The 285813-nt window shown below is 41.0% G+C and overlaps 4 protein-coding genes across 5 annotated transcripts; 1 reads left to right on the top strand and 3 right to left on the bottom strand.

Annotated features, from left to right (window-relative positions):
- Window positions 1–14041: 14041 nt before the first annotated feature.
- TULP4 (TUB like protein 4) lies at window positions 14042–151593 on the bottom strand. 2 transcript variants are annotated; one of them, XM_054162681.1, is made up of 15 exons: window positions 151547–151593; window positions 120358–122659; window positions 64550–64678; window positions 63425–63586; window positions 45120–45300; window positions 42611–42745; window positions 38461–38627; window positions 29324–29548; window positions 27156–27390; window positions 26533–26677; window positions 24981–25125; window positions 23582–23675; window positions 21895–22038; window positions 16378–18968; window positions 14042–14696 (listed from the first exon to the last, which is right to left on the bottom strand). In XM_054162681.1, exons 2-15 carry the CDS (start codon window positions 120607–120609, stop codon window positions 14580–14582), a joined length of 4722 nt encoding a protein of 1573 aa, XP_054018656.1. In that variant the 5' UTR covers window positions 120610–122659; window positions 151547–151593; the 3' UTR covers window positions 14042–14579. The 2 variants fall into 2 exon arrangements, with proteins under 2 accessions (XP_054018656.1, XP_054018655.1); XM_054162680.1 differs by lacking the exon at window positions 151547–151593 and adding an exon at window positions 151421–151510.
- Window positions 151594–164416: 12823 nt separating this feature from the next.
- GTF2H5 (general transcription factor IIH subunit 5) lies at window positions 164417–168807 on the bottom strand. The gene is made up of 3 exons (XM_054162682.1): window positions 168747–168807; window positions 168195–168305; window positions 164417–164918 (listed from the first exon to the last, which is right to left on the bottom strand). The coding sequence occupies exons 2-3, from the start codon at window positions 168227–168229 to the stop codon at window positions 164738–164740; spliced, it is 216 nt and encodes a 71-aa protein (XP_054018657.1). The 5' UTR covers window positions 168230–168305; window positions 168747–168807; the 3' UTR covers window positions 164417–164737.
- Window positions 168808–168927: 120 nt separating this feature from the next.
- SERAC1 (serine active site containing 1) lies at window positions 168928–194201 on the top strand. Its single transcript, XM_054162683.1, has 17 exons — window positions 168928–168945; window positions 172094–172191; window positions 174262–174298; window positions 174637–174773; window positions 175751–175840; window positions 176794–176925; window positions 178603–178724; window positions 180933–181061; window positions 182423–182536; window positions 184302–184464; window positions 187130–187280; window positions 188064–188205; window positions 188973–189073; window positions 189421–189518; window positions 190062–190244; window positions 191121–191264; window positions 194020–194201. Exons 2-17 carry the CDS (start codon window positions 172101–172103, stop codon window positions 194154–194156), a joined length of 1971 nt encoding a protein of 656 aa, XP_054018658.1. The 5' UTR covers window positions 168928–168945; window positions 172094–172100; the 3' UTR covers window positions 194157–194201.
- A 7144-nt stretch (window positions 194202–201345) lies between these two features.
- On the bottom strand, window positions 201346–270017 carry SYNJ2 (synaptojanin 2). The gene is made up of 27 exons (XM_009907186.2): window positions 269542–270017; window positions 262750–262836; window positions 251843–252113; window positions 247505–247730; window positions 236992–237075; window positions 235219–235280; window positions 232587–232683; window positions 229312–229484; window positions 228827–228908; window positions 227033–227182; window positions 226774–226939; window positions 224640–224831; window positions 223194–223278; window positions 222154–222294; window positions 219743–219935; window positions 218142–218300; window positions 217764–217920; window positions 215758–215875; window positions 213490–213708; window positions 212283–212361; window positions 210882–211050; window positions 210362–210514; window positions 207664–207798; window positions 206200–206312; window positions 205642–205750; window positions 204156–204358; window positions 201346–202491 (listed from the first exon to the last, which is right to left on the bottom strand). Exons 1-27 carry the CDS (start codon window positions 269660–269662, stop codon window positions 201703–201705), a joined length of 4533 nt encoding a protein of 1510 aa, XP_009905488.2. The 5' UTR covers window positions 269663–270017; the 3' UTR covers window positions 201346–201702.
- Between the last annotated feature and the right edge of the window lie 15796 nt (window positions 270018–285813).

Consider the following 285813-nt stretch of genomic DNA (forward strand, 5'->3'; position numbering starts at 1 on the left):
TTCTTAGAGTTAGTTCATGTACTTTTTATCTCATGTACTTTGGAGAGAGGTATTTTTCTTCAGAGCTAAATTTGCAGAACTGGCTCTGAAGCCTGGAATCTCTTGACACATTGCCTAATGCCTCCACATACCTTTTGCCTCCTTGTGTGAGAAAGGAATATTTTTAGAAGCATTTTGCTTAGGGGTTGTACAATAAGTTTCAAGCTACAGCAAGATCCCATCCAGCTACTATTGTCCACAATTGAGAGCTGAGAATTATGAAAGCTACAGCTCTTGGGAACAGTCACAGTTTAAAACAAGCCCACCTCCTGGGCACTGCTCATTGCATCTGTACCATGAGCAATTGGACACAACATAGGTTTGGTTTTGTTTTTTTTCCCCCACATTTCTGCATTGCTCTCACTACTCAAATTCTTAGATGATTTAAAGCTGTCTCTCCCAGCTGCCTGTGAGCGTACTGTCTGGTCCCTTGGATGAACATTACAATAAACATTCCTCTGGCTATTTTGCTCAAATCCACTGCTTTGCAATCCCAGGTGATTTCTGTTGTAGAAAGAATCTGTTTCACATTTACTTTGGTTTGGTGCACAGTCTGAAGTTCCCTGATCATCTCTAGCTTTCCAAAGATTTCACCTGGTCTCTACAGCATCAGTCTGTACGTTCGTTCATCACCCACTCTGTAGGAGAGTCTACCTCTCAGTGAATTCCTGCACGCATGATGAAATAGGGTGAGCTATTCTGCCTTCCTCTTCCTATAGCAGGTGCACCACAGGAATCAAGTGTTTGCTTTGTGGATGCTTTCTCTTCATTTTTGATACGCTGTTATGGAAAGCCCTGGATCCCTGATGCCTCTAGCCCCATTGCCATTACTGATACATTCAAGTTCCTTTTGAGGCTTCCTAGTACACTGTGTGTGTCATGCACTAGAAAGTCAGAGGGCTGTGTTGAAGTTGTTGGGGTTTTTTTGTTGTTTGGTTTTGTTTTCTTTTTAATTGGCTTGATGAATACATCAAGGGAAACAGAAATAAAAAGGAAGCTATTGGAATGCAACACTGAAGAACTGAGTGGCTTTTCAGTCACTGCAACAGGCAGAGATAACTGTTGTTACAGGGCTCCTCTGTGTCACTGCACTAGAAAAGCCATTGTCAAGAACCTGGGAGGAAAATCCAGTTAATTTGGTGAGCTTGCTGTGTATAAAGCTCCTGGGAGTAGCATTCAGCTCACAGAGTCAATGAACCAAGGTCACAAAATTCAGCTGCTGGTGTCATTTGAAGAAGCAAAGTTTAATAATGCTTTTTGAAGAAATCAGTGTTGCCAGACTTCGTTTGGATCCTACGGCCTTTGGTAGCTTCAAAGTAACGATTATTAAACTTTCAGAAGTGGTGCCCATCCTGCTGGTGACATATTTTTGCACTGTAACATTTATGCTTTGCATATTTAGCAGTCAAAATTTGATTATGACTACAGTAAGAATGATAGATGTTGTTTAAAAGGACCATAAACAGACAACATTTCCCTTAACACCGTATACTATAAAACACTTGTAAGATTCTATTTCCAACAAAATAACTCACCTCCATGTCTTACTAATCTTCAGTTAAATTATTTTTCTCATTATCTCTTTTTGTCTTTAATCTCCTGGTAGGCAGAAAGTTGCAGTTTGCCTCCCTTTGTTCAAGTAAAGTAGTTACTTATTTGACATGTGCATTGACCACGGAGGACAAACCTGATAATGAATGCGAGAGGCAGTTATAGTGGTGATGATCCAAACATCCATGCCCTGTCTAGATACTTCTGGGTGCCAGTTGTTTAGCTACACTTGCAGGACTGAGCAAAAGAGGTTTGCACTGCAGCAACTGCCTCCAAATTCCATCATGAATGTACATGGTGCAAATGGACGCAGTGGTGCCCAAAGACGCTGGGATCTACTTAATCAGTTTTGGAAGAAAGACTAAGAAACTTGACACCAAGTATTGCTCATCACAGGACTTCATGTCAGAGATGTTTCAAAGACATCTGATGAAATTGGCACCCTGCATGAGTTCTGACTCCCGACTTTCCCTCACCTGTCACTGTTAACATCCCAAACAAGATGCATAGGCTTGCTTCAGCTTCACAAACACCACCCACATAGAATCATAGAAATAACCAGGTTGGTAGAGACCTTCAAGATCATCCAGTCCAACCTATCACCCAGCCCTATCCAACCAACTAGACCATGGCACTAAGTGCCTCACCCAGTCTTTTCTTGAAGATCTCCAGGGACGGCGACTCCACCACCTCCCTGGGCAGCCCATTCCAATGGCAAATCACTCTCTCTGTGAAGAACTTCTTCCTAATATCCAGCCTGAAACTCCCCTGGCACAACTTGAGTCTGTGGCCTCTTGTTCTGTTGTTGGTTGCCTCGGAGAAGAGACTGACCCACACCTGGCTACATCTTCCCTTCAGGTAGCTGTAGACAGCAATGAGGTCTCCCCTGAGCCTCCTCTTCTCCAGGCTAAACAATCCCAGCTCCCTCAGCCTCTGCTCACAGGGCTTGAATTCTAGGCCCCTCACCAGTTTTGTCACCCTTCTCTGGACACGTTCCAGTACCTCAACATCTCTCTTGAATTGAGGGGCCCAGAACTGGACACAGGACTCAAGGTGTGGCCTAACCAGTGCTGAGTACAGGGAAAGAATAACCTCCATTGTCCTGCTGGCCACACTATTTCTGATGCAGGCCAGGATGCCATTTGCTCTCCTGGCCACCTGGGCACACTGCAGGCTCATGTTCAGTCTACTATCTACCATCACCCCCAGGTCCCCTCCTGCCTGGCTGCTCTCCAGCCACTCTGTCCCCAGCCTATAGCGCTATTTGGGGTTGTTGTGGCCAAAGTGTAGAACCCTGCACTTAGCCTTGTTAAATCTCATCCCATTGGCCTCTGCCTCAGGGGAGCATTTGACTTCATGGATATCTGTGAATCTTGTCCAGGCTTGTGTCCAAATCATCTGATATTCTGGCCAAGATACGAAATTTCTACATTCAACACTAAGCTCAAGAACAGTTATGTCTTCAGAGGTAACTGTGGCTGATTTGCACCCAGCACTTGAGCCATAGACTGCATGCAGAAATCCTCACTGGCTTTTCATAATTTTTGAAATCTGGTGTTTCTTGTTGGGTTTTGTTTGCTTGGTTTTTTTTGTTGTTTTTTTTTTTCATGTCACTAATAGTTCAGGAACTCATTTACAACACAGAGAATTTATCACATAAACTTACTCTCTTCTGCCACAAATTTGATGAGCCTGGGTTGCTGATGGGATTAAAAACCTTTCTCCACTGCTACACAGTTTTGCTCTTGAAATAAGTATGTGCTTTGCATCCTCTTTTGCATCTCTCTGTACCTTTTTTGCCATCTTTTGGAGATACACAAATTTTGCAGCTTCTTTATCATCTGGTTAGTGCCAGTGACCTGCTGACGTCAACCCTTAGCTGACACTGTTTATTCTTTGGATTAAATTCATTCTGTAGTAACAGAGATGATGATGATGATGATGATCTCATCAGGAGTCACACTCATACCCCATCCAACCTGGCCAGTGCCCAGGGCACACAGGAACTCCTTTGGCTTTCTGTGTTGCAGTGCAATTAGTATTTTTCCAAAGAAATTCCTCCCAAATCCTTTCCTAAGCACTTTCCAACTCCATTATTTCTGTTGGTACTTGAAAATATCTTGTATTTCTTCTTGCACATCTTGTCACAATGTTTCCATCTGTAACAATTCCTCCTGGTGTCATGTGCTTCTTCCCTAACTTTACATACTTTAATATGTTATCAACATCAGAGAGGAAACTGGACAAGCAGTTAATGGACTAACAGCATCTGCCTTATTAGCACTGTCCACATTTATCATGTGCCCTTGAACTTTCCAAACAAAGCTTCAACACCCACCTGATGTTTTAAAGTCATATGCTGTTACAATGAGTTATCTTCAAATTAATCAATCAAATCATGATTGTCAAGTTCTTTCTGTGTGATTATAAATTCCTTTATGTAATTACCACCTAACTGAACTATTATGAGAGCAAATTTTGTTGTACATCCTGGCTTTTGAATCTCTTCAGCTGATTACTTCTAAATTGCCTGCTACACTAACATTCTTCCAAAGAACTCAGGCATCCAACTTAAAGATACTTGACATCATCAGTTATCTGCAAAAAACTCTGCTCAAAACCATTTAAAACACCTGATCTTGTGATAAATTTATTTTCAACTTTGTCTCTTGCATTCAGTAATCCACACATAGTAGATTAATGTAATAACTACCACAAGCTCCAGGACAAAGATCTTGAGCTATGTGCACGGATCTGATGAAACCAAGGATGTTACCCTCATTGGAAAGCATCATATAATGAGACAGAGAAGTCACTTCAAAGTCAAATCAGTTATGTGACTTCTGAAGAGAATGTGTTTGGCTACCTCTGTGTGAGGCAATTAGAAGACACCATGAAGTTTAAATCATCTTTAGTATCCTTCCTTTGCTAGAAACACCTGCAGCTTAATTTCTAAAGGCATAGCCTAAAACTGCCACAAGATTCTTGCCTAAAATAAACATTTTTAGATTACCAAACAAGCATAAAGTTCCTAAATGGCTTTGAAAGGACAAAGAAGAAATTAATCTTTACCACAAGGGTGGTGGAACACCGGAACAGGTTTCCCGGGTAGGTGGTTGAGGCCCCATCCCTGGAAATATTCAAGGTGAGTCTCGACAGCACTCTGGGCAACCTGACCTAATTGAGGATGCCCTTACTTACTGCAGAGGGGGTTGGGCTAGAGGACCTTTAGAGGTCCCTTCCAAACCAACCCATTCTATGATTCTATGAATCTCACCAAACCTGTGCAACAAGGGCAACAAAGATTCTCTTGTTTCAAGAGAGGACTGTCAGCACAAGCTGCAATGAGAAAGGAGGAGAACAAAGAATTGCTACTCAATGCAGTTCACATATAACTTTCCCAACAAGAAATGGAATGTGCTACTGACCAGAGAAAAACAACAGTAGCCTGTCTTGGTGAAAAAGTTCATTATCTAGGCAGTAGTTATTAAATCATGTATACAAGCTTAATTATATATACAGCTGCTGTATTCCAGGGGTTTTTTTTGAGATGCTCCTGCTTAACTTTTGTTCTCTGAATGTCTGCACATGTCCTGGCCTTTAAGCCAGGCAGCATAAATAGAGGGCAGGGGCACAAACAGCCCTTGTGTTCATTTAAATCATAAAAGTAAGATAGCACTGTTATCAATGACAATCACAATCATACAGAAAAAATAAAAGTTAATGCCACTAATTCCTCTGCATAGCAAGAAAATTATCACAGCAATCTTTCTAGGGTATTTTCCTAAAGGCTCACATTTTTATTTACTGCAGGCCCTGTTAGTTGATAGATTTTGCATTTGTGTCACCTGCCATTCCCAGACAAGTGTGTTTCAGCAACCATCTCCCCCAGACAAGCCACTTTCCTAGATCTGTTTGCTTCCTTTCGTAAGTTCTCTCTCTCAAGAGCTAGCCGCATCTCCAGTGTTCTCATTTAGTTACATTTCTGGACCAACACCAACAGAAAGTGACGCAGCAAATGTGAAGTTTTTGTGTAAAATATAGTTGGTTATACCCAGCAGAGAGGGGACTTCCAAAAATGATCTTCCTGAACAAACCAAACTGCATTAATTCAGTTCCACAAGAAAAAGGGACACAGACTGTCAACCTGATTGGACTATTAGGACTGTAGCTGGCAGAACCCCTCATATTAACACTAAAAAATGCAGAGAAGGAGAAGATTACTGTATTTAAAATCAATATCCTATACAAAGAAGAAAAACCTAAAAACTACTGGAACCTCAATCTAAGGTAATTCACCTTAGTGAATTAGTTCATCTGGGCAGTTATTAGCTCAGGCAAACACTGAATCTAGCCAAAGCAAAAAAAGCACGAAGACCAAATTAGAGTGCCATGACCAGAAGCTGCATTGCTTGTTCCATTTCTCTGTCTGCAACTTAAAACCTAAACACCTCCAGTGATGGTAACTCCACTCCACTAAACCATGGGCTGGTGGGCAGCCCATTCCAATGGCAAATCTCTCTTTCTATGAAGAACTTCTTCCTAGCATCCAGCCTACACCTCCCCTGACAGGAGAGAGGAATCCCTCATGGTAATATTGAAGTTTCCAGTCTATCAATGACAAAATAAAAGAACCACAAATCCCAAAGATAATTTCCTTAAAAAGGAAAGCAAGCAGAGGAGAAATAACATATGCATCATATGATATCCAGGCAGATAGGAACATAATAACCATAAAGTCTTTGCCATCCATCCTCCCATATGAATGACACAAGGTACGGGTGGGCGAGAACGTGCTCCAGATTCAGTGGAACTTGTGGATACAGTTATTGAAAAGAGAAAGCACAACAGCATCTGGCTACTTATCATTTGGGTCATTCCAGTGCAGATTTATCATCTGCTTTAAAAACATTTAAGGTGCTTATCAAATGCAGAATGCAACAAAAACAAGTCAGGAATTTTCTAGTCTGCAAAATTTTATTAAGCAACAGCTGGACAACTCTTACAACTCCAAACCACCGAGGAAAAATAGGGCAATCAGTCCATCTCTCAATCATGTAGACAGTAAAGAATTTGGACAAACCACATTTTTATAGGGAAACCAACAATGCTTTCTAGGCACCTCCTGCAGAATCTATTACACAAGATACATAAAAGGAGAGGCAGAGAGGGTAGTTTTGAAGTACAGTGGAAATGAGGTATCCCATGGTATACTGGGGTGGGTGGGGCAGAAATACAAGAAAGAAAACTTGAGATTCAACCCAATATATTAAAAAAATATTATAGGTATGTAAAGGTACACAAATTGTGCACCAAACTTTCAAAAGCCTTAAGAAAAACATGCTGGGCTTGCTAGCTTAAGACTGCGTGCACCTGCATGATTGTATGCTCAGTAAATAAAAAGAGAAAAGAAAAAAAGATCTAAGATCATGTTCAAAGTTTTAGTACCAAAATAATGCATTTATGAACAAATGCAACTCCCCTTCTTTTTTCAGGAAACACTACAGTGCCTTTTCAATCAAATGCATCCCCATGCTATTCCACAACACCATATATTTTATCTACAATAAACAATGAGTTCTTGAACAGACAGACCCTCCCCCAAATGCACGACACGTAAAACCAGGCAACAAATGCAGAAAGAGTGAAACGAGAGGCAACCAAAGACAAAACATGTATCAAGCAAACAAAAGAAACCAATGGAAAAGTAGGAAAGTTCTTAGTGAATAGCTTGAAACAACATAGGTAGGAATTACAAGCTGAGCACTATTCCATTAAAATAGTTGGAACCCAGGTGTCTGCACACTGTTAAAAAATGTTCCTCTCTTATTTTAACCTTAATCCACATCTTAATCCATATGTCAAGCCATCTACTTAGCCAGTAAGATAAACATTCTACAAGTAGACATTTGCCAGGATTCAGAATTGCTGCATCAGGTCATATTGTATCATTTGTAATGAAGTGAGCTGGAGGGAGAGGATTCTGGAAGGCTTTAATCATACCCTCTATGTTTTTCATTGAGCATTCTGATGATGTAAGTATTCGGTGTTTTCATTTGTTTAACCTCAGGTCTCACAAAATCATGGTGTTTTGATCCTGCCAGCAGCTCTGGGTCAGAAACCCTGTGCATTTGCATAGTGTTCCACCACAATGAATTTGCCTTGAGGCGCAAATTTCTCATTATAGGTCCATTTGCAAAGCCAAAAGTTGAAGAGTCAAGCTTTTAATTTTCTTAGCAGGAATTGCTTCACTGAAACCTAGTCGATTCTTTTATTGGGCTAATTGCTTTTGGCGTAGAAATCTATTTTCTAGATGCAGCAACAATCAAACTGCCCAAAGAAAATTATCTTCTGCTACACCTTCTGAAATATCAGGCAACAAACAAAGTCTTTTAATCTGTAGGATTCCCTTTTTAGAAGGAAATTAAATAAACACAAAAATAATTCACATAGCCCGCTGCTCACAAGTAGTAATTAATCTTATTTCTTCAAGAGCGGTGTATGTAAATTCCAATCCTGCTAAGAGGACCTGTAATGCCTTCCTGCAGACTGCTCCTGAGGGTAGCAGGGCTCTGAATGTGTATTTGCTGATGGAGGATTGTGCTTGCCTTGAACGTGAATGGACTTGAAAAAATTCGTCTTCCCGAATTTTTCCATTCTTGTCAGCAGTATGACAACACTTGCTCTCTTATACTGGCTGTGATGGTTTAAGCCTTACCTGGGAGTTAAGAGCTCAGATGGGGGCAAGGCTGAGAATCTCTCCCCCACTCCCCCCTCCCAACAGAGAGGGGAAAAGGAAAGAGCAAATCCACCAAACAATAATTTGGAGTCAGCTTGGAAGTAGGGAGGTAAAGAGTTTTCTTTAAACAATATATATATATATAACAATAACAGGTAAGGTTCACAAGGGCAAGGAACAAGGATGGATGGGAGTGGGACAAAAAAAAAAAGAATAATACAAAACCAGTCTCTCTCAGAAAAGGCAAGGAGGCAGCAGGGAGAAGGATCAGGCCCGACCACGTGGCAGAGCAGGCAAGCAGCCGCAGTAGCTCTCATTCAGGGGAGGCAGGAGCCAAAAGGAGAGCTAATAGCTGCAATGCCCTGCTTTTTATACCCTAGCTGGGCAGGGAGGGGGGAGTGGAACAGACTCAGCTTCCCCAGGGGGAAAACGCCCTGCAGGGAGAGCAAAGTACCCACAAGCCCTCCACCCTGCTTTGTTTTTTGTTTTCTGAATGGGCGTTAACCCACCACACTGGGAAAATCATTATGCCAATCTTGAAGTAACAGAAACAGCTTGCTCCACTGTGTTGGGATCCTGGAAATGGGAATAAAAGGCAAAAATCTGAATGACTACTCTGTGGCCAGGATTCTATTTCCAGCACTTTTTCAAAAGGGTTATTAGGAATTAGTGACTTACATGACCCGTACAGCCACTCAAGCTGCAACACTCTACAATCTTCTTGAGTGGCTACTTGGGACATATAAGCCATTCTTTATAATCACAGTAATGGGAAAGCACATTATGGTAGGTTGGATTCTACTTTCTTATGTATCTTGGTGTAACCACAAACTGAGGCCGAAAGTTGGCCCTCTGTTAGCATGCCACACAAGTGACTCACCTGTTACTATTTGTCCAAGTCGGAGTTACCAGTCTGGAGAGATTTGGGTGCTGCAGAAATATGCAGTTTCCAAACTGTTGCTCTGGGAAACACATTCTTCAACTTCAGAGAAAACCTACTGTTTTCTCTCCCCATTGTCTCAACCAAATCACTTTTTGTGCATGCTGCTCTCTTCACACAAGGATTTAAACTGTTTCTGACAAGTAACAGGTCACCAAGATAACATAGGATCACACACATCAGGCTGCAAAAAGCAAATGCACAGAAATTGTCTGAGGCAACATCAAGCAAGCTCTGAAAGATGAAATTTCTGAGAGGGCACTAAAAAGACACATCATGGAACGCCTGGACCTACAGAAAGTCTAGGCTCAAGGCTTCGGCAAAGTCAGATAACTTTGTCTGACACCTGTAGACCTTCATGTATCTTACTAAAAAAAGGGAACAGAACTGCAGAGACAAATATGGAACTATTTTATTTGTGGTTCCATCACAGGAAGTGTCTCTGAGATGAACCTGTGTGCAGATTTACTAATATTCAGGCAGCCCATGGCACATGTCACTGTTACCTCTGGAACTGAGTGCAAAATGATCATGACAATCTTATTCCTCTTTTACCTCCCTCCTTCTCAGTTACTTAGGGTGTCACAGAAACATGATATTCTCATTGTTTCAAACTAAAATTTGCCACTACATGTATGGTGCACTTCATACCAGAGTTTAAGCATCATTTTTTAGCCTCTGTTAGGAGCTGTATTTCATGGATATTAGCTGTGGTTTTCCAATAGAATCAGGCTTCCTGTTGCATTCCTTTGCAACCCCAGCAGAGCAGATTCTGACTTCAAATGGCCACCATGGCCACTGGCTGGCACTGGGGATTTCTCTGCCCGAAGCTATTCGAGCCAACTCCACGGCAGCTTCACACTGCTCTTGGAGCAGACCCAGAAGGATGAGTGGAGTAAAGCCTGCTTCACCAGCTCTCTGATGGAGCATCCTGAAGAAGCAAAGCTGCTGCAGGCAGTGCCAGGGCTCAGATCCATCAGCTCTGTATGGTGCTAGCAAGGATATCCAAAGCGCTATGGCTGTGTTGGAATCAGATGAGCCCTGCTCATTGAAGTGTTATTAGTCTGAGAATAAAAAAAGCCAGCATTCATTGCTACACTTGTCATACCTCAGCTAGCTTAGTCCATGTTTGTATCTCTGCACAGCACTGAATGATGCCATTGCCAACCCCCAATAAACTATGCAATGAACTGCTTATAAACTGAGCCTCTATCATTATACCCTCTTTTAACATGTCACCTAATATTTCATACCTCAAGAAAAAGCACTGCACTAAGGAGGACAGCAAATCAGGCCTTTTATTTTCAAAACTACTCCCAAGTGAAATATACAGTTAGATAAAAAGGAGGACAACAGTGGAGAAAGACAGATTTCTGCAGGTCCCAATGAAGTCATCTATGCTCTTTGTAGTCTACAGAGTCCTCCATAGCAAACTCACTGCTCAGCTGCCAAAAAAGTATTTTTGCCTGCCTGCATTAAGAAATTTTGCACACTATCCAGCAAAACCAGGTCTTCCTAGATGCAATTTTACCTTACTGCAGCAAAACATACTGCTAGCAAACAATTAATTACAAAGATGCTCTTTAAATATAAATAAGAAAATGTGTATAACTCACTGATACATACTAACAGTCCCTAAATCACTTATTATACAACATAAATAATTTGTCTTTGGACAGTAACAGGAAATCTGCATTAAATTATCTTTAAAAAAACACTCAAAACTCCATTAAAAAAAAACCACAACAACACAAAAACCAACAAAGAAAACAACCCAAACCAAAACACAACCCCCCACAAACTCAACAGAAAAAAAACCCCAACCCAAAAACCCCCATAAAACCCCTAGACTGTCACAATTATTGCACAACTGAGAATAAAATAAAATGAAGCTTTGGAAGAAAGCATACCTTAAGTACTGGAAATTACTGTGTGTATAAAAAAGAACTAGCTATTTCTGAACACTTTGCTACATTCTTCCTAGAAGAACTTTGTTATCTACAGAAACCTGTTCAGTATTTACTAGAGATATGTAAAACGTAACAGCTCTCTTTTGGCTGATTGCAATAGCAAACTTCAGGATTTAAGTGGCTGTTTTGAGGGGGCTTTTCTTTTTTTCCTCTATATTGCATCTCAATAAAAAAACCAAAACAACTGGCACTTTCACTGTTATTTGTGTAGTTTAGGATCCAGTTGCACACTCAGCCATTTACAGCATTCCCATTCTTTTAACTGAAATTCTATGTATTTGAGAGAATTTTCTTTCACAAATGCTGGGTACTGTCTATGCCATTCAAATCCTCAGTTGAAGGGACTGTTGAATTATTTTTCAAAAGGACAGTATTTTACCATATCCTGTATCATTTCCTTACAAGTAAATAGCAAAGCTGTTGGAAATTGCATTTATTTTCCTCACTTTTGACAATTATCCTTGCCCTTTGCTGGGGCAGAAACCAGCTCTCTTTTTATGCCAAGGCTCTTTGTAAGTGCCATTGGAAGGGCACAATGAAACAAATTATTAACTCTGCTACTTGTTCTATCAGGTTTCATTTCCTAATTTTCCATTAACGTAAAACTGATAACTGCGGAAAACTGACAATGAACCAAATTAAGAGGAATAGTGTTCCCTGGAAAACTAAAGTAACTGCACACAGAAGTCTTTCCACTTAGATTAGAGTATTTTTAGAAAAAATATTGATGTTGTTTCCATGTACTAACAATTTTGGCTTAAAACTACAGGTGATGACTCTCCCAGTTACAGATTTCTAACATGTGACTGAGTGGCCCTTCTCTCAGCAACCAAGTGAGCCACGACATGCTGCTTCTCACGCAACGTTCAGTGTGTTCTTGTTATACTCTAATATGGGTATGACTGCTAAGCAGAGACCTTAGGGCAGGTGAGGACTCTAATCAGCCAATTTTCCTCCTTGTGTATTGGAATCAGTGGACTGAGAATTCAGCTTACTGTCTGTACAGTGTATAGCTAAAGACAGGCAAAGGAATTAATAGTGCTTCCTCCACAAAAATCCAAGGTAAACACTTCCATTGATTTTAAAATGACCAGAACCAAATCCACTTTGGTTCCTTAGTTCCACAAACATTACACATACAGGCACCCAAACTGCTGAATAAATCATACATGTGAGAAAGAACACAAATGGGCCCAGAGAACCAATGGAAACAACATTAATTAAAGCAAACAATTATCTGCTGGATAGCAAAGGGAATGTTGTCTGATCACTCCCACATGCAACCAAAGTTGCTGAGCTTTGGGATAATATAGGCATGGGTACCATCTACTTCTGTCTTCTTCTTTCCTACCTCTGCTTCTTCCCTCCAAGAAAACCACCTTGCAGATGGTATGTCCCGGACTTACCCTGTGGGACACTACTTGCGCATGACGCCTTGTCATCTCCCTTGACAACTCTCTGAAACACCCCTCTGACTGGCATCACTGGCATTGCTGTCCAGCTCTAGAACCACCTCCAGGGCAGAATTTATAAGCTCACTGCGTGTTGATTAACTTCTACTACACCAGGGTCTTATGTGATATAGTCCTCTAGAATGAATCAAATGCAACACACATCTGCCTTACCATTAGAATTTAAGAAAAGCAAGGGGAGAATATCACACCTACTCAAGTTATACTGAATTTTTCAAGTCAGAAGTTAGACTGTGGACGAAAGACAAAGACAAAGCAGCCATTGACACCTCAAACAACGTATCTTTCTCATTGTACCTTTCACTTCAGAAGTCTAACTCCTGAAGGAACTTTCCAGTTATGTTTTGCAATGCAATGCCAACTAATTACATGAATAGTTCTGGGGTTTGTATATTACTGAGGAAACTACTTCCACATCAAAACATACTCTGCATCAAAATGCAGGCAAGGACGAAAGAGGGAAAACAAATAAATATGTGCACAGCACACAGACTCTTCTGTGCAAACAACCCCAAAATACTCAACAGGTCTGCATGTCCACCAGAGACAACTGCAGGGAGCTATGCTACAGTTATTAAGCCTTCCACTCTAACACTCCATGTGTTGGGTTCCCTGCTCTTAGCTGAGCTACTCTCAAACCAGAGTCACAAAGACTACTCATGTGGCAAGGTGATAAAAGGGATGATTCTGTCCCATTTTTCCTTTCTCTTTCAACTCATTTGTTCTCCAGCCAGCCATGTTGTTGTTTCCCATAATGAAATTGCTTTGCTGATGAAATTGCATCTTACAATGACTTGCTACACTTCTATCTCCTTCCTAAGTCAAGAACTGATACACTGTTGTAGAATTTGATTCATACTGATTGCTAAGACTGAATACACTGGGCCCTCCCATTTGCTTGAAATACTTCATTTATAAAGTGTAAACACATTTAAAAGAGGAGCATGTACAGGCAACGGCCTCAGAGGTACATCTGGTCACACTGTACCTCTCCCAACTACAGGACAGGTCAGAGAACACTGCTGATCAGTATAAGCCAAGAAGCAATGCTCATTAGTATTTCTTTGCCTATTTTCTGTCACCTACTGAAAGATGTTTATCCCCAAACCTGGCACACAAACCGAGCAGACATAACTTCTTTGATACAGTGGCTTTTTCAACCACCTACTCGCAACAACTCTCTCTCTTCTGAACGGCACATCATTATTTATAAATTAAATGTTGACCTACATAAACCTTCTTGGAACTTGTGGTGCTCAGTTATTATCAGAGATCAGAGAAGAAACATGTGTCTTCAAGTATTATAGCTGCTTTTTTTGGTGGGTTTTTTTGCTGCTATCACTGATGTAGTAGTAGTAGAGGAGGAGGAAAGGAGTAGTCGTATTACAAACCGGACCAGAAAAAAGTGTATGTTCCCTGTTTTAAAAAGAACAGCATGATATAAGGCAGTCTATCAAAAAGAGCAGTCTTTTTTAATCCCCCAATGAGCTTACATCAGCTACTGTAGCAAACACGGCAGAACCACCACAACAAGCCAAAAGTCACACTTCTCCACGTAACACTGAATGGCTCTCAATCCTTTGCTCTTTCTGAGATCCAGCACAATGCTTAAAAACAAAAAAACCCAAACACCTGAAAACAAACAGATGAACAAACAAAAAAAAACAAAACAGAAACCAGCCCCCCACCCTCCACCCCATGACTGATTAGAGTTAATGCCCTTCTGTTGGGCACCAAGAGACTTTTCCAGTTTTACTGCCTTCTTTGCTCCCAGGCACCTCTGCAGACCTAAAGCAGGCTGCCTCGACATTTTCTGGTCTGGACTTTATGAGAAGGTTAAAATTTTCCACTCTCCAGTCTCTGCTTGTTCATTTGAGGCGCTGAGTCACATTAGCCAGAGCAACAGCAAAGGCTTGCACTGCAGAAAATGGATACTGAAAGTCCAAAATATAAGCATTGCCATCAATCCTTCCAAACTGCATCACCTGGGAAGCCGGAGAGGGAGAGAAGGGAAAAGAGAACAAGGTCAGAAAAGGGGAACCATAGAAAGGAAGCAGAGAAGAATAAAAGTGAAATGTTTTTTGCTCCTTGTACAAACACCTCACCTCCTGAGCTATCATGAATGGGGCTACTCACAGAAAGGGGTATGATACCAAAGACGACTAAGAGCACTGTATTTGTGGTCTGTAGAGAGCATTTGACTGCAGTATTTCATTCTGTAAGCAGAGCTTTAAAATATGCTAGACTATATGTAGCACTGGTGTAAGTGGACTGCAACCGATTATTTAGGCACATGTGGGTTACACCATGCTTCCGGCAGGTATTGAGATCCTATCCTCAGCTCATCAGGAAAATGGATTTTGTTTTCAAAGGAGCTTTCAGGGAAGAGGAATAATCAATATCCTGACTCCAGCACTTCATAGCTGGTAAGCTCTATGTTCTTAGTAATTCTGTTTTCCTTTGCATAAACTTTACCAGCACATAATTACACTGAGAACAAATTATCAAAGGGGCAGTGGGAGATGTCTGAAATGTAAAGCAAGGCTAGTCAGGGTGTTCATTGTTCTTCCACAAGGAATGTCTCAAGTTTGGCCTATTATTACTGCTTCTTCATTCTTTTCATCATAAGCCCAGGTTTGCTCTGCAGTGAAGATCCTCAAGCTAGAATGGAGGCTGTAGAAGTCGAGACAGGCTTTATTCTTCCACCAACAAAACCCGTAGCCAGATGACTTTGCACAGCTGCCACAGGCATGTATCTGCAGCCATTTCAGTGAAGAAGAAAGGGGTATAAATGGTTCTGATCACTGCCTTTTTAATAAGCTCTTGTTGAAAAAAAAACAAGGGATTACCACTGGTCATACATGTGGGATATTTAAGATGTCTGTCTCCCAGGTAAAGTCAGAAGGAGTTCAGAGCCTTGATGTCTTTAATAAATCAAAAGTGACTTACAGAGCTGGCACAGCTGGACAAGGAGATAAATGTGTGTCTCCTGAAACTCAGTCCAGTGCCCTGCTGAACAGTACAACCTTATAGCCTGGGTTTGGTGTCCCACTCGAGCCAAGGTGAGAGAACCTGAAGCTATATGTCTTGACTTTTTGAACTACTCACAGACCACTCTAGCCAGGGGCAGTTCAGAAGCAGCCCAGAAGCACTTTGTTCTGAGAAGAGTGAGTGTCTCCCTCCTTTAGCATTAAGAGCCAACTCCAGAGGCCTGGTAACCCACAAAGGGAAATCTTGCCACAAAGGGAACCTAACTGCCTGTCCGTCACCTCTGCCATAGCAATCTGCTGGCTGACTAACTTCTGTGAGCACTGCAAGTAGTCAGCTGCCATCCACAAACAGACAGCAAATGCAGCTACCACTGGGATGATCTGTTGTGTTCATCACCAAATGCACCTACCTTCAGCAGTAAGAGCCAGTGCGACTAAAGGAGGCCCTCATTCCCATCTCCAGCTGCAGTAAGACCAAATATGCTCTGTACATTTAATTCACAACTTTATGCACTTCACCTTCCATTCTGAATCAACCACATGGCAAAGGTTTTTTTCACAGAACAGCTAGGAGGGGTGGGAGGCCCTCGGCTGTATGAGAGGCAGAGCCTATTTCTACCACAACTTTCCCATGCCCTGGCTCCCACCCTGCCCTGCATGTGCCACCCTCTCCTACCTGTCGCCCTTCCAGCTCAATCTGGAAGTTTTTTGCTGATTCCTGGGTCACTCGCCCACCAAAGTCCAGCTGGTAGACTTGTGTAGCCTCGTTCCACAGTGGCTGCTTGTTGGCCATCACATACACAAAGCCCTGGCTCCCCAGCCTCCCATCCTCCTTCTCACTGGCCTTCCGGCACTTGAATTCATCCAGCTCACTGGCTGTCCTCAAACTCCTTTTGGTTTTCCAACCCTTTTTGCTGCCCTGGCTCTGGTTCATCAGTTCATCCCCACTGATAAAAAGCTCTGGCTCGCTCTCTGAACTGTCCTGAAACTCGTTGGTTTTGTTTAGCTTCTTGGACTTCAGCTGGTCTTTCTGGCTCTTGACCTTCTTCTTTTCTCTCCCCAGCCGAGGGCTGGATATCAGGGAATTGAAGTCAGTCAGCGTCCTTGCTTCCTTTTTGACCTTGCCCTCAGTGATAGCCTGCACGTTTCCTTCCTCGGCTCGACTGTCTAGGCGCTTCCGGCTCTTCTTGCCGAATTTGTCTGTCCTTTGGGGAACAGGGCTTTCTGTCAAGGACAGCACCTCCTGAAAGGTGTCTGCCGTCTCCACCATCACCTCTGAGCCCACGTGACCCTGCAGCTCTGCTGGAGGGGTAGACATCACTGGCTTCTCCACCACGAGGAGTGGCTTGGGGGGCAAGGTGCTCTGGGGGTTCTGTACGGGTGGGCAGGTGCTGTAGGAGCTCCATGGGTGCAAGGCGATCGGTGGCAGCTGTAAACTAGAGCAGGCGCTACTTCCTGGATACATGGGCGGCAAAGGGCAATAGGAGAGGTTGGATGGATAACCTGGCTGAAGCACGACTGTGGGCTCCTGCTGTGCAAACTGTGTCGGGGCCAGAGCTTCTTTGGGGGAGCAGGGGGGCTGCATTCCTGGAAGGGGAGGGGCACTGTAGTTTCCTGGGTAAGGTACTCCAACTCCGTAATTTGTCTGGAAAGTGGCAGTGGGACTGGTTGGAGATTTTGGAGACACAAATGGCACTCGAGACATATCCAGATGTTGCGCTTGACCAATGATGAGAGGAGTAGGTTTTAGAGGGTTTGGCACTGAGCTCTGAGATGTTCTTTCCTGAGGAACCCATATCTCTTCACTCACTGCAGGGTCCCACTGGTAAGGTGGCGGTCGTTTTACAGTGAGGGCAGCCTCTGTCAAGGACACAGGTACATGCCGTAGTGATTTCTCCACTGGGCAGTGCTGAGAAAGGGCCTCGTCCTCTGTGAAGGCAGAGTTGATATAATCTACTCGGTCACGGGAATTGTCGGGTGGGCTCAGCAAGCTGTAGGATGACTGGGAGGCCAGAGGTGAAGTACTGACAGAGTGAGCGATGACAGAGCTGTGCTGGGAGCCACTACCCGTGCTCAGATCAGGTCTCATGCCACCAATACTGGAACTGCTGCTACTAGCATTGGCACCAGTGATGCTGCCCACACCACCAGTGGTCACGTTGCTGCTGCTGCCACTACCACTACTGCTGCATTGGCTGCAGGTATACAGGGCAGTGGGTACTCTCTGCTGGTACTGTGCTGTCACTGTGCTGCTCTTGGGTTTTGGGGGAAGTTGCAAAGTGGCTCTCTGACCATCCACCAGCTGAGCCATCTTCAGGGCTGCCTCCCTGCTGTTCCTGCGCAGAGTTGCATGAATGATACTGCTGTCCAGCCTCTGCGTGATGTTTCTGCCCTGCGACAGCTGGCTGGCAATGTCTGGGTAGGGAGGCGGGTCCCCAGTTGGGATGGAATAACGGGGGACTGTGAGCCGGTTTAGGGTGGCACTGGCACAGGGCTGCTGCATCTTCTTCTCAGCAGCAGTGATGCGCAGGGTAGCGGAGCTACCAGGCCCCGGCAGGGTATAGGTGCTCTGGGCGCAGAGCATCCTGGTGCGAGGCCGGCACACCTCCTCTACATTCCCGCTGCTGTCGAACGTTGTTATCCGCTCATACCCCAGGGGTGTCTGGTAGTGACCTGCTGAGTAGAGGGAGAACTCTCCCTTTTTCAGGCAGAGGTCGAGGGGCGGCTGTGGGAGGCCGGGTGGGGGCTGTAGGGTGGTGGTTGGCGCGGCAGGGATGGTACCAGGGTAGGGTGGCGGGGGGTTCAACTTGTTGAGCGGCAGCTCCTGAGCGGCCCCAAAGACGACGGCGTCCCCTTCCACCAGCTGTGGCCCCGGCCGCGGGGCCTGGGCCTTGGCCTTGGGTGGGGGCTCGTGCTCACGGTCGCTGTGGTCCCGCAGGTCAGCCAGGGCGATGGCAGAGGGTGCAGGGGGCGGCGGGGCCAGGGGCGCTGGGGTGGGGCGGCCCAGCTCCCCGCCAACTAGCGCCCCTGCCCCGGGGCTGGGAAAGCGACCCGGCGCGCCCGGGAACGGCCCCGCGCCTTCACCGCCCACTTCCGCCGGCGGATTGGCCAGCACGTCCAGCTGCACGTTCTGATTGGCCAGCAGCGACTGCACCAGGCCGATGCTCTGCGTGGGCGACATGGCCTGGGCTGAGCTGTGGATGGGAGCGATAGGGATGTTGACGGTGCACGGCGGGCTGCTGGCGGGGGCACCGGGGGCGCCGGGCACTGCAATAAACAACACAGTGTGTCACCCACTGCCCCAGCCTCCTCAGCCCCAGGATCCCCTCACACCCCAAAGGGCTGCCAGCCTTTGCTAACATTAACAAGCAGTTGGGTAACAGGCACTAAAATAGGGAATGTTCCTGAAGCAATGTTTCACAGATTTTGGGGGTTTCTTCAGGACATGTGGAAGACATGTGGGTTGCTAAAAATGCTTAACAGGAAAATTTCTTTGCAGCATTGACAGAAGTTTCAGAAACTGGGGAAACTTTTAAAGACAGTTGAAAGAAAAAAACACTGCATGTCTTTTGCACTTTCTCATTCCACTTTACCTTTGATTTTTTTTAAACTAAAGCACCTGCTCTATTTCTGTTCTTGCTTAAGTGGTCTGCGGTGATTGGATGGACTGCTATGAGTCCCCAAAAGCTGTGGATCAAACCTTAGTTATAACAGGTAAGTCAGCCTGCCTCCACTGATTACTATTGTAGCAGCTGGTGATTAACTTCTCAGGAGTGATACTTACGAGATAAAGGATAGAGCTCACTTTCAGTCTACACTGTGATTGCCACAGACTTTCACAGAGCAAGGAATTTACCTGGTAGGTAAATTCACTACTGATATCCATGAAAGTTTTGCTAAATCAGGACTCACTAGTTTTCAGGGAAGTTTTTTGATAATAAATAAACAAGGAAAATCTACTCACAGACCTGTGGCTGCTGCCACATTTTCCTTGGCCTTAGTCCAAGGACCACTAACATAGAATCATAGAATCACAGAATGGTCTGGGCCTGAAGGGACCTCCAAAGGTCATCTAGTCTCACCTCCCTGCAGTCAGCAGGGACATCCTCATCTAGACCAGACCGCCCAGAGCCCTGTCAAGCCTCACCCTGAATATCTCTAGGGAAGACACCTCAACCACCTCCCTGGACAACCTGTTCCAGTGTTCCACCACCCTCACAGTAAAGAACTTGTTCCTGATATCCAACCTAAATCTGCCTTTCTCTAGATTGAAGTAATTGCCTCTTGTCCTATCATTGCAGGCCTTTGTAAACAGTCTCTCTCCATCCTTCTTGTAGGCCCCCTTCAGGTATTGGAAGGCCACTATTAGGTCTCCCTGAAGTCTCCTCCTTTCCAGGCTGAACAACCCCAGCTACCTCAGCCTGTCCTTGTAGCAGAGGTGCTCCAACCCCCTGATCGTTTTTGTGGCCCTCCTCTGGACCCTCTCCATCAGGACCATGTCCTTCCTATATTGAGGCCTCCAGACCTGTACACAGTACTCCAGGTGAGGTCTCACCAGAGTAATGTGGCAGAATCACCTCTCTGGATCTGCTGGCAACGCATCTTTTGATGCAGCCCAGGACGTGTTTGGCCTTCTGGGCTGCAAGCACACACTGCCTGCTCATGTCCAGCTTCTCATCCATTAGCATCCCCAAATCCTTTTCCACAGGGCTGCTTTCTAGCACTTCATCCCCCAGTCTGTATTGATAGCAAGGATTGTTCTGGCTTCTAGGCTTCCTCTAGGGCTGCTGCTCCCTGATGGTGAGGCATAAAAAAGCCCCTGCTGGCCCAGGATGACTCCCAGTAGAGCGGGTTAGGTATCACTGTGCTCTGATGAACATAGCTTCCAAAGATAATTGCTTCTCAAGCCTGCCCTGATCTGATAGCAGTTATAAGCTTTGATTTGGAAGGTTGTTGTCAAAAAGGGAAAAGGGAAAGGGAAAAAGAAAAAAAAGAGAGAAAAAAGAAATAAGGAAAAGGAAAAAAAAAAAAGAAAAAAGAGAAAAGAAAAATGAAAAGAAAAAAGAAAGCGAAACCAAACCAAACAGCCCCACAAAACACCAACCCCCCCCAATCCAAACCAAACCAAACCAACCAGAAACAAAGAAAAAAAAACCCAAGCAAACAAAAACCAGCCCCCTTCCCCCCTGAAACTCAACAACAAAACCCCACAAACCCAAACCACAAAAAACAAGGAAAACACCTCTACAAACGAAACCCCAAAAAACTCACTGAAGTACATCCTGAGCATAGTGGGTTACAAAGCAACCAGTAACTCAAAAAGAACCTTTGGTGCTTTCATTGGTCTGAAATAATGGGGAGTATTTCCATTCATGTCAACAGACTCTAGCACAACCCTTTAATTGCTTTGCAGTGCTCACACTCCTTCCTTAAATGGCATGATGGCCACTCCTGTAGTTCCAAACACCCAAACACCCATTGCAGCAGGAATCCTTCAATAATGTGAAAATTCTGAAAATGAATGAATTAATTGTATCAAGATTTTTTTTTTTTCCTTTTGATTGGGGGAATCCTGTGTAGAGCCCTTTTATCTAACACACTCACATCACCTGCTGGTTCCCTGCACTGCTTGAATCTTCTGCTACCTTACATCTCAGTGAAATGCAGAATTCTTCCTGATCCCCCTTGTTTTTAGACTACTTTACTATTTTAGCCTCTCTGTAGAACTTGGTATTGATAAAAATCCAAGTAGACATTTATCACTTCTCAAAGGGCAACTGAGTTTTACAGGAAGCTGCCCTTTAACCCAAGCTCCTGTCAGCAGGTTGTGCTTTGCTGCTGTCTGGTCACGAGAACGGCTCTTTTGGGTTGCCTACACATTACAATTCTGTCCTACAAAGATGCAGAATGCAAAGCTTTGGTCTGCAGAGAATTCTTAGCAAACTGAACAGAAGATGATTAATTTTCCAATGAAACTGAGTCTCAGCAGCTCTAGACAGATTATACTTTCCACATATTTTAGAAAGCAAAGTCTGTAATACATATGAGCCTTATTCTAATTCAGTTCTAAGAGACACCATCAGACTAAGGGAGTTTGATTTGTGTGTTTTTCAGATCAGACTAGTGGCACAGATGATCTGACCTCCATCTATCTTAACCCATAACCCATGGCAGACCTCCAGCTCCTCCTTACCTGGTAAATCATCTTCATCTTCACTGAAAACATTTGGATTAAAGACGGGTAGGTTAATGTAGTCCATTGAAATCTTCCGTACTTCTGGGAGATATATTGTCATCTGCCTGGGCTGCAGATGCAGTAAACTGGTTTTATATATTACTGGAGAAAGAGTGTAACAAGCAATAATTAAAAAATTGTTGCATAAAGAGCATCTCAAACTAAGAAAGAATCACTTCAAAGCAGATAGAAGGGCTATAACTATTCTTATTTCATGTATTGATGATCAAATGCATGCATGGGCCATTCTTAGACAAGTCTGTATAGGCAGAACAAAAGAAATTAGTACTTTCAGACATTTTTCTTCAAAGAGGAGCAGCATCTCTGTAGTTAAATAATCTGTAGAAACAACGAATTACTTCATCTTGTATTCACATCTGTTTTTATGGAAGGAAAAGTTTATTCTATTCTATTATTCTATACTCTTGGAACTCTTCACCACAAGATATTACCAACTTATATGAGTTTAGGGGAAAACTGGAAAGCTCTCAGTAAGGAAATCTGTTGAGGGTTACTATATACAATGAACCTCCTGCTGGCTCAGGAAGTCCCTGGGACCCAAACCATTGGAGACTGGGAGAACATCTGACGGAATTACCACTACGCACTTAGTCCACACTTAAATTCTTCCTTGCCTATCTGTCAAAGACAAAGAGAGAACTAGAATGGCTTCTGGCCTGACCCAGTAAAGATTCTTACGCGATCTTTGGACAGTAACTGCAAATGCAGATGTCAGAAAGTTGTAAATTACTTTTAAAAAAAGGTGGCTGAAATAAACCTAAAGGTTTCTGTAATAGTTCATTAAGTAGAAGGTGTCACTGCCCTTAGTAGCAGCATTGGTTGTCCCTGGGGTAACTGAGAGGACAACCTTTGCCTGGAGGCTGAGCCAGAGAAAGTCCTCTCACCAGTAGCTGGGCTGATATAGCTACAAAAAGTATCTATTTAACTAATTCTGCATCCAGGGCATCACTATGTAGTCCTGACCTAACTATACAATGCAACACAGGAAGATAAATGCTTCCAAAGTGCTCATAAAAATCCTGTATTGCATTAGTATTTCAATGCAGGACTCAGCTCTCCTAGGTGGTACCCTGCTCTTTACTTAACCACCTTCCTTTCAACAAGTAGAATTTGCCTACCTGGGAAAAGGTCAAGAGAACAGACAACTGCTATCAATTTACTGATGATCCAGCAAGCCAGCCATATAAGGCTATGCACTTACTTGAAGAGTCTTGAGCATGACGCTGTAAGAGCTTTTTTAACATTACTTTGGTCTAATAAATAGCTAAATGACTATAAAACTTGGACTTTTAAAAATATTTGTATTACAGTAACTTAAACCCCATGCATTTTATAGTCTTCTTGCAAAATTTTTTCTGTATTTTTTCCAAATAAACTGTAAAAATAAAGGTTTGAGCCTGACTGTTAATTAACCATTTTATTACAACTGAAACTTTCACTATTTTTTTGATCATCTTATTAATGCATTTTTAGCTTTGAATCTCTTTCAGTTACAGTGAACTTTGTAAAATATAATTCCTACTGCCTACAGAAAAGAAGTGCTTTGTTAATTAAGCCTTTTGCTCACTTAAAAAGAATCTTAGGAAGAGTTTGACACGCAAAAAAATCAATAGTTTACTTTTACCTGCACCAAGGTTAGTTGGTAGGAAAGCAGCCAAACCCACAATTTTAAATTTGGTTCCCCAGATATTAGATGTGACCTGAGCAAGGTAGTTGTGCTGCAAAGCAAAAACAAGATTATTTTCACCTAATAACACCCGTATCAAGCACTAATAATGAAAACAAACAAACTGCAATCAAGCTACTGCAAGTGATAACACAACTTCAGCTTCTCATTTTTATTTTATTAAAACAGCCTAATGTGCCTTTGTAGCAACTGTTACATTCAGTCCTTAAGAAGTTTCATTTTGACATGTGAACACCATCAGAAATGGTGTACACAACACTCAGATTGGCTGATTAAAGCTGATGAAGAACATGACAGCTGGTTAGTGAGAATAGGTCTGTTTTCAGATGCTTGCTTCTGCACAACCACTACATGGCTATTCTCTATTTCAGAAATGTAATACAGCCTGTCCTTTGGTTCTATGCTTATAAATCACTTTATAGAACAATAAATAAGACAGAAATTAATTTCTTGTAACAACAGACAGATTTTTCATGGAGCTTCCGAAGCACCTTCACAAATCACTGCTTCCTTGGTGGGCAAATTACGGGTCTGAAAGACCAAAAATGTTCCTCAAAGACCATCACTGTCAGTATCAGGAGCAGGATCTAACCTCTGATCTCCTGCCCTATTCAAAGGACTTTTGGTCCTGTCTACCACTTCTGTATAGCTGATCTACAATGTTTCAGGTTGGACTTGATATTCCTTGGGGTCTCTTCCAACCTTAGTTATACTGTGATACTGTGATAAAGGAAAAAGTGAATCAACAGAAGAGGGAAAAAAAATCAGCTGAAACAAATACAGAATAAAATTAAAAGAATGCAGGATGGTATTAATAAAATACATAACCCAAAGAGTTCTACAGCCTGCTACGTGCCAGTTACTCACAGGACATGAACACCATGATGAGCACAAAGTGTTAATTCCTTGCCTTCCTTCCAGTTAAGACAGTTAATTATGCAACAGAGCACATGTGACCCACTGAAGCAAGGATTTCCTTGTCTCTGTAATCTCTAGCAAAGCAGAGAACTATGGTGGTATTAAGACAGCTCTGAGAAACTGATGAAGCATCTTTACATACACTTCTAAACAGACAACAACATTGCCTAGAATAAAACCTCACAGATTCACACTGACAGAAGTTAGTGGTGCCAGGATTTATCAAACAGCATTTGATATTTCATTGACACTTGCAAGCACTAACACTCAACTGGTAGATGCAATTGTCTGGTTGTTCCATCTAGTCACTGCAATTAAATGAAAATTTTTTATTGGTGGTTATTGGATCTGTACCATAACTCGTTGCCACTGGAAGGAAATGCATTGGTCTCAGGTCTGGTAACAATGTTGACAATACCTGAGTAATATCTTCTAAAGGAAACTCCCTTCGGGTTAGGCTTGGCGAACCAATAGAAGGTTTCCTTATTGGTAATCTTGGCGATCTTGATATCTCCTGCGCAGCTCGTGACATCTTGGGAGACTTGCGAGCTTCGATATTGATTCTGCATAGAAGGATTCATTAGAAACTTCAACAGGCATACACAAATGCACAGAAATCACATCTTTGAATGTAAAGATGCAATGGAGACAACTAGTATGGTGCCCTCTAAGTGACTACTGAAGACTGCAGAATCTACAGGATGGAAAGTTGTAGGTAAAATTCAAAGATACGTAAGGCCTGACACACTTGGAGTAACTTTAACCAGGTGCTTTCTGATTCAGTTAACAAAGCTTACAACAGTTCTGCCAGATAAAATATATCCTCCACTAATCCAGGAAAAGGTGCAGGGCTCAGCTATCTGAGCTATGCAGGCTTTGAACAAAGCCTCAAGAAATGGAAACATGACACCTCAGCTGGCAGATCTCTCTCACTACAGCAAACTAAGGCTCCACAAGCTTTGTCAGTTATCTTACTCTAAGCCAAAAGTTATTCCCACCTCCCACTATACAAAAGAGGTCATATATAAGTGATGAAGCACCTGAAAAAGCTCACTGGTAGAAAAAAATAATGACCCAAAGTTTAATTTCAAAAGCATGGTCTTAGAAAACCAGTGATGCAGGATAGTTGATTTTCCTGCACCATTTCAGTTTTAGGCTCAAGAACTGTTGCGTCTTTTGTCAAGTACTACATAAATACCTGCTCACGTACAAAGGGATGTATCTGCTTTGCCTTATACTAGGACAAGCTCCTAATGCAAGGTCTCTGACAGAGAGTCAGCTGCAGCTTGGAGGCATCAACTCCATAATGTGAAGCTGGCAGAGAGACATCAGTGCCTATGAGAAGCACCACAGACATCAGGTGAAGCTCTGTGCAGGTGCAGGGTTCTGTCTATGCACATAATGAACGTAATGAAGAGCTGTCAGGAAAGCAGTCAGATGAATAATAAGCTTTTCAGCCCAATGTTTAGGAGGATCTGTTTGTGGGGCTTCCCTTGGAAGGCAACCACAGCAGCAGTGCCACCTATGCCAGGATCTATGCCACCTATGCACGAACTTATGAATTTGAAAATAGCCCTGAGGAAATAAAAGCTTTAACTAGACTAGGGACACTGATCATAGAGGAGGTAAAAACACAGATTATCTGAAAGACAAAGTATATCCTATGGCAGCAAAAGAGTACATGTGGCAGAGGCAGTGGTAGGAGAGTTTTCTTTGAGTTTGCTTGAGCAGAAGTAGTACCATATTGTTTCTCACTAACTTTTTCCTTAGAACCTTCCCCAAAGTTCACCTCAACACCAATCTTTGAGATTACCCCAGAACTACACACTGTGGAGCACTCCACTCCTCCAGAAGACTCCTGTCCACCCAAAGGAATTTGCTGTTAATTTTAAGACAGTGTTTAAAAAAAAAAGAGAGCGAGAGAAGAAAACCTGGGGGAAGAGAAGAAGAAATATCCAAGAAATGATTACCTGGGGAGTTTGGGTGATTTGCTAGCTCGACTGATTTTGGGAGATTTCTTTGCTGCCCAGTCATCACTCAGTTCTATGTCACTGGAGTCTGAGCAGTTGCAGCTGTCAATCACAGTGGAAATCAAGCTGTTTCCATAGATTTCATCTATCAAGACAGGCCCCAGAAAATGTAAATACTGCTTCAGAAAACTTATATCAATTACAACTATCAGTCATCAGAAACATAAATCCAGCCCCCAGGCAGCAGCCGAGATAAAACTGTGCAGAGAAAATTAATCATTCTTCATCCTGCCTCGTGTAAACTCCACATTTCCAATGGTTTGAACTCAAGTGAACACGATTCAGATGGGTGAATAGCATTCAATCAACTACAAAATTGAGACTGAATAGTATTTGCTGCTAATTATCAATCTATTCCCCTCTATTCAAAATACCAGAGGTTCCCTGGTGTAATGTCAGAGGCCTGAGCCCAGGCTGTGATAAAGATTTATTTTTTGCACCAGAAAAACTGTACAAGGTGCCACCTTTCATGGTGCATCTACAGATTTTCTTTAGCTCTTCAAGATCTAATATCTGAAGTATTTAAAAGTATTTTTTTATGCAGGGCAACAATTCAATTCTACCTGCTTTTCCATCTGTTTTAGGATCCATGATAACAAATTCCGGCCGCAGCTTGCTGATACGACGTCCCTTCAGGATAGGCACCAGTCCCCCAAGGTATTCAAGGTACAGTGTATAACATGGACCACCGACCTCTGGGTCATCCTCTGTCCGCTTCATCGTGCAGTGAAGCCGTTCATTACCAGCTGTTGGGTAGCTGACAAAATCTCTCATATTGTTTGGATCTGGGATAGGAGGCTTAATAAAATGAAGGAAAGAGAGAGAAAGTTTTCTATGTGTTATTGGTTTAGCTTTGTTGGGTTTTTTCCTGTTGTGACTTAATCCCAACACAACTAACTGAATTTAAACCCAGCTCTAAATTGGCCATGTCAAGATTAGTACAGGTTACTGCCTAAGTTATGCAGGACCCACATGCAAAACAGAATGCCTGTTATTATTTAGGTAAAAAGCAGCTCTACACAGAAAACTAGTTACATTAAAAAGGAAAACTTTGCCTGTAGTTAGACAATGAACCTGTTTTCAAGTCTCAGCTCTATCGCAAGCTTCTCTTTTAACTTTATGTGGTCAAGTCTAAGCCTTGTAGTATCTTGTCTCTTGTTGGCCATTCAAGTGAACTTGGAATACTCAGGTTCTCATTCCTGGTTAGTATTGGTACAGGCTGCCAACTCTGGAAGAAGCATGTACTTAGATCATTTCCACATACATGACCCATCTTTGCTGAGAGCTGAATACACAGCTCAGGGTGGGTTACTTTGCCCCACTTGCCAGCACACTGTATTAATCCATGAAAAGCTAGTCCTAAAGAAGTTGGACTGCTTTTGTCTAGGACAACATAGGCTACATGACACAAATACTACTAATGTGTATAAGTCAACACAGTTCCTTTCCAAATGAAATTGCAAGAAAAAAAATAAGTAGGGGGAAAAGGAGTCTCCTTGACTTGTCAGGATGGATGTGGGCTGAGGAGTAATCTATAATGTAGTCCTCAAGCTGGAGTGGGAAGAGGAATATATGCAGGGTATTGGAGGCAAGGCTGACAATGCAGGTGGGAGTATGTGGCTGCCACTGCCCTTCTGATCTTCATCATGGTTCCCAGCCTTGCTATACCAACTGTTGTTTTCATTCCAAGACATCCCATCCTGTACTGTCCTGTTCCTAACAGTCAAGAAAGTGTCACTGATGCCCTAGACAGCTGCAGGAAGAGCTAGGCATGCTGGAAACAACTGACAACCAATGATCTGTTACATGCTCTGCATCTTTGGAGACTGAGGAGTTAGGTTACAGCAAGGCATTTATTCTTCTCTGGCAAATGAAACGTTTCACAGTCACACAAATTGCCCTGATTAGCAGTACTCAAAGGGAAGTGTGTTGAATCGTTATTTTACAGGCATAGTTTGTTCTCATTTAAGATGGGCCAGCACTGCTGATTTCAAATTAGTTATTCCAGCTCTGCACTGTTTTAACATGGACCTGAAACTGACTCAAGAAAATGCTGTAATATACACAAAAAATACATAACACAATAATACATTTGTGTGTAAGGTATTTACCAGCTGTTGCACTGGTTTATAGGGTGAAATAAAGAGTTTGGAAATCCTGAGGTGTGGCTGAGGGCAAACACAAGAAACTAAGGGATTAAGCAGATAGCACAGGAAGAAGTGCAACATCTAGTTCACTTTTCCATAGCACTTGTTGGAACAGTAAGGTTCGAAGAACTTTCTGTCAGTAGAAATATTTGGGCAGCCACAGGTCTTAAGTAGAATTTTCTTGGCCATATAAGGACTGAAGTAACAAGTAGGAAGGCAGTAGTTTTATCACTGTAAATCTCTCCTACAAACGTGACACAGTACTATCACCAGCATAAGCTTCTTCAGAAGTCTTTGTGAGTCACCAGCATATTTCATCTTTGGGATATCCTTGGAAAGGCCATCCCCATGAAATAATGCAGATAAGCATGTGAGAGCATTCTTTTCAGATTTTAACAGGAACCAAATGGATCAGTGGGCTCTTAAAGAGGACAGGAACCATCCCTAAACAAGCTTTACAATTATCATTGTGTTAATTACAATATCTTGTAATTTATCCATTGTCACTTAGAAGCACCATGGGAAGAAGATCAAGCAACCCTTTCCTCTTCCTCACACACACACACACATTTCTTTCCTTTTACCTTGATTGTTGGTATAAAGGCAGTGGTGAGGTACGAGCAGAGCCGAGGGGGCAGGGTCAGTTTACTGATATCCTTGTCATCTCGCAGACAGCTAGCAATGGTCTGCTGGCACAGTAGCTGCAGACTGGAGACCCTGTGCTCAACTCTGACAACATATAATGCAGGTCCAGAAGCCATCAGCAGGCGTGAATCCCTGTGACCCCAACAGATGGAGATAATGGGGCGCTGCACAAAGAGGAATAGGACACTTTAAAAGATCCTGTACTTTTTTCCAAGGCAGTTGCACAGCAAAGGGTCACATAAATTCAGCATTGATCACATTACCCTAAGTCTTCCAGTAATTAACAGTGCACACCATTGCCCATAAAAAAGGGATAAGAATCTGAAATTGACTTTAAAGTGACTTTGAAGTGAAACAGTCTTAAAAAGCACAATCTTTTCTTGCTGCCTGGATGGAATTTTCAGTTATTCTCACCAACTGGAAACAGCTCATACTTTGCGACTGGAAAGTTGAATTGTATGCTGAGAAGTAAACTAGTGGACAAAACTCAGTCAGCTTTCTTGTCTTGCAATGTCTTCTGCTGCACAGTGTTTCTTTTGAACTATTTGCAGAGGAAGCGAACTGTGAAAGAGCACCAGGAACAAAACAGAGAATGCCCTTGTGTCTTCTGCTTGTCTGCACTCAGAAATGTCTCAGCTCATGACAACAAAACCAGAAAGAGACAGGGGTGGCTGGTACTAACTGTCGGAACATGAAGCAGGACAACAATAAACAATTCAAATGCAGCATGAACAATGTTCATGTGAGAATACTGAGTTGTGCTTGCCAGAAGCTCTCTACACTCTCCTCTAAACTTCAGTTTTTCATGTAAAGCACCAGTCTGTTGTGATGTCTTACAGTCTTTTCATTATTACTTTTAACCTTCATAAGTGTTAGCTGCATCTATCTGCTATCTCTTGCTTTCTGTTACAAAATATCTGTATCTGCATATACACAGATACCTCGTGGAATTTCAATAGGTTATCTGCTACCTCTATACAAATAAACAACACAGAGTAAAGAAACTCTCATTTCACAAAGAATATTATTCAGTGAACAACAAAAGGTTTACTCCTTCCTGTGAAGAGTTCTCTTCTTCTCACAATCTGTGACACTCAAAAATTTAAGCAAACAAGTACATGGCTTAGCACACAAATGTTTATTTATTGGATAGTGTTTAATGCCAGAAGTCTAATACCCTAGATACCATAATTCAATAGTACACACTGAGACAGCCCTACCATGAAGTCTCATATTGCAGCTATCACACCAGAATAGAATAAAACAGAACAGAACAGAATGGACTAGACTAGAATAAACCAGCTTGGAAAAGACCTTTGAGATCATCGAGTCCAACCTATCATCCAACACCATTTAATCAACTAAACCATAGCACCAAGTGCCCCATGCAGTCTTCTCCTAAACACCTCTAGTGATGGCAACTCCACCACCTCCCTGGGCAGCCCATTCCAATGGCAAATCACCCTTTCTATGAAGAACTTCTTCCTAACATCCAACCTAAACCTCCCCTGGTGCAGCTTGAGACTGTGTCCTCTTGTTCTGGTGCTAGCCACCTGGGAGAAAAGGCCTCTGTTATTCCAAACAGAGCAAGATGAACCCCCTTCTCTCCCCAGCTTATGACTGCACGTAGGGTATAGCAGGATGCAGATGGCAACAACACAAGAACCTATGAAATCTTAAACATATTCCCAAGGAAAAGGTGTTTTGGAAGCTTTCAAATGCTGGGAGGGACCTCCTGGCAACACAGAACTGTGGAGCTGGGATAGAGTAGAAAGTCAGAATTTAAAAGACATTGCCTCCCTGCATGATTTCAGCAGTTTCCCAACAGGCAACCATAGTTCAACCATCTTCTAAACTTCTGAATGTCTGATTCACTTATATTCCATTTATGTATTTTTATGTAAACAATATGTGAGTGGGTGCATGTTTAAATACATCCCCTACACACAATACCTACTAGTGTTGTACTGTTTGTAAATCATAACATTTCCACTCCTACACTTGTACATTTAGTCTCCCAACACACCTCATGTTTTAATCTTAATATTTTCAATCTTATCAAAGAGCTCTTATAGCATAATAGTTTTGTCTCTGCTTACTGATTCACCAGACACACCTTGGCTTCTTTTTCTATGGAATGGCCATTCCTCCTCAAGCTTAATATCCAGCAACACTTTATTTACAGTGAAGGGCTAAGATTTAAGATGAGGTTCAGGGAAAATTAGCCTGTCATTACAGACTGGGAGAAATAAACAGCACCCAAATGCCAGTTGTGACCTGACCTTCAAATGTACTGCTCCAATAATATCTTTCAATAACTACATGTCCCACTCCCACTCCTTCTCTTGAAGGACAAGGGGTATGAATCAATTACAGCAGCAAGTCAGTTATCAGCTGCCCATGGCTTTTCTTCCACACTACTGTAAGAAGAAACAATTGAACTCCTATGTCCAACACCAAAGTACTGCTCCTCGCAAAGCATCCACTTATTCATCCTGTTACAGCATAAAAAGGGAAGAAGTTGTTGATACTGATATTGCACCTGGTAGAAAAGGAACAAGCAGATTATAGCACAGAAGAATCTGCACTTGCACACTTGGCTTTTTTCTGTTAGGAACAAAGAAATGTAGCTACAAATATAACAGCTAACAATAATTTCTAATCTCACTTTGCAGATAAAAAAAGATCAGGTTTTGAAAAAAAAAAACTCAGTACAAACTATAAATACCTGAATGAATTCCAAGGTTTAAATACAAACGTGGGGACAAAAAAAATATCTGGAAAAACCTGTGAACTTCTACACACAGATAGGCTTCAGCTCTGTGACAATTTTATATTAGAAAGATTTGGCTAATGGACAAAGAAGAGATGTTTTACCATGAGAAATAGTGACTGAAAACATATCTTGAAAAGGTGGCAAACAAGGAGCTCTTTTGCCATTTTTTTTTTAGAGTGGCCTTGAATCTCAGCTACTTTTACTCAAATCTGTACCCCCAGAAGGGATATCAGCTCTTCTTAGGAAAGCACATGGGAATTGATATTCCTGCTCAACCTCTGTGGTTACTTCTTATCAGTTGCTCATCTGTCTGTCTTACAGGAGAGAACATAATTTATAAACCTTTCCTCACTTGTATGCAGTTCAGTCAGTAAAAACACTGTTCATCCTGATTCTTGCTGTCTGCTTTGAGCTCAGATATCTTGAGCCATGGGGCCTTGCCTGCTGCTTGCACTAATCCCTTGTCTGCTGGCACTGCACTGGAAGTCCCACTGGTAATGAAATAATGATGGTATTCCTGGGCAGACAGCCCAGCAACAAACAGGATTTTTCTCAGGAGAAAGAATCCAACTGCTAAATAGCTTCTTGCGAAAGGTATATGTAAGTAAAACTCTGACATACGTTGCTTGCTTGCTCTCACTGTAGACTGCTGATGTGGAGACACAGAGTTTTCCCTCTGCTTTTCTCAGAGAGAAGCTGAAAGATGCAGAGGCTGCAGAGTCCACTCAGCTCCTGCGAACTGTGTGCACACATCGCTACACTGCTGCATTATTCATGGATGGCTGCTGGATAGCAATGTAACTTCTTCATTTTTTTTGTTCCCCAAATTTACAGTGGGAGTAAGATTAACAAGTTGGGTTGGATTGGTTGATGGGTTGGACGCAATGATCTTGAAGGTCTCTTCCAACCTGGTTTATTCTATTCTAGTCTATTCTATGAACTGATGGTGACAAAAGCAAAAAAGATTGTAATTTGGTCACAAATTTCACTGCTGTGGTCTTATATGATGTGTTATGTAGCATATGCTTATTTGATTTGCAGATGTTTGTTATATTGTTTCTGTTTCTACAGGGTTTTGGCATTTTGGGTTTTTTTTAAAGATTTTAATACAATTATGAGGTTCCATTTTAACAGAGAAAGCTTTGCTTAGAAAAGTCTCCACTTTCCAGCCCTGATAACAATCAACTCCTGCAGCAGTCAGAGATTATCTTATGGCCTACATGGAAAATGCCAATATATCAAAATATTGGTATTTCAAAGAATGTTTCACCAGCTAGTCCTGACCTGCTGCTCACTTCTCTTTCTGAAAGAAGACAAACTCTTCTTGAAGCTCTTTTGTCATCCGACAAAAGCTAAACAGGATTAATTTCAGGTGATAACAATAAAAGGCAATGTTAATTCCACAGCAGCAAACCTGAACACTGTGAAATAAATGAAGACAAAGTAAGAAAGGTCAGCTGAGATGGGTAACATAAAAGGCAGCCTCTTCTCTCAAAGCCTTTTGATCTGCATTTAACCTAAAACTGCATTCTCCAACTCAGGCCTTAGTAAAATACCAGGTTTCTGCAGGACCACACCATCTTAAATCTGTCTGTTCAGATTCCAAGATATTTCTAGCAGAGAAGCAGTTCATGAAATGCTGTGAAAGCTGCTGCTAGCAGAAGCAGATTTAGAGCAAGTGAGTCGTCTCTCAAAGACTGCTGGAAACCTATCCCATAAAGATTTAGCCTTTGGTATACTACTTTGAACTGGGATTTACAAATATTACAGTGATAAAAATGTGGCTACAGATTTTCTGTATCTAATCTTGTTGTCCATACATCTGATTCTGGAACATATGGGGAACAATTTATTCTTATCCTTCATTGCACTTGATGTTTAATCTGTTCTTACACTGGCTACACAGTAGTATAAATCATAAAGTAATGTAAATTTACTGTAGAATTATAGGTGATAAAGAAGATCAGCATCAGGGTTTCAAAATCTATGTTCTTATTACCCTGGTTCTTTCTGAACATATTAAAAAAGATTACAAAAATCAAGGAAAGACACAAAATATAAGCCACACCTTTGAACCACTAGACAGAAAAAATTTAAAGGTTTCTTAAAGTCAGCAGTTAGATAGTTTTGAAGTGATCCTCTAAGAGACTCCTCTCTTTAAAGTTAAAATGGGAAAATACGAAGCAGCTTTATCTACTCAGAAGTGACAGCAGGTATAGCTAGATGATAAAGTCCTGCCTTCACTTGAGATAAGAAATTCTGATGTGACAGAACTAGGTTGCAGCACTTCTGGTAAAGAATTTTAGCACGACTGTAAATCGGTCTTGAATGAACACATTATTCTCATCCCTGGTTGATGCCTGGGAAAGGTTGTGAGTACTTAGCAAATAATGTTAAGAAATTAATATTCTTTCAATAAAAAATTTACAGCCAGTAGGGCAGCCTCCATTTTTAAATGCTGGAAAAGCAAGACCGTGAAAAAAAACACCTGCTCATTGAAAGTACCGGACATATTTTTGGTACATTAGGTTGGTGTTCATGTACACAACAGTGAGTGGAGTAAGAGCTAAGTTTTACAGAAATTGATAGTGTATTTTGGAATAGGTTTCAGCTGACCAGCATCCCAGAAGATATGTTCTCTATATAGACTAAATAACCAGTACTGACTCTTTGGAGTCACAGTATGGACCCAGTTTTCCCAGAATTGCTTCTAAGAAGACAGAAATCTGGTATGACTTTCTGAAGTCCCTTCTGAAACTTTTTAGTAATTCTCTCAAGGTTCAAAACGGTTTCATTCTACGTAGCAGAAGCCCAACTGATAATTTTTTCAGCTCTTTTCACCATATTCTGCAACTATATTCCTGCAGCATGGTCAGGACAGCAGGCTGCAGCCCCACAGCAGGGAACAAGAGAGACTGCTACACTATGCTGACTACCACTCTGTTTGTGTATGCTATTTTTCATGCAAAGCTACTGCATTCATTTAGATATGTCTAAACAAACCTGAATTCCTGATCTAGGATTTTATAGTCAGCAAACCAACTTCATGAAATATAAAATTCTACATTGAAGGTAAGAGCTTAAGAGAATTAATCAAATGAGAGAGAGAATGCCCAAACCATACCAAAGCTGGAGGTGACATATAAAACACTTTGAAGGGATTCATGACAACAGTCATCATCAAAATGTGGTACCCAAATCTATTCTGCCTTGGGGCAGTGACTTCATGTTAGGTAACAATCCAGGCAAGTTGAACATAAATTCTACATCATTTTAGACCAAACATGCTGTACAACCTCTTGTTTCTTGAATATGCTACCAAAGACAGGACAAACAGCAGAAACAATCCCAATGCAATATATTTTACTAATTATTTTTTTTATGTCTGCCTTATCAAAGAATTGGGACAGAAGGCCAGTTGGAAAGTTGCTCTCATCCTGGCTTCTCAAGGGAATGAGATTCCATAATTGTGATATCCCCTGTCCCCTCCCCCAACATCCTTTACTTCCAGTGTCGCTTACAGTTTATAAAGCTGTTGGCTTTTCATCCAAAAGTGAAAATGGGGGAAGAAAACTTCATGATACTAAAATGCAGCAGTGAAAACTAGCAGCTGGAAGGAACAGAGAGGCTCATATTAGTATCTTCATATGACAGAGCAGTTACCTGTTCTGTTCAGTGGCTCTATAAGTACTCGTATAATGGCAGAATAATTAGCCCTTGTGTTAGCCATTAAATGTGCTTTCTTCCAGCTGATTAAGTGGAGGAGAAAAGAGAAGAGCTGAAAATATGAAAAGTTGAAGCTATATAGGGAGGACTGAAGGAAATGAAAGTATTTAAACAAAGGAGAATTTGAAGGTACTGGGAACACAGTGATAAGAGCAACCTGACCTCATCAGTTCTGATGCTCAAACCACAAATTCACAGCTTGACACCCAAGTGTTACACTGGGTTTCACAGCTAAAGCAGACATACTGTATTGTGGTACTGAAGTGACAGAACAAAGCTTGTTTTTCACCTGGGCTGGGAACAAGCAACATTGATATAAACGTTCTCTCCAGAACTCATCCAGAGAGGAAAGAGCTGTGTTACTTTACTGAAAGAGCTATGTTTAAGATAATAAAGCTCTGTGTATGGATGAAGTCCTTTAGGACTGTGCTGAAGGAATTGGCAGGTGCGCTTGCCAAGCCACTTTCCATCATTTACCTGAAGTCCTGGCTAACTGGGGAGGTCCCAATGGACTGGAGGGTAGCAAATATAACACCTATCTACAAGGAAGGAAGAAAGGAGGATCTGGGAAAGAGTGGTGGTCAATGGAGTTAAATCCAGCTGGTGGCTGGTCACAAGTGGTGTTCCTCAGGGCTCAGTTTTGGGACCACTTCTGTTTAACATTGTTACTGATAACCTTGATGTCACCAGTAAGCTTGCAAGTCAGGTAGGAGTGATGATCTGCACTAGGGTAGGGAGGCTTTGCAGAGGGACTTGGATAGATTGGATCAATGAGCCAGCATTAATGGGATGAGCTTCAATAAGGCTAAATGCCAGGTCCTGCACTTGGATCTCAACAACCCCAAGCAACACTACAGGCTTGGAGAAGTGTGGCCAGAAAGCTCTCTGGCTGAAAGGGACCTGGGGGTTCTGATTGACAGGCAACTGAATATGAGCAAGCAATGTGCCCAGGTGGCCAAGAAAGCCAGTGGCATCCTGGCTTGTTTCAGAAATGCTGTGTCCAGCAGGAGTAGGGAAGTGATTGTCCCCTTGTACTCAGCTCTGGTGAGGCCACACCTTGAGTATTGTGTCCAGTTTTGGGCACCTCAATACAAGAGAGATGTGGAGGTAGTAGAGTGAGTGCAGAGGAGGGCAACGAAGCTGGGGAAGGGCCTGGAGAATAAATCTTATAAAGAGCAACTGAAGGAGCTGGGGCTGTTAAGTCTGAAAAAGAGGAAGCTGAGGGGAGACCTCATCACTCTCTACAACTACCTGAAAGGACATTGTTGAGAGGCTGGTAGTGGTCTCCTCTCACAGGTAATTAGTGATGGAACAGGAGGGAATGGCCTCAAGCTGTGGCTGGGTAGGTTTAGACTGGACATTAGGAAATATTTTTTCATGAAAAGAATGGTCAGGTATTGGAATGTGCTGCCCAGGGAGGTGGTTGAGTCACCAACCCTGGATGTGTTTAAGGGTCATTTGGATGTGGTGCTTGGAGATATGGTGAATCTTGTAGAGTAGGGTTATCAGTTGAACTTGGTGATCCTGAGGGTCTTTTCCAACCTGAATGTTTCTGTGATTCTGGATCTAAATCAGCATTAGACATCATTGCACAGATTTAAGTTGATTTTAGAGACCATCATTTTATACATTGCAACACTAAAGAAGTCTATCTAAATTAGAGTGCTAATGTTAATAAGCACAAGTTAATGCTAAATATATGCCAACACGAAAACTTAGCAGTTGGTTTACTCTCCTTTTGTATCCATCCTCAATCACAGTGCTGAAAAAAAAAAGGATAATAAATGGTATAATCATTAAACATAATTAATCAAATCTATCTATAGCATTTTCCTTCACTTTGAGATTTCAAAGAGATTACAGATTAATCTTCACTAGTAACAATCAGAAATCAGGACGGAGTCATTCTGGTCTGCAGAAAATGAAATAAAACGTAGAGAGGCATTCAGCTGGGTTTTGAAAGACCTATGAAGCATGTTATGCTCCTAAGCAGCACATACACCTTGTGTTAACATTCACTTGCCAAGTAACATGACCAGGGTTACAGTGGAAGTCTGTACTGGAGGTAGGAACAGAAACAAGGCTTTCTGATTCATCCTTCTCCGTCTGATGCCATAAAAAGTGAAACACTGTATTGGATCAACTGATTGGATATTAGAAAATTACAGCGATAGCAAAGAGAGACCAATCTTGTAGTTATGAGACTGGACATGGAATATTTTTGTCCAGCTCTTGGCTCTGCTTCAACACGAAGCAACTCAGCTAGCTTTATTTCTTCAGTCACTTATCTATAGAACATCAGAATTTCTTTTAATCTACATTGTCTGTTCATGGCCCAACAATTTTGGGAAACAGACTGCATCTCATTATGTGAGCCTCAGAACTAGATGGGCTCTTGGATGCCTACCTTAGTGCAAGCAACAACTCTTTATAGTGCATTTTTATCCATGTTGTACTTTAGAATGTGTTTAGGACTTTTTGCATCCCTTTTCATGTTGCAGTCTATATCAATGAGCTAATGTAACAAAAATGTCATCAAATCACTGAGAAGATGACTTAAAATATACATCTTACCTGCACAGGTGTCTCCAGAGTGTAGATATGTTCCCCACGCACATTGTAGAACTTGACAAGGGCGCTTTTTAACAGGGAACCATTGCTGAGGTCAACCAGCTGGTTTTGCTTCTCCATGCCTGCTACTGCAAGTAGGTCTCCTTGTGTACACCACTGTACCACTACATCTGAAATCACAAAGACAGTTTGCAATAACTACTGATAGAATTAGTAGGAACAGCATTTCCAGATGCAGCAAAGTCACCTCAACAGCTAAATCATGCTCTCAGAACTTAAGTACCTAGAAAGCTAAATCCATTAATTGAAATTGTAAGAAATACACTGTGTATGTACTTCTGAGAATGACTGGTTTTAATTTGTAAATTGCAGATGTGTAAAACCCATTCATTTCGCTCTGTGATGAGTCTCAAATGTAAGCAATGGTTGCTCCTAAGTAGCTAAGGCCAAGAATTTATGAGAGATGTTAAAACTGGTGTGGAAGATCCTATGCACAACTCTGGAGCAAATAGAATAGAATAGAATAGAATAAACCAGGTTGGAAGAGACCTTCGAGATCATCATGTCCAACCTATCATCCAACACCACCCAATCAACTAAACCATGCAACCAAGCATCCTGTCAAAATAATTGGAATCAAGTTAATATGCAGACAAATAATCTCACTAAGAGAGCAGCAAAGAGTATTTGTTTGGAAAAGCCTGTGGTGCAAAAAAGCAGTGCGTCTGGCAATGCCTCGTTTTGTCGCTGGCTGTGAACCTAACTTAGCATAATTCAAATGAGACTTGTAGTTTAATATAACCCCAAACCAGAAAGACTGTTGGGGTTGTATCCACAAATACAAATGGCCTCCATGTCATAGGTTTTCTTTTGACATCTAACTTGTGAAAATCTACTTGCATGTCTACAGGAGTTTGGCAGAAACATGCAGGGATTGCTTAGTCTCTCATGTACATATATATATGAATATACGTATCAGTTACTTCTCCTACAGGCACCTCATTATAACGCCCCCAGCTTAATTTGGGAATGCTAATTTCAAACTCCTAAATTCTCCAGCTCTTTGTAACACTTAAAGAAGAGCACTAATATAGTATTTTACATTTCTATTTATGTTTCAGAGTCAGATTTGGATGTGCAAGGAATACTGAGTTAGTCTTTGGACCTTTTAACTCTTAAACCAGAGGTGAAAGGCAGCTTTCTCCTGTTGAGACAAAGCGAAGGTAAAGACAAAACTTTTGTGCTTTGGAATGCTCAATCTGTCAAGAACCTTTTGAAGACATCTGTGGGCGAGAAACTGTCTTCAAATGAAGAAGCCGGAGAGAAATGAGAGTTGGCAGGAAGGATCTCAAAATTGTTTCAAGTTGTCAACTTGTCATTTTCAGGGACTTTTATGTGCAGTTTTAAATGGTTTTGTATTATTTCAACTTTCTGATATTTCTCAAGGGAATTACACTTCTGTACATATTGGAGGCAAAATGCACATTCCTGAGATAATTTTTCCACAGCTAGGCATTGTACGTCCCCTTTTTTCTGTTAGTCCTCAGCACCTGAAGTAATCTACAATGGGATTTTAATTCATCTTTCTCAGAGAGTATAATGATAGGCAGGTTAGAAATCAATGAGGCAAGCTAACCAACTCCAGTTTTGGTAACTGGATTAACTACAGAAGTACCAAAGCAAAAAGTCTCCTTTGGATACATGGCTTCAAGTAAAACTTTAGCCAATCCTCAAATGAACAGGAAGTGGAATGATTAGTGTGTCCAGTAGTTTTTCTCTCACAAACCTAGAGTAAGGTGGTTGCAAAGGCAGCAAAGGGGTGGACATGGGCTGCAGCATCTCCAGTATAGCTCTGCAGCCGACAGGGTCTTCAACAACTATTGAACCTTGATATGAAATAGCTCAGCTGATAACAAGGCTTCAGTGCAAGCACAGAAATTAAAAATCAGATAGCAGCTTTACCTGTGGTAACCATCTGCAGGTGGAATCACTAGATAAGAGTTATCCTTCAAAACTACTTGCCAGCCACTACAGGCATGTGTTATCAGCAAACCTTAAATAGAAAACACTCTAAATGTGCAGTAGCTCTGCAGGTTGTAGTTGTAACTAACTAGTACAATTAGTAGACGTAGTTCAGCAGTTCTGCAGGTAGCAGTGCACTGAGAATCATGAGTTAAAAAGTGTGGAAAATGAGAAAGGATCTCCACTAAAGCTGACAAAACTTCTAGGAGTGCTCAAGCTGGATCAGAACTTGTATCCGGCTAACCAAATTCTCAACGGCAAAAATTTTTCTGTATCAATTTACTATAAATATTGACAGTGAAATGACAACTGTACAAAGCCAGTAGAATGGCAGAAATATATTGTTATTGCTTGAAACAGTTTTACAGTTATCTGCTTGGAAAATACAGAGCAGTCTACAGCAGCTCATAAAGACATGGTGCAGAGACCACATCTGCTGCAGGGACCACAGAGCAGTACTTTGAGATTTCTAACAAAACCATATGAATTAAGACTTGCAGACAATACTGAAGACCATCCACGCCTGGCAAATACCAAGTGGCTGCAGAGGATGGAGACCCTGAGCTAGGCAGTTTTGCACGTTCTTGCATGTGACAAAACTCAGTAAAATTAGTCACTTGAATTAGAAAAAAGATAAGAGAATAAAGATAATGTGTACATATGTATAAAGCTATATGTAAAATACTGTCCACTGTACAGTACTTCAAAACAACAGTCATATCTCAATCACTTTTCTTTGTCTCTGTCTCACACACACTCCCAATCCAGCAAAATGTTGCACATTCTTTGTCTACTGTTGAAAACTGTGTAATCCAATTAACAATTCATAAAAGCATTTCTATTCTGGCTTGCACATTAATATTTTGCTAGAGGAGGCTGACATAATTAAGGGATCTTTTTTCTATCAGTGAAAGTCAATGGAGGAAGAAAACAGGACAAGACAGAGCCCTGCAACTCTTAACAGAGTAAGATGAGGTTTGTTTCTCCTACTGTTTCCAGTTGAAAGCTAGACTAGATGATAACTCAAGACTATTAACTACTCTAATTACTACAATACTGTAGAGATGGTGGTGGGCAGACCTATTGGTGGGTATCACAAGACCTTTCCTAAATTTGTTCCAGTTTTCCATATTTGTAGGCATCTTTTTGGCTGAAGTTTTCTGGATCACAGGGTTGCCTCACTATGCTACATTTTGCCAGCCACATATTTCTCTTGTTGGTACAGATGGAAGCAGGCATGGAAGAAAACCCTCTACAGTGATTTTTTTTTTTTCCTCTTAAGATTACCCTACATGACAGATCACCCCAAAACTACTGGGCTTATGCTAGACCAACTTTTCACTAAAAATCCCCCACTGCTACAGAACAGCTGAGTCTGCTCCAACACCTTTATTATTTTTTTTTTTCATCTAACATAAAACTAACTTACCTGGGAAGATGAGAAAGAATAAATGGAACCTATATTTAAGTATGTGTTTATGTGCTGTAGTGAATGAAAACATCTCTGCAGGCAAAGCACTGTAAATTGTGTGTGGCAAGTGAGGGGCTTCTCTGAGAGTAAGGGACTTCTTTTGATTTCAATGTGAATTTAAGATTTTTTATGGCATGCTGACTGTACAAACATTCATGCACATCACTTTGCAAGACATGCATTAATTCAGTGGAATTTTCCTTCCCTTGGACTTTCTTCTCAATAATTAGTAATTCTAGCAAGTTTTCAGTATTTGTGAGAATCAAAGCAGCACTGTGATTCATACCTGGTTACTAAAAGCATGGGAGAAGACCTTGTGAATTAAAGATGCAATGCAAGTGTTACATAGCAGAGGCAATCACACAAAGAAGCATAAACATATTAGCACATTCAGCTGAAAAACAGCAAACAGACCAACTGCTCTACAAAACTGCCATAAAAACACGATTTCAAACATGGAAACATTTTTTCCAAACACAAGAACCCTACCAGCCCAGCCCTGCTCTTCCACCAGCAGGTGTCACTGCTGGAAATGGCAGTAACGCGCCCAAGTGCTTCTCGGTTGGGCGAGACAACCACTAACACGTAGCCTATAGATATATCATTAAAAAGGCAAGAACAACAGAGCACAGAAAGAGGATGAAATAGCTTCTTTAGTACCTTTCAACCCTGAGCGGATGATCGTAGGAGACAAGTCGTCGTAATTGTTCATTAAACTGATGTCTCCTGACGTGAAGCTGACAGTAAGTAGTGGCTTGGTGTTCTGCACTGGGACTGGATATGCAGCTGGTCCATCTGCAAAAACAAGGTTCTGCAGTGAGCAAGAGGCAAACAACTATAAATAATTACACCCAGGTTGAAATACACTGTACTTCAGCCTACTGCCATCAGGTGTAATTTCAAGCCTCAAACTCTATCTGCTTATTTCTGTAACATCAACAGGTGAAAGAAAAGGAGGGTTAGCTTACTAGCTTGTCTACTTCTGTCAATATATTTACTCTGCAAATTTTTACTGCAGTATATCCAAAGTGGTTTATGCATATACTATTATGTTACACAGTGATGGCTTTCAGTCTTTCTCCACTGTCTACCCTGCCAAGCTGTCCACAAATTTAAAACACTCCTTTGGAAGGCCAAGTTGAAACTAGTGTAATAAACTGTGCAATCACATCAATAAGTGTTTGTTACATACACTTTCTGCATGTGCAAGCATGGCTCCTCCTGAACTCACACAGAAACACTGTAAGAACTTCTAAGAGAACATAGTGACCTTAAACATATTACTGTATTCTTAATGTTAAGAGCTAGACAGTAGCATGAAAAGTTACCTGCATAACAGGATCCAATGCACTCAAAGGCAGAGGTGAGCCCAAAGGGAACACTCGGCTTTAAAAAACATTTCTGCAAAGTCTCTGCTCTTCTGGCCCTGTTTTTCAACATTCACTGAAATTCCTTTGTTCAAACACTTCACAACCATTATCACCATCTGCAACATTTGCTATTGAACTCTTTTATTTACAGCTTCTGACAGGAGATGCTGCTGGGCCCTGATAAAGTGATTCTCAAGGCCCAAACAGCATCTTTTCAGTCAACAAAAATGGTAGAGCCTATCAAGAGTGGTATTGCTTTCTGAACTTGTAAGAAATCTGATTGGAAAGGATTTTGGAGAAAGATGTGCCTCTGTGTGTATATAATTTACTAAGAAAAACCTATCAAACTTCCAGTCCTTCCTACACAACTGTGAGTCAAAGACTTGTCACCTTTTGGGAGATTTACACTGCATCTGCTCTAAAGAAAACACATTATGTTTGGGTAATCATTAAAATAGGCTTGTAGGCTTGTAATGAGTCCACCCACTGCCTGCCTGACTCACAAAAAGCTAGCGTATGCAGATCATTTAGGTTCTCATCTGTGTAATCTGCAACTTCTTAGGGCAGATTGGCTGGAAAGTTGCCTGGTGGGAAAGGACCTGGGGTTGCTGGTTGATAGCCATCTGAACAAGAGCCAGCTCAGGTGGCCAAAGCCAACAGTATCCTGGCCTGGATCAGGAATAGTGTGGCCAGCAGAGGCAGGGAAGTGACCGTGCCCCTGTACGGGGCACTGGTGAAGCCACACCTCGAATATTGTGGCTCAGTTTTGGGCACTTCACTACAAGGACATTGAGGTACTGGAATGTGTCCAGAGAAGGGCAACAAAGGTGGTGAAGGGTCCAGAGAATACGTCTTAAAAGGAGCAGCTGACAGAACAGGGGTTGATTAGTCTTGAGAAGAGGAGGCTGAGGGGAGACCTCATTGCTCTTTACCTGAAAGGAGGCTGTAGTGAGGGAAGGGTTGGTCTCTTCTCACTAGTATCAGGTGATAGGATGAGAGGAAATGGCCTGAAATTCTGCCAGGGAAGGTTTAGATTGGCTATTAAAGCAAATTTCTTTATGGAAGGTATTGGAATAGGTTGTCCAGGGAGGTGATGGAGTCACTGCCCCTGGAGGCGTTCAAGAAGCATGTGGACACGGCACTCTGGGACATGGTTTAATGGCCATAGTGGTGTTAGGGCAATGGTTTGACTAAATGATCTTAGAGATCTTTTCCAACCAAAACAATTCCATGATTATACCAACCTCAGTGTTAAAGAAAAAAAAACCCTAACAAATAAACAACCAACCAAAGAAAAAAACAAAGAAAAAACAACCAAACAAAACCACCCAAACTAACCAAACAAAAAAAATCCCCACCAAACCAGAACAATTTAATGTTGTTCTCTGTCTTGCCTTAGAAATTTGCTTGGAAATTTGAAGTTTTTTCTTTTATTTTAAGGGAAGAAATCTCACCCACTACCAAAACTCATCTTTAAAAGATGCCAGCATTTTTCCAGATGATCACATTATTTTCTATCATGAGCTACATAGACAGATATACACACGATTCTAGAAAAGGTAGACCTTTGGACTGAACCCAAACTTGAGTTCAAACTGTCCTCTGTTTGGAGGTTCAGATTTGCCATGCAAATTCAGAATTCTTTCTAGCTACTAGAATTTACATTTTTCATTGTACCATCACTGTTACATTCATTATTAATTCAGTTCAGATTTCATACACCGGAACACAAAAGCAGCTTACCTGTTTTTATGAGCACTTAAAAAAACTGAAATAAAAGGATGTGCACACAACATTACCTTGTGGTGGGGAATAATCATCAGAGTCCGTGTCACTCTCGCTGCTGTCCTCCACCAGGAAGCTGGGGTAGTTCCAGGACATGCTGAGAATGCCATCTGACTCATGAAGGAGCACGTGGGCCAGCATTCGGCCATGGCAGTCCATGACAATAACTTGTCCATCAGCAGTGCCAAACAGTACCTGAAAATAACACAGCAGACCTCAGCCCCACCAAACAGCCACTGGATCTTTCTTCAAAAGCATCTTGTAATTAACTAGCTATGCCTGAAATAAACTGAAAGCAAAGCAATCAGAGATGTAAACAGGTGCCACAGTAGGACGCTGCAACCAAAGACGTATATAAAGAATGAAGTTAAAGCAGCAGGTTCTAGACGTAAGTGCTTAAAAATCTGTGAGCAAGTAATGTTTCATGGTGGGGTGCATTTTGCTCACTCTAATATGAGCCATTACACTTCATTTTAATTTGGCCACTACTACAACTAAAGCAAGCTGGCAGAAGGACTACCACAGATTCTGCAGTGTTCTTGGATTACACAGAAATGTCTAAAAATGGTGGCAGAAACCAAGGTATACATCAGTCATAACAATATCAAAAGGTGCAGCTGTCAAAGGAGAGGTCCTAGCAGAGACTGCAAACAGCTTGTGAGAAAGACAAAGCTGAATAGAGGAGGACAGGTTATTTGGTTCAAGAGCTGAGAGAAGGTGCAAGAATGTCTTCCACAAAGAGAGGTGAAAATCAATATGATCATTCAGCTGGAAGTAGATAATTATAGTCCAAGAGGAAGGCAACTTGGTACACATTTGGGAAGCGACGAAGAGCTTCCACCCACCATTTCAAATACAAAATAGATAATGCAAGTCTTTTTCTTGCCCTTACACTGCTCTGTAGTCATTGCACCATGACTGAAACTACAATTTCTTTTTATGAGCATTTTCTGTCTCGAGGCTTTAAGCAAGTTCCTATCCTGCATATTTGATGATTTTTAGAAAACCCTCAAGAGGGATTAATAAATCCATAAACCAATAAACCCATTAGCCAAGGCTGCTACTGCTATCACATAATTCCATTCAAGGCAAATATGTTTTAAACCAAGTTTAAAGGCTCTCAGCAACTTGAAAACTAGCCAGCATTAAAAATGAAGCTAAAAGGAAAGTCAAATCTTATGCTTGTCATTCAGCCTACTATTTGTAGTGCTGTTTTGGTGTAAATTTAAGATTCTAACAACTATATGTCCAGATCAAAAAATCATCTAGCCATGTATCTTACCTCTTACAGTAGTCAAATGTTTGGGGAAGAGTAAAAGAAAAGGATGCACTAAGCAGGCACCTCCTCTGCTTGCTCATACAGCTTCCAGCAAAAAAACCTCCATCTGCTTTATAACTGACAATTTCACTTGGTAACCTCTACCTCCTAAGGCTAAACAAAGAATAATTGTTCCCTAATTACATTCTCAGCATTGGTTACAATTTTATCAACCTCCATTAGCTAGCCTCTTTGTCATCTCTTTTCAAAGCTGAAGAATCATAGCCTACTTAGGATCTCCCTGTACAGTTGTTGTCAAGGGTCCTCCTTTCTATGTTCCTTCTCAGATGTCATGCCAGCCTTGTAGCATTCAAACTGTGTATTGTAGCAGACTTATACAATAATACTCACCAAGGAGGCAACCGTCATAGTTGCACTCTTGGAAGTTGCAGACTGGGAGAGTGGCTTCAACAGTAAGAAGTACTAACATTTTTTCTATGATCAAGGCGATGATGAAGAAACACAGAAGGTTGTAAAGCAAAATAGGAGCTTAACAGAGGAACTCCAGTGAAGTCATTACAATCTTAATACAATCAGTGGAGTTTCACATTATCAGAAGCAATTTTAAAGAATGTATCTGGCTTCCTTAACTGTAATCATTGCATGTTACAAACATTTTTGTGTGAAATTCTCCACAGGTTAAAACAGCACCTAAAGCTTGCAAAAAGCCTGTATTGGGTTTGGCTGAGCTGGAGTTAATTCTCCTCAAAGCACTAGTGCTGTGTTTTGCAGCACCATAGCTGGTTGTTGATCAGACAGCAGTGCTTTGGCTACTGCTGAACAAGCACCCAGGCTGTGCTTTTCCAACATTTCCCTGCCCCAAGAATATGCTGAGGGGTAAGCAAGATCTTGGGAAGGAACATAGCAGGGCCAGCTGACCCAAACTGGCCAAAGGGGTATTCCATGCCATATGATGTCAGCTCAGATACAAAAACTAAGCAAATAAAGGAAGTGAGGGATACTTGTTCATGGTGTCTGTCCTTCAGAGCAACTGTTAGCCTTAGAACCCTGCTTCCTGAGACTGACCACCAAGCAAAAAAAGGAAGTGAGGGATACTCGTTCATGGTGTCTGTCCTTCAGAGCAACTGTTAGCCTTAGAACCCTGCTTCCTGAGACTGACCACCGTCTGCCGATGGGAAGCCGTGCAAGGCCTTTGCTTGAGCTTATAACTATCATTATTAAATTGCTTCTATCACATTATCAGCTTTTGTTATATTTTCCCCTATCCATCTAAGAAGGGGAGTGATGGAGTGGCTTTGGTGGGCATTTGGCCCCCAGCCAGGGCCAAACCACTACAAAGCCTCAGATTACTATTCTTAGATATAAAACCACAAACCTCAGCCTTTGTTTATCTCACATTCCCTTCCCCTGTGGACCTTTATTCTACTCTTCTTCCACTTGTATCATCCTATCTTCTTCCATGCTGTTCACTACTTCAGCTGTTTTTACATGCATAATCAGTGTACAGCCATTTTCACTATCTACTTTCAGAAAATAGCCACTCTGTTTCAGATCTCTGCAAAACAATCTTCTACAAAGCCAAAACACTGGTTGTCATTGCTAGCTTGCACACCACTTTCACCCTACTCTATAGACTAGTTTTTTATCAGTCTCTGAGGAGTTTTACAGCTGCAAAACACCCAGAGAGAGGAGATGAAATCCTCTATTGCTTTTGAAACTAGCAGTATAAGAGTTTTGCCTCCTAAAATACTTTAGAAACACTTTACAGCTAGGCAGGACAAAATTTTGGGTCTCATCACCCGGAGTTCAGTCTCCTATCAATCTAAAGCAAATTCATTTACATAGAATACATAGAATACATGGAATAAACCAGGTTGGAAGAGACCTTCAAGATCACCGCGTCCAACCCATCAACCAATCCAACACCACCTAAACAACTAACCCACAGCACCAAGCACCCCATCAAGTCTCCTCCTGAACACCTCCAGTGATGGCGACTGTAATGGGTTGGGGCAGACCCCCTCCCCACCACAGGCAGAAATAACGACTCAGACAAACGGATTGCAAAAAGTGATGAAAGTTTAAATAGGAAAATAATAACAAACAACAATGAAAGTTTTACAGAGACCCACAAGCACCATGACAAAGAGAGAGATCCCAGAACATACCCAAGAACATCCCATCCCCACCTGGGGGTACACCCAAACCCCCCCCAGGGCTCTTTCTTCCCCCCCCCCACCCAGCCTTGGGCCTGAGCAGGCCCAAGGGAGGCGGCTCACGCCATGTTACCTAGGCAGCAGCAGGGGACGAAAGAGGAAGTGCAGACCCCGCATGGCCTTTTTATAGGGGAGCAGGGCATTATGGGAATGGAATACCTGGTCCCTGTGACCACCCCCTGGGCTGGGCCCACCCCTTGGGACCTCCCAGGTGTGGCCTGCGCAGTGGCATCTGGGCCAGCACCCAGACTAAACCACCACAGACCACCCCTTATTCCATACCATAATCCCTGCACCCAGAACATATCATCAAATTAGAACTCTTCTTGTGACATATCTAGCAACAGTCCATGTCTTCATCTGGGCGTCCTTCCACACAGTCTCTCATTCAGGCTCAAGCATCAGTCCATTCCAGTTGTTCTTCCTCATGTGATGGAACCTCCCAGCGACGCAGTCCTTCTCCTGCAGTGTGAATTCCTTGTGGACTCCTTGGGACATCCTGGTCACCTGGAAACACCTCACAACTTCTCAGCCAAGCCTTTATCTGCATTTACAGTTTCTCAGCGGCTTTTTCCACCCCTGGGGCAAGCCGGTCGGAGCAATCAGGCTCCACGACCGCTTTTTCCATCCCTCCAGGGAACCACAACCGACAGCTTCTGGCCAGTCCAAAGCTACACCAATGCACATCGCAGGCACATCGCCCCCCCACGGGGCGTTCACATACCGAGGCATCACCGCATCCGGTTCACAGCCCTCCCCCGGAGGGGGCGGCTGCAGCACAGCTCGCTGAGAAGAGAGGAGGCGGAGCCAGGTGCTCGGCACCGTTTTCAGAACATGCCCGAAAACACCAGGGAAAGATTTACAGCTGCCGCCGCCGCCTGAACGCAGCCCGGCTCGGGCGGTGCCGCCGCCGCCGCTTGAACGCGGCCCGGCCCGGCCCCCGCCGTCTCTGTCGCCGCGATGCAGAGTCCGAGTCACCTCCAGCAGTCGCTTGCCCGCTCGCCGTGGGTGTCCGCCCCCGCAGCGGCCGCGGGCCGACCAGGCTCTGCTTGCCGCTGCCCCTCCTCCGCTCCCCGCCGCTCCGCAGAGAACGAGGAGAAGGCAGGTCTCGCCTTCTTAGGCTACTCGAGCATTCTTAAGCTACCCTGGGCAGAAAGTCACAGAAAGAGCCACCCCTCGCTGTTCCCAAGCAACAGGAGGGAATTCCATGCCATCGACCACGCACCAGCTATCCTTCTGCAGTCCACAGGAGTTCACACAGTCGCCCCGGTAACACAAAACCTGAGCCCCAACTTCCCAAACCCAAACCGACGCCCAGAACTAAATTTAAACTCTCCATCTTTTGCAATCCGAGCTGCAGTTGGCCCCACGTTGGGCGCCAAAATGTAATGGGTTGGGGCAGACCCCCTCCCCACCACAGGCAGAAATAACGACTCAGACAAACGGATTGCAAAAAGTGATGAAAGTTTAAATAGGAAAATAATAACAAACAACAATGAAAGTTTTACAGAGACCCACAAGCACCATGACAAAGAGAGAGATCCCAGAACATACCCAAGAACATCCCATCCCCACCTGGGGGTACACCCAAACCCCCCCCAGGGCTCTTTCTTCCCCCCCCCCACCCAGCCTTGGGCCTGAGCAGGCCCAAGGGAGGCGGCTCACGCCATGTTACCTAGGCAGCAGCAGGGGACGAAAGAGGAAGTGCAGACCCCGCATGGCCTTTTTATAGGGGAGCAGGGCATTATGGGAATGGAATACCTGGTCCCTGTGACCACCCCCTGGGCTGGGCCCACCCCTTGGGACCTCCCAGGTGTGGCCTGCGCAGTGGCATCTGGGCCAGCACCCAGACTAAACCACCACAGCGACTCCACCACCTCCCCAGGCAGCCCATTCCAATGTGCAATCACTCTTTCTGCATAGAACTTTTTCCTAACATCTAGCCTGAACCTCTCCTGGCGCAGCCTGAGACTGTGTCCTCTTGTTCTGGTACTGGCTGCCTGGGAGAAGAGACCAACATCCGTCTGTCTACAACCTCCCTTCAGGTAGTTGTAGAGAGCAATAAGGTCACCCCTCAGTCTCCTCCTCTCCAGGCTAAGCAACCCCAGCTCCCTCAGCCTCTCCTCGTAGGGCTTGTGTTCCAAACCCCTCACCAACTTTGTTGCTCTGGACACGTTCCAGCAAGTCAACATCCTTCCTAAACTGAGGGGCCCAGAACTGGACACATTTGAGAGGCACTACCCCAAATGAATTTAGAATTCCTAAATCTTACAGCAGTTTCCACTTCAGATCAGAACAACTGCTTGTGAGCATCTTAATTCTTGCACTGGAACCCCAAAAAGCTCTTTAGTAACCTAGAAATGTCAGAGGGCACTTTCCACCCTCTTTAGCCAGGCTATAGGTTTCAAGGACCAGCTTTAAGTTTCAGGGTTATTGTAGCAATACAAGCTTTAAGATGAAAGCATTTATCAGACTGATAGTCCTGCTGGCTAAACTCCTGCTGAAGCTGTAAAAATATCTAATAGTGTTATAATCCATAACATTACTCAAGTTAAAAGTGCCACACTCAAACTACTTATGTCAGATGCATAAAATGCTCTTGACCTTCACATAAAAGGGTTGAGCCACTGAGTATGCCCAAAGGGTTCAACAGAGACATTAAAATGTTGCATTTTAGTTGTCTACATTAGTATTTTTCAGGTACTTGCAAATCCAGACGGTCTGAGGGAACATTAGGGAAAGGCAGTGAACAAATTATAGTGATTTGTTAACCCTTGACTACACAAGCTAAATGATAATAATAGTAATTAAAGCAAAAAACCCCAAGTACTTATTTTGAAGTGGTTCTTTGGCCCCTTGCTCTGTTCATCTTGTCTCATTTCCTCTCATTTCATGCTGTTTATTATTTCAACTGTTTTTACATACATTACCACCTGTAGAATTGCATTTGTAGAGTCATGCACACTCTGGTAATAAAATACCTAAAATCGCCACATACTTTTGAAGTGTGAGTCAGTTACACAATATAAAGAAGTAATTCTTTACAAAACATATCAAACACAACCAATCCTGCACTACTGCAAAGCTGTAGCTGATTAAAGGTCATAGAAGTGCACAGCAGTCTGCAATAGTGTCCTGATGCTGTATGTTTTCAAGGGAAAACTGGGATAAACAGCATGGGGAGAATTCACACACGGTTTTCCAAGTGTACCAAGAGCTGAAATTTGGTTTCAGTTCTGAAACAGAAGTGTCTGGGTTCTCTATGAAACATAAGCTTAGAGTGATTCCTCTTCATGGCCAGGCTGGATGTGGCTCTAGGCAACCTGATCTAATGGAAAGTGTCCCTGCCCATGGCAGGGGGGGTTGGAACTAGATGATCCTTGAGGTTCCTTCCAACTCTGAGAATTCCATGGTTCTATGATTCATTATAACAAACCTGAATAACTGAAAAACACCCTTCTCTGAAATCTGTTGACCAATTAGCCTTTGTGATAACCTGTGATGAGTTTCACAAGCCATTTCTGGCAGAGAAAAGTTTTTTCCTCTAACATTTTTTCAGATAAAGATAGTTGTAAGGCTATTATCTATGAAGCTATCAGTCAAGACTGCAATGTTTTTAAATTCACAAGATTTCAAAGACTCTTCAATTAGCAGCCTGAAATATACCAATCCCTAAAAGTCATATCCTCTAGCTGAGGATGCCCCTGCTTTCTGGTGAGGGGGTTCAACTAGATGACCTTCAGAGGTCCCTTCCAATCCAGACCATTCTATGATTCTATGATCTGGTAATCAAAAGATGGGGTGTATTCTGTACTGAAGAGTTCATCCTGTGAGGAGATGAATATTAGAACAGCCAAGAAGTGAAAAATTCAGTCCAAGAGGAACAACTTGCATCTGTTCAGTGACTTTGCTACATGTTGACCTGTTGTGCTGAACTTTCCGTATTCCTTTAAGATCTGTTGCGATGCTGTAATGTGTCTGGACCAGATAAAGCACTAGTAGGAAATGGTTTGATAGCTGCCAGCTCAATACAGCTACAGTGTAGCAACCAAAGACCTGGTACACTGAAGGTCCAGCTCAGGAAGTCCCCTACTGGGTAAATGAACTGGAGTTTACCAACAGTGATACTATTTTTGCACAAAAGACATTTTGTTGCTATTTAATTTGGTGTAAGGTAAGGAAATTGAACTCATCAACAGCAAGCATGCTCAAGCTTTATGTTAATTTGACTATATTAGCTCAGTAGGAAAGGGGGAGATCCTACCATCTCACCACATCTGATTACCTGCAGCGGCTGAGAAAATTAAATTGTTATGATGTCACAGAAGCTGGGCTGACTTACCTCCCCAGGGAACCTAGTCACTGTTTGTTCCTGCATCTTTGCCTGTCCTAACTGTCAGAGAAGCTTTCCAGAATTACAATCACATTGACTTTTATAATAACTGAGGATAACCCAATCACACCAAAAATGTATTTAGTGATTTAATGTATACACAAGGGGTAAAAGACAGAAATATTTCCCAGTCTGAGGTTCCGGTTGTACAAACTGAACAGCCAATGCTGCTACAGAAAGATATTGATAAAATGAGATAGCTTCCTCCATGACATTTACTACTAAAACTGAAGGTTTCTAATGTTGCTGGTTAAACAAAACTCCCAGGAAATCTGATCAATACATTTTCAGAACATGGGCCATCAATCTGTGACAGGGCAATCAATGACTGAGCCTTTGACCAAAACTCAGGATGAAATACTAGAAGCTGGACTTGCTACAGCTACAGGAAGAAATATAAAGCCATTGGAGGCTACTTTAAGACAGCAATCCTAAAGTGAGAGATTCCAGTATCACCATGCTAGATGGCTAGAAATGGAACATCTATCTGCTTTACTCCTCTTGGCCCAGTATTTTTAAAAGAACCTCTCTGACTTTTTACAGAGCCATTTGACAACTAAAGGATGCAGAACAACTCACAACAACAGAATGGAAAATTAATCTAGTAAGCACCATCAGTATAAATTTGATTATTTAATCCTCCAAATTGTCACAGAAAGGCAGAATTTGCCTCACAGGAGTACACAAAGTGCATTAATAGATGGCATTTGAATTTCTGGATACACTGAAATGTTCTGAAAATTTATGTCATCTGTCATGAAACCTCTAATCTTCCCTAAGATTTGGCTAAGCTTCCAGTAACTTCACTAAGCAATTTCTTGACTTACGTATCTGCCTTCTCCTATAGGATATGCAGGAGCTGTAAGGACAAAGCAACCACATGAAGTTTTTCCAGGAAGTGAATGATTGTATTAGAAGGGCAAAGGGTAGATATGACCTAGAAGATGCTTACGAGACTACTAATAACTCTATGTAATCTGTTAAGTGCTGCTATCTCACAACAGTAAATATTTTAAACACCGGTATTTTAAAAACATAGCCTTACATAAAGGTAAGCCCAGCATCCCCATTTTTATAATGCAAATGGACTACTTTGTCTTCCCCTTTGTGGAGTGATTTCTGGCCGGTTCTTCTCCTTGCACTGCTAACTCATCCAAACACAGTACGTAAAATACCTCTTGTGATCGTCTGGTGGGGTTTCTGCGCCTGCCAGATCATTCATGCAGAGAACACATCCCCACTATGCCAAAGCACACACGCAGGTCTTTCTGTCAGGAAATCGTAAGGGGAAGCCTATTTCCATTGGAACAGTTTGATTTTTTCAGAACTGAATAGACTGTTTTAGTTGGTTTGGGGTTTTGTTTGGTTGGTTTGTTTTCTGTTTGTTTGGGTTTGTTGCTTTGTGGTTTTTTGGGGTGTTTTTTTCCTAATCATCACTTTTAATGACACATGAAAAGACTTCCAAGACACTAGTGAGTCATGATTTCCTTCTGGAAGAAATGTCCCACCGAGGTATTTTGTTATTCCATTTTTCCTTTAATAAGTTGCAAGGTGCAAATATAAACCTTATTTACACATTTCTTGAATGTTCCTAACCCTTTTCCTAAATGTACTGCAGAGATGCGGTTATTTCTGCTAGCAGCTAAGTTAATTCATATTCAAGATCATTGGATGTAGCAGTTGGACAGAGGGACTTCCTGAATTTCAAAGTAACCTGTTCCAGGACACCTTTTTATTTTCTTCAGAGTCAACAAGGAGTCTGTCAACATTGAAACAATAGCCCAGAAGAGAAATCTCTCCAGCATCTTGTGACCAAGTAAAACATGAAATCTCACAAAAACTTATGGTTTTGGTTTTTAACATTCTTCAGGGCAGTGTTTCCAAAGTCTGGAATCTTCCTCTTCCACCCACCCACTTTGCAAACCTTGGGTTTCTGATATTTTGATTTACTCTTTTCCTTTCTGGTTCCTTTCCTGTTTGGCACACGTATCGTGCCATAGAAATGATGCCACTAACACTTCACACTGGGTACTCATCCGATGTTGTTTCCCTGATTTTCTCCTTTTCGAAGTTTCAGCCTGTCTTAACACCTTCTCCTTCAGTTTCCTCCCTCCCCTGTCTCCCCTCAAAGGAAAAAAAAAATCAGCACTGTACATCAGAAATTCTGCAAAAACTCTAATAAGGCCAACTGCATTTGCACTGTCAGAAGACGCTGAGCCATTCAAGGAAGCTGAATTGGTCTTGTTTGCCCTGATTTAGCTATCTGGACAAACATTAGTATTCTTGATAGAAACAGCCTTCACAGTCATCACCACAATGCCATCATACTAACAGAGATAAAATTATTCTGAAAATCCCAAATTAACTGAACTATAAACTGGTTAATACACAAAATGAAGGATCAACCTTCTATTCATCCAGGTAGACTTAGTAACATATGAAATACTTGAAAAAATATTGCCTTTCTCTCATTAGCCCAATAAAAAACTGCCAGTCTTGCAAAGGCTAAGTTACAACATGTTGCATGCTGTGGTATTAGCATTTTGCATTCCTTGTGCTCTTTGTATTTACTGTTTCTCCATCATGAAGCAGAGGAGAGTGAGGCATCACTCTTAGGATACATTAAAATGTGAAAGCTTGTTTTTTCTCAATGTGGCATTTCTGGCTTTCTTAACACAAGAGCAGAGAGAAAGAGAAAACCAGAGTGAGTGAGACAGCTGCTCTCCTGCTGAACACTTTTTATTTCCATTAAAAATTCAGCCACTGTACAACAATTTCTTTAACTGACACAAAACGAAACATCACCATAATACATACACAAGCTCAGAGGAAAGTACTAGGTTTTCTTTCACTGCCTTTTTGTCTTAAAAAAAACCTCCAAAGAGCAGTTTTTTTATTGTTGTCTTTTTTTTCCTTTGGATATGAGCAATTACCAGCCCTAGAAATGGATGATATACCACAAGATCATTCAGTTAACTGCATATATGCACAGCAGTGAAATTCTCATTCCAGACCATTAATGCTTTCAAAATCAGCACTGGTTTAGTTACCTACTTTCAGGCTTGTTCCTTCTCTCCTCACAAAGTCCATAGGGTCCACATAACTGTTAGAAAGCCCTCAAATGAGAAGACAAAGTAAATACACTGGAGATCTTTGGTGACAAATCCATTTAATACACACTAAAATCCTAGAACTTGGGATTTCAAACCACACTGGCTTTCTATCTTTCCACGACAGTATAACATAGCTCAAGGACTGTAAATGAGGTAGCAGCCTTGCATGCCTTTTCAGCAGTCAAATATGCAAGTAGTCTCAAAACCAGGATCTGAAGCTATGCAGTTACTCTGGACATGTGGGGATGAAATCAACTGGCCAGTCAAGGATAATGTTACTTGAAAGCACTCTGAAAAAACACAGAAAGAGGGATTACTCTATACCTCTGTAATTATACTTGGACTAACTCTGACTTGTGTATTTCTAAGCACACTCACTTCAATATTCTGTCTTGACTCAAGAAAGCATCCTGTAACAATTAGATTTTTAAGTGACAAGAGTTGCTCATCTATAATGCTTACCTAATTACCAATATGCTCAGTCTACTTTAGATGTGGAGAGGAGTTGGATGTTTCCTAAACTTATGTCACATTCCGTGCTTGAAGTAGCATGCAAAATAAATAAAAAGCCAGCAGCTGGAGCATCTTCCACAGGACATCTTCTGTAGCTTTTTACATAGACAGGGCTCCAAGACTGGACCACTGAGTTGCCACAGCAGAAGTTCTCTGGAATACGCTTCAAGCCATGCGTTTTCTGTTTTCTCACTAAAGTCTGTCAGGAAACTGCACAAATGTCTATGAAAACACATATTCTCCACATATATCCAATTATGTCTAGTAACAAAACCAACTATTTGTTAGGGTTAGGCAGGAAAATGTAATTAATTTTACAACCAACCATGCAGGAAAATGCAATTAATTTTACAACCAACCACTCAATCAGGCAAAGAAAATACACTTGGCAGTCTCCTGCATTTTCCCAAGTAAGGTTTTAGTTATTTTCTCAAAGATACATTGAATGCTGAAGCTAAAATTTCCAGCAGAGTTGTAGAAGTATGAGAGTTTCTGCTGGGGTTTTGTGGTTTGTTTTTTTTTTCCTAACTGAAAATGGTATTACTGAGCAACAAGGACTGCACTCTTGGCCACTGAAAATGCAATACAAAGCAGTTTAGAAGCAGTCATTGCTGTTTTGAATTTCATAATACAAAATCAAGAAGCCCCTGGGTTAATCTCTATGCTAATGGCAGCCAGTTCCTCAGCCTCTGCATTCTCCTCTGTCTTGTGTGCTAGCAGAGAGAGGCAACTTAGGATGGTCAAGAAATACACAGAATGGGTGAGGTCAAGTATAACTCAGTCAACATGGAGATAGGCTGAGTAATCAACTGCTATTAAAAGCAAGGAAAGATTAATCCCTTTTCAGATGATGCATCTGAACACTGACAAGAAACTGGCTTCTGGACAAAAAGCTGAAAGCTCTAGCTGAATCCATGCAGGAGGAAACATTGATGGGAAAGGTTTTGGAGAATTAAGAGACACTGCTCCAATTTCCCATTGACATACTGTCTCTTTTTGTCAAATCAATGGAAAGATTATGTGATACCACATTCTGAAAGTACCACCTTTCATCTCCAATTCACTGTGAAATTCGGCCTTGCTTTCCCAGACAAGATCTAGTGCAGAAATCCACAAATCTCCTCCAGACTCAGTCACACTAATTGTCCTTTCCTGCACCAAGGTTTCAGACTGTTCACAGGCTTGAACACATCTGACCCAAGTTCAAGACTCCATTTGGCTCCTGGTCTTCTTACTAACTTGGGGGAAAAAAAATAAATCGATGGCTCAAGTCACAGGGATAATAAAGTTTAAATTAACTATCCTGGCAGTGACATTTCTCTTGAACTGAAAAGACCACAATGCTCTGGATGAACTAGAGGGGTCCTGAGGCCACAGTCTTCCCAGCCAAGTGGCTCTGACAATAGAATAACACAGTCTGTTTCTGAAAAAAAGATGCAAAATCCTCATAGTTTGGCGACTTTTTCCTCTAAGAATCGTACTTCCATTCATATATTCTCATATGTTCTCTCCTGCCCAACTCAAAATCAAAGCAAATTAAAGCAATCTTTCTACCTTACATATGACTTTTAGGAAGGATGTTGACTTGCTGGAATGAGTCCAGAGAAGAACAACAAAGTTGGTGAGGGGTTTGAAACACAAGCCCTATGAGGAGAGACTGAGGGAGCTGGGGTTGCTTAGCCTGGAGAAGAGGAGACTCAGGGGTGACCTTATTCTCTCTACAAATACCTGAAGGGAGGTTGTAGACAGGCAGAGGTTGGTCTCTTCTCCCAGGCAGCCAGTACCAGAACAAGAGGACACAGTCTCAGGCTCCGCCAGGGGAGGTTTAGGTTGGATGTTAGGAAGAAGTTCTATACAGAGAGAGTGATTGCCCATTGGAATGGGCTGCCCGGGGAGGTGGTGGAATCGCCATCTTTGAAGGTGTTCAAGAGGAGACTTGATGGGGTGCTTGGTGCCATGGTTTAGTTGATTGGGTGGTGTTGGATTGGTTGATGGGTTGGACATAATGATCTTGAAGGTCTCTTCCAACCTGGTTTATTCTATGTATTCTATATGTATTTTCTTTAGAAAGCAAACAGCTTCCTGGAGGAGATGCCATTTCTTCTCCCTGAATTGCCTAAAAAGTAGCCTAGCTGCTACTTTGCATGGATGCACTGCAAATCTGTCTTCTTACTATTTACCCCTACAGCTCAAGCACAACACAGTGTTTTTTAGAAAAACAGTTTCAATTAAGTACTCCCTATCCCAAAAACCTAAAGACTTCAGGCAAATCTTTCTATACAAATGCCAAGAAGGTGAGAGGAGAGACAAATGATTTCTCTTTTCTTGACACATCCCACACCAAGATGGCTTGTGTTTCTATTTGCACTTATCTTTGCTGACTCAAACACTGATCTTCCAAAAATGTAAAACAGAACTGGGTATAAAAGTGCTAACTGGACACATTGACTGCATAGCCTGAGTTTTCATCTCTCCTTCCATTCTCTGGTGTGTCACTGCTTTGACATTCTTCCTTTCCTGAGGGAGAAGAACATGTGGCAGAGCATGCAGAGCTTAACAAACCCCAGATTCTGGTCAACTAGTAAGACTATGGTGACTTATCTGAGTGTCATGTTAGATCAAGGTAAAGAGTTACAAGATGCACTGTTCAGGGTGATCTGTATATCCTAGTACACTGTACACATCCAAGGGGATGCAGAAATTTATTCAGCCATTCGCTTTTCTCAGTAACAAACAGCAAACACCCTGCTGACAGGGATGAGCAAACATTAAAATAGTTGTATTACTCCTTTGTGGGGAAAGATTATTTGCTACACTCATCTGAAACAGTGTTGGCACGAAACGCTACAAGAGCTACTGAGCAAACACGAGCCAGGATGCTGACAGACCACAAACGTCCCCCATGTTACAGTGTTCATGAGCAGAACAAATTGCAACATCTCATCAGCTCTCAGCATCCTGACACTACAGGCTGGACAAAGAGCATCAAGGGAAAGATTAGGCAAGGCAAAAATGAAGTGAGTAGGAAGAAGAAATTAGACTGAAACTTCACCCTTTTGCTCTGCTCCTTCAATTACCCACTCAATAACTATGCAGTATCAGCCAGAGTTTCTGGCAAGAACCTTGCCTGGAATAATGTCATAAAAAGATGTCATGGTTCCTGAAGCAGCAGATGCACTCTAGAGACTCCAAGGAGAACATCCTTGTTGTCTAATTTCCCTAAAACTCAAGGCAAAGGCTATAAAGTGTTCAAGGGGAGATTGGACGTGGCACTTGGTGCCATGGTCTAGTCGTGAGGTCTGTTGGGACAGGTTGGACTTGATGATCCTTGGAGTCTTTTCCAACCTTGGTTATACTGTGATACTGTGTTACTGTGAAAGTTCTTATCTGAGTATTGAAATCTGTAGTGTAGCTAGGAAAGGAGAACACAACCAAAACAAAAGCGCAACACACCAAACTATTTAACCTTTCTCATGCCTTCCTTTTGGAAGCTGTATTCTCAGCAGAATAACGCATGAAACCTACTGAAGACAAATAGGAAAAGGAAAGACAGTGCTAACAAAACTATGCATAGACAGCAGGAAGTAAAAAAAGAAAGATAAATCTTTTATTTCAAAAATAGCTGTATAATGCAGCTTTAAAACAATAAAATGAGTAGGGAGAAAGAAAGGATAAGTAGCACTTAAAACTCACATAACTTTTTTCACACAAAATCTGTCACTATTATGTGCCATCATAAAAATCAAGTCACAACCAAAGTAGAAAAACAAAGTGTTACTGGCTTCCAGCATGCGTAAATATATAAACCAAGCATACAAAGTCTCTACAAACACATTCAAACATTTTAAGTATATATAAAAACCCCCACATATTTTGTCTATAAAGAGATGCAATAGGACAGCAAACATTCACAGAACACTTAGCACAAGCAAGCAGAAATCATTAATTTTAATAGCAAGTCTGCCACAATGGTTTGAAATGCTTCTAAAAATAACTCGAAATATTGAAGAGAGTTAAGCTGTGATGGGTTTTGTTTATCTGTTTTATATAAGAAGCAGATTTATCTCGAAAGACAACTGAAGTCTCCTTCCCCTGTCCCCTTTTTTGCATTTTAATGGTACTGCCCAATTATACAGCATGCAATGGTAAAATCCTTATATGCGATTTAACCATTGTCTGCAGTCCTTATAGCTTGAATAAGATGCCTAGTTAATTGATGACACTTTTCCAGTGCTATAAAAAGCCTCTAGCCATTCTCCTCAGTAATCTGAGTTTTACAGTTCTTCCTCAAAGACTGTATCTTACAGTGAAATTCTGACTGGCCTTAGCCATTGTAAACATGAATGTGTGGTCATTTGATAGTCTCTGCACCCAGAGTGAATGGGGGGAAAGATGCATTTTCATATGTGAAGTGATAAAAGTATTGATATTCCCTGGCATTTCAAAGCCTCCTGTAGTTGAACATTTAAAGTTCCTTAATGGGGTCAAGAACCATTCTAATAAAGACAAAAATTACTGCTTACACTTTCAAATTTTACAGGCTGTAAATTCCTCATTTTGTCCTTTCTTCCATTTACTCATAATGATCAAGGTAAACATTTGTGTTCCCTACACTGCCCTAGTTACCTGTTTGTAGCTCACTTTCATCATTCTGTCAACTCATTAGAAGGCTGTTTTCAAGGTTTTTTTAACAAACAGCCAGATGCCTGAGCATAATTAAAGCTGATCAGTGTGAATATCACAACAGTAAGGACAGCATCAGGTTAAAAGCAAAATAGTAGGATGAATGGAAGCACAAACTCTTCATTCCAGAGCAGCAGGCAAAAGAAGACATAGGTGAGAAAATTACATCATGGCCCAAGCAGATGCAACATTTCAAAATATAAATTCCTTGGGTTTAAGCCATGTTCTAGAAGACAGGTAAGGCTTATCCCTGCTTTCAGCTTGGAACTTGCAAAGAAGAACTATTTCCCTGAAAAGTCGCTAGTAACTGCACATCACAATCCACAGATGAAAATGGGGATCCAAACGCAGACTCTGCTATAATGGATTTATTAGTTAAAATTCCTGCTGAGGACTAAAGCCGCCCAAGGGAAAGTTCACGAAGCACCTGGTGCTATCGGTAACAGTGCATCTGGTTAGTTAGCTTCTGCCTCCTCCTGAGCATTGTGCCATAGCTCCTACCTCATGGCAGCCACTTAGCACAGCACGCTACTGACCCTATCAAGGTCACCAAGTGCTCTGCTAGCACATAGATCCCACTCGAGTACACCACTGGACCCAGAAAGTGATAAACATTCCCTCCTTCATGTCAAGCTCCTTTCAGCGTCCCAGGCTCCATGCTGAAGCACGGCATGCAGGGTGCTGCAGCCAAGCTGAAGGAGCTGAAACCTGCCCCTGCATCATGCCTGTCAGGGAAAAAGATGCTGGAGTATCTGTGGTTGCCATGGGAGTAGGGATGGCAAATGCTGGGAGCAGGAGTGACTAACAGCATAGAAACTGCCTTCCTGCACAGCCACTGCAAGCTACCAAAAAAATCAACATACAGACCTCCCGCACCCTGTGTTTTGAGAAAAAGCAGCTTCATCTGCCACTTGGTTTCATTGTTTAGTTGGAATAACCACCTATGAAGCATCCAGATTGGAAAGTACAAACATATTGGCTAAATTGAACTAAAGACAGTTAAGGTATTTCCAAACACAGCAGCACCAACTGAGTATCACACAAATGGGGTAGGCTCATATTTAAAACACAGGACTGAGAGCTATTAGGTATGACTTTACACTCCCACTTCCACTGCTTGTCTCTTCCTCTTGATCTTCTGTAAATTATTTATTGTCAAGATTTACATTTCCCCAGGTTCAAAAAGAGGCAGTTAGACTCCCTGGCTTTAAAGAGCAGTGTTGCGATAATGAATTCATTATTCTTAGCAGAGCACGCTAAAATGATGCCACAGAAAGGCACATTGTTAGTGCTATTATATTCCACTAGCAAGTCCCAAAAGAACTCTGTCTTGGATGGATTTACAGTATTCTAAATTAAAATCAGTGCTACACTGATTCTTGAAGCAGCACCTTTTCATAGTGGTGTAATGTGAAGGAAGGAAAACGCTCCAGCTGTGATCATAACAGTTTTTCTTTACACTATTCTATAACCATCATTTCATTCAGTGCTTTATTATACACATATTAACCACAGTGACAGCAAGCATATGGAGGGAAAGACTGTTCCAGTAAGCTCAACGGTGAATGCAAAAGGCCATCATAAATTCCACAAACGAAATCAGTGGGCTAACTAAAGCCTCTCTTTAAATGGTGATGTAACAAATGTCCTAACTGGTTTTTGGTGTGGGGTGGTTTCTTTTTTCCCCCAAAGCTCATTAAGTTGTGGACTCAAATATTGAAAAAATGGCCTTCTGACAACTTTATCTTTCAAGGAACTGCTTTTGCTGCAACTGCAGACTGTGCAGCTGTATACAGAAATGACCAGTCAGAGCTTTACTAGTCCTGGCTGTATCTCTGCTCAAACACATTTCATCAACAAATTACAGGTACAAATACACATTCCTGTCTCAGCCAACTAACCCTGAATGAGTCTGTGTGTGAATGAGTCAGGGTGAAAAATGATGACAGGTAACTTGGTACATTACCATATTTGCCTCGTGAGATTGATAGAATGTTAATTATTCATGGAAGCACCAGTTTTCAAGGAAACTGTTCTTACAAAGTAATCAGTTAATTTTCTAAGATGTATATTTTATAGCACATCAATGTAATGCAATTAATAATGGTACAAAACCAATTACCTGTTGGTCATCTGGAGTCCATATGCCACAGGTGATCTGACTCTCCAAGTTTATTTCTGAAGACCAGTGTCTCTGTCCACTGACTGAACCAACCAGCACAAATCCATCTCTATAGGAGATAAGTGCTTGAGTCCCGTCATGGCTCCATGTAAAGTCGCTTACCTTAACATGTTAAAGACAAGAAAACAGATATATAGGCCATGCAGGAAATTTTTGTTGCTTTAATGAAAGAATAGAATAGAATAGAATTAACCAGGTTGGAAGAGACCTTCGAGATCATCATGTCCAACCTATCATCCGACACCACCTAATCAACTAAACCATACAACCAAGCATCCTGTCAAACCTCGCCCTGAACACCCCCAGCGACGGTGACCCCACCACCTCCTCAGGCAGCCCATTCCAGTGGGCAATCACTCTCTCTGTGTAAAACTTCCTCCTAACCTCCAGCCTAAACCTCCCCTGACGCAGCCTGAGACTGTGTCCTCTTGTTCTGGTACTGGTTGCCTGGGAGAAGAGACCAACCTCCACCTCACCACAACCCCCCTTCAGGTAGTTGTAGAGAGCAATAAGGTCACCCCTGAGTCTCCTCTTCTCCAGGCTAAGCAACCCCAGCTCCCTCAATCTCTCCTCATACAGCTTGGGCTGTGCTCCAAGCCCCTCACCAACCTTGTTGCCCTTTTCTGGACACGCTCCAGCAAGTCAACATCCTTCCTAAACTGAGGGGCCCAGAACTGGACACAGTACTCAAGGTGCGGCCTAACCAGTGCAGTGTACAGGGGCAGAATGACCTCCCTGCTCCTGCTGGCCACACTATTCCTGATGCAGGCCAGGATGCCACTGGCCCTCCTGGCTGCCTGGGCGCACTGCAAAGATTAGCACAGCACAGAACTAGACTGGCAAGGTCTAGAGCCCAGCTGTAGCTCTGATGTCATGGCCCACTGGAATAAAAGAGCTGCCCTTGTAAAGTGTCCTGGTAACAATTATTGCATATCTCTTTCAATAAATGTATGTTTCATTTTCTCCTGTGCTTTTTGAAAGGTATAAAGCATCATTCATTGTCCAGTTCATTTTGCCCCTCAGGGATGGATCACTCTTGACTGCAGAGAAAACATGCATACCGACCTGTGCCCCACGATCATTAACGAGCTCCACAGACCATCTGCCTTCATATTGTATCCAAACAAATATTCCTCCATCTGCATCGCAGGTTGCTAATTTCTGGAATGGCTCATTCCATCTCACCAGCACAACCTTAATGGATTAAAAACAGAAATAGCATTACCAAATGTGTGTTGCACTAACAAATATTTCAAGAGAATCAGTTAAACAATAGTACAAAATAAACATCACCACATTTAAATGCTAAAGATGATGCACAAATTAGCAATTTCTCAGCACAGGCACCTCTCAAGAACAGCTGGAATCATTTTGTCATGGCTGCCAGGAATCGCACAACCTCACACTGTCAGGATGTTTTTGGAAGGCATTGCATGCTTTCAACAAAAACATACTGCATACTGGAACCTAGGATTTCTTGACAGAAGCAGCAAACTGGAGGCCCTGCGCAGAACATCCAACAATCTTACAAATGATTTCCCCACTGTTATCTCAGGCTCTGTGTCAAATCAACACCTCTTATTGACTTTAAATGATGCTGCATGCATCAGTATCAGATTGAATTTGAATGTTCCTATCAGTAGCAAAATAAAAAAAGAAAAAGAAAAACAGGTGATAGTTCCAAATTATTTTTTAAAAGACATTTCATAGAAAAGTTGCTTTGCTAGTGAGTGCAGAAAGGACATGAAGCTGTTTGAGGCACTTATCTCTGAGTGTCCAGAGAAGGGCAAAGAGGCTGGTGAGAGGCCTTGAGCACAAGCCCTATGAGGAGAGGCTGAGGGAGCTGGGATTGTTTAGCCTGGAGAAGAGAAGGCTCAGGGGTGACCTCATTGCTCTCTACAACTACCTGAAGGGATGTTGTAGCCAGGAGGGAGTTGGTCTCTTCTCTCAGGCAACCAGCACCAGAACGAGAGGACACAGTCTCAAGCTGCACCAGGGGAAGTTTAGGCTCGAGGTGAGGAGAAAGTTCTTCACTGAGAGAGTCATTCACCATTGGAATGTTCTGCCCAGGGAGGTGGTGGAGTCACTATCCCTGGAGGTGTTCAAGAGGGGATTGGATGTGGCACTTGGTGCCATGGTCTAGTCATGAGGTCTGTGGTGACGGGTTGGACTTGATGATCTTTGCTATGATACTGTGATTTGAGTTATCTGGGCTTTTCTGGGAGAATTTCATCAAGTCTAAACCTATCAAATTGCTCTCTCATTTCTAATTAATATGAATTCAAAAAACACATTGTCTCTTGAGACCTCAACATAAAACTGAAAAAAAACCACCAACATCTCACCCTAGCACTTGAGGCAGAATATCTTCCCTTAGTAACTTTTTCTTAGAAACATTTTTTCAAATTAATTCTGTTTCATAAGCATGTAGATATAAATGGGATGCTTATACTCATAAACAAGGAGATTCCCCTTAGTTATTTTACTGATAAATAGCATATACAAACAAAGAAAATATATTAAATATTAAGTAGAGTTTTATTTTAACTACTTAATAGAGATCCATTTCTAATGATGCTTCTTCCTAAGTTTAAATAGATAATTAATCATCTAAAAGAGAGAGAAAGAGAAGATTTTCCTAAAACATATTTTGCTGTTTACAGAGAGGGACTGATCCTCCTGAAGATTCCAATGAATGACCTGTCTGAGTAGACAGCTCCTTCACACCTCACAATGAAATCAGCAGTCACTTTCAGAATTAGGATACAAATATGCATATGTGAAATCTAGACTTGACAGCTGAAGAAAGATGATTTTACACTTATTTTGAAAGAGTTATGCTTACTCATAGAGTGTCAAAGATTGGAACTTCAGAACTTGTATATCAATGGAGATTGCCAGACCAAAGCATCAACCTTTGAATGATTAAACAACCACAAGAAAACTTTCTTCATGCATACATGAAGATTACAGAATAGAATAGAATAGACCAGACCAGGTTGGAAGAGACCTTCAAGATCATCGCGTCCAACCTATCAACCAATCCAACCCACCTAAACAACTAACCCATGGCACCAAGCACCCCATCAAGTCTCCTCCTGAACACCTTCAATGATGGCAACTTCACCACCTCCCCAGGCAGCCCATTCCAATGGGCAATCACTCTCTCACTTATGAGGAGAAGTGAGTATGACAAACCAGCTCTCTGCTGTTAAGCAGCTATGAAGAATCCCATGTGAGATTTTGCAGAGAAACACTTGCTTCTACTTGATTATATCCTTACAGCTGCACTCCATATTACTAGGCCTGCCTCCAGTCAGGTAGATTGTATCATGCCACTAAATGGATTGACACTGCCTTTTAAAAATTACTTTTTATTGGCAGAGCAGTAAATAAAATATTCCATCACAGTAACAGAAGCAGCTATACGTTCATAGAGGAGGCCCTCTGACCCTTCCATTAGAACAAGAACACAGCAGTTTGTCAAAATTTAGCTTTCTTCTTAGTGTAATTTCTATGCACAGACCCATTGCTTCATCCACTGTGACAACATGCAGCCACAACTTAACTGTATTCGCCAGTAATGCCTAACAGTATTATGAAAGTAGTGACAAAAATCCCAAGGATAGCACTGAAAAAAATCTGTCATGGCTTGGAGTCACCAAAGGTAATGATGACTACTCATAACTGGAAGGTACTTAAAAAACTAAACTAAACCGGCTAAAAAACCTGACCTTTAATGCTTAGACACTGGTCATGTTGTACATTTCATAGATCACACAGAACAAATTGCTGGAGAACATTTAGGACAAAAGAGAAAACTAATTGTTCAAATAACACATTTTAGCCGACAGCTTCAAAGATGTTACTACCTGTCTTCAAATTGTTCAGTTTTGCATGGCAAAGCTTTGAGATGAGCACATAGTGCTATAGATTAAGACATACCAGCTGACTTAGTAATACAAGTTATGGGCAAAGTGATAGTTTTTTTTCTCTTCTATTTAAAACAGAAATCTTGTTAAAACATGGACCTTATAGAACACCCATGGGAATACTTGAATGTAAACAATCAGATAGAAGTTAGTAACTTACAAATTAAACTTACTTCTTTATAATCACTAATGAAAGCAAGAGGATTTTACACACCTTCTCATAACATCCTCATAAGGAAGCAAATTTGTAATTTGAAAATCTACCTGCTTTAAACACAGGGAAAACGTTATTTTATGAGGTCATGTAAAAGATGCTTCCATCCTTTACACTTAAAATGTGACTACAGGTGCCAATTCCACAGCTGCTTTGAGTGTTTCCAATTTCTTTTTAGACACTAAAGAGAAGCAAAGATAAAGAAGGGAAGAAAGATTGCCCTACATATTAACATGAGTTTTGGCTTTTATGTTGGCTAAAATGTAAAGCATATGAAAACATGCCCCATTGATAGTGCACTTAAATAAGGTGTAAGCTTGAATTACCCCTCTGCAAAGAGGAATTTTATTGCTCACCCATAAAAAGCAAAGATATCATTACTTTCACTAACAGCTTCAGCTCACAGGGGATCCATTTCTCCTTTTACCTTTATGGTTCTCTGCTTCCTACTTTGCTTCTTCATACAAGTACAGCAGTACTAAACTGTTTTATTTTGTCTTGAAAAGGCAAAATTGTTGGTCTGCCAAAGAAAGTGGTTTGTGAACTATTTATGGTCCACAGAGCCTTTGCATATAGCCCAATTATTTTGGTTTGTTTGTCAATTACCTTTTTTCAATGTTATAAAAATAGCAAAGTGTGTTTGTTCTAAAAAAATTAATACACTTGTATTACAGACATTAGTCAGCTTCTAAACTGCCATGTTGTACAGGAAATGATCTCCCATAAATAAAACTTCCAGGAACTCCTGGCCTAATATATTAGCTACAATGTAAACGCCAATGTGTCGCCCCAAATAGGATGCCTTCCATGAAGTCCAGTGAGCTCCGAATCAGGGTCCTGTTTTCTGTGAGCTCCTTTGTTGATTTTTTTTTTTATTTCACATTTTCTAGCACAAGACTGTTAAAATGCAAGGCATTCTTTTGTTATTCCCAATTTTATTACAGTTTTTGAAGACTAATAAGAATACATGACTAATCAACCTTCCAAGAACAGAAGTCCTTAATGTGTAATACCATACAAGAGTTATTACCGAAATCTTACCTCTATAGTTCCTAAAGCATAGTATGTAACTGCCTTAGAGGCAAGGGACAGATATCTAGGAAAAAAATAAACAGCTAAATAACCAGGGAATTAGTTCCTAGAGTTCCTTACCAAATACAAACAGATTTTATTACTGACACACTGTTGTGAGTCACAGTGAGTCTTTTTTTTTCACATCTCTGATCCTCCCCCCGTTATACTGGGAAGCAGTTCTAACAACTGAGGTCTTCTCCAGCATTCATTTTCACAGACACTACCAACACCTACTTGCAGATGGACTATCGCAGTGTGGTGGTTCTAGGCTATGCCTGTAAAATTTAGTTACAGACTTTGAGCAGAAAGGTAGAAAAATATAAATAAATCACTGGTGGGTGTAAAAAGGAAAACTAAAGATTATTCTAAACAAATTCATTGGAGAAATACCTGCTATAAGACTGCCTGTATCAAAACAATTCTTTCTCTTTTCTGATCTCTCTCTGCTTGCTTCGCTCAGGAGAGATTAACCTGCTTTTCGGCTCACCTTGGCTGTGTTATTTTAGTTAAGTCTAACCCCTGCTTTCTCTCTGCTCCTTTCTCTTTTGGGACAGAGTGGGGCGGGGGGCAGTGGAACGGCTTCCCTGGTCTCTGACCAGGTGGAGTTTAGTGTGGTTTGCTAATTGTAAATATCTGTATAATATTGTAAATACTGTATATTTTGTACATATTCATTGCATTCCATTGTAGAGTGTAGTTTTGCTTGTAAATACAGCTTCCATTCATTTCCAACTGAGTTGGTATGGCAAAGTTAATGTTGGGGGAAGAATTTCAATCCACCATATGCAGCAACAGAATAAAGAATACCTGATAGCAAATATTTGATGACAGCACAGTTTGCTACACCTGCAGAGCCACGTTCCTTTATTTGGTACAAGCAGTTCTGAATCTACAGGTGAACTGGACAGTTTTACAGGGTGCATTGTACCACCATGGAGCATATACAATACTAAACATCCCATGGAATTGCTGGCCTTTTTTTCCCCCTAATAAATCATCCTACATTTCTAATGATACTGAAACTGCTGATATGAATCTACCTTCCAAGCAGCAACAGCAAAAGATCTAACTGTTCCTAGGCCAGAAATAGAAAAACTAATAAAGAAGATTATGCTATTGCCTACAGTACAGGGCTCAGTCTGTTTGAAAGCTTCTTCCAACTGTGCGCTTTTAGGAAAGTACTGAGGTTTTTTTAGGGAACATATAAGGGTTGCAACAATGCACTGGAAAGGGCAACTGGACAATCTACTTAGGATCACTGAGCTTTGCTTATTCACTGTAGTGAGTAATTTTATTATGTAATCCTTTAATAAGTAAATTGACCTTCACTCATGGTTTAAAAATGGCAACAAAGATGGAAATACGTGCCAGTGTATCTGGCAAAGAAGAGAACAGTGGGGAATAGAAAGGAAACACAAAAGTAAAGGGGTCAGAAAAACCATTAATTACCCTTACTTGCTAATACATAGTATGCATACAGACATACACGTATGTACATATATCTAACATGGCTGTGTGCATGAACACACATGCCTATCAAATCCTTGAAACTCTGCTAACTTCATACATTTGTTGATCTGAAGTCAGTCAAGCAGATTTTTATAACTAAAATATAACTTGGAAGTTATGACAGGTGGGTTGTGGTTAACCTATTGCTTTTCAATATACTTTACCTATAACCACTGTTTGGTTCTGTTTCTGCGTATGTTCAGGTCAATTCAACATAAAGTTTAATTATTTTAAAGATATTTGTATTTTTACAGTAAAGACTGTCCAAGTTTCTCTCTCCTGATTTCTCATGCTGCAAATGCACGGTTTACAATCGCGCTTACTTTCACCTTTACCTCTGACCTTCATTTCTTGCCTTGAAAGCTTTGTCAGGATACTTCTCTCCATGTGAACTAACTCAACACACAGCCAAAGAAAATCACACAAGTATTCTCTCTACTACATTAGACAAAACCCCATCCCTCAGACATGGTATGCAGCTAGTTTGCCTCTCCTGGAACAGCACACCCATCTCCCTATCCTACTTGCCTTACAATGCATTCTGTAATAACACACTCCCCGTCTCTCCCACACCTGGGAAGCTTTGTCTTTTTATTTCCTGTGACACTACACCCAAAGTGCTTTGTTAGCATATGGAGCTGTCAGTTTCCTAGGTATGATACCCATCAAGGAACTATTATTAAGAGGAAACTACTACTATTAATAACAAATAATGTGCTGCAGCTAAAAGCCAGCAAAATTTACAATACTGAGTGTCTACATTTCCTGAGAAAATCTGCCAATTCACAATAGGGGCTACATGTTCCATAGTGGGTAAGTGAAAACCAAATGAGTTTTTAAGATACAGAAATCACCATTCAAAATCTTCATGTTTCTTTAGTCCAAGTAATAGGAAATTAACTATCCTCTTGGAAGGGCTGGAGTAGCCTTCAGATATCTCAGGGATGGATGCCTCCACAACCCTTATCCCCGCAGTGGGAAAAGCTGCAGTCAGCGGTGATGTGCGCTGATGGCACAGCAGCTGCTCAGAGTCCCTGGGGTGTTCGGCCGCTGCCTCAGGCAGTACTTTACACTGCCATTTGTACATTAGAGATCTGACACTTTATCCCAGGATTCTATTTTTTCCCTTGAAAAAAAATTTATTATTGTGCCAGCAGCTGTCATCTTGTTTTTTGAAACACAGCTTCAATTTCTATAAATACTATTTAAACAAATACAACAACATTCTTGTGGAGAGACACCATGTAAGTTACTAACTGTGGGGTTTTAAAGATAGAAAACCTGCCATGCGAGGACCAAATCTGAGTAACTGTAAAAAAACCACAAATAAACAAAACCTGGAAATATGATTTAATGGTATAACATCATCAGTAAGTTAAGCATGACATCTGTGTCAGCTGGGAACCTTGTGCTAACTGAAGTAAGGCTGGACCACCAATAAGGTGCTGATCTTAACAAACCTGAAAGGTTCAGTTTCAACTCCGTACCTTCTTTTGACCAAAGACTCTCTGTGGCCTTCATGTGTAATTGCTCTGAAGCAACTACATGCCTCATTCAAACATCTCAGATAAGGGTCTAAAGTTAAGCACAATGCAGAGATACATTAAGAAGCCTCGTGCCATTCTGCACAGTATGCTTACTCTAATTGTTTCCCCCTTTCTCCTTGGTGTTAGTTTTCATAATGCTCAGAGCACACACTGGGCTGACAAAGAGTCAAGATCATCTGCTCAGCTGCAGAACAAGAAAAGGCCAGGTAGGAGCAGTGCACTTTACCAGCAATATCCTTTTAAGCAAGTACCAGGGAGGTGAACATCCACCTAGTGCTCACTTGCATCCTCTGCAAGCAACAGTGTGATTGTTTACCCATTAGAAAGAGCACTGATGCTTCCCAGAAAGTTTTCTTTATTTGCTTCACAGGCTGTTTTTAAAAGCTATCTTGAAGTTGGCATCCAACCCACCACCTATACCTGTTTTTGAAAGGTATCACATAGCTGGCATCCAATACCTAATGGAAAGCAGTTTAAAAGCTCTAGGGGATAATTCTGGCAAACAGGCAACTGCAAGAAAATGTTGTTTTGATGGCTACTTTGAGGAAGAAATGCACTTAGTGTGAGTAAGATGTCACCTTAAAAATACTTCGACTGACAACATCTCACTGAATATAATTAGGAGCCTTCATAGTAAACTGCCAAGACGAGGACTCCAAAAGGCTCTAAAGCTTTACAAATCTCCTTATGTTCTGTAAGTCATACACTTAACTTAAAGAAATACACCCCCAAAATCTTTTCATCTGAGGATTTGTCACAGAACCATTTTATATTTTCGGAGAACACAAAACATCACCTACCTTACAGGAAAGCATCCCTAATATCCCTCACAGGCACCAAACAAGAAGTGTTATGATCCTACAAAAAAAGTGGCTCACAAGGTTGCTTCCAAAGAAATCACTCTTTTCACTTTGGAATCACCACATTTAATTGTGGCTTGAAAGAACTACAATTATAGGGGACATTAGAAAGACCCCAAACAACCCACAACAGAAATTAGCTGTATCCAAGGTATATTCAAATATGTTTGGGCAGCTGAGGATCTCTTGACATGTCACTTGTCAGAGCTGGAAGTTGCATGCAAGAAACAGAAATGACAGGTGATAGGAATAATGCAGATAATGTAGATGTTTGTATCTGGCTATCTGTTCTCAATGTTCAAATATAAGTTTCTTAACTATTCCTTCAAGAGCTGTTAAAAAAGTTGGATATGATCTGAAGGAGAAAGCATTGGCATGAAAAGAGTGAAGGCCTGAAGTCAACCAACTGTTTGCATGAGAGATCCACACACTGTGTTCTTGGAAGGGAAACTGGCAGAGGTCTCCCATCTCACAGACAAGGAAGTGACAATGGTAAGGAGTATGATGTGCTTCTGACTCACAAGGATGCTCAAGTCCCAAACACTCTTTCACAGAAAAGATAACTGCTTCCATAGCAAAATCTTTTTCAGTGTTATACCATGCTCACTTCCAGTGAAGGAGACTCTTTATAGCATGTACATTACTACCACTGTCTCTTATCAATGGTCTTCCTGTCCTTAAGCATTCCTGCAAGCTGCTTCTGCTTAATTTCTCATACATACTTCCTAAATTCACTAAAAAAAGAAATCAACTGAATGTTGATAAGGATGAACAAAGTTCTTTCGTCATCTTCCTTTGTAAGAAGAAAGATTTCGCTTTGTTCTAGTTTCCATACAAATGAAAACACCATTATAAAGAGAGACAACTATTCTAGCTGAAGATGAATCACTGTTTCACCCTAAGACCAAAATAGCCAGAACAAAATAGTTCCCCTTCTCTCTAGCAAATCACTGCTGAGCACCATTAGGAAAGGCCCATTGCTATTAAAAATAAGACACATGAAATAACTGTGCAGAGCTGCCAGCTCCTTAGGTTTGAGCAGCCACAGGCAAATACTTTATTCAGTATTCAGTATCACTAAGGTTGGAAGAGACCTCAAAGATCATCGAGTCCAACCTGTCACCACAGACCTCATGACTAGAGTAGGGAGGACACTAGTGCCCACTGCAGGCTTTAGTCCCTTGATTTCTACGAATGTAGCTGATAAGGCTTCTCAAAACATGCCAACATGATGTACCATCGTGAAATGGTTGTACAAGCAGAGAGGGTGATAACTCGTTTGGAAACAAATTACACTTTAAAGCATTTTTCACTTTTCTGAGTATTGTAAAAATATTTGTTAAACTGCACGGATTTTTGGGAAATGATTCTTACCCACTTAGCACTATGAGCCACTCATCACAAGAAAAAAAAAAACACCACCAGATTTAAAATTCCCTGGTATTTAGGGCACATTAAAAGTACATGAACCTAATGCTCTTAATCTGGCAAAATTACATTGTAGACAGTATACATCAGGACCATTTTGCAGCCTCCACTTTTACACTCACTTGGGTCTGTGTATAAGAAGCCCAGAGTAAATGAACCTCAAGCTTTAAAAAAACCCAATAACCCTCACTGACATCCACCTGTGCATCAGCACCATATATGAATTCAGAGACCATATGCACCTTTGTTAGATGTTCCAAGGATGGGGGAAGTGGAAGGACCAAAACACCCCACACAAACCAGATTTTGAAATTCTTGGTCTTTTTTTTTCCTGGCTAAAAATACTGGGATGGATGCAGAGACACAAGACACCCCACAGCAGAGCCTGTGGCTCTTCTGCTCCTTTTTAAAAACATGCAGTACTGTTTGGAGCAATGTATGCAAAATGATGAATGACCAAATAATTAAAAACTCCACAAACTAAGAGGAGCCTGGATAACAATAAACATTACTGAAAACCATTCCAATTCAACATTAACTAGCACTGTTCTTCTTTCTCTACAGCAGCTACTTAGGAATTCCTATAGTATCTTTCCACCTTGTAAACATTATCTTGTTTGGCAATACCCCCAGGGTAACGAATTGCTGCGAAAAGTCAGTAAAGTGACTATGACAGAGGCACACATGAATCACAGAGATCATCCACCCTAATCCTTTCTTGTGAGAATGACGAAATTACACCATATTATTCTGCAAAGGTAGGAGATCTGCTTTAAATTCCACCACAAGGCCACCATCTGAATCCTCCCCACCCGCTAGCTGCCCCTGAGTGGATTCATGTATATAATGTTCAGCTGGTGGCATCTGGGGCAGCTTTTGAGATGACTCTGTAATTTCCGAGACAGACATAGAAAACAAAATGGATGAAGGCTAATGATGACAGCGAGGAAGTGGACAGTAAACCAGAGAATGCAGAAAGGGCAGCACAGTCATTCAGCATGCACACCCTCAGAACACAAAGGTACCACACAAATAAATCTCAGAACATTTACACACAAAACATTTAGTTTAACTTATTACAAGAAGTAAGACAACAGATACCTACCAAGATATACTTTGTTAATATATATTACCCCCACGGAGGCTCTGATTTGGGTTTAAGAAACACTGACCGATCTCATTTGCAACTGATACAATACAACCTGCTGACAAGGTGAACACTAGCTAAAGAAATCACATGACACATTCTAAGAAATGGCAAATGGCAGATTCTGAAAATGCCATCCTTGCTTTGGCTGGCCTGCAATTCTGCACACGCTGCATTCAGAGCAACCCCCTGTAAGTTTTGATCTTCATTTTTTGTTTCTTCATGAAACAAAAACTGCACCATGATGAAGTTGATAAAGCGACCCATCGCTTTACTTGTCTGACTTCCCAGGGAACACAAAGGAGACATAAATAAATAAGGGGTTCAACCAGTTACTTGAAGAGAAGTACTGCGACAGGCAAAGTGGACAACCCCAGAGGGCACGAATCACTGCTATTCCTTTTGACTGTGGAGACATAAAAAAGTCTCAAGCAGAAGAGACCCTTATGCTGTTGGAACTGCATGGTTTATGACAAGGACAGGCCTCAAAGTTTTTAGCACTGAAGACAAAGCCAAAAGCAGGGTAGGGAAGCACTGCAGGAAAAGTTAACTCTCCAAAACTGTAAAGTGGCTGTATTTGCTCTACACACTCAAGAAGGGTTGAACTATAGGTTGGGAACACATTCCCTGGGTAGCCTAATGGGATGTAAGGGTCACTAAGAGACTGTCCAATTGTTGGCCATAAAGGTGATAGGAAACACACATCTGACTGTCTGGGCAAATCCTGACCTCATCCAATGAAAATATTAACAAAGACATTGATTATCTGTGATGTAGAAAGCAGTTATCAGTGAATAAAGATAAAACTGACTTGATTCTTTGGTCTCTAAGAGCAACAACATTCAACCTTTACCCAGGCTGTGTATGAACCATAGGCTAGAGATGAACATTGTGCATCTGTATCCAAGAGCCCGAGCCAGCTAGTTTATAAGCATTGCAACACTGAAAAGTAATTTTTCTAGTTTAGTTAAGTTTATTGTTTAGGTCACTCAAAAAAGAAAGGACAAGCAGTAAGACACACACACATTTCTGCTCTTCCCCCCCTAGTAAAATCCTTAAGAAAGTTTCACCGGGCAAAAATAAGCAGATGTTTTCTATCCCAAGTGATGTGCTTGTCTACAAGCATCTGGAACATGACCAAGACAAAAACCTAGTGAAGGAATTAACTGTTCTTAGGCAAGCACGTCCACCTGTGCACTGCCTCTATGCTACCCAGATACCACTTTCCTCCTTCCTGTCGTATAAAAGTTTTGGCGCAATCAGTTCTCCTTACAGGTTTTCAATAGAGTGAGAACTAATCTGGCTAGGAACAGCAAAAAAGCAGAGGCAGCTGGCTACCAAATTTTTCCAAAAGTTAAAAAAAAAAAAAATCTAAATGAAAAATCTCCTACATTTGAATGAAGATGGTAGAGATTTTCCTTTTTAAACAAAGGTATTCGTATTTAAACAATGGTTTTAACTTGACACTTTCTACATGACAAACACCCTCAAAGAGTTAGTTACCAGCTTGAAAACAACTGTTTCAAATAGTAAACTCACATGTGACTACGTTGCTTAGCCTGGAGAAGAGGAGACTCAAGTGTGACCTTATTGCTCTCTACAACTACCTGAAGGGAGGTTGTAGACAGGCAGAGGTTGGTCTCTTCTCCCAGGCAACCAGCACCAGAACAAGAGGACACAGTCTCAAGCTGTGCCAGGGGAGGTTTAGGCTGGAGGTTAGGAAGAAGTTCTACACAGAGAGAGTGATTGCCCATTGGAATGGGCTGCCCAGGGAGGTGGTGGGGTCACCATCACTGGAGGCGTTCAGGAGGAGACTTGATGGGGTGCTTGGTGCCATGGTTTAGTTGATTAGGTGGGTTGGATTGGTTGATAGGTTGGACGCGATGATCTTGAAGGTCTCTTCCAATCTGGTCTATTCTATTCTATTCTACGTGCTGTCTAGAAGACAGCTCTACCTAGAACAGCCTGTCCATGTTGTACTACCAAGTGTTCTGTAACAAGCCACTGCAGCTTTTCTCTTACCACCAAGCCTTCTTCCTATTCTTCAGGCTGACACATACCTGGTTTTTCAGTCTTCTGTCTCTTATGTTTTAGATATTTGTGGTGAAGGACTCTAGACCACACACACAAGTAGCAGTGTAAATTGATTCTCAATGCTGCATTTTCCTTACAAACACTGTTGTTTGATTTTTATGTGTGTTTGTTTTTATGTGTGTGTGGTGTTTTAGTTTGGGAGTTTGGGGGCTTTTTCCTGTGTGTGTGTGGTGTTTTGTGGTGACTTTTGTTGCTGTTGTTACTGTTGTTGGTTGTTTGGGTTTTTTTTTTTACTATTTATTGATCTGAATCGCTTCTGATGCCTTTGTTTGAGAGGGAAAAAAGCCCTACATCTTCAGGTTAACCAGAAGAATTAGGCAGCAAGACAAGATTCTGCAAGAAGTTGTGGATTATATACTAAAATATTTAAAACTGTAAATATACAACATGGATTTAATAGCCATTGTAAAATAAACACTGCACAAGCACTACAGGCTGTGCTTTCTGACTGGTATGGTTCTAAGAAATTCAGTTTCCAAAGAGTAAAACACTGCCACTAGACATCCCCTTATCAAGCAGAAATGTCATTACTTCAGACTGGGCCAAAGAAAATACTTGTCTTCATTCTACACACAATATTATTTTGTTTATGATGTTTTTGTGGTTTGTTTGTTTTTTGGGTTTTTTTTAAGTGTTCCTGAAAGAGGTTAGAAAGCAAGAAAAGTAATTGAAATGTAGAGATATTAGATCAAAGGCAAGTAGTAAAGCAAAAGAAATGCATACAAGCAAAGTGAAGTCATACAAACAGCAAGTACTGGAATGACAGGAAAAACCAAGGAAAGCAAGACATTATTAAATGTTACTGTAAGTAATAGGATGATACTCAGGAAACTGTATTTTTTAGGTTGAATATCAAGTAAAGTTTCCAACAACTAAAGAAATGGTAGAACAGTCTTCTAGAAGAAAAGGTGGAATGAAGCCAACTTTTGGAAACACTTCATACGGATTTTCACATACCATTAGAAGGTATATTGCAGGGACTTACTGATGGATTTTTTTGTGCTGACTACACATAATTATGGCATTTCAGCAGTCCTGTTATTAAAACGTTATTTTCTATCCATTAACAGAGATTGAAGAAAAAGCATTAATTACTAAATACAACAATAAATTATTTAAATTTTCTAATCTTTTCTAGAACAGTATCACTTTAAAGCTCACTTCAGTGCTGAAGTGTTGCACATATATGGAATAAAAACATATTTGGGTATGACAAATATGCAATAAAAAGAATGATATAGTCCAATGCTATACATGAGGGTAAAGGGAGGTGATTCTCCCTCTCTACTCCACTCTGGTGAGACCCCACCTGGACTACTGTGTCCAGTTCTGGAGCCCCTATTACAGAAAGCCATGGACATGCTGGTATGTGTCCAGAGAAGGGCCACAAGGATGATCAGAGGGCTGGAGCACTTCTCCTATGGAGACAGACTGAGTGAGTAGGGGTTGTTCAATCTCAAGAAAACAAGGCTCTAAGAAGACCGTAGCACATAAGACCTTTAATGGGGATGGTTGTGAGTTCAAGCCTGCAGTGGGCACTAGTGTCCTCCCTACTCTAGTCATGAGGTCTGTGGTGACAGGTTGGACTCGATGATCTTTGAGGTCTCTTCCAACCTTAGTGATACTGAATTACTGAATTACTGAATTACCTTATTGCAGCCTTCCAGTATCTGAAAGGGGCCTACAAGAAAGCTGGTGAGTGCTTAGGATGTTAGGTAGTGTCAGTAATAGAGGGAATGGAACAAAACTAGAACTGAGTAGATTCAGATTGGATGTTAGGAAGAAGTTCTTCACCATGAGGGCGGTGAGACACTGGAACAGGTTGCCCAGGGAGATGGTAGAAGCCCCATCCCTGGAAGTTTTTAAGGCCAGGCTGGATGTGGCTCTGAGCCTCGCCTAGTGTGAGGTGTCCCAGCCCAGGTCAGGGAAGTTGGAACTGGGTGAACTTTGAGGTCCCTTCCAACCCTCACAATTATGGGATTCTGTGAAATAATCTGTCTCTATATAGTGATGATTAAATCATAATTTTTGTGTCTGTCTGAAGGCTGGGGACATAGGTGATGATTGCCTACATTGTCTGCTAGCTGCTTTCATGTCTGTGTGCAAATCCACAAGCAATCAGTCATTCCACTAGGTTATTGAAAGCTTGGAGTCAGAAATGGGAACCAAAAGTGATTTTCACTAAACAAGATCTTCTATGAAGTACCAAGGAGTACTCTGTGGAGGATTCAAGGATACTATTTTGACCATCAAGTAGTACACTGTTTAGACACAGGAGTGAAGGAGCCCCAGTAAGCTGACTCATGACCAAACTAAACTAGCATAAGACAGGAGATGAAGCTGTGCCGAGAAGGCCCCAGTAAGCATTCCCCAGTGGAATGTGGAGCACAGGGATCCCACAGAAACAAGCTACCTCCACCTTCCCCTGTCCCAGAGCCTCTGATGGAAGGCTCTTGCCACTGGCAGTCACTGCCTCCTCCTGCGCTGTGGTCCATATGTATCACCACCCAGCAGCTTTTCTGCAAGCCTCCATAATGGCGTCAACCACATCCTTGCAGTTACATCTCATTTTGACACTACCACTATATGGTATACTTCAAAGTATGTTCCTGTAGAAAATACCAACAAAACCACTGTTGTACCCTGTTATGCCTGTGGTTTCCATGATGCCAACACTTACCTGCTGCTTTGAATGAGCCAGGGCAGGGCACCCTGCATGGCCTGCAACTGTCTTCCCCACCTGCCTGGCACTGCATGCAACAGCAAACCTCAGACTCAGTCTCAAAACAACAGTTTTGCTCTTAATGTGCCATTTGCTAGACCTGATGTTTTTGTTGAGGGGAATGAGCAAGTTGAGGTATCCTGGAATCTCAGCAGAGAGCAAGAAAGTGCAGAAGAGGCAACCACTCTCATGATCTCACATGATCTTGAAATATTAGATTTTTCAGTACTAAAAATAAAACCATGTGATGCAGGCTCATGCACTGGAGAGTCTGTTGTTATGCAGTGAAACCAGGAGAGCTGAGATACTGTAACTATGAGCCAGTCATTTAGAGTTAATAGCTTTATTTGCATTTATGATCCAATAAATAAACACTGTTCCAACAAAAAATCATGCCAGTCTTATTCTAAAAGTCTGTTACTATTACTGCATAGGCATATGCACAATTTATTGCCCATTGATTTCCTAAAACACTCAGGTAAGGCTATTTTTCCATAACATGTGATTGATTCCAATTAGCAGGTTACTGTTATGCTTGCCATTTGAAGGCCAAATATCAACATTTTCCATTAATGTTTTGGAATTGCCTTACTTTCTGGCAATTAAGCTGAAATTAGTTCCTTTGGGGTTTTTTTGTGGGTTTTGTTTGTTTGTTTGTTTTTTTAATAATACATAGCTTTCCTGTCTCAAGAGAATTTGATTTCAAAAGTTCTTTCAAATATCTATCTCATACCTTTAAGATCTGCTGAAAACATTGGTAATTATTGTTTGAGGGGTTTGAATTATCCTAAAATATCATGTCACCTAAAAAGAGGCACAACGCAGCAAATAACTGCACACCAGCACTGAGATGCTTGAAGACAGCAAGAAAACTTCTGAGGAGGTTACTACCAGGTAAAATAGGAGGACTGCATAAACTGGTATCTGCTGAGCATCGAGAGTCAAATTCATTCGGGGACAAATATCAAAGAAGCAGAGAATGCTTCCAACCCCCCTGCAGTGAGCAGGGACATCCTCCATTAGATCAGGTTGCCCAGAGCCCTGAGAGGCCTTGAGCACAAGCCCTACCAGGAGAGGCTGAGGGAGCTGGGATTGTTTAGCCTGGAGAAGAGGAGGCTCGGGGGAGACCTCATTGCTCTCTACAACTGCCTGAAGGGTGGCTGTAGCCAGAAGGGAGTTGTCTCTTCTCTCTAGCAACCAGCACCAGAACAAGAGGACACAGTCTCAAGCTGCACCAGGGGAAGTTTAGGCTCGAGGTGAGGAGAAAGTTCCTCACTGAGAGAGTAGTTTGTCATTGGAATGGGCTGCCCAGGGAGGTGGTGGATTCACTATCCCTGGAGGTGTTCAAGAGGGGATTGGATGTGGCACTTGGTGCCATGGTCTGGTCATGAGGTCTGCGGTGATAGGCTGGACTTGATGATCTTTGAGGTCTCTTCCAACCTTGGTGATACTGTGATACCTCCCTGGGACCTCAACTACCTGTCCAGGCAACCCATTCCAGTGTTCCACTACCCTCATGAATCAGAAGTGATTTCACACCTTTCATACAAATATTACACAATGTAACTACTGAAGTCCTACCTAACACATTATGTTATGAAGGGAGAACAACCACCAAAATATCAGAAAGATATCTCTAGTAGCTAGAGACTGTCTTTAAATCACAAGTACGAAGCTTAATAGCCCCTTCAAAATTTGTCAGCAAGGATTACAGCAGCTGTAAATATTTCTGAAATCCATTAAAGAAATCTTTTCAAAATCTTGTTAAATTATTCAGCTTAACAACTTGCTGCCACAATGACTTTCTGAACAAGACAGACACAGTGACAATCTGAACAAGAATTTCTATTTATCAGTTCTGGAATTTGCAACCTCCTTTACTACCCCAATCTACCTTCTTTATTACCATTTGCTAATTTATACAGCTTTAGCACATCTCTTCTCTGACTCATCTGCTTTCTAAGGAAAACAGTCATCATTTTCTTCAGCCACTCTCCAGAACCTAGATTTCCCTGATCCTTTTTCAACTTCATCTCATGTTCCCAAAACTCCCACCAAGTCTCAAATGCTATTCTGAGGTGAGGCAAGGGCATCCTTGTTATATTGACTATTATTTTCAGAAACATTCTCCCTGCTGTTCTCTATTACTTTTCCTATTATTCATGGTATGTTTTCAAAATTACTGGGACTTTATCTTTTACTGATGTATTTTTCAAATCAGCTGCACATCAAGAAAGAGCTTGCTATTCTCAGGTCCAGGTTGTTCCTAAACAGGGGTCTCCGTGGAGGGGTGTAGACTGACAGCTTCATAGCTCTCTACGTTCAGGAAGCAGACATCGTTTAGACACTTCCCAATTCTGCCTTTTGGCAGGGTTAGCGGAGCAGGAACAATCACACATGCCTGCAAGAATGGAACAGTCCCCACCAGTTTAAAGCAGGGATTTATCAATGTATCTAACAGTGGTTAGAAGGTCTAATCCTTTTATGTGCCTTTTGCTTGTGTCTTCAGCACAGGTTTTGAGTCATGCCAGCAAACTGACTGTCACGTTAGTAGAACTTTGTTTCTTAATCTGCAAAGGACAACAAAGCTTTCTTAAAGCTTTTGGCAGTTTTAAATCAAATTATTTTCCATCTGCCAAAACACTTTCCTCCCCTTCAGTCTGGCATGATGTAGTTTTCTTCTGCGCAATTTCGATGGCTGCAATATGAATTGTGACCTACCAGTAACTATTATTTCAGCTGACAACCAGTGTAAGCTTACTGGGCTGTAATTCTCCCAATGCTTCCTCCAGCCTTCTAACACATTTTGACCCACACTGTTATAAAACTGTACTTATTTTCTCTAAGGCCTAAGTTACCTCCGATTTGAGTGCTCTCAACAAATCTGGATGTGTATCTGCTGTGAGGACTGGTACTGAGAAATAATTTATCTTCCCTGAAATATTCTGTTTTCCTCAATTATTGCCTTTGCATGTGGCAATTCACCTAGCAATTCCACCAGTTCTCTCATCAGTTTCCAGCTTCTCATTCACTGAGAGCACTCTCTGTTCTTTGTTGCTATTCCTTCAGCTGTGTGCTCCACTGCCAGCATTTCAGTCTTCTGTGCATTTTTATCTGTTGTAGAAGTACCTTATAAGCTTCCTTTCAGCGAATCACAAAACCACAGAATTTCAGGGGCTGGAAGGGACCTCAAAAGATCATCTAGTGCAACCCCCCTGCCAGAGCAGGATCACCTACACCAGATCACACAGGAGCACATCCAGGCAAGTTTTGAGTATCTCCAGAGGAGACTCCACAACCTCCCTGGGCAGCCTGTTCCAGTGCTCTGTCACCCTCACAGTGAAAAATTTTTTCCTCATATTTACATGGAACTTCCTATGCCTCAGCTTCCACCCACTGCCCCTTGTCCTGTCACTGGGCACCACCGAGAAGAGCCTGGCTCCATCCTTTTGGGACTGACCCTTTACATATTTATAAACACTGATGAGGTCACCAAAGTACTCTTTCCTGTAAGAGTACTACAGCTGAGCACCTTCTGAAGACAGTGGCTTTCTTCTCTTGAGGCAGGGCAACTACCCAGTTACCAGATCTTGGCTGCAGGACCTGAGGGTGCAGGTACTTACTACGATCTGCTGTAGATGAGGGAACTGCCAAGTCTCTCCCTTTCCTACTTCTCTTACTTGCAGGACTAAAGGGAAAAAAATGCTCTTGCTGCATAGACTCATGTAAGGGATCACTTTTACAGTAACTTTCTTGTCATTCATTAAAACTCAAAGCCCACCAGATGACAAAGTAATCTTATTTATAGTGTAACCTATCAAAAAAAATCCCAAGCACCTTTCTGCAGTCAGCAAGAGCAGACTCACAAATATTAAGTTGGAAAGAAAAAAAAACCTGAAAAAAAATTAATATTTTTACGTTAAATTCATTAATTTGGGGTCTGAGACATGACTTCTTGAATGCTTGTGTAAACAAACACTATAGACCTTACCTAAAAAACCAAAACAATTAATGATATGATCCCCTATACACCCTTGATCTTTTCCCTTTCCCTAAAAGATAAGGAGAGTCAGCAGCTCCACCACAGACTCAGGCTGTCACTGTCTCTTACTATGCTCTACTCATCACGTTTATATAGTGTCTATACATACAACACTCCAAACAGAAATGTGTTCCCTTACAGCCTCTAGGAGCCACAAATGAAGAAACAGTGAGTAGAAAGTACAACATGTACCAAAAAAGGCCATGTTGTTTGATCCTTTCACTATTAATAAGCATAATATGCCATTACATTCTGTGCTACTTAGGCTGAACATGTATTTATTAGGCTACTCTATCACCAGGCTCAGAATAAATGACATTTGACTTGCTTGAACAATACAGGGCACTGCCTTCCCTTAAAAGTAACCAATGTACTGATGTTTTTTTCCAGCCCACTAACCCTGACATCTAAACACAGAGCTGCAGGAAAACACACATGAGTTAAAAGAGGATGGTCTGCTCTTCTCATCATGAGGCTGATACATGCCTCAAGACTCTGCTGCTTTGCTTGTAATTTGAGGAAAGATTCAGATCATGAGTGAGACTGGTGAATTTTGGGGGATTTTAGCACTTCTATTTTGGTTGCAAAATTATTGGCATCTTGCCCCAAACTGGCATTACAGTCAAAAACAGAACTCATGATTGAAAGGTTTATGTTTCTTTCTTCCACAGTACTCTTTCCATCTCCCACACTCACTATAAATAATGTACAACTCTTATCTGAAGTGAATTAAAAAGGTTTGAAGGCCAGAAATACATACTCCACCTGCAGGTCCTAAAAAATCTTCCCTTTCGGGCACCTAAGTGTTCCAGGCTAGCCTACCCACCTACTCAGCAGGAATCCAAATCCAGAGGATATGATAATTCATCCACAGTAAAGAGATTTTCTTCCAAATTGGTTTTCTGTGAACTAAATTCAAGCTACTCTAAGACCTCAGCTGAGCATACTTCTCACTGTTCAACAAGGCTCTCATTTGAGACTCACCCTTGCTTATACAGCCCAAGCATTTGAAATCTACATAATACCTTTGACCATTTCTAGTGAATTTCAGAGTCTAGAGTGTAATTCTAACTATGTGAGATGTAAGTAATTCTCATTTTTCTCACAAGGAGCTATCAGTATCCAGCAAAATGAGAATGGAGCTCCAGATATAAGGGTATAATTGATAAAACTACTTTTCTTTTTTTTTGTCTTAAAGAGCTGCCATTTAATCTATAGTCACTTTGCTAAGGGAACAGCAGAGCTATTCCTAAGAAGGAAAAGGAGATTAAAAGGCTTCCATAGGTCCCAGACCAAGAACAATTCATTAACCATCTTGATTTTTCCTCCTCTTGCTAAATTAAATCCACAAAAGATGCTACTTAAACCATCTTTTCTATCCGCATTCCTGAACCATTCACTATCTAAGCTTTGATGTCCATTTTGTATCACTACTTGAATAATATTACCCACAATTTACAGCACTGTATTTCATTCACTAGCCAAGGTAGCTCATGATTGATAATGGGCAGAGTTAGAGGCAACACTGCTCCTGCAACAGTGCACTGGAGTGTTACTGCATTTATTCTAGGACAGAAATCCACAACTTGGGAGTCATGAATAGCATTCAAGAATTACAAACACCTTCTTTTTTCTCAAAATAGATGAGAGGAGGTGATCCAAAGAAAATGTTTTTTTTAATGACAGGTCAGTGTACAAAGAGGACCATTCTACAGTACCAGGCTGAACGATTTGGAGTAGCTTAGGGACTATTTTAAATCTGCAATGCATTGAGGCAAGTATTATGACAATAGATAATACGACAAAAGCAAGCACATCAACTTGCCAGGGAAATTTTAAAGACTGCTAAGCATAAATGCAAGCACATCATAAGAAACATGGTCACCCACAGAGCCATGCTTGGAAGGAACAACTGTGTCATAAAGCAAACAGACAACACCTCTCCCAAAGTAATGCAATGCTCTATGGAAATGCAGCATTAGAATATGATTACTTTTATTACAGTATCACAGTATCACCAAGGTTGGAAGAGACCTCAAAGATCATCGAGTCCAACCTATCACCACAGCCCTCATGATTAGACCATGGCACCAAGTGCCATGGCCAATCCCCTCTTGAACACCTCCCGGGATAGTGACTCCACCACCTTCCTGGGCAGCCCATTCCAATGATGAATGACTCTCTCAGTGAAGAACTTTCTCCTCACCTCGAGCCTAAACTTCCCCTGGTGCAGCTTGAGACTGTGTCCTCTCATTCTGGTGCTGGTTGCCTGAGAGAACAGACCAAGTCACTCCTGGCTACAATCCCCCTTCAGGTAGTTGTAGAGAGCAATAAGGTCTCCCTTGAGCCTCCTCTTCTCCAGGCTAAACAATCCCAGCTCCCTCAGCCTCTCCTCATAGGGCTTGGCTTGTGTTACCTTAGGAGGACAGGTTATAGAAGAGAAACAACCAGAGACAGAAACTGAAAGGAATACTGCAGTTGAGAAAGGTATCAGCCCTCTAAAGTTCACAACCATCTGGCTCTTCCAAACCAGCTGAACTTGGCCTGCTCCCCACCTGCTCTTTACCCTGATCTCACATCAACTCCCCAGCAGAGTTTGGAGGTTTGGTTGAGGATGAAACTTGCAACAGCTTCTGGGAGCAAAGCAGCAGTGCAGACACTGGGGGTGCAGAGCCAACTTAAAGAGTCTGCTAGCTTCCCGGTGGGTTCAATCTCACAAATACTCAAACGCCAGAGCAAAAACAATTTAAAAAAAAAAGAAGCAAAGAAGGAAAGATCTTAATCTAATAGGAGAGGTGGCATTACAGCAAGAGCTTGAAAGAATTAACTCTGCATTTTCCTCAGCCAACTCCCTTTCAAGCCTGACTACTTTTACAGATCCCTGGGGATGAGGCAACGCACTGATTCATTTCCAAAAACCAGCAGTAAGCGAGACATTTTCTTGATCTCTGTGCCACAAACGATAACATCTTCTCCACTAACAATAACACATATAAAAAGCTTTCTGACCCTCAGAGACAGTTTTGACAGACTGACAAGGGTCAGAGATATTACTAACAATTGTACCAAATATGATGCACCAATCACTCAGATGAAATTGCTTCTTGATATTAGATAGGACATTGAAACATACTCTCATTTGAATTCAAGTCCAAATTCATAGCTATACACCATAAATCAGCATCTGAGCCATCTCCAGCACAGCACTGAGAGGCTCTCTCAGCTCAGGCAGAGCTGCAAATAGTGAGAAAAAGCCTGAAATAAAAAAAAAGAAAAAATACCTACCTCGTTCAAATCAAGAGCATCTGTGTAAAGTTCTTAATACATTCATCTTACAATGTATGAAAGTAAATGTGCTACTCTACAGTTTCCCCCTTCCTAGTCATCTCTCTCTCCTTGCCACGTTCCCATAGTGCTGCCTGATCCTGCAGCTCACAAAGTCACAAGTGGCATTATCACACCACCTACAAAGCCACTCAGCACAGGAGTCCAAGTCAGTCACAATTATTTAATAAAGCCAGATTCTTCAAAATCATTTCATATACACTAAGTGTCATTAGGGAGGCCTCTATGTCTTTGAAATGATTCTCTACAAAGTTTGAGTCAGTCTGGCTGCAGACACAGATGCATCCAGTGCTGGCTGAGCAGCAGGTCTGGATAATAGACAGAAAGGTGTCCCTGTTACACTATACTATCATCTCCAGCAGTTCCTTTCTTTCCTCTCAATTTTTGTCCTACCACAGTTACACAATGATCCAAAGAGAAAAAAGAAAGTCACCAGACAGACAGAAACTGTCATTAATAACATAACCAGCATCTCTCAGCCTTGCATGAACTGCAGTATTCACACTCAATGCCCTCTATATCATCCCCAAATTATTAATGGCAAGTTTAAAGCACATTAAGGTGAATTAACTAGTCCAAGATCATGTAGCCTTTGAGTGGCAAATTTTGGATTAAAATGTGTGCATCTGGGGTCCCAGCTCCCTAGTAACTCCAACAAGGTGGCAGATTGCTGGATTAACCATACACAGAGAATAAGGAGGGTCTGACACTACCTAGGAGTCACAGAGGGCAAATGTTGACCTTTAAATGGCACAACATGGAAAAAGTGGTAGTAATTTTACTTTGATATTTTCAGGTTCTTGCATATTACACTGGGTCAAGAGAACCACTTAAATTCTCCCACTTTGATAACTATGAATGCCTGATTTTTAACATTAATGGCAACTGCATATTGATCTCCTGTGTCTCTAGCAAATGAACACCACAATGATAGTAGCCTGCTGTCTTCCTAGACCCCCCACCTCTACACAGTGCTGGGAGATGTTATCAGTGTGCTTCATACATATTTGCTGACAACAGAGATTCATGAATGCAGAGCTTATCATAGCTATGGCAGGCCATAGCTGCCTTTTCACACAGTGTTTAAACTTCTTTAGACTCCTCCTATCCAAATTATCTTTGGATCCTCATCCAACCTCATTCTAGTCTCCCTTCCTACCCCTTGTCAGTTACTACTCCTGGCCTCCTGAGTGGGCTTTCCATTTTGGAATCCCCTTTATCTATGCCTTGCCTCACCTCCCAGTCTCTTTTCCAAGGCAAATTCACTTCTCTTCCACCATCACAGCTATTCCTCATGAACTCTGCTCTCCCATCCCACCCATTCCTGTCTTCACTTTGTCCACAACACTTTCATCTTGCCTGTGCTCCCTGTTTTCCCTATTCCCACCCTAAGCTCAGCTGTCTCAACACAGAAGCAGCCTAAGCAGAAACAGTCCAACTCCAGCCCCATAGCATCAGACACCATCGCCACTTTGTGGGATGGATGCATCTGCAGTTTGACCAGCACAAGGAAGAAATTTTCAAAGATCTCACTGCTAAAATTTAAATTGCCTCTCTTGGATTTCAAGGAGTTAAAGACTGGTCTGAAAGCAGTGCTGGGGAATACAGAGATGGAAATCCCTGTTCCACAATACCGGGATAACAGAAGTATTCAAAGAAAAAAAGAGGTATCATCCTGAGCTAGATAAACAACTTAGAAAAAATTCAGCCCAAGTGGTTCCAGCTGACAAACTTGTAGGCACTGTAAAATACAGCCTCCTAATGAAAGGTGTCAGACAATAAGAGCTTTTATCTAAGAGAATACCTGCTGCTTTACCCAACACACTAAGATACGATTCCCCTGCCAGCAAAATCCACTGTTAACCTTACCTGTACTTAAATCAATGAGTAGTAGGGAACATGTGCTGTGCTCTCCCCTTTCTATATTTCACAAACTACCTAACAACTTTATATATGCTTTGCTCCTGAAATACATTCTCCACACAGAAAGTTCACAATACGGATTTTCCAAGCTAAATGCAACTGCACCAAAAGAGATCTCTCTGTACTGTATGGAGCGATGTTTCCATAGTAGCACCAGCATCTCATTTACACACAATTACTGTATAACTGTTGGCCTTCAGACAGCTTAATTTTCCAACTGTCTTAACAGCAAACCATTTTGAAATTAATTAGCTTTGCCGTCCAGATAGGTTAATAACCAGGTCTTGAGAAGTAGAGGAGGAAAAAGAGGTGAGGACCCCTCTTTGCTGACAAAAGTTTGTTGGAGAGAAGAAACACATCTGAAAATTATTCCAGTGCAGGTTAAGTATTTGATGCAGTTATATTATCTACCGTATCTGACTAGTTGGTTTTTGTCTAGACTGTGCTCCTGCTAAGCACTAAGAAATCAGAAGCTTTGAATCATGCTTACATTCTTTTCCAGCAGTTCCTCTCTAGTAGGCACTCAATGTAAAAATATCATATCTCAAAATAATCCAGGAAAATTTTGTTCTCAAATGAAAACTCAGTAACTACATGCATGACAAAACCTGCCTTGTTAGCAATGCTAGCTTTAACCTATGTCATATTTACTCAGTCCATTTACATGCTTTTATTTTCAGACAAAAGCATTTCATCTGATCCCCATCATTTGAAATGGAGAAAAAAACCTTTAGTAAACAGTATTGAATAGAACCATTTAATTGTTTTGGTTGGAAAAGACCTCTAAGATCACAGGGCCCAACCATCAACCTAGCACCTATACAAAGTGCCATGCCTATGTGTTTTTGAACACCTCCATGGACAGTGATCATACCACACACACACACATCTGTCAGCCTATTCCAAAGCCTCATCACTATCTCAGTAAGGAAATTTTTCCTAATATCCAATCTAAACCTCCCCTGGCTCAATCTGAGGCCATTTCTTCTTGCTCTATCACATGGTATTAGGGAGAAGAGACCAAGTGTGGCAGTTTAGGCTGGGTACTTCCTGGACTGCCACATAAGTTACACCCCTGGTGTCCTGAGGGTCCAACCCAGTAGGAAGACACAGGAAACAGCCTATTTCTACCCATAAATCCTGCTTCCTATAAATTAATCTGCAAAGTCATTCTCTTCCTCTTTCTTCCCTCTATGCTCCTGTGGGAGATGCTCCCTATCAGGTAACTCTCGGGGAGTATCTCAAGGCCTCGCTAGGCCTAATGCCAGAAGGAGAAACACAGGGTGGTAGTCTCAGACCTGGCCAGCCTGAGACCAGCCTAGCAGGGGAGTGGGGAGGGGCGGGGGGGGTGGGAGGAGGGGAGTAAGAAAGAACCCTGAGGGTTTTGGGTATACCCTCAGGTGGGGAGAAGGGTAATGTTGGGAGGCTTTTGGATGTACTATAGGGGACTCTGTATGCTTTGGGATTCTTTTGTCACTATGCTTTGTAGCTTTTGTAAAAGACCTACTGCTTTCCATTTAAACTTTCCATCACTTTGCAATCCATTTGTGTGTGTCATTCTTTTGCCCCTCTTAAGGGCAACAGAGGATCTGTCTGGCCTCAAACTAGGACACCAAGCCCCATCTCACTACAACCTTCTTTCAAGTAGTTGTAGAAAGCCATAAGGCCTTCCCTCAGTCTCCTCCAGATTAAACAATCCCAGTTCCCTCAGCTGCTCCTCATAAGACTTGTTCTATAGACCCTTTCTGTGATTACCTACACTTGGTGTTTAACTAATGTTAGGCAAAGCCCACTTGTCCCACATCCTGAAGGAAGTTTGAAAACAGTAAAATCACAGATTTTCAGGAAGTTGTATGGCTTGATTATAGTTTTGATTAGTCCAACTGAAATCCCCAATCAGGAGAAGTAGCTTCAGTAACAGAAGTGTATCAGAGACAACTCATCAACTTATGAACAGTCATATTCCTGCTGTACACCACTTAAAAATATAAAAGCTTAAAAAAAGAGCTTGAATTTGCATATACATATGCAAAGATGTTTATTTTCACTTCAATTAAACTTTTTTCCCATCGTGAATAATCCATTTAGCTAATCAACATCTGAATTACTTCAAGGAACACATCACTCAATGTAAAATTAAATATTAAAAGAGAGCAAAAAGCAATTAAAGGCGGACATTATTAAGCTGTTGATTTATTCCTTGACTTTTGCTAGCTATGTATTACAAAACTTCCATCATTCCTTGGTTGTAGATCAAAAAGCTCAGCCAAGTAATGTAAAGAGTTCTCAATTTACCAGTTCAGTGCAAGTGAATTAGTTTTAAAAACATTTTTTTGGAAGCACTTCCTGCTATTAAGTTATAGGCTGCATTTTGCTCTCAGAAACTCTGAGGGGGGGAAAGCATGCACAATGACATGAAAATGAAGTTAGTAGGGAGGCGTGGGGTTTACACCATGTAAATAAAAACAATGCTAGATTTTTCCTTTCCAAAACTAAGCTAGTAACTACATGAGCATTTTTTGCTGTGCTATTTATTGAGGCACTAGCAGTCATTCATTCAGCAGCATTCCTGAAAGATAAACAAGCAAACCCAGCAGTCATTCAAGTGAGGAGATGTTTTTGCCAGATACCAAAAGAACACACTCAGCAATACTGCCCTGTGTAACAGCGCACTGAGGTTACTACAGGACAGTCCCCAAACAAGTTCACAGAGAGAAAAACTTGCTGACTTCCAGCATTACTGTTAGAAACTCCTAATATTTCCCAAGGGAACAGCAAGAATCACAGCTGCTTTCCTTCACTGACACCCACTTTCTCACCATGCTGGTTTTGAGGAAAAGGACAAAGACTCACCTGGCAAAGGTGCATAGCTACAAGGCACACAGCTATTTTCTTTCAAGCTAGCACCAATGGACAAGGAACATAACAACACATGACCATACAATGCAGTCATTAGAACATTACATAAACATCAGGAGACAAGACCATCAAGAGATAAGACTTTTAGAAAATTCTGTTACAAATAAAAAATAGGTGTTAAAAATAAATCTGGTATTATGAATTTAGCACTTCATCCAGAAAGAACAGAACAGAATTAACCAGGTTGGAAAAGACCTCCCCTGATTTTTCCTCCCCTGATTATTATAACAGTTTCTTGCAAAGAAGTCATCATAATCTGCTCTACTTTATAAAAGTTAAGGCAATGGCAACTCAAAAGATTTGTACATGATTAATAATAGCAGTATGAGAATAATTCTTTTCAAAGGGCAAACCTACTGAATTCAATCATGCAGCTATGCAAAGACGCCAGATTTTTCAGATAAAGTCTCCTACATGGCCTGTGGAAACCAAATGTGGAGTTCTAATAGCCTTCAGTCCATACAATAAAACTTGGTATCCTTAATTACAAAAGCTGAGTATAGAAGAGTGCATCGCCTGCTGCTCTGGCCATATGTTAATACAGCCAGAAGTGACTCATCACTATATCACAAAAGCTTCAACACCACAGACTGAGAAACCAAGCCTACAGCTGGGACCAAAGCTTTTTATTACCATCCCACAAGAAGCAATGGACTCAGATCTGTGACTGTCAGGGAAAAAAAAAAAAAGAGTAAACATTCACTCTATAGAAAAAAAAAATTAGTTGTGGACAGTGATTCCAATTCCCTTTTCCCCTTGAATTGACCTACAGAGTCACATCTGGATTCATTCAGGAGCCAGTAATGTATGTATTTATCTTGGTTTGCGTGTCTGTATGAAGCTGCTAAACTGAATGATTGAAAGGTCCGGAGCGTGAGATCTCCATGTCTCCTCACCAGCTGAGAGGCACAGTCTTCCTCTTCAATAAATTAACATTTTAGTAACGGTTTCATCAAGTACAAGAAATCCAGACAAAGGCATCCCGCTATTTCCAAAAGGTGAGAGTGTTTAACAGATTGGAAGGCATCTAAAGCACAACAACCTGCAGAAGAGGAGGCTCAGGGGAGACCTTATTGCTCTCTACCTGAAGGGGGGTTGTAGCCAGGAGGGAGTTGGTCTCTTCTCCGTGGCAACCAGCACCAGAACAAGAGGACACAGTCTCAAGCTGCACCAGGGGAAGTTTAGGCTTGAGGCGAGGAGAAAGTTCTTCACTGAGATAGTCGTTCGCCATTGGAATGGGCTGCCCAGGGAGGTGGTGTAATCACCATCTCTGGAGGGGTTCAAGAGGGGATTGGACGTGGCACTTGGTGCCATGGTCTCGTCATGAGGTCTGTGGTGACAGGTTGGACTCGATCTTTGAGGTCTCTTCCAACCTTGGTGATACTGTGTGATATTGTGATACTGTGACCAGGAAAAGCAGATTTAACCATAAAATAACCTGAGCAAACAGCAAAAAATGCTTGGGGTGCAACAGCTTGCATTTTCCTTTAACTGTCTTCCACTGCTGCAATCTGAGACCAGAGAGTTCCTTGTGAAATATCTTCTCAGCAATGAGGATGTCAGCTCCTCAGCAGCCTGTGCGCTGCTCAAAACGGGCACGGTGAATATCCTGATTTCATGCACAGGCAGGCAATCGCATTTATTTCATTTTTAAATAAATAAATGAAGTATTTGTCCTTTCATCTTGATTAAAAATAACAGCCTATCACATGTTTCTGCTCAGGAGGGAACACTGGGAAACTGATAAATACTACATGCAGTTACTCTGGTGCCCCAATTCTGACGATCAGTGCTGCCTGGTTTTTCACTATTTGCAAAATCCTCCAGGAAGAAAGGAATCACGTCTACATAAACAAGGTGTGGGGAAACCTTTCCACTTCAAAGGGAATTTTCCCACATGACATTTGAAAGGAAACCAGCAGTGGAATACAGCAGAATTTGTCATCCTTTTAATCTGATATAGACATTCTCAATAAACTAACCCTTGAAACGGAAGTCCTGGCCACATTTGTTCATCAGGAACAAATGGAATGCTATGCATAAACCACTTCATCTGTTTTTCTGAAGAGGTCTGCCTGTGGCTGCCCTGGAAGCGGACACAGCGAACGCCATCGGCAAAAGCAATGAAAGTGTCCCAAGTGACAGCTTGAGAAGTAGAGCTTTGGAAAAGTAATTTATGGATCACAAGATTATTGCACAGGCCTGCTGCAAGCCTTATTTATCACTCTTTCAGAGGCTTTATTTATCATAGTATCATAGTATCAGTCAGGGTTGGATAGGACCGCAAGGATCATCTAGTTCCAACCCCCCTGCCATTTAAAAGGTCTACGGCATAAAAACCCATACTGCACACATTATAAATAAATGACACTTCTTCATATGCAAACATTATAAATGCCTACAGCAATCAAAAAGAATTCCTAGTCACTAGTAACAGAACTGACCAAAGGCCATAGGGATTCACAGTTATATCTGGGTCCCAAAAGCAGCCCTTTCCACTAACATTAGGAAAATAAAAGGTCACGCAGTAAGACAGAAGAAGTGGCAAATGTCTGTCTGATTTCTGTGACTTAATACTAGGTTTAGTATCTGTAAGCAATACCAAAGGCATCACTGAATGAAAATAAACGTTACTAAAGCCTTTAGTTCAGTATAGACTTAAACATAAATTGTGTTTACAGTAGTAAGACTGAAGTATGTTCTTCAATGCTTCCATGGAATGTGGACCATAGTTGGCTCTTCATCTCATGTCCTCATCCCTATTCAGTATTTCATACCACATACTGTTCTACTGGGACTCAGAGAAGTCCTGGAGTCAATTCCTGAAGATGCTGAAAACACAACTGGACGCAGAACTGATCTGGTCCAGCTGACACTGCTTTGGGCACAAGGGTTGAACCAGAGATCTCCTTAAATCTTAATTATTCTGTGATTTTGTATAGTTACAGATCTGTGTAAACTCAGGAGAACAAGGCTTTATCCCATCCATATACTGGTGTTAAGAGTGGAGGGGTTTTCCTTTTTCAAAAATAAAAGGTTATCTTTAGACACAATGAAAAGTACTATGACCACACTGTTCCATTATAAATATATACATAATGACATATTTCATGGTCATGCATACAAATACAAAGTGGTTTAATTTTGGTACAGTTAGCATTATTTGATAGGGTTTCGTCCACTGTTAAAAGATCCCACACATTTTAATACCAGAACTGCCATGCCTTCTATGCCAACTACCCCAAGTGTATCTGGTTCTGTACCAATTCCAAGAATTAATTCCATTAATCCCTTACTCTTCCATATTAACAGATCTTAAGGATCAAATTCAGGAAGAAAGACAGTACATTTGCATACAAATGAGCAGCATTCTAATCTGGTAGCTTCATTCTCTGTCTCATCTGGATAATTCAGATGCTATTTTTATTTCTGCAGCAGATGATGTCTGTCTTTCAAATTGTGGTGGGTTGAAAATTTCCCCCGACATTAAATTTGCCAGACCAGCCCAGCTGGAAGCAAATGAAGCTGTATTTATAAGCAAACCTACAATCTACAATGAAATGCAATTAATATGTACAAAATATAGTGTATTTACAATATTTACAGGTATTTATAATTGATAAACAGCACAAGAAACCCCCTGGCCAAAACCAGGGGAGCTGCTAATAGCTTCCCACTCCCTGCCCCCCCTCACCCCTTTGGACAGGACAAGTGAAAGTGTAGAGAGATGTTAGACTTAGCCAAAACAAAGCAGCCAAGGTCAAGCAGAAGCCAGTTAGGATCTCCCAGAGCAAGCAAGCAAAGAGAGATTAGAATTAGAATTAACCAGGTTGGAAAAGACCTTCGAGATCATCAAGTCCAACCTATCATCCAACACTATCTAATCAACTAAACCATGGCACCAAGTGCCTCATCCAGGCTCCTCTTAAACACCTCCAGTGATGGTGACTCCACCACCTCCCCAGGCAGCCCATTCCAATGGGCAATCACTCTTTCTGAGACTTATTCCTAACATCCAGTCTAAACCTCCCCTGGTGCAGCTTGAGACTGTGTCCTCTTGTTCTGGTGCTGGTTGCCTGTGAGAAGAGACCAACCCCCACCTGGCTACAACCTCCCTTCAGGTAGTTGTAGACAGCAATAAGGTCTCCCCTGAGCCTCCTCCTCTCCAGGCTAAGCAACCTCAGCTCCCTCAGCCTCTCCTCATAGGGCTTGTGCTCCAAACCCCTCACCAGCTTTGTTGCCCTTCTCTGGACACGTTCCAGCAACTCAGCATCTTTCCTAAACTGAGGGGCCCAAAATTGGACGCAGTACTCAACTAGTCCAATGGGATTGTTTAGAGTTAGCATTGTTTTCCTTTTTAGGCCCAACAGAGATTTATTTACATTCTACTAATTTCTGTTCAAGATCTGTGGAAAATTTTTAAAGGCATAGCCTAAAACTACCACACAAATAAATAAATATATTGAAGGTCTGCCCAGGTACTTGACTAACCATTTCTATCCACTGGACAATTCATATTTCTACTTTGTCTGGTGTTTGTGTCTTTAAAAGTAATAAATGAGGCTGGTAATAAAGTGGGACAAAAATCTGAGATGCAAGTTTATGATTTGTAGGTTCTAAGAAAGGGCTAATAATCAGAAAATGAAATACTAACTAAAATATTTTGTCTCAGCAGGTGTTAACCATAGTGTTTCAAGATGTGGCTGTAACGGCACAATCATGGGGTGGGAGAAGCGTACCTATATGCATACCTAGATCTATCTTGGAAGTACAAATTTCAAGCTCTGATCTTCCTGGTGCTGCAGAAGTACCAATTACCATTTTTATATGTTGTGTGGCTTTCCAAGTAAACCCAAAATTCAACCAGTTACATATGAGTAATACTGTATGTATCAGTGTCAGCAGGTACAATACTCAAACAAAATACAGAACTCAGAGGTAAGCCACAATATAAATTAAACTAAAATCAGGTTACTAAAACACTGAAATTTTTTCTTTACATTATCCCAGTGTCCCAAGACATCTTAGTGTGTGCTATTAAAATGCACAGTAATACTGTTCCCCTTACAGGTAGGACACAACTCAAGTTTAAGCAGGGTCAGCAAAAACGAAATAGTTTGTCACCGAGAGCCTCATTACTCAATTATTTGTTTTCTTCCTTTAGAAAGTACCCTAAAAATATCATAGATGACAATCTCTGTTCCTTTTCTGAGCTCTAAACCAAGGCAATTTACAAAGCAAGTTAACTCAACACATCACACAGCCATGATTTTCTTTTTCATAACCCAACCTGAACGCATTAATTTTCTAGGAACTTTGGATAACCCAAGTGATTTTCCTATTCTGTGTTTAAAAGGTGTAACTCAGCTGCATTGCACTTGGATCTTCATCTCTTTGCAGTCTGTATACAACCTGAAAAAAGACAGCATGTGTTGAGATGTTGGGACGCTTTTGGTACCAATCCAGCAATCTCATTAAACACTACTTCAGTTTCCCTTTCCCCAGAGGAAAAGGCTAAAATAATCTTGTGAAATTTCTGTGGTCTTTCATTAGAACAACGCCAGACACTTCAAAAGAGTTCTGACAGTACAAGAAAGACAATGCTGGGAGAGGAGCGTCTGGTTATCTTAGCACACAGCTACAACCAGACGGCCTTCAGGTCCTATTAACTCCCAACAATTAATCTGTCTCAAGTAGCCCTCCGCGTTTCTCCTGACAGCTTCCTGGAAGTGGGTTAATATTTCAGTAGTACTTTGAAGCAGTTCTGAGATTATTGATAATGCTGCCACTGGATATTTACTTAGAGATAAGAAAAAATATTGTGAGGGCTTAGAATTTTCTCTCAATGGAACTGAAGCTTGCAACATCTGAGGCAAAGGGAATGTACATTTTTCAACTGCAGTGCAAGGTTTTTACCTGATAGAAGATGTGTGGCCAATTTTTAAATTACTAAATTCTGCACTGAGCATGTATAACAATTTTTGGCCTACTGGTGGCCAGACTAGTTGATACACTGCTCTCCTGCTTCTTTGGGTTCTTGGAGATTTGAAGTTTTATTCTTATAAGCCACAAGGTAGACACTGACATGAAGATTAAAAGAACTTCTCATCATTGGTCACACTGACATGTAAATAGCTTGCAATAAATATTAGTACTAAATTCATTTTGGTTTGGTGCAAAGGAAATAATCTGCAGAGTACATCTACATTCTTTCTCCAGATCACGTAGGTCTGCTGACTTCTGCTGGCTTTCAAATCTGCCTTTTTTATTTTAAAATAAGATTATTCAAACAATTTCTCTCATCTTTGCAAAAAAAACCAGAAAACAACAACCAGAGATGCTGTTTGCTTTCTGCTGAACTCCTTCAGGAGAACATTCAAAAACAAAGCTCTACAAATAGTGATAGCATTGAACACCACATAACAGGTCTTCCAAGAAAATTAGAATCATCTAATGTTACAGTAAGCCTATAAACCACAAACAGCGTGGTCTCCTAACCAAAATTCATTGCAACTCCAAGTCATCAAGGGGAAGGGAAAACCAAACCAAACCCCCCTCAAAAAAAGGGGAAAAAATTTTTACTAAAAAACAACTGAGCAGAGGCTTCCCAAGCCATGGAAAATGTGACTACTGGAAGAAAACTCAGATGAAAAACACGCTCCTCTTCTCTAGCGAGCTAAAGAAAGTAAATCATTATAAATAGGTCGTAACAAAAATAGATTCTGCCTATAAAAAGAAACATCCAGTGCTAGCCATGATCCGATCTATTTACTCACTACTTGAAATTCCTGGAAGATATCTGCTGGAAAAGGCAGGCCAGGCTCTGCTCTGATGGGAACGCTACTTCTCAACATCACCAAATGGGAGAAGGGACAAAGATAAAGGAGGTCTTGGTGGTTATTTTCTTTCTCATTATTTTTATTATAGAGGGAGCTTCTGCTTTGATTTCCTTTCTTCCTCTGCAGTGTTGTTCTATGTAATTTTTTTTGCTATACTTGAACGCTACCACAATCACAGGGCAGACAGAGAGCCTTCTGAATGCTCTCCCATTGAGTCAAGTATTAAACTACATGGTAATTGTTATTAGACTTCCTAAGTGAAGCTCTTTCTGTAAATAGTAGGTACCTGTGTCCTGCACCTACTCTTTGCAATTTAATATCTTCTCAAAGAAACATGCTCATTAAGTTGCACTATATCCATACATTCATTTTACTCCATTCAGCAATATAGATACTTAATAACTCCCTCACTAGAACTTTAAAAAATGTTCACCATTTTCAAGGTGGACAAATACTCCTGAATTAAGCTAGAAGAAATCAGAGTAAAGTAGCCTTATCATGAAACACAAGCGTGTTGTTCTTATGCCACCATATGCAGTGCATTCAAAGATGGGAAGACAGACACCTCTAGCAAGACCCAAAAGTCCTTCCCTCAACTCATGAGATCTTTCTGAAAAAGGCAGTCACAGAAACTAGTTGCCAAAAAACAGATGCTTCACTACATCTGTATGAAGCAAGACTAGCAAAGTAATATGCATGTACTACCTGGCCATGAGAGGTGAATCAAGTATGCTTGCCTATATAAAGACATCTTATGCTCACATTTTAAAGCAAATAAAAATTATCTTAATTCTCATAACAAAAGTATATGATGTGGATAATCGATTACCTGACAACTTTAAATGCATAAGGGCTACAGATGCCAGAAAGAACAATCTCCCAACATTTCAAACACTGATTTCTATTAACTTTGCAGGTGAACAGCTGCTTTGAACTGGCAACACTAAGAAAAAAACTGCCAAGCTTCTAGCCAACAGGCAAGTAACTTCTGGTTAGTTCGAAGTCTTGAAGTACATCTCTCCAAGGCGTGTAAGACGAGTTTCCTTTACACAAGCAAACCTCTTCATCACAAAATTCAGACAGAATTCAGGTCCCAGGGAGACCTTACTCTGGAGGAAAGAGCAGGACTCACAACCTGCGCCCTGCTCCTTTTGTGTGCAGAGTAGCCTCTGTTCCTTCATAAGCTTCCCTGTGGACCCTTCAGAGCACACACAAAAGTACAACTGTGCTAGCAGCTCTCCTGCCTCTCATGTGAACTTCCTTCATGGTGAGTGGCTCAGAAAGATCATAGGAGCCTGGCTAGGGCTGAAAAGGAGGCTGGTGCCCCAGAGAGGATAATGAGCATGAAGGATGTACACCTGAGAGGGAAACACATCTTGCAGAAAAACGTAAGAGTTGGGGCAAGCTTACTGCAAGGCATGTGAAGCTGCAGTCACAGTTAAGCAAGCTAGCAGCTCTGCATGGTAATCTTGTCAAACTAAGCTCCTTTTTTTCCCCCTGATCAAACAGACCTCACTTCCAGGTCCCATCTGTACATACACTGTGCCAGGTCTGTTAGTGTGATTTTGACAAACTGAATGACATCTATATATGTGCATGTTGAACACAGCCACCCTTCACGCTGAAACAAGTAAATGCGTGTCGGCATTCATCGCTGCTGATCTGACAAAGATTACGTGGAACAAAGAAGTAGAAATTGCACTGCAAGTCCATGTCAGGTCTTCTATCCATCACCAGTTAAAATATCCCTCACCAAGCCTTCTTTCAAAGAAATACATCAACCTAACTATTACAAGTGGTAACTGCCATTATGTTGGGTCACCATTTGCACCTGCGTGGGAGTGCGGAAGACAGGAAAACAGAAACCAGCCTTATGCCCCTGTATGGGTTCTCATTTCTATTATGTGTCATTTTCTTCTCTTCCAGTCTCAAAATACATGTAGAGCAACTTGAAAATATGTTGAGAACAGGGGAAAAAAAAAAAAAAGATGATTCAAACATATGGATAGATTAGATTCTATATGAACAGGCTAGCATTAATCAAAACAGGTTAGAAAATCAATATAAAGGGGTATCACTTAAGTCTATTAAATCACAAGAAGGGCAAGGAGGCTGGTGAGAGGCCTTGAGCACAAGCCCTATGAGGAGAGGCTGAGGGAGCTGGGGTTGTTTAGCCTGGAGAAGAGGAGGCTCAGGGAAGACCTCACTGCTCACTACAACTACCTGAAGGGAGGCTGTAGCCAGGAGGGGGTTGGTCTCCTCTCTCCAGCAACCAGCACCAGAACAAGAGGACACAGTCTCAAGCTGCACCAGGGGAAGTTTAGGCTCAAGGTGAGGAGAAAGTTCTTCACTGAGTCATTCACCATTGGAATGGGCTGCCCAGGGAGGTGGTGGAGTCACCATCCCTGGAGGTGTTCAAGAGGTGATTGGATGTGGCACTTGGTGCCATAGTCTAGTCATGAGGTCTGTGGTGACAGGTTGGACTTGATGATCTTTGAGGTCTCTTCCAGCCTTGGTGATACTGTGATACAAGTGTCATGGAGTAACAACTGTTACTGCCTTTTCCACTGTAGAAAGTAAAGGTCATCAAAAAAAATTGAAAGGATGGCTGTTCAAACAACAAATGAATGTAATTTTCCCACATAACTCATAGGTAAATAATAGGGGCCAAAATTTTACACAGATGTAAAAAGCAGTTAGGCAAATTCACAGAAAGCTGTACGGACACAAAGTCCATGTACCAGGTTCAGGGAGCTCCTGAGCTGCAGACTTTTGAGAGTGGAGGTCTCTGGACTCTCAGGAGAGTCTTGAGCAGTGCTTAAAAGCTTTCTAATATGCCAGCTACAGGTCACTATCACAGAGAGGACATTAGCCCAGTACATCTGCTCCAATACTCTCTTGATGCTCTGAATCACTACAGACAAATCTCTTAACAGGTAAAACTCCGTGCTGTCCTGTTTCAAACTGGTAACATACAGCTACAAATTAATTACTACAAATTACCAGTGTCAGCATTAACCTTTCCTCTGTCTCTGTAGCTCTGGTAAAATCTGTTCTGTATTTCTTTTTCACTAAAGGTTTGAACATTTGAAGTTTTAACTCTTTTTCTTTTTTCCCCTCTTCACACCACAAAGTTCAATTGTATAACTAAGTTACAATCCTGACAAGGGACATTTTAAGAACATTGAGCAGTTTATTTATAAGCAAGCTACTACGACAACACAGGCAGCTTCACATACATCTGTTTCTACAATACATTTCAGCACAAAGACTTACCAGAATAAATGCCTCAAATCACAATTTTAATGAACACCTGAAGACCCTGAAGGACTCCTTAAATTGTTTCACCACCAGAAAGTCCAGGAAGAAATGTCTGGCCCAAATAAATCTATCATTAAGCAATGGGAAGTAAATGGCACAACAAAAAGTAGGACTGAGCCATTTCAGAAATATAGATGGGGTTTGAAGCTGATGTAATTACAAGGAGGAGTCAGATGAGTAAGACAACACCAAGCTCCAGCCAAGGCTGAAGAGTTTAATTTCAAAATGAAATAGGAAACTGCTAGGAATACAGGAAAAACAGAATTCAAGTGTGACAAAGACAAATAAAAATATTTATTTAAAAAAATGACTCCATTTTCAAATGGCAACGTCTCAGAAAGCTCAGAAGACTGGAGTGTGTTTTATCGCCACCAAAAATCCAGTTCCACAGTAATAGTTTCCATTAGTCTCACAACACCCCAAGGATGATCAGGAACTGAAAATGCTAAATAACAGCATATGTATGAGGGTGTAAAACTACTCTTTTGATCGTGGTCCTTTTACCTGCACTCCTGCACACATGGCCATAGCACTCATCTGTAAGTCCATTCAAAGTTACAATGACGAGGATGAGGCTTTGCATGGGTATGAGGAGTTTGGATTTACAAAGGAAACCACAGTGTCCAAGAGAGCTTTGACTGAGCACCCTTTCTCACATCCACTCTGACCGGTGTCTTTGATTATTCTCCAGAACAGTCAGCTCCCTACCAACTTCACATCAAGAGATTCAAAATCTCTTCATGAATGAAGGAAAAAAGGGCAAAATATGCTAACAATATTATATTTTTAACGTAAAAGGACCTGACTGAAAAAGGCAAGGGAGGGAGGGAAGAAGAGAAAACTATAGGAATGATACTTGAGGAAAAGCAGCAGTAGAAATACAGATATATTTTTTTTAATTATTATTCATTTGTTCATGCCATTTAAACAAATACCTAAGTGGGCCAGAAACCAACCACAGATTGCCAGAAGGCATAATAAAAGAGCAGCATAATGTTCAGAGTGTGTTTATTTTGAAATTTAGAGCTGGGAGTATGGGTGGACCCTACCCAAGAACACCAAGTCACATGATACATTTTTCTTCTGCCCTCAATAATTCAACCCGTTTGGGGCCGGGCGAAGAATCGCAGTTAGATTACAAGCACAGGAGCAGTGCAGACTTAATTTAAATGATCTTATAGCAAGCAGGGTCCATTTGTGAAGAAACTGTCTATTAAAAAGAATAGAATAGAATAAACCAGGTTGGAAGAGACCTTCAAGATCATTGCGTCCAACCTATCACCCAATCCACCTAATCAACTAAACCATGGCACCAAGCACCCTATCAAGTCTCCTCCTGAACGCCTCCAGTGATGGTGACCCCACCACCTCCCTGGGCAGCCCATTCCAATGGGCAATCACTCTCTCTGTGTAGAACTTCTTCCTAACCTCCAGCCTAAGTCACCACAAAACACCACACACACACACAGGAAAAAGCCCCCAAACTCCCAAACTAAAACACCACACACACATAAAAACAAACACACATAAAAATCAAACAACAGTGTTTGTAAAGAAAATGCAGCATTGAGAATCAATTTACACTGCTACTTGTGTGTGTGGTCTAGAGTCCTTCACCACAAATATCTAAAACATAAGAGACAGAAGACTGAAAAACCAGGTATGTGTCAGCCTGAAGAATAGGAAGAAGGCTTGGTGGTAAGAGAAAAGCTGCAGTGGCTTGTTACAGAACACTTGGTAGTACAACATGGACAGGCTGTTCTAGGTAGAGCTGTCTTCTAGACAGCACGTATAATAGAATAGAATAGAATAGACCAGATTGGAAGAGACCTTCAAGATCATCGCGTCCAACCTATCAACCAATCCAACCCACCTAATCAACTAAACCATGGCACCAAGCACCCCATCAAGTCTCTTCCTGAACGCCTCCAGTGATGGTGACCCCACCACCTCCCTGGGCAGCCCATTCCAATGGGCAATCACTCTCTCTGTGTAGAACTTCTTCCTAACCTCCAGCCTAAACCTCCCCTGGCACAGCTTGAGACTGTGTCCTCTTGTTCTGGTACTGGTTGCCTGGGAGAAGATATCAACCTCTGCCTGTCTACAACCTCCCTTCAGGTATTTGTAGAGAGCAATAAGGTCACCTCTGAGTCTTCTCTTCTCCAGGCTAAGCAACCCCAGCTTCCTCAGCCTCTCTTCACAAGGCTTGTGTTCCAAATCCCTCACCAACTTTGTTGCCCTAAAATGGGGATGTTTTAAATAAGCTTTTGTAGTTGGTCTCCACTTGGCTATGGCATTCTTATGGCTACAAAGGTGTCATCTTGTGAAACACAATAAGAAAGCACCCAGGCCAATAAAATCCCAAAACCTCAAAAGGACAATTCCTAGACCATTTTTGTATTTGGATGTTCAGTACTTAATGGGTGGATGAAGGGCTCTGACACTGTGATTCCAAGAAAAGGAACTACACTTGTGTTTCAGAAAAGCAGCTTCATGGCTCGTTTCAGTGTTGCTGTCTATTTCCTTGCAGCTGGTCATTCATAGGCAGCTTGAAATGGTCGGGCAAAACCACACTGGTGCCTATGGGCCATGTGTGAGCAAGGTACTCTGACCAGTCCAGATCAAACCCAGGTTCAGGATGCTGCATTGCACTGTGACTCCCACCCCTGTGTAACAACTTGCATTTTTGTGCAACATTTCAGCATACACTTCTTTTCTTGCCCTCTTCTGACCAGCTTTACTCAAGACTTGCTTATTTGGACTGAGCTATTTTTATCTATGCTGTGTCCCATCTCTTTGCTCTTCTATCTGCTAAGCATGTTTTTCCCATTCTTTTGAGTACATAGAAACTAATCCCTTTGTGGGTGGTTGACAAGAGGTCTGTTGGGTTTGTCCTTGTGCCTGATTTTGTATTTATTTTTGATCTTGCCTGGTTATGTGTTTTATTTGGCACTTTTATGTAGAGATTTGGTTTTAGTGGTTTGTATTTGTTTTAATTCAGGCCACAGAGGCCTTTCAACAGGCAACTTAGTAAACGGGCTAAAACACATAAGGATGACATTCAAACAGATTCACACCACACATGGGCAAAACCACAGTTATTGCAATGCAGTATTCAGTGATAAATGAATTAAAGGTCCCAGACAAGAAGTAAACATCCAAAGGCACCATTATCTAATGTCTTTCATCTGAAAGGACCCTGGAGCACTTGATCATACAGCTTTATTTATAAAAGGGATATCATAAAATAGATTTATGTTCTAAGAAACCCAGAATGTTATTTGTACTACAGTTTGTCATACACTTCTAAGTTTTAACAGCTTTTTGATGTCAGATAGTTTGGCATCTCTGTGACTGAGAGATCCTGCCTCAGTCTTTTCTGCTCTGTAGCTTAACTCTCACCGCTGAGATCCTTCATTGACAAAAGCCCTGCAAAGTGGGGGAATCAAATGAAGAGCTTCTGCTACAACTCAGCTTTAGGAATAGTCCTTCTCCAATGACAGATCACCTCCAGCTACCTGCAGCACAGACTTCTACCACTATAGATGTGCAGTGGCTCTTGTAGCTGTTTAAAGGCCTAACAATTTATCAGGGTGGGTGGTAATGACTCAAAGAAGGGCAGCCAAATCTCATTCCTCAGCATGGCTGTGACAGCATCTGGGCTCTAAATCTGTAATGCATGGTAATAAGCATATTCTACAGCTGCTGCTCAGGTAAATTCCATGTGAGGGTCAAATACTACTTGCTGGAACATGTTACCTATTTCTTTTTATTGCTTCTAGAAAGCACATGACTGTAGTGCTCCACAAAGTACAGTCATGTGGCAAAGGAGAAGCCAGAGCACACAATTTTCTCTTAACATTTGAGTAAGGTATCAGTTCATCTGAGTAGAAAGACTGAGCATTATGGGTCTACATACACTGCACTCCTCATTGCTACTTGTGAGAAATGTGGTATAAAAAGCCAGGCTGATTCCCTGGAAGGACACCCACTGCTTCTAGTGACAATGACAAAGAAGTGACAGGAACTTTCAAAACAGCATCCAGAGTGATTAGCTTGCTAATAACCACCCAAAATTTAATACAAATTGGTGAGCAGCCTTCCGTCAAAAAATTATGTGTTTGTTGTGATTGGTTGTCAAAAAATTTTCAACTGACAAAAATCCTCCCAAAAAAGCCTCTTTATTTCAGACTGCTATTGGCTTACAGAAATGAAAAATTGTGCCTTCAATTTCATTTCAAATATTTTCAAGGCTTCCCCTCCCTACTTATCCCAAGAAGTGAATGACAAAAGCAGTAGACTACTTTAAGCAGAACTGCAAAGATTAAGAGGAAGGAGCAAAATGGCTTTTGAAATTTGAGTTTTATGTGGAAAATGTCAAATACTTTCTATTTGAAAAAAAACAAAAACCAACAAACTCATGACAAATAGAAAGCTGTCATTATCACCAGAGTAGATTAATACTTTACATGATCTAACATACTCCACTTTCTAAAGCCTCTTCTACAGTTCACATACCTTCCTTAAGGCATTCTATGGACGGCTGCCTCATTCTTGCTATATAAAGCATTTAACATGCAGCCTTAAGCATGATTTAATTAACAGTAGCAACTGTTTACTCAAATTTTCTCCCCAGGTCTATTCAAAACACACCTCTGCTGACACTCAAAATAAAAAGTTAACACTGCAAAGGTAGCACAGTAAAGAGGAAAGATAACATGTTTTTGTTGCTTTCCTAACCAAAGGAATAGCTTTACTCATGAACACAACGGTTCATTCCATTATATCCACTTAAACCCTCTGCTGATGCCATGTTGGTCAGATGCTATAGGAGACCTAACTTACATTAACCAACAAAACCTTGACTACTGGTGAGGATTAAGAGCTCGACTTCATTTTTCAGACCGCGGTGGTGAGGACACAGTCAGTTTGCTGATAAATAAGTCTATTTCTCAAGCAATTCTGCAGCTAATTGACAATACAAAACTTCACTGCACGTACTACCTGACTTTCCTCTGGCTTTCACGCCTACCCAAGGGAGTCACACTACCATGTTTCAGATTCAGTTAAATGACTGTGAGTCTCAGCCTTAGTAATCACTGCAGCATATAAGTACACCACAGAATTTTTTTAGAACACTTTAAAAGTCAAGCTCAACAAGACAAGCTAGATCTAATGATACCACCAACAACACTGAACTCAATTATTATAACCTCCCAATAAGAGAAATCATGTTCTATATCCTCTGAGCACCATTTGCATCATTACAATTGCTCTAAAGCTCAGAGCAGGTGATTTCTAACCTGACAAAACAACTGAGAGACAATAAGCTGTATGTAAAACACAACTAGCAATCCCCTTACTCTGACTGCTATACACCTGAATTCTTGATTTCTGAAACTGCTATACTGTCATCAATGTCCTCAAGATTAGCTAGCTACACAGCAAAAACCCACTGCACTGGTGCCCGCATGCTGTGAGGCCAGATATTACTCACGATCAAACCCTGAGGATGAGTCATGAGAATGTATTTTAAAACTGGCTTGTGAAATTGGATCCCCAGAAGAATATCAAGATTACCCTGACAAAAGCAAATGCTTTTTAAGACCAAGAAATGTTAGCTACCTATACAGAATTACAGTCTCTGAGCATTTCAGGAAAACTAATTAATTGAACTTTACAGCTCCAAAGATAGTAAAATGATTACTGCCGTTACTCAGAAAATGAGAAACACATTTTGGCTATGTGAAAAGTATTCACTTGCTCAACCATCAGACTTCGCTTTTCTTCATGTCCTTCACTGCATACTTACTGATTTCCAAAACAAGTAACATAGAGCTTGTTCAGGCAAGTTCCCCTCATCCACAGGCACTGTACATGAATTGAATGGAAAAGAATTCCAAGGAGTCAATAAATAATGTATTCAGGCAATGGAAAAACAAATCATAACACGTACGCACCAACGCAAAGAAATGAACTGACGGGGTAAAGCAACTGCAGGTATTGCTAACATTTTTTTAACTTCTGAGAGCTTAATCTTTCTCTCTGATAGAATAGAATAGACCAGACCAGGTCGGAAGAGACCTTTGAGATCATCAAGTCCAACCTATTATCCAACCCACCTAATCAACTAAACCATGCAACCAAGCACCCCATCAAGTCTCCTCCTAAACACTTCCAATGATGGTGACTCCACCATCTCCCTGGGCAGCCCATTCCAATGGGCAATCACTCTCTCTGTGAAGAATTCCTTCCTAACCTCCAGCCTAAACCTCCCCTGGCACAGCTTGAGACTGTGTCCTCTTGTTCTGGTGCTGATTGCTATCTGACAAACTGCTTCAGCTTCACAACAGAATAGGAAAATCCTACATGTTGCTCCTGACACCCACCATCAGTCCACAAAACTATGATCAGGACCAATACCTACTACCTGCATTTAACTAACAGCTATTAAAGCTGTCATCACTGGTTTGGATCACTCACTACAGAGGATAAAGGTATTTTGACCACTTCTGATAGCTGTTTATGAATCAAAGTAAATTCAGGCTTTCAGAAGCATACAGGTCCAAACCCTGAGTTCCCTAATTAGTAAAAGGACTGCTAAGTCTCAAGAAACCATTGAGATTATTATACTCAAAACAGTAAGAATTCTGGAAATGCAATGAAATTTAAATGAAACACATAGATGGCATTCCATGGGAAAATGGCAATTCCTACTCTTAACATCTGTGATCAACAGGGTGTCTTGCAGGCAAAAGTAGACCTGATAAGATGACATACATGAGAAAGTGTTTATCTTATGCACCAATAAACATAACTGATGCTAACAGCTCTCTCTGTGTAGTAAAGCAATCTGTGCTGGTAACTGTAACATCAAATGTTCTTCTGTTTCATACACTTTATTCAGTATTAGTGCCATCAAAATCATGAAGTATATGCCTAACTCAAGATATTACCAGAACAACAAGTGACAGGTACTCTAAAACTGCAACCTTTCTTAGCCACTTAGTCGTCTGCATACTTTGAAGACATGTTATTTCAAGGAATCATAGTTTGAGCATCCAGTCCTTACAATAAATACAATCTGCTCCACAGCAACACCGTTTATTAATTAACCAGGCATTTAATATTATCACTTCTGTACAGCAGCAGAAAGCAAAGCTTCATTGTATGCTCCCAGAATACTTCTGAACTGAGGAGCAAGACATTTGTACATTACCAGCCTCCACAAGTATTTCACAGGACCAAAGGAAAGAGTAGGGAATAAGATCGCTTTTCCTTATGATACTCCTAACATAAAAGCCTGCTTGTATCCCTCTTAAACTAAGATCTATAGTATGTAATTAACACTCCTTTTACCAACAGCAGAGCATCAGAAAGCTGACCCCTATTCTCAAAACAGCCTTCTGGGGATATCTTCACATGTACATCTGAAGATAGGGTCATTCCTCAAGAATGGTCCTCATTACCTCAGCTGGAAATTACAATCGTCTCTATTTTTAGTATTTTGCAATGGAATGATCAAGTCTATTTAAGACTACTTCCTATCTTTCCTTTTTTTTCACTGATATAGTTCTCTTTTATTTCTGTACCTTAATGATCTTGATTAATTCTTTTTGGTAGAATCAGATTTTCTGTGAAACTCAAACTTCCTCTAGCTCTTTTCAGGTTAAAAGCTTTAGAGCTCTCTCTTCCCTGCGTGGAAGAACCCTCCGTCTTTCTCTTTTTTTCATCTTACTCAGATTTCCTCTTCAACAGCATGAAACCCTCCCTCTTTCTCAAATTCTCCAACATCTCTTGAAGGTCCTTATGCTTGGCCCCCTCTTTTACTCAACACACTAACTTCAGGAGGTCATCATACTGCAAATAACCAGCCTTCATCTGTGTCTTCTGCTGCTGGGCATTATCATCTCTGGTAAATACATCTGTGGAACTGACTGCTGCCTTCTGCTGACACTCAGAGAATGACACATTTACTCAGCTTTACAAAAGCCAACATCCTTCTCAGCCTGGACATTTCTGAGACTGACTTTACTCCAACTACATCTATCTCTCTTGTACACATGCAGGTACATGTACACACCTATCCTAGGCAGCGATGATCTGTTGCTGCAAACTGCTTCACAGCTCTGCCTTGGCTCTCTTTCATGAAACAGTTACTTTCCATTTTCTTATGTTAACACAGATGAATTGACGCAGTAATGAGGGCATGGCTACCTTGTGATACAATTTCCTCCAGAAGTCAGATCTTCCACTGTTTACATTTAGTATTTTTAAAGTTTTGAGCAGGCATTCAGATTTCTATAGATGACAAAGGACTTGTGCTCTGTTGCTTCTTCTAAAACTTCTTTCCCAGGCGCATGGCTTGTGCCATCTAGTTTCTTCTTCTTTTCAGCTTAATGAAAACTTTCCTTCCCAAATTTTACTTCTCTTGCAAAGTTACCATCACATCCAACAGCTTTGACTTTCTTTTACATTTTAATTGTCTCTGCCTATAATTCCTCATGAGGATTTTGACTATACTGTCCAACTGCTTGACTACTTGGAATATGAAATGCTCTCTGCCTCCTCTAGCATATCAGTTTGTACTCTGATTTTAGCCAAACTTGAATGGCTTCTCTCCACTCTTTTACATATTTAGCACTTCCTGCTTGCCTCCAGAGTTGTGGTTTTAATGTTGTTCCACAAGCAGGATATCACCTCGATTTACAAACTGATTTCATGGAATCACAGAATGGTCTGGGTTGGCAGGAAGCTCTGGAAAAATTCAAGCTCCCTGTTCAAGCAGGGACATACAGTTGGTGGCCCAGAACTGTGTACAGATGGCTTTTTAATATTTCCAACACTCCACGACCTCTCTGGGCAACCTGAGCCAGTCGCCCTCACAGTAAAAGTGTTTCCTGATAGAATAGAATAGACCAGGTTGGAAGAGACCTTCAAGATCATCACATCCAACCCATCAACCAATCCAACCCACCTAAACAACTAACCCATGGCACCAAGCACCCCATCAAGTCTCCTCCTGAACACCTCCAATGACGGTGACTCCACCGCCTCGCCATCATGATGTTCACAGGGAACCTCCTGCAATTTAGTTTGTGCTCACTGCCTCTGTCACTGGGCACTACTGAAAAGACCCTGGCTCCATCTTCTTTGCAGCCTCTCTTCAGGTATTTTTATACATTAACAAGATAGTCCTGAGCCTTCCTTTCAGGCTGAACAGTCCCAGCTCTCTCAGCTTTCCTCATACATGAGGCACTCCAGTCCCTTCATGCCTGTGACCCTTTGCTGAACTCTGTCCAGTATGTCCATGTGTCTCTTTTAATGGGGAGCCACCCGGAATCGGACATAGTCCTCCAGGTGCGGCCACAGCAGTGCTGTGCAAAAGGAAAGGATCACTTCCCTTTATCACTGGCAATACATCTCCTAAAGCAGCTGAGGACACCACCTGCATTCTTTGCCACAAGGGTGCACTTCTCTCTCACGTTCAACCTGGCATCCAACAGGACCTCCAGGTTCTTTTCTGCAACGACTTCCAACTGAGTTGCCTCAGCATGTACCAGTGAGTGGAATTCTTCCTCCCCTGGTTCAAGACTGCACTTCCTGCTGAATTTCATGAGGTCTCTGCCAGCCTATTTCCAGTCTGCCAAGGTCCCTCTGGTTGGCAGTACAATCCTCTGTATCACAGAATAGTAGAGGTTGGAGAGGACCTCTGGGGATCATCTAGTCTAACTCTCCTGCTCCTGCTCTCCTGCTAAAGTAGGCTCACCTAAAGCAGGTTGCACAGAAACACACCCAGGCTCTGTCACCCTCAAAATAAAGAACTTTTTTCTCATTCACAGATTCATAGACTGCATCAGGTTGGAAGGGGCCCTCAAAGGTCAAAGGTCATCTTGTCTATTTCCCCCCCCACCCTGCAGTCAGCAGGGACACCTCCAACTACAGCAGGCTGCCCAAGGACACATTAAGTCTGATCTTGAGTATCTCCAGGCAAGGGGCCTCATCCATATCCCTGGGCAACCTGTTCCAGTATTCTGCCTTTCATTCCCTCTCCTTATGTTCAACCTAAATACACCTTGCTCCAGTTTAAAACCACTGCCCCTCATCCTGTCACTGTAAGGCCTTCTAAACAGTCCTTCCCCAGCCTTCCTGTAGGTCCCCTTCATGTACTGAAATGTAGTTATAAGGCCACCCTGGAGCCTTCTCCTGTCCAGGCTCGAAAGCCCCAATTGTTTCATTCTGTCTTCATAGGAGAGGTGCTCCAGCGTTCTGAGGAACGCTTTGCGGCCCTCCTTTGGACCTACTTCTTCTTTGCATCAGCCACTTGTATCAGCCACTCGTATCAGCCACTCCTGTTGGTTTGGTGTCACCTACAAACTTGCTGAGGGTACATTCTACCCCATCATCCAGATCATTAATGGAGATATCAAAGAAGACTGGACCCAGTATTGATTCCTAGGGTACACCACCTCCAACTAGACTTCGTGCTGCTGATCACCACCCTCTGGGCCCAGTCATTCAGCCACCTTCCAGTCCACCTCACTGTTTAGCCAGTCTGTACCTCAACAGTATATTTTCCAATACACTAATCTACCAAATAATTCCAGAGCTGGGAACACCAAAATTCTATTCTGCAAACTTAAAACCAGCACTTCTTTTTGAAAGTCCACAGGTTTGCCCAATTCAACTTCATTTTCATTATTTCCTGCAACATCTTGTTATATAAGCAGATTACTTCTCTTTAAAGAAGTTAATGCAAAAAGAATACTGAAAACACCCTCAGAAGTTCACACATGTTCATAAAAGATTGCTATCAGAGTAGAGATGCTGGTTGCCCAAGGACAAGTGCCCATAAAATTTCTTTTGTCTGTCCTACTACATTCTAGCTACACTTGACAAGCAATTACTTGGTGCTCTGTGCTCAATTATATTGTGAAATGTTTATGGTTTGTAATGGGTATCTTATCTGTAATTCCATTAATTCCTCTGGGAACTGTTTAAACCAAAGCAGTGTCCTTAATTATTATGGCTCAGAAATGCTATCCTAAAACCTGATTTCTCCACTATTCAGATGTTCAGTATGCACGTCTGCATATACAAGGCCTTCAGAATTGCCTCATGCAGAAGGTGCTCACGTTCCAAGCTTAGGTATCAACTGTCAGTAGTAATCTCACCTATTCACTGAATTTCCTCATCACAAACTTCTGCTACAGAATGCACACTTCTTTTCCTTGGACACCCAAATTATCATGCTGAACAACTGCTTCTCTCCAGAGCAATAGAGTGTCTTCATTCTAAATCAAAAGGCAAGAAATGACCCTTGGGCATATCATTATCTTAAAATATGCATGTTGTTATCTCTCAATAATTTATCATGAATAAAAGCTTAGGGCTCACTTCTAATAAAGGTGAGCTTGATTCCACTTCAAACTTTTTTGAGTAGGATTATCTAACAATAAAACTGCAGCATGTTGAAGCATAGTGAAATTTAAAACCGCGTTGATGACCTGCTTATTTATGTCTAAAACCTGACAACACTGTTCTCATGTCATATATTCCTTTTTCTCCCCAGCTTTGAGGGGTGGTTTTCTAGATGCTTTGCAGGAAACACACTGTGTACTCAAGACCTACAAAACAACTTTCAAGAAGTACATCAGTGCAGCCCTACCAACTCTCATTTACTCAGCTACAGTTGCAGCAATATTGGATGGTTTACATCAAAGCCACATGACCATGTAAGAACAAACATAATCTTGAACCTCAGTAAGCGAAGAGTACATTGAACAGCCAACCTCCCCGGAACTTGATGAGGTCACAGAGAGGTTGGGATTCTGAGGTAATTGAGAAAGATGGACAGACAGGCAGCTTCTATGTGTTAGAAGTACAAGATGAGTGTAGCTGGAGAAAAACAGTATCACAAAGAAAAGATGTAAGACACACTGAAAGTGTTCACAGTTCCTAAGAGTGAACAAACCAGGCAGTTCTACTGGTACAGTTTAAGCCATACTTTGGGGGTTGCAGACAGGTGGAGGGCGCAGAAATGAAAAGCAGCAGGATTGCTATTTGTTACTTAACAAAAGAAGATCAATCCCTTCCAACTCCATTTATTTCCTTTGCCAATTCTGTTAAGAGAAGGCTATGAAAGCCACTTTCTGCATACCACAGCACATATTTAAACATCATTTAGGACTGGTAATAAAAAGACTAACAAAGTCTAAAATTTATTTTGGCTCTTTTAATACTCGTTCTAAGAAATTAAAGAACTCATGCACCCAGACAAATCACAGAGCAGACAGTTCAAAAAAGGATAATAAGGAACCTGCCTGAAATCCCAATGTATTTGTCCCTTATGAAACTGTCAGAAAAGCTTGGCAATACTATTCACAATACAAACTTAACAGAACCAGCCCAGTCAGGCACAGGACCTATTCTCCCACAAGCCACTTCCCACAGAAGCATTAATTCTGCCTCTCTCTGCAGCACTATTTTTTAGTAGCCATGATAGTTTCAGGACAGAGGAAGGGCATGATTTATAGACAGATTTACAGCTAGCAGGCTTTCAGAAACACTAGTCCTTCTTCACAACCTTGTATGCCTCAAAGCTTGTCTGTTTTTTCCAATTGTACTAGCTTGCTTTAACAAAAAGATGGTATTTCTGTCGACAAACCTTGTCCTGTCTAGTGTGTGCAGTGACAGAAAAGCAAGAAGATCTGCAGTAGCACTGCAGTTTATTTCAGCATGTGTCTTGTACCACTGAGGCTTCTCTTGCCAAAAGGCATCATTATAGGATTGCTCTACCTCAAGATTTCTTAAATGCTCACTAGCAACAACTGCTCCAGCCGTGTCTGAAGGCAATGACTGATACAAGGTACCCATGCTGTCAGGATTCTCATGATGACTCCTTTTTTTCTGTCCAGGAGCCACAACAAAAATAACATTTAAGGTTCAAATGCAAGTTACAATTAAAACAGACAAAGTTGGGGTTCTGGTGTGGTTTTGTGTGTGTCTGGGGTTTTTTCTTTGTATTTTTTGTTTGTTTAGGGTTTTTTTAATTAAAACAAACAACCAACCAACCATTTTCTGTGTTTTTTTTGTCTATATTCTTAACACCGACACTATAAACCAAGAAAAACTAGCAAAAATGGTTCATAGAATCACAGAATTAGTCAGGGTTGGAAGGGACCACAAGGATCATCTAGTTCAAACTCCCTGCCATGGGCAGGGACACCTCATACTAGATCAGGCTGGCCAGAGCCTCATCCAGCCTGGTCTTAAACACTCTCCAGGGATGGGGCCTCAACCACCTCCCTGGACAACCCATTCCAGGGTTCTTTGGGTTTGTATAGGAAATAAATGTTAAAAAATCAGTAGACTTCTAGAAAGAATCTCCTCTGCCAGAATTTCTCAGAACTTTCATACACAAGCCCAAAAAGGTGGACAGAATAAAGAAGTTTCTTTTTAAAACAGGATAAACAACTTGTAACCTCCTTCCACTCCAAAACAAAATAAACCCAAGAACTGTGCAGAGATTCCCATTAACTGATGCACTGTGATAAGCAATATTTATTAAATATTTTTAAAGGACAGCATTGCTTTGAAAAGCTGCAACTAAAAATAATTCACTTGACAGTTCAGCTGAGATATGTTTACATCCCTATCTACTCCTAAATTCTCTGCTAAACAAAACAGTCATTTTTGCAGCTGCAGTCATGCACTTAGGACACTCAAATAACACCAAATGTAAATAAATGAGCAATTTACTTCATGTTTACAGTAAAAACTGCTATACAGACTCAATAATGTATTCAGCATGTATTCTTGCACTACTTTTTAATGGCACAGTCCATCAATTCACATACTGAATCTTATTAAAAATATTGAAGATGTCTTCTTAATGACACACCTGCAAAACATTTCTTTAAACTCTAATATTTTAAGAAACATTAAGTGCCATAGAAATTGTTACCAGCTTAATACATTAGACAGAACAGAACCCATAGTAGAAGAAAATACCTACAGTGGCACCACCAAATCAGGTTGATTGTCAGACATGCTTTAAGCCTACCACTGGGAAGAACATCCCTGTGAGGGATGTTCTGAAGGGTAAGTTTGGGCATTTTTTTGTAACTGTCTTTCACAGTTCTCTTGAAAATCTTTCCCAGAAAACTCAGGATGGCAGACACTGAAAGCCAGGGCCTCTGTGGTATTATAAAACAAACAGTCAGCCTGGCATGCTTCAGAGCCTACTAGACACACTAGGTAAAATCCTGACCTTGCTGAAGTTGCCAGGTATTTTTCATTTAATCCCTAATTTATCACAGAATTAATAAGACAGTCATAAAAGGAATGTGCTCAATTATTTTTCTGACACTGCTTCCCAGCACAGCCCAGGAAAGTCAAGTTCAGTCAAAATCAAAGACTTCTAAGTATCATTCTCAATTTCTGCACAGCTTTGCATTTACACGTGCTGGGATGGAGAAGGTATTTTAAGCCACTGCACCTCTGCTCCCTGGCTGCTAATTCATACATTGTGGTACAAAGGCACATCATCTCCCTGCCTTCTAACCTTTCTGCTGGACTTAAGAAACCCAGTGAAGGCCAGCCTCTTACAGTTTGTTTTTTCCAGACCAAGGAAAACACTCCAAAACCAAACTAAACCTTGTGTCTGTGCAGTCATTCACATCTGCTCCATCCACTACCCACCCCCACAGAGACACCTCCTGCCCCACGGTCAGAGGTGCATGGTGTTCCTACAACGTGTGAAACATGTCACTGCGGCGCAATTGATGCACAACACACATTCCCTGTCTTTTTGCATCAAAGTTGCTTCTCTCTTTGATATGTGCCCATTTAATTTTAATTTTTAGAATGCTAAGCCTTACTTACATCAAAGAGATTCAGGACTGTAGGTGCAGTTTTAAAGTTGAAAAAAAAAAGATCTATCACAAACCGTAATATTTTCACCTCTTGTCACAGAATACATGGGATAAGCCTGTTTTAATCCCTGTAGTTATCCTTAGAAACTACCAAAAAAAAGAAAAAGCAGCCACTTCCTAGTTGTAAACTCTAAAAATCAACCTTGAAGCAATTGCAAAAGCACTGGTATGGTTCACTCTACAAAGCATTTCATTTCCAATTATTGTTCAATGCAATGAGTCCTACAAGACCACTACTATAATATGTGTGTCATTCATTTCTGGGGATTCTTCTTCCTTATTTGTTTTGATATGCTGCAGGCATGCTATTACAGTCAAAAAAGGAGCTGTGTGCCAAAAGAAGGTTTCAGTGAATGTCTTCAGCAATCATAAAAACTTATCAAAAATACATTGCTAGCATCCACCTTCATGACCCACTTAAAAACAGTCTCACGTTCTTGCCAAAAGCACAGAACTGCTGCATTATTGTTTCCAGATTTTCACCCTAAAACTGAAACACAATGTACTGCTCTACCCACAGCACATTGCTAATTGCACCTCAAAATGTAACATTTAGCTTCTGTATTGTCACTCTTCCGTTCTGTTCATTACACCATTCCACACTTTATAATTGATGCATGCTACTATTAAAGCAGCAATATGTGTCAGAAAAGCAATAAACTTTCTCATAGCTTTATCTGAGAGAAAAATCTGTGGAGGCATAAATCATCATTTGTGGGAACAATACAGTACAGCACACTCCTAGAACTGGTCAGAGTCTTAAAGTTTTATATCCCTTTGGGCATGTTTTGTATGCCAAACATACCTTTAGTCAAGACACACATACCATATACTTGCAAAATCAGCATTTTCCATTGTGTAAGTGAACTTCTGTAAGTGCTACACAGAAGAAACAAAGATGTTGTATGCTTGGTTTTTAACGAGAGAATGGGGTGGGGGTGGAATCTACTACTATTTATGTAATACTAACAATAAGCAGTGGGGTTCAACATCTTCTCTTTTAAAGCATCTTTCAGCTGACAAATTTAGAAGAAAGGCCATTTCTAAAGAAAACTTTTTGTTGTCTATTCAAGTAGATGCATTTAACAACTAACAGATCCTGTATTCGTTTAATTTCTACTAAAATCAGCAGGATTCTCCTACAAAAGGATTGCATTCAATAAATCTGCTGGAGCAATTTGCAACTCATCATCTTCTAAGGAAGAACTTTCATGTACATCAATTCTCAAAAAAACAGGCCAACCTGATAGCAGCCCTGGACTCAATACACAGAAAGCCAGCTGCACTAAGTTACTTCACTTCTTCCTTCAGTACAACCCCACCAGATCAATTTTTTAGTGCCATACACATAAATTAATTGGCAGTCGTTATTCTGATCATTCACATATTTTCTGCTATTGGGAAGATTATTTAGAGAAACACAACTCTTTATTAATGACAAGCTGACCCAGCAGATTTTAAGCACCAAAATAAATAAATAAGTAAATAAAAATCCAACCAGAACATTTTCCTTTCATCCGAGACAATCACTGTTACGTGAAAGGACAAACAGCACAGCTCAATTCACACAGTAATGATGCTGTAACCTAGAAAGAGTCTAACTGCCAACTCTATAAACCAAGCAAAACTAGTCCAAACCAAGGGGCAGTGTGAACATCAGCATCTTCTCCATTTCACTGGCACACCTTTAAATCTCAGCTTCTATTTCCAAAAGATTTTGCATTCCCATCAACAGCACTTCCACCACTGTTTCCAAGGCACAAATTATGCAAAACGAGAAAAGCAGTTGCCCAGGTTTACAGAAAAGTTAAGAGAAAAAGCATGAGAAAATGAAAAGTGATCACTTCATATCACACATTTCAAAACCAAAATGCAATTCTCACCTGAAAAATATACTGCCAGCTAGGGATGGTTCAAAACAAAATGCTGGATTCAAACATCACTCTTAGCTTTGGGAAAAGGTGGCTGTCATTACTTGAATTAATCTGACACAAATCCATACAACAATGTGTCTGTTGTCTCAAAGTCTAGATAATTTGCATATAGGCAAAGCAATTAAGACTGAATAGTTATTCCATGCCCCCTTTTTTCCTTAAAAAATAAAAAGCCTGTTATTAATGTTAACATGAGAACCCAAAACACCAACCTCTAAATTTTTGGCACAGCCTATGCCACAAAAAGGCAACTCCTATTAGAGTGCAACAAGCAGGTAGCACAAAAGACAAGAAAAAACACATTGCATCTTTGTTTTTAATTTCAGTACATAAAACTAACCTAAACCCTAAGATTTCATTTGGACGGATTCATTTCAAGAAGCACATCCAAACAGCCTAACTAAAAAGCAGAAACAAAGCCCTTACACCTGCCCATGACACTCTGTATGCTACCAGGCATTATTTGCACTTTCCATGCAGCACCGCAGCTGAAACATCAGCTTTTACCAACATATTTATCCTTTTCAGAAAAACAAACAAACAAAAACCCCAAGTTTTTGTATCACTATAGTGAGGACAGTGCCCTGCACTCTGAAGTTGACAGCAATTTACTGTAAGGTATCTTAGTTTTTTGAGAAGTCCTACTTGCCCCTTTTTCTAACAAAACCGTAATTTTTTCTAGAGATGACAGCTATCCCCACTCGCAGTTAGCAGCTTCATCAGAGCTTCTCTCCCATTCCCCTGCCTCTCCATTAGCCTTTACAGCCAGGCTTTAATACAGTGTAAAAGAAGTCAACTATTACAACTTTCAACTTCTCTAACACGCATTTATCGAATTTGCCTGGAAACTGAGAGGCACTGGGAATGAAGAAAATAAACCAAACCAAAACTGGACCCATTTCCAGAGAATCTCCCCACCATCAGCCTCACGTTCTTAAATGTACTGGAAAGACTTCAGCATACCCCAATCACATCTGGATTAGTTTTGAGCCTCCTTTGTACTGCTGTCCAATTTCAAGCATGAATAATGTAACAAAACCCCATACAGCTCCGGTTTCCTTTGAAGTATAACACACACTTTGCTTACCTCACTATTGTGGCCCCTCAAATTGAAGTTGATTCTCTGAGGGGTGTTCCGGTCCCTCCTGCAATGGCTGGAAGTAAAAGTGACGCCTACAACTCCTCTGCCATTGCCTGTCGCCAACCAGCCTTCCTCATAGTACCGCCTCCTGCAAACAGGTTTCTCCTTCTCACTTTTTGGGACTCTCCCTTTCCAGGAGAGGCAGAGGATGTTGGAATCGCTGCAAAGAACAGGCCCATGTTCCACTGCTGCATACATGCTTTTTTTAAAGGTTATTCTTTTTTTTTTGACATAAGAAAGTAGTATGTCTAGTGCACAAAAGTTAAATCAAAAATTATTTTTTTTTTATTGATAAGACTGACCTGGGATAGATCATTGAAAGAGGGGAGGATGGGGTCAGTGTTTATAAATATCCACCAAATGCATAGTGAAAAATTCCTCTATAAAAGATGATGGCAGTTGGCTAAGAAAAAGTAACGCTTAAAAAAAAAATTCAGGTTCATTTTTTGTTTGTTTTTGAGTCTGTAGAGTGAGGGTGCACTTATCCTTTGGAGAAACAGCTACTTCAGAGAGGCGCTCGAGAAATGGTTAAGTCATCTTTTTGCTCAACTTGATATAATCGTTATACAGCCTGAGATTCCAGTTTAGCGTAACGCAATTCCAGAGACAAAGAGTTGCAAATGTGTAGGTTTCAAGTAACTTAAGGCTTTTTAGATTTCCTCCAGTCAAATGCTCTTCAAAAGTTCGGTTGCAGAAATTTAAACACGCGCACATACATATATAAGTATATATATGACATTCATCTTTTCCAAGCTGCCCTCTGGCATATCTTTTCCATCTGATGTATTTCTGCTGCTAAAGCTCAGAGATTGCATAAAGGGAAAAAAAGGCACACAAACCGTGCGAAACAACAGACCCGAACTTGTGCAGGCACTGGTGTGCCAGGCCAGCTGGGAAATCCCTCCTGGTACTGAACTGCTCGTTGGACTCAAAGGATTTTTTTCAGTCCAAAGCCAATCCAATTTTCATTGCAGCACTTGTTTTTCCACCAGAGACCCAACACAGCCTGAACTGTTTATCACGCTATCTTGCCTGCTTTCCCACTTTTTGCTGCCACACACGAATGAAAAAGAAACTCCCTCTTCATTTATAGCAGAATCAAAAACGCTCTAAAGCTTACAGCTTTCAAAGCAGGTAAGCTTGCCTCAAGTGAACCATGAAGTTCTCTCTCCTCTGAAACAGGCTAAAATGTCAAGCCGTTTTTCCTTTACTTCTCCTTTTTTCTCTGCTACAAGGAATCACAGACTTTTCATCCTACTGTAAAAAACAAACGCCAGAATAAAGCACATCAAGTAAGCACTCTTTCAAAATCTTCTAAAATTCAAAGAAGGAAGAAATATAATCAACTAAGAAAGAGAAGCAGCATTAAAAATCTGACTTCCTGGGTTCGCTATTTCTCTGGGTATTTTTCTTGCTTGTTTGACCAGATCTTTCCTTCTTGATGCTTGCCTACAGCACCGATTCATAGTTCCAGACACAACATTTGCAGCTGTACAAGAAGGAAACATATGAAGTATTCCAATTGTTTTATTTGAACAACATTTATGAGCTTGATTAATTAGTATTTATACCACACTAAGTGAAAAGAGGAAAAAGAGGGAGAAAGAAATGCGAGTTTGATGACCCGGTTAATTCAGGAAGGATCATGAGGTTTGCTCAGTTCAATGCCCAGACTTGTCCCATAGTTCCTCAACGTATTTACTTCCAGTCATCATTACTCAACATATGGTCACAATTTATTAGTCCATTCACAATCTATTAAGCCCAAAGCAAAATGTGCCAACGACCATACATTATTCCTCTGCAATAACAAAATCAGTTTCCTCTACCCTCTGAATTCCTCCATTTCCCTCGCAGCTACTGATTTATATTGTAGAGGTATTTTATTAGGCTTTTTCTGTGCAGAAAGTGTTTTTTCTTCCTCTTCTTGCAAACTTTTTTCACCTGTGAAGACCATGTGGAAAGTTGAACATTAGTGGCAGGTGTCTTTCCATGGGTTATTGATTTCTGTGCTGTAAAGGTGCTCCATTTGGTTCTCAAATTATATTTCATCAATTGCAAAGCTCTCAGGAATATGTAAGAGTAAGTCTATGTGATGACAAAAACATGTGCGTTCTCATGGACATGCAGTGCACACACCAGATCACTCTATCTGGTACTCAGAGCTGCATCTGCTTTATCAGTTTAGCTGTGGTAATCTTGTAAGATGCCTGTCACAGGAGTTTGAAATCCCAGGATTCTTCCAACTCTGCAAGACAAAGTACACACACACCAAAAAAAAGAAAAAGAGAAGTGAATAAAGCCACAATACAAAGATATAAAGATCACTGTTACAGTAATCAAAGCATTATGATTAAGTATTTTATACTGGACTCCTATAGAATATATATATATACACATACGTGTGTATATATAGATGTCTATTTCTTCCCTCCCCGCCCCCAAAATCTCCAAATCATTTATATATAGAAGACTGTACATTAAGTAGAAGGGACCATGCCTGTCCAGGATACCCCAGAAGCTGTATGCAGAATTATTGCACAGTTACTAACCAAGAATGCTAATTAAGAATTGCATTCATGATATCCATCAGAGCTGTAAAAATAGTACTGTCTATACCCCATATAGCACCTCACTAACCCCACATTTGAAATAATTAATCACTTTTTGTCAGTCTAGCATACATATACCAGTAAGATTTTTGTTTAAATGCAAAAATATAAGAAAGAAAATGCATAGACATAAAGGTAATATCATCAAACAGTTTACAACACCATGTACTTAGCACACTTATGAGGTACACTGTCCAGGAGGTCTGGTGAGTCACAACCAGAATTTTTCACCATTACAACTAATCGAAGATTTTAAAACAATGGTTCCTGCCAATTTTTTTTCATCATAGCATGATAAGGATATGAGAAATGCCACTCAGACTTTCCAGATTTATGATGTTTCTCAATTACAGTCCAAAGAAAGTTCACACAAAAGAAAACTCACAACAATTTTCAGAACAAAATTGTATGAACAATTTCTGTGCTTGTCCCATAGGCAAACTTGATGCTGTGCTATTATTTCCTAACAAAGACCTGCATTCAAGAGTTGCCATTTTATATTAGTGGCATGATGTAAGCCTTTACTAATGTTACAGAAAACAAACAAACAAATAGAACTGGTTTACTGAGAAAACAGAAAGTCTCTGAAACACCAGTTAGAGAAGCATGAGGTAAGCATTAAATAGTTTGAATTGTGCAATTATCATGACTTTACAAGTGGATTTTAAAGCACAGACAATCCCAGATGCAGCACAAAAACTGTATGGAATTTCTGTCCTTATTCACTGCATATAAAATTAGTAAGTTTCAGAAAAGGAACCCTCTGTGCCTCGGTCAATAACCTTCTCCCACCTCAGTTCCACTTACCACCACTTTCAAGATTAGACAAACAAAAGGCTTTTCCTCTTAAAAATTTCCTAATTGAATTAGGAATGCTGAAGAGGGAGAGATGAAAATCTATAATAACTACAAAATTAATAAAGTCAGCCATTATTCAAATCCCAACACAGTATCTCAATACAATACAAACTACAAGAATATTTTAACTTTAAATCACTGAAGGCCACACTTCCTTTATGCTGTACTTATATTCAGTGGACAAGATAAAAAATACTTCTAAGACTACTGTCAAGCACTCAAAAGATAGGCTGCATTAAGATTACATGTATTATACATGAAGATTTAATTCTTTCCATTCCCCTCTTCTTCATTCCCACCCACTTGGTATTTCCTAACAACTAACCGAATTAAGGCTCAGAGGCTCATTTAGATAGCCACTCTTCATCTGCCATTACAACAGTTACACAGCTCTGCTCCTTTTCACATGTTTGAACCAATCTTTTTGCCTTCTTCTTCCCTCACCATGAAACAGAAGGATAATTGCTTCTGTCTCTATTGTACGTGTAAGAGCAAGGATGAAAAACATTATAGAGGAATGTTACTTGCATGATCTTACCACTACTCTGAATTTGGTTTGGGGTCACTCTATAAAGAGAACTTGGCCTTCCAGATGAGCCTCATCCAAAAATTTGATCCAATTTTTAACTGCAGATTTTTTTATAATCAAACTTTATGTATCTTTTCTTTCAGAGCAGGACAAGGCCTAATGATAAAAAGTACACTGGATTCTGAAAAAAATATTATTCATTTCTTCAGTGAAGTTATTTCTAGCACTACTAGGACACTAAATATCCACAAATTCCAATTACTTCTACCCTCACTTAAAGGGTAACTGAAAATATGTTTAATCTGGATTTTCCCATTAAACAAATGCAGATGCTACCTGAACTCCTCCAATAATACTGCCTCGAGTCTAAGCCCAGTGATGGAAAACATTTAAATAAAGACACCTAAGGAGACAAAATCATACTGGACCTGTAACACAGGAAGGAAGGATCCACAAGTATTTGATTTGATTTTGCTGTGAAAGCATACTATGTTCCCAGATCATGGGGGGGGAGGGGGGAAAGTATTATTTTTAAGAAATGAGCTTATTAACAGTTGCTCTCATTTTTCAGTGTCAATATTTAATCATTTTTATTTCCTGTTTCCATTAACTTATATGAAGTTAAGCTACAGTGTTAAGCTACAGCTAGACAACCAGAAAAAGTATTTGCTTGTTCTCATGCATCTTTCATAGAGGTGTCTCTTTTGCTGACAGAAAGAAGTCATGTACAGCCAAATAAATGCACCAATACTGGAGCAAGCATTTTATGTTGATTCAAAATTCCTATCTTTAAGGCTCCAGGTCAGAGTATCTGAAGGTAAGCATAAAAGGAAACTTGAAGAAAAGGAAAGCACATCAAGAAAATCCAGGTGAGCACACATTTGTAAATCCATATTTTTGAAACAAAACCAAACAAAAAACAAGACCCACATTTGGCACTTTGGAGATTCTGACTGCCCAAACATCTTATGGAAAGAAACACAAGCTACAGAGTCTTTGAACAGTCAGGCTATCAAGATTTCAGATTTTTCAGCCTAACCTGTCAAACTTGAATGAGGTCAAAGGAAAATGCACTTTATCCTCCCTTGCTTTACAGTCTAAGAAGGAAAAAATAAAGCCCACTATCCATGAAGATAGCAAGATACTTCAAAAAATGTGGGACTATGAGCTTTCATTCTGTTCTGAATGATCAAACCACAACCGGTTCTGCACAAGCTAATGGCAGATGCTCTCATCGCTACCAAATGGTGACTGTGGAAGTAACCTTCAAGGTTACCGCTGAACACTGTAATACAAAATTGGGACATTCTCTAAGACAGTCACTATATTAGGGGCTAAATACTATAGAGCTAGGAGCTGGCCAAGATGATGCATTCTGTTGGTTTAGTCCAACTTATAAAGCAACATAAATCATTAAATAATCCCATCCAAAATGAAAGAAAAGGATTTAACAAAACAATTCCTAAACCACCAAAGGACATAGAAGAAAACTGGTATAGAGGTAAAACCATTTTTTCCCCTTAAAAAAGGGACATTGCCATAGGGCCTCTTCCTTCACTCATCTCCTTGAGTAATTTTTGCTTTATTTGCCTTCCATCATGGCACAAGTCATATTGGACAACAACACAAAATTAATTTGGAGGACGTGATTCTAAACAAGTATCAACAAGCAACTATGTTCTTCACCCCTAAAGTGAAGGAGGAAAACACAATGGTTGCCTTTGGGTAATTCTAGAAGCTCGTCCTCTCCTAGGGGACACAGTCAGTCATGCAAATAAGAGATCTAAGGAGATGTGTAATCCCAGCACAGCTGCACAGAAACCACTATGTAGCAAAGGTGTAACACCAAGCACAAGCTGCCAGCCCATTACTACAGACACTGTAACATGCACTCGCTTATTGTTAACCAAATAAAACTGACAGAAAATGTTTTGGTTGGCATATTGAGAGAAGTGAAGCTTGTCTTAGTGGCTGTTCAGAAGACATTCATTACGAATATTGACAACATTTATTTCAATGCAATACTCCCACAAACTTACAATCACCTCCTCCACCAAATTACATTCTCAGAGAAGTGAAAATAAAAAATAGTAGTAGCTGACAGGCATTTCTGTTCCGCTGAATGACCCTCTTGGGTCTTTGTCATAGAGAAGGCAGCAAAATATGTATGCTTTCTAATTTTTTTGGATGTACAAGATCTTTTTCCACATGTAATTGTCTTATACAAACATTAAGGGAAATACTTCTACTATTTCTAGACCTACTACATGTACTCCACTTTTAATGCTTGATGTTACACCATTAAAGAGAGTTACATTTAAAAATACACTTAAGAACAACATGCAAGAAGCAAATTTTTAAATGCCTTCAGGAAAAATAATTTCAAGAAAAACACCAAAGATCCTTAAGCAAACTGTTTGAAGCTACCACTTGGAACTTGACAAATTTACACACATTCTCCAAAGATCAGAGGTCTGAAGACATGAATTACTATAAATTGCTACAACCCCTGACTATGGAGGAAGTGGGGTAAACAGTTACACAGTTAACAGGGAAACAACATTAGAAAAAGGGAAGAGCACTGCAAAAGAGACTAAGCCCCAAATCTAAGGATAACTGAACTACACCAAACCTACCAAAACGTGCAAGAAAGAGAATATCTGAATTAGGTGTGGCTTTTGCTTTGTCTTGGATTGTGTTTGGTTATTTAAACACTTTCTTTAGCAACAATATACTTTAGGTGAATAAACATTATATCTTAAATCATCAACAGAATAAAATAGAATAGAATAAACCAGGTTCGAAGAGACCTTCAAGAGCATCGCATCCAACCTATCACCCAACACCACCTAATAAACGAAACCATGCAACCAAGCACCCCATCAAGTCTCCTCCTAAACACCTCCAATGATGGTGACCCCACCACCTCCCCGGGCAGCCCATTCCAATGGGCAATCACTCTCTCTGTGTAGAATTTCTTCCTAACCGCCAGCCTAAACCTTCCCCAGCACAGCTTGAGACTGTGTCCTCTTGTTCTGGTGCTGGTTGCCTGGGAAGCTTTTTCTAAGTTGAATCAGTCCCCCACGAAGTTCCAGCATGATCCCACATTCAGCTGCACTGGCAAAATGGAGGAGGAGAAGATGTACAAGATGACCAAGGAACAGAAGGGACTAGTATTGCCACCTGAAGGCTTTTGATGACAAATTTTGGGCAGAGTATTTCCAAACTCATGGGTTTGCCCTCAAATGGAAGGAAGGCAAATTTTGTCTCAAGGATGAATTTAAGATGGCTACCACAATGTCCTGGAGCCAAATCTACCCATCACCCTTGTCTCATTTTTAAATAAATTGAAGCAGGCTGAAGTACTTCAGACAGATGCTGAAAGACATGCTTCAGGAAAGAAAAATGTACAAATAACACATATTAGCCTTTTAAACAAATTGGAGATCTACATCTGTGAAATACACAGAGTATCTTTTGAGATTAAAAAGAAACATGAAGTGTGATCAAGAAATTCCCTTCACTTACAGTTGTGATTCTTCTCTCTCAAAAAAGGGCTGGAATTGTCACAGCACACAGTATCCTTTACACAATCGATACTTCAGGGAGCATTCACTTAAAAAGTGGTAACAACTTTATGTCATTAATGACATGAAAGGAAGGCAGCCTCTTACCATCCCTTTTCCATTGAAGTGACTGCTCTGACCTTGACTGTAATTACAGAGCACTTCCTTCCCATAGGAATGTTCTGCAGCCTGCAAACATCCCTTGAGCCTCAAAGCAGTTGCAGTTAGTTCCTAATTATCTCCACTATCTGCCCACAGGCTCTTTGAACGCTTTGTTATGAAAATACATTTAAGTTTTGATATCCTCCCCCAAAATTCCAATACACCTCTGTATGTGATACACACACTGCAACATTGGAAACAAAAAAAAATTAAGGAGAGTCAGATGGAGAAAATAGCAAAAGCCACCACTTTTTAAAATTCATAACCAAGAATTACTTCTGTTAGACAGCAAGATGTATTTCAGTCAGAAATCTGATATCTCTGCAGAGCAATCTGAGTGCAGCATGTTGCAGCATGAAGGACGCTACATCAACCTGCCAGGAGGGAGCTACTGGTGAACCCTACAAGCTGCAACACAGGCGTGAAGTGGATTGTGGGTATGAGCTTCCCACCATGCCGCCCTTTGCTCATCACGCTGCTCAGCTAGAACTGTAAAGGAAGGCACTTCACACACCAGAGACCTTTAAGGGTTGCAGATAGGTATTATGTATTTTAACACAAGACAAAGAGTTGCAAACAACTCAAGTTGTTGAGTCTTTGTCTTCGGATCAAGAACTTAACTCTAGTCTTGACTTTCCTTTAAATGTGTGTAAGGAAGATTTCAATCTGGTGAAGGAATCATACCCACCTCATAACCACTGCTTAGAGTTCTAGATGCAGAGAAGGGATACTCCTACCCTCACAATAAAGAGATAAAAAGCTAAGGAAGAACTTTATCTCCTCCCAATACCTGTCCCTTTTGCTTCAAGTTCCATGCTTTTTCCTCAAGCTTCTGGAATGTTGTGCCAAGGTCTCCAGGTTAAAAGAGGCGTATAATATTATGAAGACAGACAGATGCAAAGAGTGGTTGCTTTAGAGACAACCTTGACAAGCAAGAGTCCCTGAAGAGGCTTTTGTGAATAAGGAGCTTTAAATGAATGCCTGCAGCAAAGCAAAGACTTCTGCACAGAAATTGTTTTGCTACCGACTCAGAGGGCATGAGATTAGCTGCATACACATATACATGCCCAGGTAGTGAACGATCATTTTCCTTACATTTTCAAGCAGCTCTGTCCACAATAACATGCTAAGTGTTTGACTGGTCACCTGTAAAGACAGATGCAAGAGGCCAGCACACACAGAGCCTCTACACACAGTCACGTTCTGCTGGGTAAGCTGAAAGCAGAAAGGCAGATATGCACATCGGTAAATTAGCACAGCAGTCTCGGTTGCAAGTAGTTTTACTTTGTAAAGGTGTTCACAATTATGATTCTCTTCTTCATCCTTGCCAGATGCTCCTGTTGGACATATCAAAGATTTAGGAAGATAAAACATAAAATGTTGATGTGGGCATAAGAAACAGCAGTATGCTGTGGTCACAAACAGCTCTAACATTATTCTTCCATGACTGTGACACTAGAACTTTTCTAGCGAGAAGTCCATAATAGGTATAATTGCTGATTACAGAGGTGTTCAGTGGAAGGACACCTACAAGGACTGTGTTTTCTATTTTCTTAAATATGACACAAATATCTATGTTAATATGACCACAGACAACAATTAACAGAAAAATATTTTCAAAAGCTTTGGAAAAGTACATTCAAGGAGCAACACAAGTCAAGTAGGAATTCTGACTATTTCACTTCAATGCTGCCAATGTAAAGAAGAGACTACGCATTCATTTTTATAAGTCACTAAATATTTAACTAAGGTGCCATGATGTCACATTCAGCTTTGCCTATTTGCAAAGAGCTAGCCTTTGAAATGGGTAATTTTCAATATAAAATTTCTTCATTTTATATTGTATTGAAATATCTGTTTCATCCCCAGATAGTCAGACTTCACGTAACTCACATCTGTAAAACTAGCGGAGAGAGCTTGTTTCTAACTATAACCTCTACAAAGTAACAAAAATGCTTTTCCATTGAAGAAATGTTCAGGTTCCACCAAAAAAAGTAAACAAATGTTGCAAATTCGTGGTGGATTTTTAAGTAACATTTTCCCTACTTCCTAGCTAGCTCTGTAGTCAATTTTTTTTCTCAAGGAAGTTATATAAATGCAGTAACTGTCAAGTTTCTTGGACTCAATTGTTTATCTTCCTCAACATAATATTCTAAATGCCTTTCAGCATTTTATTCTAGCCTATGCTTAAAGAAAATTTTTGCTATTTTTTGGATAAAGCTCAGATTCTACAAAGCATGAAAATCAAAAGGGAAGATTTATCACTGCAGTTAAATCTATACCTTTTAGACAAATAACCAAATTGAGATAATGTATGCACATATACATGAAGCTAAAGCTATCCATGACTGAACAGAAGTAAAAAACCCCACTGTCATTCTTTGTTTGGATTTTCTTATTTCCCATTGCCAAGTTTCGCCTTCTTGCCTTTCCCAAAGAGCACAAGGATTAGAAGAATAGAATAGAATAGACCAGACCAGGTTGGAAGAGACCTTTGAGATCATCAAGTCCAATCCACCTAATCAACTAAACCATGCAACCAAGCACCCTATCAAGTCTCCTCCTAAACACCTCCAGTGATGGAGACTCCACCATCTCCCTGGGCAGCCCATTCCAATGGGCAATCACTCTCTCTGTGAAGACTTCCTTCCTAACCTCCAGCCTAAACCTCCCCTGGCACAGCTTGAGACTGTGTCCTCTTGTTCTGGTGCTGGTTGCCTGCGAGAACAGACCAACCTCCACCTGTCTACAACCTCCCTTCAGGTAGTTGTAGACAGCAATAAGGTCTCCCCTGAGCCTCCTCTTCTCCAGGCTAAGCAACTCCAGCTCCCTCAGCCTCTCCTCATACAGCTTGTGCTCCAAACCCCTCACCAACTTCGTTGCCCTTCTCTGGACATGTTCCAGCAAGCTGGTAAACTGTTCAGAAGACCCAAAGAAAAGACTGACTCAGCTGAATAATGTCATGTGCATACTTTTCCTACTACTGGATTTGGGAAAGTAATGCAATTGCAGGCTGCTTCTGCTAAATCTGGCAAATACAGGCCATAATCCTGCACTCACGCTTTGCTCATGCTAAGGTTGCCTTGTTTGGTTTTTCTGGAACATGACTGTAAATTCCTCAGAGTTCCATGATGTTTGCAAATTCTAGCCAAAAACAGCATCAGAAGATAAAAGCAATCTGAAGTAATTTTATAAATAGCATAACTCTAACATAACATTTTAAAGCTTTCTTACACAGCTGCTTTTTTTCCTTCTATGCTCAGAATTACTATATATTTAGACAGTCCAAACTTGGTTCAGTACAATCATTTTTTAAATTAAATACTTCATGAGGCACCTCCAAAGCTGTAAAAAAGCCTAACATTTACTCTGTTAAGTGCTATTTCCATGTCTATGCAGGTCTATGTGAAGGGATGAAAAATCCAATCAGAGAGAAAAAATAACCAACCTGGTAACATATGATCCACCCTGATCATTCCCTCTACAAAACTCAACATCTGTATTGAAGGTTCCTTTTCTCTCTCTAAAAAGTCTGCTTGCAAACTGCTCAAGGAAAATTCTGCTGCTTTTTCTGGTAAGCAGCTTGGCAAGGTAACATCATAATCTTGCAGTGTCAGTGGTCCCCTTGAGCTTACAAAGTCTATTAAAACAAATTACATGAAAACATCTTTTTCAGGATTTCAGTTCTATAGCTTAAGAGGATCAGTATATTAGAGTTCCTTTTTAGAACATAAGACAGTACATTACTACAGTACTTAATGCTATCATGACAACTCAATACTTTCTCCATTACTGTGTATTATGCACAGATCACAGACTAGCAGGAGGTTATTAGGAGGAAAAAAAATGTGTTTCCTTGTTATCTATACCAGCTAGATTACAATGAAATCAAAACTTCAGCATCTGCTTGAAATAGCCATTATGTTTGATCTGTAGCAGATGGATGCATGAAACAAACATTACTTATGACAAAAAAGGTAAAACATACAGTATTTCCTAAAGTTGATACAAAGTTCCTGAATTTAAGAAACTCAAGAATATATCAAGAAAATTCTACCCCAGTAACTAAAACGTTACTTTTCACTTACTGTTCTACTGAATGACACCATGAAACAAAGACAGCTGATGAAGAACCAGAAATCACAAAGTCAGAATATAAAAATTCCATTTCTGACTATTAAAAGGATTAAAAATTGAAATTCCAGTCACTCAGTGATTCTGAATCCTTAAGCAATAGCCGGTATAGACGTTGACTTCACTGGATCTTCAACCTACCAACTCTGTATTGGGTGGTTGATTAAAATTGTGTAAGATACAAAACAAAACAAAAAAAACCCAGAAAAATCTATTATACTTGCTATATAGGTTTAGGCTGGATGTTAGGAAGAAGTTCTATACAGAGAGAGTGATTGCCCATTGGAATGGGCTGCCCAGGGGAGGTGGTGGAGTCACCATCATTGGAGGTGTTCAGGAGGAGACTTGATGGGGTGCTTGGTGCCATGGTGTAGTTGTTCAGGTGGGTTGGATTGGTTGATGGGCTGGACATGATAATCTTGAAGGTCTCTTCCAACCTGGTTTATTCTATTCTATTCTAAAGACTCTTTGCCTGAAATCACCATTATTTCTTTCTAAAGACATAAACCAAGACATTACACATAAATACTCTGTCTTGCTTATAACCATAGATGGTCATGGCAACAGCTGCATTACTGCTACTGTTATTTTCCCTTGTGTCCTTATTCTCTCAAGGGGTTGCCTAATGCTTGTGCCACTGGTCAAAGCAAAGTATCACAGTATCACCAAGGCTGGAAGAGACCTCAAAGATCATCAAGTTGAACCTGTCACCACAGACCTCATGACTAGACCACCGCACCAAGTGCCACGTCCAATCCCCTCTTGAACACCTCCAGGGATGGTGCCTCCACCACCTCCCTGGGCAGCACATTTGAATGGCGAACAACTCGCTTGGTGAAGAACTTTCTCCTCACCTCGAGCCTAAACTTCCCCTGGTGCAGCTTGAGACTGTGTCCCCTTGTTCTGGTGCTGGTTGCTTGAGAGAAGAGACCAACTCCCTCCTGGCTACAACCCCTCTTCAGGCAGTAGTAGAGAGCAATGAGGTCTCCCCCGAGCCTCCTCTTCTCCAGGCTAAACAATCCCAGCTCCCTCAGCCTCTCCTGGTAGGGCTTGTGCTCAAGGCCTCTCACCAGCCTCACCGCCCTTCTCTGGACACAATCAAGTGTCTTGATGTCCTTCTTAATATGGAAAGGTTGATGGGATTATCTGGGAGAAGAATGAGTAACCAACTCACTATGTTCCCAGCATGAGCATTTCTGTGCATTAATAAAATTGCAAAGCCGTAAGTGCACATAAGGAAACAGCATACACTGTTCCAAACATGTTAAATGTACCTTTAAATAATTCCAATATAGACAGTGAATGGATAAATGTTCCACAGAAACCTTGGGAAAAAATTAAACCCCCAAAGATTATAATCATATAGAAACAAGTAATTTTGCAAATTAATGCATCTGACAGATTTGTAGATAGAACTCTGAAACAGTCTTCCAAATATTCCCCACAGTGTCATTCCTACAGTAAAACATCCAAAACCTATACCTAAGAGTGGGAGTAAACAACATTTTAGTGATGGGCAACCACAAAACCCATAAACCAAATATTCCATCTTTTCCCACCTGTCCCCACTGAATACAAAGTCCTTAAGCAAGTAAACTACAAAAGATCCTACAAATGCATGGCATTTAAGGATTCTGCTACAAGAACCCACATTTTCTTCTCCTTACTCTCAACAACGATTAAAGTATAGAATTAGGCTTAGGACCTCTCTAAAACTTTCCTGTTTCCATCCATGTAGAGAGAGATACTCAACCTTTGAGATTCCAAGACAGCTATGAATTGCCTGCAGTGGCTATTTAACTACCTTGCATGTGTTAGATTGTTTTTGTTATTTCTACTGGATATCAAGTAGGCAGGAGACAACATTAAGAAGAACCATACATTGCCCCTCCCCCCCCCCCCCCGTTAAGGGCAAAATATCAATAAAATAACACCATATCAAATCAGATTTCTTTCCAGCTGGTTAGCTGCAATCAGTATCTCAGGCAAAGTATTTTCTGAAGTCTCATGTCCAACGTAAGCAAGAAGGCCTGGAGAGCACCTCATGTCTCATGTCGATTAAAGCCTGAGAAGCTAAACCTCATGTCTAGAAAATGTTAAATTGGTATTTCACATGACTGAAATTAGTTGTGTGGCTTTTTATAAATGTAACTCACAAGCTTCAGTTTGCACTTGTATGTTTACAAATTTCTCTTTCAGGCAATAAAGTCCATCTCACAGAGAGTAATATGAACCACAAAATAAAGCAAAACACTGCTAGATTCTAGGGAGACATACTAGAGCAATGTAGAGCTGCAGGGATCTGATTACAGACTGCTGGGCAGTTAGTCTCCCACTGGGATGGGAAGCATATATACCAGGATGTTCTAAAAACAGCATTTGTTTCTTCTGTAGAGCCTTACAGGTGGCACGGGATTATTCCCCTCAAAGCTTCAACATTTTAATTTATCAAGATTTTTAAGCAGAGCATAGCAAGGCAGTCTCATAACATTCCCCTATGGAATGCTTTCTGCAGTTCTTGGATCTGTTGTTCTCCTTGTAAGAGCCAAAAGACAAAAGTACAAAGCAACTGCTATGGGATGATAGTGAATGCCCTTTATCAATGCTTCTCAGAACAGCACCCAGATCAGCCAGACCTCTGACAGACTAGAAGCAAACCCAAGCCTGTCTTCCAGAAGGCCATATACAGCTGAAAAGAAAATCAGGATACACACAGGTCATCTGCTCTATTCAGTATTTGTACTGGTTTATTTGCTCTGAAGCAGAGCTACAAATAACAGACATCATACCAATTTTCAAAAGATGCTTCTATAATTACATTGGTATGCCCTGTGGAAACCGTATTGGGTTTCTCATCGCAACCTTCAATGATTCAAACAGCTAGCCCTGCTCTTCCCATAAAATTAACATTTCAACAGAAGACCTGATATGTGACTGGCAGAATCACCATCATAAATGGTAATCCAACAGCTTTATGACATCTCTTGAGAAATAAAATTTTAAGACAAAAGTAGTAGTATATTCAGTATACAGTAAGGCAAGATTGCTTCTGTAAGACCCTTCTCATCTCTTAGGATGCCTTGAAGTCTATTCAACAACTCTGTAAGACAGGTAAGCATGATTCCCATTGTAAGAGATATGGAAACCAAAGCTAGAGACAAATTGTTCAAAGCAACCTATACTACAGAAAGGCTTCTTAATCTCCACCACTCCTATGTTCCACTCCAATTTGCCTTCCGAGGTCTGCTTGGCCCCTTGTTCCTCTGCTCTCTGCAGGATGCCTAACTGGTAGACTCAGTTTTCAATTAATCAAGACATTAACATTTTTGAAGTGAGGAGCCTGTAGCCTTAGGAAGCTGGACCAACTCACTCAAGTTCAAATGACAGAGCTGAAGTGAAAGAGTGGGCAGGTCCCAGAAGATGTAGGTGCAGGGAGATCAGCTGCACCATGGAACTTTGCCACAGTACAGAGGTGGAGAACCCTCAATACTGAAGGGAAAGATAGCACCAAAAATAAGAAGGAAGAATTTACCATTACTGACTTTCAGTCTCTGCTACAATCCTATCACCACTGAGTATGGCTCGTCTGATGTTTTCCTGTGTGTTTCTATCTTGCTTCAAAACTTAACTGCTTTGGATCCACAGGAAAAGCCATAACCAACATTCTGCTTTTTTGTTCACGTATTTAAAAATATCCATCAACACTTGGTGAAATACATCTTGTGTCGTAACACCTCTTCTGCAGATAGACAGATACTCAGGCCAGGTTAATTCCAAACGATTTAGAGTAACCAGAATAGTTACTATTTGAATCATCAAGCAAGGAAACCTGACTTAAATATACCATTGTAATTTGATTTTGCATTTCTACTCCTGTTCTAAAAGAAAGCCTGTTACTAGATAGTAACCTTAAACTCATGCTGATTTGCAAGTAAGCATAGTTCATACCTCATATTTGGTACTTGGCTTGGAACCTTCAATGATATAACACATTCACAGTCAAGTAATGACGTATTTTAAACACACATTCATTCACATTGATGATTTTTATATTTGATGTTAAAGAATAGCAAACAGTGCTTCCCATTTTCTGGATGTGGTATTCTCCAGACTGCCATATATGCACCACAGTATTTCATATATGCACCACAGTATTCCATATATGCGTTCTGACACACAGTATATGCATATGCAATACTGCACCTACACAAGGTACTCTGAAGTGTTACAAGACTCAGCCTTGAATGAGACATTTTCACTTCCAACAGTCAAACCCAATGTTATCAATGTTTCTGAGGACAGAATTTTTTTTTTTTTTAAGTTGCAATATTTTAAAGGATTAAATGTTAAGATTATATTCCAAACATGCAACTGTGTCCAGATGGTTTCAAAGGACACTAGGAATCCATTTACTCAAACCCCAGTTTTACAAGATTCAGTGAATGCTACTAATAAAATAAAATCACACTAGATGTTTTGGATTCATAGGCCTCTTATTAATCATGGGGTTTTTTATTTTTAATAAAAGGAAGCATTATCTTTAGCTAACAAGCTGAGATGACTTCCTGGATACTCTATTGCTACACCAGTAGAAATTGTTGATCTCAACATTGCATTTCATTTTTATTACATTTTGCAAGATGAAAACAATTTTCTCCTTAAAAAAATTAAAACATTTAAAAATTGACATAAGCAATACCAAAATAAACACACAGCATCCCATCTATGCCTACTAAAGAAAATTTGCTACAAGCTGATCTGCCCCTTCAGCAAACTGAGTCCATTTATTCACCCAGCAGTTTCCCTCGTTTCAAAGATGTACTTTAAAACTTCAACAGAAAAAGTTCAAGCAATACATGGTCACATTATTTCTCAGCAATGTTATTTTATTTAAATTTGATGACTTATGCTAAAGGCTACATTTACTGTGATACACTTACACCAAAAGTTCCACTTCAAACCAGGATATTTTTATATCCAATTTTTGCTACCCTGTAGATGTTCTCTAACACACCATAGTGAAAAAAGACTTTTGGCTTTGATATTGTCATAAAGGCTTCTTCCTCATCCATTACAGTACCCACGTCTGCACTGTCGTTACCACACAAAAAGGTCCTAAATCTCAGTTTAAAAGATGGAAATTAAGATAAGACCAAGCTAAAAAGTCAGTTCCTAAAGTAAACTGCGTAAGATACAAACACACTTTCTCTTCTAATCCTCCATCAGCGGACTGGTGATAGCCTCCACCAGGTACAGCAGCAGACATAAAACTGTCTCAGCGCAGACCTCAGTGCATTTTGACTGCTACAACCCTTTACACACATTAGTTTTATTTGTTTAGAACTTGGGGAAAACTCTTCATACTTCAAATCGCAACACACTATTTCAGATGGAGGAATACGGCATGAACAATGCATACATCAGGTTTGTAGTAGAGGAGCTATGCAGAAATTAGTATTTCTACTTCTCCCCTCATTCAAAGCCATCCAGGTATGCACACATGAGAACAAAAATCTTAATGATTATTTGCCAAACCCTGCAGCATAATACGGCAGCAGCAGGTCAGTCTTTAGAAGCGAGCTCCAGTTAGACATCAGTCACAACAAACAGTATCTCAGTCATGCAGCTAGTAACAGAACTGGAGGGAATCACTCTAAGAGGAAAGCAGAGACACAAGGATAAAGTTTCCTTCTGGGAAAACAGGGTGAATTAAGGTCATACTAAGAACAGGCAGGTGGTGTAAAAGGAGCAACAGATCAACAAGTGGAATTCATGAAGTTTTATTTTGAAGTCGTGATGCTAGAGCTCTTGGGCAAAAGGCCCAAATCACAGTTCAGGCAGGATATCAGTTTCCTGGACTGAGTAAACTGGCCAACAGTCTATGAATACATGCTACACAGTGTCATCTACTATCTAGTAGAAGGAATGTTTAATTGGCTTGGTAGGGATATAGAGTTTAGGGGGAGGAGGAGGCGAATATATGTCCATCAGCCTAGCAATAGCATTTGAAAGATACTTTTATATTCAATAAAATAAAATTGAAAATAAAACCAAAGTTATTGAAGTGTGGGTGTTTTTTTTTCCATTAGCATGCCAATAAAATGCTAAATCATTTGACATAAAAAATTACATGTTGGTAAGATTCATTAAGCAAGACAATCCTGTCTCAATAAATTAGGCACACAGCGATTTAGGAGTGGGTTATTTGAAAAAATAACATACAATCAGCAAGTAAGCAAAACAGAGATAAAATGCTGATGAAAACTCTTGGAGGGCAGTGATTCCTTTCTTATTATTCCTGCAAAGATTCAATTGCTAGAAGTATACAATAGGGTTTGCCTTAACGAACAAATATAGATTGCAAACTCTTAAGAGCAGAGAGCATGTTAGTCTCACGCTAGGTTCTTTTCAGATACATTTTGGACCACTACTGTAATCATACACCATGACTGGAGTTGCGGGAACAGAACAGGGCAAACAAAAAAATACCTCTTTGACAATTAATAGAATAGAATAGAAAAAACCAGGTTGGAAGAGACCTTGAAGATCATCACGTCCAACCTATCATCCAACCCGTCCAACCCAATACACCTGTCTCTACCCCAAACCTGCATGCAATACCAATGCATTCATTTAATTTTTGTTTCTGTGTGTCAAAAACCAACAAAAACAAAAATCAGTGGAAAGCAGTAAGAAACCTTTCCACTGATCAAAGCCTAGGTTCAGAAAAATATGCTCATAGCTTGAGCATACAAAGACACACTGTCATACTGTGCTGATTTTGGCTAGAAGCACAGAGAACCAGGGCATTTTGACTATACTACATGAAATCAACATCTATGATACTAAGGATCTAACAAGTCACTGATAACAACCATTTGTTTTCTAGCTGAGAAAGCAAGCTAGAAAAGTGTCAGCATTTTCAGGCTTTCCACTGACATGCTAAGAAAGACATATTTGTCCCAAAGCAGATTTAGACATCACCAACATGAGGAAATGTCTTGTTTATAACTAGACTAATCAGTGAGGATTTCTGATCTTAGGGAACAAAATAATCAAACACAAACTAAACAAACTTACTCTAAGAAAACTGAAGCTTTTGCCCACTTTGTAAATACCAGAAAAATTCTGCAGAAGATATTCCATGTGAATGGGGGTCCTTCAAACAGTAGAGAGGATGTGGCATCCCTGTAATTAAGTCTGAAAACCTTAATATAAGGAGGGAAATCATAACTTTCAGAGCAGTGGCTGTATGCCTTTTTTTTTTCTCTCTGAACAGTATTTTGACCAGAGTTCTGGCCCTGAAATTTTACACAACGCTGAACAAAAGGTGTTTGGCTGTCAGTTCACAGCAAGTGTGCTGCAAAGCGCACCAGTTTTCCCTCATGCTGCCAAAAAAGCCCTTCTGTGAGTTTTATTTGGCATGGAAGCAAGCATCTTCCACAACTTTTCCCCCCCTATTATTACTTACTCACACTTTAAACCAGACTTTGAAATACTGTGAAAGAAAAGCTTCAAAGAGAGGACCTGAGTACTACAGCACAGGACACCTAACGAACATCAGAGTCTGGAGGGCAAAAACCTTAACAGTCTCACTTTGAGCAACTATGCATGGTATCAACCACATAGCCACAAGAGCTTGTCCTGAAAGAAACAAACATGACAGTGTTACCTTTTGACAAATTTAATTCCCTGAGAGATCCCAGAATCCATTCAGTTACTCAAGGAAAGTATAGTAAGTAAACCTCTGAAAGCAGAGCAAGTCTCTCAAAAAATAGGAAAGAAAAAGACAGTTAAATAAGACACATTACAAAGAGAGGTGGCAAATAGCTCAAAGTGAAAAATCCAAGAAGCCTCGCACCACAAACTGAGAAACCTAGTGAGGAAAACTATCATGAAATAATGCAATTTTGTTCACTGGGATCTTCTGTTTGTTCAGTTAAATTTCTGAATAAACATCTACACCAGAACACTGATAAGCCTCAAAACAAAAACCTTCTTGCCTTTCCTTACCCCTCTCTATGACCTAAGGGATTTTCTTCTTGTCTTTTTGCCTTAAAGTACAATTCTCTTCACAAGGTTTCCATCTGTATCTAACACAAGAGAAGAACAGATCTATTAACAGTTGACTGCATGAAAAGAACCAGCTTCACACATGTATCATGAATTGAAGCCCAATGATAACAGAAAATCCTTAATGACTTTCTCTGAAAAGAACACTGGTTTAACGTGAGCACCCAACTTCCAACATATTGCAAAGGTAGTGCTGTGCAGAAGTTTAAGCCACACAACCTTAATATTTAATTCTTATCTTAAGAAATCTGACATAGATAAATTGTGTTTTGCATAAATATGGGGCCCAATAGCTAAGTGAGTATTAAAGAAAATTATTATATGAATTAGGAGGAGTTAATTCTCCAGAAACAATCCCAAAAAGGCAGGATGAGACTTCTCAACAAAAGAGCATCCCTGCTTTACTCATACTGCTTCAGTAAATGCAGGCATTGCTAAAGCATTGTGAAAATGAAAACTCCAACAAGCTTACTTAAAAATCTGCAACCAAAAAACATCTCTATGTATAAAGCTGAATGATCTACAGATGCAATTTCTGTTATGTATGAAAGAATGCACTAGGCTGCTGAACCAACCGTCCTGTCACAAATGCACCCTTGCCAGGGAATTAGCAATACAGACTTGTCATTGCTAACTCCCAAAACTCACAATATGTGATACTCTCATTTACAGTATCACAGTATAACTAAGGTTGGAAGAGACCCCAAGGATCATCAAGTCCAACCTGTCTCCACAGACCTCATGACTAGACCATGGCACCAAGTGCCACATCCAATCACCTCTTGAACACCTCCAGGGACGGTGACTCTACCACCTCCCTGGGCAGCCCATTCCAATGACGAACGACTTGCTCGGTGAAGAGCTTTCTCCTCACCTTGAGCCCAAACTTCCCCTGGTGCAGCTTGAGACTCTGTCCCCTTGTTCTGGTGCTGGTTGCCTGGGAGAAGAGACCAACCCCTTCCTGGCTACAACCACCTTTCAGGTAGTTGTAGAGGGCAATGAGGTCACCCCTGAGCCTCCTCTTCTCCAGCCTAAACAATCCCAGCTCCCTCAGCCTCTCCTCATAGGGCTTGTGCTCAAGGCCTCTCACCAGCCTTGTTGCCCTTCTCTGGACACGTTCAAGTGTCTCGATGTCCTTCTTAAACTGAGGGGCCCAGAACTGGACACAGTACTTAAGGTGCAGCCTAACCAATGCAGAGTACAGGGGCACAATGACTTCCCTGCTCCTGCTGGCCACACTATTCCTAATGCAGGCCAGGATGCCATTGGCCCTGTTGGCCACCTGGGCAAACAATTTAGCAACAATATAGACCCTTTCCGTGATTCACTACCTGCTACAATCACACTGAGAAATCTTTCAACTACAAGAGTGCTTTAATGATATGTTCAAAGATGTACCCTACACAGATACCTCATTCAGGCATGCACTTTTGACAAACCTATTCAAGTATCTCACGTCTCATGGTTTGCAGACACTGTATGACAGGCAGAGAGTTCACAGTCTTGGGAATCATCAAGAAAACAGACATAAGGAATCACATAACAGAATTTATAGCTTAGTCTGTCCTATTCTGGTCCCCTCTGTTCATCAGAAAACTAATCTACATGAGATTGCAGTTGAATTTTAACATCTCGAGTTTATATGGCAGCAACCTCCTACAGCCTACTTCACTTTCCCTGTCACAAAACCCTGCTAGAGTAACCACCAAACAAGCAGGGGCAGAACTTCAAACACGCTAGGAGTTACTGAAATACCTGAGGTTATCTGACCGAAACAGGGCTTCCCCTACACAAATTATTTTGAAATCTGATCCAGAAGACACACCCAATTATCTGTTGGGAAGGACTGGAATCATTAAAATCAATCAAAATCAGGACAGAACCCTTTTCTAACCAGATCTTTCCATGTAGCCTTGTATGTCAGTGTGCAATTCTTACTTATTTTTAAGCTGGGGCAATTTTCCAGACAGATTTTTAGACCAGCTAGCATAAGGAGCTGTTTTAAAATAAACCAAACAAAGAATAGAATAGAATAGATCTTTGAGATCATCATGTCCAACCTATTATTCAACCCACCTAATCAACTAAACCATGCAACTAAGCACCCTATCAAGTCTCCTCCTAAACACCTCCAGTGATGGTGACACCACCACCTCCCTGGGCAGCCCATTCCAATGGGCAATCACGCTCTCTGTGTAGAATTTCTTCCTAACCTCCAGCCTAAACCTCCCCTGGTGCAGCTTGAGACTGTGTCCTCTTGTTCTGGTGCTGGTTGCCTGGGAGAAGAGACCAACCTCCGCCTGTCTACAACCTCCTCTCAGGTACTTGTAGAGAGGAAAAGACCTTCAAGATCATCAAGTCCAACCTATCACCCAACACCATCTACTCAACTAAACTACCAACTGCCTCATCCAGTCTCTTCTTAAACACCTCCAGTGATGGTGACTCCACCACCTCCCTGGGCAGCACATTCCAATGGGTAATCACTCTCTCTGTGAAGAACTTTTTCCTAACATCCAGCCTAAACCTCCCCGGCACAGCTTGACACTGTTCTGGTGCTGGTTGCCTGGGAGAAGAGACCAACCCCCACCTGGCTACACCCTCCCTTCACAAGATTTCTTTCCTGAGTACATTTTCTACAAAGATGCCAAACAAACAAGGAAGAAATAAGAAAATAGTGCTGCCTAGCACACCACAAAACTGCAAAATTGTAAATTTCAGCAAAGGCAAAGACAACAACAACATCAGCATCCAGGAAATACAACTTTTGACCAGAAAAATTGGAAGGAAGGGGCCTAACCACTGTAAAAGCAAAAGACAAAAACAAACATATAATAATAATAAAAACCATGCATCTCATAAAAAAGCACACCATCACTCTTCTCCCAAAAAAACCCCAAACCAAACAGAACCAGCCTAATTGAGCACACAAACTCAAAAAGACCACGTACTCTTTAGTACAGCTTCCAATGCTTTCTCCATTCAACCTGCATCACTTGAGGTCTACTCTTATCAACAATGTTATCAGTCCACACATGGAGAAGTGCCTTCAAAAATGTCATTTGGGGCAATTTAAATAGCAATGGAACAGAGCAGTCTCAGCATTTAAAGATCTTTCATTTAATCTGCCAATGAAAAAACAACAACCCAAACGTTTTAAGATACTGCAAGGGAGGAAAGTCATTCCAAGAGCTTGTGCAAGCCTTAAACCCAGAAAGCAATGAAATCTTAGTCAACACACAAACAAAACAAGGGAAAAGTAAACATAAGTGAAAACAAAAGGACAGGTAGGCATCAGTATGGACAGTCATCAACCATGGTATGTGCCAAAATGTTGACAATGCAGCTGGAGGCAATGCAGTATGATTCAAATCATCACAACATACCCATCTCGTTATATTTTCCTTAATGAAAAATGGACAACTAGCAGCAGATCTATTCCTGGAGACACCATAAAAATCCTATTATTGGTTCCCAAAGGCTATTTGACTCTTTCACAAGAATTTTCATTCTCTGCCCAATAGGAAGTGAATGTTGGCCATTTCCTGGTTTTCACTCTCATCCTTGGATGACAAGGAAGGATGCAAATTCAAATCCAAACCAGGGCACAAAGCTTATCCAGCATTTCTAGAATTTTGATAAGCAATGCTATTTTAAAAACAACAAGAGCTCATTCTGTCACCACAGCAGTAGATCATTAAATCACAAATATTTTTTTTCTCCTAACTAACTAGAAGCTTCCTCACATCAGAAGTATATAACACACCCCAAAGGGGGAAGGGAAAAAATTAACTACCTACCTAACCTTTGGAATATAACCTCCCTATAACAGTGACAAAAGACTTTACTTTTGCATCTCATGAAAGCAGGACACTATCTTTTATGAAATCTTTCAGCTTTACTGGCTACTTTTAGCCCAGAACTACTGTTCAGGTCACCAGCTCTCTGCATGAACAACAATTCCAAAACCCACCAACATAGTACTGAAAATCAAACAGTATTATAAGAATTTTCCATATGATCTTCTTCCTCATTGCCCTGATGACATCATTCTCAAAACAGAGGTCTTGTGTTTAAATTCTTGGAATAAAGAGGAATTTCTTTTTACTAATAAGAAGTACTTACCCACCTGGAAATACAAGAGAGGGACTAGTACCGTACAGGCATACTCCTAGCACTAGTACTGAGCTCAAATTAGACTTTTTCATACAGTTTACTTTCCTCAATCTCTAAACGAACAGACTTTTGAAGTAAAAAATTCTCTTTGCAATACTGGGAAATAATGAACTTTGGTTTTAATACACATTCCACAGGGTTACTCTGCTGGTATAAAGGAAGAGAGAATGTCTCCTCAACAGCCTGTCAGAATCTGCAAAGTCTGTACCAAAGAGGACTTAATCACTTAATCCTATGATCTGTATTTGCTTTTAATAGAACTTTGTTGATGCAACCAAGGTTTTCTTGTTGAGAGAGATGGACTAATTCTTGCTCATGGTGGTCTATTACAATTCATAACAAGTCTTCATATAGGTGTATTTAGAAGAACCATGCTCCTACCCCCATGCCTCTAATATTTTTGGTTTTTTAACTTCTTTACCTCTGCATTGGAAAAACTGCAAATGGTTCTAAATCATAGGCCTGTAACATGAGCTGATTTCATTTTATGCCTTGATCATTCATGCAAGATAGCAGATTTTCACTGCATAGCCTCTCATGTCATTATAAGATTGAAATGCATTTATTTAAATCTCTCTCCTAGAATTCAGTCACTTTCATTACTTTATCTAATTAAATCCATAAAGAGCTACCAGGCAATAGAAGCTGTAGCTCCACTTTCTGTTCTGACAAATTAAGAAGAAAAAAAAAAAGAAAGAAAGAAAGAAAGAAAGAAAAATACATATATACTGCTATAAAAGATCCTTTGCCTTAGGTATCAAACAGATTTAAACATCTGCTAGCAAACTTTAAAACCCAAGAGGAGGAAGGAAGAATACAAGCTGGGAATAAGTCAGTCCACAGCAAACTAGAGAAGTCCTCAGCAGTCTCCAGAGCAATCCAAATCTGGGAAGGCAAATCAAACCCATTTCATTTATATCTCTTTCTTTACAGATGAAGTGAAAGCTGAAGTAATGGCCACAGGAAAGTCATTTCAGTCACACACTGTTCTGTTTCCAAATTATTCAGGAATGCCTTACTTGTTGGTTTGGGGTTTTTTTGGACAACTATTAGATAAATACGGGTACAGAACCTGCCCTCTGCTACTCATATCAAAATCCAAACCAAAATTTTTCTTCATTCCTATCAACAATCACAAACTTGGCAGTTACTTTTCCAAAGCAAACTCTTTATGTTCACAATGTTTCTATAGGTACAATTCGTATACAGGTACGAACGCTGTAGTCTATACAAAAAACCACTACTAAGAGCCAAGCACAAAAGCAATTCCTTATGCTCCATTTTAAGAGAAATGCAAAGTGTAAATGAACTGGCCATTACTGAAAGTGAGGAGATTTTATGAAGAGCTCTTTTCTATATTTCTCTGCAAGTCTATGCAAGGTCTTACATTCCACACATACACATCAAACACTAAACTTTTATCCATGCAAGTTTGATATCAAATTTTACAAATTAAAAATGCATTGGTTGTAAACCATGAAAAATGAAAGGAGCAGGGGACTGCAACTTTTAAGAAGGCAACAGCTTCACTAAAAATGGACACTTACGCTTCTCTAACTCTTGTGTCAAAGGATGCTGTGGATGCTAAAGCTATAATGGTTCAAAAAGCACTGTGTAAATTCACCACAGCTATTAAAAACCAAATTACTAAATACCAAATCATCTGCCCAGAGGATCCTAAACTGCACCCTGCTAGAAGCCAGTGATGCTTCCTTCAGATACCCAGCTATTTGGACACCCTAAGATACTCTCCAGGCACCTGCTACCAGCCACTCTTAGAAACAATGTTAGTAATGCAGAAAGACCTTTGTTCTGAGCTGACATACCATACTTAGGTCTGTGTTTTTGTGCCTGGGAAAAAGGTAAAATATCTAAAGCTGGTTCAACACCTACACTGTTCAATTCCCACATTTCTAAACACTATGTAGGGCAGCTGTATGGCAGCCAAGATATTTATATAGTAACAGTTCTTAATATACTTATATCACTCATGAGAGCTAGGGAAGACACCATGAACATACAACTCTTCCCTCCTTCACCCTTAGCTGTATTCATTCCTCCTTGCAAGTTTTACTTAACACTTAAAATAGCTTCATGAGTAACAGTTTTTATATTTTTATACATTGACTATTATCCACAATCTATACTATTCACAAAAGGTGTTGTGCATTTTACTCAGATTTTAGACAGGTAGGTCTTTGGGGGTGTGTTTTACTTCGTAGTTATTTGCAACTGAAAGGATTTCCCAGAAGTCGCTCCACCACGCCATTAGAATAGAGAGATCTGTTCTTTATCAAACGCAAGCAGTAACAACATTGCCAGTGAATCCCAACAGACCAAGGTCCCACTCTAGTAGACAGTGCACCAAAACAGAACAGAAGTGAGAGCACGCTCTCTCACAATTTAAGAATTTTGTTAGCTACAATCTTTCTCCAACTAAAGAGCCTCCTGTGGACTGTGATCTATCACAATCACAGCATGCAGCCAACCTTTGCTTTTTGCAATAACTTTATCTTCAAAACCACTGCTCTTCTAAAGTATTCTTAATATATATACAGAAAGAGCTTTTTCCATATTGTGGCCAACATTTATGGCTCCTTTTTATGTTTTTTATCTGTTTAAATGATGCCAGGTACCATCAGTTAAATATTTGGAGTAATTTTCTTTAAATGGCTACATGAGTAGGTATGGCCTTCTTCCAGATTTTACCTTGCAATTACTATTCAAGCTACTGAAACAAGCAACATCCAAAGATTTTGCTTAGAAATCAGATTAACTCCAAGAGATTTGCTTCAACAAATACTTAATGCAAAGAATGTCTTCAAAGGAGAGGAATCTATTGCATTTCACACCCAAAACAGAAAAGCTGATGTTTATACTCTAATAGGAGAGTTAATCTGCAAACATATGCTTTGCAAAGAGTACTTTGCACTAGATGAGGGTGTTGAAGACTATTCAGATTCAAGGTATGAGAAAAGCATACAACTACCATCTGGGTCTGCTAGCTCCGAAGCTACACAGAAGGCAACTATCACAAATTAATCAGGACCTCCATGCTACACAAACAGCCCAGTTTTCCAGTGGGAGGTTCTCAGGATGAGCTGCAGTATATTATAGCTATAAAGGATATGATGTGCAGCTGAGTAATACCAAGGTTTTTCATGGGTATAAACACAAATTGAAAACTATTCATAGACCATTTAAAAGATATTCACGTTTTAAGTACTGTAAACTTATGAAAACAAAGGCATTAGCTAAAAATAACAACATAAAAATAGTGGATCAAATACAAAAGCATGAAACAAGGCAAGAGTCACACAAAAACAATGAACACAGAAACAGGCAGAAAAGCTTTTTGGAACTGGACCACTCAGACCATTTCCTCTCTGTCCTTTTCTCCAGATAATCTGAATCTACACAGATGCTTGCCTGCCAATGAACATGAACTGCTTTTATGGAGAGCCACTCGAAATCACCGACTACATCTGGGAGACTGCTGTCAAGTATTTCAGTACAGTAGGTAAGCCTTTGTTCTCTTTAGTAAAGGGTTTACAACTTAGATCTAACTTATATGAGCTCATGTTTCTAGGTAGCATCACACTATCTGGAAATACAGTTCCCATAATAATTAGTATACAGCATACCATACAGTTCTGAATTATAATCCTATGATCAGTTATTTCATGTATTTCCTAACTTGTATTTTATCCTTAAACAATGCTTTAATGTACTGACTTGAATGGAAAAAAAAAAAAAAAAGAAGGCTTTCTGTCCTATTTTGGAAAATCTATACAAAAGGCCTCAAGTCCTAGACTATTATAGTGCAACAATAATATAATTAGTGATAATAATCTGCAGTTGCCCATTGAGGTGGTTGGAAACACAATATAAGGGTGTGAACTTCACACCTCCAACATCAGAAAACAGCCAAATCTGGTGGTTCCAAACAAAAACAAAAAACAAACTAGATGCAAGACTCCCTACCATTTCTACCAGCTCTGGAAAAAAAAAATTAAGAAGATAGGAGGATACTGGCCACTCAATAATTCACACATATTCCAATCATTATTTTTTTGCCTAAAAAAATACCAATGGGAGCAGCCAAGCTCCCTGGTAACTGAACAGGAGACATGCAACATCAGTACTTCAGTATCAGAAACGGCCTTGAATCATTCTCCTAACTCATCAATAAATTTGGTTGTCAGCAGGATTTCTTCTGACACTGAGAAGTCTGTTCTACTTAAAAGCACAGGCTTAGCTTCAAGCTTGGTATGAAAAGTACAGTATGAAATTACCTCAGGAGAGGAGATAAAAATGCTACAACAGAAAACTGTACAAAATAGAATGATGAATTTGGGGGGAGGGGGGTTGTATTGTAAAAAAATTTTAAACCAACATTTAAACCAACATTATTGTTAGACCTTCTTTAGAGTTTCTTATAGTGATCACATACAATGATCTCTTTATGAGCACTAGATGAGAATAATTACCCTTAGATAAGAAGAGAATAATTACACTGAGTTCTTTTGCAAGGTGCTTTGAGACCTACTTATGAGAAGTACTGTTAAAAGGCTGTGTATGGTAGGTATGCTTAATAACTAACTTTAAAAAGTACTTTTTTCTAGAAGCTAGTTTAAAAGATTTCATTGGGAAGTCCAGCTGAACCAATTTGTTTGGGGTTTTTTTGTGAAAGCAAAACAAAATGCAGTGAGCTAAGGAATGTTGCACTGCAACCGTTTTCTTGGCTAAACTTACAACAGACTCATTTGAACCGATTCATCAACTTACTGAAGAAAATATATTGAATACTTCAAATGTCCATCAGGAGCTCAGTATAGTTCAAAGTCAACAGGGGTTTTATAGCATAGCAACATGTTAAGGGTTTTAGAATAAACATCTGTTGCCTAGGTGAAAGCAAATTCTAAAGTCTGTTGTAAGAACCAGTGACGTGTTGTACAAGAAAAATTACCATTTTCCAATGAAAATAATTCAGAATAGTTATAGAAGTCGCTTTTTGAAGTTATTTTTCATCTTATAAATATCCCTGTGTATACACACACATCCAACCCACTACGTCCTTTCAGCCCCCAAGAAGCTGGTAATGACCTTCTTATAAAATTCCACTGGGGGTGTGGGGGGGGGATATGCAGTTTTCTGAAATAACTCTGCTTTGCTTGACATTCACATTGCATGTGAAAAATGAGGCCCACTCATGCAAATGTTCCTTATAAGAGCAATCAGGTTAGGAGCTCCAGGCATGAAGCTGTTTCTTGAATTAGGATTGCAGAATCAAGTTGATAGCTTAGCATCCCTAGGGATCACTGCAATTTTGCTATCACACAAAAAAAAATTATCTATTTTACCAGAAGTCTTGATGTAATGAAAAAAATCTATGCCATTAATAAATTATCTCTTTTTAAAAATACATGGTAAATCTTTAAGCTTAAATAGAAATAGTTAAGCGTTAGTGGTTCATATAATCATCTTCATAGCTGTCAATATGGTATTACAGTAAAATTTGCTATTTTAACCAAGATTTTACTATAGTGGATTCTATTAGGCAGATATTTTAGGTTTTAGGATTTAAATTTTGCAAATGTTTCTAACAACAGACATTAAGAAGCAAATTTACTATTTACAGCTCCCACACATGTAGAAAATACATGTTGCAAATACTCCTTACGTACTTAAAACATAGTACATTTGCTTACAAATCAGTAATCCTTGGATAAGCAAATTCCATCCTGGTAAAACAAAATTACCTAGGACAATGAGTGCAATTTTATTTTTTTAAAGAAAACTAAGAAAAGCCTTTTCTAGTAAGAAGCCTTTGTCTTGTTCTATTTTGAAAACATATAATTAAGTCATGGAAGAAAAAGGGCTCCTAAATGCTTAAACATCACATTTGACTGAGGAAGTCCCTTAACGTCAAATTGCTGGAGGCCTGGCTGGTTTCCCAAAGCCCCACAGTATGCTCACCCCGTCGTTATGGTGTTTCCTAAGCATATGCTATGTGCCACTTGCAGAAACTAGAATCTAAACTAGGCAGACCTTTGATCTGACAACATACAGGTTTTTTTCAATGGTTAGGTTTTACTGTTTAAACCAAATTGATGTACCGAAATGGTAAATGATTCCTGCACTTTTCAGGAAACCTTTAGGAAGCCAAGGTGCTCGAACATGTTCACATGCAGACATTTATTGAAAGACATGACGAAGAGACAGAACACAAAAGAATGCGAAGGAGTTGCACCGGCTGTGCGAATTAGACTCTATCGCAGAGCAAATTCCCTACCCGCCTGCCCGCTTCCCGCGAGAAAGGAGGGTGGGGGGAATACTGAAGGGGCGTAAAAAAAACCCACCCAAAAAACACCCACAGAAAAATATCACAGCGCTACAGGCAGCGTGCGGAGGGTCGCAGGTGATGGCGAAAGCAGAACCACCACTCCGCGGCTCTCGGAGCTCCGGCCGCTGGAGGACCCCGGCCGCGAGGGGAGGCGGAACGAAGACCTCCGGAGAGGGCGGGGACCACCCCCACCCGGCTTTCAGAGCGCCCTGAGGTGTAGGTATGAAGGAAAGACTGAGAGTTTCTCCCTGGTTCCTGAGACTGGCGGGAGGAGCCAGGATCGAGGCCAGCCGGCGGCCGCTGTCCGCTAGGCGCACGGGGGAACCTCCACAAGAGGAACGCGGCGCGCAGATACGCACGTCCTGGCGGCGCCCCGGGACCCCCCGCCCTCCCATTAAATGGGCCGTGCTGCCGGCCTGTGGTGCCTAACGGAACAAAAGGAAAACAGCCTCGAAGCCGCTCGCAGCCCCTCAAACCGCCCGGCCCAGCCCGCCCCCGGCGGCGCCCCCGCCCTGCGGCCCTGCCCCGTACATCTTCCCCTCCCCGCACTCACCTCGGCGGGGCGCGGCGGCCGAGCGGGCGGCGGCCGCTCGCATGCCTGAGCTCCCTCCGCACACCCGCCCCAGCCCCGCGCGCCTCCGCCTCCCTCCCCGCCCGCCCTCCCAGCTCCGTCTCTCACCGCTACCGGAGCGGCGGCGGCTGGGCCCGTCTCCTCTGCCACGTGACCCCCGCCACGTGACCACCACACTTCCCCGGGCCGGCTCCGCCCCCGCCGTCTCTCCCGCAGCGCCGGGCGCGGCGGGGCCTCTCGGCCGGGCTGGACAGCGGCGAGGGAAAGGGAAAGTCGCCGAAGCCTCCCCCCGAAGCCGCGGGCAGTCCTCGGCGCCACCTGCAAGGCCAGGGGCATTCGGGGATCCTGCCAGTGCTATAACGAAGTGACAGTGTGACGCGGCGTGACAACAGCTGATTTGACATAGAGAAACAACCGTGAGGGGCCGAAGCTGCCGCCACCGCGTTCCTGGCGCCCCTCAGCCCCTGACCTCCCTTACCTTCTAAAAAAACCCAACCCCCAAAAAACTTTAAAAAAATTAAAAAGAAAACCACCGGGTGCATTATAGAAAGCCAAGGCTGTCTGTGCCTGTGGGGGTATTTGATAACAAAGCCCTTAGAGCTGACTTTCCCCTCCCATCTTCAGGGATAACATGGAAGGAAAGAAAGTTCGTGCTAATGAGCTGGGGCACCATCATACAGCTCACTCTCTTCCCAGCGAAAGTCACTGGCACCACTATATTCCTTCATTTTGATTGTCAACAAAAGCTACAGCATGTGAAAACGAACTGTGTTGATTAGTACCCCACGTTAAGCATTAACCTCTGCTCCCAGAAAATAATGCTTACAACAATGGGTCAAAGGATTCTCCTAAGGGAGAAATTACTTCATCCTCAAATTTGGCAATACAGGATACCAACACTACAAGACCTGGGGGAGTCATAATAAAAAAAATATTTGTATTGCAAAGAAACAAACTGTATTCTGGTATCATATTCCATGCACATTCCCTCACATTCTCTTTCTTCAAAAATGAACAACAAAATGCCTAAACATAGGAAGTGCCACTTAGTACTTTCAGGAAACCAGAAACAAATGGCATTTGGCAGCTCATAGCAAATAGGAAGCAGAAAAGCCCAATCCCCTGCTAGCTTTAGTAATCAAAACTTACTTATCATTTTAGAAACTAAAAATGTAAATATTTCTCGTACTATTCTTCACACCCCCATGAGGATTTTATATTACAGCCTATAGCCAGGGAACCAGCTGGGCCTATGAAAACCTTGAAGACTGAAGGCTGAATTAATATGTTAGAGGTAGATCTAGATTTCATCTGTTAATATAATTCTTACTTACAAAAAGAAGTTGTTCTACACAGGCTAAACCCTTGGGCATCTCTTAACAGTATAATAACAGTCCTATAGCTAAAGTGCAATAAAAAGTTATTAGAGAGTTAGGGCTCTATTTCTGCCTACATTACAGCACTTACTATCCATTGAGGAGCTGTGAAGACCAGGGTCCTGCATTACCTCCTGGGTATCTGCAAAAGACAACAGCTATCCCTCAGCAGAGACCTTTGAGGGGCTAAAACAGTTAAACCCACTGCATCACTCAATCCTTGTGTTTAAGCCATCTGTACCTTAATTACTAATTTACAGGTCACCATAAGAATTAAGTTTGGGTAGTAAAGGAGAACACATTACAGGAGGTTTCCGAAACACAGCTTTAGTTTCAACACTCTTTGTAATCCTGCCCTCACCACCTGTAGTAGTGCAATTACAGTGTAAGTGTTGCCTACCAGTTCATTCTCTTAGCTGTATTAGAAGTTGTGTGTAAGTGGTCATAACCACAAGAGAACACTATGGTACATGTCTACTAGTTGTTCACCAGCCCTTACAAACTATGATCATTGACTTTGAGTGGTATCTCACGGGAATCCTTACCCTATTACATGTTGAGGGTTGAAGTAAAATGCACAGGAAGATGAACTCTTCTCGTTGGTGCAGCTCATTCTGTCAACACATTTATTTTCCATAAATAAATCTGTACAGACACACTAGAGTCTCAGGAACTAGAATCAGATACTTCAGCTATATTTAAATTTTGCAACAGTGGAGCAATTTCCTATCCTTTTCATCTGCATGTGTGAATCAACAAGACCCAATTCCACAACAAGTATGAACTACAACATTCAGCCACATGCAGAAGGGGAGCAACAGCAATCTTGAATCGAGTCCATGATCTGAGTGACTGGAACACAGGAGTACTCTTAAGAGTTAAATTGAGGCCTCAGCTTCCAAAGTGAAAACATAAGTCAAAACCTCTATTATTTATAGCAGCAGCATATGCTCTTTTAACTTGCTTACAGGACACTGCTGCTGTAAGGGAGATTGCACTTAGGAAAATACCATTATTGCATTTACATCAGTTTTGTGCCACTACTATATCGTATTTTTTTCTGTTCCTCTAGGTTAATAAAGCATTTAAAAACCCACTTAATTCACAATTCAAAGTATTTTTTAAAGATATGTACAAAACAGAAAATTCAAAGGAGAAAGAATCTTTCACTATCCCTCTCCATTCCCTTCATCCAGTGTAATAAGCTTAACCTGGAGTGACAGTTCATTGGTGTTACGAAGCTAACAGCATAAACATTTCAACAGTCCCACTGCAACATGTAATGCAACTTCAACTGTACAAACATTAACTTAAAACTGTTATCAATTATTTTAATCATTATTGTAATTAATTTAATTATTAAGCATAACACCCCACATGCACACACACTTTTTTTTTAAAATCACTTCTTGCTATTACTGATCTAAAGAAAAGCTTAGTTACTTAGCCAACTTCACTGGATAAGAATATTTCCGTCAAGAAACAGTAAAGTCTGTCAATTCATGTTTACTATCGGAATGTTATGAATTTAAGGCAATACAACACATGCCTTTTGAGAAGCAACTCAGCTCTGTTCATTTCAGTCATAAGCAGACCTATGTTTTCATATCTTCCTAAACAGTGAGAGTAAGCAGGTATCCCAGTATTTGTCCGTTTCTTTAAATGATTAATTCCATATTTGCAACCATCTAGAGGAGCCAAAGGCTGGCTGTTACTAAAATTGGCTGATGACTCAAGTTTGAGAATCAACAATACAGCCTATAACTATGAGACAGATATACATTTGTGTATATATATGTATATAATTTGGAAAAGAATGGATGACTCACAAAAGCAGACTAATTTAAAAAATGGGATGAAATACAGTTGCACAAAGTTCAAAACAATGAACTGAAAGACTTTGTAAATGTTCATTTTAAACTGAAGGCATTAACTGAAGTTGGAGGAGAAAGATCTGTATCTGCCAGTCAGCAACAGAATATACAGAAGACAACAGTCTGATGAGATCATGAAAGAGGCTAATTAATACTCTCAGGATATCCAAGAGAGATCTGGAATATAAACATGCTCACACTGATATGGAGAAGACATCACCCAGAATTCTGCACACAATTCTAATCAATTACCTTGAAGAAGGATAAGGTTGAAATGGGCACAGAGAAGGGCCAGGAGAAACAGACATGAATCTGTGTGTTACTCTTGTTAAACAATCAGTTTTTGCCTATTTAATTTGCTACATGAGGTTAGGCCCTCCTCATGCATTGCACAAGCAGCTTAGCATTATGAAACACTAGCTCAAAGTAAGACCTTTGAATACATCCACAATAAAATAAAACCAGCACTTAATATAAAACTGGTAAAGCCCACATTAGAATATTGAAATAAATAGCAGCTGCTGGAAAACTTATACAGTCCCTAGGCTTTTCAACAAGTGTTTTAATAGCTGAGATATACATTTATTTATTTATTAGCTTTAATCTATAGAGATTCCTGCCAAATATACAGATTCTTTCAAAACCTTTTATAATTTCAAAGCATGGTCTCATGAGCAGTTCAAGTAAGAGGACAGCACAGCAAAGCTTAAGCAATCCTTTTTTCTTGTTTTTTTGTTTTTGTTTTTTTTTCAAAATTCAATGGAGACAACATTCAAATGCAAAAATAAAGACTGAGTTCTTAAAGAATATGAAAGACTAAAAGAAAATACATCAAAATATTCAGGGTTTTAAGCACCAGAATCCTAACACAATTTATCATTAGTCCCAAATAAGGATTCCCTGTACTATCACCCTCCATGGTAGAAAATACAACAAAGATTGCTGCAAAGTAAAATACAAACAAAAATACCATTACAGCACGATAGCTGCATTTAAGTCTTTTTACTCCAGTGAAAAAATTAATTTCAATCTAGATTTAACAGTAGGAAAATACACTGTAAGAGTATGATTAATACACTGATTATTTTTTGCAGTTTTAGCAAAACAATCCAAATATAAAAGGCAGCTCTATGTACAAAGAAGAAAAAAAATAACACTTTCATGAATGCCTGATTAGGGATTCCACTGATCATGTTAATTCCAGTTTTAGGACACAAAATATATTCCAGATGTGAAAGGTCTGATGATCCTTAGTAACACCTCACTTTCCTATGTTTGTTTTCCCTTGAGTACTCCACTATCTGCTTGAGGCTTACAGTGATGCTACCGAGTGCAAGGACTGCAAAAGCATCCCTTTCTTGCCTAAATCATAAGAAACATAGTTCAATGAGGAAGGTAAGCATACTGTAGCTGTGGTGACTGTATTTACATGCTGCATATACATATATATGCACACACAGTACACATGTGTGTGTTTGCATTTTTATATATATAAATGGATATACACACAGTATTTCTAACCTGTCACTCAAAATTATGGTTAGGCCAGGTTGTGATGCTATGGAGATCTAAGAATCTTTGACTGACAGCAATATTAATACACATGCATGTAAGCTAACATACCAGTATAGTAAGACCTCCTACAACTGAATGGGTATGTTAAAAAGCACCCCAACATTTAAATCAACAGAATCATCAACAGAATAGAATAAACCAGGTTGGAAGAGACCTTCAAGATCATCGTGTCCAACCTAGTATCCAACCCACCTAATGACCTAAATAATTTACTAGAGAACACTTTTAGTAGGAACAGAGAGCAGAACATACTTACATCATGCATTTTGTATAAATAGAATACAAAGCAAGGCAGAAATAAGTACACTTATCCTCATTTTACTGGTGGTGAAATCAGTACTACAGCAGAAGAAAGCGACCTGCTTGAGCAATGTCGGACGTTTCACTTCTTCACTAGATCATATTAATTAACCCTAAGGCGAACTCACCATTAAATGGCAAGATAGTCTTGTCAAAATGATGTTGTTAACATCTTCCATTCTCAGAACCAATTTTCACAGCTCTAGTAGTAAGGCAGAAGTAAAACCAATACTGTTAAATGTAGCAATTACTATCACATCCGATCAGGTATTGAAAGCTAGCAGAACAACTGTCTCGAGTAACAAGTTCACTGCACTTGGTAATAAGTTCACACTCGCATGAACAAACCCTTAATTGATTTGCTAATATTTGCTTTGAATATTTAGTACTTTTTAATTACTTTCTTACCAACATCTAGAAGAAACTGGAACTAATGACTTAATGTTTTGTCTATGTTCTCAACACTTGTTGCATAATTTACATATATTTAAACAGCTGCTTCATTAAAAAAGATCAATCACTTGGCACCAGAGCTCATACTTAAAATTCAATACTTATTGGTGCACACAAGTTACATTCATATGGTTTTGGTTTGTTTTTTCTTTTAAGAAAGTTAAATCTGTTTATCATTCATACATGATACTTCATTATTGCATCATCTCATATTGCCACAGACATTATAAATATGCATGACTGTCATTATTATATACTGGGTGGTAGGGCAAAGGAGAAAAGTATCTGTCATGTTTTGAGTGTAGAAGTTTGAGACTGAGAAAATCCAGAATTTGATATTCCCTCAACCCAAGAATCACAAGGTTCCAACACAGTCAACTTAAGATTCTGTCCCAGATGTCCCAAAGCAAGCCTCCTAACTAGTAGAAACCAAAGAGCGGTACAAGCTATTACTTGAGCACTGATTAAGTGTTGCCAATGTCTGACCACTAGGCCGTTTATATTGGTCTTTTCCTGGTTTTATGACTTGTTTTGGTTTTGCTTTTCATTATCATTATAGTCACATGAAGAAATGCACTAAATCAAAGCCTCTTTCAGTGTTCCAAATCAGGGGTTGTAATGGATTGCTTCTTGTAGTTAGCAATTCAAACAATAAGTTATTTCCAGCACCATCACAGTTCATTTTGGTTTGTAGTGTATTTTTTAAAAGACACTAGCTAGAATAACTCTGCATATTGAAAAGGCAGTTTCATCTTGGTCTATTTTTTTGTGCATGAAGCAAATAAATTTAGGAACCACCTTCTGAAACATACACCCTCAGAATCCCTCCTTCCCACTCCCTGCAGCTCCTTCTGGCTTCCGCTGCCGCACAGCAGGCTAAACAGGCAGAGATGGCTTTTTAAAAAGCTACTCAAAGACAAAAGGGGAAACATTTAATGTTCCAAGATTTCAGATTCTCTGGTCCTCCTGACAAGACTTGTTCAGATGCTTAGCTTTGCCCACTTCTTATTCCTGCTCTCCTGCTCCATTCAAATGTTGTTTTCAGCTGCCTTCGCCCAAATAGCCACCTAGCCAGCAGCAAAACATCCTCTATCACACTGACCTTGCCACTGCTGAACTTGGCATCTATTGAAAATACTCCTTAAGAAACCAGGCCTCTTTTTCCCTTCCATTTTATACTGACTTTGTAACTTTACAAATATTAAAATATATAATTAGTGTCAGTTCAAACCAAAAGCAAAATCAAATAAAGGGTGCATGCTTCCTGTTACAGCTGAAAAAAGATTTTCTTTTATATTTTAATTTCAAGCTGGTTGATGATACAGAAGGCTACCATTATCCCAGGGTTACTCATCACTGGTCTATTTCTAGCTTCTGGAACACCTACGTATCTAATGATATACACCACACGTGCAAAGCTCATTTTACAACCAACAAAATTCCCTGTACAGGAAAATCCAGAGATTTCACATGGAAAAGTGGTCCCATCCAGGACTGAAACAAGGTGAAATAGCAGGCATAAGAAAACTTGCTCTCCTAGTCCTTGTGATTTGTTGGATAAGGCACAGGCACCCTACAGTCACATGCATTTTGTATGAAGAGGAAATGAAAAGGGGAAAAAAAAAATCTTCATTAAAGTTCTTATGACTATATCTAAAATGACGTCCGATGATTTAAGCTCACTAAATACAGAGCAACTCCTAAAGGAGGCTAGTGGTGTGGAGATACACAGACCTACCAGTAACACCTGAAAAGAAGATCGTATTTCAGATGTATCATTTGAATGTAGCAGGACCGTGCACCTAAGCACGAAAAGAAGACATCGGCTAACTAAGCATGTAAGAAATTTCAGAGCTAAACATAGTACATTTCAAAATTTCCTACTGCAAATGTCATTCTAGAAGGATCCTTTGAAGGTGAGTGTTCATCTCCAGCTGAAAGCATATGCAGAGAGATAGGTATTAATGCTCCAAAGCAGGGTAAGACTCTGCCCCACCACTGCTCGTGCTGCAGCAACTTCTTTAAAAAAGCTGTTTAAAATATTGGTAACAGCTCCCCTTACTGGTCTGCCTTCAAACTGTTAAGTCTTCAGTTCTGAAAATATTTGAGGATGAAACAAAGGTGGGCAAAATATTACTTCCTTTCCATGTAAAAAATAAAGGCAATTAAATATAAACAGACAAACACAAACCACCAAAAAAGCAATCTCCATGTTGAATTTCTATGAGAAACCCTATTTGATAAATTTACTATTAGCTGTTAAGGCTAATAATGTCGTTAATGGTTGTTAAGTCTGATAATGATTTCATTTAGGAAGAATTTGTTCCTCCAGCATTATGAACTCCAATTTATTGAATCCTTAATTTTATCCAAACATGGACACCCGATGCTATTGTACTGCCTCATTTCACAGTAACTACTACCAGCTTTAGTGAGATCATTTGTGGGATTAACAGTGAGTCAGTGCAGGAAAATCTGAATCTGATGTGGAACTGGGAACAGCAAGATTTATTACAAAAGCCTACTGTTTTCTTCACTGACATACTGCATGGTTGGAAGAGTAAAATATACCTTTCAGCCTGTATTGGTTTACATGTTGACTTTTTGATTATTATTTTTATATACAAGATACATATCTCTCTCATATATACACATGTGTATATATACACACACATATATGTATGTATCTTTCAGAGCCCTACTTCTGCCAGCTCAGCCCAGAGGCTGATGAAATTAGATGGTTTTATGGTGATGATGCAAACAAATAAAGGTTAAAATATGTAATTTTAATGACACCATTCTAAATATCATCTTCAATTCACAGTAAATCATCCTGTTTACTTCAGCTCACAGTAAACAATTCTGTTCATGCGTAAAATACATGTTCTGTAATTTGTTCTCACAAATTAGATGGCCACACAGTGAACTTGAGTGAGAAAAAAACCTATTGTTGTGCTATACAGAGGAGATAAGCTCCTAAATACATTTTATAATTCTGGGAAGACAGTAAACCAGGATTTCTTAATGTAGAACACAACCTGGAAAACTGTACAGTGCATCACACCAACCATCTGGGTCTCAGCCCATAGAACAAAATTTGATCACTATAAAAATACTACATTTCTAAACAAACAAAACCACTCTATCATTCTTCATTCCAAACGCATTCAGATGTCTACCTTTGTAGGCAGGTTAGTTACAGAGTCAAATCCACTCAGTCTGGGTTCTCTCAGGTAAAATGGTGCAGTTCTCCAAGGAGTTCTTTATTTTCTTTCAACAGTTTTCTTTCTTGAGGCCACATCCATTTGTTGGTGTCCTGGTCCAAAAGTTGGGAAGGAGACATGGTTCTTTTTTGAACATTCCCATGAATGAAATTAAGTCCCAAACAAGGTCATATTTCAAGACTATTCATTAAAGGGAAAAAGAAAAGTGAGAGAGACGGGGAGAATAGAGACAGAGAAAGCAGAAGAGATAGTTACCATCCCATGGTCCATCTCTGGGCAGGGGGCACGTTCCTCGGCTGCTGCTTCCAGCCTCAGATGTCCCCAGTGATGTTCCCCCCAGTAAGCTGGCATAGGTCAGGGCTTTTATGATGGTCCTGGTTCATTTATCGGATTTCCATCCAGCTCATGTCAACAATGCATGAGAGGATTTTTTTTCCTGTGTTTCTGCAGAGGACCACTCCGAGTGGCCTCCACTCCTCTTTGCCTTCCACTGTTCACTACACTGCCTGGGCACTTGCCATCTTGATGGGCAGAGATGATTCATCAGGCAGGTAGTTCAGGATGATCTTATCTTTTTTGAGACATTCCTCAGTTCTTCATGGAATCACCACCATCACAAGGTGACTTACATGTTCAAGAGAGGATTCTGTTAGCCAGTTATTTTACTGCCCTGGACCGTTATTCTCCTTGGGCAAACAGTTATACCAGAGAGCAGAAAAAGGACTTACTATGCATTGGTTACAAGCCAAGAAATTCCTCATCTGCATCTATACTGACTAACTCAAGGACATCTTCAGCATGCTGCCAACCCTCACATTACTAAAACCTCACCCTCTGGAATTAACACAATTAATCCCTCAATTTCTAAAACTACTTAAATATGTGACAGCACTGAGGCTTATTTGCTTTTGTGGTGCACTATGGTCACATTACACAGCTTTCTTTGAAGACCATTAATAAATGAATTTTTTTTAAAAGTACTCTCCAGCTTGAATAAAAGCCAGAACACTAAATAGTATCGTTTTCAGTAAAAATGAAATGCTGTTTCATTGACAGGGAATTGCACTTTCAGTTTTCATCCCTCTCTTCCCATTAAAAAAAATACTTTGTTTCTTCAAATTCTCTTACCTTGCTTTAAAGATCTCGTATTTCTGTCAAATACCTCTCTTTAGCTTCTGCATTTGTGTTAATGGGAGTGGTATTTCAAAGCCTGTTAAAAGTTGCAGGAAGTACTCAAGGGCAACTGTTAACATCTGTTAATAACTGTAACACAAAACACAAGTGAACTTGAAAACTATTTTAGATAAGTAAAAAAATAATTAGAAAATAACAAAAAGTTCCAGTAAGTGTCCTTTAGATATTATTCTACCATGCTTTTCTTACAGTAGACAAGATACTTCCAACTCACACTGAAAACAGTGAAGCACCAGCTTAGCCCTTAGCAGTGAAAGCCCAAGATACAACTTGCTGCTTCAGGAAGAAGAAACAAGATGTCCATCATTCAAGCTCTATTTTCACTGCTCAAGCAGGACCTGATCATAGTATAATCCCTCTGCTTGATACTAGCAAAAAGTGACTATGGACAGAAATGTTAACATAAAATATTCCAAATACAGTCAGAGTTGATGTTCTTACCATACCAACTCTATTGGCAAAACATGCATATATTTACACTGATCTCCTTAACCTTTTATTCTCAAATGTTCCTAGCCTTAAAAAAAAAATTAAATAATTATTAACACAATGTTTCATTCTGAGCTTCACTCACCTATAGTAACACAACTAAATGAAAGCCAGAAAAACATTTAAAATCTCAGGTAATATTTACACTACTTTACAAAGCTAGTATCTACTTTTCTCCCTATTTTTTAAATCATATAGGTTGCAGCGACACCTTTCTGGGGTCCAAGTTTATTCAACCCCAGAAATCTTTGGGTGTTTTGGGGTTAGATAGATACATACTCAAGTTCTGAAAGCTTCATTGGATTTCTTGCACCATGCTACATGACTCAAGATCCCTTTTTCCCTAGAAACTACAAAGAACTGAGCTTCTTAGACACCATAAGGAGATACCAATTGGCTTCTGTGTGTCTTTCGTTTATTCTTACAGCATGAAATCAATTAGGCCTGACTGAGTTGCAGGAAGGGTCTAAGTTTTGACAGGTTTAGAAATTAAAATCAGTAAATGTATTTGCTTGAAAAAGAGGACAAAAAGTCCATGAATATATGCCTGTTTAGTTCACACAGTTTGGAACTTCTGTCCCTCTGTATCACATAACCCATTTATCACCGGAATTACAACCTAAAAGATGGGTAGCAATGGGAGAAAAAGACAAGTGTACCATAGACATAAAAGGGAAATGACAACAGAAACGTAGCAATAGACACTAAACAGAGTTTAACAAAACATAACTCTAACATGTCTTCAAATACTGCCATGTGAAGAGAGACTGAAAAATCACAGAACCTCAGAATATGTCAGATTGGCAGAAACCTCATCATTCAGTCCAACCCTCAACCCAGCACTCACAGGTCAGCAATAAATGTCATCTCTAAGTACATACTCAAGGTGTGGCCTCACCACTGCTGAGTAGAGCATTTACCTTTCATCAAAATTTGGATGGAAACTAAAGTAGGATTCCAAAGAAAGGACTTCAGACACTTTTACATAAGTGGCATTAAGCTATCACGTGATGTTAAGACTACTGATTCTCTCTCCATTAAATGAGTACCCAATAATCCTCCAAAATAACAGTGATGAGGTAAATATTTGACCCATCTTAAGAAAAAGGTAAGAAACCATAAACCATTCATTAAAGGTTTCAACTTTTTATTTCACGTGGAGATGGGAAGCTGATTTTTTCATCTGCATGACTGGTGATGCATCCACTTGCAAAAGAAAGAGATCAAACAGCCCAGACCAAAACTTATTGTTAAATACAGTCAGAAAGAAGAAGAGGTACAGAGCAGAATTCTGCAGGCCTATTTCTTCATTCATATGAGCCTGGACACACATCAAATAAAAACTTCTCTGATGCTTCCCTCTTCCTTGAAGGAGGGGGCGGGTGAGGAAAGGAAAAACAAATAAACAAACAAAAACACCACCAAAAAAAATCCCAACAACAAACCTAAGGTCACCAAGTAATCAACTTGGACAAGAAAGCAATAGTTTGAGAGTCAGTAAACTGTTCCTTGTAAAAGCCTATTTACACAAAGATAAAAAGATGGCACCTATCTGATATACATGAGCAGCTCTTAAAAGCAAGCCTCCCTTTGAAGTAATATCCTAGAAATCTTTAATTTACAAATGATGACTCACAGGTCAAATAAATTTACTATTTTGAGTAGGAAGTAGGATAAGAGAAAAAGTAATAAATGTTATTCTTTTTGTTTCTGTAGTTTATTTCTGTAGACAGAAATCTTCATGGGTTTTATCACCATGCACTAGACTTATTAAATAAGCTCGTGTCTGAGATAATGAACTACTTTACATAAATACACCATAACAAAAAAACATGGAGAGACCTGTGAGGCTTTTTCCTTTGCAACAAAGCACAAAAGGGGAAGAAGAGCTAAGATGAATAAATAACCAAAACCAAACCCAAAACAAACCCATAAAGTCCAAAAAAATCTAAAAAAAATCCCCCAAACCATGTTTCTTCTTCACAAGCAGAGCAACCAACCCAATCTTTATTTCCCCTTCCTGATCATGTAGTTTACCATGACTAGGTGCAGTACAAATATGCAAGCAATTAGATTCCATTGATTTCTTATTCATCTTAGCCTTTTAATTTGCTATTGTTGATATACATATAACCAGTTTACAATTAAAAGGTGATGATCTGGAGTAATTTTGTTGTCCCCATCCCCCTGACCTCCTCTAGAATCCATGTGAATCCTCTAGAATCTACCACTACTCAAACCCAGAATAACATAGAAAGCATAAACTTGGTAAAAATAAGCAAGGGGCATGGGGCATTTGTAAAATGCTGGGAAACCAAACCCCACCCCACCCCACCAAAGAAAACTCACACCAAATTTAATTTTGGTGTATAAAACCCATTAATTTGTAGCAGTATCTGACCATGTCTTCAATTTATGGGTATGTTCCATCAACCACAATCATATGACAACAGATATTCTCTCAGTCACAGTACAACCAGACTGAATCACAGGAATGTAAAACGTCAGAGGTGCTCATATAGCATTCCAGTATAGAAACACTGCTGTAATTTTTTTGGGTCATACCGTCCTGCAAGACAAAAATCCTAAAGGAAAATCAGAGATCAGTCATTTTTCAAGTGTAACCTTTTGAAGACTTTAATAAAGATACCATAACTTTTCAAAATGAGAAATAAAATGCAATTCAAGAGTATTTTGTCTATGAAAATTATCCATTTTCTAGAGTAGTCACTTCCCTGTAGAACATACTAACCGCAGTGTATCTATTAATACAGTAATAACTCAAGCTACTGAAATGTCATTTCCCTGGTCTTTCTACTTCTGAGTAATAGGAAAAGAGTTCTGGTCCATTAACTCGCCCACTCTCTCCTGAAGGAAGTTAACCAACTCAGCTAATACAAACACGTGAGTTTCATCCAGATCTTGTATGATGAACTTCTTTCCCAATGCATTTGACTCATCCAAGTAGAGCAGAAACTGCTTCATTGCTGGGTCACTGTAGAAATACAGAAACATTAGAACCCACCTCATTGTAATAAGATAAAGGTAAACATAACCAAACAACCCACAACACAAAAACTCTATTTTGAAGGCACTCCCAAAGTTCTTTGGGAAATGAATGTAATTTAAAAAGTGAGCCAGCCTTGAAATTAAACTTTATGAAGCTTTGCAAGAAGTTGTTTCTTTCACGGTAGTAATTGCTGGGTTAGAGATAAAAATGAACTGATAACTAAGTTTAGTAAGAACTAGCTGCTTGATTATCACAAGTGCCCCTATGCTGCTCTTAAAGTAACTTAAAAAACAAACAAACAACAAAACCTAATCCTTAGTAAGGCAAGTTTTAACTTACATTCCCAGCAGCAGCAATAACACCATAAAAATATGTTTTCTTATTGCAGATTTTGGTTTAAGGCTAACCAAATCCAGGAGAACATACCTCTCACTCAGTGTAGTACAGCATAGAGGAAAAGTGGTCACCTCTGAACTCTACATCTACCACACTGCAACCTTTTCCTGATGTCACCTTCTAAGTTAAGCATTGGAAGAAAATATTTTGGAAGTATTGAGATTGCAGGTAACTGGAGACAGACTGGTAAAGTTGATGCTGCTTGGTCTGGAGAGGAAAAGGCTCTGAGGTGACCTTATTGTGGCCTTCCAGTATCTTAAGGGGACCTATAAGAAAGCTGGTGAGGGATTTTTTAGGATGTCAGGCAGTGATAGGACTAGAGGGAATGGAGCAAAACTAGAACTGGGTAGATTCAGACTAGATGTTAGGAAGAAGTTCTTCACCATGAGGGTGGTGAAACACTGGAACAGGTTGCCCAGGGAGGTGGTGGAAGCCCCATCCCTGGAAGTTTTTAAAGGCCAGACTGGATGTGGCTCAGAGCCACCTGATCTAGTGGGAGGTGTCCCGGCCCACGGCAGGGGGGTTGAACTAGATGATCCTTGAGGTCCCTTCCAACCCTGACAATTCTATGCTTCTATAACCAAAACCGCTCCATCATATGAAGCAGCTAGATAAAGAGGCTTCAAATTATAAACTATTTGATCCACTGAAGTTTTGAAGAATTCAGACAATAGTATTGTCTGGTTTTGACACTGGTTTTTGAAAACAGGAAAAAACATGTTCTTTGATACAAACTTTGTATCTGATTGCAGCAACTGGTGAAAATGTGCAAGAAATACAGGAAGCCAGGACCAGGTAGCTTAGGACACTTTCAAAGTTATGAACATATCTGTTTTGGCAATATAGTATTTCTTTAAGAGAATTCTTAGTAATATAGTTAATCTTGAAGGAACTCCTTAATTTATCTCCTCTTTTTTAAATGCACTATGAAGACCAGTTCTCCCTTACCTAAATGCATGTATGGTGCAAAGACACACTACAGGACCAAACCCTTCCCCTGCCTGCTACACAGCAAACTCAAAAAACAACTTTTAACCTTAGCCTCAAAGCTGCAGAAGCACGACTAGGTGAGTCCTCAACACGCAAAAGAATTTTGTGGAAAGGAGAATGGGATAGCCTGAAATATCTTTTCTTTAGAAGAGCCATTATTTATGTGCTCTGGCAGGCAAGAAGAGAAACAAAAAAGAAGAGTTGAGAAGAACTGTACATCACAAGTATGTGGTTCCTACAATTCTTCTACACCCCTTTTCAGACAGGTGCAAGGAGGTTTATTCTTTCACTTGTTTCATTCAGCTGCAGTTTAGTGACCAGCCTGTGTGATGTTAATCGGTAGCCAGGGATTGGTTTTCACACAATCAACATACAGAACTGTAGTTAGTGCCAAAGATGTGTGTCACAGCAGAAATACTCATTATAATACACGAAGATTATAATCCTTTAGATGATGTCTTCAGAAAAGTTTAGCTATTTATTATAAGAATGTGGGGGGAGGCAGAAAAAGACCTCTGCACAGTATTTCATCATTTGCATGATTTACACATTCATAAATGTCTGGAGTTTTTCCCACTCTCTGTCCATTTGCTATCTGAAGCATGCTCAGAAAATTGGGTTGTAAAAAATTGTATGTGAAGCATAATAAAGGGGACAGGTTTACAGTAATTCTGCATCTTCTCCTGTGATGCAATTTGTGCCCAATCATAAGCTACCATCACGTTAAAGTGGGGAGAAGACAAACGAAATCAAACCACCCAGAGCTGGCAAAACAAAGCCATACGTACACCTGTTACCTCAGGGGGCTACTGAAAACACCTGATGGCATAACAAACACTGTAGATTTATTATCAGATAGAAAATTCCCTTCCCATCCCAGAAGACTCAGTTCCATGCCAGTACTAAGTGGAACATGGCCACAGAAAAACCACAAAGATCTTTAGGTATGTGTAAAAAGCATGTGTAAATTGCACATAAGGTGCAAAATTAAAAATAAACAAGCATGCTTTAGAACTTCGTGCCTTGACAGTGAAGGATTCTGCTCAGAGTCAGGTGCAGGCAGGCAATTTGTTGTGCCTCAGAAGCTTTGTCAAGGTAGTAGCATGGAGTCAAATTTGAGAAGACAGGCTTTTTGTTATAGCAGAATTTAGATGCTCAACTGCTCACACATAGTCATTAGGCATCCAGAAGTTAGCTGCTGGAAGCTCACAGCTATAAGCACCATGTAGGCACATCATGAGAGGATCAAAGTTATTCTCCTTTTGTGTACTTATCCATTCATATATTTACCATATCAGTGTATAGAAAAAAAAATCTCCTATCTCATGGAATGCATCGTAAGTGATGCTTCTTTCTACTTTGGAAGTAACCAGTTATCTTAACAGGTAACCAGTTTACTGCAAATACATCAAAAGCTTACTTTTCCAAACTACAAGCATACTCCTTTTGAGTATTATCTACAGAGCCATATATCAGCCTTGAAAATAATTTGGACTGAAGCTAATGAAAAAAGACAGGAAAGAAAGGCTGAAATATTATTTTATCATTTTCTAGAATCAATGAAAAAAACCACATTGCTTATGAATAACAACCAAAAACCTCATTACTTGTGAGCAATATGAAGAACAAGAGCTACCCTATAACGGTTAAGCATAAGCAGAAAACAGTGTCTTGAAAAGAAAAGGAGACTGGATTCAGGATTATCTACAACTTCCTCTTCAAAGGCCACACTCTTCTCTCTGCTTGTTCACCATCACCCCTCCTCAAAACATTTTTTTTTTCTTTATAAACTATTAAGTTACTCTGAATATTCCCAGCTGTAAAGAAATACGTAGACTTTGAAATAATGAAAGATACTAAGTGCTGTTTACTAACCATTCAATCAAGACACCTTTCAGAACATTCACCATTTTCTCAGTTCTCTTAAAAACGCTGAAGAGGTGACAAGAACTCTTGCCTTGGGTTACACACGTAAACAAAGGAAATCTGAAACAAAAAGAAACAAGGTCTTAGTTTAACTCAGCGCTCCTTCAAGACAACTCACCTCCCCGGACCAAAAGCGCTGTATCCGTGTTAACAGGCCGAGCGGACAGGGGCTTGAGGAGAGGCGCGCAGGGCCAGGCCGGGGTAGCAGAGCCTTCTCCGGCAGTGAGTTGTGAAAATTAAAGTCCTCTCCCCATACCCCCGAGAGCAGCTCTACCCCTGTCCCCACCCTCTCTCCCAGCCCCTCCGAGCTCTTCCAGCGGCGGCTGAGATCTACCAACAGCCCTTCTTGCCGCCGGAGGCGAGCCGCGGCCTTACAAAAGGCAGCCTGGGCGGAGGGAAACAAGCCCTTACGCGCCTCTGGGTCGCCCGCGGGCAGCGAAGGGCCGGGGCGGGTCCCGACTGGCAGGTCTCGCCGCTCCCAGAGACTGCAATCCCACGCACCCTTCACCTCCACCGCTACCGCCGACCGCTTCCCACACGCTGGAGCCAGCACAGCCAGCGCTGCGCCACACGCGTGCGCAGCCTGCCCCTGCCCTGCCTCCGCTCCCTGCATCACCTCCGGATTGGCCAGGCTGCCAGCGTGGTGGCGTCACGGCGGCACGTGAGCGCCGGTGCCGGGTGCGGGGAGGAGACGAGGCAGGTAGCGGCGACGTTCGCCCGCGGGCGGGGGGGCGCGATAGTGGCGGGTGGCCGGCGGGCGGGGGCGTGGCGGGCCCTGTGGGGGTCGGGCTCTGGGGCGGGACGCGGGAGAGCTCAGCCCCTGTCACCGCGTGCCGAGTCTGGGCGCTTGTTTACCTCAGAGGGGTTGCGGGATGTTTTCCCGGTTTCATGTTTATTATTATTTTAACGACCTTGGCCTCAGAGTCGCTTCTGTTTCCGGGAGCCAGCAGCAGTAAGCGCCCCTGCGCCGGTCCCGGGCGCCCCGGCCTTGGCCTGCGGAGCGGTGCCGCCCCGCCCGGGTGCGGGGGGGTGAAAGGGTGGGAGAATCCGCGCTTGTTAAAGACCTGCGGAAAGAACAGTGGTGCCTTAGGCGTCGCCTGCGCTGTGTGAGCCCCTCAGAAGAATGAATGTGTCGTTCCCCTTTGGAAAGGAAGAGTTGTCCCAGCTTCGCTTCTTGCCTGTTTAGATACTACATTGTCTGCAACTGCACTTTTACAGTAGCCCTGGGTGCACAGTTGACAGGCAGAAGTTCTTGCCCAGCCCCGGGATGATGACAGAAACGCTGCCCTCGCACAGCAGAGCTTCCCCAACCAGTAGTGAAACTGCAAAATGCGCCCTTTTCCCTTATATGCCCGAACATGTTCGCTTTCAGACGCGAACAGAGGATCCCTGCAGCCAAGAAATGGTACTTGCTTTGGCCTCGTGTGCTTGCAGGTGCATGTTTTGAATTCAGAGAGTTGTACTGAACCGTGGCACTGAGCTGCGTGTTCATTGCAGTTACAGAATGTTGTTAAGTAGAAGTTCTATGAATAAAAATAGTAAAGGACCTGCCATAGATTGGAGGTGGGGTGATGTCTCCAGAGGACTGATGATTAACGTCTTAAAAGTGTTTAATTGTTGTGTACTATGTTGAAGTTAATGGATAAACGTCATACTGAAGTTACGGAAGGCGGAAAGTTGCCTTGTTTTGATTGTGACAGTGCTGGGATAATCTGCCAAACAGAAGCAAGAGAACAGGGGGAAATTAAAAAACCCTGCAACGATTTTGGGCAAAAGAGGAAAGACATATTAATGGGAGGAAACAAAAATCTCCCCTTGTGTAGAGAAATGGGACACTGACATTAAAAGCAGCAACACATCTTTCTTTGGTCTGTAGAGATTATCTTAAATTCAAAGAGAGTATCAGCGGCTCACATATTTCAAGATCAGATTTACTGATCGGGATTTACACGCATGACATTTTATCAGTAGAGTTAACTGTAATTATGGTGCTGCAGACTTAATTTGACATTTAACAAGGATGCCTGTGTTCCCAACATAATAATTTGTTAAATATATCATTGAATCATAGAATTCTTTCAGTTGGAGAAGACCTCCAAGATCATCAAGTCCAACTGTCAACACCACCACATTAAACCATGTGTGAAAGTGCCATGTCTAAACAATTTTTAACACCTCCAGGGACAGTGATTCCACTGCCTACTTTGGCAGTCTGTTCCAATGACTGACCACTCTATCAGTAAAAAAATGTTTTCCTAATGTCCAATCTAATCCTCCTCTGGCACAACTTGAGGCCTGTTGTTCTGTTGCTTGATATTAGGGAGAAGAGGCCAATGCCCACCTCATTACAATCTACTTTAAGGTAGTTGTAGGGAGGAGTAAGGTTTCTCTGCTAGACAAAACAATCTCAGTTCCCACAGCAGCTCATCATAAGACCTATTCTGTAGACCCTTCACCAGTTTTGTTGCCCTTCTCTGGCCATCTCCAGCCACTCGATGTCCGCCTTGTAGTAGGAGGCTCAAAACTGAACACAGTATTCGAGGTGCAGCCTTGCCAGTGGCAGTACAGGGGCAGTGATGTAGTTACAAATCTATTTAAACAGATTCATTAAATTCAGTATTTCAGTCAGTGTAAGTTCAACACACTAAAATGTCACTCGTCATAAAATATATTTTTAATGTTACTTCTGCAGTGTGTGCAGTGGCAGGTTTTAGTGTAATAGAACTTCAATATTCTGTGTGGATTTCAGCATAATTCTTCCACTAGAAGTACTACAGGTTCTGTCTATCAAGACTTGAGATTAAGTCTTCAGTATAGATAATATCCAGAATTTTATTGTTGTAGGTTAACAGAGCAAATGTATGTTTTCTTGACTTCAGATATATTTTTCTTATATGAATCACATGTAAAGGCAGTAACATTTACTAATTCATAAAATGATAAATACATATCTGACTAGGCTTTATGCCTGACCTAGGTTTTCAGTGACTCATTAATGTAACTTTACTGTCTCTGAATTTCATTGTGCAGCAGTTAAGGTGCAACCTTGATCAGTTGGCTAAAGAGCACAGCTTTTTTTAGTCTCACTTGTTAAAAGAGACAATGCAATATTTAGAATATGTAAGCTAAGTTACAATATGCTTGTCTAACTTATTTTCCTACCTGTAAAATGGGTAAAGTTCAGTGTCTTGCAGCATATATAGAACTGAAGAATAAATCCTTTCATGTTTCTGAAGTACTTGAATGCCACTTTCATGGAGACCGTATTCCTGTCAAGAAGTTTAATTCTTGCATTGAGTTGCTTATACATTCAGAACGGTGGGACTTATGAAATATGTTTGATACATTTTCTTATGGCTATTTGGGGGGGGAAAAAAAATACTGCTTAAGTTTGATTTCAGCATTCAGCGAATACAGGGCAATGAGTCTGTCAGTATACTGTGTCTTCATAGATTTGAATTGCCAAGATCTTAATGTTAGAAAAGATTTTCCTCTTCATGCCTGTATTTAGGTTTTCATTCTTTTACACTTGTAAGAATTTTTCTAGAACAAGACACACCCTCTTATATTTTACCAGTAGGCATGCTCTGTGAGCTTCACAAGCCCGTGGAGTCAGAGCATTTTAGAACCAATACTTGTTTTTATGAACTGTAGGATTTTCACCTTCTTAAAGTCCTAGTCTGATTTGCCTTTTACAGTAAAAAAAACAACCAACCAACCAAAAAACCCCCAACCAACCAACCAACAAAAAAATCACAAACCCCAAAAACGTACTTGGAGGTTTGTTAGTCAGGTTTTCTGCTGAAATTCTTAAATCAATCATTACTTGTTTCTTTTGTTTTTTGAAGGTACAGAATGTCAGTGGCTGCTTACTGTATATTTTGCTATAGACAAATAGGAACTTCTGCTCCAGCTACAAAAGCACATCTACCATGGAATGATATCAGTAAGTACAGTTCTGTATGTGCTGTCTGAAGTGTTAACAGAAAGGAAAAATCTGTGTTGGCATAATGCTGTGTATAATGAAATGGTGCAAAAGATCTAAATCTCTGAGTGCTTTGTGACTGAAATATTTTGTCTACATTGGGTGTCCGTGTCTGACCTTGCCTTGCACAGTGATATATAAAGTGACATCAGAAGATTATCCAGGGTTAGAATAAAGACCCAGATCCAATATCATTGAAGTATTTTAAACTCCATTTTTAAGCTGATTTTTTTTCCTTTTGACCTGTAGAGCTATGAAATAGTAACATCCATAAAGTTTGAATAAAGTTAGTTTGTATTGTTTTTCCCTCCTTATTTTTACTGGTATTAGTTCTGCAGTTTTCTTTACTTAGTCTCTGCTTTCTTTGACGCCCTTTGACTGTATAGAATGACAGTTCTTAGAATTACAAAGCTTATTTTTGAGCATTAAAAGATAGGATATTTCTGTTTCTGCTCTACAGGAAGCATTGCAATTTTTTGCCTTCACAACCGTCTCTGCCAGTTATTTCTTCAACATGTAACTGCCCCTTCACAGAATCACAGAATGTTAGGGATTGGAAGGGACCTCCAGAAATCATCAAGTCCAACCCTCCTGCCAGAGCAGGATTACCTAGGGCAGGCTGCACAGGAAAGCATTCAGGCAGGTTTTGAAAGTCTCCAGAGAAGGAAGCTCCACAACCTCTCTGGACAGCCTGTTCCAGTGGTCTGTCACCCTCACTATAAAGAAGTGTTTCCTTGTATTGAGGTGGAACCTCTTGCGTTCCAGCTTATACCTGTTGTTCCTTGTCCTATAACCAGGCAGCACCAAGAAGAGACTGTCACCTTCATTTTGATACGCACCCCTCAGATATTTATAGATGTTGGTAAGATTCCTTCTCAGCCCTCTCTTCTCAAGACTAAACAGCTCCAGGTCTCTCAGTCTGTCTTTGTAGGAGAGATATTCCATTCACACAGTCATCCTTTTAGCCCTCCCTTGGACACTCTTCTGGAGATCCCTGTCTCTTGAACTGGGGAGCCTAAAACTGGACACAGCATTCCAGGTGTGGCTTCACTGGGGCAGGGCAGAGCAGAGCAGACGACCCTCTGCAGACCTGTTGGGCACACTTTTAATGCACCCCAGGATGCCGTGGCACTCATGGCCACAAAGGCACATTGCTATCCCATGGATAACTTGCTGTCCAGTAGGACTCCAAGGTCTTTCTCCATGGAGCTGCTTTCCAGCAGAACAACCCCTAGTCTGTACTGGTGCCTGGTGTTATTCTCCCCAGACAAGCCAAAATTCTTACGGTCTTGCAAAAGCAGAATCTGCTGGCAATGCTTGTGGGGCAAATCTCCCAATGCATGGTGAGAAAAAGAAGTTATTCATGATAGGTTGGTTGTGTTGTGCTATTGGTAGTAATAGATTTTCTTCTGTATTGAGATCCTTACATGCACATGATCTTTGTCCAGAAAATTAAATGTAAATTAAAAAATAACACCAACAAAAAAAAACCCTCCAATCTGACAGGAATCCTTAGACTTAAAAGGAAATAGTCGCAAGAGGCATGTATTTACTCAGCTATTTGCTTTATAAATTAGATTCCATGGCACTATTTTAAAGATTTTTTTTTTGTAGGGATCTTCTCCAGGACTTTTTTCAAAGAACATACAGACTCCTATATGTTTTTATATGCATGTAAGAAATGGTTAGCTCCTTAAAATAAGCTGGATTTCCAAATGAAGGCTAGTGATACAAGCAGAGAAAGCTTATTGTCGATTCCTGTCGCTGAGCAATGAATGTGATTGATAGGTAGCAATACTCAAAGCAAACAGTGCAGGCAGAAAGCGTATTTTATCATCTTGCATAGGAGAGCAGGAAATTCTAATCAAGCGATGTTTGCTCTGTTTGTAAATTTAGGTAATGATTTCCTGAAAGCCGGAAAGCAATAAAAAAAATAAAATAATTACTGTCTGGTAATCAAATGTTAGCTATATTTATGTAGATGTGATGCACACAGCTTTGCTTAATGTGATTCTTTTTTATTTTTCCAAGGAAAAATTGCAAAGATAACTGGATCATTTATACTGGGGTAAGTTGTCGTTCCTGGTATATTCTATCCTACTCTACTCTATTCTATTCTATTCATGTGTCTTTCGAAGACTGTGACAATATTAGGTGAGCTTTAGTCATGACTGAATATAGATTTGAAGGGTATTTTCTGATAATTATTACTTATTTTAAGCATTTTATGGTCTTTTCTCTACTTTGCTAAATTAATCTGCAAGGAGAGTATAATTTTAAAGTAACTTAAGTTATATATGCAGCACAATATGGATCTTTCATACCAAAATGATCCTTAATGTATTTTTGGCATTATATGGGTTTTTTTTAAACTAATATTCATATGTAGTTTTCTTCTATTTAAAGAGGTTTTGTATTCATCACATATGAAATCCTGTCCTTAAAGAAGTTACTGCAAATTGATACTCAAGCTATACATCAAGAAAAACTTAAATCCTATGTATACGTACGTTCAGCTTCTCTAAATGCAAGTGAACACCAAGGTAAGATGCATAATTGTTTGGATTCTAAATAATATAAAAGAATTGAGTGTTTCTGGAAGTCACTCTTACATTGCCTGAGACCTGTTACAAAATTAATAGTCTTCACAATGTTGCTGATTTTATTTTAAGCTAGTGGCTGTTTTTTTAAGCTAGTTCTGTATGTACATACACACATAAAGTTGTCTATATATGAGGTAATTATATATGTAAACATAAATATGTAGGTGTGTGTATATATATCATGGGATACAAGGTTGGAAGGGACCTCAAGGATCATCTGTTCTAACCTTTCCTGGCAAAAGCACAGCCTAGACAAGATGGCCTGGCACCCTGTCAAGCTCAATCTTTATAAAGTGTACAAAGCTGGGGAACTGACCACTTCCCTGGGGAGGTTATTCCAGTTTTCCTCTTGTGACCATTCAGTTTTCCCCAGGGGTAATTTGTACCTATTACCTCTCTTTTTTGTGGGATGAATCCTTGTAAAAAGCGAGTCTCCGAGTTCTTTGTAGCCCCTCTTTAAATACTGGAACATGGTTATAAGGTCTTCCCTAAGCCTTCATTTCTCAAGGGTGAAGAAACCAAGGTGTCCCAGCTTATCTTCATATGGCAGGCTTCTCTGTCCTTTAATCATCCTTGTGGCACTTCTCTGTACACTCTCCAGCCTGTCCACATATTTTTGTATAGTGGGGATGAAAACTCAACACAGTATTCCAAGTGTAGCCTGACAAGCACTGAGTAGAGTGGGGTAATGACTTCTTTATCTCTGCTGGTGATGTAGCCCAGCATCCTGTTGGTTTCTTTGCTGCAGAAGCACACTCTTCGCTCATACTGAGTTTTATGTCCACGAGGACTCCCAGGGCCCTTTGGATCAAGATATATATGTGTGTGTGTGTGTATATATATATGTGTGTGTATATATATATATGACAGATAATGTAATAGAATTATCTTTCAGATTTTTCATAATACTCTCATAGGGATCACATACCAAGCCAGAAAAGAGATCCATAGAGCTGTGAGGAGAATTCTAGAAACAGAAGCTAAAATTTTTCGGAGTAAGTATTTGGGTTGTATTATTATTATTATTACTACTACTACTACTACTACTACTACTACTACTGCTACTGCTACTATTATCTTTTAATAGTAAAATATAAGCTTTTTAGAAAGTAAAATCATTTTTGTTGCAAGCTTAAAATGCACTTTTGTGTTTGCAGCAGTGGTAATATTACTGCATTTTCATGTATTAATACAGAATGTTAGTATCTTTTCTATGTATTAAAGCAGTTTGTTAAAGTGATGGTTAAGAAAAGATTTGAGATTTGTTGGCTTTTTTTTCCTGTTTCAGAAGGGATTTGAAGCCTAAGATAGGAGGTTAATATTTGGTACAAGGTTTTGTGTATAAAGAGTGGGGGTGGGACAAAATACTCTCAAAAATTCATTTTAGAAGAGTGTGTTATGGTTTCATCAGAACTGCCAATATTAACTTAAAGCAGCGCAGTCTTTTTGCAGCAATGTGTCATTGGATTTTGGAGTAATTTAAAATAAGAATTTTCATTCATAGGAGAAACTGTGCTCCTGAGGCATAGTATCTGGTCTCATTTAACTATGCGTTAAATGGTTAGAACAATATATGCCTCCACTGTGGTGCTGTGAAATTAATTGTTCAAGGTCAGAACGTTAAGGGTTGCTAATAATTTTCAGCTCCTGCTGGAAACCAGCATTTCTGGTTGGGAAATGCCAGCCAGAATGTGTGTGCAACATATATATATATATATATATATATATGAAACACCAACTTGATGCCACTAAAATGAATCAAAGCCATCCTAAGGATCAGCATTTTACTAATGCCATTCTTTCTTAATTGAATATTAAAACATGACATTCTAAATCATTGTTAACAACTAATATTAAAATATTAAAAGAAACAGGGTGTTTTTTTAACTCAGTTAATAGAAATGTGACTGTAAAATGTTCATTAATAATATCTTGCCTTTTATTTGTTTCCTGGTAAAAGAACGATTTAGTACATTTGATGGAGAAGATCATGAATGTGCCTTATGGCTGCTCTTAAAGAGAAGTCAGTCAGAAGACAAAGAGGTCCGACTGCAGGCTGTACAAGACCTGGCAAACAACCGTCACTGGCATGGTAACATAGGCTGATGTCACCTAATTCACCCTAGAAATGTGACAGTCTCAGTTAGCTATTGCAAGTCTGCTACCAACATGAAAAAAGGCTAGAAGCTGCAAGGAGTGTAAATATAATCTGAAATTTGTCCTAAAATGTAAGGGATTTATTTATATTTCAAGTAATTCCTTTTTTCTTACACCCTGATACAGAGCACAGGCCTCTCCGTTTCCCCACCAGAGAGTTGTAGCCACTGCTGTGGTGTGGAAGAGCAGTTCACATTTATTAGTTCCTTAGCTTTTCTTTTGGAACTGCTAAAAAAGATTAATAGTTCTGGCAGTGATTTTTATAAGGCTCTTTAGGGGAGTGGATTTAAGACCATGGTTTAGTTTATAAAAGTTATTTAGGAGATAATAGTAATGACAAACTAGAGGTAGGGGACTTTATGTTCAAGCATGATTTGTAAGCCAGCTTCCATTTTGCTATTTGGTAGTAATATGACCCTCCTGTTTTTCAAGTAATGGGAAAGGGGGGTGTTTATGGGTATCCTTCTCCCCCTTCCACCACTAGTCCACATAAACTAGATGACATTCTAATCTTGACTCTTGTTATTCAGGTAATTCAGTCAGTTGAGGACCTTTTCACAACATGAGGTTCATCTTGTTTCTCGTTGCTTCAATAAAATTCTAGTTAATTACCACAAGCAGTGTACATCAAAAAGCTGTTTTGAAAACATTTGATAGCTAGACTGTACCAAAACTGACCAACTTGTTCAGCATAACTGCCATTGTAAGGAGACTCCTCTGCTTATCCAGAGCACTGCTTCAGTGACTTCCATTTGCTGTTTAAGTGATCCATACCAAATAAAAAAGGTAGTCAATTTGTAACTGTTTGTGAAAAGTATATTTTAAATGGTTGGTTGGTCTTGTGGTAGAATTGTGTAACAGTAACAGGGATAGAAATTAATTTTTATAGAGCAAGTATTGATCCACTTTGTAGTTTTCTTTTACTTTAGTTTGCCATTTTATTTCAGTATGTAATTTTCAATTTCTCCATCTGTAAAGGAGGTAGGTTTTGGAAAGGAGCAGTAAGTCACTGCTGCAAGTTGCTGTTCAAGTCTGGTTTCTCGTCAGTAGGGTGGCTGAAAGTCTGTCATGTATCTTCAGTAAAGAAGGGCTGCTTAAAACTGTATTTTGGTGCTGTCCTGTCTTTCTGAGGTCATCTGATTTTGTGACTTTAACAATCTTATTGAAACATAGCATTTGTATCATTTAAAATTAGGTGTCTTTATCTTGGCAGCATTTGGCTCTGTGTTTTAATACTGTATGCAGAAAAAATATGTACATGCCCTTCAAATTTTAACTCAAGTCCAGGCAATTAAGCTTGAGTTTGCAATTCTTGTACTTCTTTCACAGTGGTAATACTCGACATTTGTAATTGCTTGCATTCAACTTGTATCTGAGGACCTTTATTAAGCTAGTCTATAATGACCACCTGGTGCCCAGGTGTCTTCAGTCTTATCTAACAGCTGCAGTATTTGTCTTTTGGACTTTGTGATTAAAAGTCAGCCCTTATTTATCTAGATTGCAGAGAGGTGGTTCTATTTTAAAGTATATTAATATAGTAGACCAGAAACTAAATTTAAAACCAAATTAAATATTTAAGGTTAGTTTTAACACTGAAGTTCTTGTCCTACAGATTATCAGTATGGTACAGTTGCCCAAACCTGTGATCAAAGGACTGCTATAGGTTTGGCTCGATCAAAAGACATTGACCTTCGCTTTTTCCTGCCTCCACCACCACTGCCAAAAATCAAGAATGTAAGTAAATAAGAAGCAGGTACTAGATGACTTTTGTTTGTTTGCTTGTTGCTAGTGCTTTTGTTGTTGGTAGCCATACTAAAGAGAAGTTCCTCTAAAGTAATTCATGAGTAGTAAAATTAAGATCAAAATACAAACCTATAATATAGATATAATATAGCAGTATACAAACCTATGATCATAGATGTATATAATATAGTGGTGTATCTGCATTAATTAATGGCATGATGGAAAGAAGTAAGGATGGAGGGTTGACCACTTATTGTTCTCAGGCTGTGTCAGCACATTACACATTTACTAGCAATGAAGTTTTAGCCAGTTACCAGTCTGATGCCTGTCTGTACCTGCCTAACAGGAATTGCAAAGCAGTGGTTTTTAGTCATTCTATATTGCATTGTCGATAGTGAAAGATTCCTGTGCACAGAGAGCGCTCCTGGAGGCGTTTTCATCCTCACTGCTGGTGTGGTGCTCCAGAGAGTGTTCTGGCACACAGGTTTAGCCTTGCTTATATAAGCAGGCAAACCATTTTAAGAGTATCATGTAACTCCCAAATGCAGATGCAAGGCAGATATGCTGCCTGGGAAAATTACTCAGGCTGCGCCAGGGGAGGTTCAGGCTGGATGTTAGAAAAAAGTTCTATACAGAAAGAGTGATTGCACATTGGAATGGGCTGCCTGGGGAGGTGGTGGAGTCGCCATCACTGGAGGTTTTTAGGAGAAGACTTGACAGGGTGCTTGGTGCTGTGGGTTAGTTGCTTGGGCGGAGTTGGATTGGTGATGGGTTGGACGCGATGATCTTGAAGGTCTCTTCCAACCTGGTTTATTCTATGTATTCTAAATAGATGTATTCTAAATATTCTATGTACTCCAACACACTACATCTCTAAAGTGATGTACTCACTGTCTTTCACCCAAATTTTCCTTTTGAAACCTTAATCTACTTATGTGTGAATTTAGAAGTTACAGAAGCTAGTTGTAGACCAGCCTTACTGTTAATACGCTCAACTAAATTTTATTTAACTTGAGTTACCATAGTGCTTGTTAGATTCAGTTGAATAGAATTCCAATAGAAAATTCAGTAAGTATGATGTTAGCTGTTTAAAATGCACTGTACCTTGATAAAACAATTAAGAATTAATCAGACAAGCTTGTAAGTACTTTCTCTTAAATTCCCAAATGCATCCATAGCTTCTGAGGTGGAGACGTTGCTCTCCTGCATCCTCTTTACTTACTGTAAGATCTACCAGACTTGTTTTCTTCATGCCTGGCCTGTTGTAGGCATAAGCCTGTTTCTGGCTCTTTATTGCCAGCTTTTGTCTAACAACAAATCCCTATTGGGTAGATCTGATCTTGTTTTCATTTTATGTCTGTTAGTAAGTGGATATATAATGGTTTTAGCAATCACGTCATTATATTAGCTTCTTCAATAAACAAATCAGCACACAAAGGTCAGAGAATACCTGCACATTGCAACCAACAAAACTCTGAAAACCAGCTTTGATTGGTAGTGATATTCTCAGTTTTTGCTTTCTTATCTTTGTAATTAAATGGGAGTGGATCTATACCTGTCAGTCCTGAAGTACCTGGGTGATTGAAGCTAAGAATTCCAATCTCCTTCTTAGGAAGTTGAAGCAAATAATTGTGGCAGCAGGTGTTGCTCTGCAGATCAGATATGCCTCCATCTCTGATTGTAGCAAGTGTTAGAGTAACTGCAAGTTCCATGACTGTGGGCAAATAAAATTACTTCGTTGACTCTTTTCCTGCCACCTACCCTGGATTATTAAACCAACATCTATATAAATAATTTTGAAGATAAAAGATGAAGGAGTTCCTGTATTTTTTTCTAACGATTTATACATTTATTTTAATGGAGCAGGACCAAAATTACTGTGTTGTTAAGGGTTAACTTTAAGCCCTCTGTGCCAAGAGGAACTGTTTTTCCTTTTGCACTTCTGGTCCTACTACAAAAAGGCGACTAAAGCATGAAGCTTAAAGCTTATTTTTCATCACTCAGTTGATGGGTTTAGAATTGCCAGTTTCTAAAGTACAGGTCTAACTATTAAACTGAAATTGCAGACCACTCAAGCCCAGGATTTCTATTTTATGGCCTTATTAATGTGGCTGATTCCATTATTTCAGATCCTTGTTTTCTCTGTTTCACTTTATACTTTGAACAAAAGTAAAAGCTATTTCTGCTTCCTTCTTACAGGATTATCCCATCGAAGATGAACTTCGCTTTTTGTTAGTATCTTTACCTCAGACTGGTCTTGACCCATGTGTCCAGTACTTCACTTCTCTTGCTTTACGTGAAAGTAGTCAGACTCTAGCTGCACAAAGGGTGAGTTCCCACCTGCAGAGCAAAATTATTTGGGTTTTTCGTTCCTGTGGAGCTCAAAGATACAAACCCATTTCTGTATTTTTGAGCATTGTAAGAGGAAGAGAAATACAGAGACTTTGTGACTGCAGCGTAAGGAAAATCTCTTCTACATGCAGTATGTTCAAAAGCTTATCTTTCCCAGCTGCACTAGCTGGTTTTCCAAAAGATTATGTCCTTCTTTAACAAGCCTTCCCATAAAGCAGGTATTTAATTTTGTCCAGAACATTTCCTTCTTGCAGCGCACTCATAATTTTTGTTTCACATTTCATCTTACTACTTTTTGAGTGTTCTTTCACTGCTGAGATGATTAAACCTCTCTTAAGCCTTAATGGCAAACTGCTAAATCCTTGGCACACATTAACCAGTGAACTCTGTTATGTGACATGGAGATGACTCCCTGTACATGTCAGTGTTGTCAGTATCAGAACTGGAGCAGTCTAATGCTCCGTTTGGACCTGGAAACTAGGAAGTCTTCAGCTCATTCCAACAACTTCCTAAGTGGCTTCAGGAAGTGTCATTTAAAGGGCAGCTACTGCTTTGGAAAATAAAAATACTGTAACGCACCTGCCATCCACTCTCTGTTGTGCATTTCATTTTTTTATTAAAAAGTCCTGACTTTTTAAATGAGTGATGATTACTTTTTCTAAGATGCAATGATAAAAATTTCATATTATAATAATGATGCTTGACAGGCTTTATTTAGATTTCAGAATGCAACAACTCTTTATTTCTTATGACACAATTCTGTCTAATGTTTTTACACTTTGACTCCCTTATTGTTTTCACAGCCAGATCTCTCGCTACAAAGGAGCTTTTGTAAGAGACCACACATGGAGGCATTTTGATAATCACGCTGGTTCTAGAGAAAACTGTTGTTTATTGAGGTTATGCTGGTCTTCCTACTGCCTGATTGAGAGGGACTGGTCTTCAGAGACTATGCTATGTGCTGAAGACTATTTTTTATCCTCATTTTTGCAACTGTGGAACTCTAGATGCAATCTGATTCTTGGGTTTTTTTATGCTTGAGCAAACAATCTTAAATGAAGACATTAACAAAATTAAAATCCTTTTCCCCCTTTGTTGTTTGTTTTGAAGTTTATAGACTATGGAGACTACCAGCTGAAAAATCTGTTTAAAATTGTCACTTAAAAGCAGTAAATATTTTTATGGTGTACTGTTACGTTATTTGTACATTTTGAAAAACACATGCATGCTGTGCACCCTTCATAGCAATTTTTACAGATCATTGCACAGTCTTCTAGTTTAGAGATTTTATGTAGCTATTTGGAATGTGGTATCATTTTTACTGATTCTCATTTCAGGGAGGCTTATGGTGTTTTGGAGGAAATGGACTTCCATATTGCGAGACATTGAGTAAAATCCCTTCAGAGACAGTGGAACTCTTCTGCTTGCAAGCTTTAGTACAACATTCTAAGGTAATGTACAACATTCTAAGGTAATTCTAAGGTAATTTGCCCTTTAAACTGTAACTGAAAAGCTACATTTTAAAACGTTCCTTTCTAGTGCTCTCTCATATAGTCGGAAGGAGTTGTCATTTCCTTGTCTCTTATCCCTCTGTAGGGATATTCCTTCTGTAGAGATATTCAGAGAGCTGAGACTGAGGAGAGTTGTAGGGCAGCACAACAAACACATTTTTTCTTATGGGAAGTATATGTAAGTTCTATTACTGTTTCTAATTAGCCCATATAGGTTCCTCTAGTGCTGGATGATAGGTTGGACTCAATGATCTCAAAGGTCTCTTCCAACCTGGTTAATTCTATTCTATTCTATTCTATACCTGTATGTACGTTTTGAGAAGTAAAAGGGCAGCTCTGGTGTAGAAAAGCAGGAGAGAAAGCCTGAAATTCAAAAGGCTTTAACAAGACTTTTTTGTGGGGCTACCTCCCACTGGCACTCCATCATTGGCAGTAGATACCGTGAGTTAAAAACAGTGTTTCCACTCTGGAGCATCTCAGTAAGGAAGATGCTGATGTGAAATTCTCAGTGCAAGAGGTTGTGGGGGGATTTGTGTGAGTTGGTGTGCAGTTCAGAAAGCTTAAAGGCAGTCTCTTCTTACGGCTCTTAACCTAACTAAGGCCAGATTTCCAGGAAGCAAAGCAGACTTAAGACTTCAGTCAAGTTGGAAGCCAGAATGAAATGCAAACCTTAGCTATTTAAAAGGTCCCTCCTTCAAGGGTCACTGCCTTTTGCAGAATATTGCACCACGTGCAGCGTGCGTTGCCTGTTCCAGGGACCAGGGAGTTCTTTGCAGACGCAGACACAGAGTACGGAAGGTTGTGCATAATGATAATTCTACTGGATTCCCATTGCTGCACTCTTCAGTGCGCACTTACTGGCTCAGAAACCTAGAGCACCCTGAAATAGTGTTGAGAACAACAAACTGTTATTGATGGTAAGGATGGGAAAAGCGCAGCTTGCCAGTATTCCTTTCACATATTCCATATAGATAAAAGTTCTGACTTATGCTAGAATGTATTATACTCCAGATTTTCAGTTTAAGCAACTTGTGACTGTACTCATTGTGAACATGTGCCTGCCTTTGTTGAAAACAACAGACTCGAGGACGTCAGCAGTTCTGTGACTACCACACATTTTAAAGCACTGTAGACATGTTCAGGTTACAAACATTTAGCCAATATCAGTAGCTGACACTGCAATTAATTAGTGTCCATTCATCTGCTTGGACTAGAACCTATTATTGCCCTTAAGATCAATAATGACAGCAGTACTATTGGGAAAGTAGAAATACCTTTGTATTTCAAAGAAAAGGGGTTGTCTGGATTGCATTTTAGGTGGTGAACAGGAAGACAGGTAGCTCTGGTTGACAGAGTGGTTTAACAAATACAACAATTGTCCTGTTCAGACTCTTGAACTTCAGTTGAAATTTGATCACATCAAGTAGAGAGCAATCTCATCTCCCTCAGATACAGTGGAGAGTAGAGTGATGGTACTCAGCATCTTTTTGGTTGTGAATCCATAGAAGTCATGCTTTTAGCATGTCAGATATTTATGTCCTCTTCAACATGGCAAAATAAATCCTGGATTAATAAGAATTTTTGTGTCATAAGGGCTCTGTATCATATCAGTTCTTTAAGCTTCCTTAATTTGTAAATGAGCAGCATTTAGAACCTTTTACAGAACATTTACTGATTGTCATTTTATTTATTTGTATAATGCTAGGTTTCTTCTCACTGTGATAAAATTGAAGCCAAGGGAGGCCTTCAGCTACTACAGAGGATATACCAGCTACGTAAAGATTCAGCGAAAATCCAAAGGAACATAATTCGCATTATTGGAAACATGGCATTGGATGAGCGTCTCCATGCATCCATAGTACGTGCAGGTAAAAGGAAAGCAAGCACAAGCACTCTGGATCCCAGACTCTCTTCTACAGTTTTTGAAGCATTCAGTGCCTTTGTGAAATGCAACAAAACATGGCAGTGATATGGTTTTTATTTTGGGGGGAAGATGATATCATTGGGTCTTTTTGATACAAAATACATAGACTGCTTAGATGGTGTTAATTAAGAACTCCTGATGGTGAAAATTTGGACTTGGTTGATGTTCAGTTTGCATTAGTGACAAAAATATTTTGAGTTTCCTACTCTTACTGATCATCTGCCTTGTAGATTTTTTTCCCCTGTCCTTAAAGAACAGACCAGCTTGCAGTACTTGTCTTTTGGAGTAAAGTCGAACACATCATCCCACTGTCATTTCATGTTAGGCTAGTCATTTCTTCTAATTCTTGCTCTGATGTTCCTTTTTAAATACACCCTAAACAGTAAACTCCCTTCTAGTCCTGTACCAAATAAGTAATTCCCAATGTTTTATTACAAAAGAAACAGAAAAGTAGAAAATAACCAGATGCTGTTTTCTGCTTCATTTTAATGTCCCTGTTGCAAAAAGGAAAAGCAACAAAGGCAGGGGAAATGATCATGAGGATAATTAAAAATTTGAAGTGGCTGTGCTAGAAGATGCAAATAACTAAGACACTTAGTTTGGAAAAGGCAACTGAAGGAAAATACAATGGATAGTTATAAAATGCTCACTGGGGAGCAGTCACCTGTTGTTTCTTGTAATGCAAGAACAAAGGTTCTTGTACATTAAATTATCAAAAGGCAGGACAAATAATAATTATTATTTTCTCCATACAGTGTAGAAACAAACTAAAACTTGCCCAAAACATTTTGATTGTTGAAGATTTACAAAGCTGCAGAAAATAATTAGACACATTTATGGAAATAAAGAAATCCGTACAGCTCTAAAGACAAAAGCTGAGTTGACTGCAGAAAGATGAGAGAATATAGTGGAGCATCAGTAGTGCACCACTTGTCTTTTATTGTTCTATTCTTTTATTGTTCCACAACTTCCATTACTGATCACTTTTGGAGAAAGACAGTTGTGCTGCAAAGGTGTTTGGTCTGAGCTCGTGCACCATTCTTACATTCATTCTTCTGATGACTGTTAAATACATACATGTAGAGGAAGAGATTGCAGCAGAAGGGTCAGCAATTCCCTGGGGCAGAGCTTTTAGTACAAATGGTATTTCAGACAGTCTATTGGACTCCAGAGATGAGTACTGCTGGTCAACAATTGATGAGGCTTCTCTTGTTGCTTGGTGATGCATAAGAACAGAGAGCCTCTGAGGCTCGTTTTGTTTGTGAAAACTGCTAGCACAGGAAGAGGAATAAAAGCAGTGATGCACTGTGTGGTACCTGTGATGGAGTATCTGAGGACAGGAGGATTCTAAACACTATTTTTGACTCTTCATCTTGGCTCATTCTGAGAGAAATGCAAAACCAGGGACTTTGGTGGTTTTAATCAGACTGGCTTGGCGATCTTTCGTTGTATTTGATGAACTGAAAATAGATTTTATTTAGTCTTCTCCTTAAGGAGAACTTGCACAGCAATCCACATCTGTTCTGCTTAGAAATGTAATTCATACATAATTCTTCAGAAAATACCAAAACCACAAACCTGACAGTTCTCAAAGGTACTTGCATTGCATTTAAACAAAACTCCCATGTCAATTGTGGTTTTTTCCCCTAATTCCACAGTGAACTATCTTGAATTAGCAACATACTGGCTATCCTAATAACAAGATACTGTACATGATTTTGAAACAGTGCTCATTAAGTAAATTGTTTCTTCTTTTTCAAATGAGGCTTCATTTGAAAATCTTTCTTCAAAGTCTTCCCAGATTTTATTTGTGAACTTGTCTTTAATGTAACTAAGATTTGTAGAGCACTCTTGCTGGCAGCCACAAGATTTGTCAGGATTTTAAACAAACACATCTATGTGTATATAAAAGATAGTGCTTTGCATTTCTCAGCAGACATCCCCATCCATTTCTAAGAAATTAAACTATATGTTACATCTTATCTGAAGCATTACAAAGTGTCTATTTTCTCCTGAGGTAGCTGTGTCTTAAAATTTTATTGAGGAAGGTATTCAAAGGTTTCCTTCATTAATTCTCTTACGTGTCTTAGATATAAATAGTGTACTTTTTTAAAGTAGCAAAGGACATTTTAATTCCTTAAACCTATTTTTGCACACGGGATTTCAGAATTGGAAATGGCTATACTCCTACAGCAAGCTTCTATTTTTCCACCTGCCATTACTCCTGTGGGTTGTTTTCTGTGTCTTTCTTGTGCTTTAAGCTTCATTTGCTAACATTTTTTTTCCCCTCTTACTTGCAAAAAGAGGCTCAAGATCTGCTCTCTCTCTTTTTCATTGGAGATGGGGGTTCTCCTTCAGAAGCTGAACAGCAGTAAACTACGTTGCCTCCTCGTCATTCTGGATTTCCACATTTTGGAGGTTTCTCTTACCTAGCATTGGCTTTCTTGTCATAAAGAGGGTGGATTGTATTAATTTGTCTTGATGTTACCATTTTACCATTTTTAACATCTTATTTTCACAACTATGGCTTGAAGGATGAGACTTATAAATTCTTTTGTTTGGATGATATTTCTAATTAGTTAACCTGCCACATTGTTTTTTCCATGTAGGTTGGGTTTCTGTACTTGCTGAAGCAATGAAATCCCCACATGTCATTCAGTCTTCTCATGCATCCAGAGCTCTGGCTAATCTAGACAGGGACACAGTGCAAGAAAAGTATCCAGATGGTGTTTATGTCTTGCATCCACAATACCGTAGCAGGTAAAGCAGAAGGAGACATTTTACAGTCTGTACATTGAGTTGTTTGTACTGTTCAGGTACAAAACTTTGAAGGCGTTGACAATCACAGTGCTGCCATGTTCATGGTACTTCGTCTTCAGTGGGTTGAGAGGACTGAATTTAGATTCTCAGTTAGGAAAACAACAGAAGTGTGATGGGAGCAGTCTGTAGCTGTGAAAGGAGTGATATTGTATTGCAAGGAAAAAATTCAAACACAAACCAAGAATTATTGCTTTGCATGTGCTGCAGCCATTTAACCTTTGCACTGGCTGTTTTGGGATACAGTGCCTTGTAATTATTCTTCTGGCAGCAAGACATGTTGGCTTAAGATGCAGTAAATGCACAGCTGGGACCAAAGAAACCTCCAACACAGTAGTAACTTAGTAGCAACTGTTCCTTGGGTCATTGGTATTAGTTTACAGTGAAGATCTCATTTGATGATAAAACTGATGATGGCTAAAAGCAAGTTGCAGTAATAGTAGCTGGAGAGAATGCTGTTCTTCATTGTAGAAAAAATACTTCTTGTGAGACAGGTACTTGGCATATTTCTTCTTAAATCTCTGTGTTCTGGGTTGATCCCTGTTTTTTGTCTTAATCCAAGTGTTCTCTCTGAAATACAATTCAAAATCGTGCAATGTTGTCCCCAAGATACCACTTACACTGCTAAAAATTCTGACATCCCTTAGGTTAACAATTCTGTGTAAATTTAATTTGCTAGCAGCATATGTACTATGAGCCTCTTAAAAATTCCCTTTTCTGTATCAGTCAGCCCATCAGAGCAGACATCCTTTTTGTCCATGGTCTTTTGGGAGCAGCGTTTAAAACCTGGCGACAGCAAGACATTGACCACCGTTCGGATAAAAAAGCTTCAGAAGGGGAAGAGGACTACAGCCAGTGCTGGCCAAAGGTAAAAACACAATAAGGTCATCCCATGAAGCTGCTGTTTTCTCATTTCTAAGAGCTATTCAGAGGATCTAGAATTACACTGTCTGACAGTTGTCTTTTTTGAATCAAATTACTTGTAATCTGTTATACAACTAGGACTTTACAAGTTCCTGATGTATTTGTGCTAGCAAGTTGAACTTTTGAACAGGTTGTTCTTGCAGAGGAAAATCCCTGCTAAATTTGATGCCTTCAACATTATTCTCATGCTAGTGAAAGAGGAGACAATGGCTGCTTTCCTCATGTGCTCTCTTCTTTCATGGAATATTATTGTTAAGAAAAAGATACATGAAATTGTATTTTAAATTAAGTAATATTTGTTACATAAGTGTCCGAGTACCTCAGTTTTTGCAGATTGCTACTTAGGTACTGTTGCTACATAAATAATTACTGCTTCAGGAAACTTTGGTGTAACTGTAAAACCTCAGCTGATCAGTGCTGTTGGTAATCTTACTAATTCTTGTTTCACCCAGGAGAGGGAGCCAGGGATGCACGAGTTAGTAATCCTCCATCCTTTGCTTCCTTTGTGTCTGGGAGACAGGCTAGAGTTAACCAGCATATAATAAAAAGTAATAGGTTAGATGTAATATGTACTTGGGAATTAACTGAAGAGCAAAATTCTTGTTTATATTGTCCCTGTAACACTATCTTTGCTCCATTTCTGGTGATAAATTGTTTGCAAGAGTGTAAGTACTTCAATTATAAGCTCCTTTTGGTTTCACTTCAATTTAGACATGGCTGGGTTCAGACTGTCCTGCCCTTAGGATCATATCTGTGGAATATGACACCCAATTGAGTGACTGGAAAGTGAAATGTCCTGTTGAGGCTCACAGGTAACAAATGTAGTGTCTGCAGTTTGGAGGGGGTGGGGGTAGGAGGGAGGCAGGTAAAGCTCATTCTCAGAGTGAACTAAAGCTAAAGGAAATGAGTAGTGAGATTAAAATAAAACTTTCCAGCAAGACCAAGGAAGTCAATATAGGTCAATTTCTGTTGTCCTTATGAAGCCAGCCTTACAAAAGCTTTGGCGTTTTCCGATGTGGCAGCAGTAATTAATTAATGGTTTATGTACCAAATCTCCACTTTCGTAAACATGCAGCACTGAAAATTCATTGTGTTTTTAACATTGCTTTTTACTCTGTCATGCTTCATCATGCTGTGGGTGGGTTTTTTTCATTTGCAGGAAGTCTATTGCTTACAGGAGCAGTGAACTTCTTGACAAGCTCAGAGCTGCTGGAATTGGAGACAGACCTGTGGTGTGGGTATCACATAGCATGGGTGGTAAGCACATTGCCTGCTTGATACAAAGTTGTATATTTGCAGTTAGAGTTCCAAATAAGCTGTCATCCAAATTCAGTCTGAAATGCAGTTATCTGGAATAGCTCATATGAAAAAATTGCAAAGACCTAAAAAATAGATTCCTACTTTCTTGATGCATTATATTCAGTAACATACACATTTTTAAAGGCTTTTTATTGTGTTTGTTTCTACTGTGCTGATTTTAAAACAAAACATCAAGGAGTTGAAATTCATTTAAATGAGAATCCAGAGGCAACATTTCCTCTGTGATCAAGCATGTAGTAAATGTCATTAGCAACACATACAGCAAATCAAAATTGGATTTGCATCATTAACAGACATTTTATTTTCATGCCTCCTCAGGTTTGGGTTGGGGTTTTTTCAACTTAATCTTACATATTTGACAAACTAAGGATTAATTGACTGAGGCAAGAATATGGTTAGGGTTTTTTTATGGATAATATAGCACAATCATTATTTTCACAGTGATTTCAATCCATGCATTAATTCCATGTCTGTTGCCAGGTCTTCTAGTCAAAAAGATGCTGGTTGATGCTTCCAAGAATCCAGAAATGGATAAAATTATAAACAACACCAGAGGGATCATATTTTATAGCGTACCTCATCATGGCTCCCAGCTGGCTGAATATTCTATAAATGCCAGATATCTTCTGTTCCCATCTGTGGAGGTTAAAGAGCTCAGCAAGGGTACGTTCACTTTGCTACCATTTAACAACAGGGATCTGTGCTAATCTGGTCATGATGCCTTTTTTTATGGTTTGGGTTGTATATTGAATTACTGTAAGTAATTCTGAGTAACTCGTTTAGCTTGCAGAGGTGAGGGAAAGAAGTGGAGTCAGAACAAGTTTATAGAAGAGTGCTTTTGGGCCATGATGTAGTAACTCAGCAACTATGCAAAAATAAACAATTGTTGCATGTGATAGCTGGAAAAGAAGATTGCAAACAAGACGCTGCTCCTTTTACTGGAGTACTAGTTTTTCCAAAACATCTCTCTAGGAATGTGTGGTGGTTTAGGCTGGGTGCTGGCTCGGATGCCACTGCACAGACCACACCTGGGAGGTCCCAAAAGGGTCCAGCCCACTGGGTGGTCACAGCAAACCAGGTATTTCACCCACAATCCTCTGCTCCTCTATAAAACATCCACGAGGGGTCTTCACTTCCTCTTTCATCCCCCGCCGGTGCCTAGGTAAAATGGTGTGAGCTGCCTCCCTTGGGCCTGGCCCAGGCCCAAGGCTGGGTTGGGGAGGGGGAGAAAGAGCCCTGGGTGGGTTTGGGTGTACCCCCAGGTGGGGATGGGACATTCTTGGGTATGTTCTGGGCTCTCTCTCTTTTGTCACGGTGCTTGTGGTTCTCTGTAGAACTTTCATTGTTGTGTTTTTACTGTTTCCATTTAAACTTTCCATCGCTTTTGCAATCCGTTTGTCTGAGTCGTTATTTTTGCCCGTGGTGGGAGGATTGGCCTCCCAAACCACGACAGAATGCAATCTTGCATTAATGTTATCTTACCTTGCTATAATCTCGTGTTCAAGGTAACACTGCAAAAATTACATTTCTTTTTCTCAGATTCTCCTGCCCTTAAAGAGCTGAATGATGACTTCCTGTCTTTTGCCAAAGATAAAAAGTTTTCGGTGCTGAGTTTCGCAGAAACGTTACCAACGCACATAGGCAGCATGCTCAAGCTGCATGTTGTGCCTCTGGAGTCAGCACGTGAGTCAAATAGCCATTTACCGTGTTTAATTTTGTATATATTCATGTAAGCATCAATCATGAGCAAGGGTTATAAATGCTAAGGTAGAAAGACCTAAAACAAACCCCCAAAACACATCTGCTGTGATGTGGAGTGGTTTTGTTTAAACTTTCGACTGATTTTAAACTGCAGTCTCCCTGCTGAGATCAGAGGCAGCTACATTTAACTCAGAATACCAGTGGCTTGTTTTGATTTGTCTAAGGGTGAGGAGCACTTGCTTATTGACAAAAGTAGTATCACAGTATCACTAAGGTTGGAAGAGACCTCAAAGACCGAGTCCAACCTGTCACCACAGACCTCATGACTAGAACATGGCACCAAGTGCCATGTCCAGTCCCCTCTTGAACACCTCCAGGGATGGTGACTCCACCACCTCCCTGGGCAGCCCATTCCAATGACAAACAACTCTCTCCGTGAAAAACTTTCTCCTCACCTCGAGCCTAAACTTCCCCTGGCACAGCTTGAGACTGTGTCCCCTTGTTCTGGTGATGGTTGCTAGAGAGAAGAGACCAACCCCTTCCTGGCTACAACCACCTTTCAGGTAGTTGTAGAAAGCAATAAGGTCACCCCTGAGCCTCCTCCAGGCTAAACAATCCCAGCTCCCTCAGCCTCTCCTCATAGGGCTTGTGCTCAAGGCCTCTCCCCAGCCTTGTTGCCCTTCTCTGGACACGTTCAAGTGTCTCGATGTCCTTCTTAAACTGAGGGGCCCAGAACTGGACACAGGACTCAAGGTGCGGCCTAACCAATGCAGAGTACAGGGGCACAATGACCTCCCTGCTCCTGCTGGCCACACTATTCCTAATGCAGGCCAGAATGCTGTTGGCCTTCTTGGCCACCTGGGCACATTGCTGACTCATGTTTAGGCGGCTGTCAATCAGCACCCCCAGGTCCCTCTCTGTTTGGGAGCTCTCCAGCCACTCTGACCCCAGCCTGTAGCTCTGCATGGGGTTGTTGTGGCCAAAGTGCAGCACCCGGCACTTCGACTTGTTGAATGCCATCCCATTGGACTCCACCTATCTGTCCAGTCGGTCGAGGTCCCTCTGCAGAGCCTTTCTACCCTTTAATTGACCAACATCTGCTCCCAACTTGGTGTCATCTGCAAATTTGCTGTAGGACTGACCTTGGTCTGATGTTGTATTGTTGTAGGCCTTTTCTCTGTAACTGTGAGTAACTCTTGTTTATCCTTGTGTAAGCAGGCTGAGTAGTCTTTCAGAAGCTCCCGCAAATTCCTCCTTTAAAAAATAAAAAAGAAAATTAGCAAACTGCTAATGGAAGGACAAAGTCACAAAGCTGTTTTTCAATGTTAAGAATCCTTTCTCTTCCATATCTCAGGTACTTACACAATACAGTTAGCCTCCTGAAGGGTTCCCGTCATCTTTTTTGCCTTTTGTAGGAGAAGGGAATATCAGGCATATGCTTTTTCTTTGCTTATAAGTGTTTAAACTTAGAGTTTTAAGTCTGACATTTTCAGCCTTTTCCCAAGCAAAACTCTTTTCTGCACTGCCCAAGGTACCTGTAAGGCCTTGAACAGAAAACATAGCTTGCCTGTGTTTTAGATCAGGTAAATCCTCTGCATTAAATGCAAGGCTCGTTCTGAAGAAGGCAGACTATACCTCCCTGTTTTCCTGAGTCTGTATTTAGCAGTCATTTTTCGGTAGGTCTTCTCAAGAAGCAATTGTTGTGCAAGAGTTGTTTGACCAATTGTATTGGTGAGAATGGAAAAATGGGCTACTTTTTTTTTTCTTTTTATTTAACAAAATTAAATGGAAAAGGTTGGATAACAGTGCACAAGCAATCACTCTGTGCTTTTAATTTTGTAGCACATTTCTTCTTCTAGAGATGACACGTTACAGCATTTGAGCTCTCTAAAAACCTTTAAAGGCTATGTGACAATTCAGTGGCATGCCATTCCCTTTATTCAAAATCCAGGCTGAAAAGCAGCACACTCACTGTTTCTTACATGCATCCTTGGCCATATGAAAGCAAGCCTTCTTCATGCTGTGGTGTAATTTTACAGGGTTAAAAGATACAGAGTTCCACACAAAAGGGAGGATGCCTTAGGAGGTTGAAAGAATAGGTAATAAATAAGAATGTGGCAGTCACAGCATCCTAACTGGAAGGTTCGCTAGTAGTGCTAGCTGGTCAAGAAAGAATAAATGCTGTAGTGTGCCCCCAAATCAGTAGCTGAAAATGGAATATGGAATTGTACAAGTAAACATTTTACATTTTTCATTTACCTGAAAATGTATGTAGTGATTTCTGGCATATTTCAGGTTCCTTTTAGTCCCATTTTTAATCTCCTCATCAAAGTGGACAATGAGTGGTGACCAGAGTCTGGATACCCTGATTGTTGTTCATGTCAGTACTTAAACTTTAGACCTGCCAGTCAGGTGGTGATCAATGAGGTTTTGATTCTTCAAAGAATGGAGAAAAGTAAATCTCTGTGCTCCCGACAAAGATAGTAGAACTCTGACCTAATGGTTTACCAGTGTGGGGTTTGTAGTAAAGTGTAGCTCTGTCTGACTGCAGCAATGTACATTGATGCTTTTAGCACATTAAAAAAGAACAAAACCAGAACAGTTAAACAGAAGATGGGAGAAGTTGCTTGGAGAGAGAAATTGCTAAGACAAGATGTGCTTTTCAGCCTAGGTGACCTTATAACCTTTGGTCATTTTTTCTGTTGTTGTGGTTTGTTTTTTTTTCCTCCTCTCCCAGAGTTAGGAATTGGAGAACTTATCCCAGTGGATGTTAATCATCTAAATATTTGTAAGCCGAAGAAGAAAGATGCTTTCCTCTACCAACGTACATTGAAGTTCATCCGGGATGTTCTAGCCCAAGAACTTGGAGACTGAGTTTTTGAAAGCCTTGCCTAATTCTTTCCTCCATTTGGTGTAAGTTCTTCTAACATTTGTTAGGGGATCTGCAGGAGTACAAGATGCTATGTCAATAGTAGCTGTTACTAAATTTCTTGGTACCTCTCTGACTTGTGAAATATATTCAAAACAAATCCAAACTTAAGTCCCATAAATTTGGCACAAAGCAAATGTGTGTACCTTACAGTAACCATGATCTGTCAATAAAATGTGTGTCAATTCCTCAGCAGTACGGCTGGAAGGGGATGGGGATTCGGTGGAAGAGAAGTTCCCCTTAGTCTACAGATACCCCTTTTGAGCAACACAGCTACACTATGGAGAGTGCCCCAGATTATATCCTTGTAGCCAAACAAAACAAAAGAGGCATACTCTGGAGGTAGTTGTTCTTGCTACAGTAAATATACATCTGGGACTAAAGTCTTGTAGAGAGGATCAGAAATAATTAGCTGAGGTGGTTGTTGGTTGTGTTAAAGAGAAGCATGTGGCTGCCTCAAAGCTTTGGTTTGCTCTCCATGTTCAATAGCCTAGCGGCACAATTACAGGAGTTTTTGTACATTGCCTTTTTACTTAATTGACCACCTAGATTTGTCAGCAAATACAGCACCTGTTTCCTGCCTGAGGAGGAGTTAGGCTGGTAGATTGTCTGGCACAGACATCTGCAGTTGTTTTGATCTGTTTGTATCAATTAAACTAAAGACATGTTCACTTCTTGTACATTTCTCTTAGCAACTTGTGAGATTTCTTGCTTGATTTAAAGAAGAGTGCTGAAGATGCTCAAGTGGAGTAACACAAACCTAGGCCCCTACAGGAAGGGTAACGTTTAGAGTTTGGAACTCAGAGACAAAGTAAAGCAGGAAAAAGTCCAGGTGATGATTAGGTCCCACTGGAAATGCAGAGGATGCCAGACATTTTGGTTTCTTGAAGCCCAGGTGTGTTTATTGGTGTAGGTACAGAGCTAAGCAGAGTTGTCTTATTTGAGTTTATGTTGCGAATATCTTAACTGTACTGATAAGAAATTACTATTTTTAAGAAAAAAAAAATTAAAGTTGTAGATAGTTTGCAAAGTAGTTAAAAGCAGCCTAGCCTAATTGTGGGCTTTTCTTTCCACTCCCAACACTCCCTGAGAAACAACATAGTCTGTGGTTAGGCTGCAGTGCCCTAGCTCACCAGGCTAAAGATGTCTCTTAGCACCACTTATGTGAGATGGATTTAATATCACTTGCCTTAAAGTTCTGGCCACATGTTCTGGATGGGCTTGATGCAGGTGCTAGTGGCCCTTGCAGTCCTGCCACGTCCTGGGGCCACTTCAGCTGTTGCCATTTGAAAGCACTCCAGCCCAGGAGGACATTGCACTTTGAAAATGCTCTTCTGGAAATTAAATCTTGACCCTGATGAAGGTGCAGAGTAAAATTCACAAGAGTAGCACAGAGAACATACAGCACTACACTGGCAAAAAGAGCAATTTTTCCACCTAAGCAAGATGTAGGTAAGAACTCTGCACAGCAGCATTTCCAGCAGAAAACATAACAGCTGTTGTAACTTCAGAAGAGGTTTATTCCTTTTACACTGTGGTTTAAATTTTAGGCTGTAAAAACATCAGAACACTTTGTATTGACAGAGTATGTGGAATTCATTGTGAACAGGCACAACTTCTAAAAACTGAATGCATGTTTAGTGTGGGAAATACTGTACTGACGTTAAAAGACTTCTTTGGCTTGCAGGGATTCAGATCAGCGTCTTTACACATGAATCTCAGTAAATGCATCTATGTTTTGTTACTGGAACTTTAGAGGCACCCTTCTCCTTTTTTAACTGTATGTATATATGTGTAACTTTTCAAACTAATATTTTGAGGGGGGTGGGTTGTTGGCACTGGTTGGGGTTTTTTGGAATATAATAATGAAATGTGTTTTTAAAACTGTATTAGAAATGCCCCAAACGATATTAAAGGTGAACAGCCTGCCAAGTGAGCGCTCTGGATCCTGTCGACTTTCATTAGAGACCTGCATTAAGTTTTAGCGATGTCTCACGCTAGAAGAATGTAACATTTGCCCTTCATCTTTGGGAAGAGGCAGAGTACTGCTGGGCACAGCTGGTCATCAGCTTTGCCAGACTGAAGAGGTTTGCAGTTGTTCTTTTGAGATTTCATAAAGGTGCCTCCTGAACAGCGTACAGACATGGCTTTGAGGGCCAGAGGGTCTGTAGCATGGCGTTCATATCTCTCTACCATTTGAGCCTCAATGCTTTCGTGCTTCCCTGGTACCTTTATGTAAGTTCTTACGTCTCAAGCTATGCTTCTAACACAGTCTTGCTGGGACCTAGCTGCTGGTGTGTGGCTGTAAGGTGTATGTGAATTGTCTGAGAAGATGGTATTTTGTCTGTATTGTGACATCCAAGACTGCATTAATAAGACAGGAAGGGAAGGCTAATAGGAATTTGTCAGTCCTTGTGCACTTGTTGTCCAGCATTCTCCTGTAGCTGTATTGGTATCTCTAGGTCATTGTTGTGGTTTAAGCTTTTCCTGGAGCCCAAAAGGAACAGATTTAGGTTGCCTCCCCTCTCCCCTTTTTCCCAGTAGGGAAAGCAAATTAGGCAGGAGGAGAAGAGAGAGGTAAAACTACAAAAGAACAGTCTTGAATTGATCTGGAAGTGAAAAGGAAGTTTAACAAAAAAATAAAAGGCATTTGAGTAAAAGGAAGGCTACAAAGGTATAAGGAAAAGGGATAAATAAAAATACATACCTAACCAGCTACAGCTGGCAAAAGATTCTCTGGATGTAAGATGGATTCTCTTTGGATGCAGTTCCCTTAGAAGACTGGAACAGTGTGGAACAGGTCCAACCACCTGGTTAACAGCAGCAGAATGTCAGGGAGGTAAGGGCAGGAGAAAGAGAGTAAGGCAGGAAATTCCACCCCCTTAAATAGGGTTGTGGACAGGAAGTGGAATAGACTTTGACCTCAGGACCCCTTCTCCTGGGAGGGGGCCAGGTCTCTCTGCCCACCTGGGTCAGGTTTCTTTGCTCACCTGAGGCTGGGTTTTTTCTAGCCCACCCCTCCTGGGCTGGGCTTAACCCAACACAGCCATGAAGCTGTAACTGCTGTGATTGCAGTAGTGTAAACTGGCTTTAACTGTGGTTTGTGCTTCAGGAAGAGCAGCTAGCTCAAAAGGAGACATTTCCCATCTGGTAAAAATGTCAATTCTAGACAGGAATAAAAAAGCAAAAATGTTGTTTTGTCAGAGTGGAAATGCTAAACAATGTTTTTGGTTTGGTTCTCTTTGTTTGTTTCAGTGATCACCCACCTTAAAACGCTCAATTGGGCAGTTACTATACCAAGGGGAACCACTGGCCCACCCAAACGTGAATGCAGCTGAACAAGGCAGGTTGCCTGCAGCAACTTAGTTGCTGTAATGCAGGGTCTTGGGCAAGCTTACATGGTGTTAAGTCTCTTGCCAAAGTCTTTCACATTAAATAAGCATACAGATGCTTATATACTTCCCTCTGGCAAATCATTCACACCTGGCTTCACAGCCAGTGTCCACAGTTTTTAAGATTTCCAAGTGCTGGATTCACAACATGAAAAATGTCATGAGATAGCTACTCCCTAGCAGAGATTATAAAGCCCTCAAGACTGATAGCTATCATTGAGGCTATTGGTTGCCATTGATAATGTCCCAAAGAGATGGGCAGCCAAGCTGAGAACAGACCTGTGTGGTGGGTCCCCTAAGTTGTGGATGTCAGGTAATGATGGTTCAGGTTACTTGGCCTCTTTCCAGATTGTGGTGGGGCCTTGCTTAATCTTGAATGGGGGGAACAAGATCACCACCTTCTGCAGTCTGAGTTTTCAGTAGTGGTTTCCCAAATGCAGAGCAAGTCTGGCCCTAATTAGCCTCTCCTGAGCTGGAACCTGTGGTTGCAAGCACCTGTCTCTGAAAAACCACTTGACTGGGGTGTTGGGCACCAGTGTGGAAGATAATACATTGGGATAGGAGATTCTGTGCTGTAACCTTTTCTGCTGGACCCTCCCTTCCTTTCCCTCGATTTGCTGCGATTGAAGAGTGTATGCTGCCACTGATAGCGTAAACCGGCTGGCTGCAGGGATTCATACTTCAGTGGGCAGCTTGCCACATGCACAGACATCAGATATAATGCTAAAGGCCAGATACTTCTCATATTCAAGGAGAGTAATAAAGCAGATTTTATTTAACTTGTATAAATCCACTTTAATTGGCTTTCCTGCCAACACTTCCATTAACATGTAAATTAGCTGTCCTAGAGCTGTTAATTATCTTTGCAGGAAATGTTGGATATGGTCATATAAGGTACTCTTTTTTTTTTTTTTTTTACTGCTATTGATGTTTTATACTGAAATGTGCCCATAAATATTCACTGTAATATTTTGAAGAGGAAGATGAAGAGGCTGAGGGTCTGTGTCATCTTGTAGGGAGACAACTCTCTGGCTTCAGCGTCACCAGGCTGCTACCACACTAAACTGACACTCCCCTGAGAAGCTTGGCACTGGGTTTGTGTTGGTTTGGTCTTTGAAGGTTCTGGGGATTATGTGGTTTTTTAGGGTGCAGAGGAGGATGGCAGGTGCTTAGATGAGGGCAGCATCCTCTCTTACAGGACATCTTAAGTTCAAAATGTGGCGGTGCCAGTGAAACAGGTAAGCCTTTCACGTAAGGAAAGGGCTGCACTCCCAGTTTGCAAGAAGCTGAGAGCAAGCCAATGAATTTTATGGAAAAAAAACTCAAGCAACTTGGAAGCTTTTTAAAAACATCTTCCCCACAAAATAGATCTGAAAATGAGGGTTTGGGGTTTTATTCAGCTTCACCAACTTTTTAAAAATGCTTTTTTCCCTTTAATAATAGAAAAATCTTGATGCTCCTCTTAATGAGTTACTGTGGCAAGCTGCAATCTGTTTGTAATTTGTAACTGCCTGCTTTGAACAAATGGCATCTACAGTTTTACTGCACAGGCCGGGCAAAAGCCTGTGCAGCTAGGGAAGGCAACAGACACATTAAGCACCATGCTGAGAAGCATGACTCGCTGGCTTGCTAATAAAGGAGGGATGATGTCATGATAAAGATGAAGTCTGCTTCTGAGCTAAGCAGCAATACTTCATGAGTCAGCCCACTGTGCTAAGTGCCCTGAAACACTGGTGGAATACTGGGTAAGTATAAGGAAGAGAAGCAAAGCAGGCATGCAGGAATACTTACCTGGAGTTTCTTCAGTGACTAACAGGGGGTCCCTTCCTCTAGCTAGGCTGTCATAGTCTGAACCCTGCATCGAGAGCATCTTTTAAAATCTTTGTTTGCAAGAATCTGCACAGAAGATGTAATTGTTGCTTCCCAGTTAGTCTTGCTATGTGCACTGCAGCTGCCTCTCAGGTATGCTCCCTGTATGGCTGCACCTGGGCAGAAGCACTCCAGCAGTGCATATACTGCTTACATTTGTCCTCAGTCTCAGGATGCACTTGCCCATGTCTGCTTTCATTTCTTGGCCCTCCTAGCTCATGCTCAGGGATCCTAGGGTTTCTCAGGGCCCTCTGCTGCAGCAGGGCTTTACCACAGCTGCTGAGGTGAATGGGAAGCACATGGCAGCTCCTTCCCTGGTACAAAACAGATGGCACAGCCAATGATCAGCAAAAACACACAGTGAGAGCAGTAGCTCTACACATTTCCACCCTCACCAGCATACCAGTTTGGTGTCCAAACAGAGTTTTACTGTGAGTGGGCAAACTCATGTTTAGGCTGTAAGAGACTGTTCCTCTCTGCAGGAAGGTTCTGCTGTCCTCAGTCATGTAGTCCTGTGTTTATAGCTTAGATGAACAACAATGTGCCCTTGTGGCCAAGAGAGCCAATGGTATCCTGGGATGCATCAAGAAGGGTATGTCCATCAAGTCTAGGGAAGTTCTTCTACCTCCCTACTCTGCCCTGGTGAGACCACACCTGGAATACTGTGTCCAGTTTTGGGCTCCCCAGTTCAAGAGAGACAGAACTGCTAGGGAGAATCCAACAGAGAGCCATGAGGATGATTAGGGGATCATCTCCCCATGAAGAGAGACTGAGAGCCTTGGGGCTATTTAGTCTTCAGAAAATTGAGAGGGGGACCTCATCAATGTGTATAAATATCTGAGGGGTGGGTGTCAAGTGGAGGGGGCCAAGCTCTTTTCATGCACAGTAATAAGGCAAGGAACAATGGGTTCAAACTTGAACACAGAAGATTTCACCTCAACATGAGGAGAAACTTCTTTGCAGTGAGGGTGACAGAGCACTGGAACAGGCTGCCCAGAGAGATTGTGGAACCCCCTTCTCTGGAGACTTTCAAAACCCACCTGGATGCATACCTGTGCAGACTACCCTAAGTGATCCTGTTTTGGCAGGGGGGTTGGACCTGATGATCTCTTGAGGTCCCTTCCAACCTCTGAAATACTGTGATACTTTCAGGACGTAACAGTCTGTTGCTCTTTCCTCATCTGCCCTGTGGACACAGAAGACATGGCATTTTCTTACAAATCAGCAGCATGAGGGCAGGGATGCTACTGAATTACTAAACTGCCTTTAGCATAAGGCATTCATATGCTAATGACCTGTGTCATCAGCAAGGCTCAACTGCTCACCCTATTTTCACAGTCTCTGACAGAGAATACCCAAGCAGACTGCAGTGTTTCTTCAGAAAGGGGCTGTCATTGTGAAGAACTGTGGTAGAAAACCAACTAGAGCCTTCGCTCTCATAGGCTGGAGCAGTATTTAGAGAGGCTGCTCAGTCCTTTTAGACTAGCTGAGGCATGTTATTACAGCATAACACTTAAGAACATCTGTTGTAATATGGGGGTTTACTTGCCTTGTCTGGACTAAAACCTGGTGTTTCTTTCTGATGTGGGGATGCCACAGCCTCTAGCACACACAGGCTCTACAGCCCCAGGAGACACACCTTTCATTTTACTCTTCATGCACGAATGAATTTAACAGGGTAAGTACTAGGGCCTGCTAACATGGCAGCTACCTAAAACCTACAAGAAGATGCTGTCTAAGCCTTGTTTCCACAAGAAAAGCTGAATAGCAGAACAAGACCAGTGTTACTGCTGTAATTATACTGGTTTATATCCCCCTTTTGGATGCTTGTGCCAGAATAACTGCAGCAGTCTAACTCTTCAAGGTAAGGGTGCTTTATTCCAAGTGACAGAATTTAATTAATGTATAAATTTCACAGGAAAATGTTTTTAACACCTTTCCCCCCCCCCATACATCATTACATGTTCTTACATATGATTTTTACCTGAAATGAAATAAAACATCTTAAGATGGATTAATGAAAAGAAATAACTTAGAATAGAGGACTTGTCAGACAAGCAGTAGATAATGTTAGGTTGGACATGCTCTGTGCACTTCCCTCCAGGGGCAGTGTCTTTAAACATGAAATGTAGCATGGACACACAATCTATTTGTTTAAATAAAAATGTTTGTGCAAAAGACTTATTTTGCATCATAATTCTTTTTATAGGAACACTGAGGGGACAAAATGTTACAATTCTAAGTCAGTCTTTGTCTTCAAGGTGGTTTTGTTTTGCTCCATGACAAGCAGTTTGTCGAGCCCTTCTGACAGTGCACTGCTGTCTTCGTCATCACTAAATGTAACCCAGTGACTGAAATCTTTCAAGCTGGGGTGTTGTAAATTCTCTGGAGCATGTGCTGGAGAAGCAGCTGATGCTGCCTGTATGGAAAGAGGGTAGGAAGAATTCATGTCCAGGTCCAAAAGATTGGTTTTCTCTGGAAGGGAGCTGGTGCTGGAGAGTTGTGGACACTGGCCCTCTGGTACCGGAAGGCCATGAAGGTTAGCCATCAGTTCTGCAGCATTTGGTGCCCACTGCTTAGCTGTGTTGTTTTCTGGGCTGGCAGAGGATGTAGGAGCAGAGAAAGCAGACTGCATGGGGATGTGAGCATCCTGAGTCTGGGGGCAAAACCTAGGATTGTTGTTGTTGGAATTGAACATTAACCCACTAAAAAGTGGGTTGTCACTGCTCTGGAGAACTTGCAGATGAAGAGCTGCAGGAGCTGACTTCTTTCTTCGTGGTGGCACCTTTGGGGCAAAGGAGGCATTCAGGGGAGGCAGTGCAATTGCCTCAGCTGTGCTTGCTGAGGGAGGCTGCCTTTCACTGCTCCCTCTGCTCTCTTGAGGCTTCCCAGGTTGTGGTGTTCTGGGTTTAGGGACTGGAGTAATCTTGGTTGGACTAAGAATAGCTCCAGCTTCTACACCAGGCTCTGGCAAGCCAAAAGGAGACTGTTGGTCAAATTGCTCTTCTGTGTTCATAGCCTAAGGGTGGGAAGGAACAAGAAATTTAGGAACAAAAAGGGTCCTTAAATTCTGAGTCACTACTAGTGCAAGTCTTACTGATGGCTTTACAGAAGAAAGGTGACAGCACTGGAAGAAAAAACCTTGGAGAAGGCTTGACAGCACACTCGTAGACTGTACCTGCTTCGTTCTGTTCTCACACATGATGTTCATTTACAGAGTGCTATCCTCAGACAAGGATCCCACAGCCTGTTTGCTTCCTGAATAAGAAATACATTTGTTTCTGAACATCATGTCAGGATTTTGCTCTGGGACAAATTATCACAGCTAAGAGTTAGTTATTTGCAACATCTCTCTGCCAGCTAGTATGATTTAAGCAACCATGCACAGAGAGGGCTAAATTAATGGGGCCATTAGCCCATGCCTTTGGGTATGTTCTGAGGCTGAAGGATAATTAGCTTAAGTTAACCCAAGAAATTCATTAATGACTCTGTCACATTTCACTGATGGTAGGAACTGAAGCTGTAAGTAAATTCAAGTACAACCTAGCATACATTCACCGTCTATAAAGTAGCAGGGGCCCAGCTCAGACCAAGAGGGCAGGGGCTGCTGCAGATTTCTTACTCTCAGTGTGACCCTCTTAATGCAGTCAAAACAGTCAATGTTTCATGATGGATACATCCCCTGCCACTTTGTCTATATGTTGCTGCTAAGCTGCCTACGTTTGACTGTGTGCTTTTTTCACGATAGAGATGGACTGGGAACAGGTTTTGAAGTACACAATTCCCATCTGAATTCACTCGGAGGAATAGAAGTCAAAGAGAGATATTCCTGCAGGAGATTTCATATAACTGATACCAAAATAGCAGCCCCTCACAGCACCTTTCAGGAGTGCCCTGGGAATGACTACAACATAAACAGAGTGTTCCTTGCACAAAGTCCATGGTAGAGAAGTGGAGACTGCCTTTACAAAGGAACGCAAGGCAAGAGTCCTAACAACTTAGAACAGAACATCCTAGCAGAGGGTCTGTCAAAGGAAGAGTAGAAAAGTTTTATTTGTCTCTCTTCTGTACTTCAATTGCTTTCACCATTAAATACTCATTTTAGCAGCTCTAGAGGTGAGTAGCTAGTTACATCTATTGTAGACATCTGACAGATTAAAACCCCCAACATCTACAGGTTTGTATTTTTAAGAAGCTGAACTCTTGAGTAGGATCCAGAATCTAAAGTGAAAGGCTGAATCTCACTATAAGGTATGTGAGAAAAGTTACTGTTTCTGAAGAGGTTACAGAACAGCATACTGACAAGCTGCCTCAAATCAACACAAAGCAGACCACTCAACATGTGGTCAAAAGTAAGTACTAATAAAGAAGGGATGAGTCTTAAATGCTGACAAGTTTTAGACAAGCCAGAAGTTACAAAATCTGAGAGAATGAACTGACAACTAGAAAAGCTGAATATGGCTGAGTAAGAAACTGAAGGCTCTCTTTCCTTTCTGATCTCCGAGTATGTTTTTATGCCATGGTGATACAATTCCCCAAATCATTTTCATGGCTGCTGGATAAGAACTTTAAATGACAGGACTTTGTCTAACAGTTGAACTGTTTTGTTTAACAGTCCATGCCTCTTGCCATCATTCACACTGTATAATGGAGGCCGGATGCATTTTGCTGCAGCTATCTTACATTTTCTGCCTTGACTCCAGTCCTTTGCACAGGTACAGGCTTCTTCAGGGCTGGAACTTTGGGTGGTGGGCGATGGGGCACAAGCACTGCTCCTGCCTGTGACCCTTGAAGTGATGCTGACTTTGTGATGGTGGGAAGAGGGTCAGGTTTGGTGACCATTTGGTTCCTAGCTGGAGCAGGCTTTACTGCATCTTCCTGTAGTCCTGAAAAGCAAAAACAAGTTAGTGTCTTGGCTGGATCAGAAAGCAGCTTCAAGACAATTTCTTTCACAGTGGTGTTTCCCAAAATGTGCAGGCCTACAGGGAACATGCCCCAGCTAGGCAGGAACAGCCACAGACCTTTTGCAATCCCATCACATTTGTAAGAGGCAGATAGAGAAAGCTCCCATCTGAAACAGCCAGACCAGCAGTGCTCTGCCGCCATTTGGCCAAGAGGATAAAACACTTGTGGGGGCTCAAGTCCTGAGTCTCATTTTGTCCTGGTTTCCTTATCTAGATAATCAAGGTAATGATGCCAAGCATGCCATGTACTTTGGGAAGAACTGTAAATGCCAGCTGTCTGTACAGCACAAGGGATGAAAAGTGCTGCTGACCAGAATAGTTTCCTTACTGACACTGAGTGGGATGCTTCATTTGAAATTCAAAATTAATGGAGACTATATCTGACTTAAAAACCACAGTACAGCACTCCAAGGAACAAACATCAAGATACCTTTATGATATTTCTAATAAAACTGGATTATTCCAAACTGCATTTAGTCTGTTTACAAATGAGAAGGGATGTTCTTCTAAACCTGAGGGCATGGCAAACTGAGGTAGCTGTCTCAGAGTCATACTGCATTCTTTTTCATTCGTACAGCACCAGCAGAAAACTTGCAGCCCTACAGGGTATATTCACACTGCCTAAGTTTCAATACCTGAGGTTGTTTCCCGCCTAACGTGCCCTTGCTGCCTGCTCCAGGGATTACACAGACAGCCTGTACAGAGTAGCCTTTTAGCCTTAGCAATTCAATCCAAAGTGGTGCAAGCTTCTATCTAGGTTATAACTGCAGCTGCTGTCCAGATGTGAAAAGAATCCAGGTCATTTCTCCCATAGCCATATTTGCTCTCTAGTCCTGCTTGGAATAGTGACCATGTGCTAAACAGAGCAGCAAATATCCTTGATGGTGCCTGTGTTAGCTCAGAGTTGCATAAGTTTAGGAAAATACCATCTTTTAATTTTTCAGACTAAATCTGGACATAAATAGCCCAAGATGCTCCTAGTAACAGATTCTAAAACAAAATATACAACTTGAGTCATCATGAATGAAAAGTTTAGTATTATCAAAACTGACAGAACACAAAGTTCAGTCTTGCAGGAATGCACATGTTCAGGGTAAGCTTCTGCAGAGAAATATGTGCATTGGGGTCATGATGGGACAGGTGGATACACCTACAGTTTTCTTTCTTTAAAGATTTTTAGAAGTCAGTTAGAGAGCTGTGCTCACCTCCTTTAGCTTCCATGAGACATCTAATAGCTTCTTCTGCTTCCTCAGCCGTGGTGGTTTTGATCTGCTTGACATTGTAAGGTTTACTTATTCCAGTCCGGACTTTAGGCTTTAAAAGAAACAGGACAATAAGTCATCCTGGGAAAACTCTTTTTCTCTTGTACACCTGTAATCTTACAGCTAAGCTCACACACCTGTAAAGTTCTGGTTCTGCCAGTGGCTATTCAGCAGTCTATAAATACCACAGAAAAGGTGGGGAATCTTCTGGCTGATGCTACATCTTTGTCACCAGCTGACAGATGGCTGATGGCTTACTGCCACAGCTTAGCCCTTAGCCATCCCCAGCAATTCAGTAACACTTGCAGGGTCTAGCAGTCCTACAGGATAGTATTACAGCACAAGAAGTTCATCTTAGCTTTTCCAGCTCAGGCATGTGATAGACTTCCTTCCTTGTATGAAGGGTGCATCATATACATGATGCTCTGTGTCTACAAGGGTCTATGTTGGTGGGGGAGAACAGGACAATGCTAAGTGGCCCTGTTGAGTGGCAGAACTCACTGGCTGCTGAGGGGCTCCAGGTAGCAGCTTTGCCATTGCCAGGATGGAGCAGTTGGAGTGGCTTCCTGGAGAGAGGGAACCATCTGAGGGAGACTTTTTGCCTGATGTTCCAGCTGAAAAAGTAATAAAACCATCTTTTTACACTTACTTTATCTGCAATGCAGAAAAACCAACGTGCTTTGAAAAATAAAAGAAAAATAGAAGAGACACTGTCCCTTTCCTTGCCTCTCCAAAGGCAGACATAGTAGGCAAGATCTGTAGGACAAAAGGAACCTTGAGTCCCTCTGCCTGAATGCCAAGAACAAGACAGTTTTAAGAGGAGTGATGGTCTTAGCTGGTCTAATCTAAGATTAAAAAATTACTCTCAACACAGAATAAAATGCTGAAATCCTGAACTGCATCAGGAAGCAACTTCCTAGTTAGTCTTGCTTTCACTTAATTAATTTCATAATCTTGGCTGAGCATTAATATTCCAGGCAGAGAAATAGAGATACCAGTGTTGTCACTTCTGTGCAACTGACTCAGAAATGAATGAGAACTATCCTGAAGCACTCATCTTTCAGCTGCAATTCTGACAGAACCTTTACTTTAAAACTAGTGAATACACATAGAGACTTTTGGGCTGCAAGAAAAATGTGATGTATAGCTTGCATCATCTAGAAGGAAAAGGTGATTATGCTCATCTAGCAATCAGCATTCATCCAGAAGCAGCCACAAAGACAGAAGCAAGCATAACACTGATGATACCTCAGAGCTCTGGTAAAAAGCATTGCTTCCCCTTTGCACCTCCCTGAAAATCATAAGCCACGTTGTACTTCTTTCATAAACACAAAAGCAAGGAAGAATTGCTTGCAAAGTAGGAAAGGTCTGCCTGGGGAGGTGGTGGAGTCGCCATCATTGGTGGTTTTCAGGAGGAGACTTGATGGGGTGCTTGGTGCCATGGGTTAGTCGTTTAGGTGGTGTTGGATATGATGATCTTGAAGGTCTCTTCCAACCTGGTTTATTCTATTCTATTCTATTCTAAAGGGCAATATGTTGTTCAGAACAAGTATTTTGCCAATTCTTTTTAAAAGAAAGACTATAGTTATACAAGAAAAACAAACCAACCAACCTGTAAGAAAGCACTTGGTGACTTTGGAAGTTAGCAGGCGTAAACACTGATATGTATTTTTATTGCCACAAAGTGGCTGGTCAACTCGCCACCCTGAGTGATGAGTTAGTGGGAAGCATGTGGGCCATTCCAGCCTCACTGAAGGCATTGCTCTGCGGAGTATCTGTCATCCTAAAGACAACCTTCCCCTGCTGCTAACTGCAGCCATAGTCAGGCTGAAACAGACTGGGAAGCAAGTCCGAGTCCCTCAACACCCTGACATTTCAGAGCAAGGTATTTACTTGGTCACCCAGAAAAGTCAGGCAAAACTGCTCAGCTGGGGCCAGCAGGACTCTGAAGACAGTTGAACTCACCAGGAGGGGGAGGTCTCTGTGGCGGCTGAAGTGGCCGGGGCCTGGTAGGAATGGATAGAGACCTGCTTGGAGTCCGGTGCTGGCAGTCCCCGCTTGCCTCCAGCTCCTGCTTCAAATCGGCCTGGCAGGTATCATCTGGGGAGATTGCAGAGAGGAGCTGTATGAGATCCCCACAGGGTGAGGTCAGGAGTGAAGAGATTATGAATGGCAAGCCTCAGCCAGGTATCTCAGCAACATGACATGGCTCCTTTCACAGTACACTGCTCTCCATGAATGTCTCCCCACTCCCACTCCAGAAAACACGAATCCTTTTGTCAAACACTTCTCTCTGTTTTTCCAGCATTTGTGCACTGTTTGTGCCAGCACAAAGACTGCCTGCCTTGGATTTCAGTGTTACCAGGCACTTTGTTAGATGCTGAGCTTTTCACAGCCAGACTTGGCATCAACTTGCTCTTATTCAAACTGTGTCATGGCAGTGATGAGGAGGCTAGTTGTCAATCCCTTGTTCTTCTTTCCTGAACCCAGGAATTCCCTCTGAGGGTCAGACAGCTTGCAAAGAAGAACTGGTTTTATACCAGAGAAAAGTCTCTCTGAATGGCTCACTCATCACATCTCTGCTTTCCAGCAAAATCTCCTAACAGGTACACCTGCCTCAATCTACCAGCCCTTGGCTGCACCTTGCTTGACTCAGCTATTACAGTCTTTTATCCCATCCAAGCCTCTCTGACAGTAAGTAGGAATTGCTTTAGTCTCCCAGTCTGCTGAAGTCAGGGCTTTCTCTTCAGTCCTCCCACCTCAACATGGCTGCCAAGCCATGCAGCTCTGGTTTTTAGGGCTCCAAAATCCACTGGGTTTCGTTTTGTGGTCTGCAGAGGATGGTGAAGAAATTGCGTAGCAGCAGTCTCTCATTCTTCAGGCATTTTTGCACAAGTTCCTGTTTTTCAGAAAGCTGTGCTCTGTGGGGAATACTCAGCTGCCTCACATCTTCCTGCTCCCACTCAGCAGTGGATGGCAGCCCCAGAGACACAGCCTGTGATCTGCCTAAGCCACTTTCCCTTTCCCTGCATTTTCAATACTTTTAAGCTGCAGAAAGGGGCTCATCAGTAGGATCCAAGGAGTCATGCAGCTGCCTACATGCCTGGCCTGCAATTCTGGCAATAATGATGGACACAACACAAAAACCTACCACCACCGCTCCATCTCTTCCCCTAAAAGGCTGCTGGTGTTAGGCAATGGCTCCCAGGGACATGAGTTTGATGAGGCTATGCCCTTCTCTGACCTCAGAAACATACACAGACACTGCTATGCCTGTCACCTCCATCTGTGTGTAACACCAGCTATACAATCATCTTACCTTTCATTAGGAGTTACTCAGGCAGAATTGAAAGCTTAGGGAGGCATCTGAAATTGCAGAGACTTTCAAGATGGATTGAATATATAATACTTCGAGTTGTGTGAGATCATGACACCACCTTGACCTCCTTCAAACTATACTTTATAATCTCCATTTACTTTGGAGGGTTTCTTTTTGAAAAAAATTTAATGTTGGTGAAAAGAATCGGTGCAATTCTCTCCACCTTAATGAATCATCACACAGGAGGCCAGAGGTGTCTGGAGAGCAAGGCATCCTATAATACAAAGTGATTGGCTTCACAGTATTTAGTAACGACAGATTACTCCTTGGCTCAGTGCTAGGCTTCTGGGTCTGGCCACACTGCACCCAGCCTATGACTCAAGGTGGGCAAGAAAGCTGTGTTATCACTTTGACTGTTTGGAAAATCTGTCTGTGTAAGCTCAGGAATTTTATTTAATCTTTTTGAACTCTTACTTCTGACTCAACCTTTGAAGGTATTAAAGTCTTTCTTTTATGTCAGAAGACAAAGCACTTCTGAGAGAGTGTGGAAAGACAGCTACTAAATTACTTCTGTCAAGGTGAAGTGTTTAAAATGTGACCCAGCCTGTCAACACAGCACATCCTGATCATATCCCAACACAGGACCACCACTGCCCTGGTTAGTTCTTGCTGCTGAATCCTCTTCACAACTTTATCTTGTCTTTACCAAGTCATTTCACAATAGTGTACAAACAAGCCGGGTGACCAGGAGAAAAAGGTATCCCCTTTATAAAGCACTGTAAGAATGAACAGACCTGTCATGTGAACCTCAACTTCTTCAGAGATAAACAATTAAAATAGGAAGAAAGGAGGAAATTTAAGCTTCTTTGAAGTAAGACATTTGAACACAATGTCCTGGGCTGTCCATCTTACACCTGACTGCACTGGCACAGTTACTGCTCAAAGGGCAAGGCCAAGCTCAACATGGTTTGATTTCCCCTGGCCCTCATCAATAAGAAAACAATGGACAATTTTTTGGTTTATGCTTTGTTGCCAAACAACACCAAATGGATAAAGGGACTTGATTTCTCCTGACTATTGAAGGAAAACAGCATTTCTCAGCATTCCTGCTTTGCTCTAGGCTAGAGAGAAGGAGGATCTAAGCTTTATTATTTGTATTGCCTTAGGGCCTAGGTCGTGTTACAGTCACTAACTCAAGGGGGACTGAGCATGAACATCTCCCAAACAAATGAACCTTACCTTTAGAGGACCTACAATGAAAATACAAATAATGGGAAAACAGAAACCAAAGGAGAACAAACAACAAACCCATAGGCTTCAGTTTAAAGAATGTAGATAATTTACCTTTATACAGCTGTGGGTTTTGTTCAGATCTGTTTGAAGGATCTATGGATGTGAAATGTTCACAGCCCTCAGGCATATCTTCTGCTGTATCTGCTACTAGGTGTTGACACAAAGCATCATCTAAATAATCGTCTTCATCCTCGACTACATCACCTGAATTAAAGTATCAGATAACAAAGACATAGTGAACAAATGCATCCTCTCTCTCTCTCTACTACCAGTCAATTAATTTAGTATCTGTTGGGCAAGCTCCTTATGTAACCCATGTGCAGTTTCTATACAGACAACTGTACCACACACTGGATTTGCTAACATTCTAACATTAAACCAACAGGATGATCTGAGCCACAGTTCCTTGCCCAGGCACAAGGCTGAGTCATGACTTCAGTTACAATTCTCTTTCAGAGAGGTGGCTGCATTACAAAGTAAGATATCATTAACACTCATACTGTATCTTCTCTGTTTAACCAAAGTCAGCAAAGCAGTTTCTCACAACTTAGCTCAGAAACCTGCTGCTCACCTTCTGAGTCATAGTCCAAACTTGAGAAGTCAAAATTTTCTTCCAGAAGACAGGAGTTTGCCGTGGGGGACATGGGGACAATACTGTCCCGTTTTCGAGCAATTTCCTCCTGAAGACCCTTTAGCCAGTCCTTGGTCTTGGGCCGGATCTTCACTGTTCTGTCTCTGACCTAATGCAAAGGAAGAATTGTTTCCCCTTTGCCAAGCTATTTTACAAAATGAGAACATCTGAACAGAATAAGCAAGTGCTGCCAGAATACTATGTAACTGCTTCAGAAACTGATAGTAGTAAACCTTCATTTCAGAAGGTAAATTAAAAGGAAGCAGTCTTCCTACTCTGATCACCATGTTCTCAGACTGCAACAGTACTCTCGAGAGAAAATCAGTTTCACAGCTCAGAAGCATTTGGGAAATACTTGAGACATAAGTGTAACATAAAATACCATCAAAACAATACTGTAGTAGTAATAAAGGTGTGAAAGAGTTCCATTTTTGAGCTTTAAAGCACACAAGGATTTACTACCTGATGCCATCTCTAAGGAGACTCTCTGCTGAGAAAACCCCATATATGCTGGTTGGTGTATATGGAAGGTATATCATTACACAGATTAAGACCATGGCTGCTTACATGTGTCACTCCATGACATTTAGGGTAAGATGTAATCCAAGGCAGCAGCTTTGGCAGTGAAATTACTTTGGAAAGTTCCTGAATCAGGTGCCCAGCACCTTTACACATTATGCACATACAGTTGTGTTAGGGTCTGTCTACAAATCACGTTGATGAAATGATACAAATTAATAGATAGTACAAATAAGAGAGAAGAATGAGGGTTAAATCTATCACTTCAATGCTAAGTTTACAGTGCAGCCCCACAGTTTTGCCAGCACAGATGAGGAGGGTGATGAATTGTAGAGTATGTGTGTGGGAGGGAAGAGCAAGGGATAGGAAGACAAACACTACTGCTAATGCTGAGCTTGTCATGGAAGCTAATGAATCATGTTGTTTCAGCTTAGTAGAAGGAGTTTATTTAATACACTTAAGAGAGAGCAAAAAAGTCTCCAAACAGCAATTGTGAGGATGCTTTGGCAACAGTGTAAAGTTACACAATCTCAGAAGAGCTGCTTGAAGTGCCAGAACAATGACCAAGTTTATGTATTCTGCAGTGGTAATAGATACTAAGCACTGCTTAGAAGCTCCAATGAAAGTTACCTCCTGCCCTCCCAAAATTGAAAAATAGCATAAAAATCTTCTGCAGCTGTGAAAGCTAAGGATTTTGTGAGCACTAAGTTTCTTTAAAATAAAGCTACCTGACTTAGCTAGAAACTCAACTATCTCATTCTAAGCCATCACTTTTGAGAAATTTGATACAAAATTACTATTATAGGTTTGAGAGAGTCTTACTTTGACACCATCTATATCCATAACACGAAGAGCTGACTTGCTGTCTGCAAATGTCACCAGCATTTGACCTCCACTGATCCTAGTGAAAAAAAAAAAAAGCAGAGGAGAGAAAACACTGCATTTTACTTCACTATTGAATGAAAAGCCTTGAAGGCAAGCATGACAGTTTTGTGCAGCTATGTAGTTCAGTTCAGTCCTATTTTCCTCACAACTTTATTTTCTGGAGAGAAGCAAGTGATCTACCAATCCCAGTTGGGCTCTTCCTCTCCTTCATCCTCCCTTGTGTGACCCCAGAACTCTGCCCTTTACTGCATCACCCCTAAAGCAGCAGAACAAACCTCTCAGCAGCTGTTGACAGGATACCTAGTCTGATATCCATACGCCTTTGTTACTAACGTAAATGGCTCTGCATATCCCTTGCCTCAGAGAGGACATGATGTTCCCAAAGACTAGCTCACCATGAAGCTCTAAAGCAATTCAAAACTAAACAAAATCACCAAAGCACGTTCTTGCTCCTTTTCTTCACAAGCAAAGTGGTGCTGCTGTTCCTGCAGAGCTGCTTTTGAATCCTCAACTTATATTTGGTACTTTGGAAAAATATACAACGGGTCATCGCTTTTCTCCCTTAAGAGAGGTCAAATACAACATAAACACGTTTCTGCTCTGATTTCCCAGGTCAACTGACAGGTCTTCTGCCTGTATTTCTCAAAACAGAAGCCTCATAGCTATGCTGGAGCTCTGTAGAGAATCAACCAGAATGAAAGTAAAATGATTCTGCCAGAAGACAGAACAGTCTCCCTCTCAAACTGCAAGAAGCCATACTATTAAAATGTAAGCAAAACAACTCACAAAAGAAAGGAGAACCACCCGGGAACTGTTAGTGTGTGTGTGAAGGAGCACTCTAAGACAGCAGACCTCCTCAGAGGTAGTGAAATAGAGGCAATGCATGGAAATGAGGCCTGAATCTAAAGGTGATGATTCACATCAAAGCCCCTGCCATACTGAATAAAATGCTCCCCTCAGCCAAGAGAGCTGTTAGACTATTTCTTTAACAGTTTGACAAGATGTAAAAGATACTCAAAACACTTGTATTTTATTTCTAATAAAGAATTCAACATGTGGTAAAGGAATTCAGCATGCTACTTTCTAATGCAAAGTTAATGCTGTCTGTTTTTTGAACAGATGACAATTCAGATCCCAGACTTACCTGACCAGAACAATAGTGCCATAATCCTCAAACATTTGCATAAGCTCTGTACGCAGGTCCTCAGGAAATTCATTTTTCTCTTCAGGCACTGGTGATAGCAAATTTACTACTACTGTGGCATCCAGTGGTCCCTGGAAAGACGACACTTCCTGGAAAACAGTCTCACGGGCAGCTTGATTAACTTCCTGAACTTCCACTTCTACAATAGCTAATACTGGCCTACATGAAACAAAGGAGAAATGCTTATTTCAAATGAAGATGAACATCACCCCACAGAAAATACTTATATAAAACTAAGATCAGTGTCAAGCAGTAGGACACGAACTTTCTCCTCAGGTTGAGGAGAAACTTCTTTACAGTGAGGGTGACGGAGCACTGGACAGGCTGCCCAGAAAGGTTGTGGAGTCTCCTTCTCTGGAGACTTTCAAAACCCGCCTGGATGCATTCCTCTGCAGACTACCCTACGTGATCCTGCTTTTGGCAGGGGGTTGGACTCAATGATCTCTGAAGGTCCCTTCCAACCTCCAACACTCTGATCCTGTGACAGGTAAGGACTTGGCTGTATGAAGGACAAAAAGTGTTGTTTAAACTCCATACACTTGTGACCTTTTTTAATACCATGATGTTAAATCTCATGGCAAGTAACTAAACCTGCTATACCTTAGAAGGAAGTGATCATTGTGTATGTTCTACACAGAAAGAGAAGCAGAACAAATTACTTAAGGTTTCACTTCAAAAAAGCACTGTGGCTGACAATGCAACTCAGGCATTCAGTGTGTAGCACTTCTAGCACACCTGCAATCTAAAAATACTTCAGTTATTATCAAACAGGTACAGATGTCTCCCAAAACATCTATATACTGGGAAGGCAAAACATTATTTTCTGTTAGACAAGGCCACATAAGGGCAAGGTACTCTAAGTGTATCATGTGGTTATGTAACAAACATATGTCAATCCATTATATTCTAAGCAGTCAACACTGCAAGCTTGCCTCTTCAGCCATTTCTTACAAATGGCCTCTCTGTGTGTTAGATCTAAATAAAACTGAGAAAGCTTTCTGAAAGTGAAGCTTGTCTCATCTCAGTGGATGCAGTCCACACTCTCACATTTCCACCTGCACATATACACAAACAGGGGTGTCTACTCTCCTGTGTCAAAATTGCTGCCTCCTACTTGCATATTACAGAGCCTGTCCTACTACATTACCAGAACATATGAAGCAGCAAGAGCAGAGCCAGAAAGGAACAGTAAAGGGAAAGAAAAACACATAGGAAGTGTTAACTATTTCTATAAGCACATTGAGTCATCATGCATTTCCATATGTCATACCATATAGCTAAACCCTTTCCCCAGCACAAACCCTGGGAAAGCAAACCTGCTGACTGTAATTAAAAAGCAGTTTTTGCAGTCAAATTTGCTGAAATGGAGAACAAATGTATAACAGCCACATTTCACAGATTGCATCCTCAGGGTTTCATATGAGTGCAGTAGTTCCACTCTGCATTGTGGAACACAGAAACATCAAAGCCTTGATACAGAGAAATTGATTGCAAGAGGCACGTTCTGCCATTGCTGGAGGAATACAGAACAGTCCTCATATGCAAGAGCACCATAAGAAGCACAGAGCCAGCTGCTGTGGCTCACTGAGCATTGCTACCAGGAACAATATTGTAGGGCATGCAAGTTTATTTGGAATGCAAGAGAGCTTTCAAGGTGTATTTATGACTGAAGTTGTTTCAGAGAAGTGGTTACAAGTTTAATGAAGAATGGCCACACATATCCCTAAAGAGAAGTTAGCGGTATGGACCAGCCAGAGGCACTGCTCATTTTTCCTCCTTCTTCCATCTTCAATTCTAAGGGAAGCCCAGAAAACCACACTTCCCTACTCTGAAGAGGTCATATCTGGCACTATGTACATGGCTTACACCTCTTCAGGTCACAGAGTCCCAACCTCCACTCCCACAGCAAGCTGAGTGAGAATCCATCAGAGTAGCTTTCCAAAACCAAGCAATAGAAAGTCCTCAGTTTCTTGTACCTGCAGCTGAGTTCACAGTGTAGCAGAAATCAATAGAGAACCATAGATGCTTGCCACTCTGCTGTAAAACTCACCATGAGAGGAAAAAAATCTCACCAAACAAATACTGAACACAGAATAAAGGTGTAATTCTTGTTACAGTCAGACTCAGTCCCTCACTCTGAAGGTGTAATTCAGTAGGATACATTCTAACCTAGCAGCACTTTCCCTGATTATTTCTTCAGGATTTTACCTGTGGTCAGATGCTTGCAGCTCTGCTCTTCCATAGTACATCAAGGCTCCAGGGGTCCAGGTGTGCCTGACTTTAGTTTCAGCATTTAGATCACTGTCTAGAAGATTGATCTCTCCAGCTATGAAGCACAAAACATGACTTAAAATTCACTCAAAGCTAGTTTTACTAACACTTAAAAGCTATTTTATTAGGATGTACTTCATCACAGAGGTGTTTTTTTTGTTTGTTTGCTTGCTTTTTGTTGTTCTTCTATATGCCATTCAAAGAAGAGCTTGTATCCAAAATATTTACAAGTTAAAGACTTGGGGACAAAATACAGAAAGGACAAGGAGTGCAACAGAGACAGCTGATCACTAGAATAAGACACCTGCAAATTGGTTAACCTGAATGTTACCCAATTAATTACCTGTACAATCTGGGCTGACAGAGTCCTATTACTATTTTTCCCTCCAACCCCATCACTGAGCACAGAAACAGAGACTGTACTTGAAAAATACACTGCACAAGTATTGGAGATACAATACACAGGGGAAAGCAAACACCTGCAAATCCAATCTCCAAATACTTCTTTCAAACCCCTTAAGGTGACAGAAAGTGTTCCAGACATTATGGTAGAGTGAGGTATTACACTACTGTCCGTAACAGGAACGTTTTCAGGTCACTGTTTGGGATAATGGTTAGCTGTCTCTCTGTGAAGCTGACAATGAGTTAATACACAATATGTTTCACCTAGTCACTCGCAATGGGGCTACACCTTCTTCTCAGAAGGCAAATAGACCTCTAGCCTACAGCAAGACAAAGAATTTAGAGGCAAGAGGCAGAATAGTCTTGCCACCAGCAGGAAAGGAGAAAAACTCTGGCAGCATGCTGGTTAGACAATGTTTGTAAGGCTGGGAAGGCCACAAGCTCTAAAGAAAGGAACCTGCCTCAGCTCTTGGAGACCAGCTAGGTAGGTCCTACATTTTGGTATACTCTAGCAACTAAAGTCCTTCCAGGGGCAAAGCCTTTCCATGCAAAATATGGCATGTGCATTGGAAATGTTGAAGGGTTTTCTTCTGAAATGAAAATGCAAGAAGCCTGTTTTAACTTCCTTATTATGTCTCCAAATTTTTCTGTCCCAGATTACATCTCTATCAATGTAGTTTCTCATTATACTTTATTTTTCATTCCTTAAATAAGAGTGAAAAACTCTGAATCCCATTGACCTGTACTCTCTGGCTGTCCTAGTTCTGCTTATTATTTTTATACTTAGTGTGCTCATGGTATGGTTTAGATTCCATGCAGTAGTTTCCAGGCATGTGAAAAATCACATTTGCAGGCACAAACAAAATTCCTTCTCCAGCAATTACACTTTTAATATGAATTTGCTCAGAGTTTATGAACATTGGGAGATACATGTACCTGCAGACTGAAAGAGTGAAACTGAAATTTTGTTCTTGAATATGCAAATAAATGTTTTTTTATTTTGTTATTGTAACTTTCTAATAACAAGTGAAAACAGCCCTTCTGTTGTGCTGGCCACTGGTGATCACAAAGTACTTTCTAAGCACTAGTTAATGAAATCTCCCCCAATTCCAGAAACCAAGGCAGAAGAAATTACAGGAAAGAGGTTATACATCTACCGAGGACAACAGTTCTAACAATCTAACCATTTTAACACAGCAATTTTATGTGGACTAATGAGTCAGTTGAAAAGCAACAGAATAACTCCTAGATTGCTACAGCCGGATTGTTTTCAGTTCCTCAGCAAGGTCCCAGCATCTTTTCAACCTATAGCCAAAGCCTTTGTTCATACACTTAGAATAGGTCTCTCTATCTCTGCATATTAGCTCAGTGAAGCCAAAAGAATATCTGCTTGGGTAAAGCTACTGCAATTTGACCAAGCCTCCAGGGCACATCTAAAGCCAGCTCTCAGTCCAGAACTCACCATTCACTAGATTAAATGTGCTTTCTGGATGGAATCTAAACCAACTGTCAGATAAAAGAGGAGGAAAGATCCCACACACCTGTTTTTTCGAATGGCAGTTTTTTCCTCCACCAAAGGACTCTGTCAGTCCAAGCTGGGGTTCTGCACTTATCACTTGTATCATAAGCCTCTGAGCCAACATCATATTTATACGTTGGTCCAAAATTAATAGTCCCTTCATGGAAGTCTTTAAAAATCTGTGAAAAGAAATACCATCTCTTTGATTAAGCTACAGCTGAGGTAGGTACCATTGTGATGTACCAAATTCCTCACGAATGAACACCATTCTGATTTTTAAACAAACTACCACATTCAGGTACTACAAACAAAGGTCTGAAAATGCCACCTTTTTGTTCTCTCAAGGAATTAATCCAAGCCCACATGCAGGCATTCAAGAAAACGAGACACATGGCCTTACTTTTCCACTGGATTTCTGTTGCTGTAGTTGATCAAATTCCAGAAGTGTCTTCCAATCCTGACGTTTGAGAAAATAAAAGACTTCCTCGTAAGTTAGATCGATGCGATAGTTAAAATCGCCACACCAGAAGACATAGTCGTGGGAGAACACGCTTCGCCCCTAGTTGAGAGAGACAGAGAACTGCTCATGTTCCATCACAGCAGAAATGCACTGAGCAGTCCTTCTGAAATACGAAGCACCAGACCCACTTCACACATGGTATTTGCTAAATCTATCTCATGCTAAAATGGAACGGTTCCTTCACTGTCAGCATCCTGCTGAGCTGTATTTTGTAAACAACAATGTCAGACTCTGACTCCTGTTTTCTGAAGGCATGTCTCAGCTGGGACCCCAGCTTTATATTCATGGTCTGGCTATCATAAATATTGAAAATACCTGCTGAAAATTTCTCTAATACATTTCACAGGCATATATTCATGTATACTAAATATAACAGAAAATGTGCTCGTTACCAAGGCACATTCAGCAACAAAGGTCCTGAATAAGAACAAGCTCCAAATCAACCTTAAGTGCACATCACAGTTTTGTAATGCACTGAAATAAAATACCAAGGAAAATTCACTCCAATTCTAATTTTAACAACCTATCCTCTCACTAGGTTGGTTGGTTTTTTTTTTTGAGTTAAGCTCTACACCTCTGAAGCCTAAATCCATAAAGGAAATACTGAAGAGCTGTGGCTGTCACAGCACTAGAGGGCACTCTTTATATGCATTAAACACACAGGATACATTCAGCTATTGCACATTGAAAGGGCATTAAACAGTTAATGAGAGACCAGAAAACTACCATAAGCACAACTTTTGACCATTTGGAACAGATATTCTATGCAGGATGTTCAGATTGTCAGTATTAGTTCTTACATGGAACAACTGAGGATACACTGCATATGCTAAGCCTCTAAACCTTGCATACAACAGGGAGTTAAAATTCTGTGTTTTGTGACCTAAATGACACTTTCTGCTGACTGACCAGAATACATAAACTGTATTTCCCTCCCTAGTTTAGGATCTCTCCAGAGAGGTCTGAGAAAGAAAGCATTGTGGAAATAAAGCAACCAACGCTAAAGGAAGCAAAGAAGCACTACTGCCAAATTCCATGGGTTATCTACTGTCCTGACAAGTGTGAAATAAAACACTAGGGTGATAGATTGGACACCATTTAGGGGAAAAAGTATTCATACAGACCAGTAAGTGCCTACTTCCATAGTCTGAGAACTGCCATCAGGTCCTTGACAGTGACATTCATGAGGACAAGATGAAGGGAACAAAAAGTACCATATCAGTGACCAAGAACTGGTATGTCATACTGGAGTTAAAGCACTGACATACTTGAGTGGCATGGATGGTCTTTTAGGAACTTTTGGAAAGCAAGTGTTATACTGGGTGGTACCTGGTTGGGTTGTTTTTCCTTTTATACCCATTCCCTGTTGCACTGAGATTAATTCTTTGATGGTCTGTTATCAAAGACAGCCTAAGACCAGCCCTTCATCATGTAAAAACACAGCTTTTATTTCCAGGTGGTTTTAGCACACCTAGACTTACCATTGGGAAGCTGAGTTTCTGTGTGATTTCTTTATAGTCTTCATTCCTCTCTTTCACCTGAGTCTGCCCAGCAGTTAAGTGACTGCATATAAAGCAGAAACTGGTACTGTAGAACTGAAAACGAATGCTCACTGCCCCTTTATTTCCAGCTTTTCCTCCCATTCCTGTCTTCACGGTGTCTATTGCTACGTCCCTGTATTAAAAAAACAACATACAATGGAAAGAGAGTCAAGGACCATAAGCACAAATACTCATTCAACTTTGACTGCAACATAAAGGCTGTGGTATTTCTTGGTGATGTTCAAACTTATGTTTCAAATTAAGTATACTACCATAGTCTTGCTGTATTGTTTGAAACAGGCATTTTTTTTTCCTGAAATGCTGAGAATCTACCTGAAAAATACACTTTTCAAGGTTACATCTACCATGACCTTTATAATCACAACAATCAGTAATTTTCCTACTAAATTTTGTTTTACTTTTGAACATATGGGAATCTGCTTTTCAGAGTTAATTTAATTAGTGTTGCTATGTGTTGAAACCAACCTTCACAGCTGATGATGGATTTTTCACTCAATTAAAAAAAACCACAGATCATAACCCATAATTTGCTAAATCAGAAGCAATAAAACTGATGATTGCTGGATACAACTATTTATACCTAACTCTTAAAATGAGTTCTGTACTGATGACAAATTGCTCTGGGCCTCCATGTTGTTAATTACATAGTATTTCAATGTCATGATTAGCATACACTTTACTGTGAAAGATGACTTGGCAAAGCAAACCACCTGCTCACAGGATAACTTGCCCCAGACAGCCACTCTGCTTCAAGAATAAAGCATGCTTGTCTGATCAGATAAGGAAATTATGAGATCATTGCTGTAACCAACTCCAGCACCATGCATGTCCTTCCCACTGAAAAAATTTTACTTTCCTGATAGAAGTCAAGCAGACCTAGACTCTGTAAGCAAGAGGCAGGCAGAAAACCACTAAGTCTTACTTGGGTTATTGTCAGGTACTGCCTGCCTACCAACTGCTGACTGGTATTTATCTGACTCACACTCATGGCAAAGGTTATGTTGAGATAACCCACTGTGCATTCAGCTGCTTGAATTTCATCAATCCTTTCACTGCTGTATAAGCTTCAGCTATTCTCTAATATTTTTTTCTCTGTTCTCTAACTTCTGCCCTGATGTCTTCAATTTGTAAGCACAGAAGCACTTTTTTGCACTTCTGATCATTTTTGTTTTCCTTTTCTAGACATGGTAAAACTACGCAAGCATGCAGATTAGGTTTGATTATGCTCACATAACACATAGTAGGACATTAACATTAAAGGATGAACCTTGGTCACTAAAATGAAACTCTTCCCTTTATTTCTTGAGTTTCAAAGGGCTACATCCAATTCCTAGGAGTTTGACAGCTGCAACAGAGCCAATGTGCTGTTCTGCTTCTGATTTTCCTTTAAACCATATGCTTCCTTGCTGGATTACAGAAATTTCTTGAAAATCATGCAAAAAGTCAAAATCTGACACAAACAACTCTCCTCTGAACTGTTTCTTTGTTTGTTTTTCAATTGTGGGGAGTTAAAAGTACTGGAAAGATGACAATGCAAGAGCATCAGGGTTGCCTGGACTGCATTACTCTGCCTAACCTATAGCACTTGAAGTTCCACAAGCTCTGCACTGATCCACTTGGAGGGAAGAAAGAGGTAACTCTTGATATTTTTATCACAAAATGCAGTGGGCAATCAGTGTCCAGGGACACTAGTGTTAGGAAGCAGAGGATGTACAGGTTTGCACCCTTCTGACTAGGCAGATCCAGTTCTTGTGACATCTGGGAGAGACAAGCACTTAATGGGTCCTTGTAGCTCTCAGTGCTATAAAATATTAGGTGGGGAAATAGCTTTCTTTCCTCCACCCCACTTTTCACCTCTTCACCCATTATTTTCAGGCCTGTAACCAGCCCTGTTTTCACATGGAAACAGTAGAGAGGATTAGAAAGTAAAACCTGATCTTCCAGCAAAGGCAGGCACTTGGCTTCACTTGGTGCTCCCAATACTCTTGAACTTACTAGATCAGGTCGTTCCTTTTCCAGAAAGATAGCACCCAAACAAGGTGCTACACACCCTGACTATCCAGCTGAGCATGCTCAGCTTCTCAGGTGAACTGGAGGAAGGTGCTGGGGCTACCTGGCCATTGTGCCGCCCAGGTGGAGGGACTCCAGACTGCCTGGAAGATGTCTCATTCCCACACTCAGCAGAGACCAGAATTCAGGTTTGCATGATTCTCACACCAAGCTGAAAAGTCCCTCCCACCCTCTCTGGCCACAGTCCAACAGCAAATGTTACTAAATACACAGGTTGGGTTAGGGGTTTTTTTGTTGTTTTGGTTTGGCTTTGTTTTTACCTGATGAAGGGGACATGAAATGGTCTTACAAAGATGAAAAGACAAACACCAACAAGCTGTGCTGATGTCAGTTGAATGTAGCGATGAGTCCTGGAAATAGCTTTCTGAAGCTGTTCTCCCCACATTTTTCTATTTGTTGTACTGGAACAAACATAAAATCATTTAATGGAATCAAAACAAACCACATACAGTCAATAAAATGAGCAGATTAACTGTGCCTTAGGTTTGCAGACATCCCATTAGGCTGTAGAAATGGAAGTGCTGTAGGATGGATGGCAGAGAGAGATAATACCTCCTTATGAGGCATCCCAGAGTTATTAGGTTCAGTGAGCCATGGCACAGGGCACAAACACAGTTGTCCTACTTCTAAATGCAAGAGAGATTTTGTCTGCAATGCTTAGGAAGATCCATGTTTACATGACATTTGATACCCCCATTGACTGGAGATAACTGGATTTTGATTGTAGTAATCATAACCATAAAACCAACAATCCACATCAATCTCAGATTTTTAAGATTGCTTGTGCTCACAGTGGAGATCTGTGGATCTTCTCTGACTGCTATATGACTGACTACCCACAGCTGTTGGCTGTTCTTAGCTGAAGGTTTGTGGGTGGGTGCATATACCTTCACTTCTGCAAGCCTAGCTTTTTCTTATCTCGAGAGTCAACTGATACATGCAAATGTACCACCAGCCAAGCAGCCATGCTAAGCACAACATCAAACATCATAATTCTCCTCTGCCAACAGGACGACTTAAGAGGCTTAGAAAACACAGTGTATTCCACTCTACAGAAGTTCACAAAGAAACAGCCCTTTTAACACCATCCTAGTGCCATTTGTTAATGGTAAACATATTTCCAGCTATGATCACAAGCAACAGACTTGAAAGGTAGTATGCTCTTGGAAGGTAATATGCTATACATCTGATTGTAAAAAAAGAACAACTCTGGAGGCTTTTGTTTGGCTGGTTCCTTGGGGTAGAGGGTGCTCTTTTGGAGCTCTCTGGTGGTTGTATTTTTGAAGGGTTTGTTACTTACCTGGCATTCACAATATTCCCTGCGTTTAATTCAACCATCTCTTCAAATCCCACTGCAAATATGTCAGGAGGGCAGTTCTTATCATCTGTTGGAAAGAGGGAAAAGTCATACAAGAATTACTACTATGTTGTTTTTTCTAACAACTTGTTTTCTAATTTCTGTCAAGAGATCATTCCTGTAGTTCTATCTTATGCATCCCCTGCCAAGCTATACATATTCATAGCTCCTTTCATCTAATCTCACAAAACAACCCCTACAGTTCCTCTGAAATTTTTTCCTGCTTTTCTCCCACCAGTTGGTCTCCATCTCTCTTGCAGGAAGCAGTTCAGAATGTAGCATTATGTTGTAGCAATGTTAAAGAGAGAAAATGTTCAATTTTGTCCCTGCCTCACCCCACTCATCACTAAAGTCCTCTCACTACCCACCATCTTTCACTCCTTTATCATTTCACCCAACATGCTTTTGAGTACTGATTCCTATGTAACTCAACTTACTGTCCATATACCAGTATGTCACTTTCATCTCAGTGCCTTTAGTCCTGCTATTTTAGGTCTCTCCAGGGAAGGCTTGACAAGGCTAGCACATGATAGGCTCTCAACAAATTTTAATATCATGGGCATAATCATCATGTGTTAACACACCTAAACTATTTCTGAAACAGACTGGACCAATCACCCACCAAAGCTGCTTGGAGCACAGTGATATGCACCTAACCACATATCCATGCACTCAAGCACTGGGCTGAATTTGAGGGTTGAATTGCTAAGCTTCAAGGCTGGACACAGGACTATCCCTGCGATGCTTGCGTGAAGCTGAATATTCCACTGTAACAACAAAAGCACAGGTTTTCCCATAGTTTGGCAATCACTCAGTTTTAAAAGGACAGAACATCTGCTTTTCATTTTTCTTAATAAATCAAATACAATACCTGACCTTGTTTTGTAAATAAGAAATTCAGCAGCCAAGGAAATTACCCTCAACAAAATAAATCTTTTTGCCTCAACACTTCGATAGCAACGTTTCCAGACAAGAGCCCAGATTGCACAGATATGTTTAACATTAGGTAAAGATCAAGGAGACATTCTGAGGGCACCTAAGCATGTAGCTGAGTGAATAAAAAAAGAACAGATGTATGGAAAAAGAAAATGCAATATGGGATGCAGAATAGACACACCCCATGATGACATGAAAGAGACCTTTGAATTCTGACTTGCTGAAGGATCAAAATTGTCACATGTCAGGGGTTGCTCTGACTGTTGAGAGCCTTCACACACCACTCCATTGCTGCAGGGAAGCAGCAGAAGTCTACATAGAGCTGAATACATTCCGAAGAACTGACAGAAAATGCCCTCCAAGATCCACTGCCTTTGAAAGGCTGTGTGCAAATTCACTGTCTCTGGAGATGCCAGCAAATACTGCTTACACATTCTGAATGTGAAGTCTTACCCTGAAACTCAGAAACTCCAGAGAGCTTGGGAGAATCCAGCAGCCAGTCTGTCAGCTCACTGGTACCAAGGATGTTGCTTCGAAACTGCTTCCCCCCATTCACATTCCAGGTCCCCATGGCAACACGAACACGCTTGAAGTTTGTGAATTCAAACTGACGCTCTGACATGGCCTTCAAAATACTTGGAGTTACTGATGGAAGAGAAGAGAGAGAAAGAAGGGGTATAAAAGAAGAATGCACTGTAAAAGGACAGAAAGCATACAGACAGCAGCAGCAAAGTCACTGAAAAACAATTACATTACACTAGCACAAACAACACAAAAGCTAGGGAGTAACTCCAGTGGCTATAACTAGAAAACAACTGGGCTTGGCATCAGCAATGTCTCTTCCAGAAATCAGGGTACCCTTTGAAAGCTTGTGAAGAGAGGGTCACTCACTTTCAGCACACATTTTCCTGCATTTCTTCAATAAGCAAATGAGTAATTTTTCCTCCCGTAATCTTTTCAATTTAGCCTACAGAGATCAAGCATATCTCAAGTTATGATGCAAACTGCGTTCAAGAGGTGTTCAAGAGGGGATTGGACTTGGCACTTGGTGCCATGGTCTAGTCATGAGGTCTGTGGTGACAGGTTGAACTCGATGATCTTTGAGTTCTCTTCCAACCTTGGTGATACTGTGAAACTGAAGCCCTAAAAAGTTCAGGGAGTGGAGGGGAAGGTGAAGAAAAGTACAGTTTCGCATCAGTCCAAAACTAGCACTAGGTCTCCAGCCCAGTCAGAACTCCTCACAGGAAACTGCTGTATTCACTCACTTTTGATAAGTACAGAAAATTAGCAGTGTGCTAAGGTAGCAGCTGAGGTAACCTTAATCTTTTCCTGATTTGCATTGTCAATCAGGCATAGGAAAGATACCTTTATTTTCCCTGTGGTCTGCATCAGGAAACAGGCCCAATTCTATGGGCAGATCATAGAATCATAGAGTCATTTCAATTGGAAAAGACCTCTAAGATCATTGAATCCAGCTGTCAACCTAGTGCCACTGTGACATTAAACCCTGTCACAAAGCTCAGTGTTTACACATTTTTAAAACACCTCCAGGAACAGTGACTTCAGTACCTTCTTGGAAAGCTTATTCTATGCCTGAAGACTCTATCAGTAAAGAATTTTTTCCTAATACCCAATCTAAACCTGCTCTGGCACAACTTGGAGCCATTTCCTCTTGTTCTATCACTTGATACTAGGGAGAAGAGACCAACAGCCACCTCACTGCAGCCTCCTTTCATGTAGTTGTAGAGAGCAATGGGGTCTCCACACTCCTCTTCTCTAGACTAAATAATCCCAGTCACTCCTCATAAGAATTGTTCTTCAGACCTTTTCATCAGCTTCGTAGCCCTTCTCTGGACACTCTACAGCAATTCAGCGTCCTTCTTGTAGAGTGAGGGGCCCAAAACTGAACACAATATTCAAGGTGTGGCCTCACCAGTGCCAAGTAGAGGGCCGAATGGGTGAAGTCTGCCCTGTTAAGATCTAGTAGTTCTCTGGAACAAGCTGACCACCTGGCACTGCTTGTGGGTGCAATTATCCTACCTTTGCACACAAGTATTTTTCAGAGAGAAACAAGTTGCTTTACATTAGAGGGGTGCAAACCTATACACATTGTGGACTGACATGGCTCTTGAGTAAAGCAGAGCACGCACCAACCAACATAATATACATGGGTCTTTAAAGATCCAAATGGCTAAAAGCACATGCAATCTGCAAGCCAAAAATAAGGACATATAAGGTTGGAGCTCAAGAGATTTTTCTCAAGACAAACTCAGGCAGGACAGAACTGGGAATACAGCTTTAAAATCTTTCCCTCTGGCCCAACTTCTCTGAACTGTCAGAAGAGATCATCATCAAAGAGCAGACAAACACATGCAGAAGTCCAAAACAAAATGTAAGAAATAAGCACAGTGGAATTCAAACACAAAGTTGTGCTATGGTCATTTGACAGCAGTGTTTCAAACAACAGATTTAGACTGAAGTAGTCTGTTTGCAGATTTATTTATTTTTTTCCCAGTTGTTTGTATCTGGCAGCAAAAAAACCCAACAAAATCACAAAAAAAGCATGAAGGATTTACACTGGCTTTACCCAGTAGTGCAGTCTGGTCCATAAGCATCTTGCCTTTGTCTGCATATTCTTCTCTGAAGAAGTCACCCATGAGCAGCAACTCGATGGCTTCCTGCTTCACTGCATCAAAGAAATTTGACTGAATGGTGCGAGAGACAGAGCGAGCACTATCCTTGAGTTTCCCAACCTGCATCAGACAGGAATCATCAGTACCAGTGACACTTCAGAGTAAATCTGACATTTTCATTTGTGAATAAACAGTTTTGACATTTTTCTTTACCTTGTTCTTCCCCTCAAGGGCACGACTGCAACTAAATACTCTGCTCAGATTATGACCATTGAGAGTCCACATCACTTTGTAGGATTCCACAAAGCGCTCAATGATAGATTTAGAGTTCAGCCCAAGGCTCTCTAATTGAGCAAGCAGGACCTGGATTAAGTGCAGAGAAGAGAAAAAAAAACCAGTAACAACATGGTTCCTGTATGTGTTTCTGCTTTTCATCCTCAACTTCAGTGTTCCAGTCAGCAGCATTCTGTATCATCGAGATAGAATAGAATAGAATCTAATCGAATAGACCAGACCAGGTTGGAAGAGACCTTCGCATCCAACCTATTATCCAAGACCACCTAATCAACTAAACCATGCAACCAAGCACCCCATCAAGTCTCCTCCTGAACACCTCCAATGATGGTGACTCCACCACCTCCCCAGGCAGCCCATTCCAATGGGCAATCACTCTCTCTGTATAGAACTTCTTCCTAACCTCCAGCCTGAACCTCCCCTGGCACAGCTTGAGACCGTGTCCTCTTGTTCTGGTACTGGTTGCCTGGGAGAAGAGACCAACTTCCACCTGTCTACAACCTCCCTTCAGGTAGTTGTAGACAGCAATAAGGTCTCCCCTGAGCATCCTCTTCTCCAAGATAAGCAACCCCAGCTCCCTCAGTCTCTCCTCACAGGGTTTGTGTTCCAAACCCCTCACCAACTTTGTTGCCCTTCTCTGGACTTGTTCCAGCAAGTCAACATCCTTCCTAAACTGAGGGACCCAGAACTGGACGCAGTATTCAAGGTGTGGCCTAACCAATGCTAAGTACTGGGGCATAATGACCTCCCTGCTCCTGCTGGCCACACTGTTCCTGATGCAGGCCAGGATGCCATTGGCCCTCTTGGCCGCCTGGGCACACTGCAGCCTCATATTCAGCCTATCATTGACCAGTACCCCCAGGTCCCTCTCTGCCTGGCTGTTCTCCAGCCACTCTGACCCCAGCCTGTAGCTCTGCATGGGGTTGTTGTGGCCAATGTGTAGAACCCGGCACTTGGATGCATTCAGTCTCATGCCGTTGGATTCTGCCCATCTGTCCAGCCTGTCGAGGTCCCTCTGCAGAGCCTCTCTACCCTCCAGCAGATCAACTCCTGCCCCCAGCTTGGTGTTGTCCGCAAATTTACTGATGATGGACTCAATGCCCTCATCCAGATCATCAATAAAGATGTTAAAGAGCACAGGGCCCAGCACTGATCCTTGGGGCACACCACTGGTGACTGGCTGCCAGCTGGATGTGGCACCATTCACCACCACTCTCTGGGCTCGGCCCTCCAGCCAGTTCCTAACCCATCACAGTGTGCTCCTGTCCAAGCAATGGGCTGACAGCTTGGCCAGGAGTTTGCTATGGGGGACAGTGTCAAAGGCCTTGCTGAATAGAATAGAATAGAACAGAATAAACCAGGTTGGAAGAGACCTTCAAGATCATCGCGTCCAACCCATCAACCAATCCAACCCACCTAAAGTCCAGGTAGACTACATCCACAGGCCTCCCCACATCCACCAGGCGGTCACCTGATCATAGAAGGAGATCAGGTTGGACAGACAGGGCCTGCCCTTCCTAAATCCATGCTGGCTGGGCCTGATCCCTTGGCCATCCTGGAAGTGCTGTGTGATTGCACTCAAGATGACCTGTTCCATTGTTCCATAAAGACAGATTTGTGTACCTGAGGCTTATGCCCTCTTTCCTGTCTTTCCCATTGTATAGATGATGTATGCAGTACAGACATTCAGGAAAGGTCCTCTGCCAAACTCACCTCCAGTGCAACAAAGGACTGTATACTATTAGTCCGATCCAGGCAGTCCAAACAATTCACTCGAAAAGTACCTGTCTGTAGACTTTGGTAAGCAGCACAAGAGTAGGGAGGGAAAAAAAGGTTATTTTAAAATAACATCTAATTGTCAGCTGATTGAACAAGATCATCAAATTTAGTCTGAATATAGTCACCCACATTTTGATGGTGCAAGCACATTGTGCACAATGCCTTCCATTCCTGTCTAATTACTTGACTACATCTGCAAACCTGTATTAGCAAATCCACGCACAGGTCACTTTGCAGGTTCCAAACAATGGAGATGCAGTTAAGCCAAATAATCTACGTAGCACCAAGACTGTACTTTGTCTCAAAACTGTATTTCAGGATGGTCATTAACACTCACTGTCCAAACACAGCAAGAAACCTGGGAAGGACAGAACAGGTGGTGCCAGGCTATGCTGCGACAGAGGGGCAGGGACACTCACCATGGACTTACATTCTTGCCCTTTGTGAAGATTCCAAGTTCTTCCCAGTGCAACTTCAGCTGAGGCCTCAGCAAATTTTCCAGTTTTTCAGGTTTCCCACCTTTTGCAAACTGGTGGTAGTCAAAGTTTATCATGGGACTGTCTGCTGCATGGGAAGAGGCCCATAGCAGTTTCTGTTTAGACAGAGAATGAAGAAAACAATTCCTGCTCAAGCCACAGTGTAGGGATTGATACCAGCCTGGTTTTATCCTTACTAAACTTTGACTGTTTATCAAATTTTTAATGCTGAGATGTTCATAGGTAATTTTGACAGGCCAGACATGAAACAGCAACTGAAATTCCCTGTTTGTTTTCTTTGCAAAGGTAAACTGCATTGTTAGACCCCATTTTTAATGCAGGGAAATTCAAAATGTAACTACAAATTATACATCATAATTACTACTGTCTGCACCTTGGCTAGCAGCAGCCCTGCAGCAATGGACTGCTCCCTCTGTTCAAAGGGTGTGCAACAACAGTGATGCTCTGGGACAGTACAGGGACCCTGATGGGAAGGGTGAACAGAGCTGCTTAAAGAACATAACAACACATAGGTACATCTTTTAACCATTCTTCAGTGCCATGGCATGGAACATATTGCCCTAAATTGAGGCAGAGATTGCTCAGGGAGGAAGAAGTCCCAGGAAACATACTACAAAAGTGAAAGAAGAGGCACAAATAGCCTCATTAATTAATCTCAGACTTCCACAACCTCACAGGCATTTCTGTAATCATCTGAAATCGCATTAAGGAACTTGCAATAGATACAACAATAACACATCCTGCTTTCCATGACAAAGCCAGAGAGCACTGTTACATTAACTCTAATTATGCAAGACTTTGTCTATTCCCTTCCCTCCTGCACATTCTCATCCCCAGAGACAGATGCTTTTCTCCACTTCAGTTGTGACACAAACTGAACAAAACAATTCTGATACTATATTAAGAGTACATGAAGCAATTAGACCAGTATAATTGCATCAAGCAAGCCATTAGGCCTTCCCTGCAGAAACAATTTTAAAGGAGTTGCATGGTATTTGGAGAAAGACTTTCAAAATGTTTCATTACACTGTTAGAAATGCCAAAACACTTGGTAAGAGCTTCTCTATTGTTGACACCTCAACTTACCTTTACAGCTGCTGGCACTAGTAATGCACTTGAGGATGACATTTACCCACTGCCTAAGTTTAAATCATTGTCAGAGTATTCGTAACTCTACACTACAGCATTGCTTTTACTGTAAACGTAATTGCATCTGTTCTAGGAGATGCTTATGAGAGGAACAGCATTTCTGGGAATGATACTGATTTTGGGTCTGGTAACAGCTGATTCACATTAAGAGCTCAAGGTAAATTGGTCTTTTACAGTTTTTCATCTGTTCCCGTTGCATAAACGAATGGTAGTTGTGACATTCCAATCAAGGAAACCCAGCAGCAGTGATTATGAGAGTATTTTGAATTAATTTGGATAAGAATTACTAAGACTGAAGCAAGAGTTGGGAGAAGAAGGAATACGAAGGAAGATCGAGAAACAAAGAAATAAACTAGTAACAGAAAAGAAGAAAAGTTTTAAATACTAATCATTCCTCTATGAAATATTTAATTTTTAATTCAAGTCCTTTAAAATCATTAAAGTAAAAATGAACTACACAGTCTTTCAAAACATCCATTATTAAACACAAAGGCAAAGAAAAGACCAAGAAGTGGTTGTCTTGAGTGGGAACGAAACTTGACTTTCCGGCGCTGTCAGTCTGAATTCTTTCACAGTGCTTTCATAATTTATTTATTTTCAAACACCTATAAAGTTCAACAATTAAAATGGGTCTCTATTTAAAAGAAATGATTGAATGCAAAGTCTTTAAATCTAGAGATGCCCTGTTTCTGACCTAACCCTTGTTTGTATGATACTGTCCAGAATACTGTCTTTAAGGATGTGTTTGATAAAATACCAGCATTACATTTATAAGAAAAGTCTTATTTTTATCTTCCCACATTATCTGAGCATTTTGCAAGTGATTGTCTCTTACTCCTAAATTTCAGTGGTTTTAGAAAATAAACTACAAAAATTATTTTAAAGATAGGGAAAACAAGAAATTAGAGAGGCTAATCTGTGTCATGCAGAAATTCAGTAGGCAGTTGAAAACAGAAGCTAGGACCAGACTTGACTTCTGTACCTGCTAAAGCCCTGTAAGCTTTAGCCATAATCACTTTCTTTGGTTACAGAAGGACTTTCACTTTGTCACTTTCCACTGGGAAAACTGAGAGTCCTCCCTAGTTCTTTGGGAGGAGGAACAAATGGTCACGCTGAAAAACTGCCAAAAAACTCATGACACTCCCTGTCTTGGGTACATTATTCCAACAGAGTGCAAAAGAAATCAGGAACTATTACTTCACTACACATTTTGCTTAGTTTCACATAGTAAATGTTTAAACTCAGAACTGTTCTATCATTCTTAACTGTTGATAAACACATAACACTTAGTACAGAAGCGTACTTAAACCATTCTTCATAGTGTTCTTCGGAAGCACTTAGGAGGCAGAATGCCATCACCCTCCAGTCAGATTCAGGCAGCAATGCGCTGCTGCAAATCCCACTCAGTGCCAGCCTGTGACTTCAAGTAGACACTAGTTTTAAAAATCTGGCCATGAGAACACTGCACTAGAAGTCTCTGAAGCTTTAATTTGACAGCACCAGCCATCCTGAAAGCACAACCCAGACAATTTCAGGTATTAGTTGTGCCTAGGGATACTTAGGGGCCAGGAAAACCTCTCTCCATACACCAGACTGCAAGGTGCTCAGGCAGCCAATTCCCAGTCATATCAGTGCAAAGCAGCTATTTCCCATTATAAACAGAGCAAGACAGCTTGCTCACACTCAGGGTCAAGGCCTGCACCCCAAGCAATTCTGGCAATCCCACGAGGCACTTGACTATATACCATGACAAAACAGACCATTGTTGCAAATGTGAACTACTCTTAGGACAATGAAGGCAAAATTTTTTTTAAAGTCAGTTTGAAGAGAATGTGCACTAAACTCTGCAAAAATAAGCAGGAAGACAGTGCTGGAAATTAAGCCATGATACTAAGAGGCATCCGTCTCTCAGTACATAACATCTAGTAAAGAAATAACGTCATTTCTTTAGATATACTATTCATCACCTAGTGGGCCAGAAGGGAAACAGAAGAACTTGAAGGCTCAGGGGAAATCAGCAGATAACAGAAATAAAATATTGCTCCTACCTTAAAAGCTCTGTTGAGCACCTCCTCCCCTCCTCTGCTTCCCAACAGGTTAACAATCACTTGCTTTCCATATTGCTCTTTCAGAAGCATCATATGCCTGCAAAAGTAACCATAATAGGTACTAAATAAAACCATGTCATGTTGCTTGATACCTTTTTCAAAATACATTGGTTGTTCCATTCCATCCAGTGTAAAGTTTCAGCCACAGCAGCTGCAGACATCTTCCTCAGTTTCCTTGCAGTTAATTATTAAAATCCAAGTGGTGAAAGTATGCAATTAACAGACAGTGCTTTGTATTGAAATTCAAGAAAAAAATCATGTTCTTTCCTTAAGAGAAAGCCTCAGATCTTTTATGTCACTGTTAGCTTTAATATTGCCCTTTGTATGCTCCCACCTCTTGGTTGTCAGCCTGGGAACTACATAGGAAAGACAAGAAGAGAGGAAAACATAGTACACATCAACAGGAATCACATAGCATCTTGCAGGACTGGGCTTACAAAGAGTGAACAGCAGCAGGTGGTCCTCGGCCTCTAGTGCCAAGGCCAGGGAAGCACAAACACATGTTAAGTCTTAAGACAGGGTTGAAACATCCCTGAGCTTCCACAACATGGAGACACTATATCAGAACAAAGGTCCTCTTTTCCAAGTGGACTGGCCCAATTAATCAGAAAAAACACAAAATAGGACAAGTATAAAGCAAGGGGGTTCTTGCATATATCCCCAACCTCTCAAAGCCTGATATTCAGGGACTTTCAAGTCAAGAGCTTTTAGCCACATGCAGAGGGCACCCATTCTCCCTTCAATAAAGTTTTTTAAGTTGGCATGTGCTCACTACAGGAGCTGTGCTGGCTCATCAAGAAACAACTAGATCTTAAAGCCATCTTCCATCATGTACTTACTGTAGCTGAGTAGAAATCGACAAGAAAAACCAAAATAAGCACTTGCACATTAAAGGCTCTTACATGCTGCAAAGCAACATGCAATGACCAAGTGTCAGAAAAATAGCAAGCATACATCTTCTGGCTGTAACTAGAAATAACCTACACAGAAACCCACGGTGGGGAGGCGGGGGGGAGAAAAAGAAAGAAAAAGTTAGAAGCCTGGCCCTCAAGAAACATGGCTAACTATATTTTCTGGTGCTATTTATATTCCTGATTTTGCATGCCAACTCTTCCCATACATTTGCACCTCTCAGATTCCAGCATCAAGATCCTACTTCTCTGCCAGTGTTGCTTCCTTACAACAAAAGTGCTGAAGCTCATATCACCTGCTTGAGTTCTGTAAGCAGAGCTCCCCAAGGTTTTCTCAAGGACAGGGTATGAAAAAGATCCACCAACAAAGCTACCATTCACTTCTCACAGTGCTTTCTCAACACATTAACTCATCAGATGGCTAAATGTAATAGGCTATAGCACTCTAACACTCTCAGAAAAGCTGCAGCTGACTGCTAAGTTTCAGTGTCTTTTTTCCATATAAGCAGTCACTTTCATTTGCCCATTGCCAGAGGACTGTCTTTTGCAAAAGGATCCCTATCTTCTTTTAGCCTAAATGTTTTACTGTACACAAGAGAAAGAAGGAATAGCACTTACATTTCTTAAAATAATGCTATTCACAGTTGCATCAGGGTTAGAGAGAAAAGATTCTGAGCTAAATGGTTTCACATAGCTGTTCCTTGCTGAGGTACTCTTCAGTTTGTTGGGCAGCACAGAAGGATGCTGAGTAAGTTTTTGTTTTCTGACATAAATTATCTCTGCTGTGGAATGCAAACTTCTAAAGTGGAGTTTTAGGGACATGGCAGAGCAAGCTATCATGGCACAAGATGGGTTTCAAAGGCATTTGAATTGAGTATGATTTAAAAGCCTCAAAAAGCTTGGAGAATTAATGTACACCAAGACTGTTCAGGGCATGACTGCTATGGTGCCCAGTCCTTTTAGATTCTAATCCCTGTTTGGGGTCTTCAGTGCTGCAAAACTACTAACAATCACCAGTGTCATGTTTGTAACAGTTGCAGTGAATGAAATCAAGAAACTGAGAGGTCTTAAGCAAAATTTACGCAAACTCTGATCTGCCAAAAACAAACTAAAACTGAAATTAACCACATGACCTCCGACTTGACACATTGGAAGATTCTCACAGGCCCAATTCATCCAACCTGGTTAATTCTCCTTTTTAGACAATGCTCCCCTGTCCAGGGGAGTTTGTATTTAAAGTATAGCACTTCATAGTCAGACGTTCAAAAAACCCAAGCTAATGCATGGCTTTTTTGAGGTTCCAGCTTACAAGCAGCCTTAATGGTTTAAAAAGGTTTACAAACCAGTCTTTGAGTAAGGTAGAAAAACATCCACATCATAGCATAGGACACTTATTTCTGTACAGCGGTAAAACAATGAGAAGAAAACCAAATCCAGAATGGAGTGGAAGAAATATTGACATTTTAATTACCTGGGTTACAGCGGTAAAGACCATGTCCTCTGTGTACCTTCAGTATAAACACACTGAATAATCCACGGTACCTGGAGGTTTGGCTCCATAATGTGAGAGATGTTTCACATCTACTAGGAAGGCATAAAGCCGTGGAATCTTGGTTAAATGCCAGCCTTCTGCGTTACTGCTGAAGTGGAATGAAGCTTACCTGTCAAAGGCAGGAGCATTGGCTTCCAGACCTCTGTTGAGCCTCAGATGACGAGAGCCCACCTAAAATAAAAAAAGGGAAGAAAAGAAAACAGAGAAATAGCTTATTAAACTGGCAGACTCCTAAATCACTAGATGTCTCCCTTTTTCCTTCAGAGAAAAACACCTCTTTAACAGCACCAGACACCTAACAGACCTTACATACCCACATACCTAATATCCTTAATACAAAAGTTACAGCCTTTATTAGACAACAACATTTGCAATTACAAATGAAAACACAATTATCATTAAACAAAGGGATACCTACACTTTTTTTATGGCCAAATGAATCCATTTGCCTGCCTCTAGCAAACATCTCACATTGCCTTACATGAGCATGCTGTGCCTAAATTTCTTCCTACTCTAGGAAGAAAAGGCTGCAATTATGCCAGTTCCATGGGTTGTGTTTCCTGAGTTCTTTCATCTTTCATTATTTACAGAAAACAAAAAGTATCAGAACAATCCTTTGAAAATATGAAGGATGAAATGCTAGCTACTATTATTACAGTACACAGAGGGCTTCTTGCCTTCTCAAAAACTACACTGTTAATTATTTATAGGATTGTTCATAGTTTCCTGTACTTCATCAGGTTCCTTTGTTTTTCATGAGGTTGGTTTCTGCCATTCTTTCTAATACACTCACATTCAAGGACTAAGAGTTACGAGTAGTCAGGAACATGAAGATTTATAGCCTAATCTGGATCAGGCAAAAGAAGCAAGCTGTGTTCCTGCAAAAGAGCTGAAAATTTTGTTTAACTAGAGGTGCCCCCCCACTAGCCTTGGGGGAAAGCTCAATGGCTTTATAGCACACAGAACAACAGTGCTAGATACAGCTGTGCCATGGGCCGGATGCGTGCACTACCATGCTGGCAGATCTGCTTTATAAAAGGAAGCAAGCATTGCACTGGATGGTGCTAACAGACATCACAGATCCTTTATTCCTCTCCCTTTTATGCTAAATCCAGTAGTTCTGAATGGCAGCCAGGTGCTAGATTTAATTATATTAAAGTGTAAGATAATATTATAAGTATCTTTTAAAAGTTGTATTATGTATTCTCTCTACTAATATATGTGCATATTCATTCCAGTTGCTTACCCCTTTGTTATGGGAATGCAAAGAGTGCTAGCATGATTCTTACTTGAGCTTGCAACTGTACATGAACTGTAAGTCACAAACTATGTGTAACTCACTAGGCTTGATGCAGTCATCTCCTGATGAAACCTTATACATCTGCCTTGCAGAAGGCTCAGATTATATCATCATCACCCTTTGGACCAAAATCTAGTCAACGCACCATCCAGACATGAGGTTTTGTTTCAAGATAATGTGCTCCTATAGAGCTCCTGATATCCCTAGATAGTTCAATTTCATGGTGGAGATCAGTATCATCAAGCCAACTGGGCATTTCAGAAGGAAAATTTATTCCAAATAATTTTGAAAATGTTACAAAGATATTGCTGTGTCATCTTAGGATGCAGTCTCTTGCAAATAGTTCCCTGTAGAGGCACACAAAAACATTAAACTTAAGTTGACTATAGCCAGTTACCTGGTTTAGTTCTGTTTATCTTAACACACAAAAATTCCTATAAGGTAAAACTAACATGACATAGGTCAACATTTTCACAGAATGAGCTTTGCAGCTTATTTTTTAAACTCCAACTTTTATGTAAGTTCTAAATAATGAGTAAAAAGAGAGATAAGTAAGGTAGGCTTTTTGATTATTTGTTTTACCTGAAGCCTTGACTGCTCCCAAAACAGTGGAACAGAACCTCTGATCTGCACAAAGGAGGAGACATCATCATCCAAGTAAATTGTCTGCAAAAAGAAAATAAAAGGAAGGAGTTCTGCAGTTAAACCTACCAGTCTGTGACTCCTTCATCAGGTGACAGTTTAAGACACTGAACTCAAAGTGTAAAAACAGTAAACCATGTATCTCCCTGTATCCACTTACTGCTCAGCAACTTTTCCATAGTCTCACAGGCAGTGTAACAAAGCACAATGTATTTGCTTTCATGTCCTCACAGCAGATTCAATTCACTACTCACCAGAAATGAGGGAAAATTTAAAACACCTTCACTGGCAAGAAGATAGGAATCTTTCATCCACAATGAAGACAGATTTGATCTACTCGTAGAGACAGTCAGGAAGACCACTCATACATTCTCCCTCTGTCTCTCTCACAGAATTTAACTGTGCAAAATGTCACCGCTCCTTGTGACTGATGATGGGTAATGTCAGGTGTGGGATAAGCTTATCTCTTGCTTTATTTACTATTTCTTATTTCACTGCATGTTGTGCCTTGCCAGTGTTCAAATAAATCTTGGTGAAGCTAGCAGCTTTGCCACTCCCATTCTAAGACTCGGTGAACAGCATGTGATCTACTTCTTTTCCAGGAGGCTTATGCCAAGAGGCTCCAAATTCTCCATTTGCTTCCCTAGCCAGACTTCAAACTCTCACTCAGTACTTGTACTTACAATCACTGCTAACAAACTGACTTTAAATCAAATCTATGCCAAGTGCAAAGACTAATTTCCTGCTGTGCCTTAGCCCCCCTTCATCTCACAAGCAAAGTGCTACATTATATGGTAACTTTGCACAAAAGGAACTATCTTCATATTCAGCCTGACCACAGAGCAACTGTGCAAAGCCCAGCTCATTCCCCTAGCCTATACTTAGCAGTGGAATCCTGGCTGGTTTCCATGGGGGATACATGAGACACATCTCTGTTATCTCATGCATGACAATGACACTTCTGCAGCCCTGTGGAGGAATGGTATCCAGGTCATTCAGGTAGCTGCTTCTCTAACTGCATCATATCATTCAGCACAACTGCTACCAGCTGGCTGGCAGCTCCCAAAATAGGAAAGAATATGAAATTAGGTTACTCTGCAGCTTTAACATGGTTTGTGCTTTTTTGGATTTGCCACTGGCTGTGCTAGCCGGGTGGCTCAGGGGAAGTGCCTTCATTTATCTTGACCTTTCATCACTACCAATATACAAGTTTTAGAGCTACATATGTGAAAAGAAGTAGTACAGCTACTCCAGAGAGGTGGCTATTTAATAATTCTGTAACCAGTTTTACATAACTAATCTTTACAACATTTTTGCAGAGCATTTACAATTATCCCTATTTCACTAAGATGGAATAAGTGGCTTCATCAGGGACATAACCTTAACATTACAATGCTAGCTAGCCCAGATACTATGCACAACTGTACATTTTGATGTTTTTAGCCTCACAGCAAGGAACTGAAAGCCCTTCCCTGTTGCATCACATCCTAGCACAACTCCCTGAAAGATGGGAGTGATCAGAGAAGCTCTCTTGCAAGAGCCACCTCACACTTCGAGTGACATGGCTCTGAACACCATGACAACGCACTGGTGCACCTTCTCTTTGCTTGGCAGAGTTTATCCTACATTTGGACTACGGGAGGAATGAGTAGGCCCACCTCCCTCTTCTTCATCACATCCTCCCTGAGACAGGCCACACCAAGATGAGTCAATGACTTTTAAACACTGAATCATCTTTTCACTCAGTCATGGACCCAGAGGAGCTAATTCTAAGGTAAAGCAATTTTGTCTAGCTTCACTGACAGACCCAGCATTATCCTGACTCAAGCTAAATGAGGATCAGGTCCTGAAAATAAGCAAAAAAGAGTCAGGACCGGCTCACTTCAAAACCTGGCAACAACCACCACCTTAGTGATAAGTAAGTATAATCATAATGAATACAGAAAAAAATCTTGCTACAGAGGATCAGTTCTCTTTATAATCTTCAGGAATGCCACTGTTTCCATAACTAACTGAGAAAGCAACATCTCAAGTATCTCTTTGGCCACCTCTTTTGTAAGTCCCAGCTGCAAATTCTCTAGACCCACTGATTCAATTATAGTAATTCCAGTATCTGCATTTTAACATCTTCCTGAGCTACAGTTTAAATGGAAAGTGTTTAATCAGTTACAGACCATCAATATATAACCTGCCAGCTTTATGCCAAATATAGAAGAAAAATACTGACCAAACACTTCTGCCTTTCTGCAGTAATAGAAGCTCAAATTTCCACTTATTAGTGATTCAACATCCTAAGAGTGAACAGATGTTTGTTACTATTATCACTCACATTTTCTGTTCAGTGGTTTTTCACCCATTACTTATTCTAAATGTTTTCTGACATACTAAGTGGTCCATTTGGAGAACTGAACAACATTTCAAAGTATTTGGGGATCATTCTTGTGATCTAACCAGGATGCCCAGACCCTGATGTGATGAGCTGGGGGGTACTCTGTCAGGATGAGGTCTAATACAGAACCCTTCTATGATGATAGGGGAAAGAAACTTCCATTTTAAATGCATATAACCACATAGCTTTTAGAAATCGGATGAGGTTTCTGAACTGGGAGCATGGCTCCCAAGAGTCATTCACAACAGAGCTCTCCAGATTAGCTTTTTTTGGTTATTTTTCTTTTCACTTGCAGGGCTCATCATTCTATCCTCTGGAGCAATTCTGTGGTCTTTCACAACTCTCTCACCTCATTCTTGTAACCCACATGAATGCAAAAGTTGTTCCTTCCAAGGTGACAGTGAGTTGGAAATAGACCTAGTATTTTTTTATGAGTGGGAGAATAACACCCTTTTCTGCCAGGCATTCCTTCCCAAACAGACTGCAACCATTTCATTAAAACATTTTAACTGTGCAAATCCTCCTTGAATTTCAGCAATGCTTCTATCTGCCAGTCATTCATCACTCCAAGGAACATCATCCCCTGATCTTGACTACATATGCCCCATGATGTTGTAATACGGTTTTGGTGTTCAATCACCCTAGAGCCACTACAAGCACAGCTTCCAGGCCAAGATGTTACCAGGCAAAGACATTTATTAAGTTACACTGCAAGTTACATATACTTTCTGAAAGTATATTTGTTACATCCTAATTGGTTATTTTCTACTGGCCTGTGTGTAATTAAGGCATACAATAGGTTAAAATAACAAACCAGTACTTCGACACATGCAACCAAATTCCTCCAAGTCTTTCTTCTCAGTTACAGGATGCTTACATTCTTTTCTAAGTCAAAGATTAAACATGGCCTTCTCTAACTCAAGCAAGGGCAAATCTACTCCTACATTTCCCTCTTTCTTTCTCTCAGTTACTGATAAGGTATGCTTTCCTAACTCAAGGGCAAAACATAGCTATTCCAAAGCTATCTAAAAACAACACTTCTCCTACACCTTGACCTTACAATAACAGTGGCAACAGCCTTCCTACCAGCAGACCTGTTAAGTAAGCAGCTTGAAAGACTAAGGCTAACAAGACTTTCCAGTTCAGGAATGGACATAGTCTTGACACCCATATATACTATGAGAGACTCAATTTGTTAAAATCTTAAATAATCACTGATAATCTATCCAGGCTAAGATTACTCTGATAAATAAAACATTCCAACTTTTTTTCCTTAGGCAATTCCAGCATTTCTGCAAGGGTAAGTACAGAACTTCTTTTCTCATATTATTCCAAGCCTTAATCATTTTTAGTCACAATGTCATGTTTTCTACAGGCACTTATATGTCTACTCACTTTTTTGTCATTCTAGTTGAGACTTTATTACCCTGCCCTCTAGAAGATATTTTTTTCTTAATTTAAGACACTGACAAAAGATGAACATTTCTTGAAGAAAAGAGACTCAAAGCAAGTTATTTCCAGAATTTTCCTGTTTTCTGCTTTCCTTAAGTCACAGACAAGAAATACATCCAAGAAGATCACACCACTCTCTCAACAACATTCAGTTCAACAACAATCAGTTACATTTTGGACAATGTTTTGTCATTAGGATTGATGCATACTGCTAAATATCTGTCTTTGGTCTTCATAAAACTACTGTGGAGTCATCTTTTCTCTTGGATCAAAAAACTCTGCTTGCCCACAGCAGAGTCAAAATCTCAAAACAGTTGAAGACTGTTTTATTAATCTCAAATGGTCTGGTCCATGGAACAACCATCTAGTTAGCTGGATGGATTTTCAAACATGTTTCCTGCAGTTTTCCATCAGACAATATAAAAGCAACTGACTACTTAATGCATGTAGAGGGCATCTTTGTCTTAATAATAGATTGTTTGCTCTCTGATCTCTGTCATAAGAATGTGCCACGTTTTCCTTTCACTTTCTGTTGTCCTAGATGTTTCCTTGGCCTCTCTCTCCAATTCCAGGATCAAGAATGGTAGTGTTGACAGTTCAAAAGGTTGTTTCTCAGTCTCTCCTTCATCTTGCACAGGGACAGAACTTGCCCATGGTATCCAAGGACCTTTCCTGGTAACATAAGCTTCCTGCACAGGTATTAAGCTTCTGAGCAAGAATAGAATAGAATAGAAAGAATAGAATAGACCAGACCAGGTTGGAAGAGGCCTTCAAGATCGTGTCCAACCTATCACCCAACACCACCTAATCAACTAAACCATGCAACCAAGCACCCTATCAAGTCTCCTCCTGAACACCTCCAATGATGGTGACTCCACCACCTCCCTGGGCAGCCCATTCCAATGGGCAATCACTCTCTCTGTGTAGAACTTCTTCCTAACCTCCAGCCTAAACCTCCCCTGGTGCAGCTTCAGACTGTCCTCTTGTTCTGGTGCTGGCTGCCTGGGAGAAGAGACCAACCTCTGCCTGTCTACAACCTCCCTTCAGGTAGTTGTAGAGAGCAATAAGGTCACCCCTGAGTCTCCTCCTCTCCAGGCTACGCAACCCCAGCTCCCTCAGCCTCTCCTCACAGGGCTTGTGTTCCAAGCCCCTCAACAACTTTGTTGCCCTTCTCTGGAAATATTCCAGCAAATCAACATCTTTCCTAAACTGAGGGGCCCAGAACTGGACAAAGAAAAGAACCAGCACTGCTTCTGAGCAAGAAGCAAACATCTATGTCAACCAGCTGGTGTTCTAATACCAGCACACTCTGTGTACTCATTGCCCGAAATAATTTACTCACTAATCTCCACCACTCAGCTTCATTAGAGGGGAACAATTATTCAGTCACAGCTTCAAATGGCAAAACTAATTCCAGACTCAAGGGGCACACAGAGACACAGGCCATGATGAAGTGGATACAAGCATGGCTTGTTCTGGGATCCCCAGCTCTGCCACACAACCCACAAAAAGCATGGACAGCAGATGGCCTAAACATACCGCTCCACAAGTCTCTCTGGCTCAGACCATGGGCTCCAAGCATATACTTGCCAAAATAATCCTCTTTGCCCCACCTGGGGCCATGCTAAAACTTGATCCAGAAAATAAATTAACCACAATTACATCCAGCCCTCTCCTGAAGAGCTACCCAACAGTCTACAAAGTTACTGTGATAGAGTCATCATTTTTATTAATCCATGTCTGACATTCTTTTCTTAAACTGGAATAAAAGGAAGGGAAATCCATATTCATGGAACTTCCTTTTAATGACTTGTTAAGGTTTTGGTTTTCTTCACTGAACAGTTTGATGAAAGGGAAAACAACTAAAAATATTAGTTTACCTCTGGTAAATCAGAGTTGTTTTCTTAAGTCACATGCTCAGATACAAGGAATTTATCACAAGCCTTTGGAGGGTTACTGGGGGAGGACCTCAAATGTAAACAATGACAGGAACATAAACAAATAAAGAAACCACTGCTTGTTTCTCAACACTATCAGCAGAAAAGAATTCAAAGAATGCCCTACAGTCTCAGTTTTAAGGGATTACTAGGAAAGGAAGAAAGGGTGAAGGGAAACATTTAAGCTATCCCTGGGAAACAGACTGATTTTAAGAGGGCTTGAGGATTACCTGCAACACTGCAGGTAGAAAGGGCTACTATTCCATGAAAAAAAGGCAGTGACTTTGGAAGCAGAGGGATTTCAAAAAAGCTCTCCCTTCTCTTCCCTTCACATTTTGTTTTTCTTTAAAAGTTTCCTACCAATTTTTCCCTTCTTTTTCAAGATGCAACTCAAATGACCAAATAGATGTGATGTACCAGTACCCTTTGAAAAAAAAAAAAAGGCAAAATTGAAGTGAGATATTTAACTTTCTCCCTTCTCCTCAAACACTGTGAGTCACACTAGTTAAGTGAGCCCACAAAAAAATGACTCATTGCAGAGCTAAAATGCCACAAGGCTAACTCAGTGGGAGACAAAAGCACACCACCTATGCATAAAAGAGCTGCCTGGAGATAAGACTAATTGTTTCTCCCTCTTCTAAAAACAGACTTAGAAGTAAGTCCTACAAAGCGGGGGAAAGTCCTGTATTTTCAGAATCCTCGGGTGCTGTTTATTGATGAAAGCACACAGCCAGCATGCCACTACACTGTACAGGCTGCAGCACATGGAAACAAAATGTTATTCAGCCAAGATATTACTTCATAAGTGATTAGTCAGCAGTCTACTATGAAAGTAGGAGAGAGTTTATTCTAGGGCTCTTCCTTCCTAATCGTAAGCGGATGCAAGCCTGAACTGGATCTCAGGCATCCCAGTGGTTAGCCCAACTTTGCTTTCTTAGGACCGGCAGTTTACTAAAACTAGTGTTTATCACCACTAGCAACAGCAACCTTCTTTGCTCCTTTTAAACCAAACAAAACCACATTTTAAAACTACAAATCCTTGCTATAATTTTCAGCCTACTCAAGCCTTTCACTCTATAACAATTTCACTCTTGAACTTATGCTTAGCCAACTGCAAAATACTCTAAAGCCTTCCTCACTGAACAGGAACAAAGCACAGCAATTCCTTGTGAAGAGCCTGACCCAGCCCCAGTTAAGGGAAGCATTAGCAACCAAGTACTGTTTTGCCACCCACCAGAAGCCAACCCTCAGGTTTTCTGTTAGAATGCAAAGGCCATCTTATTTTTCATGCTAACTATTTGCAACATAATGTACTCCTGGAATATAATAAAATAGAATGAGATACTTTGATACTTCTTGCCCAACTAGTGAGCAGAAGAGTAGAAGTATTTTCTACAATTAGCCAACTGGTAAGTGCAGAGCTGCAAATGTGAGACTGATCTGCAAGAAAGCTGACAACCCTTTCCAACATTTTCTTTCCTCTGCATGTCAGCAAGAGAATATTCTTCAAATCCTGAGTAATGCATTTTGCACTAATGCTCCTGAACAGGCACTCAGATAAAATAGCAGACTTCACCAATTGGCATATGTCCCTTTTTCTGTTCCTAGGTTCCAAGGGAAAATTCCACTTTTCAGTGAGTAGACCTATCTTATCTGCTAATGCCCTGACAGACCTTCTAGGAAGTAGACGTATCTTGGACTTGACTTGAAGTTCCTCTGGAAGAGAGGCACAGGAAGAGAATTATTCCAGATAATTCAGAGGCTGACACTGAGCCTCAAACACTGCAGGGGGACAGTCTGGCATCCAACAAGCAGACTTTGTGGAAGTCTGAACGATGTGGGAAGCTGCCAGGCCAGTCTACTGAAAATGGAAGTAAACCAGGTAAAGGGAGGGACATGAACCATGACCAAGAAGCTGCCCACATCCTTGATGAGACCTCCAACCACTGTACAGAAACTCACACATGTAACAGTTTGCATGCTTTTGAGCATGGCTGGGGATTAAACCTCACAAGCGAACTGAGGAATACCAGTCTGCAACTCATCCAGGCATTCTGCTGAGCAACACAGCACTATAAAATCTAAGGTAGCTCTATGTTTGTCCTTAGGCAGAACCAGATGAAGTTAAAGCTCCACTACCAAGGCAACATCTTGGAGAAAAGAAACAAGGCAACATCTTAGATGTTTGGTACTTTTGAAAGTACTCAAATATTGCTAGCTTTTGAACAAACAGGTGCAGGAAGGCTTGCCTGCCTCACGCAGTGGGATAAGGAAAAGAGCGGTGCCAAATGTGAGCTGTTACACTCACACAGTGCCATGAGGAAATACCAGTGCTAAAGTATGGGCACTTCTGTGTGGGGATGCCACCCTCAACAGTCAGGCAGTGACTACAGTGACACAGCTGTTATTCTTCTGTAACAAGTAATGACACCGTTACCTTAAGAACCTCTAGGGTACACTCACTGTGTCAGGCAGAGATGTCTCACCAGCGCCCCCTTATGAGCATCACATAAGCAATCTACTTCTACTGCATGAGCACTCACATATATGCAAGAAAAAACATCTACATAATATACACAGGCATATAGATCTGCCCAGAAGACACTGAAAACAACCAAATTTTAGGAGCAGATCCTTACCCTTTTTTTGAAGATTGATACCACCCATTTATCTTATAGAGACATCTATTTCTGTATAGTTGTTCTGACTGCTGGTAATTACTACTTCTATTCCAAAAGGTAAAGGTGATTAGACTTGAATATCAAATCACTCATTTCAGCTGGCACAGAAGATTTCATATTTTTCAGGGTCCACTGCTTTTTGTTCACTATTAAGGTAGTAAACAATTTAAACCCTGTATAATGAAACCAAAGTGACTGTTATTTTGTTTGTCTATGTCAATCAAGCTCTCAAGTCATACCACCTCTCCCTGGAGAGAATCCCCCACAAAGCAAAAAGGAATATAAAGTAAATTCTCCTCCAAAGTCACTTTACACTGGAATTTGCCTGACTGAGAAGATGGTGGGTTTTTTCCATTTCCTTCACCAGACAAAGATCATTTGACTCCAAGCAAATAGAATAATAGAATCATAGAATCAATAAGGTTGGAAAAGATCTCAAAGATCATCAAGTCCAACCTGTCACCCAAAATACAGCTTCTTTGCTGAGCAGCTTCCTCTTAACTAAATGATCTGAGTGCTGAGAGTTCTTCTTCACCATAGCACGGCATACACTACTTACCACCTTTCATAAATGCTGTCCTCACTGGTCTGTAAAAGTACTATAAGGCAGGAAGTTAATAGTCACCTTCAATTTATAGCTGAAAAACTTACTGTGTAAAGAAGTGATGATTTCAATCCAGTAAGGCAGACAGAACTAACTTGAAAACATGGATCTTTAGAATCATAAGACTTTACATGATTCTAAGTGACTTCCTTCGAGCCAAAAAGCAACTCCCAACTCCAGTCTTCACTGAAATCACCCCCAGCACCCCTACACAAATTCTTTTACATCACTCTAGATATAGTCATGCCATTGTAGTGCAAGGGATTCTCAGTGCATACCTGGTGGTATGGATTAACAGAGACACTTAAAATGAACAATAGAGAAACTATTGTAGAGACCATTATTGTATAGAAAATCTTTCAAACTAGTTCTGCAATATTCTACAGCATGGGAAACATGATGAATCTTAGAAAGAAATGTACCTCAGAATGTATGTAGAACATACAAAGTGTGACATTTATTATGGAACACATTTGAAAACATTCTTCTGTTTAACACATGGGGCTCATGACTGATAATTCTAAGCAAGCTCCATGCAGCTGAGAAACTCCACTGTCACATCAACATTGTCATGCTGCTTTTGCTTGAATTGACACACAAAGCTCTCTGAGTGGTTTAAAACCCAGTATTTCACTACTGTATCAGCTGGCCAGACTTTTGGATTCATGAAAAAGATTAAAACTATTAGTGAAAATTGAGTGCATGGGAAAATTAGAAAAAGAACAGATCACAAAGAAATGCTTAATGAGCAAGACCAGACAGATCTGCTAGGCTACAGTAATTTAAATATTCTTGGAAAAGAAGACTTGCTGAACTCCTTTAGTTCTCCTTTAGTTGACTTGCTGGAGCGTGTCCAGAAAAGGGCAACAAGGTTGGTGAGGGGCTTGGAGCACAAGCCCTATGAGGAGAGACTGAGGGAGCTGGGGTTGCTTAGCCTGGAGAGGAGGAGACTCAGGGGTGACCTTATTGCTCTCTACAACTACCTGAAGGGGGGTTGTAGTGAGGCCGAGGTTGGTCTCTTCTCCCAGGCAACCAGTACCAGAACAAGAGGGCACAGTCTCAGGCTGTGTCAGGGGAGGTTTAGGCTGGAGGTTAGGAGGAAGTTTTACACAGAGAGAGTGATTGCCCACTGGAATGGGCTGCCCGAGGAGGTGGTGGGGTCGCCGTCGCTGGGGGTGTTCAGGGCGAGGCTTGACAGGATGCTTGGTTGCATGGTTTAGTTGATTGGGTGGTGTTGGATGATAGGTTGGACACGATGATCTCGAAGGTCTCTTCCAACCTGGTTTATTCTATTCTATTCTACTCTATTCTTGCTGGAAAGAATTAAATGTTGCACTGATTAAAGCAGAGTGGACTGAATTATTCAAAGCTGTTGGATACATCCACTTACCTGCTCTGTCTCGACAAAGTTAGACACATGTCCATCATCACTGACCCCTCGAAGGTGAAACCGGACCCCAGCTCGCTCGCAGCCGATGCGAGAGATGAGGCAGGCTTTTGCCTTCTGGTGAGAAGCATAAACAGTGCGAATGTCCACTACGCCACACATCACTTTCAGCAACCAGTCAGAGCAGTTCACCTGGTAGTGTCTGAAGGGCACATGCAACAGATGGTTCCTGGAAGGTTTAACAGATATATTACTGAACAAAACAAGACAGGCAGGAACAGGTGCCACCCCACATTTACTAGTTTAAGTAATTAAGGCATTGTGACCCCTTTTCTGTTTTATCTTTACTTTAGTCAAAACCAGGAAATACCAGCAATAAATCCTTGTGAACCGCTTGTGAACAGAACATGGCACATTTTAAGAACACAGCTACCACCAAGGCATTGTCCTTGTACCTCTGTCTTGCAAGTTCTAATGCAAATGTCACCTCTTTCAGCTCCAGATATACATTTATATTTAGTAGTCTTTTTCATAAATTACAATACTGTCAAGCCAGTATTGCCTGGATTTTAGCATCCACTACAAGTTGAAAAGACATTTTAAAATCCATCAGACCTTTCAGGGAAGTTTTTCAAAGCAGAAACTGGACTCCTAAGTCAATAGAGATACTGCAAAAGGTGCTGCTAAAATGAAGAGGAATTTCTGGTTTAACCTTCAATTTATTTTAAGATCAACTCCCCACGAAACTTGTCATGCCTGGGCAACAGTAATGTTAGTCCCTTCTATTATGATGGTTTTCCTAATTTCATTTTCCAAAATGTATCTTTACTCACAGATGAGGGCCAAAAAAAATCCCTTTTATGACCATTTATTGCTCAACAAGAGATCTATACAGGAGTTATTACATACAGTGAAACCCCTGAAGAATTGTTGTTCTAGAGTACAGGACTTCTCTGAAAAAGGTGCAAGCCATTCTTACATTTTAAAACTAAATATGTAACTGGAAAAGCAGCTCTAAAGCAATTTTTGGTACCTCTTCCACCTCCTTATCTTAGCTCTTCTCACAGAGGAAGTCCTCACTCAGACAAATTCCAGTCAAATGTTTTTTGTTGTTGCAGCTCATTTAACAGGCAGTTTGCATTGCTTATAACTAGGGTCACTTGACTTATGCACATTATATAACAATTTATCCAGCTCTTTACTTCTTATCAAGAATCTGCTGTTTAGTCTGACATTTCCCATATCACATAATTGTCTCCAGATAATTTTCTTTGGACCACCTTTTTGCCCTAAATGTGGTGTCGCCATTCATATCCGTTGCACAACACATAGGAGAATGGAACCTCTTCAAGAACTACAGCTAGACTATCCAGAAGCAGCAAAGGAGGAAAGTTCAAATACTTCTATTCAAAGAAAGTTTTTCAAAAGATATGATTGATATAAGGAGTTGCTTTGAAGTTTGTTTCTTTATTAAAGGATACTGCCAACTTAGGAGTTTCAGCATGGGAACACAGCTCATTTGTACCGTGTGTCTGACCTGACATACTTGGTGAGCTTGATGAGCACAATGTATAATTAACACAGCTGAACATAAGTTTTGTGTCTCTCCTCAATTAAACTCAAACCACTAGATCTTACCAGTCAACAATCACATCACATTACTTAGCCTGAATGAACTGCTCTCTCGTGTTTATTTATCATTGATTATGAACTTTTTTGCTTATCTAATATCCACCTACTTTGGGCCTTAAGACTTATCATACAATCTAGCAGCACACCCACATTTAACTCTGCCAGTTATTTTCTACCTACATCATATAACCCTCCTTTATTCCTAATACAGCTATGCTTACTATCTTTTTGTTTAGTAAGAAAAAAAATGAGGGTATAGGAATTCAAGCATTCTGCCAGAACTCGTAAAGCAGATAAACTGAATCTGTCTAAGGAAGATAAACCCCAGCACTGTTTGTTTCCTTTCCACTCAACCAATACTTGCCACAAGAAGATTGTGAGGGCCAAGTCCCTCCCACTGAAAGAGAAGATCAGGTTCATGACCACATGAGGAAACTGAACATACATTGCTCTATGGGACCTAAAGAGATACATCCCAGAATCCTGAGGGCTGATGCAGTTGCCAAGCCGCTCTCCATGACATCGGAAAAGTCAAGTGAAGCCCCTGGCAACTGGAAGGGGGGAAAACACTGCACCTGAAAGAGATGGAAAGGTGTACCCTGGGAACTACCAACCTGCCAGCCTCACCTCTGTGCCTGGGAAGATCATGGCACACATCCTCCTGGAAACTCCAATAAGGCACATAGAAGACAAGAATGTGATTCGCACCAGTCAGCATTGCTTCATCAAGGGCAAGTTCTGCCTGAGCAATCTAGTGGCCTTCTATAATGGAGTGTCTACATCAGTGGACAAGGGAACAGCTATGACATCATCTCTCTGGACTTCTGTAAAGCCTTTGATTCATTACTCCTCAACATCTTTCTCTCAAAATTGGGGAGATACAGATTTGATGGGTGGACTGTTCAGTGGATAAGGAATTGGTTGGATTGCTGTACTCAGCACTGGTTAGGCCACACCTTGAGTACTGTGTCCAGTTCTGGGCCACTCAGTTTAGGAAAGAGGTTGAGTTGCTGGAACATGTCCCAAGAAGGGCAACAAAGCTGGTGAGGGGTTTGGAGCACAAGCCCTATGAAGAGCAGCTGAGGGATCTGTGGTTGTTTAGCCTGGAGAAGAGGAGGCTTAGGGGAGACCTTATTGCTGTCTACAACTACCTGAAGGGAGGCTGTGGCCAGGTGGGAGCTGGTCTCTTCTCCCGGACAACCAGCAACAGAACAGCCTCAAGCTGTGCAAGGGGCTTAGAAAGACCTTAGAAAGAAGTTCTTCACAGAAAGAGTGATTGCCCATTGGAATGGGCTGCCCAAGGTGGGGTCAACATCCCTGAAGGTATTTAAGAAAAGACTGGATGAGGCACTTAGTGCCATGGTCTAGTTGATTAGATAGGGTTGGGTGATTGTGTGCACTCAATGATCTTGGAGGTCTGTTCCAACCTGGTTGGTTCTTGTGACAGGACAAGAGGTAGTGGTTTTAAACTTAAAGAGAGTACATTTGGTCTAGATATAAGGAAAATATTTTTTTCAATGAGGGTGGTAAAACACTGGAACACATTACCCAGAGAGATGGTAGATGTCCCATCCCTAGAAACATTCAAAGTCAGGTTGGATGGAGCTCTGAGCAACCTGGTGGAGTTAAATCCACTGCTGAGGGGTTGGACGGGTAGACCTTTAAAAGACTCTTCCAACCCAAACCATTCCGTGATTCTATAATTCTAAGTAATACTTCTTCTTTGCTTTGTATGCACAAGAAAGTAAGAAGTAGAGCACAGAGTATCACAGGAGTCTCTTCCTATGCAACAGACATTTACACTAAGGCATAAAGATATTTAATATTGATGCTTTCAGCATAAAAACTGAAACACTAAACTACAGACTGTAAACACATACACTTTAAAGAAGCAGAAGATACTTCAACATAAATGATTGAGTTTATGAACAGTTTAGGTGCAGATTTCTATTAAATAACTTTTAAAACAAATTATTAGAAAGAACTATAGGGGAAACCATGACATGTAGAGACCTGCTTCTGTAATGTGAGCAATGCATCTTGTGTTTCCTTCTTAAGAACTCAAGATTTTGTTATTAGAATTGCATTTCACTATAAAATCAATTTTAATTAAACAGAAGTTACTTGTTTGACCCAGGTTTACCATGAATGCATTAAGACCACATGCCCTGTAAAATTACATTAACAATGAAATGTGACCTCTCCTATGGAGACAAAGAGAGTTGGGGTTATTCAGTCTGTAGAAGAGAAGGCTCTGAGGAGACCTTATTGTGGCCTTCCAGTATCTTAATGGGGGCCTACAAGAAAGCTGCTAAGAGACTTTTCAAGAAGTCAGGAAATGTCAGGAATACAGGCAATGCAGCTAAACTAGAAGTGAGTAGATTCAGACTGGATGTTAGGAAAGTTCTTCACCATGAGGGTGGTGAGACACTGGAACACGTTGCCCAGGCCGGTGCCCCATCCCTGGAGGTTTTTAAGGCCAGGCTGGATGGGACTCTGAGCACCCTGATCTAGAGTGAGGTGTCCCTGCCCATGGCAGGGCCGTTGGAACTGGATGATCTTTGAGGTCCCTTCCAACCCTGACAATTCTGTGAAATAAAGTGAAAGAAAGTGCACTTAAAATACTTAAGTTCATTTTCCTCTGAGAATGACTGACCAGTAAGATACAGGTAATAGACAAAAGACTTTGGTATAACATGTGGTACTAACCAGAAGAATGAGTTACCAGACTCATAGCTGTTATCACCCTGCTTCTGAGCCCGCACAGTCAGGTCAAAATTTGAGCCGGCATTAGGCCAGGAGAAATAGAACATCCCAGAGTTCAGTATTTTCTTCAAGGCAGTAACACGTTCCTCTTCCTTGGTTTCTTCCTGGAGAGGACAGAAATCTGTTGCAGTAATTTTGTAAACTTCAGCGTCCAGGATTTTTCCCACTGACGTACAGCCTGTCACCAGGACCAGAAAGTGCAGCCGAGTGTTACCTAGAAGGCAACAGATAGTTGAGAAAGAGTTACAGGTGGACACAGGCCAGGCCCTTTGGCATCAATCCTGTCACATGCAATGCTGACAGGGCTCCAGCAGAGGCCAGTAACTTTGCTTCGTAAGAGAACAAAGGCAAACCCACAGACTATGTTCAGCCACATTTCTGAATTCCTTTTGACTGCAGGGAAGTGAGTGCAATTGTGTAACATTCTGCCATACATTCTCCCATCCTTTGCTGCACCTGAATGTACCTTCCCCACTTTGTGAAGTGCCATCAGCTTGGTATTGGGACACTACTCAAAACTCAAACTTCACCACCCTAGAGAACATACAGTTTTCACTGGGTTTGATGGAAGGGTAAGGTAAAAGGCTGGTCATTTATGAGATAAAGTGTATTCCTCACTGTGGAATTTTGAACTGATTTCTAAATTTTAAAGGCACAAAGCATTAACATTTCTAACTGGCTTCAGCTGAAGCTGGGTGTGTTCAGCTATTCAGAAAGTCTCAGCACTACCAATTCTTGAGATTTTACTGTGATTTTACTTTTTATGTCACAAAAGAGTCTACTTGGTTAAACAGCAACCTCAACTATCACTGAATGAATTCCTGCTCTCATAGCTGTGGAACAAAGTGTGAAATCATGTAGTAGATGAAATTCATGGTCCCAATACGAAAAGATAAATTCTGAAGCTTGAGAACACCACTGTAATCAGATCTCTCATACACAGCAGGATTTCAGCCTCCGCTCATCCTCTCTGAAATTATAAGAAACAGCAGAACCATTGTCCTGAAAACACTGGTTACGATAGGAAGAAATTGTTTGATTCACTTAAATTGGCCTCTAATGAAGACAAGGTCATCTTATTCACTCCAGCTAGTAAGAAAAGATGGAAATGAGCCAACATTTGGTATTCTAGCACAGCAGAAACAACCGCTGACCTGTCAAGAGCAAGGTAATTAGCTAAGGGCACAGCGACAATCTAGGGCAGTATGGTTTCAGACAGCAAAAGGGAACACTTGGCGAGATCACCCTACAACCCCCCACAGTGGCCTGCTGTCCAACAATGCAGGCTGACACTCTCTCAACTTTTTTCTTTTTTTTTTTTCCCCTGGCATACCAGCAGGGGAGTCCCTTCTTCCAGCTCACAAGCTGCATACAGCAACTTGAGTTAGGGGTGATTTTCCGCAGGGATGGAATATTTGTGTAGGCACATGGGACTGGAATGGCAGGACAAGGTGGGAGATTAGATCTTATTCATTCCATTCTGCTGATGCTAGTTTTGTGTAAAGGTCACTGTAGGTGGTATTTACAAAAAAAGCTCTGTTCATCACATTTCTTTCAGTAACAAAGGTATGCTGTGTTCTACTGAGTGTTTCCAAGTACATCTGTACTTTTTGTAGATGAAAAAGTGGAGAGTTAGAAATACTGGAGAGTTAGAAATACACAAAACCTGACAGTGTATTCATCCTTTGCACAGCAGTATGCATAATTACAAAGAACTAAGAGTAAGAGATACATCAGTTACCACCATGGTAGTTCACACCTGACTAAATACTGTCTTACAGCCTCTAGAAGGATTTAGGAGGAGTCAGCTGTCTCTCAGGATTACTCATAGCTTCTGTGACTTTGGTGAAACCATGCAGAACTGATCATCTCAAACTGGACTTCATGAGAATCCGGAAGCAGTATCTAGAATCACTATTAATATGCTTCAGGGACAGAAAACTAGAAGTGACAGAATTGATCAAGCAAGCAGGATGGCTGGGATGCCGAGACAGAGAACATAAGCTTCATGGGCTTCAGTGACCTAGAAGGTCAGAAGAGCATTCAGAAGGGATCAGACAAGGAAGTTAACATTAAAATAGCCAAAAAACCCCAAAAAATTTAACCACAGTGGGATTGTTATTTGTGGTTCTGACCTTTGAGGAGTTTGTAACCAGCAGAAGAGAACTGAATATAAACAAAGCAATTCTTTATTAAATAAGTCAACAAGTGGGAATAAAGCATGACAGAAAAGCCAATCAAAACTACAGAGTTTTGCCTTCTCTAGAAATGTGCTATCTTGCAGCAGGGACTTGACTGTTTTTACTACCTCCTCCTTTCAACCACTCATTCCCAAAATGGGAGACACATCTACACATGCAGAGGTTGGGCATCTCTACCTCCTCAGATCACTAGATCATGAGCTCAAAAATAGTAATCACAGGTGAGGAGCTACCCCAAAGCATGAGACTGATGGCTTTCTGAAGCTGTAATACTCTTTCCTGCCACTGTGCAGTAACCCCATACAAGAAAGCTGATGTTGTCCAGCGTAGAGAAATGACGCCTTTGGGGAGATCTTATTGTAACCTTTCAATATATAAAGGGGAATTGTAAGAGGGAGGGAGACTTTTTATCAGGGTCTGCAGTGACAGAATAGGAGGCAACGTATTTTAACTGAAAGTTGATTCAGGATTAGATACAAAGAAGAATTTTTTTACAATGAAGGTGGACAGACAACGAAACAGGTTGCCTAGAGAAGCTGTGGATGCCCTGTTCCTTGAAGCATTCACAGTAACACTGGATGGGGCTTTGAGCAACCTAATTGAGTGAAAGATGTCCCTGCCCATCACAGGGGAGTTAGACTAGATGATCTTTAAGGGTCCCTTCCAACACAAACTGTTCATCATTCTATACACACTGAGTAAGTCTCTTTTCTCCAAATTATGGAGCAGCCTTCATTCCTTTTTCATGATGACTTTGAACAGGAAGAGGCTGGCAAAGGAGTTTCGCACTTACAGCCCAGGAAGTTGGAGAAAAGGGAAGAAATGAAACAAATATATTAAAGCTACAATAAACTTATCTTGTTTACCACTTTGTCCTCCTAGACTGCCCTGTGAGCTGAGGTGATCTTCAGATTTGCTTACATCACAAGGGATACACTACAAAACAGCCAGATACAGAAACCCTACAACACCAGAGCCTCAGCTTAACACAAATCTCTGTGACTCTGTGCCTTGGAAAAAGGTCACAACACTGTCTCTTGGTTTCCAAGACAGTATTTTGGACAGTGTCCCTGAGAATCAGCTCTGGCTGTCACTGCACTGTCTGCAGGAGGAACAAGGAGAAAACTAATCACAGCATCTTATTAACAGTGTCCAAGCCTGTGCCCCACCCACTTTTACTCACTGCAAAGATACAGCCAGGATCCTCAGTAGAAGTAAGGCTCCCATCAGTCTTTCACCCTTTTAGAACCTCATGCAGCAAAATTAATGCTACCAAAACATATTCCACTATTTATCTGTAAGGTCTAAGCCATGCAGCTATACACAGTGAAACAAAACTTTCCCGGTCTTCCCTTCTTTGCCAGCAACATTCCCAGGGGCTGGGAATCTCTTCTTTAAATCCCACACCTTTTTTCTCACACTGTTTGTTTGTCCTCAACCAAGGCTGCCAATATTTTTAAACATATTGATAACTACAGGTTTGTGATGGAAATGATAATTGTTCTATCTCCACTCATACTTTCACTTAGGCATTTTGTCAGATTGAAAACATTATTCCAAGGACTAAAATATTACATATCCAAATAGTACCCAGTATGGCAGAAATTTAACAGGGAAATGCTTCTGCTTATTTGCCCAGTCACTGAAAGTCTGACTATTATTGTGGATATATTAGAGCAAAAAATCAGTGCATTTAATTCAAAATCTAAACTTTTAAAAGTCAGCATTGTTTCTTTTCTGGTATGTAAATGTCAACAAGCCATAATCTTTCCCTTTGAAAACAGATACTTAACATGAAAACAGCTGTACCAACCACGACCCTATCTGAAAGCACTTAAATTTAACAGTAGCAATCTCTTCAATTGCTTCAATCAGAATAGATGCTGCTATTGAAGTAATTTTTATAAAAAGCAAAATTAAAATCAACTTTCTCAACTTTCTATAAATTGCAGACACTAAGTTATTTGGCTTTTGCTCATTCATTTCAAGCAAAATAACATTCTTAGCTGACAAGAATTTGCTGAAATAATTCTCTTCGTTCCTGAACAATTCAGTTTTATTATCCAGTAAGTCTCACAAAAGAATGCAAGAATTTGAATTCCTGGCTTACCCCACACACACACCCCAAAAAAACAGGAAAACAAAGTCAAAACCCCAAACCAAACACATAAGAACAAAAAAAGCTGGAACGAGTCCAGAGAAGAGCAACAAAGTTGGTGAGGGGTTTGGAACATAAGCCCCACGAGGAGAGGCTGAGGGAGCTGGGGTTGCTTAGCCTGGAGAAGAGGAGACTCAGGGGTGACCTTATTACTCTCTACAACTACCTGAAGGGAGGTTGTAGACAGACGGATGTTGGTCTCTTCTCCCAGGCGGCCAGTACCAGAACAAGAGGACACAGTCTCAGGCTGTGCCAGGGGAGGTTCAGGCTAGATGTTAGGAAAAAGTTCTATACAGAAAGAGTGATTGCCCATTGGAATGGGCTGCCTGGGGAGGCGGTGGAGTTGCCATCATTGGAGGTTTTCAGGAGAAGACTTGATGGGGTGCTTGGTGCCATGGGTTAGTTGCTTGGGCGGTGTTGGATTGGTTTATGGGTTGGACGCGATAATCTTGAAGGTCTCTTCCAACCTGGTTTATTCTATGTATTCTATGTAAATTTCTTATGGTAGGTGGATTTGTGAAGCCATGGCACAAGAAAGACAAGATTTTTCAAAATGAAATAGCTTTTGCTGAGCAAACTGAAAATACCACAACTTTAATAAAACAGATCAAATTGAAACACCCAGACATTCCTTAAAACTAGACAGTATTTCCTCTTAAAACAATCAAGACTACTCCATTAATCCCCTGCAAGCCTTAACTTTTCAGAATTGCAGCTAACCACCATTTCCAGCTCTGCAATTACATTAAAAACACTGATACTTCTAAGTTTCCAGTGAAACTGTTTTTATGCAAGTAGCACCTGAAGTACCAGACTAACACCAATTACAATAAAAAATACATCACATAGTCAAGTCAAATCCACCTGCCAGCATGATCAAGAAGTATGTTATGGGGTTACAACCTTTGAAGGGAGCTAAACATTATTCAAGGCATTTACGTTTCTTCTGTCTAGAACATCAACAGCAGCATGGACAAAAATACTAAAGCCATGAAATGGGCAATCATCCCTTAACGGTAAGCTCAAACAAATCAGGAAGCTAGGTTTTAAAACGCTGGCAATGCATCCTCAAGATCAAAGGGAGAATTAACACCTAATTAGTTCCCTAAAGGCAGTGGCCCTGTCAGTACTACCATTGCAGCCAGTCTCCAGAGGTTCCCTGCTCTCAGGAGCTCCCTGCACACCTGGAGCAGGGTACAGGCCAAACTCCAGTATAACTTCTTGAAACAGTCATTAAAAAAATTAATTAACACAAATGCAGTGGGACTTTTCTCTTGATTTCATGTGCAGCATGGTAGCAGGAAGTAGGTTATATTCAGCTGACAGCCACAAGGCGCAAGACCAACAGGATCAGCAGTAAAGCAAATAAAAAGAAACTCTAAAGGAAGGAATAGTTTTTCCTGTGATCAAGGCTCCAGGTCTGGCTCATATATTTCTCTTTGTACCAATAACTACATCAGCTGTGGACAATTTACCAGGCCTCCCATCTCAAAAAACAAACTTTTTTTTCCCCCCCATTAACTTTTACAAGTAGTTCAATGTACAATCCTGCTTCATATTGGCCTTTCTAAACTTTACACATAGATGGAAGTGATTTATCAACAAAAGAACTGCAGTTCAAGAAGATCTTATAAATGCCCCATGTTTCCTTGGGATGCAATCTGGAATGTTCTGAAGAAACCTTTGAAATCATTTCAGAGCAAGTAGTAGTGTTCCTTGCTTTCCACAGCAACGCACCCATGAAAAAGCAAGGCTCATATACACTGGGGGCGGGGGGGGAAATCTTTCAAAGCTTATGGACCAAGTTTTGACATCAGGTAGATGGGAATAAATGTTCATGTGTTGTGCCCAAGGTCATTACTGTGCCCCATTACAGCTATAAATCACCAGAACTGTCTAGAAATAACACTTTCGAAGAAACGCAAGAGATATTTTGCTCACAACGACACATGCCTAATGCCCTTTCATCTGGTTGCACAAGGGAGGCAGAGGATGGAGAATATTTTGCATAGAAACAAGACAAAAATTACTTGCATCCATATTTTCAGAAGTTCCTGTGAAACCAACTGCCTTAATCCAAGTTGAACAGGAAACACAGTTCTGGTACGTCACACCCTACAATAATAAGCTGCAGTTTCTGTGTTTAACTTGACTACATGACTCAAGGCAATTGTTTCCCCTGCAATTTAGAGGATGACTTCAGTGGTGCCTACTATGAATTGCAATGAAAAGGAAGCAATATTCAGTTCTTATTTTCTCGTTCTAAATTGCAAATATTTCTATCATAGAATCACAGAATGGTCTGGGTTGGAAGGGACCTCTGAAGTTCATCTAGTCCAACCCCCTCTGCAGTAAGCACAGGCATCCTCAACTAGATCAGGCTGCCCAGCCTCACTTTGAATATCTCCAGGGATGGGGCCCCAACCACCTCCCTGGGCAACCTGTTCCAGTCTTCATAGTAAAGTACCTCATAGTAAAGTACCTGCTCCTAATATCCAATCTAAATCTGCTCTTCTCTAGTTTGAAGCCATTGCCCCTCATCCTATCACTGCAGGCTTTTGTGAACAGCCTCTCTCCATCCTTCTTGTAAGCCCCCTTCAGGTACTGGAAGGCTGCTATTAGGTCTCCTCGGAGCCTCCTCCTTTCCAGACTGAACAACCCCAGCTTCCTCAGCCTGACTTCGTAGCAGAGGTGCTCCAACTCCTTGATCATTTTTGTGGCCCTCCTCTGGACCTTCTCCATCAGGTCTGTGTCCTTTCTATATTGAGGGAGTACTGCACTGCAGAATCACCTCTCTGGATCTGCTGGCCATGTATCTTTTGACATAACCCAGGATGTGTTTGGCCTTCTGGGCTGCAAGCACACAGTTTGCCCATGTCCAGCTTCTTGTCCATCAGCACTCCCAAGTCCTTTTCCACAGGGCTACTTTCTATCGCCTCATCCCCCAGACTGTATTAATAGTGAGGATTGTTCCAGCCCAGGTGCAGAACCCTGCACTTGCTCTTGTTGAATCTCATAAGGTTCACCTGGGCCCACCTCTCCAGCATGTCCAGGTCCCTCTGGTGTCACCTGCAAACTTGCTGATGGTGGTCTCGATCCCGCTGTCTATAACACATCCCCTCATGTAGGGCTGTTAATTTCTTTCTTAAGAAGTTGACATCCAGGCATTCTAGGAGCCTCCTGGATTGCCTACAGCTATCTGTGCTGCTTTTCCAACACATGTCAGGGTGGTTAAAATCCCACAGAAGGATGAGAGCCTGTGATCTCCATGCCTCCTCAAGCTGGAGTAAGAAGGCTTCATCAACAGGTTCAGCTTGTTCAGGTGGTTTGTAGCAGACTCCTACCACAGGGCTGCCTTTGTTTCCTTATCCCCAATACCTACCCTTAAGCTTTCAACCTGCTCATGGCTATTCTTCAGCGACAACTCTTCACACTCCATTCTCTTCTTTACATAAAGGGCAACATCTCCACCCTTTCTTCCCCTCCTGGTCCCTTCTGAACAGCCTGTAGCCATCGATTGCCACGCTCCAGTCCTAGGATTCATCTCACCAAGTTTCCATAATTGCCACTATGTTGCAGCTTTCCTGCAGCAGGGTAGCTTCCAGCTCCTCCTGTTTGTTGCCCATGCTGCATACACTGGCAACTGCCTTTTCCTTTTAAAAATTAATCTGCTCCAGTATTTGCTCTTTCTCCATTCCAACACAGTCATGCCATTGTCTGCTCCATCTCCACTCCACACATACCTCCACTTCACTTTATAGTCCACTGAAAAATTACTTGCAGGACACTTTTGCCTCTCAGAATTAGCAACAGAACATAGCTGAGGAGTCAATTCTAACCTCCTAGCTGAAAGTATCTGAGGAAATCTAGAGCAGAATAAAGAAATAGCTCAAGATTTTCACACAGCAATTTTAGTGTCAAAGATACTCTTTCTTTCTCTTCTGAATAAAAATATATTATAAGCAAATGTTCAAAAGGAACAGAAAACAAGTACTTTGGGGTTTTTTTCCTTTGAAACTTCTTCCTTTCAATTGCACATTGTATATATGTGAGAGGAAGAGTGTAAACAGTCAAATGAATTCAGAATGCCTCCCCAAATACAGCACCTATGTGGTGTTGGCATCAAAATAATCCATTACATATGCCCCCCTCCTGACATCGGAAGCTAAACCAAACACGGCAAAGCCAGCTCTTTTAACACTTTGCCTGAGATGCATTTGCCACTGCTAGATCTTCTTTGGCAGCGAAATCTTGGCTGAGATTCAGCTCAGAAACACTGTACAATTCATTCTGCCGCCATCCATCTCACAAAATAAAGCAAAAGAACTCAGTGAGTCATGTTAACAGACATAAGTACATAGAAGTGAATGCTATTACTGGTGGGAAACAATAACTCTGTGAGTCAGTTTCACTTAGTTCATCTCCTTTCTCGTGAAAGGCAAGATCTGCTTTGACAGGCATGCCATGTGATTTATTGATTCCTAAGTAGCAATATTTACAGGTCAATTGAAGTGCTCAGAAACATTTTTCATGTCTTGAAAAAAAGTTTCCCCTTCTGTTCTACAACCATACTCTTTTATTATCCCAGTGGAATGTACTTTCATAAATATTTTCAGTTAATTTAGTACATATGGTCTGTAGGTTTGGAAAAAATAGTGAACTCATGAACAAAGTCTATGTGATCACTGATACTTGGTGAAGAGCTGGCCAATTACATCCTTGTTTGCAGTTACACAGAAAAGAGACAAAAGTTATACTGCATTCCTTTCTAGTGTCAATCTTTGATGCAAGCAACAGCTTGCATGGAACTTAGTTATAGGCAAGATGGAAAATACAGAAGGTCTAACTGAGACTGTGAAAAATATGAGCTACCACTTGAATGGTGAGATAACAGACATGCAGTCATCTTTGCTTTTTAAAGTATGTTCAGCAGCATAAAATATTTGCTTATCTTTGCTTACCACTACAGCATGACCCTCCTGTCTTTCCACTCAGTCACAATTACAAGTTTGTCTCCAGTATCTAACTCTTTTATCCAATTACCAAAAAAAAGAAAAAATATTAACAATCCCTTCTAATGGAAGCTCTGTACCAAGTAATTTAATGCTAGAACAAGGCTGAAGTGCAGTGACAAAGCTCAAGAGAGTGAAATCCTCAAACTTCAAGGGCACCAAACAGGTGTTACTCAAAACAAAATAAGGACACAGGAAACAAAGAAATAAAAGGATAAAGGAGAAAAAAATAAGGCAGAGAAGATTTCACATGTAATTTGAAATAATTCAGCTTTTAATATGAAGACTAAATCTGGCTATAGTTTCCATCACATAAGAGAAACTACCATCATCTGTAGTTTAAATTCAACAGCTACATTCCTTTACTATTACAACAAGATTCATGAGACTACTATGAAGAAAAACAGGCCCAAGTGCCAAGAAAAACTAATCACCAGTCCTCCATGTTTAATTATACTAACAAATTTATATTAATCTCCATAGAATTGCCTAATTATCTCCACAAGAAACAGAAACAAAAAGCTCACATTGATTTCTAAAGACTAGATGGGCCTGCAGTTTAAAATAGGAACACAGAAATCTTTCAGATTGGAGTCACCTCTTCAGATCAACCTCAAGTCATATTATTCAAGTCATAAAAATGCCAAAAAAAGGGAAAAAACAAAAGCAGGCTATAAAAAGATACACTTACATCTACTGGTCTAAATACATCAGTGCTCACACCACCACAGCCTTTGGCAGATTCCTTGACCAAGTCACGTGGAAAACAGTCTTGTCATCCCTCCAAGTCAAAAGTACTGTAAGAAGACCATGGGACCAGGGCTTTTTGTTTTAATACATATTTTTCATCAGTGAATTTGAAGTCTGCTGTGCAAGCTACTATTATCACCAAATCAGAGACTGCAGTTCTTTTCCTAAAACATGTTATTTCCATTAACATTCCTGTAAGCAGTATAATAGCAAGTCCTTTGCAAAATCAACATTCCCAAACCATACAGAAATTTACAACAATGAGAATAAAAAGTCCCTTACTATACTGCCTGAAATTGAAGTCCTGCTTCTGCAAATCTTACCCACATGAATTACCCAATAAAAGGCAACTGGGCATTATAGTAAGGACTAACAACTTGTGGCACTGCAGTCTTAGATGACCATAATTAACCAGTGTTCAAACATGATCTTTCAAAAAAAGAGTAAGAAATCATAGCTTGCCTTGGACAAATGTGGTAAGCAAAAAAAAAAGGCAATTAGCTTCAGACAGCTAAGAATGTCAGACAAAACAGAAGTGAGGAAAAAGTCCAAAATTCAGTTAGTGATATGCTTTTGGCACAGTATATAAGAAACAGATCTTTTCCAAGTGTACATAACAAGGTGTAATTAACTTTTATAAGTTCAGGAACTGGGCAGCTTAAGCCACTTGTTGTCTTTTAGTACTGTCTGGGTGTTTTATAATCTCAAGTCATACCAATAGTCACTTACCACATTTAAGCTGAAGTTCTCCTAAACAGCCATAAGCCTCCATCAGCTTTTCATACTGTCCTTTAATTGCATCCTTTTCTTCTGGACCTGAGAAACAAAAAGTGAAAGCCAGTAAACTTTTTCAGTCTTTACAAAATGTTCAGACTTCTACTGCCTACATCAGTAAAACAACACTACATGTAAAAAAACCCTACAGTACAAAGGTATGGACAAACTGCTGTAAGAACAGTGATTAAAAAGTGATGGGACAGAAATGCACAGCCTCCCCATGCACCACCCTAGAAGAAAGGAGGGCACTCACTACTAACAATCAGGTTGTTTGGAAAGATAATGCTCTTACTGTAAGGTACAGAGGCCACACCAGTTTCAGAATAAGGACTATACAGGCATGCCATTCTAAAATAAGAATAAAATTGTAATTTTTGTGGTCATAAGTTAAAATATAATATAATTTTCCTTGAAGTGCAAAAAGAAATGGTTTCTGCTTCCAGATTCTCACAGTCTAGTTTCAGACAGAACAGGATTTTTTTTACACCAGATAATAAACTTTGATGTAGACATAATATCAGATGCTGATTTGAAGCTGAATTAAACTTAGATTTTAGTGAATTAAGAATTAACTGAGTCAGATGCTGATATTAGATTTGTGTATTTCTGCAACAACTGACTTTAATGGGCACAAAATCAATATTCAGATGATAAGCCAGAACGTGGCCCAAACTTCTCACTGGCTGCAATTTGAAGTAAAACCAAAGTATTTTCTGAGTAAGTCTGCTCTTTGTATGTATTTCTGAATGAGGAACAAGGTTAACTTCTCATGAGGTAAACAGGCTGTGCCCCTCAAATGTCTATTTACTTCCTGAGCACAGCAAAACAAGCAACATGGTAATTTTGAGGTTAGCTAATACTTTACAATCTTATGCTCCCAGTCAACTTGAAAAGCTAAAAAACAAAATTGAACTTTCTGGGCATATAAAGGACAAATTGAACTGCCTGCAATGGATGAGAGAACAGAAAGGAAAGAACAGAACAGACTTCTCTTTATAAACCTCAAGAGGCAAGCAGCTCAGCGAGAAGCAGGGAAAGCAAATAAATATTCCATATAACACTGACTTTTTGAAGCGAAAGGAAGGATGGTTCCACAATTCCTTAGCAGAAGCAATCCCCAAAGGAAGTCATACCACACTTGTCTCAATTTTTGCACCCATGACAAATAAGGAAGACTTGATAATTTGTTATTTTTATTTTTGATCTCAGACTCTCAGAACTTGTCTATTCCACTTTCTTAGAGACACTGAGTGAATCAGGAGAAAGTATTAATACCACACACACACAAGTGAATCAAAACACAAGCAACAGAAAGAGGATAAAGGGATTTTTATTGGGTAACTTAAACCTCTGGATGGTCACAATTTAAATATTCAGTACCAGTACCTCCTAAGAGCTGAGACTCTGAAAGCTCAGTTCTTGTCACTTCAAAATAAAAATAATCAGCAAAAATAGTTTAGACAGACTATAACAATGTTTAACTTTTTATAAAAGATTCCCTGACAATCCTTCCTTATGAATTAAAAACTAGAATAAAACTAAAGAGGTTAAACAAGGGATCTTGCACTTCCCATGGGTTCTTCACTAAGTTAAAAATAGCAGCAACAATTGGCTTTTTTATTAAATCTGTTCTCTGCCTTAAAAGCTTATCCTTGTTCCCTTTAAAATACAAAGGAAAAACCATAAGCAAAATTCTTGCTTCCAACATTGCATCTTTTGGAAGAAATAGAGAATGACAGAAACAGCAAAAGATTCAGAGCTCAGGCTGATGCAGGAGCTCACCACCTTGCAGGATAGGCACAACTTGGAAACATTTAAAAGACACCTTGAAAGCATGGTGATATTCTTCAGAACACAATTACAGCTTGGCATGTTGACTGTTACAGAATCTGGCAAGAGCATGATACAAAATAATGGGATTTATTTCAGTGTGGAAATCAGCAACACAGAACTTGCCACTAACAGCAAGAAGCACCTGACACTGGCATGTACAGAAGCTACCAGTTTCCCAGGCCAAGCCAGCAGCATCACACACACACATCAGCTTCCAGCACAGGACTTTTCCAAGCACACAAACAGCTGCAGTTTGTCAACAGTGATACAGAAATACCACTGGACAGGCCATCTGACAGAACAGGTCCACACAGTAGCATCAGTACCAGGAGAGCTGGCTGGAAGGGAGGAGCAGGCTCCAAACACAAAGCTCTGGGAAGAGTCTGGCCTGTGTTTCCACTCCTGGCTAACAACTTGCTGGTAACTGCTACCACATGGCAGACTCTGTACTTTATCCCAGGGTTCATTTTGCTTCCCAGAGCAATTTAGACTCAGAAACCGAAAAAGCAGCAAAGTGATCTTTCCTTGATACTTCTATGCACTTTTCTAAAGATACAGCATGCTCTAAAACCACACCTGTGGATAGTTTGAGAAGGAAGGAACAAGCCAAACAGACAAGCTATGCCCACGGGTCATGCAAATGGAGGGGCCAGAATATTTTAGTGCATGCATACATAATTTGTGTGGGAAGAAAAAAAGTAATCCATTTGTTATAGGTACTGACAGAATGTGAAGACTCCTGTTCCATTATACTCCTCTGTGTTGCTCAAACTCCTGATGTGCACTGTAATGACTGCCATTATGCGTAGGTCAGGCAGGGGTCTCTGGCAACAGAGGTCCATCCAGCAGCTCCCAAATGCTGCATACCCTCCATAAGGGCCCTCAGGATTGGATGGATGAGTCCTTCACCTCTCACAGCCTCCAGCCATCACATATTGCTGCATGCCCTGCCAGTGTGAAAGTAAAGATACAGGCAGCATCCCTCCAGCACTGGGAAGTCCTAAGCCAGATTCCAACATATTCCAGCCAATCTTTTGGGGTTTTTGAAGGGGGTGAGGGATAAGGATGAGGAATTCTACCCCCACCCCTCCAAACCATTATAAAAAGCAATACATAGAAAGCATAACTGAAGTGTGTCTTTAAAAAGACATTAATGCAAAGGGCTTGAGCCAAGTTCATACCTTATTATTAAAAAGAAGTATTTCCAAATTCTACACATTTATTATTGAAACCTCAAATAACTGCCAGCAAAACCTAGTCTGAAACATCTCCCAGAGCATTCATGAACAGCGCTAGGACACAAGAGTCAGAGAGAGATAGACTAGAGAGAGAACAGAGCTAACTGATATACTACTACTGATTTTGCAAGATGAAGAAGAGAGTTAAAAACTGCTACAAAACTCTAAAGGATTGTTGACAAATGGGGAACATATAAACCACATCTGACAAGTTTTAACAATATGGGAAATAGTGGTTTAGCAACACCACTGGGCAGCTGGATATGCCCAAAGACATGGGACTTTTCTAATTAGTAACACAAAAATGATTTTGCAGTTTCTCTGTTAAGTGTTCCAAACTCAGAGTTTTTATTCTTCAGTAGCTTTCATAAAAACTCTAAACTGCAGAGGCAGTAAGAGTGGTCTGCTTGAAAACCTAGGACAAGGACTAGATGTTTACCTATACCCTGCTCCCATGTAAAATCCTTCCTTTTTCAAGCCAGATGGCTTGAGATGCATATGTAGATAGCTAATGCACAATATTGCTACAGAAGTTAATGAAACTCACAAGAAGTTTTCTCCTTAGAGAAAAAGTCCAATTTGCAAATACAGTGCATTTGGTTACTACTGAATAACAACTGTAGATACTAATGAATACACACAGTCATTACCAAACTGCACTAAAGCTTTCCATGAATACTTTTAGCAATCTTCCCTTCCACTAAGCATAATTGAGTACCTACCTCTCTGCAATCATTACCACAACTGTGTTGTGCTCATAACAGCTTTACAGACCTGCACACTGTGTTCCTCAGGCACTTTTCTTAGTATCAATTATGTAAAAACTCCTGATATAAATTATAGATGACTGGAATGTTGGTTCAGAATTTTAACCCTTGTGAAACAGAAGACAAACCATAATTCAACAAAACCAAGCTACAACAAACTCAGAGTGGTCTTTTCCCATGTGTAAAATGTTTCAGAACCAAAGAAAAACACCACTCTCAAGTACATATTCCACATGGCCTATGCAAATGCCCCTTCCTACTTGTAAAAGCTGCAAATTCCATTTAATGGCTACCAAGACTGGACAGACATATAGTTTTCTTTATTCAATCCTTTCTTAGGGCTGATCCCCCAGACTTCAACAGGAACCAACACCTCTCACACATATGGTGCCCAGAAACATCAGTGACTGGAGGGAGAGAGTGGAAAGGTACCATAGTTCCAAGTTCAGCATTCAAGAGCTCTTGAAGAAGATGTCTGTGATCAGACTTACAGAAAAGAGTTTCACAATTATATTTACACATTTTCTAGAAATTGGTATTTCTGCCTGAAAACACAACAAATAAAGCCAGGAAGTGGCATTGGGGAAAATCAGTTCACTGGCTTCCTGCATTAGATTGAAAACATTCTATTTCTAGGGAGGAAGATTATGTTTTCAGAGCTGCATGCACATATATATGAATACTTTAATTCACAACCAAGAACAAGAACATCAGACTCAAAGCCATTCACATAATCACCAAGGTTGGAAGAGACCTCAAAGATCATCAAGTCCAACCTGTCACCACAGGCCTCATGACTAAACCATTGGATCTCTATAGGCCAGTGCTATGATCTTTAGGCAGTTAAGAACATAAAGATAAGAGACTAGTCCCTGGGTCATCTCCCCAGAGCTAGACCATTATGTTTATAAGCTTTCTGTCACATATTACATATATTAATGCAGAAACTTGCTGTCACTACAGACGTAAACCATCAAGCAGAATTTATACCTCACAACTGCTAACAGTTTCCTAACATAGACAATGAATCTTGTAATCTACACTCTACACTAGTTTCCCCCTCCTTTCTCTGGTCCTTTGCTGCATAAAAGTAAGAAACAAACTAAACTCTCTCAGCTAGATAAACTAGCATTTCCTGTAATAAAGGAGCCAACTACAGGCAAGAAAAGAGAAACCAAATGAAATGAAATGACAATAGCATTAACACAGAGTGGGCTGGATGCCAAGGCATACATGATTACAGTTATCTCAAGAGGTGACATTGGACTTTCAAAAGGCATGGTGAACAGGCTTTTATGCCAGCCATGTTACAGATCAATACTTCAAAATTTTTCCAATATACATTTTAAAAGAGACTATATAAAAGCTCTAATCATTTTTAGCTATAGTAATTCAAAGAGGAGATGGCAACACTGGGGGAGAAAAAGCTATTGTAAATTATGATTCCCTTAATTACTGAGATTCCAACTACTGGTCACACAAATGGCTTGGAATCACTAGATGAATACTGGTCTCTTGATTTTACCCATGCACATTGGCTTTAGGCAGTGGACATGCTTTAGATTTGTATCAAAGTAATGAAATACAGATCAAAACCCACTGGTAGCAATGAAAAGGTTTAATGTAACTGGTTTCTTAATCTGGGAAAGCAAATAAAATGCTGCTCATTACTAACAGAATTCTCATTTCACCAGTTCAAAAAATCCCTCCCCCCAAAAAAACAGAGAAATGTAACACACTATTGCCACTTAATTTAACAAGAAAATGAGCCTTCAAAGTATTACACAATATAAAATCACAATAAAAATTAAAATAAACACCTCACAGTGTGGCATTAGCAGATCTTTATCACTGGAGATGGTATTTTTTCCATTATCAGAACTATTCTCATGAAAATCAACTGCCACCTGAAGACCTTTTTTAGCATCCCTTTTCCTCTTAGCTGCTTGAATATGGAGTAGTGTAACACCATGAACAGTGGCATGACTACAGGAACAGGTAAGTATTACAGGCAAAAATAATATAAAACGCAGCACGAGCACAATCTGTTCCCCTACACTAGTTTTTGCACATACCTCATTTACCCCAACTCATGGGTGGCAATTATCAAAACAGAGGATGAGAAACATTAAGGAAGTTTATGACTTCCACTGCCCCGGTGAAGGGACACAAGAGCAGGTGTGGTATCACAGCAAAAAGCCAGGTGTGCTTTACAGGATGTGACTCTCAAGTCATACATTCAAAACAATCTCTGAAGTGGATGACTACACTGGTGGCCAGCACCCGACGTAGCTGAAAGAACTTTCAAGAGGCACCGCCCCTTTAGGTGAACCCTCCGCTGTGGTCAGTAAGGCTCATACAAGGCTGTAGAGTACAAGTCCGGTACAGTAAAAGTGCCTTGTGCTGAGACCCCACGGAGACCAGACATGCAGGTGGCCTCTCCTGCTTCTTCCACCCTGGTTGCTGGTGAGGACAATGGTATCCAGGACACAGAGCCGTTCACGCATGGGATCAGGCTTGGGGTCGCACAGGGAGGAGATGCTGGCTAAACCTCCACGCATGGCAGGGTACCGGGGGTCACTCTACAGCGGCAAGTGGGCAGGTCTGGAGGACTATACTGGAGACCGGGTTTTAAAGTGAGGTGAGCTAGTTTCCTCCAGTCAGTGTTCCACTGGGCCCAAGTCTATGCTCTTCCCATCCTCTCTCCAAGCCACAAGGAAAAGTGCCTCCCGTGCATTGACCGGTGCCTCCCGGCACCCCATCGCTGGCACCACGAGTCATACAGACAGCACAGCGGCACCAGGCGCATACCCACAGCCACGCCACCTTCCCACGACACAGCCTCCCCCAACAGGCACGGCGCGGGAAGCCGCCCGGCCTGGTCCGGCCCGGCCCGGGGCACTTACTGAGCGCCGCCACGGTGCCGGCCTCCAGCAACAGGCAGTCCTGGCGAGTGCGCGCCTCCAGTAGAGCGCTCGGCCCCGGCTCCTGCTTCCAGAGCAGCCGCAGCCCTTTGCTTAGAGCCATGGGAGCGGTTGGTCGCGGGGAGGAAAGAGCAGGAGGTGCCGGCGAAGGGAAGATGCGTCCCACAGCGCGGGTGGCGAAGGAGTCGCCGTCTCCTCAAGCGCAGGGAGCGCGGCTCTCGGGGGCCGCCAGCAGCCCCTGCCGCCGCGGGAGCTCCCGATCCCGGCAGCCCGCTTCTCCCCGGCAGCGAGGACGCCCTGGGAGGCGGCCAAAATAGGTAGCCGCGTCCCCTTCCCGGGAGCCGGTCACCTCAACAGGCCTCCAAGTGCCTGCACGGGGCGCCCAGCGGAGAAGGGAGCGGAGAGTCTGCGGCTGCTGTTTCTCCCTGTTCCCTGCAGCCCCGCAGCACAGCTGCTGCCTCCTCCTCGGGGAATCCCCAGCTGCGGACAGCGGGGCGGGAACGACCGTCCCCTCTCCGTCTTTCTTTTCCCACCCACGGTCCCCTGTAAACTTTGCAGAGTTAACTTTTGTCACTCTGGCTCCCTGGCTACGGCTCCGCCTCCTCCGAGACAGGTACAAGCCGCCAGAAGGGCACCCCCACCCTCTGCCCGCGGGGGAGGGGAGGACGGGCAACCGTTGCCGCGCCCTGTGGGACGCTGTAGGCCCTGGCCCTGGCCCGCAAGTCGGCGCTGCCCAGCCCCTCGGGGGCGCGTCTGGGCCGCTACGGCTCAGGTGAAGTTGAGCTGTGGAGGCAGCGCGGCTGGCCCCTGGCCCTCCAGCGGCTCGCCGGCAGCGCCCTGTGGCCCTTCGCACCGCGGGAGGGCCGAAATAAGTGAAATGCCTTGAGGGGCCGAAATGACTTCCCGCTGACGTGGCAAGCGCGGGCTGCCGCCCAGCTTTGCCCTGGACAGCCCGCGCTCCTTCGCGCTTCCTGCAGCCGGGCGGCGGTGAGAGGCCGACTGAGGCCACGGTGGGGTATCGCGGCCCCTTGGCAGGCTGCTGCCTTCGGGGTTCAGGGCGTTTCGGCTGTGCCTAGGAAGCGCGGCCCCGCCGGTTGTATGTAAAGCGTTTCGGATAAAAGGCACAATGCACGGTTTGGATTGACTAGTAATCAAAAAGGTGTTCCTTCGTATAAAAGCGTGGGGGTTGTTCGTGTGGGTTTTTGCCCCCCTCGGATCTGGCAGGATTCCCAGAGTGATTACCTGTTGAGACTGTGCAGGATGAAGTGATAATTTTTTTTCCAGAGTTCAGTTACTAAGATTGAGGAGTTACTCAGATTGAGGAGGTAGGCACAGGTAAGTGAGGAAAACTTCTCTCTGCTTAGAAGTTTCCGTTCACAACGGAGACAGAGGAGTTTAGTAAAGCTTTATTCGAATAACGGGAGAGTCCACGGGACAATTCCTGGTGGCGTCTCTCAAATTGCTGGGAGATGTAGCTCCCCTTTTATCCTAAATTCCTGGCCACAAATTTCCCTTTCCCTATAGGCTAAGCTACTCAGGATTTGCAGTCTTTCTGGAAACGTCTACTACATGTCCCCCTTCACATGCAACCCCTCCCCGCTTCATACATCATATGCTCATTTAAATTAGGTTCTTCACGACTTTGGGTGGAGAAGTTAATATTTAGTAGTCTATTAAGCCTGTGCTCTGGTCTGACAGTTCAAGAGTTTAGGCTGTGTTCAGTGTCATGTCACCCTCCAACAGATTCCCACTGATTTACCTTGAATTTAAGACAAAGGTCTGTTGCAGCTGCTGCTTTGTTGTTTATACACATAGATAAGGGGAATTGTCTGGTTCCCCACCCTTCTTCCAGCCCCCCTTCAGACACTTCTTCTGTTGTAAAGACACTAGTTACTTTTAATCCCATCAGGTATGCAAACAGTCACTACATCAGGCCTTGTCCAGCCTCACCTTGAATATTACCAGGGATGGGGCCTCAACTACCTGCCTGGGAAACCCCTTCCAGTGTTCCCACACCATGGTGCAGAACTTGTTCCTAACATACAATCTGAATCTCCTCTAATTTCAAACCATTGTCCTTCATCCTATCACTGTAGGCCTTTGTAAACAGTCCCTCTCCAGCCTTCCTGTAGGCCCCGTTCAGGTACTGGAAGGTTGCTATTAGGTCTCCTCTGAACCTTCTCTTCTGCAGGCTGAACAACACCGTCTCACTCAGCCTGTCCTGATAGGAGAGATATTCCAGCCCCTGACCATCTTTGTGGCTCTCCTCTGGACCTGCTCCATTTTGCTCTTGTGTTAAGGGCTCCAGAGCTGAGTGCAGGGCTCCAGGTAGGGTCTTACCAGAGCAAAGTGGCAGAATCACCTCTCACTTCTTTTGATACAGTCCACGTATTAATAGACTGGATTTGATTGTTCATTCCAATGTCACTGCCTGTGGCTGGAAGAACAGAAGAAAAGATGACCTGTGCCCCAGAATCTTTTGCAACTTGTCCCAAGGCCCTAAAGCCTCTTTTAATTGTTGTTGGACTAACAGTCATTACCTTCTCTCCACCTACATGGAAGATCAGTAATGGGTAATAGTCTGAGGACCACACCAGGCTAGGAAGTTTCCTAGTGACGTCCCTAACCCAGGGTCCAGGGACACAGCATACCTCCCTATGAGAAGAGTCTGCCTAACATATTGGACTCTCTGTTCCCCTGAGAAGGGAGTCACCTGTGACTATAACCTTTTTTTTTCTCTTGTGTGTGATGTTGTGATAGGGGTGGTAGGCTCTTTCTGTGTGTAGACACAGTAGGTTGTCTGTTGCCTACTACTACTATAACTAGTAGTAATTTGAAAAGTGCTCAAATAGGAATGTTTCTTGGTGTATTAGTAGGGTATGCAAAGATTTCCCTTTCCTTATTGCAGTTTTAGGCTGTACCATTAAATTTTTCCACAGATCCTGAACAGAAAGTGGTAGAATGTAAATAAATCACCATTGAGTGTAAAAAGGAAAATAATTATAAGTTCTAAACAATCCCATTGGATAGATACATACATACCAGCAAACATAAGCTGGTTGTGTAGGCTAAATTTTTCTCTCTTTTTGGCTTCCTTGCTCTGGGAGACACTAACTTGCTTCTGGCTGGTTTTGCTGACCTTTGCTGTGTTCTTTGTTTTGGCTAAGTACTAAAACCCAATTCCCTTCTCTTTCTCTTGTCCCTTTGTGTCCAGGGGGTAAGGAGGTGAGCAGGGAAGGGAAAGCTATTAGCTCCCCTGTTTTTTTTTTTGCCAGGGGCATTCTGCTGCTCTTTATAAATTGTAAATATCCATAAATATTGTAAATACTGTATATTTTGTACATATTCATTGCATTTCATTGTAGATTGTAATTTTGCTTGTAAATACGGCTTCATTTGCTTCCAGCAGGGCTGGGGGGAATTTTCAACCCACCACAGGACCGAAGATCTTTTCATCTAACCAAAGTGACTGTGACTCAATGCATGAAAATCCATTTTTAAGGGAAAATGTTGAGACCGACAAATCATCTTTTAGTTGACATTTGGAGTTGAGCTGTCTTGCTCTGGAGTATGATGGAAATTGATCACTATCTGTAGTTACTTGTGCAGTCCCTCGTTCCCTCTTCGATAGCATCTGTTTTCACCCTCATTAACTCCAGCAATTTTTCATTTCATCCTCTTTTCTCAAGTGTGTTTTTCTTTAATATTCTGCCTTGATAGTTCCATCATATTAGTTTCTCTTCACATTCCTGTCTTTGGTTCTTTATAACTCTTCACATTCCTGTCTTTGTTTCTTTATAACTCTTCCTACTTTGAGAAGTCACAGATATTTTGTATTGCTCTCTGAAAGTTCCCAAAGCTAAAGAGTGGGAGGCGATCTTCTGCTGCCTTTGCCGCCGTCAGCTGAGAGGAGCTAAGGTCACTGGGCTATCTCTACCATTCTGCATGCATGGAAGAGTGGGAGTACTGTGGAGAGTAGCATATCTCTTGTCAGCAGTAGAGCTCTTTGCTTTCCTTTTCTTCTTACAAATCCTTTTCCCTTTCCTGTCTTTAGAAGAGGGGGAGAGAAGGGAAGGAATCCTTAACATCTCATGCTTGCTAACTGCAGAACTCTGTGAAATGCAGTTCAAACAGAATTGCAGCACTGCTATGTTAGAGGGGCAGCCTTTGTGGTAGGAGGATATTCAATTATTAAATAAAGTTTAGTTCCTGTTAACTCACCTGTGGTGTAAATTGTGTTGAGGATTATGTCCACACTGTGTTTATACGGACTTCTAAGCACAGTTCTTTTGCTGTCATGAAGAGTTTAGCTGTTACCTCAGCTGCAGAAATCACTTTAGTGTAACTTCTGAGTACTTCTATCTACTTCTCAGTCTCTATTCAGTTTTGTTCACATTTCTAGTCCCTTCCCCTCCCCAGCCCTTGTTTACCTCTTAAACATGCCACACATTATAACTCCTCCCAGGTCTCTATAGTAATGGATGTTTACAGAGTTTGAATAGCAGCCTTAATCAAAAAGAGTCCCCTTACATGCTCATCTTAGCAGGTGGCATTGTATGTTTGTTTGGAGACGCATCAGATGTGGAGCAAGGGGGGTGTTACCAAACAGAGTTTAGCAGAACTGGAGAGAGCAGGATGTATTTGGCTTAGCTGCCTGGAAGAGCTGTGTGAGCCCCGAGTCCTGGACATAGAGTGGGTTCCTGTAGCATAACTTGTCTGTCTTTATGTGCTCTTGAATGATGCTTGCAGTCTGGGACTCTTGTCCTAAAAGCTTTGGTGATACATAGTAGAAACAAACAAAAAATATTTGTGTTTCCCCTATGTTATGGTCCTGGAAGCAATGGTAATTTTTTTAAAGCTTTGAGACTAAATATAGATGAGTACTTGAGATGGCATTTCCTGGAGATTTCTGGCCACTTGCACTAAGCCTCGGTGGCCACAAATTCCGGAGGAAATCTGTGTGCTCACAAGGTCATTGAAAATAGTTTGGGTTTTGCCTTTTATGAGAAACTTTTGACTTCAGTAAGTAAAGAAGAAATAAGGGAAATACCTCAGCACAACCTTTCCTGTGCATGATATTCAAAACAACTACAAATTGCTGCTCATATGCAAACCCTTCTATTGTTTTCCTGTTTTCTAGTTAATGTTAGTGTAGCTTTTATTTACAGGTGAATTTGCCACAGAAACAGTTGAAACATTTGTGGGCTCAAAGTGTTTCTGTGGAAAGCAGCTGTGGGGTTTTAAAGCCACTTCTTACACTCAAAGCAACTGAGAGAAGAGCTTTCTGTTCTGGTTGGTTATGTTTTTCTTGGTGTAAAGAACTTTGTGTGCAAAGACATCTGGTGCTTTGTCACAGAGACAGTATGATGGACTTGGAGCTAGGTCACTGCTTCTCCACAAAGTCAACAGCATTTCCTTAAAAATAACTCTGAAGAGCATGAGAAGCACCAGTGGTAAATTACTATGCTTTATTTGTGTGTTTCAGTCTCGACAAAGAGTATTTGACCTTGCTGTGAGTATAAGAGGAGTGTTGCAGGGACATTTTGTATACTTAAAACCAGTATTTTCAACTTTTTACTCCTGTTTACAACCTTTCCTGACTAGGTCCCCTTACTCCTTGCTCCTGGGGTCTGTGATACTTACAGCAAAAAAACCCAAAACTTTTAATATTAATGTTTCTGTATCTTATTACCCTTTAACCAATTATTTGGAAGATAGAGGGATAGGTTAATAAAGCCAGCCTGAGTAATTCAGCAGGACACCAAAACATATGCCTAACTTCAAGTATATCATTCCTTGCATGAGGCATCTCAGGTATTTAAACAGTGCCTGTTCAACTACTAAAGGTGATTGTGCTGGAAGCCAACTGGCTTTAAGTTCAGACTGAGTCAGGGCCTATCTGGCTGCAGGCTGTAGCTCCAGATTTGGGAAGAGTGGGATGTGAATTCAGACTCTGAATGGGTATCAGAAGTGGCTGAGAAATGCTCAGGTGGAGTGCTAACTGTTGTGTAAGTGCTGCTAATGAGAAACTGTATTTGAAGTGTTGTTGGGGGCTCAGGGGAAATTCTCACCTCCTCTTTCACCTGTATTTTAACTGTGTCTGTGCTAAATGAAAAAAATCTTTCTAGAGAGACAGAAAACTGCATTCACAGATACTTCTTATTGAGAGACTATTTTCAGTAACAGCAGCTGTTTTAAAGCTTAACTTTCTTCATCCCAAAGCTATGTGCAGATGAGCAGCATTAGTCAGATGGTGTTTATTTAGGCAGTAATAGTGACCAGACAACCAGATAAAATTCTTATTCTTCCAGGCTGACATGGTTATGGTTAGTTGCAAGTATTCCTCTCTCATGTGCAAAAGGATTAGGAAGCCACAGAGTTTTCCACTGCTTCTTGCCTAATTTCCTGGAACTCTTGGTAGGAAAACTAAAATGTTTAATAAAAGAGAAACTTCAGATTTAGGGTGAACTGCTTAACACTTACACAGAAAGAGATGAAGCATATAAATTGCAGGCTTTTTTCCCTGAGCGCATGCCTTTTCTTACCTTCTGACAAAGTGTGCACACCTCTGCTGAACAGCATCAGTGAAAGCAGAGTTTTGTGATTACCTCATATCAAGGGATGTGGTTCTCATGAGGTGGAAGAAGCCTTCCTCTTGTCCGTGAGTCAGCTACAAAGAAAACTCTAGAAAGAGGCAATCCCAGATTGCCTGTTGTGGTGTTTCTCTAACATGAAGCGGCTACTATTTTCACAGGCAGGGTGGATACTAGAAAAGACTGCTTGGTGTAGCAAAGTAATTTCTAACCTTATTCTTAAATAAGAATTGAGTATTCTGTTGATGCTCTGTATTTGTAAGAGGAAAGGGTAGGGTTTCCCTTGTTTTTCAGAATCTGTGAGTTTCGTTGTTGTTTGAGATGATACAGCTAGCCAGACAGAAACAGATGAATGCAAAGGTGGAAAATGCACGAGTACAACAGGAAGGTGGTTATGATGCAGAAGATGAACCTTAAAGCTAAATAATTAAAACAAATAAAAAGAAGTCTTGCTTTTTTTTTTTTTTAGACTAACCAAATCACACAACAATTGGAAAAGCTGAGGAGAAGATGCAGTCAGCCAAGTCACAGGAGAGCTTCATATATATGTATATACACACAATATTTTTTTATGGCACAGTACACTTTATTTCTTGAGATAAATGTTAGATTCCAATCTCTCTTACTGTAATTAGCTTGAAAATTAATTCTCTTCACACAAGTATCTGGTTATTTTTCCTATTGGGTAATGCAGATGACACATCAGAACAGAATAGAATAGAATAGAATAGAATAGACCAGGTTGGAAGAGACCTTCAAGATCATCGTGTCCAACTCATCAACCAATCCAACCCACCTAAACAACTAAACCATGGCCGCAAGCACCCCATCAAGTCTCTTCCTGAACACCTCCAATGATGGTGACTCCACCACCTCCCCAGGCAGCCCATTCCAATGGGCAATCACTCTCTCTGTATAGAACTTCTTCCTGACATCCAGCCTAAACCTCCCCTGGCGGGAGGAGCATATAGAGGAAAGACCTATAATGAGGTATTTAAAAATGAGGGATAGGAAGAGAGGGCAAGGAGAAGAGCATTTCCATGCTCAATATGTAACTCTAAAGTTAATTTATTTAAAGCTTGTTGAACTACAGTCTGCCCTCAGTGTGATTAGACATTAAAGGGAAAGTATCTTTCATGGAGAATTAGTAGGAGTTGTTTCAACTCTCCTAAGGGTAGTGGAGCAGGTTAACTGAGTTTATTTTCAGTGCTAGCTATTTACAGATGTAACATTTGCTAATAGGATCTGGTTGGTTAGATGTGCCTTCACAGAAAAGAGCACAGGAAAGCAATGGAGGCTGACATTTCAGGAGAGGTTTGGACCAAAGAGTAAGGGGAACAAGGAGCAGTGTAATAACGCATTCACACAGAGCAAGGAACATCATACCCACTTACCTGAGAGACTGAGGGGTTTTAAAGTTTGGGTTGTTGGGTTTTGTTTGTGGTTTTGTTGTTGTGGGGCTTCTTGTTTGTTTGTTTAATTCTGAAAAAATACTGTGAAAATGGCACTGGGTGATAAATTTCAGGTGTCCCTCTCAGGAGCTTTATGGCAAGATGACTTAGACTGAATAATTTGAAAAGACAGGGAATAAGGACAAGTTCAAAGGAGAAGTTAATGAAGTTGTGAACGGGAAGAGGATAAAGGAAAACTGAAACAATTAAAATAGAGCAATCTGGATGAGCAGTCAAGCTGTTTCACAGCCCCACAATTTATAGTGAATGTGGAGTGAATAACACAGGTTTTGCTTGAAAGGAAGCAAAGACTACAGAACAAGGTGTTACCTCTGACAGCGCTGCTGTGAAGGGATAGCCGACAAAATACCACAGAGTGTGTAAATGAGAACAGAGCAGAAAAGAGGAAGACTGAGGAAATACCATGATTTGAAGTTACTTGACCAATCATTTTTGTATATTGCATCATTCTCTGTGCATCAATTCAACCCACAGTCTATGTGTATGCACAAACATAGGTAGGCTTTCCTTCTGCTTGCTAGTCAGTATTTGGTTTTTGACAGCTTGACTTTTTATTTGGGCATGCTGTCCTGCTTCACTAAACCAAGATTTTGCATTGCTTTTACAGAAAGAATTGCCTGTACTTCTAACTTGTGCTCTGTCCACTATTAACATATTAACATTATGGGAGTTTGAAGTTGATTAAGAATGGCACATTCCCACCCTAGGATGTAGGTGGTTTAGATTTTGGTGCCAGTAGCCATCATGTAATCCCTGCTAGTCTGGGGATAGATCATGACTTGCATAGCACAGATGATTAGTCCATATGGGTGAGTAGGCCAGTCTAGGGCTCACTGGCTCTGCTGATTCAGAGTTTCAGGAATTAGAGCTAAATTCCCTTTTTTTTGGCTCCAAGCTGGCAGGTGTGTGTGTGTTTAAAAATTATCAGGGTGGAAGGGAGGTGAGAAACCCACTTTACTTGTAATCTACACTTTGTCCTATGTCCTTGCTTTTGGTACCAGCTACTGTTACGGATACCCCAGCAGCACCAGTAACCTGGGCAGACTCATGTGTGTGGAGGTAGGTGAGCACAGCGTGTGGGCAGGCCAGAATAACCTCATCAACTTGGTAAAGCAGGTGGTTGGGGTGGAAAGGCCATGTGTGAGTGTGACTGGAAAGCCTCTGCAAAGCTGTGGATCTAGGGGGAAGCCATCTCCTGGGATCTGAGAAGTACAGTGCCATGTAAAAAAAACTTCAGAGTGGGCAGGGTGGGCTGGAGTATGACTGATACCAGTGTTTATGCCTACCCCTGAACCACAAGCCAAAAGTGACAGCCCTACTTCTGTCAGACACCCAGTCCACTCTTGTTCACCTCATGCAGTGTCTGTTTGCTGCTGTTTTCATTACCTCTACTTAATTAGCAATTTGGACTGCCTTTCTTGCTGGCCTCATTTACTCTTCCTATTCTTTCTCTCTCCCCCTCCCTTCTCCATGCTTCATTCCTGATGCTTTTTGCCCAACTGGTCAGCTAATGGTTGGTTTCTGTTACTCATGATCCTGATGCATAGGGAGAGTTAACTGCTTGGCTCTCCCTGCAATTGCTTCCTGAATTTTTTAAAAGATGGTGCAATGACAGCTTTCCTATGCTCTTCTTACAGGGTAGCTATCTTGAATAATGTTCCCTGTATATTTTGGTAGGAGTTCAGCTGAATTCTGTCTTTACTTCTTCCAGAAAATTGAAATAGACTCCATCTGGTACTAGAGATTTATTGCAGACTACATGGAAGAGCCAGAACTGGTGCTAATCTTTTCCACATGGAAACACTGATGCACAAAGTTCATAGCATGCCTGAGTAAAAGCAGAGATGCCTTGTCAGCTTTAAAATGTCTCTTGGAAGACAGAATAACTAAACTTGGTTTAATCCTAGAAGCTGCCACGCAGAAGACTGTCATGATACAGGAACAAGAAGTCATGGATAGGGCAGGATGCAACATATTGCAGAAAAAACATTATAAAATGACTACTTTTAAGAAGCCTGCTGCCTTAAGAGATATATCTATGCCTGTTGACTATACTTATTTGTTTAGTATTTTATGATCATCTATGCTTGAACTGTTGCCTAGTGCTGGCTATTGAGTTTAAGTTAATGGTGGCTTGAGTCTCATAGGAGAAAACTGTAAGGTATACTGGGGCAGACATCTTGGGCTGTTTACCCCCTGTGCCAGAAGCCAACTACACTCACACCTTCTCTTTGCCTTCAGGGCCATCAGCTGTCTAGTAAAGCTTCTTTGGCAAGGCACAGAGCAGAATCAAGATGCTTTGTAAGATCTTAACTGGTTTCATACAGGGCCAGCCAAAGGGTAGCTGCATCCTGGGCTTTAGTGGAAACCAGACAGTAGCACTGCACATCTGTCTTGTCTTTCTTCATGCTGCAGAAGTGGTTATCACCACACCTGTGTGCCATACATACACCTGGAGCCAGGGTTCAGCAGTGGACCTGAGCTGATTCCTGTTCTCTGGTGTCACAGCAGTGAGAGCAGCCCAGAGACCAGAGATGCAAAGCCTCAGAGATGCCAACAAAGTAAATTTGGTGCAATTTATGTTAGGAATGTAATAAATTTTGATAGATCCAGAAGGGTCTAGTTGAGTAGGCAATGCACAAGGAGCACATGGGAGCAGGGAGATGCTCTTCCCACAAACTGTAAAGCAGAGAAGCATAATGAAGGGATGCATTTAATCTTTTTGTTTAATAGGATCAAGAGATTAAGGTCTAGTGAGATTTACAAGTATTACAAAGAGTTAGTGTTTTGTTGAGCTGTTTGAATAGCATTTACTAATTACTTTAACATGATTATTGTTAGGATAATTCACAGTCTAAAAACTGCTACTACTCCAGTGTGCCAAGGGCTGCAGAGCACAACAACTAGTACCTTAACTAATCTAACCTAGTTATCTTGACAATCACAGCTCTGAAAGAAGCCTGATAAATATTTAGGTTCTGCATTGGCACTGCCTTTATGTTTAGCATCTAGTTTCATCCACAGCTGCCACTTACCTTTTCTTTTCTTTTTTTTCCCCCTCAGCTATTCTGCTGTAAACAGTCACAGATAAAAAGCTTGCCTCAGTGTGCTGTTATTCTCTCCCTTGATACAGAAGGGATCAGAGTATGCTCTTCACCGTCTCCTGTCAGTGAACTCCAGCCTACTGTCCCACTATTTTCTAGTCTCCTGTGGGTGATCAAATTCATTAGTCATTGTGACATTTTATTTGCACAGGTGCATGTGGGTGGATGATATGACAAGCAATGCAATAGGTACTTCTTGCATGTGTCGCTTTACCATTGCAAACTCTCAGGAGCCCAGGAGTTAGGCATTAGCTGAAGGGACTGGGAGAGGGAAGGCCCCAGGAAGAAGCAGGGTAGGAGGTGGGGATCAGCCTTTGAATTTAGATGAATTTCAGCATCAAATTTCCCCTTCAGAATTAGCACCTGGGTTCTGTTCTCAGCCATCTTGCCCTCTTGGACAGTGACAATTCATTTGTCCCTCAGTTTCCACATCAGTGAGATACATAAAGAATACTCACACAGGTGGTGTGAGTGTGAGTACAGGTGGTTGACAGCAAAAGGTGAAGATATGTCTTCATCCATGATCCTCACACTAGCATTTTCTGTGAGGATGCCTATAGGAAAACTCATGTATATTCAGGTTAACTTACTGAAACCAGTAACTGGAGAGCTCTTCAGGCACTTGCTTTCATATTGCTCTGGTCTTTCCTTATTTAGGACAGACATTGTTCATGGGCAGAAAGAAGCCTGAAGACACAGCAAGACACTGAAACATCAGATTGCAGCATGCTTCCTTGGCCAGAGCCCCCCCTGGCAGCTGTGATTAAGTCCTAGGGCAACTTGACCTGCTTTGGTGAAGGTAACATGCAGTACTCTTCCTCCCCTAAGCTCAGTGCCATATTTACAGACACAGCTTGCCTGTCAGTTACTCCTTCCTGTAAATGGGACTGCACCAACTCCACAATCCCAGCATGAGGGCCAGCTTTCACTGATCCAAACAGCTTAAGCTCCTCTTTACCAGGTAGGCCAGTACAGAGGCATTTTCCTGAGAAACACATTGTGGTTGAAAGTGCAAAAATGTTCTGAAGTGTACTTCTGACAGCTAAACAAAATTAACTACTGCCCCTTCTCTTATTGCTTCTTTGGGCAAATCTTTTCAGGAAACCCTGAAAAATAAGTCAAAATCCTAAAGGAAACCTTTACTTTCCTCTTTCCTCTCCAGTCACAGACTTTCTCCCCCTTTCCAAGCTCTCCAAGTAGTGCTCTTCCATTGCCCCAACCAAGCCTCTTAGAAGCTGAACAAATGTATCCCTTACTCCTCTCTTCCCCTTTATCAGTTCTGTTAGATGGTCAGAGGAGCTGCTTGGTTACCGACTCACCTGGCATCTCAGTTTGACGCCTTTCTCTTCAGGCTTGGCAGCCCTAAGGGACTGGCTCAGCAATCTTCACCAGCAGAAATGTGGCACATTCCTAGGTATCTGTCTACACACCCATCACTTGTCCTCTGTTCCTCACTCTTGGCAACTGTCTTTGGGACAGGCTAATAACTGAAGTCAATCAATTAACAAATTACAGAAGAAACCAAACCACACCTCTGCAGTCATTCTGTACTTTCTCTTACTTTTATTCTCCTACAATTTGTCATTATTCTGCTGAGATAACCTCTAACAAACCCCTTGGAGGTAAAAAATTAATTGCAACTTCAAAATTTGACTCCATGTTATATTTTCTTAGGAAAACTGTTTCTTGTAATGAAATTGTTGGTTTGGGGAATGACATTTCTGAAGCTAGAAGGTACCAGTGAAGAGTAACAATTTCAGATTCGGATCTACTAACACTTAATTGCAACAGAAGGCAAGGTGAATTAAAAGTGACCTGGAATTGATCAGTGTGTGTGAAGACAAATTAGAAAATATTTTTGTAAAGTGACTATCTTTAAAGATGCTAGGGATAAGAAGATGGACAGATGGGCTGAGTCCAACAGGATGGCATTCAGCAAGTCCAAGTGCCGGGTGCTGCACTTTGGTCACAACAACCCCATGCAGAGCTACAGGCTGGGGTCAGAGTGGCTGGAGAGCTGCCAAACAGAAAGGGACCTGGGGGTGCTGATCGACAGCTGGCTGAGCATGAGCCAGCAGTGTGCCCAGGTGGGCACTGCAGAAGGCAAATGGCATGCTGGCCTGTATCAAGAATAGTGTGGCCAGCAGGAGCAGGGAGGTCATTGTGCCCCTGTACTCAGCACCACACCTTGAGTACTGTGTCCAGTTCTGGGTCCCTCAATTTAGGAAGGACATTGCGACTCTTGAACGTGTCCAGAGAAGGGCAGCAAAGCTGGTGAGAGGCCTCGAGCACAAACCCTATGAAGAGAGGCTGAGGGAGCTGGGATTGTTTAGCCTGGAGAAGAGGAGGCTCAGGGGAGACCTTATTGCTGTCTGCAACTACCTGAAGGGTGGTTGTAGCCAGGAGGCGGGTGGTCTCTTCTCCCAGGCAACCAGCACCAGAACAAGGGGACACAGTCTCAAGCTGCACCAGAGGAAATTTAGACTTGAGGTGAGGAGAAAGTTCTTCACAGAGAGTTGTTAGGCATTGGAATGTGCTGCCCAGGGAGGTGGTGGAGTCACCATCCCTGGAGGTGTTCAAGAGGGGATTGGCTGTGGCACTTGGAGCTATGGTCTAGTAGTCATGAGGTCTGGGGTGACAGGTTGGACTTGATGATCTTTGAGGTCTTTTGCAACCTTATTGATTCTATGATTCTAAGAGTAGCTAAAGTCTGCTGTTAACAGAAAACATTAAGTACAATACACCTTGCTTCAGCCCTGCCAGAAAAGTACATGACTTACAAAAAGGTATTTAACAGGAGAACACAGCCACAGGCCATAGTAAGGGAAGAACAGTGTTTAGTAAACATGAGAAAGCTGGCTTCAGATTGATAGGATCAGTTCAAAGAAGCAAATCAAGTCTGTCATGAAGCAAATAGTTGTTAACTCTGCAGATAAGACCCTAAAGTTCAGCAAGTTCAGCAGGAAGGTGGTAGGTGCACTAGCTGAAATCTGAAGGAAGGCATAAAATTACGTACTTTACAAAAGTATGGCCAATGAGGAAAGGTTAAAAGGCCCAGAAGGTTAAAAGCAGGCAAACACCATTTTTACATTTATAAAAGAAAGAAATTGTCAGTTTTAATTCAGTAGCTTGAAGATACTGACTTGTGCCAGCAAAGATACTGCAAAGATTCCAGAGTCACAGCTGTTGTGCAGAGTGCCATGGGGTAGGGGGATGGAGAAAAAAAGGAGGGAGGGTAAATCCCTGCTAATCCAAGTTTGTTGACAAGAACCTGTGTAAATAGGTTAAATACTAAAAGATTAGCCTAATTAAAAACAGGAGATACAGAGCTGCAAGTGGAAGCAGTTTAGAAACAATTTGGACAAATTTCTCACATTCAGAAGTCAGAATAAATTCAAGTGAATGTACTCTAAATATAGCCACTACTAGATAGGCATACAAGGAGTTGAAGGCTTACACTAAAAGTTTATTAAGTAATTGAAATATAATGTAAATTAAAAGCAAAAAAAGAAGGCTGCATGAGCTTAACTAGGTCTGGGTTGCAGCGGTCATAGCCAGAACGGGGTATTGTAGACTGAAAATGTAGTTGGAGTTACATTGCATTTGTGAGAGCAGCTCTGCATACAGTATCTGACCACTGTACAGAAGCAACACAGCCAGGCAGCAATACAGCAGAGCAACGAGGGCATTAATACCATGCACAGATGAGCTGACTCCAGGGGAAGGGCAGCAACTACAACGCTCCTGCTGCCCGTGTTTTACTAACAGGCCTGGCATGAACAAGAGAATGGTTTGATTTGTTTTAAGCACCCGAGGAGGAAAGGTGACGTGCTTTAATGCGAGGAGAGACTTGCAGTATGTAGCAATTGTTAGGTATGTCGGTTAACTGATCTAGCTAAAGACCTAAGCTCAGAGGTAGCATGTGATATACACACAACTGATATAATGATCATCTATGTGAGGGAAAGCTTTTTAAGTGGTAACACACCAAGATTTACTGGAAGGGGCTACGCTGGCATGTTTTGGAATCTGGGAGATTCCAACAAAATGTGTGACATCCTTAAAAATCTCACTGCTGCACCTGAAGCCAGGCCTTATGGCTCTCACTCTATGATTTGTAAAAAAATAGTAACTCAGAATTCATTAGACAGGGCACAAGCTTTTTCTGCACAAGCGATTCTCTCTCCTGTTCTGTACTAACTCTATCAGTTATTTGTGTTCATTTTATCAGAAGAGTTCTAGAAAAATATGGGAAGTATGTAAAGTGGAAAAGCCAACTGATTGAAGCCCCCCCCTCCACTTACCTTTCCGCTGGTGCACACTCCCATGGCTCAGCACGATGCACTAAGAAAGGCAAGAAGGCAGCAGCAGCAGGATGCTGTCCTAGTGAGTGCTTAGCTTGCTGTGAATGACTGCATGCCACAAGGCTATGGAGTACTTCTGGCCAGTTCAGACTGGCAGAGTGACTGGTGTATGTCAGACTAAACCATGAGACACCTCTTTCTTCACCGGGCTGTTAACGCTGAATTATTCTGCCGCACCAGGGCTAATTTTCATAGCAGTAAAATTGATGTGTATTATTTCATCAGAATGTACAGAATTAAGTGTATATTATGGTAACATTTTCTCAATTACCTGATCACAGAAAACAGAAATTGCTCAGCAATGTAAAAATTTCAGCAGTCCTGCAAAGTTAGGCCTCAGTACAACATTAAAAATACTGCAATTGCAGTACACTACTTTTCCAAACACCTACCACACATCATAACAATGATAGACTGCTGCTGCAGTCTAATCCTGTGTGGGATTAACTGCAGACAAGAAATATGGATAGCATTTCCCTTTGTATAGCTGCATTTTTATTGTGAAAAATGGATCTAGTATTTTAGCAGTAACGGAATATACAATTAAGATATGAAACGGGGCATGATGTCTTTTACAAAGTTACTGGGATAATGCCAGTGTCTGACTCGCTTTCGAGCGTAAGCCAAGAAACAGTATTAAGTCTTTTTGATATCCCAGAGGTTAATCAATTAGCTATAACAAATTAAATTCAGCAGGGCACTGCTCAAGTCTCCCTCTAAC

The sequence above is a fragment of the Dryobates pubescens genome, chromosome 6, assembly GCF_014839835.1.
Source record: "Dryobates pubescens isolate bDryPub1 chromosome 6, bDryPub1.pri, whole genome shotgun sequence".
In the NCBI taxonomy this organism is placed as follows: domain Eukaryota; kingdom Metazoa; phylum Chordata; class Aves; order Piciformes; family Picidae; genus Dryobates; species Dryobates pubescens.

Excerpts from the sequence above, each read along its gene's own strand:
- GTF2H5 (XM_054162682.1), bottom strand. The coding sequence starts at position 168,229 with ATGGTGAATGTTCTGAAAGGTGTCTTGATTGAATG. Across the intron at positions 164,919-168,194 it reads AAAGGTGTCTTGATTGAATG|TGACCCAGCAATGAAGCAGT; the intron begins GTTAGTAAACAG and ends GTATTTCTACAG.
- TULP4 (XM_054162681.1), bottom strand. The coding sequence starts at position 120,609 with ATGTATGCAGCAGTGGAACATGGGCCTGTTCTTTGCAGCGATTCCAAC. Across the intron at positions 42,746-45,119 it reads TGATTATTCCCCACCACAAG|ATGGACCAGCTGCATATCCA; the intron begins GTAATGTTGTGT and ends TTGTTTTTGCAG. Across the intron at positions 23,676-24,980 it reads CTTTAGAAGATATTACTCAG|CACAACTACCTTGCTCAGGT; the intron begins GTATTGTCAACA and ends TTTGCTTTGCAG.
- SYNJ2 (XM_009907186.2), bottom strand. The coding sequence starts at position 269,662 with ATGGCTCTAAGCAAAGGGCTGCGGCTGCTCTGGAAGCAGGAGCCGGGG. Across the intron at positions 229,485-232,586 it reads TGCTCAACAGAGCTTTTAAG|AAACTGCTATGGGCCTCTTC; the intron begins GTAGGAGCAATA and ends CTGTCTAAACAG. Across the intron at positions 210,515-210,881 it reads TTTGGACTATGACTCAGAAG|GTGATGTAGTCGAGGATGAA; the intron begins GTGAGCAGCAGG and ends ACTTTAATTCAG.
- SERAC1 (XM_054162683.1), top strand. The coding sequence starts at position 172,101 with ATGTCAGTGGCTGCTTACTGTATATTTTGCTATAGACAAATAGGAACT. Across the intron at positions 174,299-174,636 it reads ACTGGATCATTTATACTGGG|AGGTTTTGTATTCATCACAT; the intron begins GTAAGTTGTCGT and ends TTCTATTTAAAG. Across the intron at positions 176,926-178,602 it reads AAACAACCGTCACTGGCATG|ATTATCAGTATGGTACAGTT; the intron begins GTAACATAGGCT and ends CTTGTCCTACAG.